This window comes from Lissotriton vulgaris, unplaced genomic scaffold, assembly GCF_964263255.1.
Source record: "Lissotriton vulgaris unplaced genomic scaffold, aLisVul1.2 SCAFFOLD_783, whole genome shotgun sequence".
NCBI classification, from domain to species: Eukaryota; Metazoa; Chordata; class Amphibia; order Caudata; family Salamandridae; genus Lissotriton; species Lissotriton vulgaris.
Genome location: NW_028250878.1, coordinates 1 through 272,272, shown reverse-complemented (window position 1 = coordinate 272,272; position 272,272 = coordinate 1). Strand labels below are relative to the sequence as shown.

The 272,272-nt window shown below is 45.4% G+C and overlaps 1 protein-coding gene and 1 non-coding gene across 2 annotated transcripts; one reads left to right on the top strand and one right to left on the bottom strand.

Moving 5' to 3' along the window:
• Positions 1-60,091: 60,091 nt before the first annotated feature.
• On the top strand, positions 60,092-173,297 carry LOC147663087 (beta-microseminoprotein-like). The gene is made up of 4 exons (XM_086950686.1): positions 60,092-60,227; positions 65,087-65,180; positions 128,606-128,708; positions 173,044-173,297. The coding sequence occupies exons 1-4, from the start codon at positions 60,225-60,227 to the stop codon at positions 173,174-173,176; spliced, it is 333 nt and encodes a 110-aa protein (XP_086806812.1). The 5' UTR covers positions 60,092-60,224; the 3' UTR covers positions 173,177-173,297.
• On the bottom strand, positions 115,179-115,277 carry LOC147663088 (small nucleolar RNA U13). The gene has a single exon (XR_015305433.1). It is a non-coding gene; the product is annotated as a small nucleolar RNA U13 (small nucleolar RNA).
• Positions 173,298-272,272: the final 98,975 nt, after the last annotated feature.

Below are 272,272 nucleotides of genomic sequence, written 5' to 3'. Positions count from 1 at the left end.
GGTGGAATGCTACCCCCGTTGCCAGGACTGGCGAGGGAGTCATATTCCAAAGCGTATGACACCTTACACGACATGTTTTGATAAAGCCAAACCAAAGTTAGCACAAAACCGCGTGGATTATAATGCACTTAAGAGTATATGGTATGGCAATATCCCGGAACAGCTAAGGGACTTGGTCCCGACAGCTGCAGACAGGCTCAGCTCATGCTCGAGCACCATCTCACATAAAACCAAGCACTCTGCCTCCAGGATTGTTAAGGCCTGCCATAGGAGTGACTTATAGTTATATTTGTGTCCAGATATAGGTTTAGATATAGGTATACTATATCTAAGCAAGGGGTGATTACACCACCTTGCCCCAGCTGAGTGATCAGCCAGTTGTGTCAATTTAAGTACCAGCCAGGGGTGGCAAAAGATATGCTGCAGCCCCTGGTAGGCCTTGGATGCACCTATGCACTGGACACCTATAGTGCACTGTACAGGGGCTGATAAGGTGTCCAGTACCAGATCGGTTATGCACCTAGGGTGCATGGAGTCCATTTTACAGAGAGAGCAGATAGCCTGGGACCCTGATTAGGAAGATCCCAGGCCAACTAAGTCGAAAACCAGCTAAACACAAGGCAAAAAATCTGGGGTAACCATAGTCAGGTATCCACCTTCCTACATAACCCCCCCCCCCCCAAACGAAAGGAGATATGGCTATCCTTGACCAGGTAAGCCTATATTGCCTAATTGGCCATATAAAGAAGTACCTGCACTAGCATGGTTACCCCCTGTCTCATGGTCCACTAAGCAATCCCTCACCCTAGGGGTATCAGAGGGTCTCCACCATAGGGAATCACTACCTGTGGTGTGTTTTGGCAAAGTAAAAGGCTGGTGTTGAGATGGAGTACTGAAGTGAGGCTCCACTAATGTAGGGCTCAGCTTCCTCCAATCATCTTCCACCATGTGTACCTTTCTTTCCTTGACTGAGTTGCACTGTGCTCTCAGGGTCAACCTATGGCTGCCTACAGCTGGAGGCTGGGTCCCTTTTGTTGGCTTACTGGAGGGACAGGTCAGGTCTGGGGCTTTTAGGTCCCAGGGTTGGCTGTGTCCAACAGTGTCCATCTGGGGGAGGTCCCTAACTAGTGGTAAGGGGAAACCCTCAGGAATTTTTAAAGTTTTCACCTTGCTAGTACTGCTAGCTTTGGTGCCCCTAATCTGCTGATGGGGGTGTTTAATTTGGCAGGGGGCCCTTTGGGGCTCACTGACCTCCTTGACCTCTGTAGCCCTGGGCTGACTGAGGCAGGGTAGAGAGGGGTAGGTTACCTGCTCCAGACTGGGTCCCACCTTGGAAGGGTCCACTGACATCAGGGGTTCTGCCAGGCCATGCCTGACTACCTCCGGGGCAGTTTCTTCACAAGGGGTAAGATCAGTTCCCTGAGGAGGCTGATCCTTTCCTCGTGTCTGGTGGGAGGGAGATTTCTATTCCTCCTCAATGCTCTCTGTGTGGAGTGATCCATAGTTTCAGGCTTCACAACACATGAATCAGTTTGAGTTTGGGCTGTGGCCATCACAGCCCCACCAACCTTTGCAGGAAGGGACTCAGTTTGGGGATGGGCTGTTACCATAACAGCTTTGCTAACTTGTTCAGGAAGGGATTCTGCTGAAGATGGGGCTGAGTCTTGCACAGCCCTACCAACCTTTTCAGGAAGGACATCTTGGATTGGGGCTGTGGCCATTACAACCCCACTAACCTTTCCATGGAGATTTACCATTTTAGAATGGATTTGTTGTTCAACCTCAGCCCAGGCTGAGATTTCTAAATCATTCCCAAGTAGACAATCTACGGGCAAGTTTGGGTACACTGCTACTCTCTTTGGGCCAGTGACACCTCCCCAGCTGACATTTACCACTGCTATGGGATGATTTTTCTGCACTCCATCAATGTTTGTCACCTGGTATGTGGCACCAGGTAAAAGTTGCCTTTAGGGGACTAGATTCTCAGTCACCATGGTGATACTAGCCCCTGTGTCTCTATAGGCCTCAACTTTTTGACCATTGATGTGGGGCTCTTGTCTATACTTGCTCAAAGTGTTTGGGCAATCAGTGAAGTTGGCAAACCCCATGCCATTCTCACAGACAAGAGTGGCTATAGTAGGGGACCTGGTTAGGCCAGAATCCATCTGTGTTCCAAAAGTAAACCCAGCCAAATTCTGGGGGGTGCTCCCACCACCTGGGGGATTACTGCTGACGATAACAGGAGGTGTTGGAGCTCTACTTGGAGGAATATTTTCTTTATTACTATTCTTTGACAACAGTTGTCTGTTTTCCAGTGGCCAGTCTGTTTACAGGCATGGCAGTAAGGTTTCTTCTGGATAGAGGAGTTGTTTTGGGACCCACCCCCATCCTTGGAGTTTTGGGGCCCTGTGGGAGACTTGTTTTTACATTTATCCCCACCCTTCTCTGGAGCCTTGGAAGTATCCTTCTTTGGGTCATTACCCTGATTCTTAGGCCTAATCCTTGTTCTGACCCATTTTCTCCCTCTTACCCAATTCTTGTGGAGATGCCAGAGCTGAGTCCACCAGGTGCTGGTGTAAAAGCTGGTTCTGACAATTACCTAGGATCTGCTCCCTCATAATCAAATTATACAATCCTGTATAGTCATGTACTTTGCTGCCATGTAGCCAACCTTCCAGAGCCTTAGTAGCACAATCTACAAAATCAGTCCAGTTCTGAGTCTGAGCTTTTTGGGTATCTCTGAACATTAACCTGTACTGTTCAGTGGTTAAGCCAAACCCATCAATAAGAGCACTTTTTAGCATCCTCAGGTCTAACTGTGAGGAGCTTATCTCTCCCTTTCTCAGGAAAGGAGTACCATAAGATTGCTTTCCACTGTTCCTGAGTAACCTGCTGTACCATGCAGGCTATCTCCAGAGCAGTCATCCATTTGTGGATGTCATCCCCTTCCTTGTAGGGGGGCACAATCTTTGTCAGGTTTCTATTATCATAGGACCTATCTTTCTCTTTAGTAATAATGTTGCTGCCACCAGTGGAATATAATCCACACAATTTTTGTTCCCTTGCTAAAGCAAGTTTAGCTTGGGCCAAGGTTACCTCTTCCCTCTCTATCTGGAGTTGGCCAGCCCTCATCCGGGCCCTATGCTCTTTTCTCTGGGGGGAAGTCATTCCCCTTTGAGATTCTCTTGATGCACTACAAAGGTGAGAATCCCTTGAAGGAGATCTCACTCTTCTATTGCCTGGAACTATTCTGCTATGGAACTTGGAGAGGTGCTGGCCCTCTCTATTTCCATGTAGGTCCAAGTTGGTCTGGCTAAGCCTCCCAATTGGTACCTGGTTATCCCGTTGATCATGATCTGACGCTTCACCTTCTGATTCAGGGTCTACCTCCTCATCTTCTGGGATGGTGTTCTCACTATCTGGGGGATTCACTCCTTCTCCTGACCCTGATACTAGCTTTCTCAAGATCATCCTTCTCCAGGATGGCTATCAGGATGGGAATGGTAGGGTTGTGACCCTTTTTTAGCCTTCTTGCAGTGCACAAGGCACTCAAGTCCTTATGGCTGAGTTTGTCATAGCTGGAGGGTGCCTTGGCAAGGTCACCTTCCACAGGCAGAGCAATGGGTTGTTGCTCACCTGTGACAGACATGACTCTAGTGAGGTGTAAGTGGTGCACTTACCTACACTAAGTGTTTTCCTACTGTACCTTGCTAGTGAGTTGTCGGCAGGGTGCGCTAAGCCCTTTAATCTACAACTACTAAGTTCATTAGAACTTAAATATGTAAGCTTTGTTTATATGTACATTAGGTACTTAATGTGATCTTTCAATTTGATAAAAAGATTGCAATGGTAAAACAACAGCAAGTTCAAATCCGCACCGCTGCACACCAATGTGAGAAGGTGGCCTGATGTATGATGTCCACAATTCTGTGGGCACCTTGTATCAGTCCAAACAATCCCATATGGTGGTGGTTGTAAGTCAACCTTATAGACAAGCTATCCTAGGGGTAGCATGGACTAAGCAGCCTTCAGGCTAAACTCAAGAGGGCATGTGAAGCCAGCTGTTTTACCATATGCAATCCTGTAATATCAAATGAAAGGACACCACACAAGTTATATATTATAAAAATATATGTATTTATTCTCAGAATAATCCTCTATACTCTTTATGAGTATAGAAGCACAAGCGTTTAAACAAAAGCACAGTTTAACATATAAAAGTTGCACGTTTATGGCTGAGGCCGGTGGCCACTCAAACCATATATTAAAAAAGTGGTATAAGTATCACTAATCGAACAGTGGTAAGGCCTAGCTCCTTGGGAATCGCTGGGGCTACTCGGGACTAGCAGTGATGAAGTCGGGAGAGGCCCGCGGGACTCGGTGCAGCGCTAAAACACACGCATGCACCAATGCAAAGTCAATGGTGCGTAAAAGTTACAAAGTTACTGTTTTAGGAGTCTTCCGACTAGACTAGAATTACCAAACTTTAGACTTAGACACTAGAGGTGTAAACCAGTACAGGAGCACCGGCGTTCATGAATTACCTCATCCACAGGAAGTGGGTGCATAGGTGCCAAAGTGTGTCGGGTTTCGTCGTGCAGTTCGATGGTGCCTGGTCATGGAGATGCTGCAGGCGGCCAGTAGAGAAGTGTCCGGTGTGATCCAAGGGTGGATCGAAGATGTAGAGTACCTGAAAGCAGAGGGGACAGAGTCTGGGTCACTCAGCAGTGACCAGGGTGGAACCAGGAAGGGAGATTCTTCAGTCTTCTACGTCGAGTAGGATGATGAAGGGTCCAGAGTTTCGGTGAGTGTAGAGAGGTGAGCTTCGGTGCAAAAGCTGCTCAGGGCTGGGGCTTCTCAAACCCTAATGCACAGCATGGAGGTAGCCTTGGTAGCTGTGCAGTAAGCACTTTGTGGTTTTTCCAAGATGGCCGGCCCCAAGCTTCAGGTCGCCTCCATGGGTCTCAGATTTGCTGGGACTGTGGATCGGGCTGTTGAAAGGCAGGAAAGCTGGGTCTTGTTGATCTCTGTTGCTCGAGTTCCGGCGGGAACTGCAACAAAGCAAACAGTGAGGCGCTGGATGGTGCCTGTTTGCACAGGGTGGTCACTCCTTGACCACAAGGGAGATTCTTCAGTCTTCTACATCGAGTAGGATGTCGAAGGGTCCAGAGTTTTGTTTCATAAGTTTCAGTCAGGATAATCTGATGTGCATTGGCACTGCTCCCACCTTTATTCCAAATCTGTGAGCTGGATTACCTGCTAGGTCCCTCCTATGGGTGGGACCCAGGAAGGGGGTGGTTACACCCCATTCCTTTTGTCCAGTTTCACGCCAGAGCTTGGGCTGGAGTGCCCCAGAACCGGTTTGACTGGTTTATGCATGGGAAGCCTTGTGCTCCCCAGGCAGTGTCTAGTTTCATTCAACCCTCCCTGCTACAATCCACTATCTCCTGTCTGGGGTGGTGTGACACCTCCCTGTGACAGGAAACCTTTTGTCCAGGCCTCCCCTGCCAAGTTTCGGTCAGCAGTAGGAGGTCAGACTTGTGTCTGTGGCAGCAGCATCCATTTTGTGATGCTGAGGCTCTGGTTAGGATTAACCGCGTTTTAGCAAAGTAATATGTCTTCTTCCTCTAGAGGGGTGGAATGCTACCCCGTTGCCAGGACTGGCGAGGGGGTAGTATTCCAAAGCGTATGACACCTTACACAACATGTTTTGATAAAGCCAAACCAAAGTTAGCACATAACCGCGTGGATTATAATGCACTTAAGAGTATATGGTATGGCAATATCCCGGAACAGCTAAGGGACTTGGTCCCGACAGCTGCAGACAGGCTCAGCTCATGCTCGAGCACCATCTCACATAAAACCAAGCACTCTGCCTCCCGGATTGTTAAGGCCTGCCATAGGAGTGACTTATAGGTATATATGTGTCCAGATATAGGTTTAGATATAGGTATACTATATCTAAGCAAGGGGTGATTACAGCACCTTGACCCAGCTGAGTGATTAGCCAGTTGTGTCAATTTAAGTACCAGCCAGGGGGGCAAAAGATATGCTGCAGCCCCTGGTAGGCCTTGGATGCACCTATGCCCTCGGCACCTATAGTGCACTTTACAGGGGCTGATAAAGTGTCCAGTACCAGATTGGTTATGCACCTAGGGTGCATGGAGTCCATTTTACAGAGAGGGCAGATAGCCTGGGACCCTGATTAGCAGGATCCCAGGCCAACTAAGTCGAAAACCAGCTAAACACAAGGCAAACAATCTGGGGTAACCATAGTCAGGTATCCACCTTCCTACATGCAGCCTTTGGTCTGACTTGCATCGTGTGCCTCAGCAGCACCTCTTTGCCCCATCTTTGGTGGCTGCTTTGAGATTGGTTAGATGCCATGGTGCAGTTTTAGGTGGTGGCTGTGTGTCCTGGCAGTGAGGGCGAGGGTTCTTGGCTCTGCTCGGGCCAAGGTGTCTGCGGTGAACAGCTCATGTTCAGGGGCTGGACATGCCTCCCTCTCCTGAGCTACGCTTTGCCCCTCAGTCATTGGATGCCAGCAGAGGACAGCGGGGCCAGGCCGGCTCGGAGAGCTCTCTGCTTCCTCACTGCGCCTCTACTCTCCGCCAGCTGTGGAGCGTGCATCCCCACCTCCTCTAGAGCCGCCTGCAGGGTCACCTCACAGTGCCTCTCTTCCCGCAGGGTCACCTCGCAGCGCCTCTCACCACAGGGTCACCTAACAGCGCCTCTAGTCTCCACCCGTAGCATCACCTCACAGCACCTGTCCCCTTCCTCTGGTGCCTTCTGCGGAGTCACATTTCCATCTCTGCTGGACCACTCCACCTCACGTCACTGTCTCCTCACACCCTCGCTCCCCAAGGATGCCGCTGCTCTCCTCCCTGATCAGTCAGCCAACATGTTGATGCTCTGTGGAAGGTATTGTGGGACGGATATATCCCTAATCTTAGCTGTGGCACGTCGAAATGAAGTATGTTTTACACTCTGAGCACATTCCAGTCCTTGGACCTACATTTAGCCAAAAAAGAAAAGACAACCGACGTCCAGTACCCACATGGGCAGGGGAAAGCACCTTTCAGGCACACAGACTGCATGATATAGAGATGAAGCTGCAGCCCGCAGTTCTATAGAAAAACTGGCACACTCCTTTAGGAAGACAGTAAGCACTGTTGCAAGGGGTACGAGTAACATCTAACTGCTGCAAAGCGTTGGCTTCAAGATAAAGCAAAAAGATGATTATCAAACTCCAACTGGGATCGTCAGCACTGATCTTCATTCCAGAAGACCTGCTGTAAATGGAGATGTAAACGTGCACGTTGCATATAAATACTGACTCGAGGAGTCACTCGAGTCCGAGTTCTCAGCTTGGAGGCACAGATGCCCACTCTCTGCTCTGTGCTAGGTTGGCAGCGGTCTCAGACAACTTTCCTCCATCTTGGAAAGTGTAGATTGCATTCTTTCCAGGATTATTATAACTGCAGTTTCTTGCTCCATGTCTCCTACTATTTGATATCGATGTATTTATCTTTGGAGACAAATTATTTTATCCTATGCAGTCAATTGACAATATTTTCTTACTCAGGAAAATCAATATCCTGCTTTCACTTTACAGCTTCAGTCACTGGTGTGCCTGCACTATACATGTTCATGACTGTAGTATAGGAATATGTGCAATTCATTTTTAGTGTCTGGAGTATTTCTATGTAGTGTATGAATGCGCTTTTGCCTCTGATTTAGTGTCCCATGTATTTATTCAGAGTGGAGTATTCTCTAATTTCCTCGCCTCGTTGTGGTGGTGAGCCTCAGCAAGGCCTACCAGTGCAAGGGATTCACCCTTCTCTGCACAGAGTCCTCAGATTAATAGGAAGAAGTTGGCACAGAAACCGGAATGGAAAAGACAGAGTTTATGAAACCTCATGAGGTGGAACTACATTCACACAACAACCTTCGGCAAGGTATGAAGTAGCACACTGACTGGAAGGAGCTTGGTCCTTTTATACCCACACAGGGGTTGAAATGAAGGCGGTACAAAGTACAGAATGCTGGTTTCAAATACATCTAACGTCATACAGAGAGTGTGCTAGCAACAAGTGGGAGGGGCTGACAGTTAGCTAATTCTGGTGGACAGATCCTGACAGGTACAAGTTGGGGACAGCTGGAAGCTCAACTGAGCATGTGCAAAGCAGAAGAGGCTAAATATATCTCGTCTCTAGGCAGCTTTAAAGAGCAGTTGACAGGGAGGTAGGACAGAGCACATGGCGAGCACATGGCAAACAAAATGGCTGACAGAAATACAAAATGGATTCTGAAAAATGGACAAGATAGTCCCTAAATACAAGATGTCTTCTGCTAATGCTTAACCTGATCGCTGCTAAATTACAACAGACGACCCTTTCAGCATTGTCTGAAGACATTTGTTTATCTGGGGTAATCTAGACATGCATCCTATACATTGATGCTCATCATCTCAGCTACTTCTTTATTTAACATTTGTTGTGCTTTTATATCTGCAATATTTCTTTTGGCAGGTGTACAAGCAGTGATGCAGATAGAGCAAAGCATGGGAGCACATTGTATACATAGACAGCATGTAAATAGTATCACAATAGTATACAAAAGATAGTCAGTAGCTTCCAGCCCCTATTTGGAAAGAGTGTCTATATCCAGTTCGAAAATGTCCATGTACCAGTCTCTGGGTGAATCTCTGCAGCAATCTTGTGCAGTTTAGAGATTGCACTATATACTGAAGGTGAGTGATCCGGAATGAAAATGGAACAACTGCTGCCGATGATGCGGCATGCGCCACCTCGATCAGCCAGAATCACATCTAGCACCATTTGATTTTGGAGTGCTACAATCCTCGCAATTTGTAGCTCCTCTGTAATGTTCCCAAGTGCCATTGCTGTCTGGTTAGTAACGGCTTCCACAACATGAGTCAATCGCCTGATCTTTCAACTGTTCAATGCAGCACCCATAAAGAAAAATAAGCCCAAGTTGAAATCAACATATTGTTGTAGGGTAGTGTCAGTTTGGTCAACTTTGTCCATACTTATTGTCCTCTTATTTCTGCTTTTGGAAATATCATTGCACAGTTTAAAATCACAGTGATACAATGCAGGTGCCAGAAATACAGGGGGCAACAGAAAAGATACATAACAGATCCCTGACCACCCAACAGGTAATTGATAATATCCTTTATTTCTACACACGAAGTACGTATTGTGCGAGGCTGTGAAAGTGCTGTTATTGGCACCTTCAATGGTCAGAATTACAGTATACTCGCTCCTCCCGACTGGAATTCTTCCAACACTACAAAAACACAAATCTGCTTTAGCTCTTGTCACAGAAATCACAAAAGGTCCAATGTTCTTTATTATTCTCATATTTGTGAAGACATCTGGGGCCAGATGTAGGTGGCCATTTGAGGCCATTTACCGAGCGGTAGCGGCCGATTTTGGCCGTTACCGATCGGTAAATGGGTGACAGGTATGTAGGGGGCATTATTTTACGGAATTGGTAAAATTACAGTTTCTGTAATTTTACAGATTCGGTAAAATACAAATTCGGTAATTTTACCGATTCTGAGGCACCCAGATGTAGGTGGGACTCTTCAGAGTCCCAGAGGCCTTACCGAATCAGTATTTTACCATCAAATCCAATTTGATGGTAAAATACCGATTCCGGTGTGCATGCACATGTGTGCATGCACACCTATGCCATTTGACAGGCAGACCTGCCCTTAGGGCATGTATGCCTGCCACATGGCACCCAAGCCTGTTTTGGGGGTGCCAGAGGGTGTCAAAGCGACACCCCCTGCACCCTTGTGAAAATCGGTATTTACTGATTCGGTAAATACCGAATCGGTAATGCCCACTCATTCCTTTGGGCTTCAAAGCCCATAGGAATGAATGGGCATAACTGATTCGGTATTTACCGAATCGGTAAATACCGAATTCTTCCAAATCGGTATTCCAGCACATCTGGAATGCCTACATATCCACCCCTTAGATTTACCGATTTTTAATTACCGAATCGGTAAAATTCGGTAATTAAAAATCAGTAAATCTATTTTACCAACATCTGGCCCCTGGTGTTGAAACATTGTCAGGTTGATACTCTTCCCATTCCCATTCAGTTCCTTTAGTTTGCGGATAACCTTCTTTATCTTGATAACACACTTTATTAAGTTGAAAAGTAATCCCACCTACTGAAGGCTTTCCAGATGTAAACAAAAGCGCATACCAAGCTTGACAAGAACCATTGTGAGAGAAGGGAAGAGGAATGAAAGGTGTTCCTCCCTTTTTCTGGTGAGCAGGTATCATCCGGCACACCCAACAATTGGTAGTATTCATGGCATTATGCGTATGATGCAATATCTGGATAAAAGTATTATTTAGGTAGGATTGTTGATGCTTCTGCTCATGGTAGGGAAGAGTGAAGTAGTGGTGTTCCACTGGTACTGGCGTAGTAGCAACAAAAAGCTGTCGAACAGGAGCCACTTTCTCAACAAACCAGGTGATTATCGCCATAACCACCATAGCAACAATAAACCCTACAGCACAAATGTTTCTTTTGTTATTCATTTCAGCAACAGTGATAATTGATCTTTCTAAAAACTCATTGAAAACAATCGTTGGAGCTCTTATCCCTTGGGCAGCCGCTGATTTCTTCACCGAAGATCAAGACGGGTGTCACTACATTACGCAGGGCTGATCCCCCCTCCTTGTCATATCGGCATTCCGTTTCACTAACCCAGGGCGGTAGCTCAACCAGTCTTTTTCGGCAAAGCAGATTCTTTCCTTGGTTTCAGGTGATATCTGGATTCTCCAGCGATCGTGTGGTTCGGGAAGGCTTCCGCAGATTCGTCAGGTGAGATAGCTTGACCTTTCTCTGTCTCCAGAATCTCTTGATGGTCGGTCAGCGCAGCAGGTTCCACCAAGGCAGGCGACACACGCTTACAGTGTGTGCTGTGGACCCGGTTCTTCTTGTTCGTCACTCGAACTGCTGTCCTTGTAGTCAGGAGCACCTGCTCCAGACCTCGCCACCTCGGTTCCAGGCTGTTCGATCTGTCGAAGACCTTGACCATCACATAGTCGCCAGGACGGAGTTCGTGGGCCTCACCTGTAGATCTGTTAGGAAGCGCTTCTCGAACCTGTTGATGAATAGAGACCAAACTGTTGGTTAACTGTGCCAAATAATCATTCATCAGAACACTTGGAACATCATGTATGGGGCGTGGTTTAGGAACTCCCCAAATATTCATCGGTCTCCCAAAGACCACTTCGTATGGGGTAAGACCTGATCGTGAGTGTGGCACCTATCTTATGGATAATAATGACAAAGGTAGTGCATCTGGCCACTTTAGAAATGTGGAAGCCAGTATTTTTGCCAGCTTCAATTTTAAAGTAGCGTTATACCTTTCCACCAATCCTTCTGATTGCGGGTGGAAGACTGTATGGAATTTGTGCTTGATCCCTAACCCTTTCAGGACATACTCAACAACTTGCCCAATAAGATGAGGCCCGTTGTCACTCAACAAAAGCTTACAAACACCATAACTAGGAAAAAACTCCTTTAGAAGCACATTTGCTGTTGTGAGAGCAGTATTATCCTTTGGAGGGAATGCCTCTATCCATTTACTGAAGGCACATACCACCAATAGGACATATTTTAGATGATTGCAGCGTTCAAGTTGGATGTAATCCATCTGCAAGACTTCAAAAGGTGCAGTTGGTGTAGCAAACCCTCTTGTAGGTGTCCGTGTCCCTTTTCCAGGATTAGACTGCCAACAGATCAAACAGGACTGTACCACTCTTTTAGCTGTGCTGGCAATTTCAGGATGCTCCCAAACTTGTGTCAGCAATTTAGTTATTGCAAAAGCTCCAACATGTGCCAGCCCATGTGCCATTTGAACCATAGGTTGTAAATAGGTTGCAGGCAATTTCCACTTATTCATTTCTTTGTTACGCCAACAACCCTCATCATCTAACATTCTTTCTTTAGACCATTGCTCAAGCTCTTCCACAGAGGCAGATCTCTGTATATCCAATACTTCCTCTCTAGCGTCATGCCAACGCTCAGCTTGAGACTTCACTACGAACATGGAAGTAGTGTTTCGCTGCATCGCTGTTTCACGAGCTAAGCGTTCTGCAAAGGCATTGCCTTGTCCTATTTTGTCAATGATTTTCTTGTGTGCGCTACACTTCATAATAGCAACTTTCTTTGGGTATGTAAGTGCAGTCAAGAGATTATGTACTGATTCTCCGTGCATTATCTGCATCCCGTGGGATGTAAGAAAGCCTCTTTCCTTCCAGAGTAGGCCAAAATCATGAACCACTCCAAAAGCATAGCGGCTATCCGTGTAAATGTTCACACACAAGTCAGTGCTAAGTTCACACGCTTGTGTCAAAGCTATTAGTTCAGCTGCTTGAGCCGACTTCTGAGGTATGCGAGCTGTTTCCACTACTGTCTCAAGTGTGGTGATTGCATAAGCAGATGAAGTCGTGCCATCTGGTAACTTCAGACAGGACCCATCAACCCACAGTTCCCCATCTACATCTGGAAGGGGCGTATCTTTCAAATTGATGCGACCCTTTGTTTGTTCCTCAGTGAAGAATATACAATCGTGAGGTTCCTTCGACTGGGACTAAGTCGCAGGATATGGCAACAACGTGGCTGGGTTCAGTGTCACGCACCTCTTCAAGGTAATATGAGGTGCTAACATTGTCAATTTGTATCCTGTCAAACGAGCACTAGTTAAGTGCTGTGTCTTAGTCTGATTCGAAAGGGCATCTACTGCATGGGGTACTAGCACCAACAGTTTGTGTGACAAAACTATCCCTTCACTCTGACATATGGACACAGCTGTTGCTGCAACTGAACGAACGAACAACAGGATCAAGAACAACAGGATCAAGAACTGCCGAAAAATATGCACAGGGACGCTGCTTATCACCATGTGTCTGTACTAAAACTGACAATGCACACCCATCTTTCTCGTGTACATAGAGAGTGTAAATGTTTTTGTATAATCTGGTGTGCCTAACACTGGTGCAGAACAAAGAGCTTGTCTTAACTGACGAAAAGCATTTTGGCATTCATCTGACTATGGAAGGGGGATCGGAGTGTTTTTAGTCAAAAGCGCTAGCAGGGGTTTAACAATATGGGAAAAGCCCAATATCCATTGCCTACAAAACGAAGTCAAACCAATAAATGCACGGACATCTTTCTGTGTGGAAGGTACTGGGGTGTCTAAAATTGCTTGAATGTGATCTGGTGTAAGTGCACGCCCTCCTTGGACAGAAGGTGTCCTAAATAGGTCACCTTCGGTCTACAATATTGCAATTTATTTTGTGACACTTTATGATGGTGTGTAGCAAGAAAAGAAAGCAAAGACAAGGTACATTTTTCACACTGCTCAGGTGTATCAACTGCCAACAAGATGTCATTGACATTTTGTATGAGAGGCACTCCTTCAGACAAATTAAAGGAATCGAGTTGTCGTTTTAAGGCTTGACTATAAATACTCGGACTCTCAGTGTACCCTTGAGGAACTCTACAAAATCTGTATGATTTATTATTCAAAGTGAAACCGAACAAATATCGGCCATCAGGATGAATAGGAATCGAGAAGAAAGCATTCTTCAAATCGATTACAAAAAATGTAGTTGCTGTCGGAGGGACCGGGGTAAGCAATGTTGTTATGTCAGACACTACAGGGCACTGCGGTACTACAATCTTGTAGACTTCTCTCAAATCGATGATAAATCTATAAATCCTATTGTCAGTATCTTTTTTCAAAATGGGAAGAATCAGACTATTGCAAACATTGTAAGGAACTTCTTCCACAACCCCCACTTTAAACAAATCATGAACAATGCGTGTAAGTGCTTCTTCTCCCTCTTTAGAAATTTTATACTGAGGCAGTCTTGGCAATGAAGCACCCTCCTTGACACTAATATGCACTGGCGGAATAACCATTTGCCCTACATCGGTGTCTGATGTTGCCCACAAAGTACTAGGGAGTGAAGCTAATGCAATGTCCTCTTTAATAATACAAGATCTCTCAATCACAGGGTAGTTGTCAATCAAAATAACCCGTACTCCTTCCGGAGAACATCGTATCGTAGCCCTGAAATATTTGCGCATATCAAGACCCACAATATTATCTGGTGTGTTTGGAGAAAGCAAAAACGGACATGGAGCAGTAACCTTATCAACATGAAATGCAAGTGGTTGTGACAATGGGCTAAGGGAACGTGTTCCATCGAAACCTATCGATGTAATGGTTATGCCAGACAGGGGAGCCCTTGGAACCAATTGTTTAGACAAGGCCCTACGAGTAGCTCCTGTATCAACCAGAAACTGATCAGTAGAACCCAAAAAGTGCTGTAACATAGGGACCCCTCTGATCTACTGGAACTTCAACTGATTCCTTACCCCATCCTAGGCAATCCTAAGCATAAGCAGAATCTTGCAAATCAGACCGCACATAGTCGGACATTTGATATTGGTTCCTTCTATCAAAAGCATAAGACCCCTCCTGTCCACGTGTATTAGCATCAAACCTAGCACGATCATTTGTGCTTCCTCTAGGCCCTGAATATCATGAATGAGTTCTCATTTGTCCCAGAGCACGTGAACCCTGCTGAGCACGCAGTACTGGACAGTCAGAAAGCCAATGTCCAAATACGCACACTGATCAACAGATAAATTCGAACGAGTATAAGAAGGAAAAGACGAACCATTAGATCCACATCCACCTCTAGCATTACCTCTAGAAGGTGGTCCATAAGCTTGAGCTAACATAACCTTTGTTTTTAACTCTTTAGACTTTTTATCCTCATTACTTTTAGCTTCTATTTCTTGTCGCTCATAATACTGAGCCATGGTTAAGAGAGAAACCGGAGAAGAGGTAGTCCATGAACTCTCACTGGCCTTTAGGCGACTAGCTATTCCTGGCAAAAGGTTTGCGACATATTTACCGACAAACAGATGCCTACCCGTGTCATCTGTCAATGACTGGCCACTAACATCATGGAATGCTTCTTCAAAGCATGTGAAGAAGTCAGAAACTGATTCATCTACCTTTTGCTTGCAAGACGCTAACACTGTCCAATCTATCTTTTTAGGGGGAATAATCGTTTTTAGCTTATCTAATATAGCCAACGGAAGATTTAAAATTAACTAACACGGTTTCTGTGCAGGTTCTCTATCTTCATCTAACTGCTCTAAATCGTTCCATAATGCTCCAAAGGTCGCGCGGTCATCAACTTTACACACAGTTCTCCACATATCAGGCGGTAATATTAATCCAAAAAACAAATTAATATCAGGCAAAGTCATAGTAAAAGAACTAATTGCACCCTCAACTTCCTCATAAAAGGCTGCTGGATTATTTTGTGGATCAGGCAATGCATTTTTAAGGGCCATAACATCTGCTCCATTCCAAGGAGTGTAAACCCAATTACAAATAAAATACCCTTTAGCATCTGTAGATGTCTTATCATCATTGGTACCCGTTCCTTTAGGAGGAACATACAAAGGCGCCGCTTCCCGCATGAGTTTCACATTAATTACAACATTCTTATCTGTTTCAAAAGTAGAAGTTCGTGCCATGCTGATCTGAGATGTTGGTGCAGCTGCGTCTGCTGCCTTTTTCTCCACTCGCAAACGGGCTGCTTCAACATGCAGTTTAACCAAGCGTCTGATCGTGTCAGCCACCTGGCAGTAGACAAAAAGACCGTCACGTAATTGTTTACAATCAGCAGCTACATCATCGGGCTCCATTTCTACCGAATATTTTCTAAACCATTCAATAACCTCTGCGGCAAATGTATAGGTAAAATATATTTGCTCCCTTTCCTGCCAATCTTTTATACTATTTAAAAGTTCAGAAGCAGCTTTAGTAATAAGAACTGCTTTACGCGCAGCGGATCTAATCTCAGACGCACGTTCAGCAGATAACATTGAGCGAGTTTCTCGAGCTTTGTCCTGATCTGTAGAAGAGTCCTCATCTGACTCAGGAGGAGCAGAAGGAAGAGTATACGGAGGTGGACAACGATCTAACAAGAGAGAATCATCTTGGGGTTTATTAAGAATAGGATAAAGAGGTCTACGAACAGCGTATTGGCCATTTACCTGTAAATTACGCTCCCTATCTTCCCTCTCTTTAATTTCTTTAATTTCCCTTTTTTTCATTTACAGTGCTTTCGCATGAATGGTCTTATGTTGTTCTTTTTCAATCAAGGCTTGCTTACGCTTCATTCGCTCACACACTTCTTTCTTCCACATTTGCACACAGTCAAACATGTCTTGCCTAGCCTTTCGCTTAAACATTCGTTGCGCCACATACTGAATCTTTTGCAAATCAATTGACCCATGCATAGGCCAACGCAACTCAGGACCCGTACAAGTGTATTTATTCCCTAATGTGCTGTACATTATGGAAGAAATACCATACTTAATATGCATGTCCCTATTAGGCGTCCCCTCTGGGGGGGACGGTTCTGCTTCGTCGAGTTTCAAACTGGTACCACTACAAAAGCAACACATCCTACGAAGTGTGCTGGAAACAGGCATGTCAAAAATAGTGCAGAATATGCAGTATTAAAATCAAAGTACCGCTTAAGGTACTCTTCGTACGTTGCGACGTTCAAACAAATTCAAATAGAGAAAAATCTCCTCATTACCTGCCTATATGAATTGCATTGCATATATAATTATCAAACAAATACTAATATTGGCCAATCTTACAAACAAAAGCCGCAGTAAGTGTTACTAAACTAACTTACCAAAGGCATCAAAACACCAACAGCAAGTGCCGCAGAACGTCTCTTACCAATCAAATGGTTTCCAGGTTCCAACTACCGCACGGGGAATCAACAGAAGAGGCCTCAGTCGAGGACCGGCACCACCTGGATGGTCAGATCAGAAAGAAAGGAAAAACGCCATGGTTGCCAAGACTTGGGTCTCCTCAAGCAGCGATCGCGTCCAAAGCGAGATTCCAATCCTTCGTCTCGACCACTCCTTCGGGCATCCAAGTCGCCGATGAGCCCCACGTTGGAAGCGCCAATTTCTGGTGGTGGGCCTCAGCAAGGCATACCAGTGCTAGGGGTTCTCCCTTCTCTGCACAGAGTCCTCAGATCATAGAATAGAAGTTGGCACAGAAACTGGAATAGAAAGTACAAAGTTTATTAAACCTCATGAGGTGGAACTACATTCACACAGCACCCTTTGGTAATGTATGAAGTAGAACACTGAATGGAAGGAGCTTGGTTCTTTTATACCTACGCAGAGGCTCAAATGAAGGCGGTACAAGTACAAAATGCTGGTTGCAGGTACATATAAGGTCATACAGAAAGTGTACAGGTGTACAGGCAACAAGTGGGAGGAGGTAACAGTTTGCTAATTCTGGTGGACACATCCTGACAGTTACAGACTGTGGACAGCTGCAAACTCAACTGAGCATGTGCGAAGCAGAAAAGGCTAAATATATTAAGTGTGGGCCGAAATCCGTTCCGCTCGCGGAATTGCAGATTTTCGGCAATTTCGCGATCCGCGAATCTCGCGAAATTGCTGAAAAATCCGCGAATCCGCGAGCGGGACAAATTTTCCATGAAGCACTTCTGGGGTTACAGCAAGTGCCCAAGTTGAAGCTAATTTCTTTGTAATCATTTACAAAATGGTTACAAAGAAATTAACTTAAACTTGGGTACCTGCTGTAACCCTGTAAGTGCTTCCTGAGCGGCGCCTCCAGAGTTTGTTGCCTACTTACTACTATTCTCTGACCCTGCTCTGACCCTCGAGCAAGGTCAGCAAATAGTTACAAGTATGGCACGAGGCTCCAGCCACAAAAATTAAACCTCAACAGGAAGCACTTACAGATATGAATAAAGCAGGGGCCCGAGTTGAAGCTCAAATTCAGTAACGTTTTAATCAGCCCAAAACATTAGTGAGCACGGTCGAGGCTGGCCAAGTGTGCTCTAACCCCGTCTCTGCAGTCGAAAATTAGCTGTAATACTTCGGGGAGGTCTTTGCATCCATGAGTTTCTCGAGCGTGATCCCTGTGTAGATCCTGTGGCCAGGAGGCTGCTTTCTCCTCACCTGCTGCCCTGCTCGCTCTCTGACCCTTTATACACAAGAGGCATGTGAACACGCATAGCAGCCCCGCCCGTTCGGCCCGCACCACACACTAGCGGTATCAAACGTCTTCCCGCCCTTTCCCAACTATGATGGACAGCTTCGTCCATCATAGTGGCATCTTCGTGAATAACTATGCAGGGTAGGATTCATTCTGGCACGAGGCTCTTGTCACAAAAATTAAACCTCACAGGAAGCACTTACAGAAGAAGCAGGTGCCAGAGTTGAGGCTCAAATTCAGTAACGTTTTAATCAGCCCAAAACATTAGTGAGCACGGTTGAGGGTGGGCAAGTGTGCCTTAAACCCATATCAGCCGTCAAAAATTAGCTGTAATACTCGAGGGAGGTCTTTGCATCCATGAGTTTCTCGAGCGTGATCCCCGTGTAGTTCCTATGGCCAGGAGGCTGCTTTCTCCTCACCTGCTGCCCTGCTCGCTCTCTGACCCTTTATACACAAGAGGTATGTGAACACGCAAAGAAGCCCTGCACCACACACTAGCAGTATCAAACGGCTTCCCGCACTTTCCCCACTATGATGGACAGCTTCGTCCATCATAGAGGCATGTTCGTGGATAACTATGCAGGGCAGGATTCATTCTTGCACGAGGCTCCTGTCACAAAAATTAAACCTCAACAGGAAGCACTTGCAGATATGAATAAAGCAGGTGCCCTAGTTGAGGCTCAAATTCAGTAACGTTTTAATCAGCCCAAAACATTAGAGAGCACAGTCGAGGCTGGCCAAGTGTGCTTTAACCCTGTCTCTGCCGTTGAAAATTAGCTGTAATACTTCGGGGAGGTCTTTGCATCCATGAGTTTCTCGAGCGTGATCCCCATGTAGTTCCTGTGGCCAGGAGGCTGCTTTCTCCTCACCTGCTGCCCTGCTCACTCTCTGACCCTTTATGCACAAGAGTCATGTGAACACGCATAGCAGTTCGGTCCCGCACCACCCACTAGCGGTATCAAACGTCTTCCCGCCCTTTCCCAACTATGATGGACAGCTCACTCAAGGGACCTCGGCGCCTTTTGGCACGGTGGCAAAGTTACAGGCACACATGGTCAGTGGAGACAAATCTTCTGGCCCTTTACGCAGCTGCAGTTTAGGAAAAGCACTGTACATTTACTCAACGAGGTAGCACTTACTGATTAGCCAGTAGAAAGTACTCTAGTTGAGTGTAGTGCAAATCGAGAAAAAAATCTGCGATTTCGTGGGAAAATCCGCGAATTAGCGGATTTTTTTGCGATTTCGCGCGAATTCGCGGACCGCAGATCCGCAAAATTTGCCCATACTTAAAATATATCTCGTCTCTAGGCAGATTTCAAGAGCAGTTAACAGGAAGCTAGGACAGAGCACATGGCGAGCACATGGCAAACAAAATGGCTGACAGAAATACAAAATGGATTCCACAAAACGGACATGATAGTCTCTAAATACAGGATGTCTTCTGCTAATGCTTAACCTAATTGCTGCCAAATTACAACAATGGGAGCACACAGTATGGCAGGTGCTGACGTAAAAAAACAAGCAGAAGATATGCAGGTGGCAGTGCCCCGCCCTATTATTTTTTTTAAGAAGCAGAAGTGTGTGCACCACTATATCTGGAGAAAACACCACTAAGGCGCTGGCCACAACATGGAGACATGCCGTGTTGCCTTTTGTGTTTTCATTTCAATTTTGTGACCTTACCATGCTGCTTCTCTTCTTTGAAAACTTAGAGTTTGGGCAAAAAGGTACACCGGATTTTTCCATGAGACTTCGGTCACCATGCTGCATAGGAAAGCCCTAGAACCTGAGTTGCGATTTGAGGTTACCCTACGTGGAGTTACTCTTCGGAAGGCAGGGGCATACTTCAATACTATATGATTTGCGCGTTTCACTCATCAGTAACACTTTGCTTAGTGCGCTGTGCCATTGTTAGTCTCTAGGCGCTGTGTGTTTGGGTTAGCGGCAGCCTTTGAGCAAGGCACATGGAACATCCCCAGCGAACAAGTTGGCAACATTATAAGCACAGTGCGTGGATTGGAACATTTCCCGAGAAGTGTTTTGGCAACACAGCTCTGTGCCCGCCCTTGTCCTGTCTCCTCTTCTACCGTGTTTGCTCCCGCCTCTCTTGTGCTCTTTTTCTCCCTCGTCTACCATGTCTTTCTCTACCATCAGAAGCCTCTTCTTTTCACCATTTATTAGCTTAAATTGCCCACTCTTTTGCCCACGGTCCTTATTCCTATATTTTCGGCCCTGATTTACCCCCATCTATAACCTGACATCTCCCTTCTTCCTTCACCCCCTGTGCAAACCCCTTCCCTCTCAGACAGCCACTACCTCGCGTGCGCCTCCTCCCCTCTTCCCTTACATTTACCCCCTTCATCCCCTTCTCTCTTCCTCTTGCCTCTATTTTCCTCTCTCCCTCACTCACATACTCTGCCCCTCGAGGTTGTCTTGGGGCAGCCTGATGGTCCACCCGATCATGGGCTAAGATAGTAAGCGGCAGGCTCGGTTGCACCAGATGAACAATAAATATCCCACTTCGGCACTTCTGGGTGTTTCCCCAAACTGTGTCACTTGTTTGTTTACCAATCCCGTAGCTCCGGTCTGCCAACTCGGATCATACAATTCTGATGTGCGGGGTTCGTGGCACGTTTTAAGTATCCAAACACAGTGCCATTATAAACACGCAAATATTGCAAAGTAATCCAAAGGAGGCAGCAAGTGATGTATATATGTGTTTGCCCGCCGAGCTCAGACTCGTCGCCACCTGTAGTCTTTTTTAGGTCTTTGGTGGCCTCATGATGTAGGGTGTACCTCAGCACCGAGTGATGGAGCCCCGGCGCATGTAAGAAAATGAGCCGTCTGCACCTCCACTGTGCCAAGGATGCTTCATCACAAGTCATTTTTTAACTACATTGGCTCTAGGAATTATGCTCTGTGGCTCTGTGTATGTGTGGCTCTGTGTGTGTGTCTCTGTGTGGGTGTGGTTATGTGTGTGTGGCTCTGTGTGTGTGTGTGTGGCTTTGTGTGTGTGGCTCTGTGTGTGTGTGGCTGTGTGTGTGTGTGTGTGTGCAAATGCAATAGGTCTCGCATTTGCGAGAGATTAAGCTATTGGCATTGTAAATGACAATGCCATTTATTTATCTTTTTTCAAAACCAACACATAAATAAAAATGTTGTCATTAACAATGCCAATAGCTCTGACTTTTTCAAAGGCAAGACCATCGCATTGTAAATGCTTGTTTCCTCTTTCAAGGCGTGCTGCATTCTACAGCACGCATTGAAAGAGGAAAATGCCTGCAGTGAATTCTTTTGTGCAGGAAGGAGCCCCTTCCTTCACAAAAGCAATCTCCAAATGGCGCAGGCATCCTTGCACCATGGTGCAAGGGTGCATGCTCTGGCGCATGGCAGCTGTTTCTGCACCAGCGCAAGGGAGAGCACAGGAATGCGACATATCTTTGTAGATATATCGCATTCCTGTGCTCTGAAAGTGCTGCAGCGTGGCGCAGCCAAAGGGCTTGTGGTGCCGCCCTGCAGCACTTTCTTGTAGATCTGCCCCCAAATGCGCAGCAGGGCGCTATAACTCAAAGCCATTTTGCATCTTGGAGCTGATGATACGATTCTAGGTGAACATTTTCACTGCTTCTTCCTCGAGCGCATAACATCCCCCACTGCAGCCTCTGCAGCTGGCGTTATTTACTTATGTACTTCGGGCTATGAAATTATTGATAGTGTCAGAAAACAACTTGTACAGTGGCCTCTTGCCATAACTCACTTTAAATCTATCATTATCTCATTTGTCTCTGCCTAACCGTCACCAGCAGTGTAGTTACACATATATTTAATGTCCCTATGTGAAAAGAGGTCTACCTTTCGATACACCGCAAAGGACACTGGGAGGTGAGCGGCAGCCGATGGCTCACTGACCGGCAAATCTATGGTTATTACATTTTGGCGTGGCATGCCTTCGACAAAAAAACAAAAGCACTTGTCTCAATTGTTTATTGGAAGGGACTGAGGACCCGGCGTTTATTTTGATGCATTATGTTTACAGAGCATTTTCTTGAATTTGCTTATGAGTTATGAATGATAATGCTTTTTCTATGAAGCAGATTGTTATTCACAGAGCTAGCGACGAACGCGGGCAAGCATGAAAAATGTAACTGCTTTTGCGTTTTCATTACAGTCCGAGAGATGGAAGCTGCTCTTTTCAGCAAGCTCGCGACCGCGTGGCGGCAACATTAAAAGCGAGGACTGCAGCTACAGCGGGATGCGAGTGGTGCTCACGCGCTTGTGTGAAATCTGACACAAAACAGATGGCACACTGTGCGCCGCTGCTCGTAAACGCAAGCTGTAGGCCGGAAGTCCAGAGCGATTCCAAGAGGTTGTTTTCCTAGAGCAGCGTGCTGCTCTAGGCTCGACCTAAAAAAGCAGAGTTGGTTTGGCAAGGCTGCTACTTACGGTTACTGTGGTGGTGGGCGGCCAGGGCACTGGCCTGCCATTATTAACTGACAGGCTGCCGCCTGCTGCTGCTGCAACTGCCTGCCCTCTACGTCATCAGGCTGAGCCTGACCTGCACCACTGATGACTCATTGGGTGCCGATATGCCGGCGTGGCATTTTGCAAAAAACATTACGCACGCTGCCTGCAGCACAGCCCCTACCCCTTAGAACCAAATCCAGCCCAATCAGTGCACTGCCGACCGGCAACACTGAACAAAGGGCCACGGCTGCCGCCTAACGCAAATTCACAATGTGCTTCAAGGTCGGTCGACGAAATATAGATATTGAATAAATTTGGTTGGACAGTTTGGACGGTAATCATATGTGATTCTTTTTTTATTGGCTCTCACAGCCGCAACACTCTTCACTGGGGCTCTGAAGACAAACACTGTCTGCACGAGTCAGTGAGGCAATTTTATATGCTACGCCACAATGCCATATGATGCAGTGTGATGCGTGGGTGGTGTAGACCCGTCCCTGATAAATACGTGCTGATGCTAAGCACCAGCACAGATAAAGCACTGGTTACAGCTCACCTGAGCAAGTTAGTTTGTATAACCGCGCACAATAAATGATGCCCCCTCACCCCCCATCCACTGGCTCTGGCCCTATGACACAATTGTTGCACATGGAAAGAAAAGAATTAAGTCTCACCTCAAACCCTTCCAACTTTGTGTTATGGGTGCTAAGAGATCTTTAGTCATTGACTCCATTCTTGTGAAAAGAGTATCCAACAACAGTTCAAGGCTGGGCCTGTCTGGTAGTGGAGAGTTAGCCCGCGGTGACTTCCTTGGAACTCTATTACAGACAATTTGCTTCCTCTTAGTAGGGGGACAGTCCAAATTTAAGTCTCTTCTGCTGTCAATTCGGCTGTAGACATACATGTGGACGTAGCCGGCTCAGCAAGGGGGACCTCCTTTAGTGCGGGCACAGGTACAGGTCGGCTGGGATTCCCCGCTGTGTCCCTTATTGTCCCCAGCGCCTCTCCATTCTTGGCCACAGCAGAACCCTGAACCCCTATCTCCTTTGTTAAGACATTTGCAGCTCTAGTAAACAAGCATTTGCAATGCAATAGGTCTCGCATTAGGAAAGATTGAGCTATTGGTATTGTAAATGACAATTTTTTTATTTATGTGTTGGTTTTGAAAATAGCAAAATTATAGCTTTGTCATTTACAATGCCAATAGTTTTAACTTTCGCAAATGTGACACCTAAAGCATTTGTAATGCAATATGTGTTGTATTTACTTGACTTAGATGTATTGATATTACAAATAACAATGGATTTTCATTTTTTCTAATAATTGATACTTAAATAATTTACAATGGCAATAGCTTAAACTTTTGTAAATAACTTTTGTGAAGATTATGTTCAGTGTATTTACGCTCTTATGTTTCGATTTGTGCAAAATCAGGGACATACAAAGTGAAAAAGAATCCTCATTTGACTAGACTTGGGGCTACTTGGATAATCAAATGAATAAAAAGGCTGGTGTTACACACGCGAAGGGGGGCTAACAAGCGCAGAGTGCCTGTGTTCCTTCTGTGAGGCCAACGGATCATAGATTGATGTTTTCCCTGCATGTGAAATATGTCAATAGTTCACTTGGGCCAGTCATGAAGCGCACAAGTGCACTCCCCGAGCGAATCGACCCTCTGTGTCGGGCTGCCCACAGCTACAGGATGATAGATAGCTATACAACCCCCATATGGCAGAGTTCTCAGCGCCGCAGTTTCCTAAAGTAAAAGCGGCATGAGAAACTAGAAACTTGAATTACAATAATGGACGCCATGCCTTAGTAAAGCGAAAGCGCCGCCGTGTACTGTAAGAAGTTACATGTTGTTAACTGCAAGAATGTGGGACGACCGACACGTCCCCGCAGGGGACACTCATAAGAGGGCGGCCCCCTTAGTGCCACAAGATGGCAAACGGGGCAGTCCAGTGTTTCCACGACCCTAACAGGGTCCTGAACGTCACTTCCGGCCATGGTGGTGGGCGGGGAGAGGTATATCATACATCCCATGTGCAGTAATGAAATGTGTTCTTTTGTACAGCAACTGCTATGCCAGTCTCTTGCCACATCGGGCACCTGTCTCCCAATTTTTCTTATATGTCTGTCTCACGCATGCACTCTCCAAGATTGGGATATCCCATAAAAGCAGCCTTAAACCAGGTTCTTCTTAGAGTTCCTTGCTGGTCAAATGGGTGTTGTCAGAGATAGCAGGTTTCCCTCATCTCCATTGTTTCATTGCTAACACGAAAGTGTCAGTCATAGTCTTCGCATGTCACTCATAGTGCACCGATAGGATAGGTCACACATGGCAGGGGGAAGTGGGCAGCCATGTTGGGGGCGGCTAGCTCTAGGTGGGCTACGCAAGAAAGCGATATGGTAGCTTCTTATTTTGATGCAACTAAATAGCATGGACTGAGCGATCAGATGGGCTGGTTATGGAAGTAGTGCTCCCTTTGTAGCAATCATAGTGAGGCATTGGTATATTTGGGAATTACCAGGCAATCTTCAGCACATTGTCTGAGCACACTGGGTAGCCCCGCTGATTAGTTGGGCCTGCATAAGCCACACGTACACCTTCTTTTATATGGTCCACGCTGAGACAGTCTCTTAAGTGGAGCACAGCTTCACCAGTTTCTTATCCGCAGGCCCATTGGCACTAAGGTGATGCGTGAGCAAGCTGCACAGAATTTGGTCCTGCTTTAGCCGCACATACCTCCTTCAGCCTGACCCCGTTGAGACCTTTTCAAGTCTGGCTCCGCAACAGGTCTGGCTGTTACAACGAAGCCTCTACCTGGCTCCATCTCACTGGACACAGGTTGGTGCGTTTTTGGCCAGTTAGGCGTTTGGTTTGGCTGACCTCACTTGACGGGGTCCCGAGGTTGGCAGGCAAATTGTAACAGTCAAATCAACAGCTAGTGTTGACACGCAGTGGAAGGCCCTTGACCAAGTCCATGGGTAAGCTTTTACCTAGACAGTATTTCATTTGGTGGTTATTCAAGGATTAACGTAGGGTTTCCTTTGCAGTGTTCACATGCCAGGGAGTAAGAGGAGGAAGTAACAGTCCCCCCAGTTGCACAACATGTATATACTTTTGTTTAGTTTGCTTGGTAAAACTTCATAGGGTCCACGAAGGCCAGGCACGGGGGGACGACTGGTACAAGTGACAAACACGAGGAGAGACTCTACACTATTCCTTTATTCAACTTCCGCCCTCAACTCGTAGAGGATTGAGGTATATCCACATGGGTACATTGGCATAAGACTGGTTTGTTAATCATTAGGAGGGGTGCACAGGGGTCTTTTCCAGAAGTCTGAAGGCCAGTACTGGTGACGCACTATAAGGTTTTGGTCACAGCAGGGGAGAGGTCCTGTCCAGGTGGGCGGGGCTACGGTAGCGTCAAGTCTGGACTTCCGTAAGTGTGACATTTTGGCATTGTGACATTGTGACATTTTGGCCCATTTTGAGACATCCACACAAGTGGCATCACCAGTTTCTTACACTCAGGACCATTGGCACTAGAGTGGTGCGGGATCATTTACACAGAACTGTGGGCCGGATTCAGCCACATATACCATTGGTAAGCGTTCGCCTGGACAGGATGTTATTTGATCCTTTTAGGTACGAAGTAAGGTTTCCTTTTGCAGTTTGCATACGCCAAGAAGTACAAGTGTTAAAGTAACATTTCTCATGTACACAACTTGTATATACATTTGTATAGGGTGCAGTGCCAGCCAAAGGGGGACGATTATACAAGTGATCATCTATGCCTAGCAAAACAAAACTTATTCTGACCTTAGAGACATGTCGGAGAAGTTAGCGGCCAAACTGTGGGCGGTCCATCTATTGCAGTTGATTAAGTGCAAGCACGTACCAAGAGTTGGATCCCCAATAACAAGTCCCGTCCTAGACAGGCCTTGGCTGTCGCAGCCAGCCATTTGTGTGTTGTGGTGCTTCCTGTCACAGAATTTACTCTATCCCAGAAGGGGACCAGTGGTTCTACCAGAAGACCAATATGGGAAACTTGTGACACACAGTTTTGTAGTTCGACACCATTTCTGGTGTAAGTATCTTAGGTCACAAGCGGTTAGCAGGGCCCGGGCACCTGTGACCAATCAAAGGTGCAGCAAGCAGCATAGGCTATGTAGGTTGGCACGTCACATGTGTGCAGTGTCTTGCGACGGGCACATTACAAGTATTCCCTCAAACCCGTGTGACACCTCACTGTGTACAGCAGGGTAAATTTGGCATTTATGTAATTGTCTCGTCATTGTGGCGTAATAATGCATCAGAAGAGAAGACCAAAAATAACATCAGTAGGAATATACCACCATAGGGTGGGAAGTAGCCGACAGTGGGGGACAGACGATATTGAGTAGTCAGGAACTCCCTCCCAGCTTTGTAGGCAAGACGCTCGGCAGGGGAGGCGTTGGAGCCTGTGCGTAGGAAGTTCCTCTGAGCTATGCGTAATTTCTATGGTGGAGGGTCTAAAGACGGACACCATATACTTATTCCCTCTAGCATGTTGGACACCTTGCTATATGCACCAGGGAAAAGTTCATTTAACAAGGGATTTGCCTGGTCAATGTGACTTGCACGAACCAGATTAGAAGACCACAATGACCACCCGGTGCAACGTAGCAGCCAGGGGGACAGGTAAACGTCAGTGGTAGGAATCCACACCAGGCTCCTGCGGCAGGGATCTTGGCAGGGGAGGCCATGGAGCCTGCATGCAGGAAGTTCTGCGCTATGCGTAATTTCATTGGGCAGAGGAGTCTTGACCCATTAGAACTGGGTGCTACACGACAGATTCTCAGGTGTGTTGTGACGGAAGGGTTCATCTGTCCAGTATAAGCATGGAACGATTCTTGCGGGTTGAGGAAGAGGCCCTAGAAATAGCAGGATGTAAGTAGGAATGCCGGCCTTGGTGGGGGGCCCTGGCTGCAACGGTCGCCACACCCAGGGCTGTGGCAGAGTTACAGTGCGATCCAGAGGCGGAAAGGTACTCAGGGGTACCCTCTTCAGGAGCACAAAGGGTGCTGAGGCCTAATATCCCCAGGAAGTCTGTGCGGTGGACCCTGGGGTGCGACGGCGCCCCGTCTATCCTACGGACGGTTGGAAACCTGAACAACCGGGGGTCGCTTGAACGCTCCGTGCCTCGTAGGGGGGGGGCCTGTGCAAGAGGGTGGACCGATGGTTCACCGGAAGTGGGAGTGGCTATCCCCTCCCACAACCGCTAAGCAACGATTGGCTAAGGCCACGATGCAAGTTGGCCCATCAGGTGGTAGGTCGCGAGGGGCGGCTTGCCTTTGGATCGTCTGTAAGATAACCCACCATGTTGGCATATATGTATGCTAATAAACCTGCAGCTATCTTTTCCCAACAAAAAGTTGTCTTGTCTGATTATTTATGATACATGCATGTTGCTGCGGGAGAGCTGGTGAGTGAGCCGCTATTGGCACTATGTGGGCCCACCGACACGTCCCCGCAGGGGACACTCATAAGAGGGCGGCCCCCTTAGTGCCACAAGATGGCACACGTGGCAGCCCAGTGTTTCCACGACCCTAACTGGGTCCTGAACGTCACTTCCGGCCATGGTGATGGACGGGGAGAGGTATATGTTCCTCCTCCGCCCACCTAGCGGCCTCTTTGTCCCCTCACCCTGACGCTGTTTCCCTCCCTACCGCTTACACGGCGTCTTCACGGTGGGGGGGATGTAGGTTCTAATACTTTTTATTTGTGTTGCATGGCGGAGTTACAGGGCAATCCAGAGGCGGAAAGGTACTCAGGGGTACCCTCTTCAGGAGCACAAAGGGTGCTGAGGCCTAATATCCCCAGGAAGTCTGTGCGGTGGACCCTGGGGTGCGACGGCGCCCCGTCTATTCTACGGGCGGTTGGAAACCTGAACAACCGGGGGTTGCTTGAACGCTCTGCCCCTCGTAGGGGGGGGGCTTGAGCAAGAGGGTGGACCGATGGTTCACCGGAAGTGGGAGTGGCTATCCACTCCCACAACCGCTGAGCAACGATTGGCTAAGGCCATGATGTAAGTTGGCCCATCAGGTGGTCGGTCGCGAGGGGCGGCTTGCCTTTGGATCGTCTGTAAGATAACCCACCATGTTGGCATACATGTATGCTAATAAACCTACAGCTATCTTTTCCAAACAAAAAGTTGTCTTGTCTGATTATTTATGATACATGCGTGTTGCTGCGGGAGAGCTGGTGAGTGGGCCGATATTGGCACTAAAGCGCATGTCTGTTTTACGCTGTAATGTTTCGATTTGTGCAAAATCAGGGACATACAAAATGAAAAAGTATCCTCATTTGTCTAGACTTGGGGCCACTTGTACCAGCAGATCTCATGGACTGTTGGAATAAGCTAAGTGCCTGCTGAATGTTAAATTAGTGGGCAGAATAGGTACTATTGTTGTATATTGCATTGTTCCTAGCACTAATGGACGAAAAAATTAAAACTTCGCAATTTGCAGCATCTTTTATGAAGTTGCGTTTGGTGTGGGTCGTTTTTGTGTGTGTGTGAAAATTAGGTTTTGTGCCATTCCAAGCTGGCCATTCCATTGTGGCGCACAGGGGATGAGAGCTAAGTGCTGCTAAATCTTCTATTGCTGTTGCTGGTAAGAGGAGTACAGACTAGAGTCAGTTCTGCCTGACCTTAATTTGTGTGTATCCTGTTCGATTATATTAAGTTTTAGTTAGTGAAAGGGGAGTTAGGTTATCGTACAGTGGAGTAACTGGATTCGGAGAAGGGGTAAACTCTGCATATGTAAGCCAACATTGTGCAGTGCAGCTGTATGTTATATTATATGTTTCCTGTCTTAACAAAATTACATTAATGACTGAGATGGAACAACCTTTTTTTTCATTTTATGGTGTGTGGTTCTTTCCGCATCATAAATAATGCTTATCATTTTGTGCTGTTGTCCATCCTGTATGCACAAAGGCATTGGTTTTTCGTACAAACGTGAATGCTTTATTGATTGATGTACCAAATATCTAAAATCTGCAGGCTCCAAGCGTGCTTATCTAAGAAGACTGAGGGTGTGGCACCTCAGTGTAACACCTTGGGGACCTGCTACAATATGCTCAACCAATCCACACCACTGATCAGCAGTCCAACATCCACCACCTACTGGTCTTGCAACATTGTCAACGGCGGAGTCATGTCTGCACGGAGTGCTCCATACAAGTTTGATACACCCCTGCATGTACCCAAAGTGGTGCAAAGAATCCGGCAAACCATATGGGGAGAGGGCTCCCTTGGCTGCTAGGCGTTCCCCCCCCCCCTGTGCTGGAAATTGCTTTATTACTTTATTTATGAAAAGCTCAGCTCGTCATCAGCACAGCTCAACTGTGCATCATGACGAGCTGAGCTCGTCATGAGCATCGAAAGGGTTAATGGCAGCAACCAGCGCCCTGTGGATAAAAAAGTGGCCCCGAAGGAGATCAAAGTTGACCTGTAGCTCCTCAAACAGTAACAACAACAAAAAATCTCGAACAAACATTGGCCGCGCGGCCGGGCTGCAAAGAACAAAAAAAAAAACGCGAGAAAAAAAACAACCACGTGTGGTGATGCGTGTGGTGTGCACGCGCCTCACCGCAAATGCTACTTTGCCGGCGATCTGCTTGCTGTAACGCGCATGCACGTGCGCTCTTGTGTGCGTTCTAGCAAGCTGATCGCCTGCAAAGTAGCATTTCGAGAGCCCCAAAACGTCTCGCCCGAAACCAGCGTGAGCCAATAGGTCTCATCTATAGGACCTATTGGCTTTGACATATGCTTTTGGTGGGACCGTACAGCATTGGGAGACACACTAGGCAGAATCTTTACTCGGATTCTTTACTCGGATGACCAGTGTCCTAAAGGTCATTTTTCTCGCACAGACGCAACAAAAAAAATTACTCTCTCTCTCGCTCTATGCAAATGGTGTTTAAAAAAATATTACAAACATTTAGATACATTAGGTCAGTTACAGATCATAAAGTAATGAACAAGTGTGCTTATATGCTGGGCGGAGCTATATTTTATGTATTAGGTGCAGTAGCACCGGGTACCAGGAGTCTTAGGCAGTATCTGAACTCCAGTCATGGCTTTATTTGTATAGCCCACCAGAGAAGCTGGTTCCTGCTTGCACAGTGCACCTGGCACCCTTACTGCCCTTCCGAAACCTGCCTGCAATAAAACACAGTTTACTGAATGCCCTGACTGACTCTGGGAGCTGTGACCTGACATGCTGTTATCATTTTATGTGGAACTGCTTACTGCTTTGCTCATCAGTCATGACGAATTATGTCCAAGACAGTTGTGTGTGAAACATTAAACAAGTGGGAGAGGAGAAGAGGCCTGGAGGCTAGAGCTGCCGACCTTGCAACTGGGCAATCCGGATTGAATCCCCCACTTGGCTCGCGCCCTGGGACTCAAATCATCACTTAATCTCCCCGCGCCTATCAAAAAGGCCCAATTTGTAGCGCAGTCAGGTTCTCCTGGAAAGCATTTTAATGGAGAAGTGTGGCTCAATGTTTAGAGCGGCAGAGCCTGATGCAGAGGTCTAGCCCGGGACCAGGGTTCAATTCCTCGCCTTGGCAGGTCTTGGGCTCAAAATTCCACGGACCTGATAATTCTTGCCTCGTGCCTATTCCAATCATGGAGTCCCACTCTGCAACTCTGGGCAGTAGTTTGCTTAATCTCCACAACGGCCCCCACAACGCTAAGGATGCCTGGCCTCCACCTTGGGGGTGCCCAGGAGTGAATGCCTCACAGGAAAAGTCAGGATGGGTTCCACAGCGGTATTCGTACAAGCGCCTTGAGACCCTTGCGGGTGAGTAGTGCGCTATACAAGTATCAATTTACATTTACAATGTCCTCGGGGCAACTTTGCGGTGTAGAAATTTTTTTTTTTTTAAAACTAAGAGACACATGGAGAATAGGAAGCTTAACGTTTTGTGAAGAGAGAAAGTGGGCCTTTTCTTCGCAAAGTGGGCCACTCTTGATAACAGGCATCGATTTGACGGAGTACGTATGCAAAGCCCCAGTCCTGACAACATAACAATTACAACAGCCTACAGAGGCGGGGATTCCGAATACCTGCCTGAAAGCACTTGTTGCACATAAAACACGACTGCAGCCCTCTCTTTCGGCATTAACAGGAGAGGAATGTGCCTGAGGGAGAGGAGGCCGTGGAATTCCATGAGAATGCGATGTGTGAAAGGGAAAGAAAGGCAAAGGGAAGAGAGAATAAAGAGGCAAAGAAAGAGATTAAAGGGGTAAAGAGAGGAAAGAGGAAAAGGAAAGAGAGGAAAGTGGGAAATAAAGAGATGCGGAAGAGACATATATAATAGAACGACAGAAGAAAACACGGGGCTTAGAAAGAAAGAGTGAAAGGGAAGAGATAAAGTGAGAAGGGAAACAAAAAGATCATAATCAAAATGTAAGGAAAATAAATTGGTTCCCTACTGCAAAAAACGCTGGAAACTACTTGACTGACACCGATGACGACACAAGTCTGTTACAGTACGTGGCCCAAAAAAAAATCCCACTCTCAGTCTGATTGCTAATGCTCCATTATTAAGCAGTCGCCTCAAATCACTGTTAAAATGCACACAGATACAGCATGCACAGCTGTGTAGCAAAGTCATGGAAGAGATGACTAATTACCAGGAGCCATTGCGCATGAGCCGAGGTATAGTGCAAACCAAAACGCTGCCGTGCTAAAGGTTTTTTGGACTAATCTCAACCTATTCTTTAAAATAAATTGTTTCCGCCGTTTTCCGCACTTATGTCGGTCTCTCTAATTCCGTCGTATATGTGACCCGTTAGGCGGTGCCCACGCGTTCATTCATTTTTCGCGATCCAAAAGGCACCCAGGGAAATGCACCGGCGATCATTCCATTAAACACCAGACTCGCCCCTCCCCCATTTTCTTGACCTTTGTCCTAGCGTCTCCACCCTCGCGGCTACGTATACCGAAACCTTCGGTTACTATTAACTAGGTAAACGCACGCCCCCCCCCCCCCCCCGGCCCGCCTTTAAGAAAACTTTCCTATTTGCCACACAAGATTTGGACACAGCCTACCTCCATAGACCTTCGAGTCCTTCTGTCCACCAGACATTCTTGCTTTTTGATACCACTCAAGGCCCTGAAGAGAATCCCTAGAAACCCAGCGGGATTCGAAACGCGTAGGCCCTTGCCATATTGTTGTCTGCAAGAGCGATAAGCTTTTGAAAGGATTTTTTGCTTACCGCTTACCCATGTACATTACCTCTTTCCAATAATTGTACAAAGTTTTTTTGATGCATTGATTTAACATAGGAATGTACTTAGTGAAGAATATTGCTTTGTAATACTACTTTAAAATTGTTTCGCAGACTTTGGCTTCTTTTCTTTGATGTTTTCTCTCCGTCCTGTGTTCGTTATTGCATTGTAAATATATTGCACACTTTTGTAGTTATAGCGCCTTCCCCTAGTGACTCGTTGTATGTTTTTGTATGCCTGTGATATGTCTGATATGATGAATGACTTTTTGAACTCTGTTCTTTCCTAGTATGTACTATGTGTCCGTCTTGAATATGTAATTTTGTACAAAGATTTTTTACAAGATATGATTTCCCTTTGAAAAAATGCTAATAATAAAAAAAGCTATTACCTCGCTCCTGGTCTTGAATGTTGTTTCAAGTTCTGTGAGGTAATTCGTGTATGCAACTTATTCACATCAGTACTGGCAATTCTCTTTTGTTATTTGCGATTACGACTCAGCCTTACTGATTAGAGCCAACCCTTAGTTGTTCTCTAATTACCAGGAAAGCACATGCATGGCCTGTAAGACCGTCTGGGGTCAGGAATGTAGGAGGCCCGGCTCTGTGATCACAAGCCTGACGGAGTGAAAGACCTGCTGCATTCAGCTCTCAGTGACTTGGCTTTAAGGAGCGAACAAACTCCAGTCTGCTGGAGCATGAGCAAGTAGGACGCCCGCCACTCCCACGTGAGACAAGGCCGCAGTCAGGCAGTGGGGGAAGGGTGCCAGCAACACTACTTGTCAGAGCGTTTGGAGGGTCACAGACCCTGCAAAATCTCTGACAACGGGTGTAAGAGGTATCTAAAGGCAACAATGTGTCCACTCCGACAAGAACAATGCCCAAACTGAGGTCCTCTTCGGAATGACGCGCACCAATACCAAAGATCATGTAAGGGGTCTTGGCTTCGGGCTGCGGAGCCCTCCAATGGTGGCATGTATTTATCTAAGGATCTAAGATGCAAGAATCACCCTAAAAAAATCACTAACAGTATAGATAACGTGTGTGGGGGGGTCAGAAGGAGCTTTGAGCACTAACAAACGCATCAATAGAATGACAACTAAAGAAACTGGCTTCAAAGTAAAATTCAACAAGCATTGGCGGCCGCGAAATGAAAATTGTCCACGAAATGAAAATAATGTAAAAAAACGCAAGAAAAAAAACCCACGAGTGGTGACGCGTGTGGTGTGCACTCGCGTCACCGCGAATGCTACTTTGCCGGCGATCAGCTTGCTATAACGCACATGCGCGCGCGCTCTTGTGCGCGTTCTAGCAAGCTGATCGCCTGCAAAGTAGCATTTCTGAGAGCCCCAAAATGTCTCGGCCGAGGCTAGCGCATGCGCTGGTTCAGGCCGAGACCTAAAAAAGAGTCAATGGTTGCTACCGTATTACCCCCTGGAGGCCCCCGTTAGCCAACAGCCATTTTCCTTTTGACAATGTGTGAACTAGGGGCACAAGTCTTATATAGGCCACAGCCGGGCCTCTTGGGGGGTCAGGGAAAATGGGTAGCATGCTCCCTAGTCTGAGTTCTTAAGGGAGCTTAATGGAAGACTACCAAAGTGGTCAGGTATTTTAATACCACAATAAAATAAATATTTGTAGTACCTTAATCTTTACCGTGATAAAAAGTTGAAGAAACCGTATCCTGATAGTCCCCAAACCAAAGAATTCCAAGGAAAAACCAACAGTCTGGGCCCAGACCTGCCTCTGTCGGCCGATGAAGGGCGCAGACAGGTCCGCTCTTCGACCCGGGCTTTGCCCTCGCGTGTCCTGCTCTGCGGGAGACCTGGTGCTGAAATATGCACCCCCTGGCACTGTTACTTCACCCGTGTTGGTGGCGGTGCTCTGGCCACACTGTTCGCTGGAGGATGGAGTCCCTTCTCATCCCTCTCACCAGCTGCATGTCTCAATCATATCTATTAGTTTTTCACTTCCTCTGTAGTTTTACTTCTCCTAATGTAAGGGTTTGCTTCACGGGACTCAAGGTAGGAACACGTGGCCCTTGTTTTTAAACCAACATTTATCATCTTGGGATTGCTGTGAATATCTAGTGTTACATTAACATTCTTACCTGTTGGGACCAGTGCTTTAAAAGGAAAGATAGAAGTGCCTCCACTCACTGAAATGCTGGGCTGTGTCTTGTGGGTCTGGTAGAGGCATGTCTGGGGGTGTGTCAGTGAGGAAGGCATTTAACCTTAACACAGTATTTTCCTCTTCCATGTAAAGCGCACTCGTGCCGTTGGCCAAGTTTAGCTCAAAAGTGCAGGGTGTAGTTGGTATGTTTTTGCAGCTTTATATATCGCTAACCTGGTCAAAGGACATTAGAGCGCTTTACATGAGAAGCAAAAGTTTTACATGAAATCATACTTTCGTTTGAGCATGTTCGAGCACGGACGAGGACGGGACGGGCCCCCCCCTTACATCATTAATTCTAACTACATACGAAGGTTAGTACTGGAATACTAGAGTGACTTGGGCACCTTTCTTTCTTTCTTTCTTTCTTTACCATCTGAGTAGCTGTTTTGCTACCCCTTGTAGTAATGGCTACCGCTAAGGTAGGGAAAGGTAGGAAGTCTTTACCTGGCGGGTCGATGGTAGGCACATTGGACCAATTCCTAACAAGGGCATCTTCCGTACTGGCCCACGAAATAGAAATGACTGAAAGGAGGTTATCCCTGGATCCTGTTTTTGATAAACGGCCGTCAATCGGTAAATTGGCCCAGGCACCTTTGCCAAAGCATCAATCAAGTTTAGATATTGCTTCTATAGACAATGCTGGTGATGGTAGTCAGCCATTACATGTTGTTGAAAGTCCGCCCAGTTTTTCTGCTAGCATGGATGCCGCATCAGCGGCTCTAGGTGTTGCTTCACAAAACCATGAGCACCATGGATCATCAACTCCGAGACAGCAAACACGGTCTGCAAGTAGTTCTATCAAGAATGTGGGGGTTAAACATTCTGTACTGGATCCAATATCTGAAAGGAAGCATGGAGGAGCACCTTTTAAAAAATAGAAGAACGAAAATCTAGAAATGCAATGTGGGGGAAAGTCCAACATCAAGAACATCAATCAGTTCTGAACTAGGCCAGCTACCTGTACACGTGACTACGGCTATACCAAGTACTGGTGATGTGTTTCCTACTGCGGACAGAGCGGATTTTTGGGCTAAAATGGAACATATATTTACTAATTCATGTCTTCCTTTTTATGATAGGCTCAACTCTATAGAAGCTAGACTTTTGCATCTTGAACTATTGTTTGCATCCACCCGGACCAAGGATCCTATACAGGACGATGGTGGCATTGGAAATTCTGATAGGTCAACAAATGTAGCCTGTAACTTGTCTGCCCCTAATAACGCAGTGGTAATATCCCTCCCCCTTTGTATCATCTAATGTACCCCTACTTCAACCTAGTGAAAATGCTGTGCCTAATGATTTAGTAACAGGCAGAAGTGTGGAGTATGGGGGGGGGTAGTGGGAAGGGGAATCAATACCTCTCAGTGGAGAGCCCCATGACTCATGATGTATCGAAGATAGTATTACCATGCATAGATCTTCCTCCTGAGTCGATACCGTACATTGTGGTGCTTGTAGGGGTTCCAGCTCTGAGCCAGGGGAAATTGGAGGATTATAGCGAGCTCAAAAATAAATGTATCCATTGGCTGAACTATAACAGGCCACTCCCCAATGAGGCATCAAGCGAAATCCTTTTTGCACGAAGGGTGGACTGGGTGGGGCCTCTGAAAAAAACACCAGGGGTGATTGTGTTGTAATAAATTTCAGGAATAGATGGGCTGTTGAGCATATATGCAACTGGTACAAAAGGGGGTGGTGATGGACGGAGCATCTGAATCAATCAAACACTCACACCCAGTCAAAAGATCTGGGTTTAAAATGATGGATTTAGGCCCAGATCTCTGTACTGGGGTGAATGTATGACATTGTTCTGCATTGTGTCCATCAACTGTGGTTTTTGCATATATGCAACTGGGACTTAGCATATCCAGTAACACAAATTCAATCCCTTCCCCTAACTCATTTCCACCCTGCAACTCTTAATATTTCAATTCCAATGCAAATAGAAGAGGACAGTTTCGGGGGAATTGGGATAGACAAGGACGTAGTGCCCAGGAAGGGAGAAAACACCTATATCCATGTATTGGCTAAATTTGCTGTAAATAACAGATTTAGCGATCTGGACCAAGTAAATTAACGGTTGCGGAGCAGCCAGGCTCTATTTCCCGATGCTGATGCACAGGGTCCATCAGAAGTTAGGGAGGGTTTTGGGACAAATGAATGTTTTAATGCCCATCCTAGTTCTCAGGGGGAGGGAGAGTGCCCTCGAGGGTAACAGGGAAATTGAAAAGGGGGGTAAGAGGAGTAAGTATGCTGGGGTACCGTTAGGTGTTTTCTCTCCACCAATTCAGGAGGGTGTAAGTAGTGTTGTAGTTCCCACAGCACTGGGAAGGGTCTCCGATAGAGAATTAAGGGAGAAGGGGCCAAATTGTAGTAGGGTGGGGATGAGTATTGATGGCCCATTAGTTGGTGAGGACAGTCGTACAATGGTACATAGTGGGGAGATTAAAGACAGTAGTAATATTATCTCCTGGAACCTGGCTGGGATTAAAAATAAAATATCTTGCCCAGATTGGGGTTCGTTTGTAGAGAAGTGTGATGTCTGTCTAATACAGGAGACGTGGGCTTTGGAAGACTACCAGAGAAGAGGGTTTGCTACCTTCAGCATACTGGCACCAACGAGGGATAGGGGTAGGCCATCAGGTGGCCTAACCACCTGGGTGGGTACGCACCTGGGTGCCAAAGCAGAGCACTTAGCAACAAATTCCCTGGATGTACAATGTGTCCTCCTAACACTGCCAGATAATATACATATTGCCCTACTTAACATCTATTCTAGGCAGTGCAGAGCGGGCAGGAGTCTGCAGTAATAGAACACATGAGTAAGCATGGGCGAATTTTGCGAATCTCGCGTTCGCGAATTTTGCGGATTTGCGAACTCGCAATCCGCAAAATCCGCGAATTCTCGCGAATTTGCGGATTTTTTTTTTTTTTTGTGTTTGCGCGGGTTTCTGCCAGTTCGCGAGGGTTTTTTACAATGTCGCAAATTGCGAATTTACCTGTCGGGTCGCAAGTTTCGCAAACTTGTTGTTTCTACGTGTCCAGCCTGTTTGGGACACTCTTCTTCATCACTGCCACTCTCTGTCACCACTGCCACTCTCTGACTACTCATGCCACCCTCTGGCCCACCCATGCCACCCTCTGTTTCATCACAGCACCCTCTGGTTGTCCAGTCAGTGTACATTATTGTGGCAACGCAAGCACACCTTCCCTGCCTCAAGTGACCTGAATTAATTTGGGGCTGATTAATGTGTCACAGAATATTTTTTTAGCTGGCACCTGCTTCCTTAGTGCTTCCTGATTAGTGATCTTTTGCACTTGCTAAGTGCTTTCATTGTTGCAAAATTAGTTACAACACCTGCCCTGCCCCAACTGACAATAATGAATTAGGGGCTGATTAATGGATTTGAACTTCCAGCCTGGCTCCTGCTTGTCTCCCTTAGCTGTAATTCAGGACCTTTGTGGCATATGTGTAACTATTCTGAGGTTCAGAGCAGGGTCACATAATAGTTTCAACTGGCAACTGAACTCTGGAGGGGCCCCTCAGGAAGCACTACAGGAAATGGCTACTAATGATGAGCCTGAACTTTTGAACCTGGTAAGTAGTTACTTTCAGTTTTGCTAAGATCGTATTTCTGCAATTTTGCACTAATTCGCGGGGCGCGAACTCACGCGAACAGTGGAAACAGTGCGAGCAAAATCCGCTGCTCGCGGATTTGCGGATTTTGCGGGAGATTCGCAAATCTCGCGGATTGCGAATTTACCGAAAATCCGCAAAATCCGCGAGCGAAACGGATTTTCCGCCCATGCTTACACATGAGACATTTTATTTTGACGCTTGACCAAGCAGTTATTTTAATATTAGCTGGTGACTTTAACTGCCAGTTTGAGCCCCTAACTTATGCAAAATCGAGTGGCCTAGACGATGAGGACCAGTTTTGGCATATCCCGGAACCCCGGATTCCACCAGTTAGAGCATGGACGCCCCTGGTCCTCCAAATAAATTCTCTTACCCTCTCATCTTCCCTGAGGGCATGTAATGGAAGGACAAAATCGGACAGACCTGGCCTACCCACCTTCAATAGAGAAGGACAAAATTTGACTATAGATTATATTTTGGTCGAAACCAGAATATGGGTTAGGGTATTGGACTTTAGGATCCACCCGAGAAAGGACAGTGATCACAATGCTCTAGTTATGACACTCAAACCAGGGAGCTAGGGCCTGTCCAATCCCGTACTAGAGCCCAATTTAATACAACATCCACTGTCGCTACACAATAACAGGCGGAGAGTAAAGTGGCCCCATATACAGTGCTCTCCAAGTAAAATAGCATACATTTACCAACAGGCTGTGCCATACACAAGTGAAATGGGTAAGTTTGAGTCTATGGACATGGAATCAGGGATGGGTGATAGGCCTTTAGAAATACACAAACAAAAACAGTTGACCTCCAAATTGTTTGATGTGTTCTACCCGGAAGAAAGTAAAAAGGTAAAATCTGCTCAAGCCCATTCGTGGTATAATGCCTGCTGCCGTAACGCTAAAACAGATTTGCTAAACACTGTAAAGGCTAAAGATAAGCTGAGGATTAAGCTTTGCCGGCTTAAGTATAAGCGGGTCATCCACTCAGAAAAAAAGAGTGGTAAACCAATCGATGGGAGGAACTCAGAATTGCCCTCAAGTCTAAGGACTTGAACTTTTTCTGCACAAGAGTTAGTTCTGGGGGGAGGGAGTGTAGATCAGCGACAGAACCCAATATAGCCTCAGCAGTCTGGGAAGCTCACTTTGGGGTGTTATATGCAAATGCGGGCTAGGAAGGTATTCTAGCCTCGAGTACAAGCCCCCTCCATGAGTATCGATTAGAGGGGGTTTGTGAGATTACTTCCCGCGAGGTAGAATCCCCCATTGCTAAGTTACTATAAAATAAGGCGCCTGGTTTAGACAAGCTCCCCGGGGATTTATTCCGGTCCGAACCAAAAATATCTGGGCACCATACCTGTGTGTTCTGTTTAATACCATCCTATAGGGTAAGGATCCGCCGGACACCTGGCGTGGTGCAGAGATAGTCCCAATCCGCAAAAAAGGTTGTCCTCTCCTACCGTCCAACTACAGGCCCATAAGCCTGATAGATATTACCCAAAAATTGATGGGACAGATTGTTTTAGACAGAGTCCAGGGCTGGATTGAGGAAAATGAGATTTTGAGTCCTTTGCAGGCTGGCTTTAGGATGTGTACGTCGACTATTGACCAGATCTTCAGACTTCAGGTCCTATTTTGGAAAACGGTTAGTGTGGAGGGTGGCAGCCTCTACCTCATCTTTGTTGACCTGAAGTCTGCGTTTAATCTGGTCCCTAGGGGAAAACTGTGGAGTGTCCTGTGTGATCTTGGTATTCCACCATATCTCTTGGCAGTGCTAAAGAGGCTCCACACGGAGACGTATGCACAAATTAGGTGCGGGAAGCATGGAGAATTGTCAGCTCGCTTTCCGGTCAAACAGGGGGTGTGCCAGGGCTGTATGCTGGCCCACACATTATTTTGCCTATTTATTAATGGGTTTATAGACCATCTACTTGGAGTTAAGGACATCGACGCCCCGAGGCTAGTAACAGGTAGGGTGCCCGCGTTGATGTTCGTGGATGACACTTTATTGTTGTCCAAGACATCGACGGGAATCCAACACATCCTGGACGGCTTTGCTGACTTTTGTGCACTGAGAGGCCTGGAGATAAATTTAACGAAAACTAAATTTATGATCTTCAACCCTCCTAGGATGACCCGCCCAAACCCACTTTTGGGCGGTACTCCCTTGGAGGGAGTGAAGACTTTAGAATATCTGGGCATTACCCAGTTAGCAAAGGCAGCGCTAAAGTTAACCCAAGTGGCGGAGGGATACAGAAAATGCACAGAGTGTCTGAGTTTAAGCCAGCTGCCCCTGTCATTGAAATTTATAAACTACAGGCTAGGGCGGCCACGATGTATGGGGCGGAACTTTAGGGGCACAAAAAGTCTATTAACCTCATGAAGGTAGAGCATACATTCATGAGGAACATGTTGGGACTTCCAGTTAGTACCCCACTAGTACCACTCCGTATGGATCTAGGGCTTTTGCCAATTGAGGAGGAAGTGGCATTACGTCCACTTACGTACTGGAGAAGATTATGGTCAGTCCCTGAACTAGCGTCCTACCGAAACGAATTTAGGGAGGTTTGGCCTACTATTAGATGTAAGAAAATACTGTGGTTAACACATATTAAGGTAATCAGCAGCAGGATTGGACTGCCCGAGCTCTGGGAAACACCAGATGTTGCATGCCCAGTAATAACTAGGGTCGACATGGTTGGCCTCTATAGGCATCACAATCTATTTTCTCTTCATGAGAATCCCACAGTTGGAAGATTGACAATTGAATTTCTCAGAGTCAAAGAAGACTACAGAAAGGAAGAATTCTTAGTCTTGATTTACCCTGCAACAGCGAGGAAATTATACATGCAATTCAGGATGGGCAGTCTTCCTCCCATGTCGTTTACTAGCAAATGGGACAGTAAAAATAACACTGAGTGTCCAGCATGTAAACACAATTTTGAAAATGAAACTCATGTCTTCTTTATCTGTCTGGGCTATTGTGCTGCACGCAAACGTTGGGTGTTACCTATTTGTAGAAACCTAGGTTTTAGACATTGCTCCCAAGCTCTTAGAGTCCTTGTGAGAAGTTGGCCTGATATATGATGTTTCCAATTCTGGAACCACCTTGTATCAGTCCAAACAATCCCTTATGGTGTCTGGTTGTAAGTCAACCTTATAGACAAGCTATCCTTGGGGTAGCATGGACTAAGCAGCCTGAAAGGCTAAACTCAAGAGGTCCTGTTAAGCAAGCTGTTTTACCAATCACAATCCTGTAATATCAAATGAAAGGACACCACACAAGTATATATTATAAAAATATATGTGTTTATTACTAAAATAATCCCCAGTACTCTTTATGAGCAAAGGGGCACAATCGTTTAAACAAAAGCACAGTATAACATATGAAAGTTGCACAATTATGGATGAGGGCGGGTGGCCACTCAAACCATATATTAAGAAAGTGGTATAAGAGTTACCAATCGAACAGTGGCTAGGCCTAGGGCCTAGGGAATCGCTGGGAGCAGTCGGGACAAGCAATGCTGAAGTCGGGAAAAGCCCGCGGGATTCGGGTGCAGCGCTTAAAGCACACGCATGCATCAATGCAAAGTCAGTGGTGCGTAAAAGTTACACAGTTAGAGTTTAAGGATACTTCCGCTTAACCTAGAAGGATAAAACTTTAGACACAGACCCTAGGAGGTGTGTACCAGTGTGGGAACACCGGCGTTGCTGAGTTACCTCACCCACAGGAAGTGGGTGCATAGGGTCGAAGTGGCGTCGGGTTTCGTCACGCAGGTTGTTGGTGCTTAAAGCTGAAGATGCTGCAGGCGATGTGAAGGAGAAGTGTCCGGGGTAATCTAAGGGTGGATCAAAGTTGTAAAGTACCTGAAAGCAGAGGGGACAAAGTCTGGGTCACTCAGCAGTGACCAGGGTGGAACCAGGACGGAACCAGGCAATGTCGGGAGCAATCAGGTGGTTGTTGAGGAGCTTCTCTCCGCTGCCACGTGGGCTCTGGGGCATCTGCGACGTCTAGGAGTGGGTCACGAGCTGTCCCACAAAGGCTCTCACCGTCAGCGCTGTCGGCTTCAAGTTAGGAGCAAACAACACTTGGCAAGAGCAATCCACACAGGACTGGAAGATTGCTTTTCACTCAGACCAGGAGGGTCAGAGCGGGTGTTCCTTTTCAGAGGAGCGGATGCAAGTCTGGAGCAACCAGAATCACAAGTTGGATTTCAAGTTTTGTTGGCACAGAGGCCACAAGTCAGCGGGCAAGTGACCGGGCCAACGCGATGAGCCAAAAGAAGCAGAATGGCCCCACGCAGCACTCGTCGAGTGTAGAGGGTTGAGCTTCGGTGCAAAAGTGGCTCAGGGCTGGAGCTTCTCAAACCCCGTTCTACAGCTTCAAGGGTCACTTGTGGGCTGCACGGTCAGCGTCTCATGGTCTTTTCAAGATGGCGGGCCCCACGCTTCCGGTCGCCTCCACGGGTCTCAGCTCTGCAGGGACTGTGAATCCGGCTGTTAGAAGGTAGGCAAGCTTGATCTCGTCGATCTTTGTTGCTCGAGTTCCGGCAGAAACTGCAACAAAGCAGACGTCGAGGTGCTGGATGGTGCCTGTTTGCACAGGGTGGTCTCTCCTTGACCACAAGGGAGATTCTTCAGTCTTCTACGTCGAGTAGGATGCCAAAGGGTCCAGAGTTTTGTTTCAAATGTATCATCAGGATAATCTGAGTGCTTTGCACTGCTCCCATTCTTATACCAATCTAGGGGGCTGGATTACCTGCTAGGTCCCCTCCTATGGGTGGGACCCAGGAAGGGGGTGGATACACCCCTTTCCCTTTGTCCAGGCCATGCTGGGACTGGGGCTAGTCTGCCCCAGAACCGGTTTGGCTGGATTAGGCAAGGGGAAGCCTTGTGCTCCCCAGGCAGTGTCTAGTTTCTTTCAAACCTCCCTGCTACAATCCACTATCTCCTGTCTGGGGTGGTGTGACACCTCCCTGCGACAGGAAATCTTTTGTCCAGGCCTCCTTGGCTGAGTTTCGGTCAGCTGCAGGAGGTCAGACTTGTGTCTGTGGCAGAAGCATCCATTTGGTGGATCTGAGGCTCTTTTTACAATCAACCGCGTTTTAGCAAAGTAACATGTCGTCTCCCTCTAGAGGGGTGGAATGCTACCCCCGTCACCAGGACTGGCAAGGGGGTAGTATTCCAAATCGTATGACACCTTACACAACATGTTTTGATAAAGCCAAACCAAAGTTAACATATAACTGCGAGGATTATAATGCACTTAATAGTGTATGGTATGGCATTATCCCGGAACAGCTTAGGGAATTGGTCCCGACAGCTGCAGACAGGCTCAGCTCATGCTAGAGCACCATCTCACATAAAACCAAGCACTCTGCCTCCAGGATTGTTAAGGCCTGCCATAGGAGTGGCTTATAGGTTTATATGTGTCCAGATAGGTTTAGATATAGGCATACTATATCTAAGCAAGGGGTGATTACACCACCTTGCCCCAGATGAGTGATCAGCCAGTTGTGTCAATTTTGGATAGCCAGCCAGGGGTGGCAAAAGATATGCTGCAGCCCCTGGAAGGCCTTGGATGCACCTATGCCCTGGGCACCTATAGTGCTCTGTACAGGGGCTGATAAGGTCACCCAGGCCAATTTAGGTATGCACCTAGGGTACATGGAATCCATTTTACAGAGAGAGCAGATAGCCTGGGGTCCTGATTAGCAGGGAACCAGGCCAACTAAGTCGAAAAACAGCTAAACACAAGGCAAAAAATCTGGGGTAACCATAGTCAGGTAGCCACCTTCCTACAGTCCTAAAGTATGACACCCACCCCCTTATTGTTTTTGCCGTTTTTCGTTTTTTAAACGGGATGTGGCATAAACGGAGGAGTTTAAAAAAAAATAATCGCCTACTGTGGTGAAATTGATTTCTGTTTCTATATTTCCAGCTAAAGGGAAAGTAATGAGTGGCATAATAATTGGTTAGCTGGAATATTAGCACAAAACTTAACTAACATTATCGATAACTTTATTATATTTGAAATTGATTTTATGATGGGTTTAGAAATGTATAGTTTTAACTTTGCTAATATTGTACATATATGAATGTCTTTGTATTGTCTAATGTTATTTATTAATTTTACTATCTGCTTGCATGCATCTTACCCTGTACTTTTATGGTCCGCTGTGACCGAAATAAAGGTATCGACTGACTGACTGACAAGAAATCATACTTTCTTGTTTTTATGGCACACGAGATTAAGTGATTTGCCGAGAATCATAGGTTGTTGTGCCAACGCTGGGATTAGACCTTCCCATGCCATAAAAACAAAAGAGTATTCTTTCATATAGAACTTGTGCTTCTCATATAATGCACTTAAATGCCTCAGATTGTGTTGTCATTATAGAAAACTTCAAAAATGTGCCCTTACACACTCACATATGAGTCAAACTGCTAAAACTTGCAGCACAAAAAAGTGTTATTATTCACATAGACGAAACCTAATGCATTTACCAATGCTTTTTATTGGCATTCACCCTCTGAATTCCAGTACCACTATACTGTTCCAGCTGCCTCTGTCTTTTTTGGGAGGTGGGGTGGGGGGGATTATTATGAGCTGTCCTGGCACTCAAATGCTCCCCTCCACCGATCGCCCCCTCATCCCCCTCCACTTCTGGTATGTGTGATAGAGCGCGCAGTTCACCCGGGTCACCGAGGTTACCAATTTCTTACACGCACTGGGCCCTGGCGTGCATTCAATTCCAACAATGATTTACGTGAACCGGGTGAAATCCTACACGCTCCTATGAGCAATTAAGGTTTGGGTTTACCTCTGCTTACCATGTACCCGACTTACCACAGGCACAAACTTATGACAGATCTGGAGCTATCAGGGAAATAGTAGACAGGAACCTAGAAAAATGTTCTCTATGAATCAGTACATACTTATCCACAATTTCTGTAAAATGACCACAGACACCTGATGAAGTTTAAAAGTTTTATATATAAGTTCAAAGAGAATATGCCAAGGCAATAAGTGATATGCAGAATAATATGTCAAACATCAAAATCAAAACCAATAAGTAACTGTGAACTAAGACTAGGACCATTTGAGTATATGGGAAGACTAAAGGTAGGAATTTAGAACAGAACTAGTCACTGCAATTTTATACTAGGACATAGGTTAGGGATGGGACCTAAAACATGTACTTATCCTAAGTGCTTTAGACTATTCTTGCTAAGCTCACTGCAATCAACTAAAGGAAAGGGAAAAATTGGAACATACTATTACTTATGATAAATCAATGATATCTTATAGGAGGGAGGGAGAAAAGGAACAAAACTAAGAAACAAACGCATATACCTGGTATTTCAAAGGTAATAGAGCAATATCACAGGCAAGAGTGCTTTAATAGGAAAGTAGAGAGAGAGAGAGAGAGAGAGAGACGCAAACCCACAGTCTAATAATTACCTAATTCAGATTGAAGACCAACCCTGGCCACGGGTCAGTTGGGAAGACGGGGACAGGGACCCTCAGAAAAGGAATGCCAGAATGCGAGCAGGTACAGCCCACGGACAGTTCAGGACAGGATACCCCTCAGGTTTTGGGTCAAAGGACTGGGCCTCCCAGGGTACGACCAACACCCACAGCTTCGGACAGCAACGCCTGCGTTACCCCCTCCTGCAAGTAATCCGCCAGTAACCCCGATTGGGTTTTCGAATTTCCCAGCAAAGTGCTTCGCCAGCACTTAGGATTATTTCCACCCCTTAGGAGTTTGTGGAAAGTATGGACAGAGTGCTCCGCAGCACTTTCAGATTGAGCACCTATTGAGTTCGTAGGGTCAGTGACAGGTCTGCTACTCGGACAAGTCGGACAATTTTCCTAAGCTAAACTAGGGTAATTATACTGGTTTGGGGTCCCTCAGACCACCCACTAATGTTGCAAGTGACAGTTTCCCACATTATGATTGGTCAGGAGAGGTGGTGCGGTCATTACCACCTCCTAGAATTCAACTTTCTCATCCCAAATATTAATATTTTCCTACCCGCCCCTTGGGTTCACGTTCCCATGCATAGAATACAGCAGTACAATAAAGTTCACAATAGGTAGCAACAGAGTTGCATCGTCCAAGGTAAGATTCTGTCTTCCCAGAGAAGTTCTCAGGCGCATTGTGCTTCAGGAGCCAGCTGGCTTGCTTCAGCTTCTGCGCAGTAGAGCTTTTCCCTGGTCACGTGATGGTGCCCAGCAGAGCCTCAAGTATGGCTCCGCTCCCGATTTTCCCAGCCCCAGAGACGCGGTACATGAAAAGTAAGCGAGAACAAATTAAAATCACATATAAAATGATCACACTGTATACCATGATGAAATTCTAAACATCCCTTATTTTATAATAACTATAGCATTACTGTTTAGTGCGAAAAGACAGATAGGCTGAAGCAGCTGTAGCAAGCGCAGAGCGTGGTGAAAGTCAAGCGGCCATGTTTGCAACAGTGCGCATGTGCAATACATTCCCTCCAGAATGCGAGTGCGTCACATCACATGGGTATGACCGACGCATGCGCAGACTGAATTTCAGCGAAGCAGCCGTTTCTTTAGTGCAAGCTTCGTTAGTATGGAAAAGACACACAGGCAAGCCTCTTGGGGACACCCGCGTGTTTGGGAAAATGCAAAATAAATGACGAACAGTTGGATTAATATGATTATACATTTGACGAGGTTCTTGAATATGAGCAAGGCGCTTTACGTGCGAATCCTTGCTCCATCAATCCCCTCTTTGATGATATTTACTATCATCACCACATAAAGGAAACAGATGCCAACTTTTTCATTCATTCATCCACATCACTCATTTGGATTTCAACAAACTTATTGTTGAGTTTTCTTTCAGCTTCTCTATGAGAGTGGTGATTTTTCACCTTTTTGTAGACTTCATTCCTTAATTCTTCTAATTCTAGTTCATCAATATTTCTCTTCACCCCCCTCTTATTTACTGTATATTTCTTTTTGCATTTCTGGCATTTGCAGCAGATGAAAATGATCAATACAACTACGCCTATTACAACTATTGGCATCAGTATTTTCCACAAAATATTTCTACCTAGGTTAGTAAACCAACTACCTATAGAGGAGAGACCTCCAGTCAGTCTCGTCCAGGCACTGTCAACCTCCAATGGTTTGAGTTATTTTTCCAAATTAGTTATGTTCTTCACATATTGTTTTAATTCGATACTTTTATCAGGAATGTAAGTGCAACAATGTTGCGCCTTCAGCATTCTACAGACTCCGCCCTCTTTTGCTAATAGGGTGTCAAGAGCAAGGCGGTTTTGCAAAACCATTGATCTGATCGCAACCATTTCAGTATTGACCATCAGGAATCCAGCAGCAGTGTCCGTTGATAGCCGGTCCACTACTGTAGACAATTTGCAGATTCTATGTGTGTTCAGAACTACCCCCATTCCAGGTATCAGTGCACTAAAAATATCACCTATAATTTCACCTACACTCTCACGTTCACTACGCACTAAGCCATTAGTTTCTTCATCGCTTCCAGCTGCATTATTCACATGGTATATTTTCGGGAAAACAATGCCAAAGTAGCAGCTTCCATACCAGTGATCCGGCAGTTTGAAATAAGCCTTGTTCCCACATATATAATATATTCCGGGAAACACAGGTTCTGACCCATTTTTGAAACCCCAACCTCCAATTACCTTGTAATTATGTTCACACTCGCTGGAACCGATGAATACATTGTTATAGTACTCTGTCTTTTCCCTATGGATACAAAGTTTCCCCTTTCGTTCAAAATCCAACAACAAGGTAGGATTAGCTTCGCCCTGCGAGGTGTTATCCATGTGCTCAGCCCACCTAGGGACTCTATCCTTTTCGTCATTTGCCTTCTTCTGAAACTTTTCTCTCCTTCTGTCTGCCATCTTTATGAACATCTTTTCCTGCTCTTGCAGAGAACAGGTCAGATTAGCTTGTCTTGCTTCGTCTAAATCTATGTTGCCTATAGTCAGAAAATATTCTCCCATATAACGGGTCACGTCACTTTTAATATGTACAAGGTTCAGGTGTCCTCTAATGGGAAGTTCAGAAAATATTACGTCAGCATTTGAATAATAGTACTGCAAAGTGCTCCTATAAAACAAGCTAGCCAATATACTACAGGAAATTCCATAGGTTAAAGGTAGATGGTGATATGTCACGCCTTCAGCCACTGAGGTAGGCAGCTTCATGCAGACATAACAGTCCTCTATTTCCATGGCTTCTACGTAATGCACTAACAAGTTAGCAAAAACATTTAAATGTGTCCTGTTTTTCATTTTGTGAAAATGTAGTCCATCCTCATCTGATGCTTCTAAATTAGGTCGTGTGTGTGTCAGACTCACTTGTTTGTCACGTCTTTCTAAGCTTCGTGGTGTTTCTGCAGTCGGTACGGCCCCTACGTCTACTGCTTCTGGTTCAGTAGGGGATAAGTTGGGATTTTTACTTATCATAAAAGGTAGAAAAACTGTTAGTCCTATCCACATTGCTATTAGCATTGCTATACTACACAAGCATATTTTACAGCAAGTTTTAAGACACCCACATCTGGATCTTCCAGAGACATTCGGATCAGACATTTTTAGCTTACAGGTGGCTTTTGCTACCCCTCTTCGTTTCTTTGTACCAGAGGCTCACTTCGAGGTTCTCTCAAGGAGGGTCTTCGTCAGAACTCCGATCAGCGATGGACTCTTCGTCACTGTTGCCACTGTGGTGGGGCTCGTCAATTTCCTCCAACACAAAGTAAGTCCATTCAGGGCTCCGATACAGTCGGTTCTGTTTCTTTACTCTGTCGCTCTTTCTTAGCGATTTGCCTTGGGCTGCCTTTCTTTCACTTTCAGCCCTTTTTCGGTCTTTCAGTTTTTCTTCGACTGTTTTTAGTCTGAGCCTCAGTCTCTTGACGTATCGGGGTGCACTTCTGCCTCCGTGCCTCCCAGTAGTTGAGGAAACTTGGCCTTCTTCGTGCACTCTTTTTACTTCTTTTTGTTGTGGCACTTCTGTTTCCCTACCTGTCTGACTAGTTCCAGGTCTTTCATCTATTTCTTCTGCCTGGTCCCTAATCTGATCCTGTTCAGGTTCAAATCGTACTTGCTTTTTATTTCTGGTTGACCTTATTTCTGTTGCCTGAACACGTTGGTCTATTTCTATCTGTTCCTGTTCATGCTCTTCGATCTCTTCATTTTATTCTGCATGAACGTCAGCTCTAATTACTATCTGTCCCTCTCCAGACTCCGGAGTTTCAGGAGGAGTCTCGATGTCTTGATCTGACCCTACTTGGCCTACTTCCTGATCAGGTGTGATGTGATTCTCGTTGACCTGACCTTCTTCTTCTATTTCTAGCTCACCTGGACTATCCCACTCACTGTCTAAGTAGGAATATTTCCTGGTTCGTATTGGATCATGAACCTGGTCGTCGGCGGGGAACCACTCAACGTCTCGACTTGTGCTCGGCAGTTCGATGTCAGCTAGTTCCGGACTCTCCTCTTCGGAAGCCTCTTCAGCTGCGCTGCCTTCAGCTCCAGTCGCGTTTTCTCCAGTTACCCGCTTCGTGTGGCTGGCGTGGATCCACTTCAGTACACCAGCACACTTTACAGCAGTTGTAGTGACGAGGATCACTTGTCGTGGCTTTCCCCACCTTGGTTTCAGGCAACTGCTCCGGGTGTGTTTCTTTAACGCCACCCAATCTCCTGGTTGCAGTTTATGTGCTGGAGTCTTTGGCCACTCGTCGGCTGTCTCTCCAATCTGCTGAGAGAGAGAACGCACTTGGTCACCCAGCTGCTTGCAGTATTCTAATACCATATCATCAGAAATGCTTAGCAGTTTGTGTCCGGGTACCCATGCCTGCCGCATCACTCTCCCCATTAACACTTCATGGGGGCTCAGGCCAGTTTTTCGGTTCGGGATACTTCTCAAACTCATCAGCACAAGGGGTAAAGCCTCTATCCAGTTCATCTTTGTGGAATCACACATTTTGGCCAATCTGGATTTCAGGGTGCCATTTATTTGCTCCACTACCCCAGAAGCCTCTGGATGGTAGGCACAATGCAGTCTTTTCTTCATTTTGAATGCTTTACAGAGTTCCTCTAGGACATCGTTGGCAAAATGCCCACCTTGGTCTGTTTCGATTGTCTCGGGAATTCCGTACCTAGGTATCAACTCCCTGAGCAACAATTTGGCAGTAGTTAGGGCATCATTTTTCTTTGCAGGATAGGCCTCCACCCACCGGGAGAATAGGCAAACTATGACTAGGATATATCTGTACCCCTTGCACATGGGCATGGTTATGAAGTCTGCCTGCATCCTGACAAAGGGACCTACTGCCTTTCCAACAGTACTCTGTTCTACTACAGTCCTCTTTCCTGCATTGAACTGCTGACACACTAGGCACCTCTGGCAAAGCCTCTCCGCCTGGTTCCTGAATTTTGAGTTACAGAACACCTTGTCAAACACCCGACACATTGCGTCCCTTCCCATATGTGTTGGTTCATGTATCATTCTGATCATGGGGTCTATCAAGCTATCAGGCAGTACAGGCACCCCAGTCGAGTTTACCACCACACCATCATCTCTCAACTTGCATCCATTTGTGGCCCACCTGCCTTTTTCTTGCCTGTCTGTTGCCTGTTGCAAATCCTTTAATTCTTCCCACGTTGACACATTCTCAAACAACATAAGTTGGCAGCTGGTTCCACCCCACAACGCAATTTGGAGGGACATTCGGTATCGGGCGCAAAACTGGGCAATTTGGTCAGCGTACCTATTACCGGCGGTCACATCATCGTTTCCAGATTTGTGAGCCGCCCACTTGACCACAGCCAATTCTTTGGGCAATTGGATAGCTTCCAGTAAGTTATGCACCACCTTTCCATTTCTGATAGGGGTGCCTGAGGAAGTCATGAATTCTCTTTGCAACCACAATTGGCCGAAGTCATGAACAACCCCGTAACAGTACTGGCTGTCGGTGTATACAGTTATTCTTTTGTTCTTACCCCTCTTACATGCTCTAGTTAACGCGATGAGCTCTGCCACTTGTGCAGATTTCACCTCGCTTAAGTAAGATGCCTCTATGGTTTCTGTCAATGTGACCACAGCATATGCAGCACACAGACCTCCACTCTCATGTCTCAAACATGAGCCGTCCACGAACATTGTCTTATCCCCATCAAGTAATGCTATTTCACGGATGTCCGGACGGGGCTTAGTACTGAACTCAGTCAAATCAATGCAATTATGTTCCCCTTCCTCTTCCAGTTCTACATCCAGAGGAACAGGTAACAGTGTCGCAGGGTTTAGGACATTGCACCGGGAAATGGTTACATTTTCAGCACCAATCAAGATTCTCTCATACTTAGTCAGCCAACTAGGTGTGAGGTACTGGGTCTTAGTTCTAGTCAGTAGGATTACAACAGAATGAGGAACATATACAGTGACTTGATGTCCCATGACAATGTTCTCACTCTGTTCCAGACTGACGCAGGTAGCAGCCACTGCTTTCAGGCACCCAGGTAATCCAGCAGCCACCGGATCTAGGGTGGCCGAAAAATAGGCCACCGGACGTCTAACTAATCCATGCTCCTGGGTCAGGACTGAAAGAGCACAATTCTCTCTCGTGTCACAGAATAGCTCAAAAGACTTAGAGTAATCAGGCATACCCAATGCAGGAGCGGTACATAGACAGTTTCTCAATGTTACCCAAGCGTTCATGCTTTCACTGTCCCAACTGACGGGGTCTTCTACTCCTTTCTTGGTCATTTTTATCAGGGGTCTTGCTAGCGCAGCAAATCCTACAATCCATTGTCTACAGTAACCCACAACTCCTAGGAACATTCTCACCTCTTTCTGAGTTCTGGGCAGTTCCATTGCTTTAATTATTTTGATTCTTTCTGTAGTAACTTTCCTGATTCCTTTTTCTATCTGGTGCCCCAGATACTTCACTGAGTTCTTACAAAATTGCAACTTGTCAGGCGACACTTTATGTCCTCCCTTCCCTAGGTGATTCAGCAAGGCAATGGTGTCGGTGACACAGTCCGTCTGGGTTTTAGATGCCACCAATAGGTCATCTATGTACTGCACCAAAACAGATTCTCTCGGCAGCACTAGAGTCTCAAGGCACTTCTTTAGTATCTGGTTGAAAATCGATGGACTTTCGGTGTACCCCTGGGGGACACGATTCCAGACATAGATATGGCTGTCAAATTCAAAACTAAAAAGGAACTTGCTTTCTGGATGCAATGGGATGGAAAAGAATGCATGGCACAGATCGATGACAGTGAACCACTCTGCATTCCATAGAATCTGATATAGAATCACTGCAGGGTTGGGCACAACCGGACAGCAAGGCACAACAATTTGGTTTACCTTGCGCAAATCTTGCACCACCCGGTACTTTCCACTAGGCTTTTTGATCCCAATGATAGGTGAATTACAGGGACTGCTCATCACTTCCTCTATTATTTCTGCTTCGAGCAGCCTGGTAATTTCAGTCGCGACTCCTGCTTTCACTTCTGCACTCATTTTGTACTGTCTGGTTTTGGGGTATACAGCATTCGTTTTTATTGTTATTTTAACTGGGTCCACATTTGCCATTAAGCCTACATCCTTTCCTGTGAAATCCCACACTTCTGGTACCACTCTTAACTGGAGCTCTTCAGGTAAATCCTCAACTGTTAAAGGTTTGATATCAGCATCTTGTCTGACCAACATCAGTTTGTACAAGCCATCTTCATCGGGGGTCTGAATTTCGACGCCTTTTGGTGTGCAATAGATGGTACAATGCATCTTGCACAACAAATCACGTCCTGGCAGGGTCACAGGACTAGAATCACAGACCACAAATCTGTGCATTTCCTTGAAATTTCCTATAGAAATTTCCATTGGTTCAGTTACTGGGGTACTTATTATTTGATTGGAGACGCCCACTACTTGGATCGCTTCTCCCGAGAGGGGTAGGTTAGGAACATCCACTGTTCTTACAGTAGATCTGGTAGCACCAGTGTCCAACAGAAAGGTGACGTCTTTTCCTTCAACCTTTCCTTCAATGTATGGTCCAGTCTGGTCTACCGGTAAGGAGGCGCCAAGCACGCACTCCTCGTCCTCCCCTCTCAGGCCCCGTCAATCTTGATCTTCACAGAGGAAGGTATCATTTAACAAATACTGTGGAATGACTGCATTTCTTTCATTCTCGATTTCCCATACTTCCGCCCTCTCATTCTGCTGACCCTGATTCTTAAAGTTTTGTATAGGAGCGCGAGGTACTGGAGGTAATTTTACCTGTTGCTGGTTCTTCCTTGTCCCCTCTTTCTGCACCTGTGGATTCAAACCATTTACAGGGGCATTACCGGCCTGCAGGTGTGGACACTCGTCTCTCCAATGCCCTATCTGGCCGCACCCGTGGCAAGGGAATTTCTTCATAGCCTCTTCCCGACTCATTTTAACCCGGGGCTTTCCTCCTCCCCCAGTAGTGGCATTCTGTGTATTCTTATTAGAATTCAAGTTACTTAACTGCTTTTCTTGTTGTTCAGCCAATTTCACCTGTGCCCACATTACCTTCTCCTTGAGAGCTTTCCTTTTGTTTTCGATTTCATCTTCGCAGTATTTTGCGTATTTCAGGACATCATCTATTGGTTTTCCCTGCCAACTGATTTTATTGTCTCTAATCCATTGGGATATTTCAGGCCTTAATCCTAGCACAAATCTGTAACTGAAATGGGTCATGTCTTTCATGTCCACATTATCGATACCGCTGTATGTCTGAAACACTTGCAGTAACCTTTCATAATAGGAATGGACAGTTTCATCACGTTCTTGGGTGGTTCTATCTATTCGGGTCCAATCTGTCTCCTTTGCTGGCACCTTTTTTTTAAGGTACTGTATGACCTGATCATATTTCCTCATTACCTCAGGTGAGGGAGCTCCTGTCTTCTCATCTCTGGGATATTCGTCATTGGGCCAATCAATTTCTATTTTACACTCGGTCCACAGATCTACTGGGACCACAATGTCGAAAAACCCATCTAGGTCTTTCAGGAGACATTTCTGAACCTTGATGAAGCGTTCAACCTGTCTGTACCAGTCAACTGGTTTCTCCCGTAATTTCGGGAAGTCATTAGTAAATGACACGATATCCTGCCGGGACCAAGGGACATGGACATATTTTCCTCCCGGGACCTCTCTCATGGGACACAATTTTTCTGCGGGAGTTACTTCTTTCAGCATATATTCTGACGCTTGTGATTTCGCTCTACTGTCTTCCTTTTTCTTTGCCCACCGGGTTCTCCATTTTCCCACATCCCCCCATTTCTGCAAAAGCTTTAATAATTCTTTTATCTGGATCTGTTTTCCCATCACATTCAAGCTTTCTAAGTCTTTGTCTGAAAAATCTACTCTGTAGGGTTTCTGAAGAATTTTGGAGCGATTGACATCTATTCCCATTTCTGTGGCAGTGTCCATTAACCTTTCGTGGAGCAATCTAGCGTTTCGGGTAAGATTTTTACTGATGAACAGCAACTCTTCTTCACTGAAGGAGCTCAGGCGTTCCACTCCCACATTTCCAGCCATCATCTCTTCTATTTCTATTCTCAATTTATATATTTCTAACGCTTTGGGTTGGGGAGTGGTCTCTTTCTCCAGCTCTTTGGTCCATCTGTCTAATTCTTCAGGGGATACTACTGTGGCACTCCTAACCCCAGATGCACCTTCAATCAACACCTCTTTTGGCCTACTCTGACTTCTGGCCCCCGACATGCTAGTCCTAGGTTCCCTAATGGGCAAATCCATCAGAACCACTGATTCACATTCACTCTCTTGATCGTCATCTATGAATACTTCCTTTCTCGAGGGTGGGATGCTAGGAGTAGGTATTATTGGGGAGATAACAGGAGGACGAGGACTAGCCAGGTTATCCCTATACAGAGGAATAGCTGGACCAATAGTTACTGGAATAGTCAGGGAATCAGGATGGGGATGTATCTGGGCAATGGTTCGAACTAATTCCTCTCGCTGTCTAGCCAGGGCTTCTTTCTCCTTGTCTCGTAAAGCCTTTTCTGCAGAATTGTCATGCAATACCTGAGGTACCAAGGGACGATAAATACTTGGAGCAGTCGGAGTGACCAATCGGGGTGGTCCTTCTCCGAACGGCTGATAATTTGGGACCGTAGATTTAGGTCTGCAAAACCCATCCCCGTCACTGACTTTGCTGTCTGTACCCGTTCCATCTGTATCACTATCCCTCCTACATCTGGGATATTTTGAAAAGGGGTTTGGAGAATGCACAGTTTCTGATTCTGCAACATAGGGAGGTGGATTTTTCATTAACAAATCTTCTAAGTGCTCATCTTCTGAGTCCCCCACGGGCATTAAATGATGGGTCTTTTCTTTACTTTTTCCTTTCTTTTCCTCTAATACCCCCATCATTGGAAACAATCCTTCTGTCATCATGTTTTGCCTCCACTGTTTCATTTTCTGCTCTTTGGTTTGTGCTTGAACCCTCGGATACCATTTACTTAATCCCTTGTCCATCCGGGGTCTATCCCTTTCTAGAGCCTCAATCTCCCATTCTTCCAGGGCTTCGTACTGGGTCAATCTAGGTCTGGGGTGTAATTCATTCATGCGGGTCCTCAAGTTAAACAGGATCCGACCATTAAATGTACCTTCAACAGGGAATGATAGAACTCCGTCATCTGCAGTATACTTTGCCCAATTTTCCAACCATACACAGGTATGATACCCTTTGTCAAACATCATGAAGGAGGCAGGGGTATTTGGCGGGGGAATGAGCACACCTTCCCTCGTTCGAATGGGCTTGTCGGTTTTGAAAAAATTCTTTATTTTGTCAGTAAATGACAGTTTCCTTTTTATTCCATACATCATGTGCGGTCTACCTCGCAATATCTGATTCTTGTGAAATCCTAGGTACTTTGGATTTGGTATAAAATCTGGATACCACATACAACTTTCTAGACTCGCTTCTAACTCGGCTTGATTAATTTTGTTTACCTTTGTGCTTCCAATGCTAGTGCGACTTTTATTTCGCAATACCCAATCAAGTCAGAGAATACAAAAAATCCTTAACCAATGGGTGCGCTGCCTTTTCGCAAGACAGAGTCTCACGCTTCGGCACTCACCCCTCCTTCACAAATTCAGCTTCACTACACACCCGCTGTTTTGACCAATACCAGCGCGGCACGGAGTGACGTCAGGGCAGTCTTCCGACCGACTCCTTCCTTCACAAGGTAACGGAAACTTTTTACTCTCCCTAAAGTGCGCGTACAGATTTTAGTTAACAACACACAACGTCTGCCACTGTGTCTGAGTGTTCTAAAGAGATAAAAGAACTTTTTCTCACTACAAGTAAACCACTTCTGTCTACTTTTCATTCACTCTGGATAGACTTCTTTGCCTAACTTCACACACGAGTAATATAGAACCCGTTATTCTTCCGACTCATCCACTTTTGTCAGGGATATGTACTGAGCCGGGATTTCACCAGCGAACTATTTTACTTACCAGTCAAGCCTCGGAGACCCTACTACTCCTTCCGTATGCGACCCTTACTAGGTGATATCGCAATGAAAGTTTTATAAAGAACTCGTAGCTATCATTTACTCAGATGCAAACAAATGTCCTAATTAGTGCTTCCAGTTATTCCTAACCCTGCACTAATGACTCAAACCAGTGACTTCAACAGCTAACCGGATTCTGCTCACCGTTAGCTAAATACTTCCCCCGGGTATTCGGACTACACTGAACATTTACAAACAGTTCTGGGTTAACACGACATGTAACATTTATAGCAGCAATGCAAAAATCATGTACATTTATATATAAATCCTTAAAACATTTCAAAAATCTTTAAATCAATGTAATAATAAAATTCAGCAGCATAGAAATTTTAGCAGCACATTTTAATTTCACGGTTTATTTATCAATTTCCCTGTCTACCTAATCTAACTAGTCCAAACCATCCTCTGCTACCAGAAAATTACTGATAGAGCGCGCAGTTCACCCGGGTCACCGAGGTTACCAATTTCTTACACGCACTGGGCCCTGGCGTGCATTCAATTCCAACAATGATTTACGTGAACCGGGTGAAATCCTACACGCTCCTATGAGCAATTAAGGTTTGGGTTTACCTCTGCTTACCATGTACCCGACTTACCACAGGCACAAACTTATGACAGATCTGGAGCTATCAGGGAAATAGTAGACAGGAACCTAGAAAAATGTTCTCTATGAATCAGTACATACTTATCCACAATTTCTGTAAAATGACCACAGACACCTGATGAAGTTTAAAAGTTTTATATATAAGTTCAAAGAGAATATGCCAAGGCAATAAGCGATATGCAGAATAATATGTCAAACATCAAAATCAAAACCAATAAGTAACTGTGAACTAAGACTAGGACCATTTGAGTATATGGGAAGACTAAAGGTAGGAATTTAGAACAGAACTAGTCACTGCAATTTTATACTAGGACATAGGTTAGGGATGGGACCTAAAACATGTACTTATCCTAAGTGCTTTAGACTATTCTTGCTAAGCTCACTGCAATCAACTAAAGGAAAGGGAAAAATTGGAACATACTATTACTTATGATAAATCAATGATATCCTATAGGAGGGAGGGAGAAAAGGAACACAACTAAGAAACAAACGCATATACCTGGTATTTCAAAGGTAATAGAGCAATATCACAGGCAAGAGTGCTTTAATAGGAAAGTAGAGAGAGAGAGAGAGAGAGAGAGAGAGAGACGCAAACCCACAGTCTAATAATTACCTAATTCAGATTGAAGACCAACCCTGGCCACGGGTCAGTTGGGAAGACGGGGACAGGGACCCTTAGAAAAGGAATGCCAGAATGCGAGCAGGTACAGCCCACGGACAGTTCAGGACAGGATACCCCTCAGGTTTTGGGTCAAAGGACTGGGCCTCCCAGGGTACGACCAACACCCACAGCTTCGGACAGCAACGCCTGCGTTACCCCCTCCTGCAAGTAATCCGCCAGTAACCCCGATTGGGTTTTAAAATTTCCCAGCAAAGTGCTTCGCCAGCACTTAGGATTATTTCCACCCCTTAGGAGTTTGTGGAAAGTATGGACAGAGTGCTCCGCAGCACTTTCAGATTGAGCACCTATTGAGTTCGTAGGGTCAGTGACAGGTCTGCTACTCGGACAAGTCGGACAATTTTCCTAAGCTAAACTAGGGTAATTATACTGGTTTGGGGTCCCTCAGACCACCCACTAATGTTGCAAGTGACAGTTTCCCACATTATGATTGGTCAGGAGAGGTGGTGCGGTCATTACCACCTCCTAGAATTCAACTTTCTCATCCCAAATATTAAAATTTTCCTACCCGCCCCTTGGGTTCACGTTCCCATGCATAGAATACAGCAGTACAATAAAGTTCACAATAGGTAGCAACAGAGTTGCATCGTCCAAGGTAAGATTCTGTCTTCCCAGAGAAGTTCTCAGGCGCATTGTGCTTCAGGAGCCAGCTGGCTTGCTTCAGCTTCTGCGCAGTAGAGCTTTTCCCTGGTCACGTGATGGTGCCCAGCAGAGCCTCAAGTATGGCTCCGCTCCCGATTTTCCCAGCCCCAGAGACGCGGTACATGAAAAGTAAGCGAGAACAAATTAAAATCACATATAAAATGATCACACTGTATACCATGATGAAATTCTAAACATCCCTTATTTTATAATAACTATAGCATTACTGTTTAGTGCGAAAAGACAGATAGGCTGAAGCAGCTGTAGCAAGCGCAGAGCGTGGTGAAAGTCAAGCGGCCATGTTTGCAACAGTGCGCATGTGCAATACATTCCCTCCAGAATGCGAGTGCGTCACATCACATGGGTATGACCGACGCATGCGCAGACTGAATTTCAGCGAAGCAGCCGTTTCTTTAGTGCAAGCTTCGTTAGTATGGAAAAGACACACAGGCAAGCCTCTTGGGGACACCCGCGTGTTTGGGAAAATGCAAAATAAATGACGAACAGTTGGATTAATATGATTATACATTTGACGAGGTTCTTGAATGTGAGCAAGGCGCTTTACGTGCGAATCCTTGCTCCATCATGTGCAGCAAGAGACACTAGTTTCTCGGGAACTTAACTGAGAACAAGACTTGCACAACTCATACATACTTCTGTTACATTTCCAGAGCACTTCATCTCAGTTCTTCTCCTGTAGCACATATTTGGTTTCACAACCCCAGACTACGTCAGTTGATCGTGTCCATGTGTGCAGACCCACAAATCCGACGGGGAAAGATTAGTGCTGGCAAAGCTCAAATAACACATAGTTTCTGCTTTTCCCGCAAACACTCATCATTCTTGTGTTTTTGTAGCTACATAACTCAAGGGATTGCTACAAAACCGCCGATCCTGTATACATCACTGACCATAAGCAACAGAGGAGCACTTCGGCTAAAACAGTTCTAACTCTGGAAGAAACTGTTTGTCTCGATCATGGTGAGTCACATTTAAATCTTTTTCTCGCTAATTAAAAGGTAGATCAGTGACCTTAATGAGATTTTACTAAGGCTCTATTCGTACCATGTTAAATATAAACCATGTTAAATATAGTACCAGCATGTTATGTTACTTGTTTTAGTTTTTAGCCCCTAAGGGCGGCAGCGAAAATCATTGGTTATTCTCTGTCTACAGAGGCAGAATTCAAGCATTGACAAAATAGGATTTCCAGCTGCAATTAAAGAGCAAAATAAGGCGTCCTTAAGTTAGGTAATAAGGAGTAAGAAGCACATTAGTGCACATTTTTACAACATCCCAGTTTGCACATTCGGCATAAGTGTTCTGTAATGTACTTACGTTTCAAAGACTTTGCTTGGGAATGTTTTGTGTATGCAGATATCTGATAGAAAAGGCCCTCTCATTAATAGCCTTGATAAGCTGTGGTAGAATATAATGAATACATGAGTATTTTTTTAAAACAGCGCAGTGAGAAAAGCCATTTAAGAAAAATAAGAAAGACAACCAGAATGAGATGACTCAGTCACAAACTCATAAGCCATTTCAGTGGCATTTAAAGTAGGCTACTACTAGCTGGAAGGAGAAGCGAAAATACCCCTTGTTATGAAACGTGTAGGTTACAAAACACGCTCTTTTCTAGGTCTAACTAGAGACGGATTTAGCTAACTGGCCTCTGTTTGCATGCCATTCATAATGTATTTCAGCTCACAGCACACCGAGAGGAGGGGACTGGGTCAGCCACCTTCATTATTAACTGTTTTCTTCACAATCAGTTGCATTTTTGCATTAACCCAGCCATTATTTGTCTAGGTTGTCAGCAAGCGAGAGACATGGGGTTTTGCATGCTTAGTGTCAGCTTTCACCCGGAGAAGAGACAGGCACCAAGAGGCAAACTAATGCTCTCCTGTGATGCTTGTTGCACACTCAACTCTTGGCCCCATTGCTGAGGGGCATGTTTACTGCAATGACTGGTGCTGTCCCACCATGAGATGTCCCGTGTCTTTTGTTTGTAATTCAGGCTTCTCCTCTGTCCACACGTCTTTGTTATCATTTCACCTCAGCTCACATTGGTCTAGGAACCATTACTATCTCACAATCGCCAGTACATAAGTAATACCTTCCTCATCATTACCAGCACCTCCAGTAGTACTACTCTTACAACCAAACAGCACCATTACCATGATTACGCTTACCACCACTACTTCCATTGCACAACCACTACCACCATTGCCACACCACCATCACTATCACCACCACCATCACTACCACCAGCGTCATGACTAACATTATCTGCTACTACTGCTACCACCACCATTATTACCAACAAAACTCCCATCTACAGTATCACGACTACTATCACCATCATGGTTACCATAACCATCACTATCACCATCATCACAACTACTACTGCCATCAATTACACTCCCAGCTCCATCAATACTACAACCACCACCACGTTCATGTGACTTTGTGTGTATAAGAACAGTATGGGCCATATTTATCATGTTGCGTGGTGCAAAAGCGATGCAACCCCTAAGATGTAATGTATCAAGCCATGCAAGGCCCCCTGCCGTGGCCCTGAGTGGCTTGATAAATCCAGAGTAACGCAATGCAGCGCTAATTGCCGCATTGCGTTACTTTGCCCCAGGTAGACGTTCCATGGGTGGTAAGCGGGTGTCCCTACGCAACACCCATGGATTTTGATGCAGTCCCGGAATTACCATTACCAGTAGGTATGGGAATGTGCCAAAATGCTACGCTTTCCCAGAGGAGGCATAAGAAGGAGAAATATGTTCATTTCTCTTCGTTTTTCCTCCTTCTATGAGTGATGCATTTTGAAGCACACATAGAGGAAAGGGCCTCAGGGTATTGTTTTTGTACAGAAAAGTGTTCTTTCTTGCACAAAAGCAATCCTGCTTGCAACGCAGGCACCCTTGCTTCATAGTGCAATATAGAGTTCCTGTGCTGACTCTAGGCAGCACATTGCGCTCCATTGCTGGGAAAAGGAAGGAATGCGCTGTATGGTGAGAAATGGAGTGCATTCCTGCCCTTTCCCTGTAACGCAGCACAGCACGGTGCAGCATTACATTTTGATAATCATGGCCTTGTGTGTTTGACATTGCTATGTCATAAAAAGTCTAATATGAGCATTTAAATGACACATTGATATATGTAGTAACTCTTCTGCGAAGCTCTCTATATTCAAACACCTATATTCCATAAATATGGCCAGTGATACAATGCAGGAACCCATTTATGGGTCCACAGGGCATGTGGGAGTTGAGGATTTTTACTCCTGATGTCCCGTGCCCCAACTTACTATGGATCACAAGCAACTATGCCACGTCCCCTTCAGCACCAAAGTAATACTTATTTATTGTATGGTTAATTATAAACTGTTACAATTTCAGCAAAAACACAGTCAAGTTAAAAGCATTCAATCAAATAAAAAGCTTGGATATTCGATGGCATAACTTGAATCTGAGGAACACCGTAGTCCAAGAAGTTCAACGCTCCCTTGTGGGTCAGGTGGGGGGGGGGGGTGAAAGGGGGTACATGGGCTAACAACTCAACATGTGGGCAGCAGCAATGCATTATGATTGTCTGGCTAAATACTTACTTTTGTGATAAAAAGACGTATTTTATATTCCCTAACAACATTCATAAGCAATTACACAGTCCCCTCTGAGGCCGGGCTCTAGTGTCTCTTTAGGCAGTTCCCTGGGTCCCACTCCCTCGTCGCTCCAAGCCATTCTTGCTCCAAAGCCACGGTTATGCCTAATTGACTATAGGCAGCATCCAGGGTAAGCTCCACTAGTTGTTTGAGACTCAAGAAACCACTCTGACTCTATTTTAAAGTAATCACTGCAGCACTAACTAGCGAGCAAGTTCCCATGGACCGACTTGCCTAAAATCAGTCTCACCCACACGTACACGTCTACATCCAGAGTCCCTGAGCGTGCCCCTTCCATGGGCACCTGGTGCATTAGCAGCTGAATCAGGTGAATTCACTGCAAGGGGATTAGGGGGGATGTCCTCAGCAGGTGCAGAGTTCCTCACACACAGCTGAGTGACCGAAGCGACTGGAGGTTCCTTGCGGATCCTACTTGGAGGGTAAGTGTCTGGACCGCCCCACAGTGGGACCTCACTTCTCTAGCCGGCAGTGTTGATCAGGTCGCATGTCTTGTTGTGACTCCAAAGTTGAGAGCCCACTCTTACAGGTCACAGGAGTGACTATAGTTCACACCTATATGTCAGCCACAGTGATGTGTGTATCAAAGGTCATCCCCAATTCCTTCTTGAGACAAGCACAGGCACCTTCCTGGTGAATTGTCACTGAATCAAAAGCACCCTTTGAAGTTTACAGGGAAAGTCTGTCTCTTCCCTCTCCAGTGTGTGTGCCACCCATCTTACAGGAATGCAGCAATATACAAATATGTGTGGGGGATTCCTCTACCTCCTCTCCTCGTTTTTCACCATGGAGGCCAGTGTGAATCTTCTATGTATTGTACCATTCACAGGCACACATACTCCAGGCGCATGTATACACCATACACACACTGCACAGCTCTGTATCCTTCATGCACTGTACCACTCATAGGCACACATACACCCAGCACTTACATTTATCATGCAGCACTGCACAGTACTGCATTATCCCTGTATTGTATGCCCCCCATGATTTTGCAGGTTTGGGTGCCAAATTTTGAGGCCGAAGCAAGCTAAATTTGCAACAAAAAAACTTAAAATGCATGGTGCGTTTGCAGTGGCCAAAAATTGTGCCTGCCACAGAAATACTGCAAGGCCTTTCTCTGTCATTACTGCACGGTGGCAGTACATGCAGGTAAGCGTGGTGGGGTGGGGCGGGGGTGAGGGGTGTAAGTGACAAACAACAGAATAGGGAAAATAAATAAATAATTAAATACAACCACTTACCTTGCACTCACTGCATTGCCGGCGATGCGGCAAGCGCAAGGCAAGTGGTTTTATTTATATATTTTATTTTCCCTATTCTGTTGTTTGTCATGTCCACCCCCTCCCTGCCCCATCCTGTTTATCTTCACGGCCTGCAACTGTTGCTGGAGACTGTGCTGTGTCACAAACTGTAACCTTGCAGAGTCTCCAGCAGCACACCACATTGAATCGGAGGATGTCTGATGCCAAAGAGAGTAGATTACAATATGAAACGTTCTCCTTTTGTCATCAGACAACCAGCTTTCCTTGATGTGTGCAGGGCAGCAGGGGCTATGCAGCACTTAACACCAAACCAATGTAGGTCAAGGATGAGTTGAGCACACAGCAGCTGAACTTTAGAATGAGTGAGCCTGCAGGCCTCACTTCAGTGACAGGTTAAAAAACACCTGCTTACTCCTACAGATGACTAAATACTGTGCTGCCCCACTGCATTTGTGCTGCTTAACTACTGGTGAAGGCAGTGACCTTCCACCACTATAAGGGTAGTGGTTTGGGTGCCTCTCTCGGTCCAAAAAGACAGCACAAAAATGTGAGACAGGCTTATGTCATGGCACATGTGCATAATCCATGTTTGCCTATGGCAACAAAAATCAGCATTAGGGATCCAGACATCAGCACAATTGGGGCACTCGGGGGATCGTTGCACGTCCATTATCATGCAAAGGACCTTTTCATCCCAGAAAAGCTGTTGCATTACATTTATTTGTAGTGTTTTCAGGCACACAGACTCAGGATGTTAGTGAGCTGTACAGTAGGGTGTAGCATGGTGCGAGTGTTCATGCAGGAGCTACAGTGAAAGAGCCACGTATAACAATCATTCCCCTCTTCCTAACATTTTTGATTAATATCTAACTTTTCATTTTCAGAAATACCTTTTGGGATTTTCTCTTCTTTTAATTATCTCAGATTTGGGATGTGATGCAGCTTGCTATCGTGAAGGTGTGCAGTATGGTGTTAAAGGTAGGAACTAAACTTCTTATCTTACTAATTAACATATTTGTTTTAAAATGTTGGACTTCCAACATAAACATTAATCAAAAGTTGTGGTAAGCTGTCCCTTTAGCACAATCTTGCAATATGCTACCTGGACACCCTTAAGAAGATGCTGCCAGCTTTCAGAACCTCATTTTAACTTTTGCGTGTTCACTTTCTGGGAAATTACATCTTGCAGTTGTAAGATAAAATATTTGCTTGACTGCCAAATATTGTAGCTTTTTAAGGCTGGCTAGAGACAGCTTAACATAGAGAAGTGTTTGGGTCATCCCCATAAGACATTGAGAGTAGTGGATGTCAGACGTGTTCAATGCCATTTTATGGGTTCTTCATTTCCAGCAGCACGGATTAACACACTGCGTATCACCACTGATGGAGAGCAGTCAGTCTGCTGGTCCGGCGCTGCAGGAAAACGAGCTGTGAATGGCATAGGTGGCCTTATTTTTAGGTCGAGCCTAGAGTCAGCGCACAAGCGCTGCTCTGGTGAAGATCTGCTGTAGTTCAGTAGGTGAGGGAAGCCCTGCCCATATTTTTCATTGGCTTGTAACTGTCTTTGACTTTTGTAAATGCTGCCGTCAGATTCGTTTATAGGCTTGTTAGTCCCTCCTTATCACAGCCATGTCATCATTTGTATCCTCCCATGGCTACTGGACCCTTTAATTTGAGTGTTACATGGTACATGTTATTTAGACTATGAGCACTATTTTTTTTAATGAGGTTATCGTACTGCCCTCTCTACTCCCCCCTCCCTCCCACTGTCCGTGCCTTCTCGCCCCCTTCTTCCCCCACCTGCATTCCCCTTGTCTGTGCCTCCTCCCCTCACCCGCCCACACTCCTGTTGTCTGTGCCTTCTCCCGCCTCACTCCTGTTGTCCAGGCCTCCCCGACCTTCCTCCTGTTGTCCATGATGACTACAGTTTGTAATGCAATAGGTCTCGCGTAAATGCGAGTCCTATTGCATTGCAAATGCTTGTTAGAATAGATATCTTTCCAGTGACTACTCCCCATCCTCTCCCCTTGTTTAATACAACTGCTACATATGTAAAGCGCTGCAAAGCCTGCTTGGGGGTCGAGTGCGTGGTTTATAAAACTGGGACGGTGGCGAGCGGGAGAGTGCGCCTTCACAGCTATGACCGGTAGCAAGTTTGGGAGCCACCGCACCCTATTTCATTGAGCCTCCCTCGCTAAGATAACAACAGAGTGTGGGGAATCCCAGCACCTGGTTTTGTGCACAGCCGACAATGTCAAAGCCCTCGCTGCCTGACTGACTGACTCCAAGATGGCGGCCTCCATGGGTACTGACACAGGGCTGACAAGCAGCGGCCCGGGTTCTCTGTCTGCACCTCAGGGTCATGTGATTGTGGGAGTGTCCCTCCGTGCAGGCGCAGACCCTCAGGACAGGCTGAAGATGGCGGCGCAGAAGAGAGGTGGGTGAGGGGGAGGTCCCGGATGGGGAGTGGGCACCAAGGGCTGTGAGAGCGGGAGGGTCGACAGGGCCAGGCAGGAGTCATCGAGTGAGTAAAAAGGTTGCAGTGATGGGCAAAGAGTGGGATGAGGGCTCCCAGTGATGGGTACATGGGTGCCAGGTCACCTGTCTAACAAGTTGAGGGGTACATAGGGTATCTCATTTCATCAACGGGGCCTGGAGTCCCTTTGTGAGGGTGTCAGTGACCCTGTGAGGGATTATGGTGAGAGGCACACATGGGGTGCCAGTGGGTTACCTGTCACCAGTCATGGGGTCATTGTCATTGGCACAGAGGGGTGTGGTGCGTACTGGGGCATCACATGTCGTTAACAAGGCGTGGGGTCACTGGGTGAGGGTATCACAGAGCCAATGAGGGATTATGGTGTAGGGCACACATGGGGTGTCAAGGGGTCACCTGTCATCAGTAATGGGGTCACTGTGATGGACACAGAGGGATTAGGGGGGTACTGGGGCATCACATGTCGTTAACGAGGTGAGTGGTCACTGGGTTGGGGTATCACAGACCCAGTGAGGGACTATGGTGCGGGTATACACGGGGTGTCATGGGGTCACCTGTCATCAGTAATGGGGTCACTGTCACAGGCAATGAGGTATGTGGGGTTATTAGGGCATCACATGTCATTAATGAGGCATGGGGTCACTGGGTGAGGGTATCACAGACCTTGGTGCGAGACACACATGGGGAGTCAAGGGGTCACCTGTCACCATGCATGGGGGTCTATGTCACAGAGGAGTGTCAAGGGGGTTACCTGTCGCAGGCGGTGGATTGGAGTCATTGAGTGAAGGGTGATGGGTATAGAGGGGATGTGAGAGGGATGGGGCTACTGTTCACTAACTGGCTCCCATGGGGTGTGAGGTGGGCATTGGGTCACAGGGTCAGACACTGAGCGGTAAGGCAGAGCATGGCTTCTGTACAGACTGGCTGCTAGTAGGAGTCTAGGCACTAAGAACCTGTGCTTGTCAATCTGGGGGTGTATAGCTTCAAGCTGGAGCAATGTTGAGGTGCAGAAAGGCATCTCACACTGGGCTGTAGGGCTTAGCCACTGTCTGGACTGGGCAGCGTCTCTGCAGATAGACTGGGGAGGGGGTCACTGAGTCCCTTCGGCACAGTGAAGCCAGGGGATAGAATTATGTCTGGCGGCGTTGACCACCAAGGGGACAATGCAGAGGCCTGCGGAGCTGTCAGAGTGGACTATGAGGCTTCGTGTCATGCATGCTCCTGACGGGCTGTTCGAGGCATCAGACTCAGCCTGTTCTGGGTATATGTTTAGTTTGGGTAGTGAGGGCTGATGTTCAGCTGAACTGGTGGGCATTAGGTACGACAGGATAGAGTTGATTCAGGCCAGTGGCCTGTTTTGTTTGCACTTCTTTGATGTATTTGTTTCAGTCATCAGTAAAATGGAATCTGTCAGCAAGAATTATACTGCAATATCAGTCAACTTTGTGGGGAACAGCTCGTTTATAAACAGGTTGAGTCATTCTGTTGAGGGAGTCTGTGAATTGAAACACAACTGGGCATATGTTTGTGCTAACCTAAAGGTTAATTCATGTGGAGAAGTGTGGCTCACTGGTTAGAGGAGGCAGACCTGGAAGCAGAGGTCAGCCCGGGACCAGGGTTCAATTCCCGGCTCGGCGGGGTCTTGAGTCCTAAAAATGTCCATGGACTCGACAATTCTCACTCCGGTGCCTACTCGATTCACGGGTTCACACTCTGTGACTCTGGGCAATAGCTTGCTTAATCTCCACAACGGCCCCTCGCGGCGGGATGCCTGGCTTTCACCTTGCGGATACCCTGCCGGGGTTATCTCACAGGGGAATTCCAGGAAGGGTTCCCTAAGCAAGCGCTTAAAAACCGCTCAGTGATTTGCGCTATATAAATTCCTGTACATTTACATGTTTTAAAACTTTTAGATAGTTTTAACTTGAGTAATCTAAACCTTACTTACATGCATACCGAACTGGCCGGTCCAACTATACAAAGCAACGTACAATGAAGCTTATTGAAGCCAAAAACAGTCTGAATATTAGGCAGATGCAAAAAACCTCAAGAATGATTAAGCCATGGACCTTAATTGCTCCAGATTGATCTCCACCAGCTAGCTGGCATTAGAAATTTAATTTAACTGTAATCCCAAGTTAAGAAATGTCTTGTGTGGGGTCCACAACTTTGCAGGGCCATTGTTGCTAGCTGTGTCAATAAATGCGTAATCAGGCTACTGACACATTTGGGATGTTTCTCTGGGTTGTAGTTTGCCTGTGGTGGATGGTATAGCCACAGAAGGTTAGGAGGAGATAGGTTCAAGCCTTCCTCTGGGCAGTTTGATTTGTGCTGCACTGAGGATACATTTCGGAGCGTGGAATTGTTGGCCGTTTATAATATTAGTGTATATCTGACTGCCTTTAAGTTTTAGGTGGGATGGGGTCACTGGCGGTTAAAGCTACATCAGGGCTTATGAGGGTAAAGGCTTGCTTTTTGGGGGTTTCATTCAGGTCAAAATAGATTGTGAAACACTGCTCAGTAGTAGGGTATTCTAGATTGACATTAGATTCACACTAGCCTTTAGGGCTGATGGAGCCTGCACTATTGTGGGCAGATTCTTGCTAGTCTGTGGGTAAGTGATGCCTTATTCCGACTTATAACGGAGGGATGGTGGACTGTGGTGGGATGAATTTGTGTGTCGGAAAGACATAGTGATGAAAATTGTTGAGGTAGATTCATGGTGGGCAGTGGGTGTCAATTTTTTTCTAGAGGAGGATGAATTCAAGCATTGCATGACTTCACTAAACTAGTGGAAAATCAAGTGGCCTCTTGAAACTTATCTCAATAGTGTAAATGCAGGTTAGTTAGGGGCTCTGGAGGGAGGGAACTATTTGTCTGATTAGTAGGCAGATGTGGATGCATGCTAGACTGAGGCGGGGGCGTAGTGGCTGACTAGAGTTTTGCAGTACTTTTTTTCCTTCTCTCTAAGGGAAGAGGTAGAGAAGATTCTTAAGTGGAGAAGATTCAAGCTTTACTTTTCACTACTAGATTCAGGCTGGACTGTAGCTGGAGTAATCCATGCTGGTTATGAAGTTGATGAATCACGTTGAGCTGGAGGGTAAGGGTAGGAGTTTGTACTGACTGTTCTAGGGGTTATCATCCCGTCTTCCACTGTTGGGTAGATTAGGCCCCAATGGGTGGATAAATTCACAGTGGGCTTTGGTAGCATGATGGTTCTGCTGAGGCAGTGTTTTCAGAGTGGAGAGGAGGGAGGGTAAACTGAAGCTGGACTAAGGGTGGCAGATTGAGACTGGTAAATAGATTTATTAAAACATGAGTGTCTGGGTCAATTAAGAGTGATCTGAAGTTGCGTATTTATTTTGAATTTGGATTCAGTCAGATTCCTTGAGTTAGAGTCTGGTTGGACTGAGATGTGAGTTATTTTAGCCTTTGTATCGGGTATGTTCAGGGAGGGAAGAGGGACTTAAATGTTTGATTTTCACTTTAATGCAGGTTAATTTGGTCAGACTAATGTTGCACTATGTAGATTCTGGTTTTGGTAAGAAATAGATTTAGAGCTGTTGGGGAGATCAAAGACGAATCCTCATCTGGAAGAGTTTGATTCTCGATGGTTTGAGAGGAAATTGTTGCTTGGCTCGGGGTAGATTTTGGCCAGACATACAGTAGATTACAATTAGACTAAGGGTATAATTATGTTGGATGAGGAGTTACAGATTTGAGCTGTACAAAAAAAAGGATGGATCCTGAAATAAATGTTGGCTGGTTTTGTGTTTGAGTGGCTTGTTCAGGTTGTATTGGTAGGGGGAGGAGATGACAGGGTGGGGTTGATTCTCTTAGGATGCGGGTAGCAAGGTTAGACTGAAGTATTGCAGATTTATGCTGGACGTTGTGGGTGTCAACAGTTGGCTGGACTGTTTGAATAGTTGAATAGAGAGGACAAATGGAGGGCAGATGGATGTGTATGTTATCGCTGATGTAGAGATGAGGTCCATTCGGGCTTGAATCTTGGGTGTTCTGGATACAAACTTGTCTGGACAGGCACGTCTAGGCTGAACAGGATCGGGTGTGACTGTGGGGGGCGTATTCAGTGAGTCTACGCTAGGACTGTCGATTAACATTGGGCAGTAATAGGTTGGTTCAGGATGGTGTGTTGGCTTGGATTGAGGCTGGACTGTGAGGGCATATATAGAGAAAAGAAGTATTCCATCAGATAGTCATACTGCGGGCCAGAAGAATAGACTTAGAGTAGGGAGGACCCACTTGCTGAATCGAGACAGCAGATACCACAACCAATACCACCAACATCAATACCACCACCACCAATAACACCACCCCTACCACCACCACTACCACCAATACCACTACCACCAATTCCACCAACACCACCAATACCACCGCCACCAATACCAATACCAATACCAACACCCCCACCAATACCACCACCATCAATACCATCACCACCACCACCAAAACTACCACACATCACCAATACCCTACCACCAATACCACCACAAGTACCGCCACAACCAATACCACAACCACCAATACCAGTACCACCACCAATACCAGTACCACCACCACCAATACCAGTACCACCACCAATACCACCATCAATACCACCACCAATACTAATACCACCACCACCAATACTACCAATGCCTCCACCACCACTACCACCACTACCACCAGTACCACCACCACCAATTCCAATATCACCACCCCAGCACCTCTTGCTCGCTAGTTATAGAAGGGGCACTCTACGAGGCCGGCGCTGCAGCCTAAACCATCTCTCCCTCCCTCCCTCCCTCCCTCCATGCCTGCCATAAAGCACAGTCTGCCCTGCACCAGGAGGTGAAGCCAGGGCCCTACTACAGCTGGAGTGTTTTTTATTAGGCCAAAGATAGCAATGACATTATGCAATGCCACACTGCACACTCAAATCATGGAGTTGGCAGGAAGTAGCCCACCCAACTTCCTGCTCTTCCTCCTGAGCCGCAACAGGGTAATCACAGAGTGAAAGGCGTTGTAGCGCCTTGTTAATGTTTATTGCTCTGATCTAACTCTCACTTCACATGTTGTGTCTGTGTAATTCACAACACTTACCCATCTTCTTCACTGCACCATTTATCACAACTTTGAAGACGTCACAGGTCGGTCTCTTCCTCTGATATTTACAATCTCACAAGCGGTCAAGAAGGCCCTTTATTGCAATCCTATAGGTCTCTCATGTGCGAGAGTTTAATCTATTAGTATTGCAAATGACAATATATATTATTTACGTTTTAAAACCCAAATTATAAGTAAAAGGCATTGTCATTTACAATGCCAATAGCTCAAACTCGCATGAATTCGAGAACAATTGCATTGCAAATGTTTGTTCCTATAGGTATTCACATAGTGGTAACACTTACTTAAAGCATCACAGACGTTATCACAGGTGTGCCTTTGGGAAGGTTACCTTCTGTCAGCCCCACAGCATTGCGGTAATTGTGGACTCTCAGTTTTCGCTTCTTTTTTATTTATATAATAAAAACGGATAACTTTTTAGTGAGGGAATATCTTTTTATTCAGGAAGTTACTATGGTTCTATTTTTATTGAGACAATCTCCTGATATTAGGAAGTTTTGCTTTCATGAAAGCTCTTCAGAGAAGCTAAACATTGATAAAGACTCCTAATACTGCAGAGCAGGTCTAAATGGTAAAGTACACTGCTACTTACCCACTTGAGTAAGTGACAACAAAGATAGACTTAGCACCTAGAAAAAGCATGACAGAACCTATCTCAGTTGTAGGCCTTCAGTAAGGATACGTTAAAGAAGGCCCAAAACATTCTGATAAATGCCGTCCTTTCATTTTTTATTTTGTCATTTTTATTTTAACAGTTAAATATTGGTCCATTTTTGCTGAGAATAATAATCTGCATTTGGTATTTTTGTTTAGCAATTAGCATCATCCAAGCTGTTCCCTCATTTGCATGAGGGTGTGGCCACTGTCAGTGCACCCCCTGATAGAAGGCCTCCCTAGGGGAAAGGGATTCCTATGGACCCCCAGAAATCCCCTTTCAGGTGGGTGCAGTCACTCACTGCACATGCTTGAGAGATAATTGAGTAATATCTGGTGCTAGTTTTAAATCATAAAAACGCTTGGAGTGTTAATGTGCATAAAGAAGAGCGTTGCTTGTATAATATAGGTGACAGAATTTTTATTTCATATAAAATAGCCCAGCTGTTTATTGTGGCTATTGAAGAGATCTGTTTCTAACCATAGCTGACAAGCTATAATTCCGATAAAGTAACAAAGTGACTTTAATTGCCACATGCAAACAACTACCCATAGTCCGTATTGGAACTCAATATTTCATAATTCTAAGGTTGTTAAAATGGACTTTGGTACTACTAACAATTATAAAGTATGTTAAAAATGCAGTTTGTAACATGACCTGCATCTTCAGTGGTGAAACATGCAGTGAGCTACAAGTCACACATTTCAAATCGAGGTCTTCTGGGCTAAATAAATTAAGCAGTATTAACAGAGATCAGCCATTACTATTACCCACATTAAAGTGGTTACTATCAACCCATTACATGGGATAATAGTAGCACCTGTTATTTACAGAGCCTAGAATCAAGAGGAATGTGGTCTGAAGCACCATATAAAAATTTATTGTAGCCTATAGAGTTAGGCATTATTCATGTAATTAGACACATAAAATGCCATATCTCAAATTCCCACACAACACACAAAGATCTACATATCTCAAAGAAAGAGCTTGAGAAAGTCAGCAAACAGTTTGAAGTCTTGGTTTATTGCTTAGCAATTTATGAAGTAAAAAGTTCTGCCTATAGTCATCTGGTGGACAGTTCTACCAAAAGATAAATTGTGAGGATCCAAATAAGCTCTGTTTGGCCGCCAACACTTAGTACCAGCCTAGAAACTACTCAAACAAAATAGAATTATAAATGTTCAGTGAACTCAGACATCGGTTCCGACACCATGCGTTGCAGAGGGAAAACAGAGCCCCATATAGCCCTTGCACGCTGCTCCTCCTCTCAACATTCAAACAAACCTGCATGTGCAAGCACCGCTGCATCTGTCGTTATGTCGGCACACTGCACAAGGACACTGATGGGATCATTCTCTGGGGCTTGGCCACAGTCTGGTTCCATATTAGTAGTAGCTGTTGGAACCTTAATCTACCCAGTCCCCACTCACTATGAGTTCTGCATTACCATCAAGTTCATAATGTGGTAACATGGGGAGCTTCAAGGTTGCAGATTAACATCTTGTTGCCAGCCAAGGTTTTTACCAGTCTATGGTCTAGAAAATGTGTACTTCTAGGTTGGTTTTTGCGCGTGGGCTTGTGGGTGTGTTTATGTACACACACTTATATGGGTATCATTATGTTTGGGTAAAAGGATCATAGAAGATAGTATGCCATTTCGGGACCTTTATATCTTTGTGTAAGACTTCTCTAAAGAAGAGCATTGTGACTGGATTTCACTACTTGGGAAGGAGGAAAAGAATACAATGGTTAGACAGAGAAACTGAGAGATGAATCTAAGAAGAAAAGAGGGACATGAAAGACAGGAAGAAGAACCGAACCTCAAAATGTTCCCACATGAATTAGTTTTGTTTAAAAATAAATAAAATAACAAACCATGTTGCAAGATAACTAGCAAATCAATATTTATTTAATAATTTTTTTTATTTCAGCTTTCACAAAAGTGACATAATCGACAACCACAGTAGTACCGCATTTTAATCAGTAACATCAAATTTATCGGGCAACAGGAGTCTCTCTCACATCCTGCCCTCCTCCAACTTGTGTCCAATTTTTCCCTTCTACCATCCAGACTGACAACAAATAGGATTGAGTTTGTCTTCATTGATGAAGGGGGTCAGGGTTTCACGGCTGGGTATCCATGTTTCCTATCCAAGACCGCCAGATTACCTCCAACCACCCCATATCATATCAAACTCCTTAAGGCAGCCCGTACAGCTGTAAACCAGCCTTTCCGCTTCCATATATGAGCCCATGCCTGGAATCCATTGTTGTTTTGTTGGCAGCTCTTGCCTGCCCTAATGCATAGCAATGTCCTTCTTTGCCAGCATGAAGCCTAATTTTCAGAGCAGCGTTGAGGGAGTCCACATCTAGGATTGTTTCTTGTTCCCTCAAAATGGCGGTCCAGTACCAAGAAATCACGAGACATTCCCAAAGGGTATGTAGAAATGTGCCCTCCCCCACCTCACATCACAAGCAATAAGGGCCTGAAATCATGCCACTTTCGTATGAATAGCTTCCATTGTAGTAGGTCCTTTATAGGATTTTTAGCTGGAATAGTCTGAGCTTGGGCTCAATCGCTACTTCTCGGGCTGCATGAGGTCCACCTCCCACATCTTCCATGGGGCACAAGTCTCTGTACTAGGTTGCCCTAAGTTTCACCAGGGTGTCAAGCTCGCTGTTCAATATGGTCGATATATGGGGGAAACCACTTTATTAGCAATCTCTTCACTCTCCAGCGGGCTACTCATGAGAATCGAAGCCCAATCTATTCGTTCCAACTGTAGGGCATGTCATAATTGCAAGTAGAAATGGGAGGTGTCTATTTGTGGTTGCGCTGCAGTGTTTTGAAGGATTTCAACCCCACGCATCCAGAGTATTGCCTATTGTGGAGATGCCTATGAGATCCCATTTATAGATCCTGAATATTTTCATAACCTCAGTGCTGCAATGAGGATACTCCCAATCTCACAAACGTTCCGGAATTCTTCAATAGATGATACAGCTCTCAGTGGATTATGCTCCCTCCTCCAGCCAGTGAGTTACTGCCAGTGGACCGAACCCCCATGAACAGTCCCATCACTACAGAACAATAATACACTTTCTTAAAGTGATATTAATCTCCAGTAGTAGATCACAACATATCACCCTTCTTTATCGCGAAAAGCTGGCTACAAATGTCAATATGTGAAAAAATAAGTTTCAAATGTAAACAATAAATTAAAAAAACTAATCTTGCAAATTCTTGCAGGCAACTTAAAGGTCTCTGGATTCTGGGTGTTCTTACCAACCTCTTGGTATTACCATTATCATTTCTGAGACCATTTTCATTCCTTTTTTTAAAACAAATTTTTTAGTTTCAATAAAGTTTATTAATCATAATATAAAGTATGAACACAAAATACAATAAATGAATTGTGAGGGAAGACGGGAGGGGGAAGGGGGGGGACGGAAAGCAGAGGAAGAAAAATCAAAATACAATGTAGAGTTAAAGGAACGACAATAAACTTATCATGGGTATTAAAAAGTAAAAAGAAAAGGGTGCAATAATTATACAATAGAAGTAAATGCAAATGAGGTTATGCAAGTAAATGTGTTAACAAAGAAAGGGGAATGAAAAAGAGCATCAAGGGGGTTTGGAAACCTCCTGTTGGGCAGGTCGTGGACAAAAGGAACGAGTTATACAATTATCCAAATACATCGTAACAGGAAGCCATAAATCCGCACGTTTAGATGCCATTTGGGCAGAAAAAACAAAAGCAGTATCAAGCCTGTGATTGTGACAAACAGTATACCACCATGCTTTGAAAGTAATGGTAGAGGAAGACTTCCAGTTAATAGTATTTGTTGAAACGCAACAGCCAATAGTAAATCAACAATACGAACATAAAGATCAGTCTCGTCCCAGCAAGGAGAAAGACTTCCCAAAAGACATGGGTAGGAGAGAAGGGAATACAAGTATGAAAAATAACATTAATTTGTGCCCAAACCTGTAACCAAAAGGCATGTACATTTTTGCAGAGGACCAACATATGAAACAAAGTGGCATTGGGTAAGGAGCAGGACCAACAGACATCTGGGGTGGCAAAGAAACGCTTGTGGAGGATAGAAGGAGTCTGAAGCAGTCGGTTATATATGAAAAATATAGATTGCGTCAAGGACGCCGCCCTAGAGGTTTTACGAACTTTTGTCCAAATCTTGTCCCACAAAGATACTGGCCATGACGTGGAAAGATCACTTTCCCAATGTTCCTCTACTTAGGATTTGAGTCTGGGGAGGGTACGTGCGTGAAGGTGTTTGTAAATAACAGAGGCTCGGGGAAGAACTTGTAGGATAGAATGAAGTTGGAGAGGAAGGTCAGATGAAGGCGGAGAAGGGGTTAATTGCAAGAGTCTTGTATAAACCTCCAAGACCGCTGTTTTGAGGAGAAGATATTTGGGAGCAAAAGAGGAGGGTAGATGAAAGGTGGAACATAGGGTGTGGAAAGGCAGAAAGGTGGATTGTGAGAAGAGCTGCAATATCCAAAGCAAACCCTTGGATCTCCAAGATTTCCAGTAAAAGGGTTTAACTCGGATTAAAAGATATTTACTATGCCAAATAGTGGATGAGAGGAAAGCGGCAATAGTCGCAGGGGGGGAGGATTAGAGGATAAGAGGAGTTTGACAGTGAATTTATGAAGGAGAGTAGGAATCGAGGATGGTTTGCGTGAAAAGGAGATATATTCAGCAAAGGAGAAAGGGGAGAGGAAAAGGCGCTCAACCTTGGTCCACAAAGGGCAGGGGGAATCAGGTTCCTGTAACCAAAAGGAAGCTTGACGTAACAAAAAAGCCTTATGGTAAGTCGGGAAGTCCGGAAAGTTAACTCCTCCTTCAGAAGCGGGGCGAATAAGCCTAGTGAGGGACATTCTGGGTTGTTTGTTATGCCATAAAAAGGAGGACAGGATTGAATTAATTTTCTTTAACAATTTAGCTGGGATAGAGACGGGGATATTGGAGATTGTGTATAGAATAATGGGGGATAACATCATCTTAATAGTATCCAGACGACCCCACCAAGACAGGTATAGAGGATGCCACTTGGCTGTGAGGTCGGATATTTTCTGAGTGCACTTAGTAAGGCAAAGGGAAACAGTGTCAAGGATGGAAGGGGTGATGTGCAATCCTAAATACTTAATGTGGGAAGGGCTCCAGGTAAAATTGGAAGCACTAAAGTCAGGTTTAAAGGTGAATTTTGTCAGGGGAAGGATCTCACATTTATCATTATTAAGTCTATAACCAGAAATTAAGGATTAATGCCGCACTTCCTCCAAGAAAGCAGGAATGGAGACCGAAGGATTCGAGAGGAAGAGTAAAATATCGTCTGCATAAGCAGCAAGTTTAATGGAGGATTCCGTGGGCTGAAAGCCATGAATGTCAGGGTTCTGGCGTAGCCTAGACAAGAAAGGTTCTAAAGCAAGATTGAAAAGAAAAGGTGAGAGGGGGCATCCTTGACGAACTCCTCTGCCAAGGTCAAAATAAGGGGAGATTTGACCATTAGCATAAACTGCCGCTCGCGGGTGAGAATATAACAATGAAACCAGGGAAATAAATTTAGGGCCAAACCCGAACCATCCGAGAGTGTGGAAGAGATAAGGACATTCAACCCTATCAAACGCCTTCTCAGCATCGAGGGCTATTGCCGCGAGGGAGTGCTGGAGATGAGATGATTTTGACAATATGTTAAATAAAAGCCTGGTGTTGTCAGTGATGAAACGACCTTTAACAAAGCCGGATTATTCTTCTCCTAAGAGGTCAGGAAGCAAATGATCCAGCCTTATTGCCAATGACTTGGCAAAGATTTTATAATCAATATTAACAAGGGAGATGGGCCTATAGTTCTTACAGTATTGCACATCTTTTCCGGGTTTCGGTATTAAACAAATGTGTGCATCTGAAAAGGACCCTGAAGAGGCACCTAATTCAGCAAAGGAATGGAGAAGAGAATGCAGCTTTGGAATCAATAACTTGGATAAGTGAAGGTAAAACTCAACGGTAAAACCGTCCGGACCAGGAGCTTTGTTAAGTTTTAAAAGCTGGAGCGCGGTGAGCAATTCTTTCTGTGAAATTTCAGTCTCCAAAGAGGAAAGATCAAGAGGGAAATGTACCGGTGTTTGAATATTTGAGAAAAATGCGTGAGATAATGTGGAGAGGGTTGCATTTCAGAAGTGTATAAGGTCTCATAGGAGAATGTAGTAAGGATGTCAGCATCTTTGTGTTGTAAGTGTGCATTGGTATCATAAACAAATTCAATATTCATCTTGTTGTGCTTAACCTTCAGGTAATTGGCAAGGATTTTCCCAGCTTAAATTTCTACCACCATAGAACTTAGCACTTGACTTAAGTAAATATAAGGAAGCATCTTCAGTGGATTTTTCATTAAACTTAAGCTTAGCAGCGACCAAAGCTGTCAGACTATCTTTGGAATGAGAGGTGAAATAGGCGTGTTCCAATCGCTTAATGTTAAGAAGGAGATTTTTAGTGAAGTGGTGAGCAGTCCTGCGTTTCTTTGCGACATAATTAAGAATGAAGTCGTGCGCAGCTGCCTTGAAAGTGTCCCAGACAGTATGCTTCGAAATGGGCGGAATATCATTAAGCAGAAAAAATTCATCGAAAAAGGCAGTGAAGGAAGTGGAAAATTTGGGATCTAAGAGGAGGGTATTATTGAAACGCCATCTCCTGGGCCCATCAACTTTAGGGAACACATCAAGGCTGACTACAACAGGGGCATGATCTGGGAGCAGAATCGGACCAATTTCCGCTGCATTAAGCGTTTGAGCTAGATCATGGGAAACAAAAATGTAGTCAATCGTGATTGAGAACGATGACATGGTGAGTAAAAAGTACATTCCTGCACATTTGGGTTGCAAAGTCGCCAAGAATCAACAAGCTTATGTTGTGATATGGCTCGGGTAAAAAGTTTGTGCGATTTAGTGGGGACATATGTGGCATCAGATTTCCTATCTATAAATGGATCAAGGGGTTGATTACAATCCCCCGCAAGGATGAAGTTGTCATCCATGAATTGGGTGATACGTTGAGAAAACTCAGCCCAAAAAAGGGGTTCACCATTGGTGGGACCATAAACATTATGAAGAGAGATTGGAACTCCTCTAAGCGATAGTCTGACATGCGTTAATCTGCCATTAGTATCAGATTCTTGGGAAATAACTGTAAAAGCGAGAGACCTACGACAGAGAATTGCAACACCATTGCGTTTACCATCTCCTTGTGAATAAAAAACTTCACCCACCCAACCTCTCTTAAGCTTAGCAGATTCTATGTCAGAAAGGTGAGTTTCCTGAAGAAACACAATATCCACATTTAATTTGGCTAGGTGAGATAGAAAACGTTGACGCTTAATTGGAGAATTGATACCCTTAACATTCCAGGAAGTTATTTTCAAAGACATAACATATAAAAAAATGCAATCAGTTCAAAACAAATGAGACCCAAATAGAAACCCATGAACGAGAACAAATTAGGAGAAGAAGAAAAAGATGCAATGAAAAGTAAGAGAGGGGAGATAAGGAAGAGATGGACGAAAAGAAAATAGAGAGCATTAAAAATGAGTAAAGTGAACGTAATCCACAAGAGACATTGTATACAAAAGTAGGAAACAGAACACAACACAATTGGAGAATACAAAGGAGAAAACAAAAAAAGAACATTCCTATGGAAAAAGAAGACGAGACAGGATGGAGGGGGGGTGGAACCACATGGGCGATGTGACACATCCGAGGTCGACTAGGTGGGGAACCAGGGAGACATCATCAGATGGGTAGAAATTCCTGTGGGGATGATGAAGGAGAAACAGAGGGTTAGAGTATAACGAGAAGTGGAGCAAACAACACTAACAACATTGATGACCAACATAATGCAGAAAAGGTAAAGTACTGCAGCTGAAAACTTCCTAAAGAGCAATAAAAACAAATTGCATCAACATCGTGGGGAAAACCCTTAAAGAGTAGAAAGGTAAAATGCAACAGCAGGAGAAGAGTCAGCAAAACACAGTTCATCCAGGAGCAGAAGATGAAGGACCAGAAGAATCCATGGCAGAAGTCTTGTGTGCATTAATGAAACTCTGGACGCGAACTAGATCTTCGTATGTAGTAGTCTTGTTATTATAGGTGACCTTGAACAAACAAGGGTGATACAGGCCATATCTTGTTCCCATTGCACGAAGATCCTCTCTTAAACTTAGAAAAACCCTTTGTCGATTGGCCGTGGCTTTTGCATAGTCTTGAGCAAAGAACAAGGAAGAGCCCGACCATGTCAGTTTTGAAGCAGATTTGGCAGCTGACAAGACCATCAGAAGATCTGTGTACTCCAAAAAATAGAGAATGACACCGCTGGGCCGCTGTGCTGGGGAGGCTGAAGTAGACGGGCGTCCCAACCTGTGTGCACGCTGGATATTAAGATTTGTACCTTCTGGAAGGCGTAAGAGCTTGGGAAGAAATGATTTGAAGAAAGCAAGTGAGTCCGAGCCTTCAAGACCTTCTGCCAGGCCGTAAATATGGAGGTTATTCCGCCTGTTCCTATTTTCCAACTCCTCCACATGTCGCTGAAGAGCAGATACCTGAGAGTTTAAGTGAGATACTGTGGTGCAGGTCTCCTGAAAAGAATCAACAGAGCGTTCAACAGAGGCCACCCTAGTTTCCATCTGCGACCAGTTATCTGTGAGATTTTAAAATTTAACGTTAGTTTCCTCCATAAAAGGAAGTAGAGATCTAATTTCCTCCAGAAATGGACGAAAGGACCTAATCTCGTCCAGCAGTAACTCCATGGAGACTGGCGCAGATTGTGTGGAAGGCGAGGGGGGATCCTTCTTTAGTTGTTTGGTAGTAGTTTTCCTCGATGAGGGTTGAGAAGGATCCATAACTGTGTCCGAGCCAGAAGAAGCGAGGGAGTCTTCTAATTTAGACAAGGCAGAAAAAACTTTAGAGTTCTTAACAATGGCAACCTTAGTCGTACGTGGTATATGCGACATGGAGTTTGTGCCTGACAGACAGGTCAATCACAGAGGCAAGTGATGGATCTATCACAAAAAAGATAAGGCAAGCATATCTCATGGGATAATAAGGCTTGTGCAGTAATAGGTAATGGAGAGCAAAATCACAGACATCAGTCATTTAGGTTGAGCAACCATGAGCAGGATTCCCAGCATCAAAGCATTCCAAAGGCCAGCAGAGAAGATACAATAAACAGGCATTGACAAGGTGAAAATAATAGCTGCAAAAAGCAGTGAAGCCACATGTAATCTGCAGCATTCATAGGGTAAAACATGAAGCAGAAAGGCAAAAGGTGTTGTATTTGTCAAAACACCAGAAGCATCCTGGACGTCATGTGGAAAACAGAAAACAGCTGTGTATGGACTCCTGAGGCTGGTGTGAGGTGAAGGGAGCACCTTGCAGCACAAAAAATTATTTGCAGTAGGGAGAAGCCCACTTAGCGAGTATTTTATTCAGAAGCACAGCTGTGGCACTTCGGGTAAGCTCCTGGAGCCTGCAGAGTCGCGTGGAGTCATTACCGCATCAAAAGGACTCAGCGCGGCATGAAGGAAAGAAAAGACGCATCCCCGCCGGCGTCCCCGCCGGCGTCATTCCGCGCTTCACTCACAGTATCGTAAGACTCTGTCAGGGGTCCAAGTCAGGAAGGCAGAAGCAGCTGAAAGTCACCAGGACATATTCCGCTGAACGTCCAATGTCTCACAACAGGAAAAGACGCGACGGGAACGGAGTTTCTCCCGGGACCTCATGGAGCCTCACAGGAGCGCCGCCATCACCTCCGGGTGCCAAGCCACGCCCCCCCATTTTCATTCCTAAGACTTACTCTATTACTGCTACCTTCCAAATTGTCATCACTTGGAGCAGGAGTGTGAAGACTGTCATACGATCCTTTTTTTTTAATATTAAACAGTGGTCCTTGTTAAAACAAAAAATTTTGAGAATGAATATAGAACACACTGGATTCAATATAGTCTACCCAGCCGGATAGACAATTTTAATTCAAATAAATAAGTTATCTGTCCGAGGACAGTTGCAATATCCAGTCGGATACAGTCTTGTATCCAAAACAATACACAAAGGTGTGACAAGGTGATAGGTGACAATTTAAACACATAAATCAAAAAAGGAGAAAAAACAAAATATAAAACAGTCTGGTGAAACAGAAAGGAGGCTTGCTCATAGGTATACATAATGCGACAAGCTAAATAAGTAACCACAGATGTAACACATTGAGGATGCAATTATTCGTGTGTACGCTGTTTTTGGAGGTCGACGACGTTTCGATCCCTATCTATAGATAACTGGGATCATCATCAGGGCATGAATTACTGTAGACCTGAGATATCACTATTGCATGCAAACCAACATTATTGAAGAAATGGGGGGAAAAAAAGAAAGAGGGAAGAAGAGAAGAAACATGGAAGAATTAACACTTGAGAATTATTGTTGCATGTTTTTAGTCGTACTTTTCATATCCACACTCAACTGAGAGAATTGGAAAAATTCCAAAAAGAATCCGAATTAAATTACTAATTTGATGTACACACTTGTGTGGGGGGCGAGAGGTAGTCGGAACCGGCTGTGGCTATTTGCAAGTGAGTGAGCCAGGGAGCAGCAGCCCAGTATGGGGAGAATGCACTTTGTGCAAGGGGGAGAGTTATAGTGTGTGATCTAACCACGGGGGGCATTGGGCACTACCAGTAGTACATAGTAACCCATGTGGTGTCTGGGGTCATAAGATGCTGGACTCGCATTAACCAAAGGATGCACAGTTGAAAAAGGAATTACACAAGAAGGATGCAGTGAGACCGGATGGCCAAGCCGAGAACTAATATAAGGAGACACAAGGTCACGTTGAATTAAACAAGTGATAACCGCGACGGGCTTACAGTGATACCAGTGATGCATGGGAACAATTTGCGGTGCCTGGGGTGACAAAGTACTACCCTTGCAATCGACCCGAATTTGCGCGAAGTGAAAGAAACATATTGGTAGGTCGGTGAAAACGAACAGGCAAAATTTACCTATTAATGTGAGGCACACTGACAAGGTATTCCGTGAATCGGAGTGAAATAACTGTAGCGGTCCCTGAGGTTGGCAGGGTTCTGGGGAATTAAAAATGATTATAAATTGGTGGACGGAACCAATGTGCAGTGAATAGGAGGGCAAGAGGAAGGAATAATACCTGATGAGGAAATACGGGTCCTGGCGGGTTGCCGGGGACGTGAGGAGGCAAAAAACAGGGAATGTAGCGACTTCCATAGCGAGGCGAACCTAGTATCACAGAATACAGAACCAACCACATACGAATTAGACAATTGCCAGATGGCGCCAGTGGGCGGGGGATCTGGGGGCACTTGAATGGTGCAGCGGGGATCTGTAAATACCATTATCCAGCCGTTCTGCGGATCATAGTAGCCTGTGTACGGTGGTTAAGGATAGACTAAAGGACATGGGGAATAGAGTGCCTATAAACCCACGTGTCTAAAAGGAATAGTAAGTGTGCTTGTAACGGAAGTTAAGTTCCGTAGTGGCAAGTCAGGGGCCAACTTGGGTGTGGGTCGTGGTAGGGAAGGTGTGGATTACCATGCGGGGGCAAGGCAACATGGATGGCTAGTGGATAGTAAATCAAAGGGATTTCTACAGTGGAGTCATGGCTGGTACGGGAAGTGTATTAGAATTGGGAAATCCTATGTAGCAAGTCAGCTGCCATCTTGGGTGTGGGTCGCACACAAGACAATGAAGTTAACACAAAGATACCTGTTTTTGCAAGTCATAGGCTAGCAATGGTGCGGATCACAGTAGAGAATTTAAGACTACACAGTTACGACAACTTGGCAATTAGTGAATTATGTAAAATATTTACAGTGAGGTTGCTAGCTAGTAGGAAACTCAGTGAATAATAACAGATTTCATAACCCAATGGAGACAATTAATACTAATTAAACATTGTCCAGGAAGGCACCAGTTATGGTTTTTCGTGGTTTTACAAAAGGGTAGTCCAGTCCTGGGTCCTGTTAAGGCCATTTTTCATACTCTGAGTGCACAGAATCCACTTTAGCTCCTCTTTGTTCAATAGCCTCGCAATATCAGCTCCCCTTGGGGGTGGTTTGATCTGGTTAATGATTGTCCATTTGATGTCATTCTCATCATGTCCATGATTTGAGAAATGTTCAACCAGGGGTGCGTTCGGCGTTTTGAAGCAGACACGGCTTCGGTGTTGGCATATCCTGGTTTGTACTTTCTGGGTTGTTTGACCTATGTACATTTTCTTGCATGGACATTGTATCACATAAATTACATTGCAAGAATTACAATTTATGAAGCTCTTTGACTTGATATGTACATCATTGAAGGTAAAATCTTGTCCCTCAATGACAAACTCACACACACTACAATTACCACACTTTTTATGTCCCATCAAAGGAGTAAAACCCCAAAGGTCAGTCAAAGTGGGTGGTGATTTGGTAATGGGGAGAGCTGCCCTGACCAGATGGTCTTTTATATTGCAGCTTTTTTTTAAAGCAAACAAAGGGCGGTCAATGGTCAGAGTACCTACTTTAAGTACAGTCCAATGTTTTAGGATAGATTTACGTATGGCATTTGATACTGGTGAAAAGGTGGTAACATACCATGCGTTTCTGGTCTGCTTGGGTTTTGGGGTGAGTAGTACTTCCTGTGGGCAGTACCACGCTCTTTTGCGAATATTCCTTATCAGTCGCTTGGGGTAACCACGAGCATGTAGCTTAGATGAAAGTATGGATGCCTCCTGAAAGTAATCTTTCTTCTGGTAACAATTCCTCCTCAGTTGTAAGAATTGTGAGTAAGGAAGTGAGTCACGGAGTGCCCGGGGGTGATTGCTGTTATATTTTAGTAATGTGTTCCTTTCTGTGGGTTTGCGGTATAACTTAGTGAAAAGTTTGTTGTTGTCATGGTAAATGGTGAGGTCCAAGAACGCTATGGATGATCTGTTGTGAGTAAGTGTGAAACTGAGGCCCTGGCAGTTGTTATTAAGCCAATGAAGGAACTGGGTAAGGCTGCTTTCTGTGGAATGCAAATTAAAAAAATATCATCAATGTAGCGCTTTCACATGGAAATGCCTGCAAAAAATGGCTTATTATGGGTGAGAATTCAAGAAGTTTCCAGATGGTCCATATACAGAATCGCTAAGTTTGGAGCAAAAACTGCGCCCATTGAGGTGCTCTTCACCTGCTGATAAAATTCAGTTGCGAAGGAAAAGAAATTTCTGGTAAGACATACTTCCAGTAACTGTAGTATGAAAATTGTAGGGACATTATGTGGACATGGTCTACTGTCTAGTTCTTTCTCAATGACCAACATTGCTTTCACCTGTGGTATATTGGTGTAGAGCGATTCAGATTCAGTGTCAAAAGGATGGCGCTCCACCAGATTGATCATGGGCATGCTGTCCTTCACGTAACAATCCGTGAGTGGTACAAAGTCTTTTATGAAATAGTTTACAAATTGACAGACGGGCTCCAAAATGGAGCCGCACCCTGAGACTATGGGGCACCCAGGAGGTGTGGTTTCATTTTTATGGATTTTTGGTAGGGTATAAATTAGTGGGGTACGGGGGGACTCGGTGTTAAGAAATATAAATTCCCTTTGGCTAAGGAAACCTTGTTCTTTACCGACCGTGGTTATTTGCAGGATCAGTCTCTGGAGTTCAGTCGTGGGATTTGTGGGAAGCCTATAATAATGATCTGTGTTGGTGAGTTGGCGTAAGATTTCACATTTGTATGTGTCAATTTCCTGTAGGACAATTCCGCCGCCTTGTGGGCTGAATTAATTATAAGTGAGTCGTTGTTCTTTAATCTATCAGTAGCTTTTTGCTCCTCGAGTGAGATGTTGTATGGAATAAAGCATCTGGTATTCTCAAGGGAGGATAAATCTTTAAGTATAATCTTTTCAAATGTGACCATCTCACTCGGGATCATGTTGGCCCTTGGGAAGAAGGTGGAGGGTGGACAAAATGGTGTGTTGCCGGAGACCATGGGGGAGGGGTTTGGTGAGAAAAATGCATGCAGACGTATGCGTTTGAAGAAACTGAGCAGTTCAGTTTGGAGCTCAAGAAAATTGGGTCTGACAGTGGGCACGAAGAACAATCCCTTGCTTAGTAAGGATAGTTCAGAGGAGGAAATAATATGTTTAGAAAGGTTAAAAATGGGAATTGTTTGAGGCATGTTGGAATCCCTTACCACTGGTAAAATCGCCAGCGTGTTTGACGATTGCCTGGGGGATCGTACCATTGTCGCTTGCCACGACCTCGATTCTGATTCTGATTCTCTCCTTGGCCTCTGCCTAAAAAAGTTTGGTTCAAAGAACTGGTCAATGGCCCAGGGGCTTCCCCCTGGTTGGAACTATCTGAGGATTCAGCAGAGGTATCTGAAAAACCCACTAAGTTGTTGCACCTGTTAAATCTACCCCAAGGCCTGATATTTTGAGGATTTGAGTAGGTGCGGTTGGTATAGTAGTATTTCTGTAAGTAAGGGTAAGTTCTTTCTACCACGTATGAATTAATATCCTTATTGACTTTGACTGGTTTTTTATTCTGTTCCAGCCTATAGAACTCTTCAATTGTTTTTTCTACCTGTTCAAGTAGTTTTTTGCCCTCTGTAACTGAGCTTGTCTCTCTTATTTATTTCTCAATGTCAAGTATTTCTTGCTCTAGGATTTTCAAACTTCTGTGGCTGTATCAATGCCTAAGACCATCCAGTGTCTAGAACAAGTTGAACCTATATAGCTGAAGCTGTTAATATATTTGGGGTTATCAGTGAAAACTCCAGGGATGTTGCGCATCTGGAGGCCCACAGGTATCACGTTTGCTTTTAAATAATCATTGAGCATACGTATCATGAGTTGTAATCTTACAATCTTTTTCTTGTTTTTTTCTAATTGTTAACTAAGGGGCATAGCGGCTATACCTCAGGCTTCTATGGAATCTGTGAAAAGTGAAGGACCTTCAAGTATTTTTTTGATGTAGTCATGAGTGTAGAGGGGTGCAAGATCTGACATAATACTTAGTGGGGAAAAGAAAGGTAACAGGAGGTACCCACTGGAAACCAGGGGAAAGGAGTTAGCCAACCCATGCAATCCTGCGATTACGCTTAATATGCTTATTTAGAGACAAGGGAACCCTAAAAGGTAGACAAGGACCTTGGTTAACAATTTTTTATATTAAACAGTGGTCCTTGTTAAAAAGAAGAATTTGAGAATGAATATAGAACACACTGGATTCTATATAGCGTACCCAGCCAGATAGACAATTTTAATGCAAATAAATAAGTTATCTTCCGAGGACAGTTGCAATCTCCAGTCGGATACAGTCCTGACTCCTGTATCCAAAACAATACACAAAGGTATGACAAGGTGATAGGTGACAATTTAAACACATAAATCAAAAAAGGACAACAAAACAAAATATGGAACAGTCAGGTTCTGTGCCACGCACTACATGGTCATCCTGCAACAACATGAAACCACTGCACCCTTCATTACCACTATCAACTCCTTTACCACCCTGACTTTCTTCTACTCCCAGAGATGCCATACTTTGCTACTCTTCAGAGGATCCATCTCTCTCCATTGACCAAAACCACATGCTACTGATGGACTTCTCAGGAGAAGATTCTCCATGTAGTGGGATCCATGTCAGGTGTCGCCATTAGGCCACGTATATTGTGAAGGCTACTGATTCATCTCCTGTTGTTTCCCAATTGTGTGTATGGTGTTTAGCTAGTGTTTGGATGTTAACTTTGCTACATTTAGACAAAAAAATCCCCAACTGGTTCCCCCTTCCTACATTTTCAATATGTGAGCTCACAATTACCCACTTTCCCAACTTCAGAAAGGTCTGTCGCCCACCTATTCCCCTCCCTACTGCCAGTTTTAGTCTACATCGATGACTTGAACCAACAAGTATAGAAAAAACAACAAACAACAAGACAAATTCAAGCAACACGATTGGGGGATAGCCTTGGACCTTTTCCAAATGAAGGATACAGACTCTAGAGAAGTCTTTCGCATTCCTACTGTAGTCACTTCTATCAAATCAATATTGAGCATTGTACATAAATACACTCCACCTTGAAGCAAAGCGAGAGAGGAAGAGTCTGTCCTCCGTAAAACACTGTGCTGTAAAACAGGAAAATAAATGCTCCACATAGAAATTATTATCTGAAGCTGATACCATCAATGGAAAATACCTATCATAAATTGTTATTGGAAGTTACTGTGACAAAACATAACCATCCTATAGCAAAGTATAACAATATTTTCTAGGAAAATTATTCCCTGATACAGCAACTGTAAAAATCACATCTTGCACTGGCTTTGATATTGCAGCCCATGTACACTATGGTAGAGCAACAGTTATTGAAGATTATTACATGACTGGACCATTGCATTGTAAAAGTACTAAGCCATAGAATGGGTGCAACCGATTTTCGAGAATGTGTCCTCCAAATACATCGAAATTATACATTTTACAGTGCAAGAAAATAACTTGCTTCACAAGCTATCATATCAGACAGTTATTGGCACCTGTACTTCCCGTGCAAAAGAATACTGCCTTCATCCTTTGCCGTCCACACTTCCCCAGAAATCACTGTTCACAAATTGAGGATTTTCGTCAAATCACATCCCCTCTGTAAATAGAACTCAGATATATCCAGGTGGTATTGAATATCTGTGTACCACACACCACACAGTTGATGATTCTGAGTAAATGTTTAAAATGATGCTCATGTTATCAACCACTGCAGGTGTATTCACAGACCTTCACAAGAGAACACAGTTTTTTAGATCCACAAGGGTTAGGTTGTAAGTGACAATTTCAGTGGTAGTAAGGCAAGGATAGTCAGCATGCAATTTCTACTGTGATTTTCACAAATATTATATATGAAGTTTGTGATGAGCACAATAGGATTATGCATTTATGTACGATTAGGTGTCATGCAAGAATCCCAAGGCTATACAGAACCCTGATCAGGTTCTTGTAGTAGTTGTGTGAGGAGCTCATTCCAAAGTCAAATAACTAGTGGCAGGGGTGTTACATAGGTGGCATGGGTTTCTAGTACATGCAAGAGAAATAAGCCTCCCTGTCCTCCAGCTGGATAGTGAAAGACAGCCATACTTTGAGTGCAGTGGACCCATCATACACAATTGCTCAAGTGCAACTGCAACTGATAGCCCAATGATAGCTGCACTCCTGGTATAAGCTACTGTAGATCATTGCAGAGGCACACAAGAAGGTAAGGCTGTCTTGGGATCTCAGTAGTGGACAAAAATATCAGAAAGCTTTGTTGTATACCCGTGAGTGCTACTGGGCTGGGGATGCTGCTTCTCTGGAATAGGCATGTGAGATGCATAGGCAAAGCAGTATTTGTGTCTTCTGAGTTCAAACTTAAGTTATTCTTATTTGGAATGAGGTTCATTTGTAGACCTCAATTCAAGTGTCAGCATTTCATTATTGGAGGACACTGCTAGTCAGGAATGAGATGCAATGGCAGGACTGAACATGTATTTCGTGAACAACAAAACTAAGGGTGCTGCCAAGTAGCCAGAATTGAGGTGCATCACTTGGAATTTAGTTAGATTGTAGCAAAGATGAAATATTAAATGTTTTTTCAGGTCAGGGATAAGGTACTCTGTTAGAGGTTTACACAAATCTTATCAGTGGGATAGGATATGTTGGTGCTGGTTTGGACAGAGGTCGGTTGGCAGAGCTCTTGACAGATCAAGTCCTTGAAAAGCAGCAAGTGGTGAACTGTGCTGTAATAAAAGAATGAGGTACATTTGCAAGGGCTACATGTGGATTTCAGCACTGTTATAAAAGGGGAATGATAGAGCTGTGTAACAAACCAGTGTAACAACCCTAATGGGTTGCAAATTGCGGCCTACCGCATTAATATGTATGAGTTAGGTCTATTTGCGAACCACTGGGAATCGCTAGTGAAACTCAAAACAGTTTCATACAATAGGAATATCTATTTCCTAATTGTGATTCAGAGAGAATTGCAACTAGGGAATTGGTATTCCTAATGTTTGTCAGCTTGGTCCAAAAATAGCAAAACAAGCCTTTTCGAAGTGAACTCACCAGAAGCATTTCCTTCAAGTTTTCACACTGTTTTGTTTATTAAACAAATGATCACAATTGTCCTCTTCAAGGGTGGTTCTCCTTATTCTCCCCAGGTACTGATGCAGCCTCCTGCGTATCACACCCTTCACATTCCAGTGTTTATTACTCATACAGCCCCATTACCAGTTGCACAGCGAAGTACCCCCAACTGAAGTAAAAAGGCACCTGCAACCCTGCAGCCCCCTGCCCCTTTCTCCTCACAGGCAAATATAGAGCCCCCGACCATCCATTTACCATTTACTTCAAGTAGTAAATGTCTGTGGACGTGGGGTTATTGTTTTCCTCAAGACAAGGGAAAACATACAGAATTAGACCCAGTGTACTTGGGTTTACATGTTATATAGAGGCAATCAGTAGTAATTGTGCATTATCCTTTTTTAGTGGATATATGTCGTTACTACGCATGCTTTTACAACGCATGCTTTTACCACGCAGGCATTACAACACAACTCATTACAACGACTTGCGTTGGGGGGCGCTAGATAGTGAATAGTTTAATATACTATTCCAACTCCAGCCCCCGTGGATAGTAGGGAAGGTTTTGGATAGTAAATTAAATTATTCCCTATCCTACAGCACCCCTCTGCTCAAGTCGTTGTAACGACTTGCATTGTAAAAGTTTCGTGGTAAAGGTACTGCTTGGTAAAAGTTGCGTTGTAAACGCTGTTCCCCTTTTTTAGTACTGTTATGGACCACTGGTGTACCAGGGTTACAATACTAGTGCTCTTGAAAGTGAGTAGCCATGTTACTCCCCTTAGACAGATGACTCTCTTAGGATAGCGAGAGAAAACATTCAATCGTTATTCTAGAAGATTTAGAGGGTTCGAAACTCAGAATATGACACAGTAAAAAACATTCAACAGCTTCAGTTTACAATCAATGCTTGGTTTTATATAAAGAATATAACTTTATTAATAGGAAAATAAAACAGAGCTGTTAAAACTAAGCTCTAGAACATAAACATGTAACAGCATTTTATATTTTATAAAGCTTGGGTTTGGTGAAACCAGGGATCTCTAGGATCGCTCTGTAGTCTGAATACGAGCAGAGGTTAAACTCTTGCCCAGGGGTCTAAAACATGCACAAGGGACAAAAATGGTAGAACTCTAGGCCGATTCTGTTATATTGGCACTACTCTGCTACAAAGAAGCGTTGAAATGTAAATGTAGTTTTTTTTCCGAATGAAAGGTGACACCCGGAAATACAAGGTCACACAACTCACCACTCAAACAAATAGGATCCCACTCAACAAAAGGTCTTTACGTGGCCACAGAGCTACCAGTTGTTGATGTTCTAATGACCCACTGTCCAGTCAATTTCCAGTGAATTAGAGTCCAAGGGTCAGTTTAGGAACAAATTAGTTACTATGCTTATTGATGTGGACAGATAATAGGAGGCTAGCTCCAACTACAGTGTCCCGAGGGTGCTTTAAAATATAGAGGCCTATTTTTTACGGTCTACCAATCATGCTCAAGAGTTTCTGGTTGCTGGGGCGTTCACAGAATTGTGAGCACCCCCTGTGATCACTGGTGACACCTGTACCAAGAGTGATCTTGTCAGTTTAGGGTTAGTCTTAACTCAATCTGGCAATGTCTCAGGAACAGTGATGGCCAGAAAGATGGTTCAGATCGCTTTGGAGCAGAACACAAGAACACAAAGGTGAACAAGGTTATGGAATGCACCTAAAACTAGTGCAACAGATATCCAAAATATTACAGACTCATTTCAGTTTTTGAATTGAGTGTAGATGGGTGCTAGAATCAAAACAAGCCTTCAAGGGCACACCAGTAGTTCCTGGGTTAGCAACAACTGCAAACACCCTGTAGTAAATTCACCTTTTCTGCATGGTCACCCCACATTTTGTCTCCTTTTTCTGGGCACTAATGTGTCCTCTGGTAGAATTCTGTTCACTGTGACACACTGCTTTTCAGTGCCGTGATGAATCTGTTTGGCACAAAAACATTATTGGTAAAACTGTTCTCATACGATAGGTCTAGGTATATTTCTTTCAAGACCATGCTAGATGGCACAAAAAAAGCACCAATAGCATGGGGGTTAAATACCATATGTGTGCTCTATTTCTATGGCATCCACATAGATGACGAAATGATATGGCTGCAAGGAACATCATTGTGCTCTTTCTGAGCAGCAGTATAAAAGCACTGCAGCCAGACAGCAAGGAAAAGGAAAGGTGTGTTTTTCAAGCAGTAAAACATATTTATATCACTGACAATACCACCTGATCACTGCATATCTCAAGATACCCTAGCACTGCATTGATTCTACTTTCCAAATTATATTGTCACTCATGATGCTTTTTGAAAAATTCTGCAATGTCAGATGTACAGGCACTGAGCAATCGATATTTTACTATCTGAGAAAGGCGGAAGCTGCAACGTTGCATTGGAGAAATATTTGTCTTTTTTGGGTCAGTTTATCTGTTTGAGTCATTTCTATCTTTGCTATTTCATTTCTTTCTGACTCAGTATATCCTTTAGATTCTATATTTTTGCTTTGGCTGGCTGCTGTTTTCTTCTGTAAATATACATATAATAATTTTTCACTATTTAGGTTCACCTACATTTTCCATAGGGCAGGCTTAAGTGGGTGTGACTAAATATTTAATTCTATATCTCCATTTGGGAAAATGGTAGCAAAGGCATTCAGAGATACTTCCTATTTGAATTTCAAAATCAGATTTCATGGTAAAATCTGAGTTTTGGTACCTTGAGGGGAAAAGTAGCTTTAGAAAAATTTACTGTGGGATGCCTGAGCCACAGTTGGTTTAAAACCAGGCCTGCCAATCAGCACAACTCCAGAGCTGGAATATACATCTTTGTAGGTAGAGTTAATGATCCTGGCTCGAAAGACAACGGCCTTCCTCAGAATCCAGAAAAGAGAGAGTTGTGCTAACTACCTTCCATTTAGCATGAATTAGTAGACTGGGAGTGAGCCAGAACAGAAGGCAGAACAAAGGACAACCTTAGGACATCTTCTTTTAACTTGAAGCTACCTGGCATAACTTCTGCCATTCATTCTCAGAGCTTTCCTTGACACCTAGGCTCCAGGCAGGAGCATGTCTGTGCCTTATTAAAACTGGGAATTCTGGGTAACATTACAGTAAGACAAAGAGTAAGATCTGCAAAGGGAGGAGGGGACTGCAAGAAAAGAGACTGTGTGGCAGAATTTCTCCAATCACATACTTGTGCACAGTATTAATCTGGCACATTAACTATCACTTCCACAGAACATTCCTGACCTTGGGAGACTCTACCTGAAGAATAATGTCCATCTGTAAGAAGGCTCCTGACTCCTGCTGGAAGAAAATGGCTATCATAAGGACTCAAGAATTATAGTCTCCTCCTGTTTCCCATGGACTGGAACTGCTGTCCATGAGTCAAGTGGTTGGCCTCCTGTTTGTCTGCTTCAGGGACTCAAAAATAAGTGGTTGGCCTCCTGTTTGCCTGCTTCAGGGACCCCCCAAAAACGACTTCTAACTACAGGAGGGCTCAGCTGACAATAGAAGAATGGACATTGCAGGAGCCCTGGGTGGAGAGAGGCCGAGTACCTACCAGCCAGCCTAGAGGAGCAGGGGGTACTGCACTGCCCCGAAGGATTTTTCCCAGAAATTAGAGAATAGTGGAACTTTGTCATTTTTATCTATCCCCAGACTGAAACAAGATGCTGAGACCTGCCCATCAGAGTTGCATTTTAGGTGGGCAAAAACAACAGGTTAACCCTAATTTTAGTTTTTGTTGTGTTGAAACCATGTATAGTGGGACTTCATGGTAAGAGTGTCTATTCACACAGAGCCCTGCTTCCAACCTTGCTTTGATGAGGATTTTAACTTCCAAAAAAGTGACTCATTCTAAAGGTAAATGCTTAGACTGGTGTGAGAATGCAAACAGTTTGGCCAGCAAATCATACTCTGTGCCCATGAAACCTAGGTTTGTCTTTCTCGCGGGCACCAAAATGAATGGCGTGAACTCATGGTGGAAGTATCCTACTTGAGTGCCCCTCACCGGCCACAGCCTTGTCCTTTTCCTTGATTTAAGATTTTACTTTCCGTTTTTTCAGAGACCAAGTCTGAAGGTCAAACTTTGGGATGACCTCTTGATCTATTAGCCTCCACTCCTTCATGTTGGGCCTGAAATGGCACCAAATTAATGGATTCAGCAGGATCTGACATGAGGGACTCTTCCTTGTCCTCAGCCTTGGACTTTTACTTGCTGAATGATTTTGACTTCCAATTCAGGAGCTGAGCCTAAAGGTTCACATTTTGACTGGGATGACTACTTAGAGTATCCAACCTCCACTTTAACACGATTAACCTAGAATTGCAGATAGGTCCCATTCAACAGTGAGCTGTCATGGCAAGAAAAAGCCCATTTGTGGTTGCGAAGGGAAACTTCAGGATTTCTCCTTTTCTTGAAGAGGAGTGCACTCTGATGCCACCCAAGGGTCTAGGACCTGGTGTTGGCAGCTCTTGGGGATCAAGTATTCATTCTACATAGGCTACCAGGGCTCAGGAAGGAAAGGGCTAGTTGCAAGAACAAGTGGTCAATTATCTGACCCTTGGAGTCACTCAGGTTAGCCTGGGATGAAGAAAGCAGACCGACGTATACCGGACATGGCTCCTATCCAAAGACCCTCACACCGCGATTCGCAGGTCTTTTTTCTTTTCTCAAGAGTTTCTCCCCAACACGGGATATTCTTACTTTTGGACCAGATTCTACTATCTACGCATATCTTGGAAAACCTTAAAAGAATTATTTTTCTTATCTACAGTATTTGCCGTGAAGAAGCCCTTTCTCTGGGCGAAACGCATTGGCTGATCTCATTCCTGCGCATACCATAAATACATCTGACAATAAAAGAAGGATAATGACACAAGACCAACTTCTTCAGTCTAAATATGTACATTTGATTTGTCCTTTTTATGCTGCCTCTCATCCACAAAGTATTTCATTTATTTTATGATCTACTGGCAGCAGATCATTTGAGGTGGGCAATATAGACTAATAATACTGTGACCAGTTCTGGTAGTGCAGTCCGCTAGAACCCAGCTGCTTGCTCTATAAAAATACAGATCCAGTCATCCATCTCAGAATGCAAGGCAGGTCTCAAGCAGCAGGGAAGTTCTCTGGTAGCAGCAGATCAGTCCTCTGGGGAGCAAGGCAGTCCTTCTTCTGTAATGCCCACAGGGCCAGTAGTGTTCTGATTAGTCGCTCAGAAAGTCCAATAGTCACACCTGATGCCAGCCCTTGAAGTGGTGGTATTCCTTATACCACCACCACATCTGATTCTGGAAAGCTTTTCCCTTCCCTTATCAAAGCTCCAAGACATCTGGGGTGACAACAGGCTAGTGTCAGGTTGTTTTGTGTATACTGGAGGCAAGCCTTTTGAAGTGTAAGTGAGGCAGGGAACAGCTTTGCACCAACCATCCTGTCATGATGTCCCATCCAGTCCACACCTATGCCCCTTTTGTGTCACTGTCAATTAACAGCGGTAGGCGAATGCCGCTTTTTAATGTTTTAATATTTTAACCTTTGATGCTTTGAACTCTTGAAGCTTTACTAATCTAATTTGCACTGGCAACTTAGCACCCATTGATACCTGGACACGCTACTCAGGTTCTTTTTTAAAATATACGGCATTTGTTAGAAATCTCCCTTTTAAGTCTTATGAACTGATGTAAGTGTGAATTTCACTTACCAACTTGCACCAGGACCTAAGCCCCTTTCCAGCGCGGCTTGTGCGGTTTGTTGTGGAGGGCTTGGTCGAACTGGAAAGACTTTTGCCTACTTCTGGGCCAAAGGGGGTAGTCACTCGCCTGCATGCCAATTCACTACTGCATCTACATAAACAGGATGCAGCAGCGGCAAGCCCATCTGCACCCCGGGCCATTAAAAAAAAAAGTAAATCCAGTACTTGTATAGTGCACGAATCACCCCCAAAGGGGTATCTCGGCGCGGGGGGCCGTTGGGAATATTAAGCAAGCTATTGCCCAGAGTCGCATGGTGCTTGACAGACCCCTGCCGCCGGAGCTAGGGATCGAACCATGATCCCCAGTGTCCAGCGTCAGTCGCCCTGGCTGCGGCGCCACACCACGCCATAACCCCTGCTTGTCAGCCACTAGATTCAGGGGAAAATGTATTCCTTCCGCAGCCAGTCTTCTGAATCTCAATAGAATTACCTCAAGACCTCTCTGCTATCAGTTCGAACTATCTAAGGAACCAGCTTACAAAGTAGAAATGGCCTTTGTCACTGAAACCAAGTCAAATAGTACCATGGATCTTGACCTGTCCCTAGCTATACCTCAAGGATTTACAATCATTAAAAATGACAGATCTGACAAACGGGGAGAAGGCATAGCGATTATAGTCATTAACTCTTTGACCATAAAAGGGTCCCCAGCAGGTAGCAGCGCTGATTGTGAACTAATTTCATTTAGAATCACCTTAAGTCCTAATTACACTTTTATTAGCACTTTGCTGTACAGACCCCCCGGTGCAAAAAGTAAATTTGAGGAAATTATCAGTCTAATAATAGAATCAAGTTTGGGCTCAGAAGACTACTGCGTACTAGGTGATTTTAACTACCACCTGGAAAATCCAAAAGATCATAACACAGCATCATTTATAGAGTGGATGTCCAACTCCGCGTTGGAACAGAAGGTCATGCACCCTACACACGAAGCTGGGCACACTCTGGAAGGAATATTTACATCCAATCCCCACTAATAGTACAAGAGTGTCTCCCAATTCCTTGGTCAGACCACAGGGCTATCCTATTCACAGTTACCACCACACATCATTTGCCGAGCCGGCATATTCCATATAAGATAATCAAAGGACGCAACTGGAGGAGCATAGGCCCCCAGCAGATACAATCTACTCTAGCAGCCTCTAAACCTGATCTAAATTCAGATGCAAACTTGGCAACAGGTAGTTTTACTAATTGGGTTCAATCAGGAGAAAAACTCACTAACACCGGAAAAAAACGTACTAGCATGCGCACAAAGAAATCGGAGCCCTGGTTCTGTGACGCCTTGCGTACACAGAAACAACGCTGTAGAAGAGCTGAGAGACGCTGGAGAAGAAACTACTCAACAGTTGATAAAACCTCATACTCCCAAGAACTGAGTTTGTGTAAAAAATTGATATTGGATAAAAGAAAGTTGTTATTTTTCAGAACAAATACATCAGGCAGGTAATTCTAGCAAAACTCTTTTTGCAACATTAAAGGAACTAGTCAAGTTACCTGAACCACAACAACATGATCACAGTGTGGCATTCTGTGATCAACTCGCAGGGTATTTTAGAGACAAGGTGCAAACTATTTTTTAATCCCTCATAGACCAGGACAATAGTATGGTAGTCTCCTCAGTTATTATCCCCCAATACTCCATTAATGTCTTGAATTCTTTCATGTCACCTAATATAGAACAGATCTCGAAGGTGATCAACTCACTAAAATCTGGAGCACCTTTAGACCCCCGCCCTTCAAAAATTTATCAAATCGCACCGGTTGATATCAGTGAACAACTCAGTACACTTTTTAAACTAATCATCACATCAGGTATTTTTCCAGATGCGTGGAAGACAGTCTCAATTCTACCTCTTTTGAAAAGACCTAACCTAGATCCCAGCAACAATAGTAGTTATAGACCAATTGCGAGAATTTCCTTCCCTGCTAAGTACTGGAAAAAATTCTCAACACCCAACTTACGGCCTTCATTTCGTCGGCAGACATTGTGGATTCTTCCCAATATGGGTTTCGACAAGGGCATGGCACAGAAACTGCCCTGATTATGGCAGCAGAGGAGATAAAGGCAATACTAGATACCGGTGCCAAGGCTGCCTTGATACTGTTGGATTTATCGACAGCATTTACACCGTAAGTGGTAGGAGTCAGGAACTCTGCACTTAAGCTGATTAAATCTTATCTGAACAACAGGTATCAATATGTTCAGATCGGCAAATCCTGCTCAGAGCAGTTCACTCTGCCTTGTGGAGTGCCCCAGGGCTCCTCATTAAGCCCCACTTTATTCAACCTATATATGAACCCTCCAGCCAATATCATCAGGCAGCTCGGCTTCACACTTAGCTCCTACCCAGACGACACCGAAATCATGGTGTCCCTATCTAGCAGCCTAAGGAAACAGCTGACCGCTTTAGTCAATGCATGTCCCACATAAATCAATGGATGGGCACAAATTGATTAAAACTCAATGGGACTAAAATAGAGGTTCTCCTATCAGGATCTCATACCTCCTTTTAGTCACGGAACTGGTGGCCTCCCAGTATGGGAGATCACCCCACCCCAGTCCATAAAGTGTGGGATTTGGGCATCATTTTTTATGACAAACAGACCTTCCAATATCAGATCAACAAGGTCATCTCCCAGGTCTTTCTAACATTAAAATCCATCTGCAAAAAACGCACTTTCATCCCTCCGGAAGCAGTAAAAAAGTTAGTGATGGTGCTGGCCCTGGCAAGACTAGATTATGGAAACGCCTTTATCTTAGGCCTTCAAAAACAACATCTGCTTAAATTGCAGCGGGTGCAGAACGCAGCCGCTAGATTACTGCTGAACATCCCCAAATCTCAGTCCGTCCCAGAAGGTCTAAAAAAACTCCACTGGCTTCCTGTTCAGAAAAGGATTGAGTTTAAATCCTTATCTCTGGCGTACAAAGCATTGACAGGGAATTAGAAAAATGTGACAATTTGTTCCCAACCTTAAAAGGAAGTGTAGAAAACTCTAGATCTCAACTACACCTGACCCCACAAGAAGACACTATAGACCCCTACAGTACTACCAACACAGACTGCGCACCAACTATAAACCTTCAGGATTGACTACATCCAACATATCAAGGAGACATAAGAGAAATAGGAGGAACGCAAGCGGGGAAGGATACAGTAAGAACCGAATTGGACACACAATATACAAACATAAATTGGGAAGTCTCTCAGAAGGAAGAGTCAACACCTCTCCACAATATCAGGAAGGATACAGGGAGAAGTGAATTGGATACACGATATGAGAATGGCATCCTGAAACCATCGCAGAGGGAAGATTCGACACCTCTCGACATGGAAAGGACATCGCTGAAGAGTTTGGCTCCCAGTGAAAATACGGAAACAACTGGTATAGAAGATAGCACGACTCCCTTACCCCACGCTCACACAACACAAAGGTCATCGAGAAAGACACAAAAGAGTTATCCCCCGAACATGGTAGTAAGAGCACTAAGCAGAGAGAGCAGCTTAAACAGAGGCAGAGCAGACAACCGAACTATTGACAAAAAGAGAAGGGGTCCGATGAAGAGGACAAAACTTAAACACCGGAACGCAAAACAAGGATATAGAAATAAGAAGATGAACACACTTAATACCTCATCCCAGACTCTAAGAGAAATCAAGGAGCTGCAATCACAAGTGGACAATATTCTAAACACATTACAAGCAATGAAAAAGGTGCTTGAAATCACAGTAAGCACCCATACCAAAGTCGAGCACATCCGAGAAGTTCTACTTAATTCTCAAAGAATGGGCAATATGATGGCAATGCCATTATCAAACAGGCAAAATCGACCGGATAGGAACCTTAATTATCTATCGGATGAAGAAACGCTATCCTTAATACAGGAATATGAGCCTACAGACCTTGGTAGAGGGGAGGAAATTAGAACAGTCCAGATCGATGCTAATAGAACATCAAGACTAAATGAAAGAAAACCTAATCTTAACAACTTACAGCAAGTCCAACTAATCTCCGACTCACAGATCATTAACACAAGGAACACAGGGAAACCTATGAAATGCCTACTTCTCAACTGTCGGTCAGCAGCAAAACATGCATCAGACATAGCAGACCTCATCATGAACAAGGAAATTGATGTGACAATCCTGACAGAAACGTGGCTATCAAAATCCTCGTCTCCTTGTATGGACCTACTTGTACCCCCACAGTATAGTATTGTAAGACTTGATAGACCAAAGAAGACAGGGGGTGGGATTGCCTGCATTTACAAATCGGATATAGAGGTCAGCCAAGCTCAATCAGAACCACTCTAATCTTGTGAACACCTAAGTCTCAAGATAAGATCAGCAGATAATCAAAGATGCAACATGCATGCACTTTACCACCCTCCAGGGAATAATATGATTTTCATAGACCAGTTAATGGAAATCATCACCACCAACGCCAATACTGAAACTAATAACATTGTTCCAGGGGACTTTAACTTACACTGGAATGACAACGATGACAAACAGGTTAATGCTCTTAAAGACCTCCCAACGGAGCTAAACCTTAACCCTTTCGATGCTGATGACGAGCTCAGCTCGTCATCACCCACGGGTGTCGTGTGCTGATGACGAGCTGAGCTCGTCATGAATAACTGACATCCTGAATTTTTCAGCACAGGACGGGAAAACTGCCAGCAGCCATGTGGTTAACCAAGCATGCACACAGCCAACACACACGAAAGGAGCCATGTTATACTGGATAATCTCAAAAAACAACAATACCTCAATTCTGGCAATTGAGCCGTGCGACTGGTCAGATCACCATGCCATAACCTTCCTGGTAAACACAATGAAAAAGAACAAAACTAGACAACCTACCAGACACAAGAAATGGATACGAAATACTAAAGATCCGAATATGGAATTACTAGTAGAAAGCTGTGAGAAGAACCTATACCCACCAAACAACTTGCAGAAAGTGGAGGAACTTACAGATCATTACACTACAACAGTAACGAATATAGTCAACACCACTATGCCACTAAAACTGAAAAGAGTCACAGAGAAGATTAAAAATCCATGGTTCAGTAGAACACTGAATGAAGAAAGGTGGAAACTAAGACTGGCGGAAAGAAAATGGAGACAACACCCATCATCTTCCGAACTGAAATCCCTCAGAAGAATCAGGAGCGAATACAACAAAAAGATCCTAAATTCTAAAAAGGAATTTATCAGATCTGAATTGGATAACAACAAAAATAGACCTCGGAAACTATTCAAGATTTTAAAACAGCAATCCAATAAAGTGGCCAAAACAGCCCAAGAAAACACAAAAACTCAACTAAGCTGTGAAGAGTTCTTAACATTCTTCACAGACAAGGCCAACACACTGGAAAGAGAGCTCAGGAAAGAAGCTGACAACATTGGCATTACGGACAACTAAACACCCCCAGCGGTAAATATTACCTTGGAAAATACCCAGAATAGGACAAAAAACAAGGCACTATGGGATAACTTCAAAATACTTGACCAAAATACCATCACCAAAACACTATCAGACATCAAACCCAACAACCACTATAATGATCAACTCCCCTAAAAATGACTCAAAGAAATAAACCATATTGTGATTCCCATATGGACGAAAATAATAAACGCCTCCCTATCCCAAGACATCCTTCCAGATTGCCTAAAAACAGGTCAAGTCATTCCCATCATCAAAAAACCCACAGCGGACCCAGCAGACCCAAATAACTTTCGCCCAGTGACCAACATCCCTATCCTTGCCAAACTAATAGAGAAATGTGTACAAAACCAATTAAGCCAACACATTACTAACTTCTCGCTACAAGACGACTGCCAGTCAGGATTCAGAACAGGACACAGCACAGAAACAGCGATCCTACATATTGTCGATGATGCACTACAGGCATTAGACCTTAATCAAACATGTCTACTTATCCTCCTTGAGCCATCATCTGCATTTGCCACGGTGAATCATGAAAAATTACTGAAAAGGCTCCATGACAGGATGGGATTGTCTCGAAATGTGCTAAAATGGTTTGAATCATTCCTACAGAATAGAACGCAAAGATTCCTGGTCAACCAATCACTCTCACCATCATGCCCGACTCAATTGGAGTCCCTCAAGGTTCTACATTATCTCCATCTCTGTTTAACCTGTATATCGAACCTTTCACAGAAATCCTTCGAAATGCCAAAATATCCTATCACATGTACGCGGATGATACGGAGATTTACATCAAGATCACATCCATGGAAGACATCAAGAGAATGAATGAGGCCTTAAAAAAGTCATTACAATGGCTAACTGACAACCATCTGAAACTAAACGCACAAAAAACAGAATTCTTACTAATCACACCACCAAAGAAACACACAGAAGTGAAGGAATGGTCCAATATGATTACAGCGTTAAACTGCACTCCTACCCTAGTTGGCTCCGCGAAATCACTAGGAATCACACTTGATGAGAACCTAGACATGAAAGCCCACATCAAATCAATGGCAAAAAGCGCCCGCTATCACCTGAACTACATCAGAAAAATGAAACCATTCATATCTAAGGCAGATCACAAATTGGCAGTTCAATCATTAGTTATCGCAAGGATTGAATATGGTTGTACAACGCTAGCAGGTCTACCAAAAATGTCAACAGCACCACTAAAGGCATGTCTCAATGCAGCTGCAAGACTGATCACCGGATCAAGGAAATTTGACCACATATCACCACACCTGAAAGCATTAAACTGGCTACCTTACGAAACCAGAATCCAGCTAAAAATGGCATGCATAACCCACAAAGCGCTCCACCACAATACACCCAGTTACCTTGCTCAGAAAATTAAAATATCTGGAGGAAACAGGCCGGCCAGGAGTGCAAAGGAGCTGGTGTTGAGACCAGCCATCTTCCAGGAGAAGAAAACGTATGATAGAGCCTTCTCAGGAGCAGCCCCCAGGATCTGGAATTCACTTCCTCCAAACATTAGAAAAATTCCAGACACAGCATCCTTTAAAAGGGAAACTAAGATCTTCCTAATGAGTAAGTTCCTTCCATAGGCAAAGCTCGGGACTATAGAATACATGAGCAAGAACTGGAACTGAAATATGCACAAGAAATAGACACTTTGGATCTATCGCTTCTGATACAAATTATATTTAACTATAAACTAAATCTATATCATACTCTCTATATATTTTTATGTATAACTATTAATTGGCATTATCATTTTATTGTTGTATATGTACTTACCTCAGAACACTTTGAAAGTTTACTATAACAATGATTGTCTTTAACTACCTCATGTAATGTGATACCCAAGGGTCTTGTTCGCGCTATAGAAAACTCTTAAATAAATAATAAATAAATTGTATGGAAATGGACCAGCGTTCTTGAAAAAACAACTTACATGGTACCTTCCATCCAGACATCTATGATCAGCATATAACAAACTCCTCCAGACACCAAAATTTAAAAAAGACCGCAGGGGAGGAAGAAGCTTTGTCCTGGGTACAGTGAAACTTTGGAACTCGCTCCCACTAAATATTAAAAGCTGCCCAACGTTGATTGGATTCAGAAAGTTGCTTAAGACATGGCTATTCTCAAACTAAGCTACACCATCTCCATCTGAATCCCTGGTACATCCACAGTGACTAGACGCCTTTGGGCATTTGTGTGCTATATAAATCCCATAATCAAATCACTGTTGAACAGCAATACACAAGCCACAACAACAGAGCCAGTCACACTCATGTGACCCAGGACACTGGCAAGGCATACATTGTTAGAATAAGAAAAAAACAAATTTCTAAATTGTGACTTAAAATTTAACGTCACCATTAAAGAGTATTTACAATTACACTTCATTTGAGGCTAAACAGCATATTTCTATCTGCTCCCAATCCAAAGTTATCACTTATTGAATGTAATAAGGTAACCAAGTGTTAGTCGATGGGAGAGAGATGGGCCTTGCAGAAGTGATAACAAATTTATGAGTTTTCACTGGTAGGACATGAAAAACTCAAACACACATCCTACATGTTAAATTCAATGCACCCTGCTTTATGAACCTTTTGTGCCTACCTTAATCTTAGGAGTGACTTAAATGTATTAGATGCCAATAGGTCTGGCTTTAAGGGAATGTTGTACCGTAAGATGAAATACTACTATCTGAATGGGAATGGATATGCATTTTGTTAAACCAAACAACAGCAGAATAATATTGGTTTAGGATAAAATGTCAAATGACACTTGCACTGTCAAACCAGACCTAAAAATCCATGTAGATTAATGCCTAGCCTTCTCCCATTTGTTCTGCTGCCAGAAAAACACCATAAAATGACATGGTAATATCTTTACAATCCCAAGTGTCTCGTAAAGTTCAAGCTCAGGCAGCTGGATATATAAACAAAATGATCACAGCTGTATGGAGGGCAAGCATTTTTTTGTGGAAGCACACAACTTCTGCCCAATCAAAGCATGTACTAGTGACAGTGCTGTCAAGCCAGACCATAAAAAGGAACGTTTAGGCCTGGCAAATGGTTTATTTTGCCAAGTCCAGGCCTCTGACATGTCTTAAAGGTCTACTTTATTGGGTGACACAATAAGTGCTGCATGGCCACTAGTAGCTTTTCAGTTACAGACCCTGAGTACAGGCGCGCAACACCCATTGGGGTCAGGGGGCTTCAGCCCCCTCCGTCGTGTGTGTTAGCCCGCGGGGAGACAGCTTCGCGGGCTGGCAAGCATCAAATTGCAGCCACACCCTAGTACTTAACAGGTCTTTAAAGACCATTTACTTTTAAATGAGGCTTTTGTTGTGTGTTCACTTCTTCTTACAGCCACTCTTTCCGTGGTGGAATATTTAGCCACCCCCCCCAAATATTTTCCAGCCCCCCCCTGAAATTTGGCTCTAGTTGCCCGCCTGCCTGAGTACATGTGGTACCAGTTTAATAGGGTCATAAACATAAATGAAATGTGCTAATTAGGTGTGGGGCAATTTTACTATGTTTAAAGGAAGAGCTCAAGTCATTCTCCACTGGTTAGCAGTGATAAAGTGCACAGAGTACTAAAGCCAACAAAACAAATCAGCAACACAGGAGGAGTGAAGGCAAAGGTTTTTAGGAATACGACACCAAGGCTAACCAGTCTAACAGTAACGGTCAAGCCCCACTAAATTTTTGCAAACCTGTTTCTCATCAACAACGCTTTTTCTAGTTTGCTGGTACTTGTGTGTGATGTGCAGAGAAGCTGACCCATGCTCCTGTTCACTTTCTCTGTAAAAAGCAATAGCATGCTATCAGCTGCAGTTTCTTTATTTGGGTGTGGGGGCATAATCCCCGTTTGTTTTCCCCCATATTAAATCATGTTAGCTGACTGTTTTCATTTTGTTTTTTTAGCCACAGTGTGCACTGCCTGACCCGGGCAAAGATTTCCTTTAAAGGTATTGAGGCGGGGCGTGACCAAGATGGCGGACTGAGAGGGCGTGTTCCGCTAGGCTCCCCGGCCCTGAACCCCGTTATGCCCTGTTCCTAGCCTGCAAGTCGTCCCAAACCACTGGCACTAAGCTCCGCTGAGCGGGGCTCCTCAGCGACACCCACCGACCCATCCCTGGTGGCCGCGGTGGCCGCGGGCACCAAGATAGACCTGCCGCAGCCGCACGGCCAGAAGGCCGAAAGAGCAGCAGACACGGGCCTGCCTTGCCTGGTGTGGACCCGGCGAGGGCTTCGGTGAGCTCGCAGCCCGATCGGAAGAACGCCGTCCGCACCCCTACGCCTCGGCTGAGGCGGCAGCTACGTTGACCCCAGGGGGGCGCCCTTCGGCCGTGCGCGAGTAGCCGGGCCGCGCAGGCGGACTGCCCCAGAAATTGAGGCCCCGGCTTCGGGCCTACACACGGTGCAGGAGCGGCGATCGAAGAGAGTCCCTGCCGGCCGCGGGGCCCACGAGGTGAGCCCACATCACCGCCCTACCTGGGGACCGCGCATTACAACGAACACATAAGAGGCCGCAGACAGAATCGGGCCGGGCCCGTGAAGACTCCTACACGAAGCCTGCTTGGCGGCGGACGCTGGGGGCCTGCATCGGCGTGAGGTGAGCCGGCGGCCCGCCTGCGCGGACATCCTTGACTCTGCGGCTGCGGAGGACCTGTGGACCTGTCTGGGGAACCCCACCCACCTTGGCCGAGGCAGTAGCAGCAGCGACCCCGACAGTGTGCCCATTGAAGGTGAGGGGCAGACGGCCCTGAGCAGCGTGGGCGGGCGGCCACGGAAATAAACACCCCGGCTTCGGGCTTACACTGAACGCGGGAGCGGCAATCGGCGGAGGCTCCCGCCTGACGAGGCCTGTCGAGGAAAAGCCTGTGCCAACGCTCTACTCAGAGACCACATAAAACGACCCCAGCCTCACCCTGACTCACCCAGGACCTTGCCCAGGGACTTGCCGGGACTTACCAAGACACAACTCGGATGGGCAGTGACCATTGGGGATATGTGTCGGCGCGAAGAGGGCTGCTGACCCGCCCACGCAGGTATTTGTGGTCCTTCAGGGTCGTGGAGCATCGTGACACCAGGGGCCCCTGGCCCCGCCGCACCTACTCTCCTGACTAATTTCGTCCCGGGTCTCCATAAGGACACACCAGACGCACGCCTTGTGGAGAGTCATCTTTCCAGCTGTTGTCAATCCTGCACACCTGGGGGCATCGCAACTGCACTATCCTACCGTCTCGGTACATCCTCCAGCCACCGACAACTCCACCCTACCCTGCATCTTAAGGCGGGCCGGAACGCGCCCAGATGGCTAACTCAAATCGCAGAGGGGGCCGACTGATCACAGAGATGCTAATCAAAGCGGAGGCAAAGGGTGAGAAGGCCCAGACGCCTCCATCGCCATTTGTGGCGGCTGTCACCCCGGTCCGAGAAGGCGGGGAGGCCCCTAGCACGAAAGCCTTCCTTGAAACCCTTTTCAACACCTTGCGCGAAGATTTTCAAACCCTGAAACTGGACTTAGCCGGCGAACAGCAAGAACTTCGCCGTGATGAGGATGGCCTGGGGGAGAGAGTAGCAGCGGTGGAGGAGTCGAGCCATGCCCGCTGTGAAGAATTGACCCACCTCCAGCAAGAGATCCTCCGCCTTCGGGAGCAGCAGGTGGACCTCCAAGCGCATGCGGAGGACCTCGAAAATCGTTCCTGACGGAACAACATACGGGTCCGAGGAGTGCCATTGAACGCGGAAGGAAACAGCGTTACTGCTTATCTACAGGACCTATTCAGGGAAATTCTTGGTGAGCCTGCCGACTTTAACATCTGCATAGACCGGGCGCACAGAGCCTGCCCTGCGCGCCGCGCCCCTGCCCCACCTCCGGACATCCTGGCCTTTCTCCCTGATTTTCCCCTGAAGGAAAAGATCTTGAGGGAAGCTCGCCGGTCTCGCCCCTTCCGCTTCCGGGATTGCCCAATGAAATTGTTCGAAGACCTCTCAGCGATAACGCTCCAGAAACGCAGGGCTTTCCGGGTGGTCACCACTTTTTTGAGAGACAAAGGAGTGCCCTACTTGTGGGGTCACCCATTCCGGCTGACTTTCAAGTGGGAGGGAACTCTCCATCAGCTCCGCTCACTCCAGGACACCTGCGCTCTGCTGGGTCTGGACCTGCCAGACTTGGGGGGTGCGGGTGATGCCTCCCCGAGCACCTCCCGAGAAGATTCGCCGCAGCACTCCCGCGATGGCTGGCAGCAAATAAAGAGACTAAGCCCGCCTAAGTCGCGCCTGCGGCCGGACCCAGCGACTGTCGCCACGGAGCATGCAGCGGCTGTCCGGGAGGTAGTCAAGGAAACAGCGGCTCCACCCTGAGGTGATATGGTTTGGGAACTTGCTTTCATTGCTTGACATTGAAAGGGCGGGGGGAGGGGCGGGGGGCCACAGTGGTTGCCACTGCCACGTTCTCCTCCATTTTGAAACTCTACAGGCCTGAATTGACTTTGGGTACGCCTGAGACTATGACATGGTATTCACACGTTGGGGAGTTGGGATCCGGGTGGAGGGAGGTGGAGGACAGGTTTTTGGGATGGGGGGTTTGTTGGGGTTGGGGTGGGTTTGCGGGTGGGGACCAGTGTGCCAAAAGGGACTTGTCAGGGACAGAATTGCTATGTTTCGTATTTGTCTCCCGTATTGGGATGTTTGTGGGGGGCAGCCGGGTCAGGGACCGGGGGTGGGGTTGTGGGTGGGACCCAGTGTGCCGGGGAGTTCTACGGGACTAACTCGCTTTTCGAATCGTCATCAGCTTCTTCAGGGAGATTGCACTCTCACAGCTCGTGGTCTTTGTGATTTCCTATGATGGATTCCAGCTTGAAGGTACTAACTCTTAATGTTAAAGGCCTGAACAATCTGATTAAGCGGAGGGCTGTGATCTCATACCTGGAGAATTCCGGAGCCGACATATGCTTACTGCAAGAAACCCATCTCTTACTCAAAGATTGGCATAGGATGCGCTCACGCGCTTTCCCCCAGCAGTTCTTTTCCTCGTTCCCAACAAAGAAGGCAGGGGTGGCTATTTTAGTCTCTAAGCGCTTCCGTGGCTGCATGGGAGAAAAGGTGGGGGAGATTAAAGGCAGATTGCTAGCAAACACTTTCCTCTTGGGGGACAGCGCTTTACGATTGCCTCACTATATGCCCCGAATTCAGGTCAGGAAACCTTTCTGAAGTAGGCTGCTTCCGAATCCCTTCATTCCCCTGCCTCGCTTCTGCTCGTCGGGGGGACCTCAACTTAGTAATGGACTCAAAGATGGACAGATCGGGTCGTCGGTGTGGGGACACGGGAGCCATATCTGCTGCTGGTAAAGACTGGCTACGCGACCGAGGCATAGTGGACCTATGGAGATCCGCTCATCCCACCACATCACACTTCACGTTCTACTCTCACGTCCACCACACATATGCCTGGTTGGACCACTTCTTAGGTTCTTCTGAACTGCTTCCCATTCTCAAAGACATAAACATTACCCCTGCGGCGCTATCTGACCACGACGCTGTGGAACTGACACGACAGGTTCCCAGGTCTGCCCGCCCCCATGGGACATGGCGGCTGCGCGAGACCCTTCTACAGCGCCCGGAAGTCACCAAACAACTACATGCTTGCCTCACCGACTACCTGGCTATTAACGACACTCCCGGGACCTCTGCGACCGCCCTATGGGGGGCCTTGAAAGCGGTGGCCCGCGGCGAGCTCAATGCCATTGCAGCAGCGGAAGCCAAGGACCGCAAAGCGAAGAGGGATGACCTCACAGATCGTGTCTCTGAACTCGAGAGGGTCCATAGCCGTACCGGCGCTCCGAGGGTGTGGAGACAACTGAAGTCCGCCAGAGCCCAACTGGCCAGCCTAGATACGGACCGAGCGGAATTCGCCGCTCTACGCCTCCATCATTCTTATTATGTTGGGGGGAACAAAACAGGCCGCTTACTTGCTAGAGCCCTGAGGGCGAAGGCCCAACGCTCCCAAATCACTAGCCTGACGGATGACTCCGGTCAGGACATTTCTGGCGAGACCCAGATCGCAGAGGCATTCAGGACGTTTTATGCTACATTGTACAAGGCCGACTCTGTCTCGCCGGAGAATGTTCATAAATACCTAGAATCGGCGAATGTAACGGAGCTGCCTCAGGACAATGTAGATTCCTTGGACGCCCCTATCCGCCTAGATGAAGTCCTTGCTGCTATCTCTCATCTCTGCCCTCTTAAATCCCCAAGACCTGACGGATTCTCAGCCGGGTTTTATAAAACCTTTAGCCAGCTGTTGGCTCTGGTCCTAACCCGGCTTTTCAACTACTTCGAGGGCCCGAGTTCCATTCCTCCAGACATGTTGGCGGCCGAGATTATTGTGCTACCCAAACCAGGCAAAAAACCCTCATGCTGCTCCGTGTTCCGTCCCATATCCCTCCTTAATCTGGACCTGAAGATCTTTACAGGGATCTTAGCTGCGCGCCTTGGCCCGTGTCTGCCCGGAATCCTGGAGCCTGATCAATCCGGCTTCATCCCAAATCGCCAATGCAGCGACAACACTAAACGTATATTACACCTGATTGATAAAGCCCACTTCCAGAACTCTGGCTGTTGGCTATTGACGCGGAGAAGGCTTTTGATCGGCACTTTCGGGTGGGGGATCGGTTTCAGGCCTGGATTGCGAGCTGCTACCACCGCCCCCAAGCTCGTGTCCGCATGGGAGGCTTGCGCTCTGACCCTTTTGAGATTCAGCGGGGCACGAGGCAAGGGTGACCCCTTTCACCCCTTCTATTCGCCCTCTACATAGAGCCTCTAGAGCAAAAGATCCGTGACAACCCTAACATTCGAGGCATGACCTTTGGTCGGGAGCCCCATGTGATAGGCCTTTATGCCGATGATATCATCGCTGCTCTGGATCGCCCGTACTGCTCCGTCCCCGCCTTTATGACAGAGCGAGAATCCTTTGGAGCCATCTCCGGCTTCAAAATCAATAAAGGGAAATCCCTCATATTACCCTTAGGCAAGAACGTCCAAACGCACGCCCCTCCACCTGCTTACAGAGGAGGAGTCTCATCGGCAGCACACCTCCCCTACCTGGGTGTCACGCTCACAGCTTCCACGGACTCCACGCTGACTCTCAACTATACGGACCTTTCCTCCCGGATCCGGTCCGACCTTGCACGATGGGCCAAACAGCCACTCTCCCTACTGGGTCGCGTCGCAGCGGTCAAAATGTCGGCTCTGCCTAAGATTCTGTATTTTTTCCAGACTCTCCCAGTGCTCCCCCCCGCGAGCGCCATCCAGGCCCTCCAGACCTCCATCCATCAGTTCATTTGGGAGGGCAAACGGGCGCGCCTACATAAACACCTAGCCTATCTGAACGCGGACAAGGGGGGTCTGGGTATCCCCAATCTTCTGCAATATTTCCGGGCTGCGCAACTCCGATATTTAGCGGAGTGGTTAAGGCCGGAGTCCGAGAAGCGCTGGTTATTCCAGGACAGGGCAATGGCTGGTACCTCCCTCTGGAAGATCCCGTTCCTTCCCAGACAGAACAGGCCACGCTATCTCCTACGGTCTCCCATCACTCGCACTGTCATGCAGGTCTGGAGTGCGGTCACGGTCAAAAGGGGACTCACTACCTTCCCCTCTCCCCTTACGCCTGTTCTGGACAACCCAGAGTTTCCACCGGGCAATGCTCCTAGGGATTTCCCGCAATGGAGAGGCATTAGTAGCTTCTCTACTGGCCACCTCTTCGACCTGCAGGGTTTCCTCCCTCTTAAAGACATAATCCAAAGCTATGATGTTGTTTCCCCTCGTTTATTTCAATACTTCCAGCTCCGGCATTGGCTTACCCACCCTGACGTCACCCCCTTGGTTGGCAGGCCCCTGACGGCCTTCGAGAAATGGCTAGTGACGAAGGATTCGGACAGGCATCTCATTACGGACCTTTACAAAATGCTTACACCCACTCCCCCACCGGGCAAGTCAGCACCCAAGGAATGGCGTTTTGTCTACTATAGAGCCGCCCACACCACTCGCAACACAGCTTCCAGGGAGGCGGCGACGAAGCTAGCCATATATTGGCCCCTCACGCCGGTCCGGCTCAATAAGGGTAACCCCACACGAAGCGTGCTATGTTGGAGGGGCTGCGGGAAAAGGGGCACTCTGACTCACCTCCTCTGGGACTGCCGTGAAGTCCAAGACTATTGGAAGGCCATCCTAGACGACATCGACTCCACATTCGACACGGAATTCCCCAGATTCCCAGCATACACCATTTTGGGCTTACCCAACGCACTCACCTTTCCCCTGAAATCTCTTAGAGGTCGCCAGATGGGGGTTGCCATGCAGGCTGCAACACATCATGTCTTATACCTATGGGGCTCCAGCACCAGACCTACTCACACGGGTTGGTTACATAAAATATGGTTTACCCTGGGCATGGAGCGCATTCACGCCACGCTTACACAATCCACGGCTGCTTATCAGAAAGTGTGGCTTCCGTTACTCTCCCTTCTGTCCAAGGAGTTCAATGAGATCACGTGCCCTAAGTACCTGCGCATTCTACGACTCACCGCGAATGCAAATGACTCCTTATGTTCATCTGAGTGATTGTATCATCCACTATACATTTGGGGCTCTGTTTGTCCCACATGTTCGGCACACTGGGTGGGGTGGGAACAGGGGGGAGGTTGGGGGAGCGGGGGAGGTTAAAGTTGGGGCTTTTCTTCGCACAATTTCATTGCTGCATTGCAAGGAGCATCTGCACTTTCAGCACCACGTCATTATTTTACCAAGTGCAATTGACCAAACATATTCTTACTGGATACTGCATGTTTCTTTGCTTTGATTGCCTTCTATGCCTACTAAGCCCCCTTTGCAATGTATTGTCTACTGTTGCTCTTGAAACCAATAAAACAAATTTGAATTTAAAGGGATTGAGGCTGGTTTACATGGGGGCTGATTGACAGGTCAGCTTCTGGGCCTCCTTGGGATTAAGTGGTATATCTGGTTGGACGGGTGCCTTGCTCTGCCCATCCGACATGCGCACTTCAACCCTTGCCTACACGCACAATGGATGGAACCCGGGGGATTGTCGCCATAGCCCCCAAATCTCCTTTAAAGTACTGCCAGTGCCTGACCTTGTCAATCCTCGAGCTGCTCCGATGCTGGTTTCTAACATAAACAGCAAGGGAGCAGCATCTAGATTGGCCAGGAGTCGTGTGGGGTGGGGCTGAGGGCTGACCTGCTGATCTCACTCACAAGCCTAGTTCAGTGCATGCCTGGAGGTGTTGAGTAAAACCACCCACTGCTTTTGAGGAGTTTTAAGAACAGGGGACAGAAATAGTTGGATCAGGTAATTCTGTTTACATCATCCTGTTGAACAACAAACATATCACACCAGTAATGGAGCAAACGTTGCAGAAAAGGTATTGTTTGCATTATATAAAAGTGAAGATGTACACAGTCCAGTTCTTAGGGATAAGGATTTAACCTGGATTCTGGTTGGTAAAACACTTTGTATGTGATGGGCCAGGTGGAGAATGTGGGTGCGGCTTCCTCACTATAATCACTGGTGGCGGCCAGCCCATAGATCTGCCCCACTACCATGGTATATCCCTATACTGGATCTCAATGGCCCTCCCTTCTTCCTTCACAAGGGCGTGCTTCGCAGTAAGGCTCGTTGGAGCTGTGTCTAAAAAGGCAGCAGTCCTCCTCCCCCATGGCCTTACAACTCGAAAAGGCCTCCCACTCATTCCGGCCTGGACGATTCAGCGGCTGTAATTTTGCCGTCTTTGCTTAGCTGCTTCGGGGGCTGGGGCCCAAGGTGTTACAGTGATGCTTAATGCATGCTGGCTGACCTTTACCCTGCTGTGCTTCCAGGCGGGTTGAGGAACCCACTGAGCCTTGTGAGTCTCTAATACTGCAACAGTTTCTGAAGACAGAATCAGCTGTAGTTCATAACACAAACTCCAGGGCTGGCGAATACTTTAGCCATTTTCTCTCTAATAACAAACATTTTTCAGGTGCACTGCTATGGCAGTTTAGGGATACATGATGTGATTGTATTTCTTATTAAAGAATATCGTGCAACTGTCAAACAGATTATAAAGCCTCATTTTGGTTTAATCCATGTAAAAAATGAACGCAATGTGTGTGCCAATGGTGTTAATGTTTCATGTGTAGCGAATGGTCGGCCACAGGGCCAGATGTATTCAAGATTTTCAGGAGACCATCACATGTTATCTGTGAACACATTAGGTCTGTATCTATGTAGTCGTGAGACAGGTTAGTTTTACCCTACTGATGATATGTTGTTGCAATAGTAATCCTGCTCAGTACGAGAGGAACCGCAGGTTCAGACATTTGGTGTATGTGCTTGGCTGAGGAGCCAATGGGGCGAAGCTACCATCTGTGGGATTATGACTGAACGCCTCTAAGTCAGAATCCCCCCTAAACCGTAACGATACCGCAGTGCCGTGGAGCCTCGGTTGGCCTGGGATAGCCGTCCTCTCTCGGGGGGGCGGTGCGTAGAGCCGCTCGCTTGGGGACCAGAGCGCGGACGGAAGGGGGCCGCCTCCATCGCCCTTAGTTCATGGGGCACCCGGTGCTAAATCATTCGTAGACGACCTGATTCTGGGTCAGGGTTTCGTATCTATGTAGTGTGCCACCTTCATGACAACCACAGTTTGTTGAAACACTAATATCGTATGTCAGAAAGCTAACTAGAAAAACAAGCATTGAAAATGCAATAGGTCTCGCCTTTGATTAAGTTAAAGCCATTTGCTTTGCAAATGGTATTGTATAGCATAGCAAATGGCTTTAACTTAATGAAAAGCGAGACCTATTGCATTTTTAATGCTTGTTTCATATCCAGTCTATGATTATACCAGGAAAATTATGTACCACACAAACGTATTGTTATAACACCACCGTGAGTTTATGTGCCTCTACATCTTTACCTTCAGTGGAGCATAAATATGCATTTAGTCCACAATACAAATAATGCACTTGATGCCATTGTCAGCTCCTATATGACATACCTTCTGTGACAACGTGCATGGCTAATGTAAAATGTGTTAATCTTCACCCAGTTGTGTGTTCACATATGCAATTTCATTTTATCTTTGTTGTTAAAACTTTCCTAAAAACCAGAGTAAACTATTTAGAATCATTTATTCTATCTTTAACAATTTTAATGTAACTGTTCCCAAAGGACCACTAGTTCTAACTCAGAGAGGTAATGTGCCCTGTCATAACAAGGATGGGATGGCACACGTCACGCACAAGCGTGAAAACCCACTCATCACTTGCAAGAACCAGAAGGATCAGAGGTGAAGGTTATCGGAGGAACACCAGAGCATGTGATTCTCTCATGAATGTGAGGGTGAGAATGTTGTGGCGGTGGTGTCTGTCTACATCTGCCAGGGTCACATTCGAAACTAATCACAAGTTACCTATGATGTTTTTTAAGAAAAGAGAGTCCAGTACAGCAAAAGTCGTATTATTATACTAATTTATATGCAGCAGTGTAGCCAATCCGTGTCCCGGTTTGTAGTTTCATCCCTTAAAAGGACCGCCCACCATATGTTCTATTTAGTTTTACAACATAGAGAACAGACTACATTGTAATCTCTTGCGGAAGTCATGAAATGGCAGCATTTATGAATAGAAAACAAGGGTTGCAGGGGAAGAAGGTGCATTTATGAGATGAACTTTGAATATAAATGAACACTTGACTTTAAACATTTAATGAAAACAGACATTGTTTCTGCCCCATCATTGAGTATGCCAAAATGCTACTCTGATCTGAAGCAATTCCAAAATATACAACTTTAAATCTGTTATAACTGTGATTATTAACAGTCACTAAACAGTTGTAAATGAGAAAATCGTTGCAGCAATAGAAGTGCAGCATCATGTTATCAGCACTTTTGATTTTTAACCAACGTTCATGAAAAGAAAAGACGGGCACGCTAGACAGACACTGACTAGAAATCTATACATGCAATGGGCGATAAAATAAAATGTCAGATGTCATAGAAGTAAAGGGTGTCATATTTTAATCGAGCAATTCAAGAACACCCTTGCTTGCGAGTTGCAGGCGCATGTTTGAATGTTTTGTGACCAGAATGCAGTAGCAAAACATTAATGTTTTACTGACTCCGTGAAGGAGGCGGTAACCCATTTGCAAACAAGTAGTGGTCTCCAAGGGACCCCTTCCCCTTTGTGAATGTGAGGGCCAAAGTTTTTAGGTCGAGCCTAGCGCAGCGCGCATGTGCTGCTCTAGGAGATGACCTCTTGGAATCGGTCTGCACTTTTCTGAAACATGTGCGTTTGGCTTTTTTTTGGAGTAATTGTATTGGCCTTTGCGTTTCTCTGTCAGAAAAGAAAGCAGGCAATGGGCCAAGAGCTGGTACACGTCCCACCTTTTTCTCAAAATGTTGACTCCTACGCATCCACCTTGTGGGAGCGAGCAGCGGCGCGCAGAGCCATCTGTTTCTAATTAGCGTGGCCGCACTTGTTTACATTTGCCTGTCTTGCAGTCACTTTCACATTTGTGCTGTACTTGTTTCTTTCAGTCGCTCCACTTCAAGCTCTGTTGCGGTATGTTATTTGTCTTTGCATGTTGTGCAAACCTTTACCAAGCCTCGCTGATGCTTTTCTTTAAGGCCAAGTTGTCAAGGAGGTAGGCTACACTGTTGCGGTAGCACATCATTCGGCTGCCACTTTTATTAGTCTCAAAATAGTGAATTTGGATGACAAAGGACAAAATAAAATACAAGCCAGCGCAGTCCAAAGTCCTGTCTATACCCATCAATGTAATATCATTGGGACATCTTTGCCTGCTGTGCATGCATTCTTTGTGTCAGCTCCGCAGCAGCCCCTTCTCCTTTTGCAGAAGAATAACAAATCTTTTGCAATTGACCACACGCTGTTAAAAACTGATGAGTTCTGCGTAGACTGCTAAGCACTGTGTGTTGCAGACTGCAATCACACAGAGCTAGTTATGCGATTCCTCAGGTGCGCCTCCAGTGACTGCTAAATCATTGTGCACAGAATGAGATTCTTCACATGAGTGTAGAAATGCGGGGCATCCTTGATTAAAATATGTTTTCAGCAAGCATGCAGTCACAGGCCCTGAAAGGGATCCTGATCAATGAAAAGTTGAGTGATTGTCAAGATCAAGTTCGTACTTCAGAATGTTATTTTCTGTGTCTTTTGTCTCTGCTGATTATTACTAATTCTTGCAAATTCTAGAATTCTCTGTTGAAGCATACTCCAGTTTATCTCTCCCTCTCTTTCAATGGCATGTCCCTTCCTCTTTCTCCCTCTTCCTCATTCAGAAAGCAAGTTCAAAATCTGGTGGGCTATCCCCACCTTTCATCTTTCTCAGGTTAATAAATGATGTACTGTTAAACAGGGTAATAATCACATTTGTTTTATTTATATATATTTGAATGGTTCAGAAGGTGCAATGGCTCTGGGCCAAAAAGTTGTCAGAACTTCTCTAAACACCCAATGTTGCTATATTTTACTACTAAAAGGGCAGTCAAATTGCAGTTACCTTGCAGTTGAAAGAGGCTTTATTTGGATGGTGCAGCAGGTGTAGTGACACTGAGGATCAAAGCTGTAGGAGCCCCTCTAACAACCAACTATTGCAATATTTTACTACTAAACAGGCAGTCACAAGTGCTCTACAACATAGCTTAAACACATTAACAATGCCAATAGCTCTGGCAACACACATGTAAGGTCTCAAAGGCGAGACCTATTGGCTATGCCAATGCTTGTTTAAGAGCTGGAAGTGGTCTCACTGACCTCTGCCTACTCTTAAAAAAATTAAAAGGAATCTTTTCATATTTCTTTTTTTAATGCATCCTATTTTCCTTCAATGAAAATGGGCTGAATTTTTAAAAAAATGGCTTCATTTAAAAAGCAATCACAGACATGGTGGTCTGCTGACCCCACCATTCTTCTCATTACAGGACTTTCCCAATGGATCACAATTTGCGACCGGCCTCATGAAAATCGATGAGACAGGTCAATTGCAACCCCATTAGGAATCGCAAATAGTGTCTGAGACACTTTTGTTCAGCGCAATTTGTGAGTTCCTTATTACGAGTTGCAAATACAAACTTACAAAATGTTTCCTTTGTACGTGTGCCCGCAAACCATTTAAAATCATGTAAACAAAATATAAATGTATTATTTAAAAATTGCACAACACTAGAGCACTGTTACACTGAAGAGTGGGGCAGAGGCGTACTATGCAAAAGGAAGTCGCAAGCAATTAACATCTGCGTGTAGGCTTCGTGACACCTGATCAGGTCTTTCTGCTGAATCAGTATTAGAGAAGGAGCCAACAACAGCCACTGAATTATACAGCACCTCATGCAGCACAAATCACAACCATTGGCTCAAAAGAGTGCTCTGTGTAGCACCCAGAGTAACTGCAGTCTTAAAACAGTACACAGCACAGCGCCAAGAGCAGGCAATGCATTAAATCAGCTCCCAATACAATGCAAAGACCAACTACTGCGTTAAAACAGCACTCAATGCAGCGACTGTAGCAGCCCTACACTTAATACGGTACCACCAATATAGCACCAAGCGCAAACAGCCAGTGTACGAAAACAGGGCCAGGTACAGTGCTGGGATCAGTTGTCATACTTAAAAAGCGCCAAGGAATGTCACTGCTAAAAATCAAAATAATAAAATAAATGTAACCAGTGAATTTAAATAGCACAATGCAGCACCTCGACTGGCCTATTCCAGTACATCCCCTGAATTAGACGTACAGTGCCTAGTAGGGTTCCGCACTGCCTTTTAATGTGTATTCCTTGCTATCTCATCGTGTCCAGTCCGACAAATCACAATAACTTGTATTTCCTCAGTAGATTTCATTTGTAAAGTAATGTAAATAAGTTTGATAATCTGTGAGATTCTCAGCATTGTTATCTCAAAGTCTGTTATGAAGTTCTCTGGTTATACTGAATAAGCAGCTACCTACATCATTATCATATGAAATCTCTTCATTGATTTCATAACTGCAATTTCAGAATTGCCTTTTAACCTTACTTTTTCAATTGTGCTTGAAAATGCACCATTTTCCAACGATTTTTTCAAAATTTGCTCGGTGGGAGAACCCCCAAGAGTCCCCTTATGACAGGCAGGCTTGCTCACTATGCTCGCTCGCCGCAATTCACACTTCCCAAACTTTTCCACCCACCACTTTTAAATGTCACCAGCCACTGCATGCCATATTATACAAGCATGAATGGACTTATGCACGCATACACATTCACAGCATCATACATATCAAAGTTTCAGTTGGAGTCATAAATGCCTCAAGGAAAAGAATAATTGTACCCAGATGGCTGCAGGAAAATCTTTCATGTAAGTATTTAAATAGACTTTTCCCCCCAGTTCATGGTTTAGTGGTATAAGTCTTGATTTTCTCATCCAAAGAGCAATGTGGAATGCTATCCCTTCTTGATGTATGAAATAGCTGGAGTAGCTCTTAAACCCAGATTATGTTCTTCCTTACTCCTTGATATTGGGAATCTGGCAGGCTCTTGACTTCAGAGCAAGCTCCATCCATCAAGCTGGCATCATGAGAATCATTACCTCCTCCTGGCCTCCTGACAGGTGCAGTCCAGCTCCTAAACAGGCAGGTAGGTATCTTTCTTTTTCAAGTCACAACAGCATGGTGACATGCAAGACCACACCTGAGGCCTAATTTAGAGTAGGGCAGATGACCCTTTCTCTGGTGAGGTCAATGGAGGGTATTGCCTCCACTCTCCTGGAAGAGGACCATCCACCATATGTATAAGTTCCCAGCATACAATGATAATAATAATAATGATAACAACATTTATAGAGCAAGACAGCTACCTCAAACAGAGGTGTCCCGGCGCTATAATGGGCAGGCATGAGAGGTGCATAACCAAAAGTTCTATCTGTGGCTAAGAAGCCAGGTCTTCAAGGTGTTTCTGAATACAAGTTCAGATTGGATCAGGCTCATATTAGTCGGCAGGGAATTCTACAGACTGACCGCCACCACCGTGAAGATTCTGCCCCTAATGCGTTACTTAGCATAGTGAGGTTCACAGATCAAGTTCTGAGAGTTGGACCTCAATGATCATTTTTTATGGTAGAGGCATAACCTGTTTTTATGGTAGCTAGGACATCTGCCATGCAGCGCCCAAAGGCCATGGTCAAGGCCTTGTACTCGATCTTTTTCGCAACTGGCAGCCAGTGGAGCTGTCTTATATGGGGAGAGATGTGGTGCTTTTAGGGAACTCGCCTAATTAATATCGCAGATGTATTTTGTACCATGTGTAATATCTTAATTAGATAAGTGGGTAATCCCAAGTATAGACAATTTGCATAGTCCAGCCAAGATGTCACTGTGGCACGGACAATGATTCTACAACACTCCTCAAGTAGTAAATGTAGAAATTTCCTAAAGCTTCTCAACTTACCGAAGCATGAGGCGGCAACATGCCGTACTTGTGTTGCGAATTAAAGATCCGCTTCCCATTTTACGCCCACGTTTTTGGCTGTGATTGCTGGTATAGGTGACAGGCCCATTTCCGCTGGCCACCAAACTCAGGCTGCCGAAGGAGATGCCTTGCCAAAGAACAACACCTCTGTCTTCTCTGCATTAAGCTTAAGTTTATTGTTATTCATCCAGCAGGAGATGTCCTTCAAACATCCCTTAAACCTAGTGAAGGAGTCAGCAGAATGATCCTTGAAGGAAAACACCAGCTGTGTGTCGTCTGCGTATGATATTGCCTTCACTTCCCAATTTGCTATGAGCAAAAACAGGGCAGCCAGATAAGTATTGAAGAGAAGCAGGCTCATGGCCGAACCCTGCGGTACGCCACACCACAGTGGCTTAGGTTCCGACTGAAAGGGCTGGAGAGCGATCCTCTGCATACGGATTTTTAAGATAGGACTTCAGCCAGGTGAGGACCATTCCTCCCAGAGCCATCAATGTGAGTCCATCTAACAGTGTTGAATGCAGCTGACAGGTGCAAAAGCACAAGCATTGCTGATGCTCCTGCGTCCACAGTCATTCTTACTGACTCTGCAACCTCCAACAGCGCAGTCTCAGTACTAAAAGCGGACCAAAAACCGTACTGCGGGTCATGCAAAATGTCATGCCCTTCAATAAAATTAGCCTGCTGGCTCTGTACCATCCTTTCCGACATCTTTGCTGGTGCTGGCAGTAGTGAGATCGGGCGCTTGGTGTTTAAGCTCTCCCGGATCCACATTGGGATTTTTCATAAGGGGTAATAACAACGCATGTCTCCATACATCAGGGAAAATGCCCATGGATAGTGAGGTGTTCCATATATGATTCAGAGCGGGATTCATCAGGTGAGCCAGAGCCCTGTACAATTTAGGCGGGCACGGATCCTCCGAGGACCCTGACTTACATCTCAGGATCCCTGCCAGGCATTCCTGTTGGAAGATAGGGAGAAATTTCAAGAAAGTATCTTTGGTATTTCGGATTCCCACTCCTTCTGTTTTACCTGTCTCCATCACCGTTGTGAGGGTGTTATAGACTTTCAAGATTTTACTATTAAAAAAATCTGATAGCTTTATACACAATGAGGGGGATGGCTGTATCGTGCTTTCAAGCTCCGCTGGCTTGATAAAGGAGCTGACTATCCTAAAGATTTCCTTGCCTCAAGGATCTTGTTCTCCTCTGTCGATCTGTTAATAGGGTGGTGACTCCATTGAAAGTGGTAAAGCTTTGCTAATGTTTTATACCAAGCAAATCTATGGATGGGTTAAGCTGACAAATTCTAGAATCCATCCACTCAGAGGATAGCTCACAGTCTGAAGAAAACCACCAATGGACACAAATAGATAGATTTCTCTGCACACCCTTAGGAATCTCCCTTTGAGTTGCCTCCTTCATTGTTTATGTGGCACAGTGCTCTTTTAAAAGGGGGAAGTAATAAGTTACCAAAGAGAGGAAGTACTATGTTTCTAGTCAACTTTATTTTGCTATCTCAGTATCCATGCAATGTGGTAGTAAAATTCGCTCCACAATGCAGTCATAACTAGAGGACAATAATGAATGTACTTCTCATTAGTAGTTTTTTTGTTAGCCATGTTAGCCGGCCCCCTCAGATTTTGTTCTGCTTTTTCAAGAACAAACTCCCAAAAGTAGTAATTCACTAATGTGAACAAATAAAACCTTTGAGCCAGATGTGCAGGGAGTTTTCTGCCTGTGGATGGGAGTCACTGAGTGGTTTCCCTGCCCTAGACTCTCATGTTGCACCTAGACTTCTAGAGGAAGGAAATGTAGTGATGGTCACACTGCTCTAAAAAGCGCAAGTCCACAATTCTAAATTAGACAACCTCACAGGTCCGAACTTTCCAACAGCGAGCGAGATGTGGTTCTTCTGGCATCAGGAAACCAGTGTTTCCCCCAACTAGGGCAGGTGAGCTATGCGTTTCTTGGGGCTGGTGCACTGACATTTCCCAACAGTGCTCCGGCTCCACCAAACTCTAAACAACGTCCATGGGCCCAGACTGGAGAGACAATGGCAGGCACGTTGATGTTCAACTCCTGGGCCAGTGTCTCGGTGTTCAAATGCAGAGGCGGCTCCTCCATAGTGGCATGGGGGCATCTCCCCACTGCTTTCTCGCAGTGCAAGAAGCAGAAACATAAAATGGTAAAACTACCATTTTTATGTTTCTGCTTCTCGCACTGCAAGAAAAAAAGAAGTGCCTGGTTGGGGGCGGGTGGGTGGGCAGTCCTTTTCAAGGGCAGGGGGGAGTGGCTTGCCCACTGTTGTGGGTACTGACTGTTTGGTCGGCCCCAGGGCCGACCAACTCAGCCATGCGCACTTCCCTTTTTCGGTCTCTCCTACGCAGCGCGCATGTGCTGCAGAGGAAAAAGAACTTTAGAAATCGATTCTGTTTTGCAGTCAAAAACGTGCATGCATTGCATTGCTTTGAATGCCAACGCGTGCACTTTCAAACCATCTGTTTGTAATTAACAGATGGTTCCTGCTCGCTCCCGCAAGGGAAACAGGTGCAGGCCCCCTCCTCTCTCCCCTCCCCCTGCTGCTTCTCGTCAAACGTTTTTTTTTTACTTTGAGCGCAAGGCGCGCACGCTTGTTCTTTTTACCTTTCCCTTATCTTTGCTCCCTGCCTGTGTCCCTGTCTTCCGTCTTCCCACTCACTGGGGTTTTCTTAGCCCTTCACTTTCCATTCTGTCCTCCTCCTGTTTTTGATCTCACTGCCTAACTCCGTCTCTCCCTACCCATCTCTAACCCTCATTCCCTTGTTTCCACTCTCAGTACAACTCTACCCCTTTCTATTTTTATTCCCAGTACTCGCTCCCTTTCAGCCGTTGGGGGCATCTCCCTCTCCCTGTCCCCACCTCTGCAGCACACACGGCGCTGGCTACAGTCAGTGCTCTTACCACTGACGAGACCCGCCTGCTCCGCTGTCAGGCTCGCAGCCCTGCCATGGAAGAGGGGGAAGCCAACGAGGAAGAAGAAGGATCCGTGAGCTCCCCCAGAGCATGTGTAGGTATTAGCCTGGTGCATCAATCGCCCGGGCCCCCTCTCTGTACCCCTTGCCTTCAGCACCCCTCCCTACCCGGAGCACCTCTTCACTCCTTCTGCCCCGTTACCCATGCTTAGATAGCAGACTCTCCTCCCCTGGGGTGCACATTGATGACGTTTCCGAACCCGACCATCGGTCTCTCAAAAGGGGAGGATATTGGTTTAACAATCACTGCTCATTTCATCCTCCTTTAACATTTCTTTCCCCTCCATTCATACATAGGCATCAGGGCCAGCATCTTCATTGTAAAAATAGCGCTTCTTGTTGTTTTATTTGTGTTGAACCGTTAGACTCAGAGTGACACATTTACGGTCAGTTATCGAGGTCATCCCATCAGCGGCGGCCAGCTTTCTACTTTTAAATACCCTGGGCAAAGCACTACGCTACGCTCACGTAGTTTGCGAAGTTTGCGCTACTTCGCACTACGCGAATTGCACGTAGCACAGTGCAAACACGCACAGCATAGCGTAGCGGTCATTTTTTGCTTGCTCACGGTCCTCAAAGTTAAGTTGGCGACCGCAAGCAAGCAAAATGGCATCCCGGCGAGACTTTTTCCTCGTTCGCGATCAGCAATATCAAGTTGCTGATCGCGAGCCTGGAAAATAAACTTTCCGGCAAGCTTCTCAACGCAGGGAGGTCAGGTTTCTCATTGCGAGTTGTCGCGTATGCTCCCGACCGCTCGCGATGAGAAACTACCAGTCCGTGTTGAGAAAGCTGCAGCTCAATTAAAAATCTACTTGAGCGTCAGTAAAAGACATCTCACACTGTGCAAGATGCCGTTTTCATTGATTGCACAGTGCGAACAAGCATCCGGCACTGTGCAATCCACGGGAACAGGGTACTACGCAGTTCGCGTAGTGCTACATGTAGCTTGCGTAGTGCGAAGTGCACTTTGCATAGCTTCGCTTAGCGCTACATCGCAAACTACACCCAGGGTTACTTTGAAATGATTCATTGGTATGTACAGGCATCAGCGAAAACCTCAAGGAAGGTTGTGTGATTACATTTGAAACTCAACATATCTGAATTGTTGAGAACACTGCTAATAGGGCAAACTCCCCCGTCTAGTCCAGGAATCAAATGCCATAGCTGCTTTCCCTTCAGGACCCTTGAACTAGTTTGAGTCAGTAGGAATTCTTTATAATGCTTGTGTCCTGAGGTCCTTTGGGACCTTATAAGTGTTTGTTTATGCAGCACAATATCCTTGGTGCAACAACATCAACTGTTGCATGGCTAAACACTTATAAGGTCCCAAAGGCAAGACCTATTGGCTATGCCAATGCTTGTTCTCTATGTAGGCTGCTGCATGCAGCCTATAGCCTACATAGAGAAAATGGCCCTGCTGGGGTGTTCTCCTCTGCGCCTCACCAATCACAACACTGCCATTGCAGAGTTGTGATTGGCTTAGGGGAGGGGAGGGAGGCTGCCTGTGGCTGCTTTCCTGTTGGGACACCACCACTGCCAGGAGCTGAGGCAGTGCGGGACTCAGGGCCCGGTAAGGTAAGTTTAAAAAAAAAGTAATAAACACCCCCACAAGTGACCCCTACCCGCGAGTCCCCTACATGTGACTGCCATGTTCCACTGGCTGCGACTGTCCCTCTGGCAGAATTTCTCCTTGCATCTCTTGTTTGCCTATCTGCCACGTTATACAGCAGTGCCTGTTTACTGCAGGACTCCCGAGTTGAGAAGCACTGGCAGATAGCAGATGTACCAATTAATAACCTGTCAAGGCTGATGGATAGGACAATAAATATTCCAGCACACATCTCTCTGGTGTTTTATCTTCCCCATTCTGGGGCAGAGGGGGTCACAAGACTGACTTGGCTTCCCCAGAGAGAGATGGAACTGTCTCATTAGCGTCTCTCTTTCATGACATGCCTCAGAGATGATAACTCCCCTGCTCGTCGCAGGGCATGCCGGGATGATGAGGTTGCATTATCAAGGCATCTGGGCAGCCAGCTTGCAGGAGGGAACACGGCCAGCTTGCAGGAGGGAACACGAAAGAAGAAGGGCTCGAGCCTCAGTCCCACTGAGTGTATTCGTTGAATTATGGGTGGGGTGAAGGGGAGTGAGAAGCATGCAGAGCAGTAGGGAGGGACGGAGGGTGAGACGCCTCAAAAGCAATTGAAGAAGCTCAAGATAGAAAGACTGTGAAAGAAAGCATGGAAGATGGATAAAAATGGGAAGGGAATTCTCAGAATTTGGTCTTGCTGAATGGCTTTTTCAAAACTATTTTGTGAAAGACATAGGTGAGAAAATTCCACCAACAGGACTTTAGGCACTTAGGCACACATTTCTCCACTGTTTCTGATAGCAAAGTATGTGTAATTGTATAAACTGGGTGGCTAATGTTGAGGGACAAAATGGGGGCATTAAATATATTGGATTCATACATTTCTATGGTTATTAACGTTCAAATCCTGTTGTTGGTCTTGGTATGAGTGTACGCTTAATGTTGACGCTGTCATTTTATTATTTGTTAACACACACATGCCACATGGTGATATTCCAACTCTCCCCAAACTCCCTTTAAAAGCTGCTGCTGCCCCACTCGCTGTAAACACGCTATCGTCTATAACCAACATCGATGGTGATGTGTACTGTGTCAACACTGATGTCCTATAGTGGACACTGTATGACTTCACAACATTAATTTAGGGCCGGGCAAACACAAGATGTGTCCTGCATTTCGTCCTCGCAGTTACTTGTGATTAAAACAGCAGGAAATGTAAGCTGAATCGGATGCCTGCTTCTCTTATGTTGGGTTGTGTTCTGTTGAGTTGTGCGGTATGTTGAGGTGGTATATTATGTGACATTTTGTTATGCTGCTTTAAGCTATATTATGATGTGCTATGTTAAGTTAAGTAAACTATACCATGCTTTGTTATGCTATGCCGAGTCATTTGTTATGGTAATGTGTTGTGACGTGTCACATTACCTATGTTATTTTAAGATACATTGTGCTATACTGGGTTGTGGTATGTTGTCTTGTTGGGCTTCGTTGAATAATGTTATGATATGCTTTGATGTGTTTTGCTATTCTGCTGGGCTATGCTTGTTAGGATGAGTTATCAAATGTCAAAAGTTCAAAATCCATGAATAGATTTTAAATTACCCTCCCTTTATTACACAGTGCTGGGTCAAAACCGAAGTAACCCTTTGCTTCTCAAATTTGTTAACACAAAGCATTTAATATCACTAGATTTACACGTCTCATTTCTTTAGTTCTTAGAAGCAGAGTTGATGCAACAGCATGCACCCTACTTTTCATAATATTGGCAAATACGAAATCAAGATTTGTTTTATTAACTGTTTAGCTATACGGTTTTTAATCGAGAAGTTGCACATCAAGTCTAATACTAAAGTGATAAATTAGAGACTCCTACACAACCTGTATTATCATAATTATATACACCATTAAGACTTACACAAAGTCAAGTCTCACATTTAGGCATCAAGAAGTGTTGCACAAAGTGTAATCCTACAGCTATACACCAGAAAGATTTATACTTTATGTAACATCATAGTTATGTGCAAGGAACCAATAGTTATTGTAGATTTATACTTAGTTACTAGTAAAGCGTACACAAAGAATATCCTTATAGATATACAACAGGAATAGTTATTGAGTAGTCTTATACACCAGCAAACCATATACAAATTATAAAATTAACGAAAACACCTGGAAGGTGATGAACATAGAAGAGAGACATTCAAGGTTGTGCTGGTGTTTGACAGGGACATAGCAAGGCAATGAACATAGAAAGGAGATGTAAAGGGTGTGATGCTGCTTGACAGGGAAATAGCAAGGCAATTAACAATTGCTTTATTAACCTTCCTGCTTTCTCAAATTTGCTTGAAAATGCACCATTTGTCCACTCTTTTTCAAACTTTTCTCGGTGGAGAACTCCGCCCGAACCTTCCGTAGGTTATTTGGGCTCGCTCACTATGCAAGCTCACTGCAGTGCAGTACAATAATTCTTTTTCGCCACACCACTTTTAAATCTCACCAGCCGCCAATGTTCAAATGACAATGGACTGGCGAGCCAAGTAGCGCCCGAGGTAAGCAGTGTTTATAGCCCTCTGCTAGCCAAGATTTGATGCCAAAACCTTTCAGATCGTCCACAGCATCCAAGAGTGTATCTGCTCCTTCAATTCTGAATCCTGCACTTCTGGAAGATGGCCGTAAACCTTGTCCTTGTTCTGAATACATTTGCCCAGAAATGAAAACATATGAGTTGGAGGACCAGCACTCACTAATGAAACAGGTTGACATAGTACTCCACTGTGGAAAAGGCCCTGAAGCATACAGCAATCTAACAAGTCCAGTGAGTGGTATTCATGCATTAGCATGGTGAACTTTCTGAAAGTGGTCTTCGTGCACATTTTGTTGTTGCTTGATTAAGCAAAATAATATGTAATTGCACATACTTACTCAAAAGTCAAAACCTACATTTGGCGATGTACTTTATATGTGTCTTTGTATCAATTCAGGATGCATAGACATGATTTGCCCTAAAAAAAAGATCAAGCAACAAAAGTGCAGCATCGCATTCTGATTGTGCACCTTCCTGTTCACTTGCTCTACTTTTTTGCTAGTAGCAGCTCGTAATTACATGATGTGGCGTAATAGCATTATTTCAGGATTTTGTTGTTTAGCAAGAGTAATGCAAATTTACTGATATACGCAAGATTAATTCAGTGTAATGGACAATTTGCACAGAGAATCCACTACCTCCTGTAGCTGAGATGTATCTGCATTCAACCAAATGTTCTATAGCTTCTCTTTGTCTCACTGAGGTGCACATTAGCAACAGCTGCTTGAAATGTACAGTGGAAGCAGATCTGGTTTATGAATGTTGTTCCATATAAATAATCATTGACAAATGTCGCGAAAACACATGCATGCAAGAAAAGAACAGAATGCCATTAAAAGCATACAACAATCCAAATGTCTATGAATGCTAGTGCACCATAGCAGACAAAATCAGAGGACCGGCTATATGCTAACTGGATGGCAGAATTGACTGAATATTTATTCCTGCTTTGTTTTCTAGGCTGCTTCATAGAAGGCCAGTTGCGTCCATTCGGTTCAACAACTAGAACGAAGACATGCATGAGTTGCTACTGTTCCTCTTCAGGCTCAGAATGCTGTTCCCTGTAAGTGTTATGAAAAACAAGAACAAAAAAATGCAGAGTAACATGTATGCATTTATTTCATGATGTCCAGAGGAATGCTGTCGATGCTTCATAGTGGTAGATTACATTTTTCCACCGCGCTACATTAGATGAGTGGATTAGTCTCCATGTGTTCCTCTAAGGCAGGAGTGTTTATACCGGAGGAGGGTGTGGCGGCACCCTCTGGGGGCATGAACTGACCTCAGAGGGGCACCAAGCACTGTTCAAGAGGAGCACCATTCTAAAAGGAGTGATGGGCTTTTCGGTAAAAAGCAGAATGGCAGTGAGGCACTCTATGATGGGCCTCAGTAGCATCTTTTGTCACTGTTATGTCCTGGGGCTAGGAGGTGGTTTCAAGGGGCGGCGAAGGGGGGAGGTGGATTGCAAGGGGCAAGGCGCACCCCCGTTTCGGATCACACTGTGGATGATACTTTCACACTTTAGGAAGACCAGGCTGTAAATAGCATGTTTGCAATCGTAATTGAGGACAATTATGAAAGGGTTACGTAAACATAATACATAATAGTAACATTTGAATTGCTAATTATGTTCAGTGCTGGCAGTTTTTAAAGAATTGTGTGAAAAATAAATTGTTCATTCTGGGCGTTCCTAATAAAAAATTATTTAGAACATTTGAAGAGCACTGTAGGAAGGTGGAATCTGACTAAATGGTTACCCCAACTTTTTTCCTGGTGTTTTGCTGGTTTTCAACTTAGTTGGCCTGGGACCCTGCTATTCAGGGCCCCAGACTATCTGCTTTCTCTATTAAACCAGATTGGTTACTGGGTCACTCTTGTGAGCCCCTGTATAGTGTACCATAGGTATCCAGGGCATAGGTGTACCCTAGACCTACCAGGGGCTGCAGCATGTATTGTGCCACCCCTGGATTGCCTTTCAAACTGACACCAGATGTCTGTTCACACAGCCTGGGTAAGGTGGTGTAATCAGCCCTTACTTAGATATAGTATACCTATATCTACCTTATATATAGACACATATGCACCTATAAGTCACTCCTATGGTAGGCCTCGACAATCCTGGAAGCAGAGTGCTTGGTTTTATGTGAGAGGGTGCCCTAGCATGATCTGAGCCCCTCTGCAGCTTTCCGAACCATCTCCTTATAGATGTTCTATGGTTGACTCGTATTAGGAGGATGAAGCAACACCCTCTCCCGCCAAACTGTTAGCTGGCCCCTATTGGCGGGATGATATGGTGAGATCAGCACGGCTTTTTAAGTCAATCCAACCTTCATGCAACAGTGAACTGATGTGAATGTTTGCTTGGGGCTCACAAAAATTACCCAAACTTACTGTATAAGGTGCAGGTTTTATCCTTTTTAACAGGGGAATTTTATTGTGTTAGGTTCCATCTAATGTTCTTCATTTCCCCTTCTTTTAACTCAAAGTAATGTATAATTGTATAAAATATTCTTTTATGGTGATATTTTTTACCGAATAAAGATTAAAAAAAAAAAAAAAAAGAAATATATAGACACATATGCACCTATAAGTCACTCCTATGGTAGGCCTCGACAATCCTGGAAGCAGAGTGCTTGGTTTTATGTGAGAGGGTGCCCTAGCATGATCTGAGCCCCTCTGCAGCTTTCGGAACCATCTCCTTATAGATGTTCTATGATATAGCCATACTATATACTCTTAAGTGCATTATAATCCTCACGGCAAATGCTAACTTTGGTTTAGCTTTATCAAAACATGTTGTGTAAGGTGCCAAAGACTTTGGAATACTACCCCTCCGCCAATTCTGACGGCGGGGGTAGCATTCCACCCTTCTAGAGGGAAAAGACATGTATGCTACTGCTTTACCCGGTTAAAGTTAAACACAACCTCAGCATCACAAAAAGGATGCTGCTGCCACATACACGAGTCTGACCTCCTGTTGCTGGGGGAAACTCTGGCAAGGGTGGCCTGGACAATAGGTTTCCTGTCCAGGGAGGTGCCAGCACCTCCCCAGACAGGTGTTTTGTGTATTGGGCCAGGGAGGGCTGCATTCAGTGAATGCATCTTCTTGACACTGCCTGGGGCACACAAGGTGCTCCATGCATAGCCCGGTTCAAACCAGTTGCTGGGGAACTCCAGCCCCAGCTCTGGCATGAAACTGGACAAAGGGAAAGGGGTGTAACCACCCCCTTCTCAGGTCCACCCATAGGAGGGACCTAGGCAGGTAAACCAGCCCCCATCCTTAGTATAAGTATAGGAGCTGTGTCCTCAGGACTTTAGATTATCCTGGAAAAAAACTTTGATACAGAACTCTTGGACCTTCGACATTCTATTCTGACTAGAAGACGGAAGACATCTCCCTTGTGGTCAAGGAGTGACCACCCTGTTCAAACAGGCACCAACAGCAACTTTGCCGGTCTGCAGTTTCAAGGCTCACGCCAGAATCCGAAGACTCTGCAACTCAAGAACTGGACTTCCAGACTTCTCTGAACCAGATCCATACCCACAGCAAAGCTGAGACCCGTGGTGGACACGAGAGATGTGGGACCAGACATCTTGGATATCCTGCATTTTGCTACCTGCACTCCTTTTCTGAAGCCTCAGTAAGTTGTGCATTGAGGTACAAGAAGCCCTAGTCCAGTGCATCATTTGACCTGAAGCCCAGACCCGACACTCTGCGAGTGTCCCGTGGGCCCCGCCTTCACATTTGTGCTTGATGCGTCTTCCTGGTTCCTTGCCCATTGGCTAGTGAGCCCCCTGAAGACGCCATCTTGAATCTAACTTTAATCCTGGTTGCTCCAGGCTTGTCCCAGCTTCTCTGCAAAGGAGAAGCACCACAGACCTTGCTGGTCTGCAACAGAGCCAATCTTGACATCCTGCATGGGTTGCAGTTACCGAGGCTTGTTGGGTCCAATCTGGATACTGATGCTGCAGTCATCTAGTTCCATTGTGGTAAAGCTCAAATCCAGCTCCTGGTCATCGTCGATGCCTCCTTGACCTCGTGGCTGAAGAGACAGACTCACCTTCTTCACCTTCAAGCACGCAACATCGCCTGGTTCCTTCCTGGTCACTGGCTAGTGACCCAGACTCTGTGCCTTCTGCTTTCAGGTTCTTCACATCCCCGATCCACCCTTGGGTGCACCCAGACACTTTTCCTCTGGTCGCCTGCAGCACTTCTTTGCAGCTCTCCATAGAAAACAACAACGAATCCCGACATCAAAAGACACCTATGCACCGGCTTCCCTGGGTGAGGTAACACGAGTACTCTGGTGCTTCCATGGGTCTTGACTCTCGAAGTGCCCTAGTTTAAAAGGGTTCCATCCTAGTCCATCCGGAAGTGTCCTTAAACAGTAACTTTGTAACTTCTTCATTTCCCATTATAAGTCAATGGTAACTCGCAACTGTGTTTAGACTATCAATATATGGGAGGGTTAATATCGTAAAGATATCCATCCTCCCGAAATTGACCTTTATTTTTAATACAATTCCCATTGCATTTGATTCTAAACAACTTCTTAAGTGTCAACAAGAAATAAATTCTTTCATATGGGGGTACAAAGCGAAAAGGTTTGCTTGGAAAAAATCGAGGAGGAGGAGGGAAAAAGGTGGTCTGGCCCTCCCAGATATTCAGTATTATTCGTGGGCGTTCCAGCTTTCCCACTCAAGAATGCTTCTGAAGACACCAGATGTCTCCTCAAATGGGAAACTATTTAAAGCAATGTTGGTGGGGGCAAACCTCCCATTGGATGGGTTTCTTTTCAAGTTCGGAGAACAAAAGTTTTTCAAGAAGGTGAGGTTAAAGATTTTATTAACGCAATTAAAGACATGGGTAAAAATTAAGCGCAGAGTGGGGTTGGCGTACTATTCTAATTATGCACCAATTTGGGACTCTCCCGGGCTTCCACCATGCTTACAGGACTCTCTGGCCACCCCGCTAATATCAGCTGGGCTTGCTAGATGGGGGGATTTACTTGATGGTGGCATCCTGATAGCGTGGGAAGCCCTTAGGGAAAGAGTAGGGGTGACATTGTCTAGATTTAAATACATACAAATTAGCAGTTGGGCCAGAGAACTGATCAGGAAAGTCCCTAATATCGGGAGAACTAGTCCTTTAGAACAACAGCTAGTTGGAAAACAGATAGGAGGTAATGAGGTGGCCTGTTGGTATTGGTCTATACATGAGGAGATAGATGGGGAGTTTCACCTGCCAAAACAGTTATGGGGGAGAGAAATTGCGGGAATAGAGGAGGACAGTTGGATAGAATCTTTCACCCTTTTATATAAATTGGTAAAACCCGCTTGGCTCAGACGAAACCATCTGTTCACTTTACATCGGGCTTATCTCACTCCTCTACGTCTGTCTAAATTTCAAGAGGGGAAATGTTGTAACAAATGCAAACTCCCCTCAGCATCTGACTCTCATATGTTTTGGGAATGCCCCCACCTAGCTACTTTCTGGACAGAGACTAAAGCTACCCAGGACTCAATCATCCAAACCGATATTCCATTATCTTTATCACTTGTCATCCTTGGTGTACACCAGAACATAACTGGGGCAGCACGATCCTTTCTGTTTTACGCCATACTGCTGGCAAGACGGCAGATATGTATGCAATGGGTGGAAACCACCCCTCCCACTCACTCAGGATGGTTAAACTCATTATATGAAACTCTCATTTTGGAAGCTTTTGACGGAGTGGAAGTGAGGTTCTATTGGGGTATTTTTTGGTTTTTTTTTTCCCCAATATCCAATGATTAAGCCCATCCACTCAACAGTTCAGTATTGTGGTCTGCCCAGATTCCGACATATATATACTGAATACTTTGGCAAGAAGTTGCTTTGAGACATCGTCACAAGATGCACGGTTGTACCTATCAATTCATAAAACTCTTTGCCAAGTAGTGAAGCGGTTCAATCTCCAGGGTCTTGCTCCTAGAGGCGGTGAGATGATTGATTGGTTGGTTTCTCCCGTATCTAAGGGACGTGTGTCGGTCAGATGAGGATACAAAAAAAAAAAAAAAAAGACACCTATGCACCGGCTTCCCTGGGTGAGGTAACACAAGTACTCTGGTGCTCCCATGGGTCTTGACTCTCAAAGTGCCCTAGTTTAAAAGGGTTCCATCCTAGTCCATCCGGAAGTGTCCTTAAACAGTAACTTTGTAACTTCTTTGTTTCCCATTATAAGTCAATGGTAACTCGCAACTGTGTTTAGACACTGCACGCGTCATCCATGGGCCTCCTACTTCCTAACCTTTGGTTGTTTAGTGTAGCCCCAGCGATTCTACAGGCCCTAGGCCTGCTTTCTAACTCTCATGTGGTACTTATACCGCTTTCTTAGTATATGGTTACTGAGGCCCCAAGGGCATAATGTATACTGTGCAACTTAATGTGTATTAACTGTGTGCCTTGTATTGTATTTTTACCTCTGATCTCATAAAGAGTCCAGAGGGGTTGTGTTTAGATTAAATACATAATATATTTGATATATACCTTTTGTGGTGTCCTTTCATTTGGTATTCACGTGATTATATATGGTAAAACAACTTGCTTAACTCGCCTACTGAATTCTTAGCCTAAAGACTGCTGGTTCATGCTACCACTAGGATAGCTTTCTATAAGGTTGACTTTACAACCAGCATCAATAAGGGTCAATTAGACTGGTACAAGGTGCCCACTAGAACTAGTGGACATCATATGCCAGGCTCTCTTCTCACAAGCACTGTTTTTAAGTGCGTGGTATCGATGGGAACGAAGGAATCACAGTAGATTTTCCCCCAAAAATATATCTCTTTCTGAAACTGTAGAAGTGAGTTCATTTAATTAAATGAGGAATAAGATCACCAGTCTTCTTGAATGGATGGTTAAAGAAAGGGATGACCTGAAGAGTAAGATGTCTGCTACTTAGTACCTGTGAACAGAGAATCTCTAGCACAGAGCTGGCAGATGATGCAAGGCTAATGCATGTTATGTTGTGTTGTGTTGTGTTATTTTGTGTTATCCGATTTGTAAAGCGTGTGGTTACTTGAAGGTGTCCTGGCTCTAATAATGTAAGAGGGGAAGCTGCTATCAGAACAAAGACTAGTGAAATAGATATGTTCTTCAAAATCTGTGGAATTTAAGACATTGTGGCACAGCGAGGATGGAGGGTGGAAGGACATTCCAGGCTTGGCTGTGATCACCGGAAAGGAATGCCCACCAGCCAGGGTTCTGCGAGACCTAGGAACTGACACAAGTTAAACAGTAGAGCAGCACAGGGTCTAGGAAGAAAAATATCTCGGAAAGAGAGAGGGGGTATAATTATGGAAACATTGAACAGCCAGTAGGGTTAGTTTAAAGGTAATCCTGGCGACGTCCAGGAGGAAGCCAGTGAAGACCCCCTTTTGAATTTTGATACATGGGTTCTTGTTCTGAACTAAGTGACCATCAAACTACGACCTGTTGCACCCATTGTAGGTGCTCGATGAGTGTAACTTGGAGACAGAAACAGGATGAGTTGCAGTAATTGATTGATTCAAAAAATGATTTATGCCCCATCACCAAGGCTTGACTTTTCAGGTCAAGAAAGGCTGTTATGGACTTTGTGTGTCCGGTGGGTGCACCGCCTTTGAACTACAGCCCTTCCTTGGGCGTAGATACTTTGAAGGCATATTATGGTCAAATAGAACTCCCAGAATTATCACCCTAGGAATATCTTCGAGAGAGACAGGAAGGAGCAGAGGAGTCTGATGAGGCTGGAAAGTCAAACTCTCTGTTAGTCCAAAGAAGGTATGATGTGTCGGGTAAACCTTTGCTGCAGTTAGCTATTTTTCATCCAAAGGTATCCCTGCTAAAAGCACGTGAGTAAATGCAAAGGACCCAAGGATGGGGAACAATTTGATGAAAAGGTACACATCATCAGCATAGAATTCAATCAAAATGGGAAATTTAGCTGGGAAGTCCAGTAGGATTGCTACAGAAATGCTGAAAACTGCTGTGAGAAAGGTGAGCACTGGAAGAGAGACACCCAAGGAGCCTGTTATGAGGGCCCATTAAAAAGAAGCAAAACTAGGAAATTATGGAGCAGGTAGGGTTTGCCCAGGAAGCCTGGTTGTCCAGCAGTATGTCTGGCCCTCAATCAAAAAGGCAGCCAAGAGTTCAAGTATAATAGATGGGACGCACGTTGCTTTATCCAACTTCTTCACAGCATCTTGGCAAAACTCCTCTGGGCTGTTATTGTTCAATAGCCTGTTTGAAACAGAGTCAACAAATTTACTCTGGGTATACAATATTCTGATTATTGATACGAGCTTAAACTATTTATGGGGTTTCAAAATTCTTACGGCTCAGAGCTATAAGAGTAACAAGGGTCTGAAATAAACTACAGGTAAAAATGACTTAGAAAGGAATCCAATCCACATGTATCCCTTTCCTCAATTTTGCCTTCCATCCCAAGGGGGTAGAGAAGGAATACAAAAGGGTAAGGGACACATTTGCTGTATTTTATTCACTTTTAAAGACTAAGGAGCATATCTACAAGTCCCTATCACCACTGGAGCATCGCTTTATTATGCTCCTGTGGCGTAGCGCTATTTCTCTTATTTACAAGGTGGTGCTAAGACACTTAATGCAGCTGAACAAACCCTTGTAAATATGCCCCTTTCTGCCGCAGTCCTCTGCGGCAAAGGGGAGTGCAGTTGGTGCTGCAGTGGGCATTCCACAGCAACACCCATTGCTTAATGATGCTGCCCCAGATTTGCAAGGCTGAGCTTGCACCAAAAACTAACAGCAGGTAATACCTGGTCGATGAATGGCAATACGAGGGGAAATTATTAATTCCTCCTCCTTTTGGCTTGGTAGTTTGGTCTGCCCTGTTCCCATGATGCACTGGGCCAGGGACAGACTAATTTGCATGTAGCCAGGTTCTGAGCTGGGATGGTGCAGTGAGCTAAAAAACGGTGATAGATCACGCCCTGATCTGTTGACTGTGTATGAGTGTTCTGTTTAATTCAGATACTCTGTCCATCCCCACCCCCTTTTCTGAATCGTTTTGTCCACCATAAGCGTGGAAGGGTATACTCAGATGTGAGTCCCTTGCTCATTGCACCATCAGGATTCAAGCAAGCCGGGCCGAAGACGGCTGTAATGCCAGAAACCGGTCCCCGGAAGCTTGTTTCCTTCCCAGTATGAGAATTGGCTTGGTAGTTTGGTCTGCCCTGTTCCCATGATACACTGGGCCAGGGACAGACTAATTTGCATGTAGCCAGGTTCTGAGCTGAGATGGTGCAGTAAGCTAAAAAACGGTGATGGATCAAGCCCTGATCTGTTGACTGGGTATGAGTGTTCTGTTTAATTCAGATACTCTGTCCATCACCACCCCCTTTTCTGAATTGGGAGAGAGGATGGTGGCCTTGTGACTGGGAGAAGCACGTCATCTGCAAAGAGAGCAATCTTGTGTTTGTCCTGCCCAAAGAGCACCCCACCCATGTCTGGATTAACCCTAATTCGTTCCGTGAAGAGTTCAATACTGAGGGCAAAAAGGTGAGGGAAAGCGGATACCCTTTTCTGGTTTCCCACGAGAGTCCAAAGGAGTCCAAGGCCACCACATTCACCAGTATCCGCGACAGAAGAGCGGTGTAGTTCACCCACACCATGCCTATAAAGGTCTTGTTGTATCCAAATGTCCTCAATGTTCGTGTTAGGAAGGCCCAATCAACTCAGTCAAAAGCTTTCTCTGCATCGAGTGAGAGAAGAACTGTGGGGATACCTTTTTTCTGCACTTTTTGGATGATGTGTACCACCTTCCTCAGGTTGTCATGTGTTTGCCTCCCGTTATTGAACCCTGCCTGGTCTGCCTAGATACGATACGGCATGACATTTTCTAAATGCGTGGCCAGAATTTTAGAGTATAATTTGTCATCTAGATTCAGGAGCATGATGGGCCTGTAGGAGGCACAGTTTGTACGGCCTTTACCTGTTTTCGGGACAGAGATTAGTGCTTCCCCCATGGATGGGGTCACACGTTGCGAGGCTGCGATATCATTAAATAAGGACACCAAACAGGGAACCAATTCAGGAGTAAAAGGACGATAGAAGTGAGCGTTTAGCCCATCAGGACCTGGAGCTTTTTGCAGTTTGAGTCTATTGCTTTGAGTACCTCCTCACTGGAAATGGGTCTACTTAGGTCCTCATTTGTGGAAGCTGGGATCTGTGGTAATTTGAGCGCTTCTAAATACGTCCCTTGGTCACTGACACCCAAGGGGTCTGCAGTGCATAGGGAACAGTAAAAGTCTCCAAAGGCTCCGGCCTTTACCTCCTCACTTCTATGAGATATTCCATTTTTATCCCGCAATCTGTACGACATACTCGTTTTCCTGCTTCACCCTAAACTGTCTCACCAAGAGGGATCCCACCTTATTCCCCCTTCATAGCCTCAGTCTTGTAATCGCAAGATAATTTTTTCCATTCCATTGATGTAAATAGCATGTAACTTCTATTTTAGTTGTGTAACTTTTCTTATATTCTGGACCAGGGGGATGTCCTTATGGGCCTGTTCAGCGTTTAGTAGCTCCCCTTCGATAAGCAACCTCTACCCCTTACATTGGTTTTTTAAAGTAGTTGCTAGTTCAATGCACTTTCCCCACATTACTGCTTAAAGGCATCCCAATTGTTGGCAGGAGAAGTTAGTGCAGGGTCATTAAAATCAAAGAATTCTGAAATTCCTTTTCTTAGCTCGTCCCTAAGGAGACGATCCCTGCATAGAAAGTAGGGGAAGTACCATCGGGCATGTCCAGCACGGGCCGGCAATCTGGAACCAACTCTAGAGGGGCGTGATCTGAGAGACAAATCTGGTAAAACTGTCAACTTGAGTGTGCGTGAAAAAGGGAGTGAATGATGAATGCATGATCAATTCTAGAGTAAGTCCTATGAGAGTGAGAGAAAAAGGAAAAGTCCTGTGTCATAGGAAGAAGACCCATCCAAGCTTCCTTAAGACCCAAGCCCTGTAATGTTGTTTTAAGTTGTTTGCTAAACACCCCCCAGTTGCTCTATGTGTGTGAGTAGTATCTAGAGACGGACCCCATTTAGAGTTAAAATCCCCCATCAACAGAATATCTCCCGTGGTGAATCCCTCCAGCCTGGCTAGGAATCCATTTAGGAAATCTTGTTGCCCCACATTGGGCGCATAGGCCATTGCAATAATACAAGACCAAAGTCTCAGCTCACCCCTGACCATCAGGAATCTCCTTGCCTTGTCTGACTTGGAATCTTGAAGGAGAAATGGAGCAGAGGAGTGGAAGATGATAGCCTCCCCTTGTGTTTTGTGTGTGTGGAGGAACAAACAATCTGTGGGAAAGCCCTATGTTTCAGTCGCTGTTCATTTTTTTTGGAAGATGGGTTTCTTGCAGGGCAGCAATTTTTACATGATAATCTAACAAAAACTTCTATATACTATGCCTCTTGTTGGGGGAGTTAAGGCTTCTCACAATCCAAGATAAACAATTAAGCCACATGATTCAGAATGAGAATGACTCAGCTGCTTGTCAAGGTTTGCCCATGAGAAATGTATCCTTCCCCCTACCTCAAGCGCGATCCCCGGCCAAAACTGCATGTATCGATCAGACAGGTCTGTGATACTAAAACATGTTTAACAACAACGGATATGAACTAGAACTTTGAGTCCGAGGCACTCTATCTCAGAAGAGAACCTCAATTTGAGCATCCCTTGGGGCGGAACCATTACCGCCGGCCAGGCCCAACTTCCAGCTAATTGGAATGATTTAAGAATTAGCTATTGCCCAATGTCAGTTTAAAAGTCTAAAATACTATGAGACATTTCTTATCCCCTTGCTTCTCACACAAGCCCCCACGCCTCCGTGGAGGTTGACTGAGTCAGTGTCTACTTCGGTCAGAGCTTAGTCCCCTTTAGAACTCACCACCAACGTTTTTCACTAGACTGTGTGTAAATTTCAAAATGTTACCAGACCAAACAGACTCTTCCTGTATCATCTCAACGTCTTCTTTGCGCTTCTTGTCTGCTGTAGCCATGGACCCCCACCACGTCCGTCCATTTGTGCTGTCGATCCTGTGTCTTCTGTTACTTTCATTTGCTTTTGGGTGGGGACCTCAATGCCCAGGATAGAGGTTGCTTCCTCGAGATCCGTGTAGTGTAGACTCTTGTTGTTGAGCATAAAAGCCAGGACAAAGGGGTATGTCCATTGGTATTTTATTTTGTGCTCCCTCAGGACTTTTGTGACCGGCTGAAACTGCTGACGAAGGGCAAGTGTAGTTTGGGCCACATCTTGGAACAGGCAGCAGGAAACATTCTGGAATTTTATCTTTTCAAGAGCACGTGCTTTCTGGAGGATCAGTTCTTTGATTTTGAAGGAGCTGAATTTCACCAATACATCCCTAGATTTCCTGGAGTCTCCCCGTGGCCGTGGCCCCACTCTGAGGACCCTCTCTAGCCACAATCTGGGCCATTCTCTCCCAGCACGGTTGCGAACAACCCCACCATGAAGGACTCCAGGTCAGGGCCCTTGCAGCCTTCTTCCAGGCCCCTCACCTGAATGTTGTCGCAACGAGAACGGTTCTCAAGGTCCTCGCATTTGAGTATCGTAGCCTTGAGTTGTTCGCGTAGGTTATCGGGGCCTTCTGAGAGAGGCTACACATGGTCAACCAGTTCCTGGCACTTTGCCTCCAAGTCTAAGTTATGGGCCCCAATCAAATTCACTTCTGCCTGTAGGGTCACCAACTTTACTCCCATCTCTGCCTATGAAGCATTGAACGAGGCCCCCATGTCCGCCTTTATATCTTCCCAGAGTTCCTTTTTGAACTCCCTTAGCCACGCCATTAGGTCTACTCTGGTCAGCGCCAAGGCGGCGCCATTTTGGGACCTCCCTTCTTTAGCCACCACCCAGATGGCTGGGGTGAAGTAGTTAGTGTCAGGAATATCAGGGCGGCTTGCGGTCTAGGGCCCGCCCCACGGCATGAGTTATGCTCGAGGTATTTGTGTGGGAAAGTTCACAGTTTTCCCTCCAGGGGGCGCTGGTGGTTCGCTTGCACAACCTACAGTAACATATGTTGATGCATACAATGATGTGTGATGTAAATGTACTTGGAACATGCTCTTTATACCCCTTAGTTTGCCTAATGCGTGAGATTTGACTGTCTCACGCGAAATGAGTGAGGTTTGGCACCTCACGCGAGATGCGTGAGGTTTGGCAAGCGGTATTGAAAACCTCACGCGAAATGCGTGAGAAACGGCAAGCGGTCGCGTTTAACATCGGACGTAGCCACGTTAACGTGCGCGACCACGCCCAGACCTCTTTGCTCACTATTCTAGAGATCTTGAGGGTGAAGCAGCGTCTCCCTGTAGCTCTGAGTGGAGTTCAGAGTTTTGGAAGCATTTTCTTGGACTTTGCTTCTGGAAGTGGTTGGCAATCCTTTTGAAGGTCCTTTGGGAAGGCGCAACCTGCTGTGGAGGCATTTGGGAATCCTTTGCAGTACCTGTAAGTTGGATATCTGAGGCTTAGGTTTCTTCAGCCACGCCCTGTGTATCAGTAGAGTAGGTCGTACTCTACAGGTAGGACATTTTAAGCTATTTTCTGCGCCAATATTTAAAGTCCATTATAGTAAACTTATTTAAAAGTGTTTTTGAGTCTTTTATCTGCGCAAATTACACATTCTTTGTTCTCTGTGAAATAATTCTCTGAGAGCTTAGGCTCTAACTTGTTGGGTCTTTTTCTTATGGTTTCTTTGGTCGCAATCCATAACCGTCGCAGTACGAATTGACATTACAAAAGAAAGAATTATATTGTTAAAGAAAGAATTTTCAAGTGAAGGTTTTGAACTTGAGATTATTTATGTAAAGACTGCACTAGAGATTATTCATGTAAAAGTTTATGTTTTACTAGGCGAAGAGACATTTTTGACTGTCATTGTAAAGGGGTTATTTACAAGAAAGGTGTCATTCTGTCAGTGTTGAATCTGAGACCCAAATGTGTTTTCTTTTGATGATTAATTTAAAGGAATGATTTCATATATGTTAATTTGGAGTTAAACCCAGGTTAAAGACAAAAGGTCTTTTATTGAGGGGTGAAATGTTAGTTCTTTAAGCTGTTGCAGAGTTCTTAGAATATCGGTATAGATTTGCAACACTAACTTTTCCTTTTCAGATCTCCTTCCCTGCTGTTCCCTACCCAACTCCCCTGACTAACTTTTCCTTTTCAGATCTCCTTCCCTGCTGTTCCTTTCCCAACACCCTTTTCCCCTCGCTTGATCACTTCAATATTCTGTGTATTTACTACAATCAGAATTGGAGGTATCGAGAGGTGGGCCCCTATATCAACTCGACAGATCCTGAGGAAGACCTCGTCTGACAGAATAGTGAGCCCACGAATTATTTTCCTCCTGATCTGTCGGAGTTGCTATAATGGCCACCTTAGATGATTTAATGGCGGTAATTGTAAAAATGCAAACTGATCTAAATGAAACCATGAATGCAACTGCGTTATTGGCTGAGAAAGTGGATAACATTCAACTTCAGAATACACCATTGCCTGATGAAGTTCAGGATACAGGTTCAAGAGCTCCCACTAATATCTCTGTTACTGTACCCCCGCAAATTCCTTTAGCATCCCCAGAACGTTTTACTGGAGATCCTTCTAAGGTGCAAACCTTCTTGACACAAATTGAGTTGCACTTTTCTTGCAGGCCTGCAGCCTTTCCCACTCCTCAATCTAGGATTGCGTTCCTTATATCCTACCTGTCTGGAGATGCCGCTACTTGGGCGGTTCCGTTGGTCAGACAGGATAGTGCCTTATTATATAACTGGAGACGTTTTGTAGGGGAATTTGAAAAGGTGTTTGATAGGCGAACTGTAACTTTATCTGCAGACAGGGAATTATTGCAATTAAGACAAGGAAACAGAGACCTTATTTCTTATTTGTCCCATTTTAACAGACTGGTGGCCGAAACCTCTTGGCCAGAAGAAAAGAGAGCTGCTCTTTTTTATCAGGGTTTGCGGGATGAGTTGAAAGATGTTCTTGCACAAATTGATCCACAACCAACTGCATGTTCGGATTTGATTAATCTAACCTTACGACTGGATCATCGGCTCTCTGAAAGAAGGTCAGATAAAAGAAAGAGCGAGAAGCCAAATTGGAAGAATGAACCTAGATCTCGGACTCAACTATCTCACTCCGAATCCAGTTCAGAACCAATGGAGATCGGAGCTCTTAGACAACCATTATCTAAGGAAGAAAAAGAAACCCGACGCAAAAATGGACAATGTCTTTACTGTGGTCGCAAAGGACATTTCGTGAAGGATTGCTTGATGAAGCCAAAAACTAAGTCCTTCAGTGCAAACAAGGCGGCAATCCTAGAAAAAACAGATCAAACGTCGGAAAACTAGTTTGCCCGAGATGTTTAGAAGGGGATCTCTTGGGTACCATCGCTTACCCTTCCATAAACTCTTGTGTGTCCAATTACAAAGCTCATTTCAGGTTAGCAGTACAAATTCAAGTAACTCTTAAGATTTGGCAAATGGAAGTTTTAATTGACTCCGGTGCTACTGGGAACTTTGTTGATCTAGACACTGTACAGAGACTAAGTATCATTTGCGAGAAAAAAGAAACTCCAGAAATTGTCCAAGCAGTCGATGGGAAGGTTTTGTCCGGAGGGCCAGTTACAATGCAAACCTCAAAAGTGGTTATGATCTGTGAGGATTCAAAGAAACAAAGACATTTAGAAGAAGTGCAATTCGATGTGATCCAAGCTCCTCAATATGGGTTTATTTTGGGCATGCCTTGGCTCTGCTTGCATAATCCTCTAATCGATTGGCAAAAAAGAGAACTTGTATTCCTCTCAGAGTTTTGTCAGTCATCTTGTTTAAAAATCTTGGAACCAATTGTAAGTAAAATCGCAACTGCAGAAGAAAAAGAGACAATTTTACCCAAAGCATACAGAGAATTTCAGGAGGTGTTTAGTGAAGAGAAAGCAGCAAAACTTCCACCTCATCGAAGCTATGATTGTCAGATTGATCTTCTGCCAGGATCATGTGTACCCAATTGTAGAATTTACGCATTATCAGAAAAAGAAAACCAACATTTGAGAGACTATCTAGACCAATATCTAGAAAATGGTTTTATCCGTCCTTCTAAGTCTCCAGCTGCCTCCCCTTTGTTTTTTATTCCAAAAGCGAATGGGGAATTAAGAACTTGCATCGACTATAGGGCGCTGAATAAAATAACCATCAAAAATAAATATCCATTGCCGTTAATCCCTGTCCTTTTGGATCAAGTCAAGACAGCAGTGATTTATACCAAACTTGATCTCAGAGGGGCTTATCACTTGGTACGAATCCGACAAGGAGACGAGTGGAAGACTGCATTCAAAACTCGATATGGTCTGTTTGAATACTTGGTAATGCCATTCGGTCTCTGTAACGCCCCAGCAGCATTCCAATTCTTCCTCAATGATGTCTTGCGAGAATTTTTAGATCTATTTGTTATCGTCTATATCGATGATATTTTAATCTACTCAAACTCTGTGGAAGAACATGAAGGCCATGTAAAACAAGTTTTGAAAACCCTACAAAAACATAATTTGTATTGTAAATTAACAAAATGTGACTTTCATGTATTTGAAGTGGAATTTTTAGGTGTCCTACTCACCCCAACAGGAATGAAAATGACTGATCGAAAGATCCAAGCAGTAGCTGAGTGGCCTATTCCAAATTCAGTCCGGGATGTACAATGTTTTTTGGGTTTTGCAAACTTTTACCGTCGATTTATTGATCACTTTTCTGCAGTAGTAGCTCCTATCACAAGATTACTGAGAAAAAAGGTAAAATTTGAATGGTCTTCCGAGGCAAATGATGCATTTCAGAAACTAAAAAAGGCGTTCACAGCAGCTCCAATTTTAATGCACCCGGATGTTAAAGAACCTTTCATAATCGAAGCAGATGCGTCAGATGTGGCAATTGCAGCTATTCTTTCTCAAAGGCATCCTAAAACTGGTCAAATGCATCCGGTGGCATACATGTCACGAAAATTGAACTCAGCCGAACAAAACTATATCATCGCAGAAAAAGAGTTACTTGCTATCCTAGAAGCCTTCAGAGAATGGAGACACTACATCATGGGAGCTAAATTCACGGTAACCGTTTACACGGATCATAGGAATTTGCAATTTATGAGCTCAGCCAGAATGTTGACACCCAGACAGCTAAGATGGATGATGTTTTTTGCAGAATACGATTTCGTAGTAACTTATCGACCTGGTCAAGACAACAAGAAAGCTGATGCTCTTTCTAGGAAAGATTCTTCTTTGCACAGGTTCGAAGGAGATCCACAAGGGATCATAAGCCCAGATAAAGTACTTTGTTTGATATCAGCCGATCAATTTCTAGAGAAAATACACGAAAACTTCTCTCCTAATCAATGGAAAAAATGGGAGAATAAGGAAGAGAATCAAACTATCAAAGAGGGATTACCATTTCATGGAAGGCAAATCTATCTACCAACCAAAGAACTACAAAGAACTGTTTTCAGTTGGTTACATTCTCATCCAATGGCAGGACATCCGGGTCCGAGGAAGACAGTGGAGAAAATACAAAGATTATTCTGGTGGCCAACTCTGCAGAAAGATGTGACTCAAATGGCTCAAAACTGTGAAACTTGTGCAAGATTCAAAACGGATCACAGTAAACCAAAAGGTCTGTTGCAAGTGCTACCCACTCCAACCAGACCTTGGGAACATATTTCCTTGGACTTCATTACAAATCTTCCGCAAAACAGTCAACATTCAGTTATCTTGGTAGTTGTAGACAGTTTAACAAAGTACGCACATTTCATAGCTTGTAAACAATTGCCTACAGCTGGACAGCTAGCGCAAATCTTTCTAAAAAATATCGTGAAACTACATGGACTGCCTTCAGTATTGATATCGGATCGAGGTTCTCAGTTTTCATCCAAGTTCTGGCAACAATGGTGTCAATGTCTACAGATCACGTCAAATATGTCAACCAGTCATCATCCTCAAACGGATGGTCAAACCGAACGATTAAATCAAACCCTGAAGCAATATTTGCGATGCTATGTAACAGATTCAAAAGAGTCTTGGTTGGATTTGCTATGGTTTGCTGAGATAGCCTATAACTCATCACCTCATTCTTCTACAGGATCCTCTCCTTTTGAGGCCCTATATGGCTATATACCAAAAACAATTCCTCTAAATCTGCCCAAAGAAGAGACCAATGCACCCGCAGTTCAAGAGACAGTGCAAATTATGCAGAACATTCATCAGAAAATTCACAAAAGGCTATTACAAAGTAAAGAGAAATACAAGCAGCAATATGATAAGCGTCATCGAGCAGGACCAATGTATTCTTCTGGAGATAAGGTGTGGTTATCCACTAAGAACTTACAATTTAAACACAAAAACATGTTTCGTCCCAAATTCATTGGTCCATATTCAGTGATCCGTCAAGTTAATCCAGTGACATACAAATTGCAACTTCCCAAGAACTTGCGGATTCATCCTGTATTTCATACGTCATTGTTAAAGCCAGCTAGACAAGGTGTAACCCCCAAACCTGCACCGATCCTGATTCAGGGCAATTGGGAGTATGAGGTGCAGAAGATATTGGATTCTAAACGCAGAGGCACGAAACTATGGTATCTGGTTTCCTGGAAAGGTTACGGTTCTGAGAATGATTCTTGGGAACCAGCAGAACATGTTCATGCCCCTCGGTTGTTACGCAGATTCCACCTCCTTCATCCTTCTAAGCCGGGCCCTAGACCGCTCTTGGGAGGGGGAGGTACTGTCAGGAATATCAGGGCGGCTTGCGGTCTAGGGCCCGCCCCACGGCATGAGTTATGCTCGAGGTATTTGTGTGGGAAAGTTCACAGTTTTCCCTCCAGGGGGCGCTGGTGGTTCGCTTGCACAACCTACAGTAACATATGTTGATGCATACAATGATGTGTGATGTAAATGTACTTGGAACATGCTCTTTATACCCCTTAGTTTGCCTAATGCGTGAGATTTGACTGTCTCACGCGAAATGAGTGAGGTTTGGCACCTCACGCGAGATGCGTGAGGTTTGGCAAGCGGTATTGAAAACCTCACGCGAAATGCGTGAGAAACGGCAAGCGGTCGCGTTTAACATCGGACGTAGCCACGTTAACGTGCGCGACCACGCCCAGACCTCTTTGCTCACTATTCTAGAGATCTTGAGGGTGAAGCAGCGTCTCCCTGTAGCTCTGAGTGGAGTTCAGAGTTTTGGAAGCATTTTCTTGGACTTTGCTTCTGGAAGTGGTTGGCAATCCTTTTGAAGGTCCTTTGGGAAGGCGCAACCTGCTGTGGAGGCATTTGGGAATCCTTTGCAGTACCTGTAAGTTGGATATCTGAGGCTTAGGTTTCTTCAGCCACGCCCTGTGTATCAGTAGAGTAGGTCGTACTCTACAGGTAGGACATTTTAAGCTATTTTCTGCGCCAATATTTAAAGTCCATTATAGTAAACTTATTTAAAAGTGTTTTTGAGTCTTTTATCTGCGCAAATTACACATTCTTTGTTCTCTGTGAAATAATTCTCTGAGAGCTTAGGCTCTAACTTGTTGGGTCTTTTTCTTATGGTTTCTTTGGTCGCAATCCATAACCGTCGCAGTACGAATTGACATTACAAAAGAAAGAATTATATTGTTAAAGAAAGAATTTTCAAGTGAAGGTTTTGAACTTGAGATTATTTATGTAAAGACTGCACTAGAGATTATTCATGTAAAAGTTTATGTTTTACTAGGCGAAGAGACATTTTTGACTGTCATTGTAAAGGGGTTATTTACAAGAAAGGTGTCATTCTGTCAGTGTTGAATCTGAGACCCAAATGTGTTTTCTTTTGATGATTAATTTAAAGGAATGATTTCATATATGTTAATTTGGAGTTAAACCCAGGTTAAAGACAAAAGGTCTTTTATTGAGGGGTGAAATGTTAGTTCTTTAAGCTGTTGCAGAGTTCTTAGAATATCGGTATAGATTTGCAACACTAACTTTTCCTTTTCAGATCTCCTTCCCTGCTGTTCCCTACCCAACTCCCCTGACTAACTTTTCCTTTTCAGATCTCCTTCCCTGCTGTTCCTTTCCCAACACCCTTTTCCCCTCGCTTGATCACTTCAATATTCTGTGTATTTACTACAATCAGAATTGGAGGTATCGAGAGGTGGGCCCCTATATCAACTCGACAGATCCTGAGGAAGACCTCGTCTGACAGTTAGAGACCTTGGTGATGTGTGTGAGCTGCAGAGATCTTTTTTTTTCTTTTTTTATTTACCTCATACGCCAAAAAAAAGATATTCTCAGAGCAAGAGGTTCGTGCCACGCCCTACCCATCAGAGTAGCCTCTCCTCAAGCTCTGAAGATCTTAATGGATGCTCTTTCTGCAGATACCCGCCTGGCACACAATTGTATCAAGGAGAATACATTCAATTCAGTTCATCTATCTTTCCAGGCCCTTGAACTGCTCCTTAGGGTAGCTCATGCTGCAAAAAGGCATAATCGTTGGACAAAGTTGTTTCTATTTACCATTTACATACTATCCAGCCATTCAATACAGGGGATGCAAAAATGTTTCCTTCTCTTCCAGCTAATTCTGTCTAAATTAAGTGTATGCTTAATTGCTCTAACCCAATCTAGGTATAACGGTGCAGTATCTTTAACCCAAAGCTTGCATATCTCTCTGCGTGCCAAAATAATTAAGTATAGGGACAATTTATTTATGTCTTGAGGAAGTACCTCATAATTAGAAAAGATTCCAAAAAAAACAAGTGATATACTAACCTGTATACCGAAATTAAACAGCTTTTCCATACCTTCTTTTACAATATCCCAAAAAATCCTTAAGGCTGGACAAGTTAAAAACATTTGAAGGTCGTCAGCTTTTTCCTGTTTACACTTAGAACAACAGGGAGTAGGACCCTTAGAGAATTTTGCCAGCTAGCAGGAGACCAATACACTCTGTGAAGAGAGAAAAGATGGTTGCACTTTAAATTGGCAGGTAAGACTGTAATATAAAGTAGATCAAAGGATACTTGTCATAATTCCTGCACGTCGACGTCTGGACCTTGGTCTCCCCATAGGTAAGCCTGCAAGGAGAAGTCCCCATCTTCTGTGTCCAAGATAGATTAGTAAAGAATTGATGTTTTTATTGGTCTAGTCTTGCTCAATAAAAGTTCCTCCAGCCCTGACTTGGCAGCAATTTCGCCTGTAGTAGCCTGGCTCCAACTCTTAATTTGGAGATATTTGAACTTAGGTAAGTTGTTATCCGTAAAAGTGGATATCTCCGCCCAACTTAATAAAACCCCTTCCGGCATTAGCTGACCCCAAAATTTTCAATTAGCCTCTAGAAGAGGAGTAACTAATGAGTCTCTAGTCCACTCAGGGGAGCCAGGTGAATCCCATATTTGGGCCAGTGACGAATAATATGGAACAGCCAGTGCTCTTCTTACCCTCGCCCAGACATAAGCCATATCTCTCAACACCTTTAGCCGCACCTTCTTTTTTTTAATTTAATCTTTTTATTGACATTAAGACCAAACAGCTGCCAACAAGGTCACCTTTAAGGGCTATACATGTATACAGCAGATCTTACAGAGGGTCCAGTACTCCACTTTTGTCATGGCAAAAGTTTACAAACAGTCATTACATTAATCCTCAACCTCAAGTACCTGTCTTCTAGTTAGGGGGGGGTTCGCAGATGTTACCTCTGTATTCGTTCCAATTGTTCCATATTTCCTCCTATTTACGGGGGTACCCTCGGGCTACATACACCATCTTCTTTTGCAGCATGCACCAGTCCATGTCCCGTTTCCACTCAGAGAGACGTGGAGACGCCCAGCCCCCCAGAGTCTTGCAATATTATGCTTAGCCACCTTTTGGCCGAGCGTTACCCAGAGCCTGCCTCTAGCTGGTAAGTCCGTTGGCTCCCATATATTTAGAATACATCGCTTCGCCTCCGGGCGCAACTCCTTCCCCCAAACAACCTGCATACAGCGCACTACTTTCACCCAATAGGCCTGTAGTAGCGGGCACTCCCATAGCATATGAAAGAAAGAACCAGTCATTCCGCACCCTCTCCTGCACTCATCCCCTTCACATCTGCCCATCTTTTTTAGCCTAGCCGCACCTTCTTGAAGAAACGCGGATCCCTGAACTTAAACAGAAATCCCTGAGCCCCTCCTTGAACCCCCAGTAACATCATCTGAAACATAATACCTGTTTCTGACCCATCTGGAATATCAAATAGCATTAACTCCACTTTCATTAGCAATGTCCAGGCATAACATTTCAAATCTGGTGCAGAAAGCCCTCCTTTCTTTTTCTTCCTGCGCAGCTTCTTCCATGCGATCCTTGTGCCCTTTGAAGCCCAAACAAAGGAATTCCATTTGGCTTGAATTTTGCTTAACTTGTCTTCTTTAAAAGCTAACGGGATGTTCTAGAATAGGAAAATTAATTTGGGGAGGAGCATCATCTTAATGATATTTACCCTGTCAATTAAAGTCAAAGGACCAACTTATCAGAGATTCAGCGGACTCCCTCTCAATTTTCACCAGATTTCTATCAGTCAATTGTTCTAAGTCCTGAGTGATTTGTACCCCCAGATATCTTATTTCATGCTTTAAGATAGAAATGGAAGTGGAAGTCGTTATATTTCATGTCATGCATTCAGATTTAGACTGATTAATTTGATATCCCGAGATTTGGCCAAACTGCTCCGCAACAGTATAGATAAAGGGAATTGCGTTGATTGGGTCCGAAGTATATAGCATCATATCATCAGCATAGAGAGACACTTTTTTCTCCCAGTTCTTATATTTAAATGGTAAAATACGCTGATCTTGTCTAAATTTTTCAGCCAATGATTCTATATATAAATCGAAAAGCAGGGGCGAGAGACGACACCCCTGTCTTGTACCTCTCTTGATTTTTATGGAGGCTGTTAGACTACCATTTATCAATACTCTTGCTGTTGGGGCATGATAACATGTCGATATGGATCTACAGGAATTCTTACCCAGATTACACTTTTCCAGAACTTTAGCTAAGAATACCCAATTAAGGCGGTCAAATGCCTTAGTAGCATCTAATGTTATAATTGCCATCGGTAACTTATAAAGGGAGGCGAGATCAATTGCGCCCGATAATGCTAGCGTCAAATCTTGAATGGAGCACCCCCTCACAAAACCCTTTTGATCTAAATGTAGAACCCTCCAGCTACCCCATTTAATCTCCCTGCTAAAATTTTTGCTAAAAATGTATAATCTAAATTTAGCAGGGAGATGGGTCTGTAGGAGTCACAATTAAATAGGGATTTTTGGGGTTTGAGGACAAGAACAATCGTAGCCTCATCCCAAGAAGAAGGAATTTTTCCTCCTTCTTTGAATATAGATGCAAACAACAACTGAAGGATAGGGGAAATTACTGGGGATAAGACTTTATACAGCTCGGCCGGCAGCCCATCTGGGCCCGGAGCCTTGCTATTTTTAGCTGACTCTATTACCCCAGCTATTTCTTTGAGACTTATTCCTCTGTTTAAATTCTCTGATGCTTGATCATCAATTTGCCGAACTGCATATTGCATGAGCCATGCTTGCATTGTGACTTGCTGTGGAACTAGGTCATCCTTATAAACTTAATCAAAATGATTGAAGAAAGCTTCCTCAATATCAGCTCTATTTTCTGAGATTACACCTGTATTACCCTTCTAAACTCCTTTAATTATGTTCCCCTTCTGCTCTTTTTTGGCTTTCCAAGCTAAGAGCTTCCCACTAGCTTCCCCATATTTAAAATGAGCAAGAGAGCTAGCCTGCCAACGCTTTCTGAGTCTGTTATCTAATATCTCCTCCAATTGTAGTTTACATCCTAGCAGTTATTCCTGAATGTTTGCTTCCCCCGATAAGGTTTGATCTAATAAATTACGTTGTAAAGTAGTAATTTTTAACTCGATCTCAGCTATCTTTGCCCAATAAATTCTATATCTAGAAGACTGAATAGCCAATACTACCCCTCTCAAAAAGCTTTATATGAGTCCCAAGTGCCCGGAAGTGTAGCTGTTCCTAAATTAATATCAAATAAAGCTTTAGATTCCAACTTTAATTTCTCTATTACCTCCTCCTCCAGCAGAATACTCCTGTCTATAGTCCACCTTTTACTTCCCTGTGACCCCGACAGTTTCAAAGCTATAACAACTGCTGCATGATCAGAAATATGTACTCCTAAATGTTTTACTTCATGTACGAGCTCAGCAAGCTGATTTGAGATTTAAAAAAAATCCAATCTAGATTTATGGCACAGCATCTTATTATGAAAAGTAAATTCTTTTTTTGTGCCCCACTTCTGCCTCCAAATATCTATCCAACCAAATTGATTCATTGCATTTAGTATTAGAGATCTTGTTTTAGGATTATGTGAAGACTTAAGCTTATATGATTTATCTGCCTGTGGATCCAGAACTAAATTAAAATCTCCTGCCAGAATTAGAGGATCATCAAAGTCAAGAAGCTCACCCAACAATTCTTTAAGTGGGAGCGGATCATCTGAATTCGGTCCGTAGTATCCTGCTACTGTGAACTTATAGGAGTGATATTTAATATTTGCAATGACCCATCTCCCTTTTTCATCAACTCTTGATTCAAGTAATGAAATAGCTGAGTTTGTTTTAATCAATATTGCGACTCCCTTAATAGTCCTATACTGTGATGTAGCTATAACTTGTTGAATCCATTTTTTACTACTACAAATATCCCTTAGCGCTTGCTCCGTAGAATGTGTCTCTTGCACAATGAAAATGTGCTCAAGCGCATCTTTAACATATTGAAAAATCCTTTCTCTTCTATACTTGACTCTTAACCCATTAAGATTACATGAAAGAAGCTTCATGTATACCAGCAGAGCTACCCTATCCTGTGACATATTTTTCTTGATAGAAGTAAGTGAATAGATATGTAATTTGGCGATTTGAACATTTTCTTCTTTTTTTCCCACATGCTCCCCACCCAGTGCCCTTCCCACACCCTGTGCTGCCCTGTGCTCCCCTGGAGAACCCCCCTCCTTCTCCTTAGCCTCTCACGAGGCCTTATGGCTCCATCCTCGGATGACCGGACGGGCTATTTAAATTAAGACTCCACACAAAACAAAAACAGAACGGGGACAACCCCCAAAAATTAGACGGAAAAAACCCTTCTTGGAAGAACATTACATCATTAAGGAAGCTTATTAGATCGTCAACCTCTTAACCTCACTCCCTCTAATCTCTTTTTCTATCCTCTGAAACTAATTGAAGATATTCTTCTGCCTCCTCAACCCTTTTAAACACTCATATTTTGTTTTTGTACATTATAGGTGCAGAGATCTTGCAGAACAACGCTGATGTCTGGGACCCCTAACTCACGACATTCGGGCATCGAGTATCTCACCTGTGCTTGGCAGACTGGCGCTGGATGGCTCTTGGGACTTTGGGTGGGCTGCCTAGGTAGGGACAGGGAGGGAGACGCCAGAAATCTGTCCTGTAGCCTAGACACAAGGCTGCAAGCCTAATTCAGAAACCGTCTAACTGACATTATCTTAAAGTCAGGCAGTCCAGTCCCAGGGGGTCTTCAATCATTGTGGGCAAAGCAGGGTGACCTCCCCACGCCCCCAGAGGTATTGTGCAGGCTAGTGCACCCCCTGTGGTCCACTTCCTTAAATTATGGGTCTCCTCTGCTCACCTTGGGGGCCATACAGGGAAGGCAGGCTTTACCTGTGGGCTGCGGCTGTCTCAAAGCGTGCCAAAACAACTGTTCGGGAGTGTACAGTGTTTCCTGCTCCTGTGCCCCTGTCACGATCCTCTTCTGAGCCTCTCCTGTTTGCAAATTCCCCCGACGGCCTCAGCTGCACCCGGAATCGCCACCACTGGATTTTGCTGTAGCCGCCATCTTAGGTAATTGCTTGCGGCACCGGCGCTTTCCAACAAAGACTTGCAGGCGACCTCCGGTGGCAATTCCTCCAGAATGGGGGACCCCCGGCATCTGGGAGAGGGGGTGTCCCGGTAGGTAGCTTCTGTGGGGGACAAAATGCCTCTGGACGGTCTATAGTTACTGGGCTTGGCGCAAAGCAATCACGTCTGTTCGGCCATGATGGCTAGCCACGCCCTGAATATTTATCTTTTAATATGCTCCTTATATCATTGTTTAAAGGCACCAAGGTTCATCCAAAGCTGTTTTAGAACTAATACATAGGGCAGAGATTTTACGTACCTTAGCCAAGGGGTAGTGCAAGCTTTATCGGTTTCCAAGAGATCAACCAATTAGGCCCGTAAACATTCCAACTCTTCAACTCCCCATACCCATATCCAATATAGTAGAGGTCTTAATATGGTGACAAAAGCCAATTAATTTAAAGATAGATCGAGATATCATAGAAGTGGGGCATCATTTGGTAGACGGCAAAAGACTGTAAGAAATCAATTTTAGATTTAATTAACAGTAACAGTTCCATATAATGCCAAGCTCAGCCCAATTTGCCGGGTAGACTTTCAATGCAGGTGAAACCACCCTTACTGTTCTGCCTCTAAACATTTTTGATACCATAGTGTCATTATGCTTTAGTGTCAATTGACTTTCAGTGATTTGTGGAAAACACAATAGTGTATCGGTGAGCTTTACCCCTAGATAATCAAAATTTCAGCCCCTTTCTATTATTGCTCCTTTTAATGTAAAGAAATCTCCCAACACACCATGAGGATTTATGGCCATGTATTTTGTTTTGTGAACTTTTATCTCAAGCAAATAGTTGCAAACATAGCCAGTAGATTTTGCAGGCCCATGGATGATTGGGGAATTATTAGGATATCAGCTGCAAACATCAATGCAGAAATGTTCTGTCCTGCTATCTTTGGTGTGTCATTCTGGCACTTTGCTAGATACTCCAATAATTCATTAATATACAGACTGAATGGAGTAGGCATAAGAATGCAACCTTGCCACACTCCTCTCCTAACAGGGAACCTAATTGTTAGCTCACTGTGAGCACTCCATCTCACTTGTGCATAAGTATTTGAGTGTGGCTGCATTAAGATAATTAAGAGTGGGTGCAGTATACCATAGTCATTAAGTACATCCAAAAGTACTTCCCACGATACCAAGTCAAAGGCTGCTCTCATGTCGACAAAAGCTATAAAGAACTGATTTTTCCAACAAGAGATATTTCCAGCATAGTATTTGGAATTTGAAGACCTGGTCAATAGTACTCATTTTCCTTCTAAAGCCGGTTTGTAAATCAGTCAGGACATGCTATTTGTCCATGCATTGCTGCAATTTACATTGGAGACCTGATTACATACATTTTTTTACAAGTTGTCAATTTGGCCATAGTTGGCTGTGTCTTCTCTTCTCCCTTTCACATATATGGGAACAAGTTCTCCTCCTTTACATAGGCAGGGAATCTTTGCTCTATTGTCAATAGCGGTTGTCAATATGTTGAAAAATGTAGCCCACATCCAGGGTTCAGATAAGTTGAGGTCTATAGGCATTTTGGCTGGGTTAGGGGCTTTCTCTTTCTTAGAAGTTCTTAAAGCTTCACATGTTTCCTGTAGAGGAAAAACTAGGGACTTAAATTTAGGATGCAGTGTCGGATAATCTGTGGGATGTCCTACCCCAATGTTTGCTATATTGGTCCCTCCATTATATTCAGCATACAACTCAGTAAAGTGAATCTCCCATGCTTGTTGGCTGACATACATTTCCACAAGAGTGTTTGATTTTAAGCTCTTGTGAGAAGTTAAATGCCAAAAAACTTGTGTACCGTTTCTTCTAAGGAAGTGTTGTATATCCAGCCAATTTTACATTTTTCCAGGCTGTTTTAATTTGTGTTTATGTACATTTAAAAGTTTGCAACGTTATAGTCTACACCGATTGCATCTTTATCTTTCCGCATGCTTTTGTGTAGCATAATGGCGTCTTGTCTTTTATATTCCCTTTAATATAGTCAGTAGTAAATCGCTTCACGGTAGCTCAAAAAAATCATCATGACCTAAAGGTTTTGGGATTCCGCCTGTGTTTATGTTATCATATGGCTCTAGAGCTGCAATTGTATGTACATTTTCCATTAACGTTTTACAATTCTTCACTATTTCTGGCTATTTAACACTTCTCTGATTATTTGTCATTTGCAATGTGAGTACTATATCTGAGCATGCACTACCAGTGAGCCCCATATGCATGCCTTTGATAAGTAGATCTAGGACATGAAAATCACTATCAGTCAACTCTATCACTTTCATATCTATCATCAAAGCCAGAGATGAAGGATTGACAGTAGGTTTTAGACTGCTGCTTTAAGGCTACACATGGTAGGGTTGAAAATTTGTTTTACAGGCAGACACAGTGGATGGCACAAGAGGTGCTGCAATCCACAAGTAGCATTTAACTTCCAGGTCCTAGATGCATTTTCTACACCCTATATTAGAAACTTCTAGGCATGTTAAATGTGTTAATTGGCATAAGCCAATTTAACCATAATTAAAAGGGGGGCACAGGTACCTTACTCTTGGTTTGCAGGGGTAAAGTGCACAGTGTTAGAATCTCAGCAAAACAAATAAGACAAAAATTAGGGGTAAATCACACAAAAGATTTTTTATTTCCTACAATTCTCAAATACAACTACTGCATGGTGTTAACAGAAAACCCTCCAGAGTCAGAGCCAAAAGACAACATTACCAGCATAGGGGGTAAATCTGTCCAATTACACTAAATTATGTAAATGTTGAAAACAAAATGTAAATTATGCTGCCTTTCCTGAAAGATACATGTTGTTACCTGGAATAAAAATTGAATGTGAGGACATACCATTCATGCAAGATACCAGCAGAGGACTGAGAAGAAAATGTTTCTCAGTTTTGGTTTTACCTGTCTCACACAGCATTTTTTACTTGAACTATTCTCCTGCATGCAAAAGTACCACAGAATATTTCATTCATGAATACCTAGCAAAATTCACCAATATTGCTTACCTCAAAATTCACTAATTTCATGAGATTTATTCAGTAAATTGGCATCAAGAATAATGGCAAAATGTCTGGCAGAAATTGCTTCACATCTAAGGTGTGAGAAAAAGCACGTTGATCAGTATCTGCATGGCTGGCTAGTAAAGGTGAGCTGGTTCCAATGTCGCTATAGCATCATAAAGCTAGTGATGTTACTCCTCAATTGGGACTCACAATGATCATGGACACATTTTGTCTCATACTATCAAAGCAGAAATTGTTCTTGGCAATAGAGATAAGTATGGTTACAGTTAGGCAGTAACATTTTCAAAGAGAGATCAGCCATTCCAGGAACAGGTTCACCGTTAGCAAACATCACTGTCTCTGACAGTGAGAACAATAAAAAAAACATTGTTGGGAGTGATGGCATCATGTATTCTTTTGATACCTTATGCATGAATATACTTGCATCTTTACAGAAATATAAGCTAATACAGCATACCCCTCATCAGTTAAATATAGTCCCAGTCAGTAAGCCAAATAATGGACAAATGTCTATCACAATTCCATAAATCAATTCCAGTAAACCTATAATTCCAAGGGGATCCAATAATGCACAGGATACTTCACAGGACTTCCGTAGACATCATTCATTTTATTGATTTTCATTATTTGCTTCCTGTCTGGGACTATTTTTAGCTGATGAGGGGTGTGCTGTATTGGCTTATATTTCTGTCATTGTGGTGCATGTTGATTTCGGCGTGCCAATAGCACTTTTGGGTGGTAGGTGTTTCAAGCTAGCTACGCACCCCGCTGTACGTACAGCACTTTGTTTACTATTCACACCATTTGACTGAGAATTTGTACAATATTGAATTAATTTGATGTGTGGTAGCTCCATTTTCAGGGAACACTACTACCCTTGTTTGTGATTGTACTTGCATCTTCTACAAGTGTGGCTAATGAAACAATAATCTCAGGTATTGAGTAGTGATGGATGGAACTCACAGAGTTTCACTCCATGGGATTCAGCTAAGTTACATAAAAACTCTGCAAGATTCGTCAGTGTTCCACCATCGGTTAGAAAACATGCAGCTGCGCTGGCTGGCTCTGCAATAGAGCACCAGTAGTGTGAGCAATGTGGAAAAATTATGCAAGAGGCACCATGCTTTGCACAAGAGCGTTCAGCTAATGCAAGCTGATTTTGCTGCTGCTCCAGAATAAAGTCTACTTAAGTGACAGCAAATCTGCTCGAGTGGCAGCCCTGTGACCCTAAACGCTCGCGGCTGCCTTTGACTGCCTGCATTATTAAATATCAGTAGGGGACGCCAAATCTCCCTTGCGCTTACCAGCTCTCATTTTCTGAGAAAAAATCCACCACTTAGCAATTGGCTGACTTTGCCCTGAACAGCAGGATAAAGAGTAGCGCAGAGTAACCAAAATTCCACCTGTGGAAACATTCAACCCGCCCCTAGCCTTGAGGGAGAGGAAATATCTAGTGGTTGTGACAATAAAGGCGCAAAGAGTGCTACAATGGTGGTCATGGAAGAACATAGGAGGAAGAACTTTGAACAATCAGTTACCACACTAACTGCCAAAATCTAACATGGCAGGAGGAAGGGCAGTGAGCAATCTGCGCATAGATAGACTATCCACCAGAAACATCATTACTGAAGGTAAGCAACTTATTCTTTTGATAGATACTTCTAGCAGATTTTTAACCTTTAGAATAGAAGCTACTGTAGTACTTTCCAAAGGTGGAGGTCGGAGGAGTGGACTCAGATAAGGAAGTCTTACAGGACCAAGCTGACAAAATGGCCCTCCCTTTGGCCGTGACTGTCAAAGCAATAATGTTTTGTGAATGTCTGCACTCATGCTCTCACTCAGGCCCACACTCTAGACTGGCAGATATCTAGAACCGACATCCCCCCCACAAAGGTAGTTGTAGAAGCCTTGACCCCAGTGAAATAAGTCCACAGGCCTACTGAAGAGTGCAGATTTTAATGCAGATAACTAGCCACCTGGACCGAGTCCTCTTTTGTATTGCCTTACTTTTCTTGTCTTCCAGTGAACACCACAAAGATCAGATAATTCAGACAACGGTCTCTTGCACAGTCAATGTAGAAACGCTAAGCTCTCAGAGGTACAAGATGGAGGAGCCTTTCCTTTTCTTTCGAACAGTGCAGTGGATCAGAAAAGGATGGCAGGGTGATTAATTGACTAGCATGGATGGGTAGTACTACCTTAGGCAGGAAGGCAGTCTAAAGGCCTCAGCACCAATTTGTCTGGAAAAAAGTGGTGTCCGGAGCTTACATGGCAAGTGCCTGTAGTTCACTCGGTACAAAGAAGTGATGGCGATTAGCAACGCTCTATTGATCATTAAAAGACATATTAACCCACTGTGTATAGGCTCATATGCTTGCACAAATCAAAAGTCAGAACTAGATTATGTCTCACCAAGGCATGAATAAAACTTTTGGTTCGAGCAAATGCAGCAGGCCCTTTAGAAAACAGAGCAGAGCCGGTGATTTCAAGAGAGAGTGTAGATAAAAAAAAATATAAAAGGCCAAAAAGGCCAGCAACTAACACCTAATTGTGCCCACTGCAAGGCCATTTCAGGCCATTAACAACAAACACCAATTCATGAGAATATAGCCTGCAAAGAATCTAGATGACGTGCCCTACACCAGGCGACAAATGTTTCCCTTCTCCTTGCCCGAATGGACTTCATGAATAGACGTATTGCTACAAGAATGACATCTACCACGAGAGAAGGCAAATTGAAAAAATTAAATTGTATCCACTCAATAGCCATGCATTGAGGTGCAGGTTGTGGACATTTGGGTGCAGGGTCCTCCCCTGTTGCTGAGACAGTATGTTCTACTGAAAGGGTTGATCGATCGACATGTAAATGCGAAGGCTCATGAGCTCTGGGTACCACACCCTACCGGCAGAGTCCACTGCTTTTGAAATGACTTGGGTATGGTCTATCCTGTCTTTCTCAGAAGTCAGGGGAGGAGGAGCAGTGGCGGGAACGTGTATAGGAGACCGGTTATGGTGATGGCCATCACAGACAGAATTCTTATCTCAATTACCTTTGTGGAGGAAACTCCAGTGTGCAGATGCTGCACTGCACATTCTCAATGGTGGTGAACAAAGTTACCAACGGTGTGCCAGTTTGATCGAAGATGCCCTGCACCACCTGGGGGTGGAAATGCCATTCATGGTCCACCATCAGATCTCTAGTAAGCTCATCTTCCCTGACGTTCACTAACCCCGCTATGTAGTTGGCCACCAAAAAGATGTTCTGCTGGTTAGGTCACCTCAAGCCGCACAGAGCCTCCTGGCAATGGTCCAAGGCCTCTAAAGCACCTTGCTTGTATGATATGGGCCTGCCAATTGTTTGGTTGATGCTTGAGTACCACCTCATGAGGTCCTGAGCCATCTCTGGTGAGATCTTGACGCTGTTAGGGAGGCAGCCGTGCTGAAGCCATTTAAACTGTAGGTTCCATTGCAGAGACCACATCTTCCATCTGGCTTAAGAGAAGCAAGGATGCATGATGACAGTAGCTCAAGAGGCCCTAGAACTTTCTCCACCGAGACCCAGAACAAGGCTGGAAATGTTTACATCATATCCTGAATGCCCTGGCCTCATTGCAGCAGTGGAAAGGCCTTGCACACCACTGTATCCAGCATAACTCTTATGAAGGGAATCCTTTGCATAGGTCACAGGTGAGATTGCAGCTCACTGATGGACAACCCGAAGGAGATCAAGAGCCCAGTTTTTGTCATAGGTGGTATATGAACGACTGCAGTGAACCCGCCTGGAGCACTTATACTTTCAGGTATGGGAATACGTGTATCCCTGACCTCTGACGGTACGGCCTGACCACCGCCATCACTTTTTTAAACACCTGGATTTGCACGGTAAGGCCAAAGGACAGCACAGTAAGCTTGTTGTCATTCTGACCGCACCATGAACCACATTAAGCTTGTGGGACTGTAGGGCAGGTATGAAAATACACGTCCTGCAATTCCGGGGACACCATCCAGGCCCTTGGATCCAGAGCAGAGAGCACCTGAGCCAGAGTAAGAATTTTGAATTTGTCCTTCTTCGAAAAGGTATTCAATGGCGAGTGGTTAAGTATTGGCCTGAGGCCTCTGTCCTTATTCTGCATGGTGAAGTAGAGTGAATAGCACCCCTTGCTCTCTTGGAATCTGAAACCCACTTAAAGGTGCCTCTGGCCTGCAGGAGATTGACATTTTGCATCAAAATAGGGACATGATCTGGCACAAATCGCTCTGTTGAAGGTGGAATAAAAGGTAGAAATAAAAAGCAGCTCATAGTCTTTTGAACAATCTGTAAACCCATCGTTCTGATGTGATGGATTTCCATATGAGGGTCATATCCTGGGAGAGCAAGGGCCCTAATTACGGACTGCGGCAACAGGGGAGGAAGAGTTGGAGAATTGCTGTCTCTCATGAATAGGCCATGTTACACCGCACACGTTTAGAATGCATGTCATTACAACACGTTCATTACACAACTGTGTTACATTACAGACCATTACAACACAAATCATTACAAAGACTTGCTGTGGGGGGGGGGAGAGAGGTGCTGGATTATGGAATAGTATTATTTACTATTCCAACTCCAGTCTGTGCCATTGTAACAGCTTGCATTGTAATGGCATGCAAATGTGTAAATATCTTTGTAAACAATGTTTACCGTCTCTCGTGGAGTGAATGTCCTCAGGTGCCACTAGTCAGTAAAGTGGCTTCGGTTTTCAGAATGAGTAATTGTAGTCTAGCACTTCTGTTGCTTTTCACACTTCTACTGCAAAAAAAAGGCATTTCTTTTCCATTGGTGGACCACGTGGCGAGTGCTCCTTTGTCTCTTGAGAGGTATCTAGACCACTGGCATTTTGCAAGTCTTAATAGAGTCCTTGATCAGTTTAATGAGGGTGAGCATGTAGTCCACCTTGGCATCATTATCAATGTTGTGAGAGGCATTAAGCAAGCCCTAGTACTGCCTTCAAGTGAGATTTTGAGGCCAAGAGTCTGGCTGTTATTTCATAGCGTGACAGAGGCTTGACGAGTGCTGACGTCAGTTTTCGAATCAGAGACCAGAGCCGGCAGAGTCAGCATCAGCAAAGACATAGAAGGAGTTGGCTTGGACTGTAGGGCTGGAGTCAATGTCTAGAACATCCTCGTTGTGCCATAGGCAAGGGGCTTGAGAAAGCAGTTCAGTGAGAAATGGGTGGGAAAAGTTCGACAGGGGACTTTTGTGGCCCATTGGGGCCCAAAGGTATGTCAAAGAGAGCAGGTAGCATATGGAAATGTGTAGCATGTCATCCTTGATGACTGCTACTTGCAGCAGGTTCCACTGCAGCCTGGAAAATTTGAGGCTTGCCCGGGCCAAATGTGTGACCGGTTTGGAGTCAAAAGACACAGGATCCTTTGAGTGACAACCAAGCGCAGGCGCATTCTCGCCAGACTGCAAGTGGGGATATAGGGATGAGTTTGGCTTTCTTTTCTTGCACATATGAAATGTTTTTGACTTTGACTTAGTGGAAGACTTTGAGCAGGAAGGGGGCTACATGCAGAACCAACCCTGAGATGTCAACTGAGCATGGCCCTGTGAGTTGAAGCAGGAGCTGGACTTCTGTTTTAAACGCAACATCTTCTTACGCTTGATGAAATTAAACTTCACCTTCGTCTGCCTGATTGCCTTCAGCTGCAGATTGGAACACTTATTGCACAACTTCAAGTGGTGAACAGAGCCCAGGCAGTGCAGAAAAGTCACGGCTTGACTCCTGTTGTTTTCAGTAGAGACATCGTCCCTGGCACACCGCCTGTGGAGAATTTGAAATCATTGGATCACCAACAAATTTGGGTGGCAAGCTCCAGATCTACATTGATGGCCCCAGAAAAAGGAACTGATATCATTGCGGAATGAGGGTACTTGTATACAGCTGCACTCCTTCAATTCCAGGGAGGTATGGCGTCAGTGCAGTGCCATATTGTGCCATACCAACTAGTGGGGAGCAGTGCTTGTAAAAATCACTGAATCCAGTGTGGCACCTGGGAATATTCTTGGTGAGGAAGCTGTGCTCATAACTTCCCATCAAAAACCTATTTGGGCCTCACACTTCACACCCTCATTTCAAGGAGAAAATACAGTGTATAATCAATGCACAGCATGTGAATCTAGAGTAGTCTCATACTGCAAAAACTAGTTACCTACCAGACTTACATGTCTGTTAGTGCAAGCACATTGTTTGCAATTCTGTAAAATATACTCAGTACATGCTTGGCCAATAAAGTCCTGAGCAAAAAGAATCTGGAGGTGGTGGCTACTTCTCAGGCATTGTGGGCTTACTGTTCATATCTTTGAGACTCATACTAGCTACAGGTAAGATTGATGGCCAAAAATAAAAGGTATATTCATTTCTAAGCTATGTCCAAACCCAAGAAGAGATCTAATCCACAAAACAATTGTTACAGGCAAGTAACTACTTTCTTTCCACTTCATCATCACACCACAGCAATAACAATCTGTCCCCATCATATTCACCCCACATCAAAACATGATCACATTTACCCATATAACCCTACACAGTGAGATGCTCATATAACCCCGAAACATATATTTCTCCTCCAACCCCCACACACCTATACTTAACAAACCCTACACTGTTGCTGCATATAGTTTCCGTGTTTTATGGGTGTGAGGAAGCATCTTCCTCCAATCCATGTTTTGAACCAGTAACATGTGTGTGAGGGAACCTAGCAATGTCCCTTCTTCCTCCTACCCTAGTCCAGTGCTTCCCTCTGGGTACGTTTTCACTACTACAGCTGCCCAAGCCATTCCTGTGTGTTTTGTTGGTGCAGCTTGGTAAAAGCCATATCTCTACATAATAGGAAAACGACTGACACTGAAGTGCCGGGTTTTTAGAGACCCGGTGGTGCCAGGGGACCACACCCGAAGACCTCTAGGTTCTCCCTGTTCTGGACTTACAGAAACACAGAGTCTTCTAGGTGAAGTCATAGATCGAGGTTTATTGGTTGCAACCAAGTAACAGGTGTCCTAGAATTACAACATCACGGGTCATAAGTTCCCAGGAGACTGTTCGTTTTTACAGAACCAGACTTCTCCTTATATACATAAATAACAGCTGCGGGCAAGAATTCTTGAGTTTATGATATGGTTATACACATATTTTCACAACAATACAACGAGCGAAGTCATGCTGGTCAGCACATATTTCAGATGTCCGGATTGTGATGGATTACCCCGCCAGACCCAGAATTCCCATCAGATATCGATGAAACACCAATAAGGTCAAGGACCCTCCCATCGTAAAACTGGTCATAAACAAGAATCATGGACAGGTGTATGTGTATGGAAAACATGGTCTGTATGTAGTGAATGGTTTATGGCATGTTGAGCCTTGATGATATCTTACTCGGCCACTGGGCGAGGAGCTGCCCAAACAGGTTTGGCTGGAGGCGGTGGAGTCAGCTCGGCCAGGTCACGGGGAAGTCAGCTATGGTGGACGTGTCCTTTCAGATCAAACTCGGCCTTAATCAATTGACTATATGAGGGCAAGCCATAAGATGGATGCCGTTCACAAAATGGCGTCTGAGGGTTCGAGACGGAAACCACGATTTAAGGGTGTCAGCATCACTCGATCATGACGCAAATGCATAGGGATGATGTAATAATCATTACCGGTCCGTCGATACCAAATTCGTCATGGTACGACGACATTTGCGATACGAGTGTGTGGACCCCGAGGCTGGCGGAACGGCAGGGTCCAGAATTGCAGTACCACAGACCCTCCTTTTGCCCTCATATTAGGCAATAACTCTAATCTGAATCCAGATCTGTATTGATGAATTCGTGGAGATGCTGCTGGGGCATCATTCTGTTGCTCAGTTCGTTCCTTGATACAGGCTTCCTCACACATGAAGTAGCACAGAGGCCACATAATGCAGGAGCGCACTGTACAAACAGGCAGAACATAAACAGAACGGCTAGGATCATCCCAATGAAGATCAGAGTTTTCCATCCCCAGGCAGAGATCAGTTCCCACAGCCATCCTAGCACAGACCAATCCCCTTTCTCCACGTTAAGGGAATCAGAGATTTGGTGTAGTTTGGAGATGGCCTGGTACACTGTCGGGGCATTATCGGTGATGAAAATGCAGCAACTAGATTGGATCACTCTGCACACACCACCACGGTCTGCAAGTATGACATCTAGGGCAACCCTGTTCTGAAGTGTCATAAGTCGATCCGACTGAAGCTCGGCTGTTAAGTTGCTAAGGGCACCGTCCGTTTCGGTCACGGCGGACTCAACTATCCTCCTCAATTGTCGAATGTTCCTGCTGGCCCCCAAAATGGCAGAAAACCCTTTGCGAAGTCTCCAAATTCTTGACCCGCGGTGTCGTCTTGACTCACGACACCCCTAACTGTCCTTGTCCGATGGTAATCTGCCCCGGCCGTGTAGGTGGGTGGCAGCAGAAACGAGATGAAGCATGTGCCCGAGAAGTCAGGGGGCAACCATGTATAGGCTTTGTCATGGCAGACGAAATAGGTGCCTTTAGCCGCCAAGAATGGAGGGGAAGTTCGGGAAGCAAACACATATGTTTCGGTGCATACGCTCTTCCCCAACTGTGCTTTGGGATCCCTGCCAATACCTTGCAGACATAAGTGACCACGGTGAGGCACTATCCAGACTGGGGATGATCTCTTCGTTTTCTGGTTTTTATTCAAAGAGAACCCATATTTAGTCATATTCCAATGGCTATATGGAGTGAGTTCATCTTTAGGAATCGTTTGGTACGTGTCAACATCACTACTCATATTTCTTATTCCTACCACTAGTGCCTTGTTGCTGGAATCGCTCTCTGTGGAACGGGGCGGGTATGGTTCTAGGGCGAACAGGAACATGGTCTGGAAAGCCCACAGAGAACCATAATAACTGAATGGCAGGATGAAGTATGGAATGCCCTTATCTGTTGTGTGTGGCATGAGTCCACATATCCAACAATTTGATGTGTTCATTATAGACTGGTGCTGGTGTAGGAGCTGGATGAAGGAGTTATTTACAAACTCTAGTCTTCTGGCAGACTCGTGTTCAGGAAGAGGGTGAAAGGAGTGTGAGGAAACAGTTGGAGGAGGTGTGGGCTGAGTGTTGTTTAAAAAGGTGATTTAAAACGTGCATAAAGTATAACCAATCAAGAACATTGTTATGCTACATATCATCAAAATACATGTTATCAAGAATTTCTTCTTTGCCATCACAGTGCATATTCTCTTTTTAAAGTTCATGCGTCTAGCAGGTCTCTCTACCCTCGGAAACTCCATCCTCTGGTTGCTGCCCGCGGTGGGAGGTTGCTTCTGCCAAGATGTGCGCTCTGTCCAATCCGGGGTGATTCCCTCAGACTGACCAGAACCGTTGACCTAGGCGTCCCCGGCTGCACTCCTCAGACTTCAACCGCGGCCTTAGCAGCAGAACCGGATGGCGGTTCGAAAATCAAAAATGAGCTAGTTCCCTGGGCGAGAGAGCTGTGGAATCAAAAATAGTTCATGGGAAAAGGGAAGATCGCACTAATTTGGGTATGTCAGTTCCTTGGTCTTGGCCTCAGATTATAACGTTCTTTCTCAGGCACGATGTGATCTTTGAACAATGTTTCAGGCTCGGTAGTGTCCAACTGCATTGCCGGTGGCACAGATCCTTGCAAAATGCAATCGCTCTCTTTGTCGGTATCAGTTCCTCTTAATCGTGCATCGCTGAAGGGGACAAAACGAGGTACAGTTTCAGTCTCAGAGTCAGCGATTCCGTTCTGGACCCACCGGTCATATGGAAGGGGCAGCGGGACCCTTTTGCAATGGGCGCCGTGCACCCAGTGTTTCTTTCCGTGGACACGTACTGCAGAGCGGGTCGACAGCAAAACCTGGAAAGGTCCGGTCCAGCGAGGCTCCTCGTTCTTTGTTCTCCTGAAATTCCGAACAAGGATCCACGAGCCAGGTTCGATGGCATGGCCTGGATCGTCAGATGCCGGTGGAGAGGAGCTGTGGACCTGTTGATGTAAAGCATGCAGTTTAGTTGTCAATTCGTGCAAATAGTCAAACAGTGCAGGGTACTCGATCTCACTGAGCTTTCTTGGCCTCGGAACTCCCCATATATTTGCTGGGCGCCCGAACACGATCTCGTGTGGGCTAAGTCCCAGTCTAGAATGGACAATCATCCTGGTAGACAAGAGTGCTAAAGGCAGGGCGTCTGGCCACTTGAGACCTGTGCTGGCTTGGATTTTGGCCAGTTTCAATTTTAATATGCCATTATAGCACTCTACCAAACCTGCCGATTGGGGGTGGTTTGCAGCGTGGAACTTCTGGTGGATGCCTAGACACTCACACACTCTCCTCGTCACTTGTCCCACAAATTCACTTCCGTTATCACTCCAGACAATCCTAGGCATGCCAAATCTAGGGAAGAATTCTTTGACAAGGGCTTTGGCAGTTGACAATGCAGTGTTGTCCTTAAGGGGGTACGCTTCTACCCACCTGGAGAAGGCGCAAACGACAACAAGCACATACTTCAGGTTATTTCACCTCTCCATGTGGATGAAATCGAGCTGCAAGACCTCGAACGGGTACGTTGGAGGTGCAAAATGACCAGCTGGGGTTGGGGTCCCTCTACCGGGATTGTGCTTTAAACACACCATACAATTTCTGACCAGATTCTCTGCACATTTTGGGATACCACTATTCTGCCATACTGGGGCCAACAACTTACATATTCCTTTCACACTGACGTGTGCCACTCCATGGGCCATTGTCACCATTGCGAGCACATAAGCGTTAGGTAACAACCATCGCTGATGTTCTGACAGTTCGACCCAACAACCATTCGCATCTAATCTACCCTTGCTTTCTCTCCATTCATTCACCTCTCTCTCAGTCGCGTCAGCTTGTATAGATTTCATGCTTTTGATGGTGTCCTCACACATACCCACATCAGGGGTCCATCTAGCAGGACCTACAACATACATCCGACTCATTGTGTTCCTTGCAGTCTCTTTCGCGACCTCGTCTGCAAATGCATTCCCTCGACCAACATCATCTTGAATCTTTCTGTGTGCACTGCATTTTACAATCGCAACTTGTAGGGGCAGGGTCAGTGACTAGAGAAGGTCGTGTATTAGCTGGCCATGTTGAATTTTCGCGCCATGTGACGTCAGGAACCCACGTTCACGCCACAATCGTCCAAAACTATGGGCTACGCCAAAGGCGTACTGACTATCAGTGTACACATTCACTCGTTTTCCTTTCGCCAACACGCACGCTCTTGCTTGCCAGAAGAGGTAAGAATGAATAGAGGGATAAAAGACATGGGTATTTCAAATGGAATACATAAAGTACAAAATATTCATATTACATAATTACTAAAAATAGCAAAAATGTGACGGAGAAGTGCTAGAATTAATTGCACTAGAGAATGTGTATAATTCTGAATAAAGTGCCTGGTCTTGCTCCTAATCATTATCCTGATACTATACTGAGGATATTACGTTTTCCACTGACACTTAGGGGTGTGTAAGAAAGAAAAGACCAGTGGGCAAGTGCTATAAAAATATCCTGTAGTCGCCAAGCAACTGTTGTCTTTTGCACTAACAGCCAGGATATTTTTTGAGCACTCAAGCCTCCATATGACTAAGCATTCCACTAACCCCACTCAATCTTAAGTTTCTATGCAAAATCCGCTATACAAACCCCCTCTGGGTGTACCTTATCCACTGAAAATTATTTGAGGTCCATTCCAACCCATTCTAATTTTGCTTTCTGTTCCATTGACTAACCATAGGCAAATCAGACTTGGCACTGGCCCTGACTGAAGAGGGATCCGTCAACCAAACTGGCAGGAAGAATTTCACCCCATCCCTCTTTTCTTGGCTTTGACAACGAGGGTTAAGAGCTTATCCAACCGTACCAAGATAATAATAATAATATTACTAATAATACTAATAATAATAATAATAATAATAATAATAATAATAATAATAATAATAATAACGAAATGTATAAGAGAGCGAACAGCTACCTCAAACAGAGGTGTCCCGGCGCTAAGAGAAAGACAGAAGTGCTAACTGCTAGATCGACAAATGCTATCCTGTCCCTAGGTGTCGAGGCTAAAAAGCCAAGTTTTCAAATCTTTCCTAAAGGTAGGCTCAGATTGTATCTGTCGCAAGAAGTTGGGCAAATCGTTCAGAGCTTTGTAGCCACGGTCACAAAGGATCTCCCTCCAATACGTGCTTTCTTGAACCTCAGGACGCAGAGTAGGTTCAAGGCGCCTGATCTAAGTGGCCTATTTTGTTTGTAGCTGCATAAGCCGAAGCCGCGCCTAAGCCAAGCCCGTCTGCGCCCGTCCGCGCCAGGATGGCGCCGGGCGCGGGCCATGCTGCCCAATCCAACCCTGTTCTCAAGTACGACTCTAACACGCTACTCGCTATGCGCCCGCCACCATCAAGCCATAGCTGCAAGGATCACCGTCCCATTGCTCACCTCTGGGGACCATTTTCATGCCGTTCCTGTAGATGGTCATCCTTGGGACCCACTGGCACCATCCCACACCCCTCCTCCCTACCGTCACATAAGCCGATTACCTTTCGTTGTGGACTCATCAACGCCAGATCCTTAGCTTGTCATGGACAAGATATCCATGACCTCATACTTTCCCATGACCTAGACGCACTGTTCATCACTGAGTCTTGGCTAAATGACTCATCTAATCCTGATCTGGCAACTGCCCTTCCCCCTGATTTTACGATTCTCAGACGAGACAGACCAGCCGGCAGGGGAGGTGGGTTAGCTATTATCATCAGAAAGGATGTTAGATTCCACACATTTGAACTGACCTCACTCAAGGACTGTGAGAGCTTAGGCTTTGTGATTCACATTAACTCCTCCACCTCTTTTACGGGTGGACTTGTGTATCGCCCCCCCGGAAACGCCACGCCTTTCCTGGACTCCCTGGATGACACCCTTGGATCTCACTTGACTCATTACCCCAGCTTTACTCTTCTCGGCGATTTCAATCTTCATTTGGAATCCCGCGCAGACCCCCACACTTTAACCTTTCAACAATCCCTTGATATCTTTGGCCTTTCTCAACTGGTCGTGCCCCCCACGCACTCGGCCGGACACACATTAGATGGCATCTGCACCAATTCATCCACTATAACTGTATCCCCCCCAATCCCACAAATTTGGACTGACCATCATTTTATACCTTTTTCTATCAAGGCAAAACCCTCTCCCCACCCACACTGTAAGAATTCCCCCTCAACCTTTGCGATAAACTGGAAGAAAGTAGCTGAGTCCATTAAGTCTCATCCTCAGCTCCCTTCCCATCCTCCCACTATCGTAGGAGATGTATCGCAAGATTCCAAAAACTTCCACATCTGGATCAACAAATTGGTCCTGGATAAGTCCAACTCAACCAATCATAAACCAATTTCCCATAAAAGGAAGCCCAATGCCCCGTGGTATACTCAGGCCCTCACCGATAGCCATCGTATGTGCAGGGTCCTTGAAAGAGAGTGGAGGAAAACATACGACCCCACCTCCAAAACCCTATACATTCGGCAGAGGAAACTATATCTGTCACACATAAAGAAAGCCAAAAAAGAGTTTTTCACCACAGCCATAGAAACAGCTAATCAAAAACAACATACCATCTTCAATATTGTTAAGTCCTTTACCCACCCCAAAGCCCTGGCACTAGAAATCCCCCCATCCCAAACTCTTTGTAACCAAATCGCTGATTTCTTTGTTGACAAAATTAATAACATCCACAAGGATTTCCCCCCCCCCCTGCCACCCCTCCCTTACTTCACAACACTGATACACCTTCTTTTTGCAGTTTTTCTCCAGTATCCTTGCCTCAATCCCAGAAGGCCATCATGACCTGCCGTTCGGGAGCCCCTACTGACTCCTGTCCCCCGGCCATCCTACATCTTCTCATTGAGGCCGTCAACCCTCTCATCAATTCCATCATCAATCAATCCCTCAGCTCAGGCACTGTTCCGGCTGAATGGAAGAAAGCCATCGTAAAGCCTCTAATGAAAAAGCATAATAAACCCCCGACAGACCTTTCCAACATGCGCCCAATTTCCCTACTTCCAGCATTAGGCAAAATTACCGAGCAAATAGTACATGCTGAGCTAAAAGCCTTTGTGGAAAACAACCATATTCTCCATCCTCAGCAATCTGGTTTCCGCTCCGGCCATTCTACTGAAACTGCTCTGATCGAGTTATCCGACACCATCAAGTTCCTGCAGGATGAGGGGAAACACGCTGTTCTCATCCTGCTCGACTTAACCGCAGCATTTGATACCATCTCTCATGCAATCCTCATCCACAGAATGCGCGAAATTGGTGTGTCGGATACCGCTCTGAAATGGATATCTTCATTTCTGTCTAACAGATCACAAACAGTCTCACTTGGCCCCTTTCTCTCCAGCGAAAGAACCATTCTATCAGGTGTGCCCCAGGGGTCCATTCTGAGCCCACTTTTCTTCAATATTTACATGGCCCCCTTGCTCACCCTGATTGAATCCCATGGCATCCTTGTAACATCTTACGCTGACGACACTCAACTTGTCGTCACCCTTGACAATAAACTCCCCGATGCCGCTCTTAGATTCCAGAATTGCCTTTCCCAAGTCTTTGCATGGCTCAATAATAATCACCTCAAGTGCAACAGCGCCAAAACTGAGATTATACCCTTAGGCAAAGACACCCTTTTTTCTCCAAAAGATTGGTGGCCCCAACACTCTGAGGCACCTCCCAGTGCAGTCTCATCGGCCCGCAATCTGGGTGTCCAATTCGACTCGTCCCTCAGTTTTGACGACCATGCGCGCATTACTGCAGGGTGCTGCTTTAATCTCATCAAACAGCTAAAGAAATTCTTCGACTTTCTCCCTATTTCCGCCAGGAAATCAGTGGCCGTGGCTCTGATCCTGTCCAGACTCGATTATTGCAATGGTCTCCTGGCAGGTATAAAAAAGTCCACCCTTAAGAAGCTACAGAGCTTCCAGCACGCGGCGGCCAGGCTCGTTCTCGGACTTCCGAGAAGGTCCTCGGCCTCGGCGGCCCTCAACACCCTCCATTGGCTGCCCCTCCACAAAAGGATCCTTTTTAAACTCCTTGTTACTGTCTTTAAGGCCACTAAGAACACAGGCCCCTCCTATCTTCTCAAGCGCTTCCCTCAGTACACTCCATCGTGCTGCCTGAGGTCATCAGGAGCTAATCTGGTTACCATACCCAGGTTTAAGCTCAAAACGAAAGGTGGAAAAACCTTTTCACTCCTGGCGGCTAAGGCTTGGAATGGCCTTCCCTCTAACCTCAGGCACACCCCTTCAGAAACCCTCTTCAGAAAACTTCTGAAGACTTGGATCTTCCTTCGACCCGACTCGTTGGTCCTCGCAGCCATATGATTCCCATTTCCATCAAGTTGGGTTCTTCTGATTGCTCAGCGCCAAGATGCTCCTTCCGGAGCGATAGTCGCGCTATATAAAAATTAATAAATATCAAATATCAAATAAGCGCTGCTTCAGATAGCTTGGGCATTTCCCGTGGAGAGAACGGAAAGCAAGTGTCAAGGCCTTAAATTCTATTCTTCTAGCCACGGGCAGCTAATGGAGTTTCTTGATGTGTGGCGACATGTTGATAGTAGGGAACTCTCCTGATTATTCTTGCCGCCGCATTTTGGACCATTTGCAGCCTTTTGATCAAGTAAGCAGGTAAGCCTATATATAGACTATTTGCATAGTCCAATCTTGCCGTCACCGTAGCGTGTATGACCACTCGGCGGCAGTCCTCAGGTTGTAAGTGGATTAATTTACGTAGACTTTTCAGTTTCCCAAAACAGGCCGAAGGCACCTGTGTAATCTGAGCTGAGAGGGAGAGGTCCGTCTTCCATTTATTTGACCCCTAGGTTTTTTGCTAATGCTGCTGGAGTAGGTATAAGCAGCATTGGCAAAGCCAGTAGGTCTCACTTATTATAGAGCTATTGACTTCCCAATGTCGTTTAGCTATGTTGCAGAACAGTGTGGCTACTGCACAGCATGGCTAAAAGTAAAATAAATAGCACTACAAGCATTTTTTTTTTTACCTTTCAAAGCCATACTGCTTTTGTGTTTTACAACTTTTATAGCGCTTCCTTTATAATGTTTAGCTGTGTGCAGGTTTGTACATGCAAACCAGAATGGCTTGGTAACTAATGGCACTCAAGACACATGATGGAGATGTATTTTTTCACCATATGATGGTACACTCATATTTCTTCTTTTATTGTAGATATGCCACACCTGTGGAATACGATAAAAAGAACTGTTGGACTTTTATGGACTACAAGGCATGTGAAACCAGAGTTGTCAGAAAAGATGACCCTACTGTTAAGTGCGAAGTCTTGGGTGCAGTCGGCAGATAAAATATACAGCCTTCAAAAAGAATAACAAATAATAATGTTGACTGTTTCAAATGAATAATTGTTATTCTATTCTTTTCCAATAATGTGTACACATTTGTAAAATAAAATATAGCTGCACCTCTTTGTAGTTCTCTTTCATTAGTACTCCATAAAACTCTTTTTGCAGGAACTGATTATGATATCGTACCAATGAGGTGCCAGATTAGGAAGATAGCCATGGGTGTGGGCTCAAGAGTTTTTTTCTCTCCAATGGATATAGTTTAATCTGTGTATCGGATAGGAATTTTTGCACAACATGTTAATGTTGATAAAATAGTTTCCCTCCTGTGGGTGAGTATTTGGTATTTGTTATGGCACAAAGTTGGTGGGTTGATTGGGCACAAAGCTACTGTAAGGTTTGTGTGTAAGTACTCACAGATATTTTATAACAACTTAGGTTTACCCATACCTGAGAAATAAACAATATCCAAGTAAAGTCAAATCAACAATACAGATAAGGTAATAAATACAATATAAAATGTTTTGTTCACAAAGATCTGTAATCACAATATGCTGCATGTTTACAGTTTGTGTTTTTAAAAATTATGGCATGTATCGTGTTGCACAAGTACAGCAGTACATTTATTTATTTAGGGTATTTGTGTTTGCACTATACGTCACTAATGCCACTTCAGAGCACTGCACCGTAAGAGTAAAAATCACAGACAGGGTAAGGAACAAAGTACATGAGAGTAAGAGCACAACCAGTATCTACGAAGAACTTAGATCTGCCGTTCTTTCACTTTTTATTCCCTGCCATGTAGCCATTGGTCTTATTTGGAATCCTGATGAAAAGTTTGGTCACAAGGAGTGCATGAAAAGGAGGTGACCAGCATCGTTTGGAAATGGGGGATAAACGATGTTAGATCATTTTAGGCTCTGGACCCTCAAGGATCTTCTACCAGTTGTCTAGAAAGGGCGTTGTATTATCAGGTGGGGCATTAAAAAAAAGCTTTCTGGCTGGAACATACTAGCATGCCTGATAGGTAAGTAGTGCACGATTACTTACCGGTAATTTTAATTACTCTTAGTCCTACTCATTCTTGGCCTAGTCCTTACCTATCAGGCAGGTTCAGTTGCCCAATCCCAGGACAGGATACAAAACAGGAAATACTATCTAACTCAACCCACCCTCAGCAAGGTACTACAAGAGAGTAGACCTCCGCCAGCACTCCCTGTAATGCCAAGCCTCGTATCGAAGGCCAAAATACCAGGGATGGCAAGCTGGCGGTAACAAATGGCTGGGTCAAGAATGAGTAAGATTAAGAGTAAGGTAGATTAACGGTAAGTAATCAGGGCATTACCTCTACCTCCCACTTCCCCGAACCAGCCCATACCTATGAGGTATACCAAAGTATCAGCCATTGATAAAATAATTCCCAGGAGACCAAGAAATAAAGCAATACTAAGTGATTTAATGCCAAAATCTCGGTAACATTTGTACAACCAATAAAGGTGTGTAAAGGCCCAAGTTCCGACTCAACAAATCCCCTCTAATGTCACACCTTTAAATTCCACCTAAGAGGTAGCCACACCTCTTGTGGAGTGAACTTGCAGGCCAGAAGGTCTTGGAAGATCAGAGCAGGCATAAGCCAAGGAAATAGTCTCTTTGATCCAGAGGCTTAGTGTGATCTTGGAATTGGATGTTCTGTATTCCTTGGATCTGTCAAGATAAATTAAGAGAGCATGTTTAACATCCAACAAATGCAATAACATTCCTCTTAAGAAGAAGGATCAGGAGAGAGAGTAGGAAGAATAAGCTCTGAAGAAAAATGGAACTGTGACTGAACTTTAGGAAGAAAAGAAGGGTCTGTTCGAAGCACTGCTGACTCATCCAGAAAAGTGATAAAATAGGATGACACAGGAGAGCAAAATTTTACCCCAACCGATGAGCAAAAGTGATGGCCACGAGGGAAAAGACCTTAAAGAAAGAAATTTGAGATCCACCATGGTCAAAGGCTCAAAGGGGGCACTCACCAATGCCTTTAACACCAAGGGAAGATCTCAAATTAGAAGTGTAAAGTTGAGCAAAGGTTTACTAATCACAACGCTTTTAAACAATGTAGACACCAAGGAAATCTCAACTTTGACTATGCCACCTTTCACAAGGAATGCCTTAATAGCATACCATTATAATCTCAAAGTAAAAAAATAAAGAATTTTGGAAAAAACATCTAAGAGAAATTGCAGAATAGAAGATACAGACAGTCCACTGAAGAAAATCCTTGTTCAGAACACTACGAATCAAAGACTTTCCAGTGCTTAGTATAGGCAGCAAGAGTAGATGATCTCCTAGTTTTTGTACTACATCAAAAATATGGGGAGGTAAACCTTGTTCTTCAAAACTCTTCCTTTCAACCTCCAGAATGAGAAAGTCAAAGAAGTTGCTACTGAGCTCAAAACCTCAATGGCGTAAGAGAATGAGGGAGGTTCCAAGTGCAAAACCTCAATGGTGCAAGAGAACAAGGAGGGTCCATTAGCTCCAGTAGCGGAAAACAACTCTGTGTGGGCCAGTTAGGGACCACCACAATTACTTTTTTTTTGTACATTTTTATTTTTGATTTTCCATAGAGTATCATAAAATACATAAAGCCGATAATGCAAAATAATGACAGTTTGGATGAACAAGGAAAGAAAGGAACAATGTCATCAAACAAAAAGAAAAGTGGCCATATAATACATACATAAAGGGTAAATTCCAATTTCGACAGTTTAGTTGCAGTCATAATACATCGTAGACACTGATAGTAATAGCAATTATACAGTCTCAGTATCAGAGGAATCATGTGAAACAATGGAACGTAAGAATATCAACAGGGGCTCCCAGATATGATTTGGTCGAGAGGCCACAGGTAGCTCCTCTGCATATAACACCAAGGTTTACCTGCAATATGTCAAGTCTTTGAGCCATTGTGTCAGTGAGGGGCTCCGTTTGCTGTCCAGTATCATTGCTACTCGTCTCTTTGCAATAGGTAGTGATACTCTACCTAGTTTACCTGTAACACCTTTTAGAAAGGGGAGCAGGCCCAGTAACACACCTGAGGCGAACAAATCAAGGCAACTCCAATAGTTTTGGACAGTCTAGCGGTCACTTCGGTCCAGTAATTCCTCACCTTGCTGAAGGACCAGGCTAGGTGCCTAAAATCCACTCCCAGAACACCGCATTGTGTACACACATCTGACTCTCTGAGACCATACCTAAAATGCCGGTGAGGTGTATGGTAGGTCTGGTGAAGGAATTTAAAATGTATAATGCGTAAGTTCCAATTGTGTGTGAGAGCACCAGTTAATGCACAGCAGTGTTCCCAATCTTCTTGGGTGAGCGGTGGGTCTAGACACTTGTTCCATTTATTCAGGCTCTTATCCTCAGGGAGTGTTCTATCTGCCCTGGCAGCTCGATATAATTTAGTAACAAGATTGTGCCTAGTGGAGCTAGTGAGTAAGATATGTAAGCCCAAGGACAACGGAGGTTCCGCAGGAAACGTAGGGGAGTGAACCTGTGACAATCCTCTCAATCTGTGAAGTGAGAATGTCAACAGCAGGGTTTTATGTTGGATATAATCTGTATCAGCAAATGTAAAAAAAAGAGCGATTAGGGAATAAATCATTCATTTTTTCAATGCCCGCCTGAGCCAAGATACACATGATTCCCTCTTCATGTGTCAATGAAATGTCCGCATGGCAAGCGATGGGGAGCAGTGGAGAATATAAAGGCAGTTTCCCAGCTAAGCGAACCCAATGCCTGCCATGCAGCAATCATCGAATTGATGGTATTGATTGTGTTGCGGGGCATTAGCCGACGGCTGTGTGTAAGGATGGAGCTCAGCGGAATGGGGTGTGTGTGTCCCAGTGCTCCACTGCCACATGGGGAATGAAGTCATGAGATGTGAACCTGAAATGTGTATGATGTGCCTTTTCACATAAATAGTGCAGATAGATATCCGGCACATTAAAGCCCCCATGCTTATAATCAAGAAGAAGAGTTCGCCAATCCATTCTGGCCTGCTTTCCACCCCAGATTAAACGAAGAAGCAGCGTACGTAGAGTCTTTGAAAAGTGTTGAGAGAGAGGGATAGGCACGTTATTAAAAAGATATAGAAATTTCGACAGTACCACCATCTTTATGAGTGCGATGCGATCCGCAAGAGTGGAAGATGAATCCATCTGTCTATTTGATGTTCCAGCCACGTTGTAGCGGTGCCATAATTCTCCCGGAGTACTATATCAGGATCACAGTGAATCCAAACTTCCAAATACCTAACCAACTCTGTCGCCCATACGAGGGGGAATTCTAGCTCATGTGGATGGGTACATATTGTTAGTGGCATTACCATTGATTTAGACTAGTTTATAGATAATCCAGAGAAGAGAGCAAACTGGATATATTCCCACAAAACTGGCGCCAAAAAGCAGCATGACATCCACGTAAAGCGAAATGATGAGCGGGTGATGATGCAGATTAATAGCTGCTTGTTTGTGACATTGTCGAATGAGACAGGCCAAGGGTTCTAGTGTTAGGGCAAACAGTAGTGGCGACTGTAGGCACCCCTGTGGAGTGCCTCTAGTTATGGAAATCGAATCTGAGGTATGACCTCCCCAGTCAGACCCACGCCGTAGGACGTGTATAAAGTAATTTGACCCAGTTAACAAAGAAGGGAGAGAAGCCCATTCGCAGAAATATAAAGAATAAATAGCCCCATTCAATTGAATCAAACGCCTTGGCAGCGTCAAGCATGACAGCTACAGCCGGCAGTTCAGGAGAGAGAGTGTGGAACAAAGCAAATAAAGTGCGAAGGCTAAAAGATGTAGATGACGTGCGTATGAGTCCAGATTGGTCTGGTAGGACCAAATTCTGCATCAACGGTTGAAGGCGAGTGCCCAATAGTTTTGCTAAAAGCTTCACATCAGTATTAATGAGCGATAGTGGTCTATACGAGTCACAATGAACAGGTGATTTTTCCTTTTTAATAGGGTAATAATTAAGGTCTTGTGAAGGGGCAGGGGAGGATGTCAGAGTTGTATGCCTCCGCATACATCTCCAGCAGAAAGGGGGCGAGCTCCTCAGTGTAGGCCTTGCAAGAATCAGAGGTAAAGCCGTCCGGGCAGGAGCCTTTTTGTTAGGGAGAGAGGCTATTGCTGCGCGGACGTCCTCCACCGTGATAGGTTGACCCAAATAATCCCTCAGCCCTTCTGACAGCCACGCAATGGCCACCTGTGACACGCAGGCATCGAGTTTTGCAAAGTCAGTCTCGCCTTGGGACATGTACACCGCTTCAAATGTCTGTCTGAACTGTTCTGTTATATCAGTGACGCTATAGTGATCATGTCCTGATGTGTCTGTAATCTTAGTGATTATGTCTTGGTTCAGGCGATGCTTGATTTTCATTGCTATGTGGTGTCCCGGCCGTCCACCCTTTATGTAAGAGTGGGCCCCAAAGCGCTTGGAGATATATCGAATTTCTTCCTCTGCCAGTTTCGCATTTTTGAGCATGGCTTCTTGAAGGGACGCCAGAGTCAACTCACTGGGTGCATATTCATAGTCACATTCAAGTCGGGTTAGCGTAGCTTATACCTTGGCTATTTGGCCCCGTATATCCTTTAATATATCAGCTGTTGTACTGATGCACGTGCCCCAATTAGTGGCCATGAAGCCCTCCCAAGGTACTCCAGCACTATCTACAGACCCTGTATTATTGGCAAAGTATTGTGGAATGGCCTCGCGAATGGTTTCCAAATAGAGAGTATCCAGTAATGATTCTGAGCGGAAACACCAAGTGAAGGGTCTAGTGGTCATCATGGGAATGCAGAGAGTGAGTTGCACAGGGCAGTGATCAGAGAGAGCGCGTCGCAGATTCTCCACCCCAGTCACCCAGCCCGCCAACCTCTCACCCACCAACCAGTAATCGAGGCGAGACCAGTTGCCATGAACTGATGAAATATGCATGGCTGCAAGTGTTTCCACATGTCTATGTCTCCATATATCCAGCAGGCCAAACTCCACCAGCCCGGAATGTATTACCTGAGCCGCCCCTGGCGAGTGACCGTCCCTACCGCTAGACTTGTCTTTGCTGGGGTACAAGTGTGTGTTTAGGTCCCTCCCCAGAGGATTGCTCCATCGGGCCAGTCTCATAGGCCCGCTGGAAGACTCTCATACAGACCAGGGTCATTTACGTTTTGACCATAGCAGTTGACGATGGTGACCAGTTTACCTGCCAGTGTACCATGCACTATAGCATAACGCCCTTCTGAGTCAGTGTGTGTACGGTGAGCTGTAAAAGAGAGACCCTTCTTTATTAATGTCAGGACCCCCGTCTGTAAGAGGAATAGGAGGAGGCAAGGCATAAGTGGGCCCAGCGAGCCCCCACCAGCTGGTCAGTATGCCGTGTCAGATGTGTTTCTTGCAAAAGGGCGATGCTAATATAATGGTGATCTAAATGAGCTAGCACCTGACAGATCTTTTTTGGCGAGTTTAGTCCCCTTACACTCCATGTTAAGCAAAAGATGGATATACTATTACTGTGCATATTGAAAGCAAAGCATATTGATTATGGAATCTACCACTTGTCCAAAATGCAAACAGAAAGCATGAGCAATATCCAATGCAACAAATAATCGTCTGGCCACATGAACAACCCTTAAACTCCTCCCTCCCACCACAGTACCCCCGCCCACTTCAGCAACCCCAACACGCTAAAGCCATCCCGAACACCCAGGAACAAATCCTCAGTATAGTACAGAGGGAGTAACCAATGAGGGGACCACTCATATAGGGGGGGCACTGAGCACAAACTCCCTCCCGGTGTAGGTAAGAGGTGGCCGAGCTATCGTGTCTGTCCAGTCTCAGCCCCTAAGTCACACATTCGGTTTGAAAGTGAAAGGAGGACCCTCCCAATATTATGGCAATAGCAATACATAGAGAAGGCAATGTGGCTTTGGTGTAATCGGAATGACATTAGCAATATACACAAGCAAGCCCACCAGAGACCCCTCCAAGCAGAGTGCAGTACAATATACAATGAGGAACTAATAGCATTGCTTCATTCCCATAGATTTCCCCAACCTAGTCCTAGGCTTTATGTCTCCGGCAATCACAACGACAGAGGATCGCGACCTCATTGACCTATTGCTAACGGCGGCAGTCAAAACGGTCCTAAGTAATTGGAAGGACACCTCAAAGGCTGCGCCCCAAGCATGGCTCAACTGGGTCACGTTCATAAGGGGGGCAGACAACATCACAGCGAAACACTCACCGAAAATCCATAGGCAGGCGAACTTGTGGGGACCCCTAGACCATTACCTAACATCACACAAACCCCCATAGGCGCAAAATCCGGACTCAATAGAAGGGACACACTTTCCTGCGTACCGAGCAAGCTCTCTCTCAACCTCGACCTCCTTCCTCCCCTCTCCTCACTACTGTCCGGGCAGGGAAAGTAATACCAACGAACAACGAACAGTCGCAAAGGAGGAGGCATCAAGGAACGACCAACGGAACATGAACAATAGAACTATTAACTCCCCCCCCCCCCCCCCCCCCCGGCGCTCCTCTCTTTTATTTTTCCTTTTCTCCTTCTTCCCTTCTTTCTCTAATCTTCCGCTAGTGTATATCCCGTGCTCCATGTAAATATATATTTTTTACTACTCAATAAAAAATTACGGAAATAAAAAAATACAAATCGGGTTGGTGGTAGCAAAGAACATTAGCAATCAAGATAATCATACCTCAATCCAGAACATCCTTCAGCCCCCCAAAGGCTCGACCAGGCATGAGCTAGTACAATGTGACATAAAACAAAACCAGGGGCATTGTGCCGCTTCAACATAGAGAAGTTAAAGTTCACCTTGTCCATCCGCCGAGCCGTTGTTGTCCACAGTTTTGTCTCCTCCCGCGTATCTGGGGGACCGATTGCGGTGGGATACAGTCTTAGCAAAATCCAAAGCCGCTTTTCGGCAAGTGAAGAATTTGTGTTTCCCATTGTCCTCCACACGCAACTTTGCAGGATAGAGCACAGCGTACGGCATACGTTCAGCAAGGAGGAGTTTTTTGGCAGGCTGGTACTCTCTGTGGGCCTCCTACACCGCCAGTGTGAAATTGGGGTAGAATGCAAGGGTGTTACCTTCATGTTGGTATAGTGCCCTTCTCCCAGGCAAGGTGGAGAATCACATCCCGTTCTCTATAATTTAAAACTAAGCAAATTGGAACATCTCTGGAGAAAAATCTTACATTCTTTCGCGCAGTCATTCGCAAGAATCTCCTCAGAAACCTCACCATACAACTAATTCACACCACTGCCCTAAATGTGCAGATCCAGATTCCAAATATACTCTGACTGAAATGTAATGCTTACACTGTTTTATTAATGTATATTTTCTATTTTTCTCAGAAATATCCGGAAAGTATGTACACAGTCAATAAAATAAAAACATTTTCACAGTTTGTATATTCCAATATCTTTGAACCAAATAATACAATACAGAGCAAACAATTTAAAAAAAAAACGTACTAGAACCCCGGTTGAAAAAACTGTCATAATTGTCTGTTTAGACATCTATTCGATCCAAACGCCATACATGATCAACATGGAACTTTTAGTAAAAAGATTTCTTTTTTATTTAAATATCCCTAGGCTCTTTTGGATTCTTTACAATGAGAAGCGAAGCTCTGAGCGTTAATTACAGACATGCAATGTGTAATACTGTGTCGGGGGACAATGGTTAGCAAATAAGTAACAAACGTTCTGTGCTGTGATGGAAGTGAGGCTCCGAGCATTAATTACAGGTATGCAATGTGCAATACTGTGAAGGGGGACAATGGTAAGTAAATAAGTAACCCCCGTTTTGTACCGATATGGGAGCGAGTTTTTGACATCTCCCAGGCTCCGAGTTTCAATTACAGGCATATAATATGCAATATTGTGAAAGGGGACAGTGCTAGTGAACCAATAACCCCGCCATTTACTGAGTAATCCCACTAACCGCTAGAGCAAGAGAGATATGACAACCGATGCGGCAATGCAGAAAAGAGAGCAAGGGCAACGTAAAAGAAATCAGGTATCACATGATTGCCCCTGTTCTTATATAATATCTACAGATTCAAAGTTTCCGGATAGCCCTCTATATTTTAAAGGCAGGCAATGATAGGACGTGGTGGGGCGCCAGGGGGGGTCTTGCTGTCAAGGAGCGATGGGCACGCTCCACGATAAGAACCTGCGACAGCTGTTCTGACCCAAAAATATCTTGTAGAAGCTTCTCCACATAGGTCTCGAGGCGGCCCCTGTTGGTGGATTCTGGCAGGCCCGTAATGTGCACGTTGTTGCGGCGCAATCTGGCTTCCAATTCCTCATTACGGGCCTGGATGATGGCAAGGGCTTTCTCCATAGAGGCCGCTTTTTGTGTAACCTGCTGCAACCCATCTTCAGCATCCGAGATTCGTGTCTCGGCCACCCCCAGGCGCTGTGCATGCTTGTCCAATTTGGATGACATGTGATCCATGCGGAGATTGAGGTGGTCTATCTTACCATCGATGGATTGCAGGTTGGCCTGCACCTGAATGAGGGTTTTATCAATATTGGTTAAGTGATCATTAGGAGTGTCCGCCTCCGAGTCCGAGGTTGTATGTAGGGCCGACCTGCTAGCTTTCAAAACCTTGGAAGAAGAGCACTGTTAATGGAGGCAAAGAAGTCCAGAAAGGGTGAGCTGAACCTCCTGTAAATGGTCTTGAATATTGACTTTGTTTGTCTCAAGTCCTGAGATGTGGGAAATATCCGAATCCTCTGTCTCTTGATGTGCACAGCTGACACATACAGGACTCAAGTTTCTGCCCTCAGACTCAAACTGCAAGATAACTCGTTCAAGGCTTGGCACCAGGTATTTCCCTGATGATTTATGTACTCCCCTGTCATTGTATTGTCTGATTTTATCAACACATTACGGTTGGAAAAATGTTTGCTGAAGTGCTGTAGAGCATGGAAGGCTGCCATCAATTCTCTTCAATTCGTTGACCTCCATCCCTCTGTTCCAGACCACATTTGCTTGGGCTGTCAAGGTCCCTAGTCAAGCTCCCAGCCCAATGAACTTGCATCTATTGTCCATGTTATCGAAGGGTCTAGATGCATCACTACTCCCTTGCAGAGGTTGTCCATGTTCATCCACCAATGCAAATTGTGCTTGATGTCTAGGGAGACAAGATCCACATAGTTTTTATTCCTGACTGATAGGGCACCGTGGTGTTGCAGATGTATACAGCAGTGATCTTATACGTAATTTCACCCCTGAAACTCTGAAAACTGCTTCTGCCATATTGCTCTTCTCCTCCATCCATTTGAATAAGGAGGCTTCTTTTTTTATTGTTTAATAAGCTTTATTAAGTAGGAAAAAATTACATAAGAATAGGCCATGAAAAAACAAAATATCTATACTATAATCGATCTCTATATATAAAAACGAATGTATGTCTGTCTGTCTGTCTGTCTGTTTGTCCTTGATGCATTACTACACCATTCAACCAATCGCCATGAAACTTTGGGAAGTTGTTGAGTACACTCCCGCAAAGGTTTCTGGCATAACACTTTTTTAAATATCGGACCCCCAGGACCCTCATAATCTTTTGAATACTGATGTACGCACCAGATGGAAAAACAACAAATCGTGTATCTGATCGCCATGAAACTTTGGGAAGTTGTTGAGTACACTCCCGCAAAGGTTTCTGGCATAATTTTTTTAAAATATCGGCCCCCAAGACCCTCATATTCTTTCGAATACTGATGTACGCACCAGATGGAAAAACAACAAATCATGTATCCACAAGCACTCAAATAAATGAATAGAATTAAAACACCATTCATCTGATCGCCATGAAACTTTGGGAAGTTGTTGAATACACTCCGGCGAAGGTTTCGGCCATATAATTTTTTTAAATATCAGCCCCCCAGGGCCCTCATAATCTTTCAAATACTGATGTATGCACAAGACGTAAAAACAAAAAAACGTGTATCCACAAGCACTGCCATAAATAAATAGAATTAAAACACCATTCATCCGATTGCCAGGAAACTTTGGGAAGCTGTTGAGAACACTCCCGCGAAAGTGTCTGGCATAAAAATTTGATGTACACACAAGACGGAAAAACAAAAAATTGTGTATCCACAAGCACTCCAATAAATAAAAAGAATTAAAACACCATTCATCCGATCGCCAGGAAACTTCGGGAAGTTGTTGAGTACACTCCCGCAAAGGTTTCCGGCATAATTTTTTTAAAAATATCGGCCCCCCAGGGCCCTCATAATCTTTCGAATACTGATGTACGCACCAGACGGAAAAACAAAAAATTGTGTATCCACAAGCACTCGAATAAATAAATAGAATTAAAACAACACTTTGAAATGTTTTCCATATTAAAATGAATATGTTTCAATAAAAATGACACAATGTAAATTGAATGTTATCATGACGAGTTTCCATGAATTTCCTTTCTTCGGAGATCGCAGCAACGCGCGACGGGTAAGCTAGTAGAAATATAAAAACAGACAATAACGCAGAGTAGAAAGCTGTTTACATTTTAGCAATAGTAAAGGAAAAGGGGAGACGGGAAGAAAGGAAAAGAGGGCATATATAATACAATTCTATAATGATTATCATGAGAGTAAATTATAAACGTATTAAATCAATCAATCAATCAGTACTCACCAGTGAGGTTCTCAAGGTGCTGAGGGGGCGGGGGGTGCTACTGCTCCAACAGCCAGGTCTTGAGAAGTCTCCTGAAGGTCAGAAGGTCCTGGGTCTATCACATGAGGATGGGGAGGGTGTTCCAGGTCTTAGTGGCGAGGTGGGAGAATGATCTGCCGCCGGCGGTCGATCGTCGGATGAGGGGAACAGTGGCGAGGGTGAGGTCAGCAGAGCGAAGCTGGCGGTTCGGGGTGTAGAAGGTGACTCGTTCGTTGAGGTACGCTGATCCGGTGTTGTGGAGTGCTTTGTGAGCATGGGTGAGGAGCATTTTCAACTGATTCAACTTATTAAACTTATTATACTTATTAAACTTATCCAAGAGGCAGGCAAACACTCAAAACATAAGAAATTCAATACAAAAGGGGAAAGGTAGTGTAGGGGAGAAAACAGTGACCAAATCGCGGCCCTTGATAATACTACTCTTCATTCCTTAGATTTGACTGCGGAGGGACAACGTTTGGCCCTTCTTGCTGAATACAGGGAGACTGCGGACCGGGAGATATTGTACTTAGGCAAACCCCAGACAGCTCAGCGATATGGAGAGGGTGAACAGCCTGGTAGGGTACTGGTGCAGATGCAGTGGCTACCGTACAGCAAGGCATGTATATTTCTTTTTTTTTTTTAGAAAAAGAGAAAACATGTATTGTATAAAATGACCCCAAAATGACAAATAAAGCAATAAGGGGAATCGAAAATATGACTTTTAGAATATTTAAGCAAAGATCCACAAAAAAAAATAAAGCACCAATTACTAGTCACTGTTTGCAGTTAAACCGGACTTGGGTGCAATTTCAGGCTGACCACAAATTAGTGCAGGTTGGATGCACCAAGCGAGATCATCCCAGTTAAAGATTTTATCTTCTGACTTAGTCTTGGAAATAGAAGTCAAAATCCTACACTGCAATAAGGTTGTAGGCTGTATCTGCTGAAATCCTCTCAAAGCCAGAAAGCCACTGGACAAAATCCCACTGAAGCAGTTGGTTTTGGCTGGAAAAACTTTTTGTGCTTTCGCCAAATCAAGATTTCTCCTTTCAAACTTAGGGCCTGATTATGACTTTGTCGGACCGATGTACCGCCATATCTATGGTGGCGATGTAGGCACCGCAGAACCGGCGGTCCAACCACCCTATTACATGGTGGGCAGCATGACCGCCATGGGACTGCCACAGCCGGCAGGGATCAGAAATCCCTGGTGGTGTTGCGACGGTCCTGAGCCTGCAATATGCCTGGCGGTGCCACTGCTGCAACGGCAAGCAAACTACAGGTTTCCTTTCCGCCACAGCCCCCACGGTCTTGAGCTGCCATGAAAACTGTGTGGAGGGGAAACAAAGGGGGCCCTTGAAATCTTAGTTAAAAAATTGGTTAATGATAACCAAAATAAATCCTTATTTACATATGGTTTAACAGAAGAAGCAAATGCAATGTCTAATCTATGGTAATGACAAAGGTTGCTGCACCAGGATTTCACTGAAAGTTTAGTTGAACATTTCCAGTTAAGTGAGATCTGCTGGAAAGCAAAGGCCAACATCAAATCAAATAAACCATGTGAAGATCATCCCAATGAATCTGAATGTTTGATAAAGTAGTCAATCAAACAATTAATCAATCCACTTTATTCGATTAATTAAAATCATAAAAGTACAAAATACATTTAGACAAAATAGACTAAGCCACATTTGAAAACATTTTCAACATATTCATAAGACTTTACCTTAAATCCATAAAATTACCTAAATAGTTCAAAATTTAAAACCATACTGTATTCCTGAACTTATGACCGAGTCGGGAGCAAGGGTCATCGAACCGGACGCTATAGCCGAGGAATTTGCGACATACTACACTGAAGTGTATAGGTCGCGGTCGTCTTTCGGAGAGGCCGACTCGGCTGACCTCCTCAGAGATATTGGACTCCCGTCTCTCTCGGATGATGACCGAACTTATTTGGACAGCGAGGTGACCACTGATGAAATTGCGCAAGCAATTAGAGCTCTCAAGCCGGGCAAGGCGATGGGCCCCAACGGGTTGCCAATTGAGCTTTACAAAATGTGCCCTGACAAGTTGGCCCCGCATTTGCGTGCCATGTTCAAAGATTGTAAAGAGACGGGAGAACTGCTACCAGACCAACAGCTGGCATCAATTGTAGTCATCCCGAAGGAAGGCAAGACAAGGGGCAAGTGGTCATCCTACCGACCTATCTCTTTGATAAACTCTGAACATAAGATATTAGCTAAACTTCTGGCCACCCGTCTTACACGAGTGCTCGGTTCCCTTGTACATCCAGATCAATCAGGCGTTATGCCCCACTGCAACACTGCTCTAAACCTGAGATGGGTGAATGGGGTGATAGAGAGAGCTGGAACAATACAAGAGGATGCCTGCATTCTGTCTCTTGACACAGCAATTAACTTCGACACAATTGAGTGGCCCTATCTGTTTGCAGTACTCTCGAAATTCGGATTTGGCCCTTAATTCATCTCATGGGTCAGGCTCCTTTACTCCGCTCCTCTTGCGCAGGTTGTGGTCAATAACAAGCAATCGGGAGCCTTCATTCTCGGTCGGGGAACAAGACAGGGTTGCCCATTATTGCCCCTGCTCTTTGCCCTGTCTCTAGAACCTCTGGCCTTATGGATTCAATGAGACTTGTCGATTAGGGGCTTGCGATGGTCGGCGGAGTGGGAAGACCGGATCTCCCTCTATACGGACGACATTCTGCTCTGCCTTGCTTCTCCCGCAAAGTCACTCAGATGTGCCTTGGATATCTTTACATCCTTTGGGAGGTTCACGGGCTACCCCATCAACTGAGGAAAATCTCTCCTGTATGTATTATCAGGGGTACCTCCATCTCTTCCCAGAGATTATCCGATACAGGTGGTCTCTGAGGGCTTCAAGTATTTAGGGATTTTTGTCACGGCTGACGCCAGGCTCAGATATGAAAGTAATCTCCTTCAACCCCTGCAGCATTTGCAAAGGGATGTTGCGACTTGGGGAGCGCTTCCACTCTCGATGCTTGGGTGTGCTGCTCTCCTTAAAATGATGTCGCTCCTCCGCTTCCTTTATGCCCTTCAGAATTACCCTGTCCCAGTCCCAGCACGTTACTTTAGGGAGATCGAAGGCCTGCAGAGGCAGCTACTGTGGAACGGGAGACCAAGGATTGCACTCTGCAAGCTTATTCTCAACTGGTATGATGGGGGTATCAGTTTCCCTGATTTAAAAAAAATATTACTGGGTGGCCCATCTGGCAGCCATCAATCAGGGTACATATTGGACCCCCGGAGACCCGCGTTATGCCATGGACAAGTGGCAATTACAGGTCGGCTCCTACAACTAGGCCCTATACGGTAATCCTAAAACCCTACGCCTGACCGGACCCACATCCCACTCGGTCCAAGTGTGGCATGCGGTCAACAAAAGCCTAGGATGGGATCGTAGATTGATGCTTGCGACCCCTCTGTGGGACGTGGCTCAGTTGGGTGGGCTTCATTCCGCTAAGTGTTTCGACAAGTGGGACCTTATTGGCATATCCAGAGTGGGCGACCTATGGGTGAAGGGGCAGATGCTCTGTTTTGCCCAACTAAAACAGAAAAATGAACTTGCAGATACGGAGTTCTTCCGCTATCTTCAAATTCGTCATACCTTGACAACTGCCATCAGTGGAGGGCCCCCCCTCCCCGACTCTTCCCCATTGGAAGATAGATTGCTGGATGGGCTCCTCCCTCAGAAGGCCATCTCCTTGACCTACAAGAAACTAGTCAACAAAGCGCCAGACCCCCTAACCAAACTACGGGAGGCTTGGGATGCTGACGGCATCCTGGTGGACGACGAAGAATGGAATGAAGCGGTAGCCTTTCCCCGAGAAGTGGCACTTTCTGCATGCCTGCGTTTGGTGCAACTGAAAATGCTCCACAGAATTTACATTACGGGGCCGCAGCTGGCCCGCATGGGGCAAGGAGACTATAAAGACTGTAGACGTAACTGTAGGCAGGTAGCCACTTTTATGCATATTCTATGGGAATGTTGGCACATTCAGAGATTTTGGGGAGGAAATCACAGGGTAATGAGCAAATTCCTGCACAAAACTATACACCCAGAGTCCAAAAGATGCCTACTAAATGTGTGAGAACCCACAGACCTGGTAGAGGCAGATAAACTATGGGCCACACTGGGTAACATGGTCACCAAAAGGGACATAGCGCAGTTGTGGGAAGGGACTGTAGCCACTAATGTCATGAGCTGGAAACGTAATATGTAGCACGGGGGTGCCCTCGGAAATGGTCACGAGTGTGGGCGAGATGGAATTCATACTATGGAGATATTTGTATTGCACCAACTATCCCTGCAGATGATGACCCAGCATCACCAATGAGTATATAGTATGTATTAGTCTGGATTTACTTTCCCTTGCCGTATATTCAATGTAATTACCATATTCAATCATGTCTGTGAGGAAAATGTCAATGCTGATTTTTGTTTGTGTTTATCAAACCAGAAAAGATATTAAAAAAAAACATACTGTAATAAACCGAATAGTTTTACAATTGTTAATCTGGCACATCTGTTTTGTTTAATTCGCACAGCGGCTACAAGAAGGCTAGCAATGGCAAACATATCCCTAGGGCTACTCAGCATTTGAAGGTAGGGTAAGGCAGGTCTGATTTGCAGAAAACCCATGCCAATCGATAAAGGGATTAAAAACTTCCTACGGATTACATTAAAAAAGTCACAAAACATCATAAAGTGCATAGTATCTTCTGCAGAATAGTTGTCACATTGGCAGGAACTGCATCCTCACGTTTACACCACACAGGAAACTCACCCAGAGTGAAGAGGATCAGATTAAAATGGAACCCGGTCAATAACCAGCGATGGAAGGCCCTGTTCACCAATTTCAAGTAGGGTTCAATTAACAGAGTAGTTTTGGTTATGAAATGAGCCCTAACTAAGGGCTTCTTCATCTCCTCTTCCAGCATCAATTAATTCATAAAATTCATAAACTTCACATCTTCCTTACAGATTCTGTCTGGTGTTTCAAACAGTTCTGGTTGCCCCAATCTAGATAGCATGTGCTTAACATAAAACAACCACTTAAATTTACTAGCTTTATCCAGTTTGACATAATCCCGTAGGATTTGATGATTCAGGGTCAATTCTGGGTTAAGCCAGGTTTTAAGCCAGCACAATAATGGGGCGGTGCTCAAACTATCCGAAACATAGCCCTGCCATAATTCCTGATGTATGGAAAAAGTTGGGGTTGACTGGGGTACATACAAGAGACTACGTAAGAATTTATTTTCAGCGGTCTGCAACCCCTCCTGCTGTTTAAAACCCCATAGAGAAGAGGAATAGGCAGCAATGGCAAGGCACTTTGAGCTATATACCTTAAGAATAGCTTCCACCGGCTTAGCCCCCAATCGCTGGGCCAACCCTAACAAAGATGATGTAGATCTGGAAACTGCATTTTATAAAATTTTCTCTTGGGGGACACATGAGTCTCCCTCATCAAATAATACCCCTAGGTATGTGTAAGGAGACACCCTAGTCACTTCCACCCCATTGCAGTAGAAGGCCTTAGTTTTCCTGTGGCTTTTACCAGTAGTCATAATATGGGATTTCCCAGTATTAATAATCAGGTCTAATGACCTCATGTAAGCACCAAATGCATCCAATAGCCTCTGAAGTCCTACTGCGGTCCCTGCTAAGAGTACGGCGTCATCCGCGTATAGGAGAACCGAAACAAGACATCATCCTACACGCGGAATATCCGGGCTCGCCTCTGCTAGGGATTTATCCAAAGTGTTAATATAAAGAGTAAAAAGCCAGGGCGCCAATATGTATCCTTGAAGGATGCCCCTCTCTGATTTAAAAGACCTACTGTGTTTGCCATCCTGGTAGGTCCTAACTGAGGCTAGAAGGTCCTGGTGGAGATTCGCCAAAAAATAGACTAAACACAGATCAATCCCCATTTCTAGAAGGATACTCCACAGCTTCGACCTGTTAACCAGGTCGAAAGCTGAGGGTAAATCCATAAACGCCAGATTTAGGGATTCTTCTTTAGCTATTGTATATTTATTAATTATTAAATATAGGTTAAGACATTGATCCATGGTGCTTCTACATTTCCTAAATCCATATTGTAAATTGGATAGGTTCTTATTATCATTGGCCCAGTCGGAGACTTTAGCTAAGACCACCTTACCTAGGATTTTTACAGCTGAATCAATCAGTGATATGGGTCTATAGCACCGCGGATCCCCTCTCCTGCCTTTTTTAAAACAGGAATAATAGTTGAGTGGCACCAGGATACGGAAAACCCTTGCAACCCAGAGGCATTAAAAACGTTTAACAATACTTTCGCCCAATATTTGGGGTTGGATTTATATAGATCTGCTGGCACACCTTCAGGACCCGGGGCTTTGTTACTGGAGGTCTCCTGTATGGCTCTCTAAATATCCGCCTGAATAAAGACAAATGGTGCTACTTCCAATCGGGGTGATAGCCTGGGGGAGAAATATGCTGTTTCGTCAAAACCATAAATTCCTTCAAAATGAGCCAACCACTGTGCTCTGTGATGTTGTTATTATTGATTGTCATTTTCCAATTCCGAAAATAAAAGGAGTATTAACAATTGCCCAAAATATGGAGCTATCCTTCAAAACCTCAAAAGAGCGTTCCATGTCTTAATCTCAGTCTTTGGAGTGTCAACAGCTAACTTGTACTACTTCCGTAGACTCGCTTGAGGTATACTTTTCAAGGCTAAAATAAGGGAGCGATGAGCACGAGAGCATTTTTCATCAAACCACCTTTTCCCGCAGGTTCCTTTGGGTCTGCTGGCAATGGACAGATCTGCTGCAATCTGTCTACATGTGCCCCCAAAGGCAGTAAGAACCTCACTCTTGGGATTTGAGGAATCTGCACATATTGCAAGCTCCCCTTTCACCTTAGAACACAAGACTTTAAAAAAGGAGTCTGGAGTGACTTGAACCCATTTAAGCCTCCTCCCGTGATCACAAGATACCAATGAATTTCCACCCCGTTTTCGCCCTACCATATACATAAAACCACAGCTAGTATCCAATACTAATAAGACAGGGTTATGGTCACTGAAGGGAGACACCCTAGCATTACAAAACTCTTCTTTATCTAGTTACTGGGGGGACAAGAATATATAATCAATAATAGTGTCACTACTCCTTGACTTGAATGTTGGGCACCAATCTGAATGATTAAAAAAAACAGGTTCGAAGAGATCGGCTTCTGCCAAAAGTGATTCCAAAGCCTACACCTGAGAGGACTGTTCAAAGTGAGGAGTCACCAGATGATTGTGCCCTAGATCATCATCGATAAAACAGTTCAAACCACACAAATGTATATTAAAATCACCCATGAGTACTATATAATAAGAAGTGGATTGATTTAATTTATAATCTTTTAAAAATAAGTTCGGGAAAAACAAATGTTGGTTCCTAAAATCAGATACCCCGGAATTATAGACATTTACGAGTAATAGCTTGGGATGATAAGGGGAACTAACTTCAACTGCCAAGCAGTTGGGATAGTCTACCTCAACCCTTTTTAGGGAGCCCTTTAATTTAACAGAAAGTAGAAGGACCAAGCCACATATTGCTCTACCCACAGATGCTGGCAGAGCATGAAAATGGTAGAGATTGAAAATGAGAACTAAAACCATGCAACTAGAAGTTTTCCCCAGTGTCCCATTTCTCCTGAAGCGCTATTATATCGTATGATCTAATAAAGTCTAGCCAAACTGGGTCCTATTTTTTCAATCTAAGGCCCGCAATATTCCAGCTTATAGTAGTACATTTAAGGGGAATTTCTACTCCTATAAACCCGGTCCCAGGGCTATAAGGGGGCAGTTCAGGCATACACTCATTCTTCCCCTCCAGTCAATCATTACCATCCAGCTGTGTAAGTGGCGAAAATCTATTTGAGAGGGGTAAGGGTCACACAACAGGCCCGGACACGTATGTGACCTGGTTTAAAGATGCTATGCCACTAATTAAATCAGATCGTCTTACAGGACCATTACTGGATAGGGGAAATTGTGGGGGCGGGCAGAGGTTTCTTGGTTCAGTCACCCTTTCTACTCCATGAGCTTGCGATATGCTTATTGGGGGATAAAAAAAAACCTAGAGGTAATGCCCTGTTATCACCCCTCTCTAACCCAGAAGCATCCCATAGCAGCCTGTCTTCCATGTCCCTCCTATGGAAATGAACTACAATGCAATCACCTTGAACTTGTTTGGGTCCATTAGCCACCCAGGCCACCCGTAGAGCCATTATAATATGAGAAGACAACTCAGATTGGCCACTACAATAATTGTTGCACCAATGGTTTGTCTTACGTAGCAGGACCGCCGTAGATTCACTATCTGGATCGCTAAGCGGTGGTACCCCTACAAGGACCGTAACCAAAGGGGTAGCTCCTGGTGGAAGATTTATCCTGCATCCGTTGTGACTTAAATTACTGTCATGGGGGGCCCAGTTCCTGATGTTTGACAGGTACAGGTCAAGAGGTGGCACATTAGCTATGCTTGTAGCACATTGGGTGTAATTCCCCCCTCAGGGACCCCACCAAAGCTAGTCCCCCAACTTCTGACAGGATTAGGATTTACCTGTTCCCTTAAAAGACGTAACAGTTGCGTTTCAAGGATCACCCCTTCAGAATTAGACACACTTTTTATACATGGGATAGGGAGAGAAACTAGGTTATAATTAGGAATAACTTGTGACGAGAAATTTGAATGACTTGAAAAGGAGTCCAACTTCTCACATTTTTTCTTCAGGTCCGCCACACATAAGTTCAAGGTGTCTATAATATTTTTAGCTACACCGGTTAGTCTGGATTCAAAACTTGCACTAAAGATATCCTCTATCAGGTTTCGCAGTAGCAATTGGGTTGTTTCATCCACCTTAGCCGTCACCTTGGATGAATTTCTTTTTACAGCTTTCCACCGCGTACTGGATTTTCTAATACCACCTTTTCCCTCCACAGACACCCCCTTAACAGCCCCTAGAGATCTCTTCTTGTCCACAATAGAAATTACAGGAGAAGCACCCTTATTCATTGAATACTTAAGATTCTGGGCTTCACTACTTGTTTTAGGAGTATTAATCAAAACAGGCGGATCCAATGGTACAGGAATGTGTACCTGTTGAGCGATTGCCACAGTCCCTTCGTCTGAATTTTGACTAGTAGCCAGTCCCAGCTCTTGTTCAGTGTTTGCTATCCCTTCATTCAAGGCTCCCACAGCTGAAGTCAAATAGGAAATAATTGATGGAGTCTTCCTAGATATTTTGGCTTTTACCCACCCTGGTCTTGACTGCCCATATGTTTGCGCTTACCCATAGCTGGTTGTTAGAGGGGTGGCCCAGCCCAGCCTCCTCCGGGTGCTGCTGGATGGATAAAGTAGTCTGTAGGTTAAAAATAATTGAGAGGTGCTTCCAAACATCTTTCCAAAAGGAAGCGACAGTGGGGCAAGAAAAAAGAAGGTGAATCAGATCAGCAAAGGAGACTGACAGGACCAGCAAATCTCATCATTATAGTGTGTAAAATTAGCTATAGATGAGGGTGTATAGTATAATCTGTGATAAAGAATGAACATGGACTGAGTAGTGTAGGCAGATCTAGAGATCTTCAAAGAGCATCCCATAGCTTGTTCCAAAAATCTATGCTCCAATCACAGCCCAAATCCGCCTCCCATGTAGCCTCTATTTTAAATTTAGGACAAACAAGATCAGGGGAAAGAAGAAGTTTATAGATCAAGGAAGCTTTGGGAAAAATAGTTAATACTTTGAGTAGGGGTTCGGGTTCAGTAGAGGGTAGAGAATAAAAAACATCTAGGATTATTGCCATAAAAGTAGAAAATTTGTGCCAGAACGAGCGAGGGCATTAAAAGGTGTCTTGAAATTGAGGGAAGGAGCATGGAGATAAGCTATCAAACATATCCTGAGCCCATATAATCCCCTTAAGTCTCCAGGATTTCCAAAAAAGAGGTCTGTTTTTGAAGATAATGAGACAATTGTACCAAAGGGGAGAGTGATGGAAGATATTCCTAGAGATAATTTCGAATCGATAATGAAGCTTTAATAATGAACAAGTGTGTTTAAATAACAAAAGAGAGGTAATATTGTCCTTTGTTGAGAAAGCAAGGACTTCTTTAAAAGAAAAGGGTGCAAGTAAGGATCTTTCAATTGTGACTCATAAAGGTGAAAAGGGGGAGACTTTGGAAAGGAACCATTTAGAAGCTATTCGAAGACAAAAGGCCTTATTATACAGTCGAAAATTGGGAAAATTCACTCCTCCTATAGATTGAGGTATACGAAGATGTGTCAAGGAAAGCCTAGATTTTTTATTGTTCCATAAATATTTAGAGAGGAGGGAGTCAATTTTTTAAAATAAATATTTGGGATGTGAATGGGAATCATATAAAAAATATATAATAAAATAGGAGTTATCATCATTTTATTAGAATCAAGTCGTCCCCACCAAGAAAGAAAGGGAGGGTTGCAGGAGGAGAGAAGTTTAGAGATATGATCTAGCACACCCTTAATGTTAATTTTAACTGAATCTAATATGGAGTTGTTAAACCAAAGGCCTACATATTTGATTTTAGAGCTGTTCCAATGGAAACCAGTGGCAACAAAGTGCTGTTTAAAACAAAATTTGGTGATGGGGAGAATTCCTGTCTTGTCAGAGTTAATTTTATAACCTGAAACAAGGGAAGAGGAGTTGGCTAGGGCGGTTGCGCTCAAATCTGGGAAACTGGGTTCAAGTCTCGGCAACGACGCTGAACATCCTGTGATTCTGGGCAAATCACTTAATCTCCCAGTGCCTAAAAAATTAATGTGTCCTCATGTAATGCAACTTGTGCTATGTAAAGTGCTCTGATACCCAATTCGGGTAAAGATCGCACTGTATAAAACTCCGTAAACATTTTTATTTAAAAAAAGGGAGAAATCTGAAATTCCTAGCAAAAGAGGAGGGATAGAAGTTTGCGGATGAGATATGAAGAGTAAGATATCATCCGCAGAGGCAGATAATTTCAAATGTTGATCAGCATATATAAAACCCGGAATAGACTAGTTCTGGCGAATATGCAATAAAAAGGTTTCAAGTAATAAAATAAAAAGGGGGGGCAAAAGAGGGCAACCTTGATGTACACCACAGTGTAAGTTAAAAGATTTACTGCAGCGGAAGCTTTAGGAGCTGAAAATAACAAAGATATCAAAGAAAATAATTTAGGACCAAAACCATGCCAATGGAGGGCTTTAAATAAAAAAGACCAATTAATCTACCTTTAACGAAACCACATAGCTCTAAACTAGTTAGTTTCAGTAAAAGAGGCTCAAGATATAGAGCGAGCAGTTTGGAAAAGATTTACAAGGGAAATATGACGCTAATTTTTACACTGTTTGGGATTAGGGCCATCTTTATAGATTAAACAGTTTGTAGCATCTAAGAAAGTACCCTGTGACTTACCATTAGTGTGGAAAAAATGAAAAAGTTGTAGAAGTTTTGGAAAGAGATGTGAGAAATGTAGAAACAATTCTACTGTAAAACCAATAGGACCTGGGTTTTATTTTTCTTAAGAAGATTTAAGGATTGAGATATTTCTTAGATATACAGATCAGAATCTAGAGAGCTAATGTCAATGTCCACATGAGATGAAGGTGGAACATGATTAAGATATGAGTCAATAGAAGAGGGAGGTGAGGAGGATTCTGGAGTATATGACGTTTTGTAAAATTCCATGAATTCATTTAAGATGTCTTGGACTTTGAAAGGGTTTTCCCATCAATTAAATGAATAGAATCTATCAAAACATGTTCTTTCCGAGATTTAAGATAATTCGCCAGAAGATTGCCAACTTTATTACGTCCGCCATAATACTGAGCGATCGATCGGATTGGAACAGATGAGGCGCTATCAGTAGTTGTTTTATTAAAGTCGAGTTTAGCACAAACAAGCTCCTGTAAGGAAGAATCCGATGAGGATGTATAGAAATGATGCTCTAGACGTGTATATTATTGTTTGTGGGTCTTTTGGGGGATGAGACAGACTTGGGATTGTCACTCACTAAAAAGGTCCATAACTTGCTTACAATCACCACCCAAATTTCGTCTTTATGTTGAATGCATTTTTTGTGATATTAGGCCAAAAGGAAGAATCCGGTTGAGTTGGATCACAAATATTAAAAACTGTAAGAGAAATATTCTTAATGAGCAACTTAACTGATAACCATCTACCTTCTGAATCAGTTGCCTTAGAAATAACAGAACATTTCAAACGTTTAAGAACTAGAATAATTACCCCATTTTTAGGGGCAATGCAAGACCTCTTGTACGGGGTTCTGAAAGCTGACCACACGCTTGTGCATGTGGTTTTGCTTTTGCTGGCTGCCATTGGCTTTAGCATGCTTTAAAAAAAAATGATTTTTGCAATTTAAAAAAAAATGAGGCACACAATTGGGCAAAGGCGGGCGCATGTCCTGCCGTTTGCCTCGCCCATTCCCATCAGTGTCTATTACGCGCAGGAGTGCGCGTTCACCTCACTGCCGCACCCCCTCACCCCCGCTCCTATGTGGTGCGCACGCTTTATTGGTTTCTATTCTGTGCTTTCTGTTGTTCATTGTTCAGGTTGCATGACGACAGCCACACTGCGCAACAATATTGCAGTTTGTTCGGAGGAATGCTTGAAACCCTAATTTCTAAAGTATGCTAATAAACATGATTTCATTAAGCCAGTGCAGCTATAGTGGCTACTTTATTTGAACAGTTTGTAGGCTAGAGCATAGAAATGCGACTTAATTTTCTCCCTCTATTCTATTCCTTTCTCCATAGTACTATGTAATAGGTCTATTTACATAGTATCTATTTACTCAGCTATACACTGTTAGTGGCATCATATTTAATACGGGAATAAACACAATTCACTAATTTCCACAGCACTAAACATTGTTAACAGTGTAAAAGGAAAGCAAAAACAGTGCAATTAGCCTTGCTGCAAAAACTTCTCTCTCTTGTCCATTTGTGTCTTCTTTTTCTCTCTTTCTTGAGTGTGTGTTCCAGACCTTTCTGTGGCCATACTCCTATTCCGCCTTTTTATTATTAGTATTTATTTAGATACTTTCGAAAGTGCAGTGGCTGCATAATAAGGTATGTAATGCAAAATACGTACTAGAATGCATTAAAGTATTCCTTATATATAAAGTTTATAAGCTAGAGAATAGAGATGCACCTTACCCTTCTCCGTTTATTTTATTCCTTTCCTCATAGTTCTATGTAATAGGTGTATTTACATAATATACATTTACTCAACTATACGCTGTTAGTGGCATCTTGTTTAATACGAGAATACAAACAATTGAATAATTCCTACAGCACTAAAAATTTTTAACAGGCTAAAACCAAAGCAATATTAGGACAATGAGCCTTGCTGCAAAAACTTCTCTCTCTCACCCTTTCATGTCTCGTCTTTCTCTCTTTCCTTCTCGCATGTGTGTCCGAGACCTTTCTGTTCCTATAATCCTATCCCGCCCTCCTACTATTAGTTGTTATTTAGATACTTTATAAAGGCCTGTGTTTTGTTTTCGTACTTGCGAAAGCTATGACAATAAAGCAGACTAGTGGCTCTAGAATAACAGTCTGCAAACACGTGCACCGCTGGCGGTGGCCTTACAAGTTACAAAGTACACTGCAGGTGCTTCATGATAATGTATAAACACAAACTAATTAAAGGCATGAAATTATTGCTTACATATACTGGTTACAACGTATAACATACCCTTCCGGGTTTCACTGAATAAAGTGTATTATTAAAATACCCCTTACACACCAAATGCTCATTTGATGTCATGCTTCATCATTGGGGTCTTCCCATTCTTGCTACAGAATGGGGCATGCTGCAACCTACAGAGACGTGGGAGCACTTTTTATGTGAAACACTATGGCATAGATGCATCAAGGTAAAATCCGCTCGCAAAGGGGCAGATTCTCAGAATCTGCCCCTTTGCGACCGATATTTTTACATTTGGGATGCATCAGCCCAAATGCAAAAATCGCAAATTAAGAAATCGCAAAATTGCCATTACTTGCATTTAAGGAATCTCAAATTGAGATTCCTTAAATGCAATGCATTAAAGTTTAAAAAATAGCGATTTTGCTAATAGGGATCGCAAATTACCAGGAAGTTGAACTTCATGGTAATTTGCAAAAACCTTGAAAAATGCACTAAAGTGCATTTTTCAAAGTTTCATGTTGCGCACACACATGCCCTAAGGGCATGTGTGTGCGCAACATATGTGCACAGATGAATTTCAGGGGTTCAACAGGGTGTCATTTGGACACCCCTGCACCCTTGAAATTGCATTCTCAATTTGCGATTCGCTAATTGCGATTCGCAAATTGAGAATGTCTTTCCATTCATTCCTATAGGCCTCTAGGCCCATAGGAATGAATGGGAAGTTATTCCTTAATTGCGACTCGCAATTTGCAAGTCGCAATTAAGGAATTTTAGGAAATCGCTATTTTTTTATCGATTTCTTCATGCATTGCATTTTGCTATTCCTTCATAGCAAATCGTTATTTTTCGCTATTAAGGAATAGCAAAATGGGTTCTTGATGCATCTGGGGGTTAGTGTCCTGTAGTTGTGGTAATTGTAGGGTGAATAGAAATAGTGCCGTCATTTTAAAAATATATATTTTTTGTGGGAAATATTTAATATTCTTGCTTAATGTAAATGGTGAAATTTAACATATGAGCGTACAGAATATACTATTGTAACAGGCTTCTTTAAAAGTTGCTGTTTTCTATCCCTCATATTTATAGTACACTTTTAAAATTTTCGAGTTTTCGAGTTTTTGCTTACTTCCATCCAGAAAAAAGTTGTGCACACAAATACACATACTCCCTACGCTGCAAACCCATAAGAAATACATAAAAGACACATTACACCTGCCTTCTTACAAAAAAACAAGCAACACTACGATTTACAGTCAATCTGCTCCAATGAACATTTTTGTATGCATCAGCATTTACATAGCTTTTACTGTTTTTTTGTTTGAAGCCTTCCACAAGTGTTCAGCACACAAAGACACTCACTAGTTACGGTGCAAATGCATACATGATAGACACTAAAAGTAAACTAAAAGTAGGGAGAAAATCGTCAAAAGTGGACAAAACACATGTAAGAGGGCCCAGCTTGTTCATGGTAAAAGTAGTTGTACTATTGGTTTCATTGTTTTCACTTTTCTTATCTCCTCTCTGCTCCAGATGTCTCCTATTACCATCCTCCCACCCGCCCTCCTACTATTAGTTGTTATTTACATACTTTAACACCTTCGTTGCATCGGCTATTCCGCCGCAGCGCTAAGAGGGCGGGGGGCCGCGCGGCGCGCACATGATGGTGACGGAACCGCTCTGTCACCAGCCGCGGTTGAGCTGTGCTCATGACAGAGCTGTTCCGTCATGGCCCCGCCCGCTTAATAGAACGCGCCGCGCAGGCGTGAAATCAGCGCCGCGCAGGCACGTCGGGCGGGCCATGAAGAAACCGCTCCGTCATCAGCACAGCGCCACCGCGGCTGATGATGGAGCGGTTCCATCATCAGCACGGAAAGGGTTAAACAAAGCCTGGGGCTTTTTTAGCACTTACAGAACTTGTTTACAGGAAACAAACGAGCGGCTTTATAGCAATAGTATGCAAACAGGTACACTGGTGCTATTTTCCTTACAAGTTACAAAATACACTGCAGGAGAATAATAATGTCTAAACTACAAAATATCTAATGAAACGCATACAAGCATTGCTTATATACACTGTGTCTGTGTGTGTATCACTGTCTCTGTGTGTACATCACTGACTCTGTGTGTGCATCATTGTCTCTGTAAGTACATCACTGTGTTTGTGTGTGCATCTATATATGTGCATCAGTGTTTCTGTGTGTGCAGCTCTAGTGCATCACTGTCTCTATGTGTGCCTCATTGTCTCTTTCTGTGCCTCTCTAGTGCGTCTCTGTCTCTGTGTGTGCATCACTGTCTCTATATGTGCATTATCTCTGTGGGTATGTAATTGTCTCTGTATATGCACTCTGCCTCTGTGTGTACATCATTGTCTCTGTGTGCATCACTGTCTCTGTGTGTGCATCTCTGTCTCAGTGTGTACATCTCTTTCTCTGTATGTGAATCACTGCTCTGTGTGCATCACTGTTTCTAATTGTGCATTACTATTTCTGTCTGTGCATCACTGTCTCTGTATGTGCTTTACTTTCTCTGTCTGTGCATCACTCTCTGTCTGTGCATCACTGTCTCTGTATGTACATTATTATCTCTGTCTGTGTATCATTGTCTCTGTATGTGCATCATTGTTCTGTGTGCATCACTGACTCTGTATCTGTATTACTATCTATGCCTGTGCATCATTGTCTCTGTATGTGCATTACTGTCTCTGTCTGTGCATCATTGTTTTTGTACATGCGTCACTCCTCTGTGTGCATCACAGAGTCTGTAAGTGCATGATTGTGTTTGTGTGTGTGTCTCTGTATGTGCATCACTGTTTCTGTGTGTACGTCTCTTGTGCATCACTGTCTCTGTGTGTGCATCATTGTTTCTGTCTGTGCATCTCTGGTGTGTCACTGTCTCTGAGTGTGCGTCTCTATCTCTGGGTGTACATCACTGTCACTGTGTGTGCATCACTGTCTCTGGGTGTGCGATTCTGTCTCAGTGTGTATGTCTCTGTCTCTGAATGTGCGTCACTGCTCTGTGTGCATCACTGTATCTGTATGTGTATGGTTTTGTTTGTGTGTGGTTCTCTCTATGAGCATCACTGTTTCTCTGTGTGCATCATTGTCTCTGTTTGTACATCTCTGGTGTGTCACTGTCTGTTAGATTTGGGGGTTTCTGGTTGGCACAGGTAAGTACTTGTGACAAGCAGGGAGCCTCTCCTCTAGCCAGGGCAAGGGACCCCATTTGTAACACTTTGGGGACCATCTTTGAACAGGGGTACCTGTCGGGGCCAAGGTCTGTTTCTGGGGAGGGGGAGGCTGAGAAACTTTCCCTTGGTTCCCTTGGGGACTACTTTGCGGCCTCTTCTGAAACTCCCTCTATTTACCCTTGTCCCCCCCACTCTTCTGCTGGGGACCCTGTCCACCTTTGGCGAAGTCTCCCACTTGACCCGTGTGGACCCTGGTGCTGACCCAGCAGTCTGCCTCCTCAGCAAGCTTCCTAGGGTTAGTCAGCTTAAACAATTACTGGACACGTGCTCCCATGCAATTAAATCAAGGAGACCTTGGAAATCATTCACTTTGCTACCCTTCACCCAACCATCCAGTGCTCTGCAGAAAAAGGTCACATATTTAACATAGGTACTCCCAGGATTCTTTCTACAACCCCATAACCTCTGTCTGTACAATTCAGGAGTTAACCCATACCTGGTCATCAAAGCTTCCTTTATGTGTGGGTAAGAATTATAGACTTCAGAAGGTAAATCTAGCAGTGTGTCCCGCTCCTCACTAAGGAACCGCCCCCACAACCCCGCTCCCCAATCTCTCAGGGACCCGGTGGGAATACATGGCTACCTCATAGGCCTTGAATCACTGCCCTATGTCATCATTTTAAAAATATTATTTCACCACATCCTTTGGCATGTACACCCTTGACTCTACCTGCACTGGCGATGCGCTGCCACCAGAGGGACTAGTTTCCAAACTTTTAGCTTTCAGCTCCAGCTCCCTCAATTTCATCTCATGTTCCAATTGGATCTTTTTCTCTTCAAATGCCAACCTTTGGCTTTCCATTGCCATTTGTCCATTAAGTTTTGCCATCTCCATTTCATGTGCCCTGGTTGCCGTCCTGTCTGCCAACTCCTCTGGCGACAGGACTCAATCAATCAATCAATCATTGACACTTATAAAGCGCGCTACATACCCGTAGGGTCTCAAGGCGCGGGGGGGGGGGGTGCTGCTGCTGCTCGAACAGCCAGGTCTTCAGCTTCTTCCTGAAGGAGAGGTGGTCTTGGGTCAGGCGCAGGTCGGTCGGGAGGGAGTTCCAGGTCTTGGCGGCCAGGTAGGAGAAGGACCTTCCTCCTGTATTCGCTCTTCGGATGCGGGGGACGGCGGCGAGGGCGTGGTTGGCTGAACGGAGGTGGCGTTTGGGAGCGTAGAAGTTGACTCGGCTGTTGAGGTAGCTCGGGCCTTGGTCGTGTAGGGCTTTGTGTGCGTGGGTGAGGAGGCGGAAGGTGATTCTTTTGTTGACGGGGAGCCAGTGAAGGTCTCTCAGATGTTCGGAGATGTGACTGGTTCGTGGGATGTCGAGGATGAGTCTGGCTGAGGCGTTCTGGATCCGCTGGAGTCTCTTCTGGAGCTTGGCGGTGGTACCGGCGTAGAGGGCGTTGCCGTAGTCCAGTCGGCTGGTGACGAGGGCCTGGGTGACGGTCTTTCTGGTCTCGGTGGGGATCTGCCAAAATCATGGACTCTGCCAAAATCATGGATTCTTGCTGGTGGTTCAATTTCCACTCTATTCTCAGGTGCCCTTGACTCGAACCAGGCCCTCAGCGCCTTGTAGAAGTCTGGCTTGTTCCTACATCCAGATATGGGAACTTTGAATTTGATGCAGAAGCCCCTCAGTTGGGCCTTGGTGTAGCTGTCTAGCATTTCTTCTTCCCAATCTACTTCCTCCATGTCACTTCCACCAGAGACTATGGATGCTGCCTTCTCTACAGACTTTGGGCCAGGCATGACTTTTCAGAAATTGAGATTTTCTTCAGCAAAACAAAAATCAACAAGTATGTTGCGGCATTATTGGTCTGAACTCACTACGTGGTGATCAACAATTACTGTACAGAAATCATAAATGCAAATTCGAAATCCTCACCACTGCCTCCAATGTTAGATTTGGGGGTCTCTGGTTGGCACAGATAAGTACTTGTGACAAGCAGGGACCATCTCCTCTAGTCAGGGCAAGGGACTTACTCTAGAAAATAGCCCGTGCTCACCCTCTAGGTTGCGTGGCGCGAGCAGACAAGGCTAATCCCCGAGCGTTATAGGTTAAGCATTTATGACAGTACACAGTAATCAGATGACCCACCACAAATGGACACCAGTCTAGTGCTTGTATAAAACAATAGCTTGTTTTGTATGTATAGATCAAGAGGACTTAAGACAAGACTCAAATATTGTTACTAATGAGGCCACAATACTTTTTATGCAAGGATATGATTATTTAAAAGACAAGCATCTCTTTTAGGCTCATGCGCGTCGTGCTGACGGTGCGGGACATTGCGGGATCGATCGTACCATAAACACAAAGGGTAAAGCAACAGGCGGACTCTCGGGTCCGGTGCGCACGAGTCAGAATATGATTCCCACAGTACCTTTGTTGTGTAGAATTGTGGACGCGGATGAGGCATGCGTAGGTGAGGCTTCCTAGGGGCAATCTGGCGGCCCCTCTCCCAATGGTGCGTGTCCGGCTCGTGCAGGTGTCTCTGACTGAGACGTACAAGCGGGATGCCCCCGGGGAGTGAAGCGGGTGATCCTAGGCATGGAGCCTTCGGCGTACGCGATGTTTGTTTGTGTGGTGCCTTCCGAGCGGAGGAAGCTTTCCTTGTTGTCAGCAGCGTGACATCTGAGAGCTGGTACGCTTCGGCGTACGAGTCGTCGCCTTTGGTGCCGGGCTGCTGTTCTCTGGGGAGGTTTCCTGGGAGATTGCTCCCAGCCTTCTTTGACCAGACTTAGAGGTCCTCTCACGGGGTGGCCATACAGGAGTTCAAAGGGGCTGATCCCTAGGGATCTCTGTGGTACCTCGTGGTAAGCAAAGAGAAGGCATGGCAATAGGACGTCCCACTTACGCCTCATTGGTTCTTCCAGACCCATATTCATGCCTTTTAGAGTTCGGTTGAATCTCTCAACCAATCCATTTCCTTGGGGGTGGTAAGGTGTGGTGAATTTGTTAGGTTATACCACACTCTTGCCAAAGGGATTTCATATACTTGGATATTAAATTGGTGCCCCTGTCAGACACCACCTCTAGAGGGAATCCCACTCTGGAGAAAATTCCCATCAGTGCCCGTTCCACCACGGGGGCCATCCCTGTCCTCAGAGGGATGGCTTCAGGGTACCGGGTGGCATGGTCCACCAGGACCAGGATAAACCTGTTGCCCAAGGCTATCCTGGGGTGCAGTGGCCCCACAATGTCAATCCCCACTTGCTGGAATGGGGTACTGACCACAGGGAATGGCTGGAGAGGAGCTTTCTGCTTCCTCCCACTCTTTCCATTTGCCTGGCAAGTCTGACAGGTCCTGCAATGAATAGCTGAGCTCTTGCACATTTGGGGCCAATAAAAGTGGGTGGCAAGCCTTTAAAGGTCTTGTCCTGCCCCAAATGTCCTGCCAATGGCACATCGTGAGCCAGCCCCAGTAGGAAGGCACTGAATCTCTGGGTACCACCAGCGCATGGGCTGAGCCAGGCTCAGCAACCTTAGGCTCTGAATACAGGAGATCATTCTCCCAATAAATTAAATGTGTTCCGGACTGATCACCATTGGCCTGGTCTGCAGCCTGCTGCCGCACATCCACGAGAGAAGGGCATTCTTTATGCTCCCTGCAGAATTCCTCCCTGGAGGGGCCTCCTTCCTGCTGCCAATGGGTCAGCTCAGGCAGGCCCCCCAGTTCAGCTATCTGTTTCCCGGAGGTTCCAGGGCATCCCCCTCAAGGCCTTCTTCCTCCTGGGCCGTGGGAACTTCGGGCCGGTATCCCGCGCCCCCTGCGCCTTCTCTCCAAGGCCGGACCCTGGGCCTCTCCCTCAGGCTCCAGGACCTCTTGAACACCCCTACTGGGTGCCATCGACCAGGTGGTCACGCACGCCCAGTCAGCTAGACCCACCATCCGGAGGTGAGTCTTTTTCTCCACTTTCTCCCAAGGTGAAGTTTCCAAGTCGTTCCCTAGCAAACAGTCTACAGGCATGGCAGTTCTCACAGCTACTTGAAGAGTACCAGAGACACCCTCCCACTCAAAGGGAACCTGAGCCATAGGACGACTTTCTGTGTTGTCAGCATTGACATCACAGCAGAATGCATGGGGGATCACCTGATCTTGAGACACCAGGTGCTACTTGACAGCAGTCACACTGGCTCCTGTATCTCTAAGAGCCTCCACCCTTTGGCCATTGATGGTCACCCACTGCCCATACTTCTGAGTTTTGGGAGCAGTTGGTTCTCAGGGACCATCTCACTGTCTCCTAAAGAGACTAGGGTCATCTGAACTGGATCCCACCCACCTTGGACTTCTACCTCCTCCCCAAAGGTTACACTAGCTATTTGCCCGGGCAGAGCACCAGTGGGTGCTGGTTTACAATACAGGCGACACTTGAGATCATTGGCAAAATGACCCATTTCACCACACGTGTAACACTTTGGGGGCCCTCTTTGAACAGGGGTACCTGTCGGGGCCCAGGTCTGTTTCTGGGGAGGGGGAGGCTGGGAACCTTTTGCTTGGTTCCCTTGGGGACTACTTTGGGGCCTCTTCTGAAACTCCCTCTGTTTACCCTTGTCCCCCCCACTCTTCTGCTGGGGACCCTGCCCACCTTTGGCGAAGTCTCCCACTTGACCCTTGTGGACCCTGGTGCTGACCCGGCAGTCCGCCTCCTCAGCAAGCTTCCTAGGGTTAGTCAGCTTGCTATCAGTCAGGTGCTGGCATAGCTCAGGAAAACAATTACTGGACAAGTGCTCCCATGCAATTAAATCAAAGAGACCTTGGAAATCATGCACTTTGCTACCCTTCACCCAACCATCCAGTGCTATGCAGAAAAAGGTCACGTATTCAACATAGGTACTCCCAGGATTCTTTGTACAACCCCATAACCTCTGTCTGTACAATTCAGGAGTTAACCCATACCTGGTCATCAAAGCTTCCTTCATGTGTGGGTAAGAATTATAGACTTCAGAAGGTAAATTTAGCAGTGTGTCCCGTCCCTCACTAAGGAATTGCTCCCACAACCCCGCTCCCCAATCTCTCAGGGACACGGGGGGAAGACATGGCTACATCATAGGCCTTGAATCACTGCCCTATGTCATCATTTTTGAAATATTATTTCACCACATCCTTTGGCATGTACACCCTCGACTCTACCTGCACTGGCGATGCGCTATCACCAGAGGGACTAGTTTCCAAACTTTTAGCTTTCAGCTCCAGCTCCCTCAATTTCATCTCATGTTCCAATTGGATCTTTTTCTCTTCCAATGCCAACCTTTGGCTTTCCATTGCCATTTGTCCATTAAGTTTTGCCATCTCCATTTCATGTGCCCTGGTTGCCGTCCTGTCTGCCAACTCCTCTGGCGACAGGACTCTGCCAAAATCATGGATGCTTCCTAGTGGTTCAATTTCCACTCTATTCTCAGGTGCCCTTGACTCAATCCAGGCCCTCAGCGCCTTGTAGATGTCTGGCTTGTTCCTACATCCAGATATGGGAACTTTGTATTTAATGCAGAAGCCCCTCAGTTGGGCCTTGGTGTAGCTGTCTAGCCTCTCTTCTTCCCAATCTACTTCCTCCATGTCACTTCCACCAGAGACTATGGATGCTGCCTTCTCTACAGACTTTGGGCCAGGCATGACTTTTCAAAAATTGAGATTTTCTTCAGCAAAACAAAAATCAACAAGTATGTTGCGGCTTTATTGGTCTGAACTATTGGTCTGAACTCACTACGTGGTGATCAACAATTACTGTACATAAATCATAAATGCAAATTCGAAATCCTCACCGCTGCCTCCAATGTTAGATTTGGGGGTCTCTGGTTGGCACAGGTAAGTACTTGTGACAAGCAGGGACCCTCTCCTCTAGTCAGGGCAAGGGACTTACTCTAGAAAATAACCCCTGCTCACCCTCTAGGTTGCGTGGCGCGAGCAGACAAGGCTAATTCCCTAGCGTTATAGGTTAAGCATTTATGACAGTACACAGTAATCAGATGGCCCACCACAAATGGACACCAGTCTAGTGCTTGAATAAAGAAATAGCTTGTTTTATATGTATAGATCAAGAGGACTTAAGACAAGACTCAAATAACGCTTCTAATGAGGCCGCAATACTTTTTATGCAAGGATATAATTATTTAAAAGAAAAGCGTCTCTTTTAGGCTCATGCGCGTCGTGCTGACTGTGCGGGACGTTGCGAGATGGATCGTACCATAAACACAAAGGGTTAAGCAATGGGCGGGCTCTCGGGTCTGGTGTGCATGAGTCAGAATATGATTCTCAAAGTACCTTTGTTGTGTGGAATTGCGGACGAGGATGAGGCGTGCGTAGGCGAGGCGTCCTAGGGGCAATCTGGCGGCCCCTCTCCCAATAGTAGGTGTCCGGCTCATGCAGGCGTCTCCGACTGAGACGTACGAGCGGGATGCCCCCGGGGAGTGAAGCGGGTGATCCTAGGCATGGAGCCTTCGGCGTACGCGACGTTTGTTCGTGTGGTGCCTTCCGAGCGGGGAATGCCTTTCCTTGTTGTCAGCAGTGCGACGTCTGGGAGCTGTTACGCTTTGGCATACGAGCAGTGGCATAACGAAACTTGAAGGGGCCCCCTGCAAACTACATGGAGGGGGCCCCCCTCCCATCCTCCGTGCCAGTCTAGAGCTCTCAGCTCAGCGACCCGCCATATTGCAGGGGATGCGGGGCGATTGTTACGCCACTGTCACCAATGCAACCGTTATAAGTAACTCTGGATGGTGGAGTTAAAGGTTGGGCTTAATCTGCCCGCAGGTTATCATAGTTGGTGGTCCATTCATTACAGGGTCCCTGCCATCAGTACTCCGGGGAAGTTAACCCAATTTTAGGTGGGTTTCCTGATGCAGACTCCTGTCATGATATACAACATCAGGCCCACTCATCGTTCAGTTTTGACAAAAGTGCATCCACTGCTCCTTCTGGTTTCCATTTTAAAACAATGCAGTATTTCAAAAGTAGATGTAACTACAAAGAGCACATTCTGATAATATATTTTTATTAGTAGACAATAGCAATCTTAAGAGGCATTGCATAGCTTCATACATACTGTGACCCCAATTCCATCACAGTCTCTCTCTCTCTCTCTCTCTCTCTCTCTCTCTCTCTCTCTCTCTCTCTCTCTCAATGAGTCAGTCTCTCTCGCTCAGTCAGTCAGTCAGTCTCTCTCTCTCTCAGTCTGTCAGTCTCTCTCTCTCTCTCTCTCTCTCTCTCTCTGCCAGTCAGTCAGTCATTTGGTCTCTCTCTTTGTCAGTCTCTCTATCTCTCTCTCTCTGTCAGTTTCTCAGCCAGTAGTCTCTCCGTCAGTCAGTATTCAGACTCTGAGTCTGTCAGTCTCCACCCTCTCTCCACTCTCTCTCCACTCTCTCTGTTCTCTCTCGACTCTCTCACTCTCTCTCTCTCCACTCTCTCTCACCACTCTCTCCTCTCTCGCCACTCTCTCACTCTCCACTCTCTCTCTCCACTCTCTCTCTCCACTCTCTCTCCACTGTCTCTCTACTGTCTCTACTCTCTCCCCACTCTCACTCTCTCCACTCTCTCTCTCCACACTCTCTCCACTCTCTCTCTCCACTCTCTCAATACTCTCTCCACTCTCTCTCCACTATGTCCACTCTCTCTCCACCCTCTCTCTCTCCACTCTCCACTCTCTCTCCACTCTCTCTCTCCACTCTCTCTCTCCACTGTCTCTCTCCACTGTCTCTCTCCACTCTCTCTCTACTCTCTCTCTACTCTCTCTACTCTCTCTACACTCTCCCTCCACTCTCTCTCCACTCTCTCTCTCCACTCCCCGTCTCTCTCTCTTCACTGTCTCTCTCCACTGTCTCTCTCTACTCTCTCTCCACTCTCTCTCTCCACTCTCTCTCGCTCCACTGTCTCTCTCCACTGTCTCTCTCCACTGTCTCTCTCCACTCTCTCTCTCTACTCTCTCTCCACTCTCTCTCTCCACTCTCGCTCTCCCCACTCGCTCTCCCCTCTCGCACTCCCCTCTCGCTCTTCACTCTCGCTCTCTACTCTCTCCACTGTCTCTCTCTCCACTCTCTCTCCACCCTCTCTCTCTACTCTCTCTCTCTACTCTCTCTCTCTCCATTGTCTCTCTCCACTGTCTCTCTCCACTCTCTCTCGCTCCACTCTCTCTCTCTCCACTCACTCTCTTGCTCCACTCTCTCTCTTGCTCCACTCTCTCTCTTGCTCCACTCTCTCTCACTCCACTCTCTCTCACTCCACTCTAAATCTCACTCCCCTCTCTCTCCACTCTCTCTCACAACAAAGTAGTGTACGTTGTCATGGGCGTCCGCAGAAATGTTTCCGGGGGGGGGCACATTTTTTACTTCATCACCATCCCCCTTGCACTCTTCTCCCCTCTGCCTTGAACCCTTCTCGCCCTCACCCTTGCACCCTTCTCCCCCTCTGCCTTGCACCCTTTTCTACCTTGCACCCTTCTCCCCTCTGCCTTGCACCCTTCTCCCCTCTGCCTTGCACCCTTCTCCTCTCTGCCTTGCACCCTTCTCCCCTCTGCCTTGCACCCTTCTCCCCTCTGCCTTGCACCCTTCTCCTCTCTGCCTTGCACCACCCCCTGCAGACGCCCACATGGTGCTTCTTACAAGAGTGCTTACCTGAGGGCACCATTTTGCTGTCTCGTCCCTTCTCATATGAGCTTTGCCCTGGAGAATGCTCTCTCTGGGGGCTCCCACTCCCACCCTTGTCAGGGTCCCGAGCAGTGCTCTGTGCTGCCTCCTGCTCTCTCTCTGGGGCCCCACCCCATCCTTGTCATGGTCTTGAGCAGTGCTCTGTGCTGCCTCCTCTCTCTCTGGGGCCCCCAGCCCCCCCTATCCTTGTCATGGTCCTGAGCAGTGCTCTGTGCTGCCTCATCTCTCTGGGGCCCCCAGCCCCTGTCCTTGTCAGGGTCCCGAGCAGTGCTCTGTGCTGCCTCCTGCTCTCTGGGGCCCCCAGCCCCCCCTCTCCTTGTCAGGGTCCTGATCAGTGCTCAGTGCTGCCTCCTGCTCTATGGGACACCCAGCCCCGCCCTCTCCTTGTCAGGGTCCCTGCTCTAAGCTGCCTCCTGCTCTCTGGGGCCCCCAGCCCCCCCCTCTCCTTGTCAGGGTCCATGCTCTGTGCTGCCTCCTGCTCTCTGGGGTCCCCAGCCCCCTCTCTCCTTGTCAGGGTCCCTGCTCTCTGCTGCCTCCTGCTCCCTGGGGCCCCCAGACCCCCCTCTCCTTGTCAGGTTCCCTGCTCTGTGCTGCCTTCTGCTCTCTGGGGCCTGGATCCCTCCCCCCCTCCTAGTTAGGGTCCCTGCTCTGTGCTGCCTCCTGCTCTCTGGGGCCCCCAGCCCCCTCCCCCTCTCCTAGTTAGGGTCCCTGCTCTGTGCTGCCTCCTGCTCTCTGGGCCCCCAGCCCCCTCCCCCTCTTCTAGTTAGGGTCCCTGCTCTGTGCTGCCTCCTGCTCTCTGGGGCCCCCAGCCCCCTCCCCCTCTCCAAGTTTGGGTCCCTGCTCTGTGCTGCCTCCTGTTCCCTGGGGCCCCCAGCCCCCCCTCTCCTATTCAGGGTCCCTGCTCTGTGCTGCCTCAGAGGAGCAGTGAAGACTGCTGTCTCTGGGGCCCCACCCTTGTCCAGGTCCTGCCTCTGGCTCTGACTGAAGAAAAACAATGTTGATACTTTGTTTGTCTTCAGTCAGAGGGGGGGGCGAGGGGCTCAGAGCAGGCTGCAACATGCACCTGCTTTCGAGGGAGAGAGGCTTGCTTCAGAGCAGGCCTCTCTCACAGCTCTCAGAAGAGCTGAGGGGGGGGACTGGGGCCCCCTTCAGTAACTGAGGAGAGTGGGGCCCCCCGGCACCACGGGGCCTGCGGGGGCGTTTGTTACGCCCCGGCATACGAGTCGTCGCCTTTCGTGCATGGCTGCTGTCCTCTGGTGCACGCTGAAAAGGGGAGCCGGTACGCTTCGTACGGGCCGAACTTGCGATGCACTCCCTTCCAGGTTTTTCCCACAGCGGGGACGCTGCGAGCAGTGCGTCTTTTCAGAGGAGGGTGAAGAGGGTGTGGGCGGCCCAGCGGGACGGTGTGAGTGTGGCCCACAGGCGGAGCGGTTCACACGGGGCAGGCGGTCACAGGTACGGCTTCATGGCTGTCCAGGGGTATGGGACACACTTGGCTGGCGGCTCCAGCAGTAGGGTAAGATTGGGCAATTTCCAGCAGCTCGGGTACAGGCAGGCAGAGTCCAATATTCCTGGGATTCAGGTCAGGGGGCCAGCTCGCTTTCAGGCCCTTGGAGATCGTTTTGAAGCACAAGTCTTTTTGGAAAATAGCAAGTCTTGGTAGGTTCTTCCTCTCCTTTGGCAGCAAGGCAACCACTGCAGACCAGTCCCCCAGGATAGGGACAGTCTTCCTCCTTCAGCTTTCCCGGTTCCTTCTCCTCAGGCAGAGGTTTCTTCTTGGTTCAAAGCAGGATCTGATTTCTTAGGAGCAGGGCTTCTACTTTTATACCCCAAATCCTTTGTTCTTTCAGGCCGGGGGGCCTTTGCCTAATCCAGTTCAGTCCTTGAGCACTTTGTTTTGCAGACTCTGGCTTCTTCTTACAGTGTGCAGGGCAGGGACATCGGACGCTCCGCAGGAGGTGGAGCCAGCATTGTGCTAACAAGTACAGTCCAGGAGTACTCTGTTGACAGTCTTCCCCTCTCTCTTCACAAGGTGCAGGGCAGAGACATCAGATGCTCCTAGGGGGCGGAGCCAGCATTGAGGTGGCAGAGCACAGCCCTATTCGGAGTCAAGGGGCACTCCCCCCACCTATCCTAAGGTAATCTCTCTATTCACCACCTGTCAGCCCCAGCCTGTCTCCTGGAATTCCCCAGCCCTGTCACACACAGAAAACAGACAGCAGATACACATCAGAGCAGAGGCGGGCTGAAATGGTTAGGCAAGTGTGACGACCGGATTTTCCGACCAGATAGAATCAGCTCACAAAACACCACCAATCCAGCCGAAACGTAACCATCTTCCTCCTCAGGACCCATTTATCCAGGCACCTGGGTACCTACCTGAGGATGGGGAATTAGCAATATACAAGCTCATATCATCAAAAACACCACTAAATCTATAGGATTACTAGGAATACTCACTGATTACTAAGGACGTCCATGCTCTACACCACACTCATACCTTATAGTCTCGCGGCAACTCAGACCCAGACTATGCTACCCTCCTACTCATAGTGAAGGGGGCAGTTCCGATAACTTACCATTACACACTGACCACAATCAGTGCTCACGCAAGCCACAATCCTGTGGGTATACACACTGACCACAATCAGTGCTCTCACTATTTCCTACATACACAAGCCACAATCCTGTGGGTATACACACTGACCACAATCAGTGCTCTCGTTACACACCGTGTCCCCCCGGTGCTCTCGCAAGCCACAATCCTGTGGTTATACACATCGACCACGGTCAATGCTCTCACTAACGCCGCTACACAATGACGATCACTTTCGTATGAATACCTTCAGCTCTCTCTCTCTCTGTTGGGAAGTTTCTCTCATACATCTAATATCTACTGGGGATGTCTCATATACAATTGTTATATTTTATGTGGAACACAAGAATGGCAAAATCACAATATGCAAAGGTTATTATCAAATACAAGTGCTCCTCTACTCCCTTGCTCAGTTACCATTTACCTGGACGGGAGATGCATCCGTTCACATAACAGTATCTGACTAGAAGAAAGGTTAACTTTATTATGAATAATAATGCTTGCACAACTGTTCACTAAGAACTGGGGTTCCTTTATTACACAATATCAAATTATAACATCACAATAACTAGCAATCTAGACATAGCCTGAAAAGTAAAGGGGAATAGACACATACACAGATCTGCGGGGTCTCTTTATTATAATGGAAAGCTTTATTACTAACACATAACTGTAAATAGCTAAAAAGGGAACTGGATTATAACAGACTGCACACAGCTGAAAGAAAAAGGATTAGCAATACAGTAGGGAATCGAGCCTAGGAAATAAAAGACAAGATTAATGTATATGGGCACTAATATAACAGGACAGATATCACCTGATTAGTATGAAGTCTTGTTCTAGCTGTCATCTGGGTTCCTCTCTCGTCTGTGCCTTGGCTCATCTCAGATTCTCCCCTGCACTCTTGGCCACACATCTGCGCTGATCGCTCTGCACTGGATTCCTCTCCCCCACGAACTGTCTTCACCTTCCAACTTCAGTCTAATGATATCGTTTCTGCCGCTCTGATATCCGTTCGCTCCACTAGCTTCTTCACTCTGTCTGATTGCTCCAGCTCAAATGTCCAACTCACTCCAGCTGATCTCACAGACTAATCCAGCATTACTCCAGACTCCAGCAGTTAACTGCCTGCTCCAGCTGATCACAACTCCTTCTGATAAGTAACTGCTTCTGATTGCTTTCCTCAGCTCCAAACACCATCTGCACTCTAACTACTCCAGCAACCAACTGACTTGAACCATCCCAAAAACCGACTGACCACTCTCTCGAGCTCCAACTGACCGCTCCGCCTCTTCTGCACTTCGCTAATATAGAATGCTCTCTCCTCATGGAAAGTTCCAGCCAGTAGCCTCCTGCCACCGAATCCATGCACCAGGCTCCCTGCTCCAGACGCCCCCACAGTGATCAACTGCTTGTTTCATCTAGGGACTTGAGCCCAGGGACAATTCCTGATAAGATTCAGCTCCGGCCAGTTCTCTCCAGTTTGCAAAGAGCGAACAACACCTCATAACTAAAACATCACACTTGACCTACATGCATCTCAGTCTGCAGAGACAGAAAGCAAAATGGAGTCTCTCTGGTTCTGGGCCTTGTAGGCCCGAAAAGGATGAAATAGACACTCAGCTCTATCAGAGTACATACACAAACCATACCAATATGTAATATAAAGTCAGGACTACAGGATCCACCCTCTACTATAGGTAGGATGATGAAAGGACACATAATTATGTCAAAGCCAATAGGCAATAGATGGATTAGAGTCAGGAATAAGGGATCTATCATCATATAAAGCGGCTATCCTCTAGTTTATGCTTCTAGGTCTGGAAAAAGGCCTGAAAAGGACCAGAACAAGCTAAGAATAGGGATCCAGGATGGTAGCAAGCTCAAAGACACCATCACTCTGAAATAGAGCCAAAAACCCGGTCAGCACACTGCACCCTTCACTTTAACTTGCTATCATCCGTAAACAACAACAAACAAATAAACAAACATCAACATAATCTATCAACAAAATCAAAAACAAAAAGAATCCCTAAAGTGAATGACAACTAAGGAAAATACCACCTAATACTTGATGTAGGGAATGTAAATCTAACAACCAATTGAAAACTAATCAAAGCACCCTTGACCTAAATGTTGAAATGTAACTAAGATTGATCTGATAACAACAGACACTAACCAAAGCACCCTTGAACTAAATGTGCCTCAACTTCTAGTGATAACTCATGAAATCTAATGATGTGGGGACATGTCTGTGAAAGGAAAACAACAAAGGGCCTAAATGAGGCCTACCTACTTCGGTCAACTTAAGAAAGGATTTGGAAAAATCTGACAAATAAACATAACAAAGGGTCCTCAAAGTCTGGGCGACTATTACTAATAGATCTAGGGCATAACCTGACTAAAAGACACACCTCCCAGGACAACTTAAAGTCTAAGGTGACCACCCTTGGAACTAATCCCACTGTTCTAATTAAGAGTTGATGGATCAAAGTGAAAGTCTAATAATAGGAAAACAAGGACAACCCCATTTCTACAAAATAGCTGGTGTAGCACTATCCATATCAAGCAAGAAAATCAAAGAAGGTTATCTAAGTGTGGTGCATATATTCTTCTAAAAGATAATTCAGACATAAATAGTCTGTCCAGAAATCCCTATAGCTAAAATAGCTAAATCATAGACTTAAACTTAGGAAATTGAGTAATAGGAGACCATGCCAAAGTCAATAGGCAAAGGTCATAAGTCATCTAACTCAGGAAACAGTTTGCACCTAATCCCTCTGTATCAATATGTGGAACACATGTGTGCACCATCATTCAGAACACTGCTTTCCCTTCATTGGCAAAACTGTTTTACAGAAAACAGGAAAACTATAAAATAAGTGAAAGATAGACAAGTGCAAAGTCAATCTGTATCAATAATAAAATAGCGTAGCATACTAAAATCAAAATATCATGCATCACAGGGCATCAGATTATTAAAGCAGCTCACTAATTATATACTGCACCCTATGACTTTCAAACAATATCATTTGCATATGTCAAAAGGAATCATTGAACCAAAGGCCAAATCATTAATGTGGCACTGCATTTTTTAAACTGGAAAATCAAAACCATGAACAGGACTGGAAAATGTACTTGGCAATGGGGCCTGTTAGTGGTAACTGCAAAAGTGGCATAATGTCCATCTGAAATAGAAACATGGGAAAAATGCAAGACTCAAGAATGCAGGCCAAGGAATTACATTGTAGACTCCTTTTGTTGGAAACATCATTATAACCAAATAAAAATGGGTTCTTTTAGATCATCACTAGCAAAAGTCAATAAAGAATTTTTTTTTTCAAAAATATAACTATTGGCTTTGTCAAAAAAAAATGTTTTAGGAAATCCATGAATGTTATATGGAGTTTTAACCTGACTGCTGAGGCAGCCAACTGTAGATTGTAATGCTAATTTCAAAAGTTCAGTCAATATATTTAAGTGAAAAAGTTCTCTTCTATAGAAATCCATTGTTGGTTTCTCCTTAGGAAAACAGTTCATTCGTGTAGGCCACAACCCTCCATCTTCATCTGTATCCTTTGCCAAGGAAGCACACCCTCCAGTCATCAGCTCCAGGCTCGTCAGCTTCCGGTCTGGGTCCAGGCTTGGGGTTTTTTTGGGGAGGGGCACTCACTCCGAAAATAAGAAAAACGCACCACTCCAAAATAAGAAAATACAACACTCATACAGGGCCCCCACATATCAGCCATCTGAAACGAAAAACAAGCATCATCAATCTTGCAAAAAACTAATTTTCCATTCAAAAGCACCCCAATTGCTTTTCATTTCTGTAAGAAACCTCCTAATTCATAAAAGAACTGTTCTAAATTCAAGGAATGATTTAAACATTCTACATATACCATATTCTATAAATTTGTTTGGGCAAAATCTAATTTTTTCATACACAGCCAGAAGGGCTGAGACGGCTAACTTCCTCTCACTCCTTTGAGAAACAGCCCTCCCCTTCAGAAAGATGTCCGCGCTCAGAGTTTTGAATCAGCTCCAACCATAACAAGCAGGAGACGGGCTACACTGCGATCTAAAATTGAATCACTGCCAAATGCTGATCTCATTGCAGGAGTGAAGCTCCTGCTAAGTTTTTTCTCTACACTGCCTTCCCCTCATCGTGATATCACCCACGGGGCACGTCCTCCACCCTTTCAAAACTCTGTGAGCGAAGAACTGCTGAACATTTGCCAAAAATAACAAGGCAAGGGCAAGTCTGCCTCGCTCCAAAAAGGGCCCCTCCTTCCAAAACGCTCCTGAGAGCCTGGCTGAGCTATCATATCAGCCAAGGTCAAAAAGCAAATTCCTTCTAACTACAAACATACCCATTCTCAGGCTTCAGAGAAACCCTGCATTTAATTTGAAACACTGCACAGTTATTTCTAACTAATTTAAGCAAATTAGACATGGTGAAAAGCATCCTAAAAACATGAATTAATAAAGACATTTTTGTAACCTAGACACATGCTAGCATTCTCAAATAAGAAGCAAAATATTTCTGTAGCCTCATGAAAAAGTAATCTGCGACAAACTATATACCATAATGTACTGTTACTGGCTGAAAAGGAAAGACATTAAGCAGCATTAAAATCAAATGCATTGGTAACGACATAGAAAATCACGACACATTTCTTAAAATAACATGTGGGACACCATCAATTCAAACAAGGGGAAAAAAAAAAGTTATACATGTAATTTTGCACTGCATAACCAAGATTTCATAAATTCGTGTGCAAGCATTTCTGTTCTAATTATTAAAAGGGTCAGATTTATTTTTGCAGATAGCCTTTTTTCCTATCTGAGTGGGAACATTTCATCACATTTTACAGTCTCACGCTGTTCTGCTTCACATCAGCGCAAAATACAGAATCATTTGCATTTGAACTTTAAACAAAAGGGGCAGCTTGCTTTAGGGAAAATAATCAATCATTTTTGTCTTCATTTGCAATATACACTACAGAGCATTTTTTAAAAGCACACGGTTGCATTTCACTTTTTTTTTTAAGCACATTCTACATTGGATCTGTTTTATTTCCACAACCGGTGATCACTAATTCTAAAATACTGGTTTGTTTATCTCTCTGCACCGTCTGTGCTCAGCTGAAAACCCTCCCCTAATGCTCATTCTAAAACACCCCCTCGCAGTCTGACTGGTTGATTTATAACACTCCGACCTCCGAGTCAGACACATTTAACCATGTGTTCAAAGGCAAACCCACACAAACTCGTGGACGCATATCAAACAGTATGTTAAATGAACACAGCTTTTTTCTTTCTGTACAAGATGTTACCCTTCCGTCAGCTACTTGTCAAAGTACATAGGCGAACCCTGCAACTAATGAAAACGTCAAATTAAACCATCCTTAATCCAAATAGTCACTGACTTTTATTGTCAGCTCATGTAACCATGCATGTTAAACAGCATGTTGAAATAAACACTACCATCTCAATTCAAGATATTAACCCTTTGGCAGCTCAAACACAATCGTTCCCCGATGTCTGCAGATACATGGGGAATTCAAGAACTTATCTCTCACGTTTTCACATAACACTTGTGCACAGCTACTAAATAGTTTCTCTAATCACTTGAAAGAGATCCAGCTCTCTCCTGCCTAACGTAATGATAACATGCTGTGTACAAGCCATATTCACAAAGTGCTACAAGCCATATTCACAAGGCGCTATTCACAAGGAACTCAATGAGAACATGCTATTTACAAGCCATATTCGCAAGGCGCTACAAGCCATATTCACAAGGCGCTATTCACAAGGAACTCAATGATAAAATGCTATTTACAAGCCATATTCACAAGGCACTATTCACAACGAACACGCTATTTACAAGCCATATTTACAAGGAGCTATTCACAAGGAACTCAACAAATCATATTACACTGAATACATTTCACAGTTCACAGCATAAGCAAATGCAGAAAGCCATTTAATAGGCAATTTACAAGCCTGTTTCATACACATATTCACAACTGCATCATCACCAAGATGTAATTGGCTCCATCACATACTGTTACCCTTCAAGCCTGTCAGTTCAAACACCAAGATGAAAAGCATTTCTTATACACTGCATAAGTCAGATGCCATGATGTACTGCAATCTCCTTACACTCCAACTGTTCAAGCCCATAGGTCAAGGACCACACCTCACCATACAAATCACAGACTGTTCCCAGATGTAAAATTTTAAAGGGTTTTAAGTCCAAATACATGTCAAGGCCCCCCCCCCTCTGCGCTTTATTTGAAACTGCCCGACTACGCCAAACGTGACGTCCGGATTTTCGGACCAGATAGAATCAGCTCACAAAACACCATCAATCCAGCCTAAACGTAACCATCTCCCTCCTCAGGACCCATTTATCCAGGCACCTGGGTACCTACCTGAGGATGGGGAATTAGCAATATACAAGCTCATATCATCAAAAACACCACTAAATCTATAGGATTAATAGGAATACTCACTGATTACTAAGGACGTCTTTGCTCTACACCACACTCATACCTTATAGTCTCGCGGCAACTCAGACCCAGACTATGCTACCCTCCTACTCATAGTGAAGGGGGCAGTTCCGATAACTTACCATTACACACTGACCACAATCAGTGCTCACGCAAGCCACAATCCTGTGAGTATACACACTGACCACAATCAGTGCTCTCACTATTTCCTACATACACAAGCCACAATCCTGTGGGTATACACACTGACCACAATCAGTGCTCTCGTTACACACCGTGTCCCCCCGGGGCTCTCGCAAGCCACAATCCTGTGGGTATACACATCGACCACGGTCAATGCTCTCTCTAACGCCGCTACACAATGACGATCACTTTCCTATGAATACCTTCAGCTCTCTCTCTCTCTGTTGGGAAGTTTCTCTCATACATCTAATATCTACTGGGGATGTCTCATATACAATTGTTATATTTTATGTGGTACACAAGAATGGCTAAATCACAATATGCAAAGGTTATTATCAAATACAAGTGCTCCTCTACTCCCTTGCTCAGTTACCATTTACCTGGACGGGAGATGCATCCGTTCACATAACAGCATCTGACTAGAAGAAAGGTTAACTTTATTATGAATTGTAATGCTTGCACAACTGTTCACTAAGAACTGGGGTTCCTTTATTACACAATATCAAATTATAACATCACAATAACTAGCAATCTAGACATAGCCTGAAAAGTAAAGGGGAATAGACACATACACAGATCTGTGGGGTCTCTTTATTATAATGGAAAGCTTTATTACTAACACTTAACTGTAAATAGCTAAAAAGGGAACTGGATTATAACAGACTGCACACCGCTGAAAGAAAAAGGATTAGCAATACAGTAGGGAATCTAGCCTAGGAAATAAAAGACAAGATTAATGAATATGGGCACTAATATAACAGGACAGATATCACCTGATTAGTATGAAGTCTTGTTCTAGCTGTCATCTGGGTTCCTCTCTCGTCTGTGCCTTGGCTCATCTCATATTCTCCCCTGCACTCTTGGACACACATCTGCGCTGATCGCTCTGCACTGGATTCCTCTCCCCCACGAACTGTCTTCACCTTCCAACTTCAGTCTAATGATATCGTTTCTGCCGCTCTGATAAGCGTTCGCTCCACTAGCTTCTTCACTCTGTCTGATTGCTCCAGCTTCAATGTCCAACTCACTCCAGCTGCTCTCACAGACTAATCCACAATATAACTTCAGTCTCTTCCAAAAGGCATCACTCCAGACTCCAGCAGTTAACTGCCTGCTCCAGCTGATCACAACTCCTTCTGATAAGTAACTGCTTCTGATTGCTTTCCTCAGCTCCAAACACCATCTCCACACTAACTACTCCAGCAACCAACTGACTTGAACCATCCCAAAAACCGACTGACCACTCTCTCGAGCTCCAACTGACCGCTCCGCCTCTTCTGCACTTCGCTAATATAGAATGCTCTCTCCTCATGGAAAGTTCCAGCCAGTAGCCTCCTCCCACCGAATCCATGCACCAGGCTCCCTGCTCCAGAAGCCCCTACAGTGATCAACTGCTTGTTTCGTCTAGAGACTTGAGCCCAGGGACATTTCCTGATAAGATTCAGCTCCGGCCAGTTCTCTCCAGTTTGCAAAGAGCGAACAACACCTCATAACTAAAACATCACACTTGACCTACATGCATCTCAGTCTGCAGAGACAGAAAGCAAAATGGAGTCTCTCTGGTTCTGGGCCTTGTAGGCCCGAAAAGGATGAAATAGACACTCAGCTTTATCAGAGTACATACACAAACCATACCAATATGTAATATAAAGTCAGGACTACAGGATCCACCCTCTACTATAGGTAGGATGATGAAAGGACACATAATTATGTCAAAGCCAATAGGCAATAGATGGATTAGAGTCAGGAATAAGGGATCTATCATCATATAAAGCGGCTATCCTCTAGTTTATGCTTCTAGGTCTGGAAAAAGGCCTGAATAAGACCAGAACAAGCTAAGAATAGGGATCCAGGATGGTAGCAAGCTTAAAGTCACCATCACTCAGAAATAGACCCAGAAACCCGGTCAGCACAGCAAGCAAATACCATCTTTCTAAAAGTGGTATTTGCAAACACAGAGTTTTAAAATAAACCTTACTAAAATATGTATTTTATTATTCTGAGTTCAGGCATACTAAACTTGAATTTCTACCATGTTCCCTGACTCTGTTGGGATCATAGAGTGTAACAATTCCAACAGCCCATTCTGGATATGAGAACAGGTAGCCTTACAATAGTGAAAAACAAAAATGGCTGTAATTCACTATTAGGACATGCAACACACATCAGGGCTTGTCCTACTTTATACTTATAATGCACCTTGTCCTTGGGCTTACCATAGGGGTGACTAATATGAAGTTAAGGGAAGGTTTAGGGACTGGCAAGGGGGGGTCCTTGTCCAGTCAGCATGACAATACCAGACTGCATGCAGGTTCTGCAATGGCAGACCTTAGACATATTTTACCAGGCTGCTTCTGTGGGTGGCACAACCAGTGCTGCAAGCCCACCAGCAGCATTTGTATTTATAAGCCCTGGGACTCCTGGTGCACTTTACTGGGGTCTGACAGTAAACCAAATAAGCCAATCATGGAAACCAATCATTGTATACACTTCATACAGGGAGCACTTCCACTGTGGCACTGATTGGCAGTGGCACAGTGCTCTGAAGCAGCTAACACCAGCAAAACACATGAGGCACAGCAGCAAAAAGTGGAAGGGAGACTCACGCCAAGGTGCCAGGTCTAACACTGTCTCTGAGTGTGCATCACTGTCTTTGAGTGTGCATTACTGTCTCTGTATGTGCATGTATGTTTTTGTTTGTACAGTGTCTCTGTGTGTAGAGCATTGTGTCTGTGTGTGCATCACTGTGTCTGTGTGTATATCACAATCTCTGTGTGTGCAGCACTGTCTCTGTGTGCATCTTTGTCTCTGTGTGTACATTATTGAGCGTGTGTGTGCATCACTGTCTAGGTGTGTATGTCACTGTTGCTTTGTTTGCCTCACTGTGTCTGTGTGTTTGCTTTTTTTGTGCATGCATCACTGTCTCTGTGTGTGTCCCTCTGTCTTGGTATGTGTGTCTTTGTCTTGGTGAGTGAGTTTCTGTCTTTGTGTGTGCATTTGTTTCTGTTTGGCATCTGTGTCTGTGTGTGCATCTGTCTTTGTATGTGCGTCTCTCTCTGTGTGTGCATGTGTTTCTGTGTGTGCATCTGCTTCTATGTATCTGTGTCTGTATGTGTGCATGTCTCTCTTTCTGTGTGTGCGTGTCTGTCTCTGTGTGTGGTGTCTCTCTGTGTGTACTCTCTGTCTTTATGTGTTTTCTGTCTCTGTATGTGTTCTCTGTCTCTGTGTGTAGTTTTGTATATTTGTTTTTACACCAGTGAAAGCTATTGATGTGAAGTAAAACACTGTGACCTAGATGTAGGTAAATATGATTTACCGATTCTAAAATACCGAATTTTACCGAGTCGGTATTTTAGAATTGGTAAATCCTATGTAGGTAATAATTCGGTAAAAATTACTGAATCGTTAAGATTCGGTAATTACCGAATCGGTGTTTACCGATTCGGTAATTGCCATTCATTCCTAGGGGCCTGGAGGCCCATAGGAATGAATGTCAATTACCGAATTGGTAAATACCGATTCAGTAAAATAGGGAAATAATCAAGGGTGGCAGGGTGGCTGTTGGACACGGACTCGTGGCGTGGTCCCACTCCTCCCGCATGGCGAGCCCCGGACGACATCTTCCCCTGTCCTCCGGCCTGAAGCTACCCCCACCAACCTTCACGAGAGCCGCCACCCCTGGCAACCACCGGCTCTCCCCCTCCAGAACATGGCGACCACTACTCGCCCCACGCTATGGGTCCGACACTCGTCCCGGACCACCCTCTCCGGCCCCGACTCCATCTTGGGCCTTCCATGTCCAGGCCCGTGGCCTCGGCTCAACCTCAGCCGCGGCCCCAGCCAAGCCCCGACATCGAGGCACCAAGATCCGACCAGGTGGTGAAGTGGCCACTTGTCCGATCAAGGAAGAAGGGAGTTTCGATGGCCCTCCAGCCGTCCTCGGACGCCTGGTTTCGATGGCCCTCCGGCCTCCCTGGGCGCTGGCTCCACCCCCCTGCTGGGTGTCTGGACCCTCACATCCCGTCCCCTCTGACCCCCAGGCGTGAGGGTCCGAACATCAAAGGACTCCAGACCTATAACTGGGGAAGCTCTGGAATGGGACAGTAGTTGTATCATGGAGTCGAGAGACCCTGAGACGAACTCACCTACTTCGATCGCTGAAACCATCTTCGGAGCCCTGCTGGCGCTGCCGCGGCCCGACCTCGCTGAAACCATCTTCGGAGCCCTGCTGGCGCTGCCGCGGCTCGACCTCGCTGAAACCATCTTCGGAGCCCTGCTGGCGCTGCCGCGGCTCGACCTCGCTGAAACCATCTTCGGAGCCCTGCTGGCGCTGCCGCGGCTCGACCTCGCTGAAACCATCTTCGGAGCCCTGCTGGCGCTGCCGCGGCCCAACTCCGAGGAACCCCCCAGCTCGAGGATTGAGAGCTGAGCGCAGGGTATCCCTGTACCAGGCTGGTACCAAGACTGTCCCGCTACCCCCTTCCCTCCGTTACTAAGACTTTAAGGATCCCTCGATCCCTCTTGTACATATTCTACCGAGATACTTGCTTGATTACTGATAAAAACGTTAAGAATCTATCCTTGTGTGGTGTCCCTCTGTAGTAGTGTGATTACTCGCCTGTACAATCTTAGGAGAGGAGCCTCGCCCGGAGGTCTCTCGGCAGAGCTCGGCCAGTCTCATAGGAGAGGTGGGTCTCGGGGTGGTCGGCCAGATCGACTCTGCCTCCCCCCCCCTGAGATCACCTTTCTAACAGTGGCACTTTGACACCCATTTGCACCCCTGAATAGTGCTGGTGTGCACATGTGGCATACTTACATGCCCTAAGGGCATGTATGCCTGTCACATGGCACAGGTGTAAATGCACAGATTTGCATTTACACAGGAATTCCATATTTACCACCAACCAATAGTTGGTGGTAAATAACGAATCCTTAAAGCACAAAAGCACTCTTTAAAGTGCTTCCTACATCTCATTTACCGATTCGGTAAATACCGAATCAGTAAATGATGCGGTAAATACTGAATCGGTAAATACCGATTCGTTATTTACCGAATCGGTAAATATACCATCTACATTGGAAAGGCCTATTACCGGTCGGTAATGGCCGATTTCGGCAGTTACCGACCGGTAATAGCCTACCTACATCTGGCCCTGTGTGTTAGAAATGGGATTTCTGGTTGGCTAAGGCTTGCGCCAAAGCCAGGCAGAAACCACCACTCTAGTCAGGGCAAGGAAGTCACCCGCCAAGATAACCCCTGCTCACCCCCTTGGTAGCTTGGCACGAGCAGTCAGGCTTATCCCTGAGGCAATGTGTAAAGCGTTTGCGCGCGCACCCAGCAACAACACCCAAGGCCCACCACAAAGGAAACTCCACACAAGGATATATATAAAATTAGCCTTTGTATTTCACCAAACACATTAGATAATAACCACACAATTTACACTGTGCCACTGGCACGGGCGGAATTTACAAGGGATTATGTAAATAGGACAGGGCCACATGGACCACTGTCTGGAATAAGCACTTGGTAGAACTTAGCACTTAGAACATAGGATCATTTGTAGCATAAAATAGCAAATGTAGCACACAACCAGTAACCACTGGTAACAGGTAAGTACCTCCTACGCAAACCCAACCACCTTAGGCATATGTCACGCAGGGAACCATGAACACACTAGCATAACCTATACTAGATAAAACAACCTCCTAAGCATAAACATATGTCTAGAGGTATCAGAACTCAGGGTGCGCAAAACATACTACACACAGTACATTTCCTAACACCCAAAGCATTAGCACATTCATCACCATAGCACATAAATCACATTAGGGTCCAGGTTGCGCCACTGCGCCAAAACCTAAACGTAGCAGCTGCCCACTACTTGCTGGGCAGCTGAGGACAAGAACAGGGCCTAAACGATGCAGCTGGCACTAAGTGCTGTGCAGCTGGGGAAGGCCGAAGTAGGGCGAAGGAGTGCGACTCACTCCTGAGTCCAAGGACATGTCCCTAGGAAGGAAACCTACACGGTGCAGCTGCCCACTACTTGCTGGGCAGCTGTGAAGCAAACTGCGACAGGGGCCCTCACTGCCCCCTAGGAGCAAAACTGCGCCAACTGTTTGAGCCCTCTGACTCTAGAAACACAGGTTGCGCATACGGTGGAGCCCTCTGGCTCTGAACACACATGTGCCCCATCGTTGGAGCCCTCTGGCTCTGAAGTCAGCTATGCCCATTGTGGAGCGCACTAGCGCTCTGAAACAACACGTGTCCCCACGCACTGGGGCTTTCAAAGGAACTGTGCCCCCTAAGAGCCATCTAGGCTCTGGAAATCACTGAGGCCCTCTGGGGCGATAACACGGCCCTCTGGCACTCAGGACCCCCACTGGGGTCTTCTTGAACATCCTCGCCATTGCTGGAGCCATGCATGGCTCCGCACACAGTGGGGCGGCCCACTGCCATCCGGGGCCGCCCTAACTCTGGGCTCCTCGTGGGAGCAGAACAGATATGTCCTCAAGGGAGGCACCGCGTGGTGCTTCCCTATTGCCCTCCCCCTGCTGGCTTCACTTACCGGCTCAGCGCGGGAGAGGCTCTCTTCCTCGGGTGGCGGTAGCACTTTGCGGGGCTCTCTCTCCACATGAGAGCCCCGCCTTCAGAATGCGCCCGCTTCGCCCGGTCTTCACCTGGTCTTCACCAGGTCCCCCCTCTCGGGACCGGGACTTAGTGTGTGTAGCCTTCATGGCTCCGGGGCAACTCCCTCCTCTCTGGGCTCCCCAATCAGGGTGCGGCGGCGGGCAGGACTTCCTGGAAGCAAGCGGAAGTCCTGCCCCGCTCCAGGCACCCGGCCGCCTGACTTCCGGTTTTCGGGCCGGTCGCGGCGGTGACTTAACAGGGGCCAAATGAGGGTTGGGCACCGTCGGTTTTAAAAAATAACTATCAGGTGGCGGGCATCAGCGGGGTGGGCACCCGAAATTGGAGTCTAACATAAAAACGGGGTGGGCACCCGTAATTAACCCCACACCACCACGGGCATAATGCAGGGTAGGCACCTGCTATAAACACGAGCAGGACAGAGAGCAGCTCCACGCTGCAAAGCTCAAATAAAGCGCTCCCAGAGGGGGACAAAGCGCAGGGAGAGCTAGGGGCATGGAAAATCAAAGCCAGCACACCCAAGGTGCTGGGGCAGCCCCCAGAATCTCTTCAAGGTCCTGGAAATACTCCAGCAAGGCAGAAGGGTCCAAAAGGTGTCCTCCAGTGTCCAGGACATCCAGGGGCTGGGCAGGGCCCACGGAGGCAAGCCTTCCCCTGGGCCCCAGCAGCAGCACGCCCCTGGTAGATTCAAGTCAGGAAACAAGAACATCTCCAAAGGTACAGGCAAGGGGCGAACCAGATGCAACTGGTTCCTGAGTACTTTGTTTTTCTCAGCCCCTCTCCCTATTCACAGGACAGGCCAGGGACATCAGTCGCACCACAGGGGGTGGAGCCATCATTGTGTAGGGAAAGCCCAGCCCTATTTAGGTCCCAGGTGCACCCCTCCCTCACATCAACATGCAGATCTCTCCATTCACCACCGGGGCAGACCCATCCTGACTCCTGGAGCCAGGCACACCAGCCAGCTCCAGCCAATCACAAGCCAGACAGTCATTTCACCTTTATTACACAGACATACCAACTTCAGGAAGTGGCACTTCCACACTAGACACATTGACGCCGCACAAATCATCGTGCAGCATTTAATCTCACGAGTTCGCACATACCAAACTCGACCTTGCACTCCCCACGCATCAGGAACTACCATGGACACACATATTCCCCATGTATTCCTATGGGAGGGCAGGCCACTCTCACACATGCACTCAGAGAGCGCACACACTTTACACTGCGCCACAATGCTAAAGTGCGCAAAAACCAGAAATCACTATATTGATGTAACATTACAAAGGCAAAAAGTTCAAGGGTGAGCCTGCCAGAAGGGCCAAGTCCAACACTGTGTGTTTGTAAAATACCTCTCACACACCAAATGCTCATTTGATGTCATGCTTCATCATTGGGGTCTTCCCGTTCTTGCTACAGAACGGGGCGTGCTGCAACCTACAGAGTTGTGGGAGCACTTTCTATGTGAAACACTATGTGTCCTGTAGTTGTGATAATTGTAGGCTGAATAGAAACAGTGCTGTCATTTAAAAAAAAAAGAAATTGTGGAAAGTATATAATATTGTTGCTTAATGTAGATGGTGAAATTTAACATATGAGCGGACAGGATATACTATTGTAACAGGCTCCTTTAAATCTTGCTGTTTTCAAAAATGTAATCCCTCGTATTTTTAGTACACTTTTAAAGTTTTAGAGTTTTAGAGTTCTTGCTTAGTCCCATCCAGAAAAAAGTTGTGCACACAAATACACATATTCCCTACGGTGCAAACCCACAGGAAATACATAAAAGACACATTACACCTGCCTACGATTTACAGTCAATCTGCTCCAATGAACATTTTTGTATGCACCAGCATTTACATAGCTTTCACAGTGTTTTGTTTGGAGTTTTCCACAAGTGTTCAGCACACAAAGAAATACATTACTTACGGTCCAAATGCATACAATATAGGCATTAATAGTAAACAAAAAGTAGGGAAAAAATTGGCAAAAGTGGACAAACAAAACATGTGTAAGAGGGCCCAGCATACTCATTGTAAAACTAGTTGAACTATCGGTTTTGTTCTTTCTCACTTTTCTTATCTCCTCTGTGCTCCAGATGTCTCCCATTACCATCCTTCCACCCCCCCTCCTACTATTAGTTGTTATCTACATACTTTAAACAAGGCCTGGGGCTTTTTTAGCACTTACAGAACTTGTTTATAGGAAACAAATGAGCGGCTGTATAGCAATAGTAGACGTACACTACTGCCACTCGCCCTACAAGCTACAGATTACACTGCAGGAGATGAATACTAACGTATAACATAGAAAATATCTAACTAAATACATACAAGCATTGCCTCTATACACTGGTAAGAAGTAAAAAAATACACTGCGGGGTCTACATTTTAATAAAAAAAGTACTTTACTAAGTGTTATTAATAACAAACAAAAATTAACACGCTTTTTTTGTTTTGTTTTTGTCTAGCGTCTTTCTTTTTTGTGTGTGCACCTCTGTGTGTGTCTCTGTCTCTGTGTGTGCCCCTTTGTCTCTGTGTGTACACCACTGTCTTTGTGTGTGTGTTCTGTCTGTGCGTCTCTGTCTCTGCATGTGTGGCTATATTTCTCTGTGTATCTGTCTGTCTGTGTATCACTGTCTTTGTATGTGTCTCTGTCTCAGTTTGTACATCACTGTCATGTATGTGCATTCCTGTTTCTGTGTGTGCATGTCTGTCTTTGTATGTTCATCATTGTCTCCGTGTGTGTGTGTGTGTGTGTCTGTCTCTGTGTGTGCAGCATTCTTTCTGTGTGTGCATCTTTGTCTCTGATTGTATATAATTGTCTCTGTGTGTGCATTATTGTCTGTGTGTGTGTCTCTGTCTCTGTATGTGTATCACGGTCTCTGTGTGTGCATTACTATATGTGTGTGTTGTTGGACTTGGCCCTTCTGGCAGGTTCACCCCTGAACTTTTTGCTTTTGGTATGTGACCTGGTGATAGTGATTTTTGGTTTTTGCGCACTTTACCACTGTGTCCCAAGGTAAAGTGCGTGTGTGTGGTGAGGTTGGCCTGACCTCCCATGAGAATGCATGGGGAATGTACGTGTCCCTGGTAGTTCCTGATGCGTGGGGAGTGCAGGTGCAAGTTTGGTATGTGCGGACTCGTGTGAGTGAATGCTGCGCGATGATGTGTGCTGCATGATTGTGTCTAGTGTGGAAGTGCCACTTCTAGGAGTGGGCATGTTTGTGTAAATTATGTGAATTGGCTGTCTGGCTTCTGATGGGCTGGAGCTGGCTGGTGAGCCTGGCTCCAGGTGTCAGGATGGGTCTGCCCCGGTGGTGAGTGTTGAGATTAGCATGCTGATGGCTGGGGAGGAGTGCACCTGGGACCTGAATAGGGCTGGGCTTTCCCCACACAATGCTGGCTCCACCCCCTGTGGTGCGTCTAATGACCCTAGCCTGCCTAGTGAATGGAAAGGGTGGCTGAGGAAAACAAAGTGCTCCAAAACCAGCTGCGACTGGTTTTTCCCCCACCCTGCAACCTGAGACAAAGGGATTTACTGTATAAAAAGAGGCTGTGACCTCTTACAAAATGTTCTGCCTGATCCAAGCTGCGGGGGGCCTGCTGCTGCTGCTGGGCGCCAGGAGGACCGCCACTGGGGATTGCCTCCCTCCCTAGGAGGACCTGGTGAGCTAGCCCTGGGCCCAGCCTTGCCCCCCACCCCCTGAAGGACTTTGTGCTGAACTTTGGGGGCACTAGCGCCTGAGAAGCGCTATAGTTTTACTTTTCTGGAGCCGCCAGAGCCTGGGAGCCCTAGACTTGCCCCTAGCGCTCAGAGCGCTTTATTTCCACTTTTACGGCTGCCCACGCCTCATGTTGCCGGGTTCCTACGTTTAATTTGAGCCCTGACAGGTGCCCACCCCGCCAGGGACATTGACAGCATTTATTGATATTTGAGCGAGGGAGCCCACCCGTCTTTTTGGCCCTCGAGATCACCGCCACAGCACCTGGCATAGGAGAAGCCAAGGGAGCAGCCGCTGACATCACCCGGGAGCCGCACTGCCATTGGTTGAGGCTGAGGGAGGCTCGCCGGGCGACCTGAGCGGTGATTGGCTGCCCCCAGTGAGAGAAGAAGCAGGAAGTGGCGGGAGCCTACCCCGCGCTCCTGCACTGCCCGTGTGAATGCCGCCGTCCCCGCCCGGGGCTCCCAAGAGCGAGGGAGAGCCCCGAGGAGCGAGAGGAGACCGCGACGTAGTAGAGCCCCGTGGAGCGGGAGCTCTCCAACCCCAGCCGCCGCAAGACCCGGTGAGTGCCCACGGAGGAGAGGGGGGCGTCGGGGCACATTGCCGGTGCCCGTGCTGCCCCTCCAGCTCCAGTGTGAGGGCCGTAGTGTTGGGAGGCCCGTGGGGCCTTACTTGATTTTGAGTCCCCCAGGGAGGGACTCCAACGACCGGGCATGTTTGTTGAAGAGCCCAGAGAGGCTCTGGGGCATTGCTTTGTTTTTTGCTCCACCCAGGTGGCCCATTTGTTGACGAGCCCGAGAGGCTCGTGGGGGCATATTTGTTCTAGGGCCCCTGGGGCTCTTGAAGGCCGCACTTGTTCTCGAGTCCCCCGAGAGGGACTCCAACGTGAAAAAGGGCATTGTTCTTTCGTGGTAAAGCGGCCCCGGAAGCCAGCGGGCCGTTCCCACTTGCCCCACAGTTGGTTCTCGAGCCCACGAGGCTCATAGGGACATGAGTATCTTGGTGGCCAGAGCCTGCGAGGCTCCACCGTGTGGGCCACATCATCTCTACAGCTGCCCAGCACTTAGTGGGCAGCTGCTACGTTAAGGCCTGGCGCATTTCCTCTTTGGCTGCCTGCAGCCTACCCTGACAATTGGGACACAGGGCGGCCTAGCCCCAGAGAGGTCAGTTGGCCTGGGGACAGTCACAAGTTGTGGCTTATGTGATTTCTGCGCAATTGTTCTTCCTGCACCTCTGAAGGTATGTTTATGCATCATGTGCTTTTCCCTACACCGCTGATTGTATGTTTATGCATCATGTGTTTTCTTCCCGACACCTCTGAATGTTGTGATGTATCATGTGTAATGTTCTCATGCCTATACCCCTAAATGTATTGTGATACTTAAGTGGGTGTTCTTCCTAGTACAGGTGGTGCTAGTGAGGTCCTGGTTCCCTGCGTAATATTTTCGTAAGGTGGTTAGGGTTGCGTAGGTGGTACTTACCTGTTACCAGTGATTACTGGTTGTGTGCTCTATTTCCTATTTTGTGCTACAGTAATTATTATTCCTACAAAGTGCTAATTCCTACAAGTATCCTAGTTCTAAAAGTGCTTATTCCTGGCAGTGGTCCAAGTGGCCCTGTCCTGTACATATATTCCCTGTAAATTCTTCCCGTGCCTGTAGGCACATTGTAACGTGTGTGTTTTTATCTAATGTGTTTGCTATAATACAAAGGCTATTTTTATATATAACCTTGTGTGGAGTTTCCTTTGTGGTGGGCCTTGGGTGTTGTTGCTGGGGGTGCGCATGCAAACGCTTAACTTACATAGCCTCCGAGTTTAGCCTTACTGCTGGTGTCACGTTACCACTGGGGTGAGCAGGGGTTATCTTGGTGAGTAACTCCCTTGCCCTGACTTAGAGTGGTGGTCTCTGACTGGTTTTGGCGCAAGCCCTAGCCAGCCGGGGATCCCATTTCTAACATTGGTGGCAGCGGAAAAGATAAGGATTTGCGTTTGCGCTGTACCGCAGTGGCAACTGGCCGCACTACAAAACTCTGCATTTTAGATGACCACATTTGCGGGATTATTGTTTTTGAAGTTCCATTATTTCTTCTCCTAAGAGTGTCATTTTCAAATAGTGTCCAGTACATTTGTTCCCCGCCCCGCTCCCAGAGTTTGGTACCTGTGTCACGTGTGGTCAGGTTGAGAAATCAGGGGTGGTAGAAACTGCCTTACCAGTCCGAGGAGGGGGTTGTGTGTGGATGAATGATGTGTGGCACTAGACAAGTGAGTGTGAGTTCTCTGGGATAGGGAGCTTGCTGAATCTTTGTGAATTTTGTACGCCTGTTTTATCTCAGACCCCTAGGTTCCCTGTGTTAAAATTTTCTCAAGAACGTCCGCCAAAATGGAGCCTGCTTTTGATTTCTGTGATCTGTTTGGTTATAGTATGTTGGAGTTGGTAAGGTTCTGTGAAGAGAGAGACATAGGGGTGGATGAGTTAGACACTCAGTCTGAACTTAGGAACAGCCTGATCCTATGGCAAAAGGGTCAATGGGATCTTGAGCGCAGTGAGGAGAGAGAAGATGACACTGCATGGGCGCCAGCAGATAGTGAAGACCCCATAGATAGGGAGTCCCTTGCTGGGTCCAGTGTAGGAGGCAGCGCCTCATCACTTTCCCTGTCCCCAGAAGAGTGGGAAGATAGGAAGAAAGAAAGGGAGCAACATCTGGCTTTGGAACAGCTCTGGTTAGAGCATGCCCAGGCGATGGCGCAGCTGGGTGTTGTAAGAGAGTAGGGTCTGCAATCCTATGGTCACCCCAGATTTTTGCTTCTTTTGCTTCACTGGTTTACGACTTTCCCTGGCTGTGGGCCTGCTAATCAGACCCACAGCCTAGCTGTTCTCTCTCTAAATTGACATCCATGTACTTTAGGTGCATTTACCAATTGGTATTGGGTCACTCTTGTAAGTCCTTGTACAGTGTACCATAGGTATCCAGGGCATAAGTGAACCCAAGGCCTACCAGGGGCTGCAGCATGCATTATGCCACCCCTGGCTGGCCATCCAAATCTGACACAACTGGCTGATCAATCAGCTGGGGCAAGGTGGTGTAATCACCCTTTGCTTTAGATGTAGTATACCTATATCTAAACCTAGAATGGACACATATACTCCTATAAGTCACTCCTATGGCAGGCCTTAACAATCCTGGAGGCAGAGTGCTTGGAATTATGTGAGATAGTGCTCTGGCATGAGCTGAGCCTATATACAGCTTTCGGAACCAAGTCCTTTAGCTGTTTCCATGATAACGCTATACCATATACTCTTAAGTGCATTATAACCTCACGGTTATTGCTAACTTTGGCATAGCATTATCAAGACATGTCGAGTAAGGTGTCATACGAATTGGAATACTACCCCTCGCCAATTCTGGTGATGAGGGTAGCATTCCACCCTTTTAGAGGGACACGACAAGTATCTAATTGTGAACCCCGGTTAAAGTTAACTCAAGCCTCAGCATCACAAAATGGATGCTGCCACCACAGACAAAAGTTTGACCTCCTGCTGCTGGGAGTCCTTCCAGCGAGGGAGGCTTGGACAAAGGGTTTCCTGCCTTGGGAGGTGCTAGCACCACCCCAGACAGGATTTTGTGTATTAGGTAGGACAGGGCTGAAAGGACTGAGACATGCCTGGGGCACACAAGGTGCCCTGGGCATACACCGGTTCAAACCAGTTGCTGGGGCACTCCAACCCCAGCTCTGGTGCAAGACCGGACAAAGGATAGGGGGTGTAACCACCCCCCTTCCTGGTCCCACCCATGGGAGCGACCTAGTGATAGCGCAGCCCCCTTTAGCAGGATAAAGGTAGGAGCTGGTCCCATTCCAAATCAGATTAATCCTGAACTGAAATTCTGCAAGAAGAAACTCTGGACTTCGACTTTCTAAACAGAAGACTGAAGAAATCTCCCTTGTGGGCAAGGAGTGTCCACCCTGCACAAGCAGGCACCATCAGCGTCCAGCGGCTTCACTTTGTCGTCTTCCCTCTAGGATCCAGACTTCAGAGCCCAACGAGACCCGGATTCCCAGACCTCTCCGACCTCTACCTACATCTGCAGCACAGCTGAGATCCGTGGGTGCGACGAGACACGTGGGACCGGCCTTCTTGGAGAAACTGCACTTCGCTTCCAGCACAACTTCTGAGGTATCCTCGACCAAGTGCTTTGGGGACTGAGAAGCCCCAGCCCCGAGCAGATCCTGCACCGAAGACCAGCACTCCAGCATCCACGAGATCTGCGTGGGGCCCTTCTACCTGTCTGCTGCTCGATGCAATGTCTGGTCACTTGCCGGCTGGCCAGTGACCTCCTAGACGAAGATCCACGACATCAACACCAATGGTCTGGTTGCTCCAGACTGGCCCTTGCTTCCTTCTAAAAGAGAGGCATCCCGGACCCTCCTGGTCCGCACCAGACGTCTTTTCCACTCACCACGTGGGTTGCCTTTGCCAAGGCCTGTTGACTCCGAATCCGGATCCGACACCGCCGACAGCGAGAGCCTGCGTGGGACAGCTCGTGCCTTCATCCTGGTTGTCAAAGACACCACCTGGTCCACGTGGCTGCAGAGTCAAGCGCCCACTCTTCACCTGATCACGACGACAGCCTTTGGTTCCTTCCTGGTTCCACTCCAGTCACTGGCTAGTGACTTTGAACACTGTCCCCTCTGCTTTCAGGTCCTCTTCTTCCTCGATCCACCCTTGGATCACACCGGACATCTTCCTCCTGGTCGCCTGCAGCATCTTTTCTTTCAGGCGCCATAGACTTCAACGCAGAAACCCGACACGACTTCGCACCTATGCACCTGCAGCCCGTGGGTGAGGTAACAAGAGCATTTTGGTGCCCAAGGGTAGATTGACTCTCCTAGTGTCCAGTTTCACAGTCGTTTTAGTCCTAATTAGTCAGGATTGTCCATACTCACCTTTTTCTTGAACTGTACTGTCCATAGACGTTGTTACGCATCTCGCGTGTGAGTTCACACTCTGCACACGCGTTCCGTGGGCCTCCTATTACTTACCTGAAGTTAGGGAAATGTAGTCCCAGCGATCCTACAGCCTCTGGACAGCTCCATTCCTTTAATCAACTTCCTTATACCATTTACTTAGTATATGGTTTGTTGCGCCCCTAGGGCAACAATGTAACTCGTGCAACTTAAGGTATTTTTCTTAAGAGTCTTGTCATGTGCTTAGCCCTCTGATCTCATAAAGAGTTCAGAGGTGTTTGTTAGTTGATAAATATCTTGTTTATTTTCATAACTACCTGTGTGGTGTCCTTTCATTTGGTATTCAAGGGGTTATATGTGGTAAAACAGCTGGCTTCACATGCCAAAAGTGTTTAGCCTAAGACTGCTTTGTCCATGCTACCATTAGGATAGCTGGTCTATAAGGTTGACTTACAACCAATCACCATAAGGGTTGTTTGGACTGATACAAGGTGATCACTAGAACTAGTGAGCATCATATATCAGGCCAACTTCTCACAGGTGTTAAGAAGCAACAGCTAGAGACTGAGAGGGTCTTAGCGCAGGAGAGGATGGAGGAGGCTGAGAGGGCCTTCACCAGAGAGAAAGTAGCTCTGGAGGGTAGACTATCCCCTGCACACAGTTATAATTTTCTGGACTCCCCAGGGAGGGTTGAGTCCAGTGGTGGCAGCAATATAGACCCCAGTGCAGGAAGTCCCAGTCCCAGTTCCCAAAGTATGGTACCTGTTTCCCAAGAGGAGGAGTTAAGGTTGAAATTCAGGGGCAGTAGGAAACTGTCTCACCAGGATTAGGGAGATTTTGTGGATGACTGTTCAGATGCACTGGATGTTTGGCTGGCGCTAGCCCGGACCAGGAAGTGGACGGAATAGTGAACATGTTTCTCAAGGAGCAGTTGCTCAATATTTGTTGTCCAGGGCTGCGCCAGCACCTGTTGAGCTTTGGATACTTTCGTCCTTGGAATTTGGCAAAGGAAGCAGACCGCTGGGAAAGGGCCAGAGGTTCTTTAGAGTCATTGGTGAGTGATTCCAAAAGTAGTGGTTCAGGTATCTTCCAGCCCAGCGTGGTGGAAGAGGCTCAGTGTAGCCCAGCTAGGTCCCAGTATAGCGAGGGGGGTGTAGAGGCTGACTACCTGTCTCAGTGGAGCCGGAGTTAGTGGGTGGCTGAGAGTCCCCAGATGCCCGAAGCCCTATCTCAGAACCTGGGTGGTTTCATGAGGGAACACCAGGTTAGGGACCTAGGCTGTCCTGTTAGTCCACATGAGGATGATCTCCTAGTGTCTAGGGAACCTGGAGCATCTGTAACTAGAGCTCCAGGAGTTCCAGTGTCCGGCAGTTCTACTCCAGTTGGGAGGGCACAGGAGTCCGAAGTGACGAGTGATTGGAGGATGAGTTCCCCAGTGGAAGAACCAGTGGGTCAGGGACTACCCAGTTGGGCTAAGTTCCCGCGTAGTGACCAGGGTGACACCACTTCTGTTCTGGGGGATCTTCGCGCACTGTCAGAGGGACAGGGGACGAGAAATCTGCACCAGACAGTCACACGACATATGGGTCATGTGTCAGCCTCAGGGGGATGGTGTGTAAATCCCCAGAAGTCCTGGAGGGCCAGGCAGTTATTCCTCCAAAGGTTCTAGACCAGAGGTTGGAAGGCCCAGCTCAGGATCCGCCTGAACTGAAGGGTAGGACCTCTGTAACCAGCGTCCTGACCGGTTCATCTTCCAGGGGTACCGCTCCAGTTTGGAGGGTGCAGAACTCTGGAAGGGGGTGCAGAGGGTGGGAGAGCCCGCCTCTGACCCCGGTGCAACCTGAGGGGTTAAACCCTAGGTTGGGAGAATGGCGTTCTAGGGGTACTCCTCGCAGGAGGAGGAGGAACCCTAGATGGAGAGGTAGGGGGAGGAGAGCCTCCCCTGAGACTCCTGGTCCGCCTGATGGTGTAGACCCTAGGCTGGAGAACCAGTGGCAGTCTTGCCCTTTTCTACAAACGGGAAGAGTGGAGAGTGGCTACTATGTACCAGTGGTTACTACCCCCCACTCTGTGAATAGGCAAGGACCAGTGGCACCTGGGTGGCCTAGGGCCTGGTCCTGGACTCTGACAGCTTGGGAGTACCAGTGGGAGAGCCCAGTTGTTCCAGACAGTGGTTTTAGAAGGAACCCCATGGGTTCACCGTGGCATAGAACAGGAGGGTGTCCCTGCAGTTGCGGTCCCGCGTCCGTGTTCTATCGCCCCCAGCAGGGAAGCCCATCACGGTGGTGATTGGTCTGCCCTGCGTTTTGGCTGGAAGGGGGTTGTGTTGGACTTGGCCCTTCTGGCAGGTTCACCCCTGAACTTTTTGCTTTTGGTATGTGACCTGGTGATAGTGATTTTTGGTTTCTGCACACTTTACCACTGTGTCCCAGGGTAAAGTGCGTGCGTGTGGTGAGGTTGGCCTGCCCTCCCATAGGAATGCATGGGGAATGTATGTGTCCCTGGTAGTTCCTGATGCGTGGGGAGTGCAGGTGCGAGTTTGGTATGAGCTGACTCATGTGAGTGAATGCTGCGCGATGATGTGTGCGGCATGATTGTGTCTACAGTGGAAGTGCCACTTCTAGAGGTGGGCATGTTTGTGTAAATTATGTGAATTGGCTGTCTGGCTTCTGATTGGCTGGATCTGGCTGGTGAGCCTGGCTCCAGGAGTCAGGATGGGTCTGCCCCGGTGGTGAGTGTTGAGATTAGCATGCTGATGGCTGGGGAGGAGTGCACCTGGGACCTGAATAGGGCTGGGCTTTCCCCACACAATGCTGGCTCCGCCCCCTGTGGTGCGTCTAATGACCCTAGCCTGCCTAGTGAATGGAAAGGGTGGCTGAGGAAAACAAAGTGCTCCAAAACCAGCTGCGACTGGTTTTTCCCCCACCCTGCACCCTGAGACAAAGGGATTTACTGTATAAAAAGAGGCTGTGACCTCTTACAAAATTTTCTGCCTGATCCAAGATGAGGGGGGCCTGCTGCTGCTGCTGGTCGCCAGGAGGACCGCCACTGGGGATTGCCTCCCTGCCTAGGAGGACCTGGTGAGCTGGCCCTGGGCCCAGCCTTGCCCCCCACCCCCTGAAGGACTTTGTGCTGGACTTTGGGGGCACAAGCGCCTGAGAAACGCTTTACTTTTACTTTTCTGGAGCCTCCAGCACCTGTGAGCGCTGGACTTGCCCCTAGCGCTCAGAGCGCTTTATTTCCACTTTTGCGGCTGTCCACGCCGCATGTTGCCGGGTTCCTACATTTAATTTGACCCCTGACGGGTGCCCACCCGCCTGGGACATTGCCAGCATTTATTGATATTTGAGCAAGGGAGCCCACCCCTCGTCTTGGCCCCCGAGATCACCGCCGCAGCACCGGGGCTGAGGAAAATCTGAGGGAGCAGCCGCTGATGTCACCCGGGAGCCGCGCTGCCATTGGTTGAGGCTGCGGGAGGCTCGCCGGGCGACCTGAGCGGTGATTGGCTGCCCCCACTAAGAGAAGAAGCAGGAAGCGGTGGGAGCCTACCCTGCGCTCCTGCACTGCCCGTGTGAACGCCGCCATCCCCCCCCAGGGCTCCCAAGAGCGAGGGAGAGCCCCGAGGAGCGAGAGGAGACCGCGATGTAGGATAGCACCGAGGAGCGGGAGCTCTCCAACCCCAGCCGCTGCGAGACACAGTGAGTGCCCGCGGAGGAGAAGGGGGTGACGGGGCACATTGCCGGTACCCTCCCCGGCCCTCCAGTGCGAGGGTCGTAGTGTTGGGAGGTCCGTGGGATCTTACTTGATTTCGAGTCCCCCAGGGAGGGACTCCAACGACCAGGCATATTTGTTGAAAAGCCCAGAGAGTCTCAGGGGCATTGCTTTGATTTTTTAGCCCTGAGAGGCTTCACCCAGGCAGCCCATTTGTTGACAAGCCCCGAGAGGCTGGTGGGGGCATATTTGTTCTAGGGCCCCCGAGGCTCTTGAAGGCCGCACTTGTTCTCGAGTCCCCCAAGAGGAACTGCAACGTCAAAGGGGGCATTGTTCTTTCATGGTAGAGCGGCCCCGGAAGGCAGCGGGACGCTCCAACTTGCCCCACAGTTGGTTCTCGAGCCTATGAGGCTCATAGGGACACGAGTGTCTTGGTGGCGAGGCTCCACCGTGTGGGCCACATCATCTCTACAGTTGCCCAGCACTTAGTGGGCAGCTGCTATGTTTAGGCCTGGCGCATTTTCTCTTTCGCTGCCTGCAGCCTACCCTGACAATTGGGACACAGGGCATCCTAGCCACAGAGAGGTCAGTTGGCCTGGGGACAGTCACAGGTTGTGGCTTATGTGATTTCTGCGAAATCTTTCTTCCTGCACCTCTGAATGTATGTTTATGCGTCATGTGCTTTTCCCTACACCGCTGAATGTATGTTTATGCATCATGTGTTTTCTTCCCTACACCTCTGAATGTTGTGATGCATCATGTGTAATGTTCTCATGCCTATACCCCTAAATGTATTATGATACTTAGGTAGGTGTTCTTCCTAGTACAGGTGGTGCTAGTGAGGTCCTGGTTCCCTACGTAATATTTCCCTAAGGTGGTTAGGGTTGCGTAGGTCGTACTTACCTGTAACCAGTGATTACTGGTTGTGTGCTCTATTTCCTATTTTGTGCTACAGTAATTATTATTCCTACAAAGTGCTAATTCCTACAAGTTTCCTAGTTCTAAAAGTGCTTATTCCTGGCAGTGGTCCATGTGGCCCTGTCCTGTACATATATCCCCTGTAAATTCTGCCCGTGCCTGTTGGCACATTGTAACGTGTGTGTTTTTATCTAATGTGTTTGCTATAATACAAAGGCTATTTTTATATATACCCTTGTGTGGAGTTTCCGTTGTGGTGGGCCTTGGGTGTTGTTGCTGGGGGTGCGCGCGCAAATGCTTAATCTACATAGCCTCCGAGTTTAGCCTTACTGCTCGTGTCACATTACCAAGGGGGTGAGCAGGGGTTATCTTGGCGTGTACCTCCCTTGCCCTGACTTTGAGTGGTGGTCTCTGACTGGTTTTGGCGCAAGCCCTAGCCAGTCGGGGATCCCATTTCTAACATGTGTATATTTCTGTCTTTGTGTATACATCACTGTCTCTGTGTGTGCATCATGTCTCTGTATGTACATAACTGTGTTTGTGTGTGCGTCTCGGTATGTGCATCACTGTTTTTTTGAGTACATCTCTAGTGTGTCACTGACTCTGTGTGTGCATCTCTGGTGTGGCACTGTCTCTGTGTGTGCATCTTTCTCTTTGTGTGTACATCTGACGTGCGTCTCTGTCTCTGTGTGTGCATCACTGTCTGTGTGTGTGCATCTACACTCTATATCTCTGTCTCTCTGTATTTGTCTCTGTATGTGCGTTTCTGTCTCTGTATCAGCATCACTATCGCTTTGTGCATCTATGTTTTTGTGTGTGCATTTCTGTATGTGTCTCTGTGCACCTTTGTTTCTGTGTGTACATCTCTGTTTGTGTGTGTGTGTTCTATCTGTGCATCTCTGTTTCTGCATGTGCGCTTCTGTTTCTGTGTCTGCATCTCTGTCTGTGCATCCCTGTCTTTGGGTGTGTCTCTGTCTCTGGTTGTAAGTATGTAAGTAAATGCTTCATTTGTTGATTAATTAAAATCATTACAAAAACAAAAATACATAACAAGCACAAAGACTGATTGAACAAATATGAATACAATGCCAAAATATAACATGCCCGACATCGGATGAACCGTTTTCCAGTTTTGGAGGTAACGTGCATAAGTGCATGTGATAGCAGCTTATAATTTCCAGTTAAAATATAACATGCCCGACATCAGATTAACCGTTTTCCAGTTTTGGAGGTAAAGTGCATAAGTACATGTGATAGCAGCTTATAATTTCCAGTTAAAGTGCAATGAGCTCACATGATAAAAATTAAAATTAAATTGCTAAATACAAGCAACCAATATGACTAGATTTCTAAAATGACTATAACTATAGGCAACAGCGATACAATAGTATCCCAACATCAATACTAAGGTGGCCTGTGCTTTCAGCAGCAACTATAGAATACAATACATTTTCCACTGACAAAACTAAAGTGCCGCGTGCTGACAATAACATAGTTACTAATACATTTTAAAACTGATCTGTACATTATAGCACCATACTCAAATCTTGAAAATCATTGGGTCGATCATAGCTACAAAAGTTACCAAACAACATTAAAATATCGCACGGTTTTAGAATAATTTAAAAGTACCTTAAAATTGCCCACATTCTCCCTAAAAACAATAAAATCGTTACTTCGCACCCAGCAAATTTATCCATTACTTTAGGAATCAGCCTTACATAATTTCTTTTCAGCTTTAAAGATACATTGTCTCTGGTTGTACATCACTGTCTGTGTGCGCATTATTGTCTCTGTGTGTGCATCTCTGTCATTGTATGTGCGCCATTGTGTCTGTTTGTGCGTCTTTCTCTCAGTGTGGCAGCATTGTCTCTGTGTGTGCATTTTTTTCCCTGAGTGTATATAATTGTTTTTGTGTGTGCATTACCGCCTTTGTGTGTGTGTCTCTGTCTCTGTGTGTGCATCATTGTCTCTGTGCATGCATCACTGTATCTGTGTGTCTAGCACTGTCTCTGTGTGTACAGACTGTCTCTGTATGTGCATCACTGTATTTGTGTGTTTGTTTCTGTATGTACATCACTGTTTCTGTATGTGTATCGCTGGTGCGTCACTGTCTCTATGTGTGCCTCACTGTCTCTGTGTGTGCATCTCTGGTGCGTCACTGTCTCTGTGTGTGCATCACTTTCTCTGTGTGTGCATCACTATCTGTGTGTGTGCATCACTGTATCTGTGTGTATGCTTCTGTATCTGTGTCGGCGTCACTATAACTGTATGTGCATCATTGTCTCTGTGTGTGCATCTCCGCCTCAGTGTGTGCAGCACTATTTCTGTGTGTGCATCTCTATCTCTGTGTGTGCATTCTTGTCTGTGTGTGTGTGTCTTTATCTCTGTGTGTGCATCACTGCTTCTGTGTATGTCTCTGTTTCTGTATGTGCATCACTGTGTCGGTGGCACATCACTGGCTCTGTGTGTGCATCATTGTCTCTGTATGTGTATCACTGTCTCTATGTGTGCACCATTGTCTCTGTGTGGGAATTACTGTCTCTGTATGTGTATCACTGTCTCTATATGTGCATCCTTGTCTCTGTGTGTACATCTTTGTCCCTGTGTGTACATTGAAGGTGTGTGTCAGTCTCTGTGTGTGCATCACTGCCTCTGCGTGTACATCACTGACTCTATGTGTGCATCCCTGTCTCTGTGTGTGTGTGTATGTCTTTATATGTGCATCATTGTCTGTATATGCACATTACCGTCTGTTAGTCTCTGTCTCTGTATGTGCATTACAGACTCTATGCGTGCATTTATGTCTCCGTATGAGCATTTATGTTTTTGTGTGTACATCACTATCTCTGTGTGTATGTTTATGTCTCTGTGTGTGCATCACTGTCTTTGTGTGCGCATTACTGACTGTATCTGCGTCTCTGTCTCTGTGTGTGCATCACTGTCTCTGTGTGTGCATCACTGTCTCTGTGTGTGCATCACTGTTTCTGTAGGTACATCATTGTGTTTGTATGTGTGTCTCTGTCTCTGTGTGTGCATTACTGTCCCTGTAGGTGCATCACTGTCTCTGTGGAAACGTCACTGTCTCTGTGAGTGCATCACTATCTCTGTGGGTACATCACTGTCTCTGTGTGTGCATGACTGTGTCTGTGGGTACATCACTGTCTCTGTGTGTACATCACTGTCTCTGTGGGTGCATCACTGTCTGTGTGGGTACATCACTGTCTCTGTGTGTACATCACTTTCTCTGTGGGTTCACCACTGTCTCTGTGTGTACATCACTGTATCTATGTGTGCCTCCCTATCTCTGTGGGTATGTGTATTTCTTTATATGTGCATCACTGTCTGTATATGTGCATTACTGCCTGTGTTAGTCTCTGTCTTTGTATGTGCATTACTGACTCTATGCGTGCATTTATGTCTCTGTATGTGCATTTCTGTTTTTTGAGTACATCACTATCTCTGTGTGCACGTTTCTGTCCTTGTGTGTGCATCACTGCCTCTGGGTGTGCAATACTGACTCTGTATGTGCGTCTCCGTCTCTGTGTGTGCATCACTGTCTCTGTGTGTGCATCCCTGTCTCTGTGTGTATCCCTGTCTCTGTGTGTGCATCACTGTCTCTGTGGGTACATCATTGTCTTTGTATGTGCGTCTCTGTCTCTGTGTGTGCATAACTGACTCTGTATGTGGGTCTCTGTCTTTGTGTGTGCATCACTGTCTCTGTGTGTTTGTTGGACTTGGCCCTTTTCCCCCAAAATGTTTCGCTTTTTACCCCCCTATTGTAGGATGTCTCCCCCATGGTAAATAAAGTTGTATAGGCCATGTGTGGTGTGAGACACCATGTTAATGTTTAATGTCATACAATGATGTGAGCACTTGTCAATTCCCCCCATTGTGTAAATGTACCCTGATGAAATGCTATTTTTAAAATGGATGCCATGGCTGTGCGCTGTGCCACCTGACTGCAGTAGGTTAGCGGTCTAGATGTTGGGTACCCAGCCACCCCTGCATTTGGAGGGAAAGCCTGGCACCCAGGATGCTCCATTCTTCCCCCTGAGCCAGTTTAAACCAGTTCGCTAGAGAATTCCAGAAGCTGCTGGCACTGTCTGGGAGGGGGATATAAATAAAGGGGATGTGGCACTATGTGGAGAGACAGAGCTGGGACAGGAATGTGAGGGGACCTGCTGCCAGGGGATACTGCCACTTGGGCCTCTGTGCTGGACCCTACCACCCTGTTTTGATGATGCCCCCACTAACTGCTGACCTGGCCCAGTAGTGCCTACTGCTCTGTCCCCCGGGCCCCTTAAGAAGGAGGGCCCCCCTAGGTCCCTGGAGCTGCCGGGACCTTGCGCCATGCAAGCGCTCCGCAAAGAAGCACTTAGAAGGGAAGGAGCATCTTGCCCCCCCCCCCCCACCCAGGAGGCGAGGAGTGTTACCCTGGGGCTTGCTGCTAGGACTGTCCGCACCCCTACGCTGTGCTATATCATCATCATGGAATCTTTATTTTGGCATTTTGCCATAAAAGAGTGCAAATAAAACAATATACAAGGATGATAGTACGATTCAGTGACTCATGATTTCAATATCACAATCTCGTCAACAAATGAACCTTAACATTTATTAGCAGTCATGCGCCTGCGGTTAATCCACATGGCTCGCAAGAACTGGGAGACTGCAAATACGATGTGCCTAGACGTATCAGTTTTTAAAATTCTAAAAGCATATGTACACTGTGCAAAACCCAGATTTTTGCATAAAGGTACTAGCCAATACTTCCTGGGTTTGCTGTAAGCTGGACAAAAGAAGAGTACATGAAGTTCATCTTCTAGGTCACAGCTACACCCTGGACAAGTCTTGTTGGTAGAGGCTGACCATTTGCATATGAAAGCTCTTAAGGGTAGAGTACCTTATCTCCATTGTAAATAAAGTTTCCTCGATGCAATGGGATAAATGACATCCGAAAAGTCCTCAAAGGAATAAAAATCTTCGAATGTTAAAAAGGAATTGATCAGGGTGCCAGCATGAGGGACGGACAGGGCAAGAGAGAGTTTTTCATCCACAAAAATCCTAGTGAGCGACTTGCGCGAGACCTCATGGCAGCTCCTTTCCGGATCATACCACAGGGCAGGCAATCCCAGTCTTAAAAATTCTTGTTTTAAAAACATAAGCCACAGTATTTTTGCTGCACTATGACAATGTAATATTTCCTTCAGTTCTAGCCTATAGTTCAGCAACTCTGGCGTTGCCCAGAGCCTATGCCAAAACCTAAGGGGTTTGAGTGCTAGTTCGACTTCAATAGGTCTCAACCCCAGGTCCAACCTTAGAGGTAGAAGCGGGGTACTTTGTAGGAGTGCCAATAGCTGTCTAATACATTTATTTTCCGTTTTGGCGATTTCAGGCCTAAGGGAATGCCCCCACAACTCCCCCCCATACAGAATTGCAGCCCTCGCCTGGGTCTTATAGATCTCCAACAGGGGTTTGATGGGTTTAAATGTAGATGCGTTGGAGAGCTTGAGGATTCCCCCCGCAAGCTGGGCCATTTGTGATTTTACTTGTTGGGGGCCCCATGACAGATTTTCATTTAAGGTTACCCCCAAGTACTCAAAGGTCGTTACCCTTTCTAGTCTCACTTTGCCCAAGCTAGGATTCGGACGGGTGGATGCCAGAGGGTTGTAGATCATGAATTTTGTTTTATCAGAATTAATCTCCAGACCACGGCATTGCAGAAATCCTCCAAGCCATCCAACACACGCTGTATCCCCATCGGAGACTTGGAAAGCAGCAGGGTGTCGTCTGCGAACATAATCACCGGCACCCTGCTACCTGCCAACCTTGGCGCATCATTATTAGTAACACCATCCAGATGTGCAATAACGCCATGTACATAGAGGTAGAACAGGGTAGGTGCCAGTACGCACCTCTGCCTCACCCCCCTGCCTACGGGGAACCTGGCTGACAGCGCCCCATTCCTCCCGCATCTGACCTGCGCGAAGTTCCCCTCATGCAGCCTCATCAACACGTTCAGGAGTTGTTGTGGGACACTTAATTTTTGGAGCACGGACAACAGATTCCCACGGGGCACTAAGTCAAAAGAGGAGCGAAGGTCCACAAACACCATGTAGAAGCTGCCACCCTCTATCTTCGCCGTTTTCCAGAATAGTAATATTAGGCGGAAGATTTGGTCCATGGTGGAAGTGTTCCTCCTGAACCCCGCTTAATACGGGTTGAGGACTGCGTGCTCCTCCAACCAGTCCTGTAGGCGATCTAAGATAAGCCGCGCAAACATTTTTCGCGGGACATCGATGAGGCTAATTGGCCTGTAGTTGACCGGGAGCAGAGGAGAGCCCTTCTTAAAAATTGGGACTATCTCTGCTCCCAGCCAAGTACGGGGAACCTCCATGCCCCTCAGAACTGCATTGAAGATGATACAAAGGTAGGGGCCCCAAATCCTAGGTTGGTGTTTAAAATGGTCTCCCGGGAGTTTATCTCCAGGCTTAAAGTGTTGTGGTCGCTGTCAACCCTGGTGATTACCTTAAAATCAATAACCTTAGACCACAACCGCGTCTCGACCATAATATAGTCAAGGCGCGACTCCTGTCCCATTTTATTGAAGGTACACCTTGATGGAATATCAGAGGGAGTGCGGCCGTTACAGGCCCTAATAGAATGGTTTACAGTTAGGGCCGTGATCTGGATCGCTAAAGGGGACCATGTCCTGGGGATTGGTGATTGGCTTGGAGGTATGGCTCTGTACTATATCAGGAATTGTGCCTGCGAAGCGCTGCCTGGCCTGAAAGAGCTGTTTTGCTGGAAGTGCTGTGCTCCTGTCAAGCGCTATACTGCCTGGGACTGCAAGAAGCTGTCTGGCCCCTAAGCGCCACAATCCTAAAGCGCTGTGTGCCCCTTGGAAGCGCTGTGCTGCAGAAGCGCTGTGTGGCTCCAGAGATTGTTGCTGCCCCCAAGGCTCTGGGCTTCCAAAGCGCGGCTGCCAGAACTGCTTCTGTGCCCAGAGCGCTGTGTTATCTAAGCGCTGTACTGAGGAAGTGCTGCCCAACTCACCGCTGCAGCCCGGTACCTAGGGAAACGCCGTGGCTTCAAAGCGCTATTGGGGTATCACCGCCGCCGCCCGGGCCCAGAAAAAGGAGAGTGCCGTGATTTTGGGTGCCTTGATGCATATTTAAAACTAAGCGGGTGCCCACCCCGCAGATTGCAGCTAAAACTTACTGCCACGGCCCGGCGCTACATTGAGGAGTCCCCCGCTGCTGGTGGCATCATAGCGGCAGCCCCTGGAGCCTGGGGAGGGTCACCGGGAAGTTGAGGAGGGCCGCGCTGGCCTGGTTAAGCCGGGAAGGGCGGTGTCACGTGGCTGGTGCGCCGGTGACGTCACCAGCGGCGCCCCCAGCCCACGGCGCATTGATTGGCTGCTGCCCGGGCAACCCGAGGAGGCCGACAGAAGCCCCGGGTCCCTGTGAGAGAGAGGAGGGGCCCGGGTGAAGCAAGAGGACTTTGTCACAAGCCCTGCCGAGCCCCCGTGTGAGGAGAGGAGTGGGCAGGGACAGCCGGGGCACATTGCTGGTGCCCTTCCTGCCCACCAGGACACCAGGAGCCTTCCCCACTGCTCAAAGCCCCAGAGGACCCACCAGAAGTGAGCAGAAAAGCCCCAGTGAGTGGGGCTCAGCTAGGGGGTGGAGAGGGCAATGGGGCACACTGTCGGTGCTCGCCCCCTCGATTAGACACTGTCATTGGGCCCTGGTTGCCTACAGAAAACCCCCGGACTAGGCAAGAGCCCCGGTGAGAGTTGGATGACTGGTTGGGGTAGTAGAGTAACCCCTGGTTAGGGGATTGTCCTTGGTGGGTCGCCCTTAGCAGGAAGCGGGGGGGAGGTTAATGGTATGCTGTTCTACTGATTTTGCTGAGGCTCCAGTTTGTTAGCTGTGACCACTCATGGTAATGTTGCCCCTGCACCAGTATGCCTACTCTGATGCGTGCCATGGTGGTTCTGTATAGGGGATGCCGTTATGCCTAAGGTCTGTCTGTGGTGTGTTCATGCCCATGCAGGTCCTGGGCCTAGTGTTTTCATGTTACCTGTTCCGGCATGATGCGCTCTTGCGCCTAATGTTTATTGTATGCTGATGTTAGAAATGGGGTTGCCAATTCTACGGGGGGTAGCATGGAGCAGAGCGGGCAGGCCAAACTCCTGAGGACATGTGTGAAGCATCCACGCAGTACCCACAGACGACACACCAGGCACACTTCAAAAGAGACACGACACTGGGTTGGAAGTAAAAGAATAACTTATGTATTGTCTCCAACCTGCAAAGGTAAAACATCGTCTAGCACAGTAATCACAATAGGGCGCCAACGGGCGCCAGGGCAATGTACACCATGGGGATTATTTACAAGGGAAAATGGGAGAGGCAAGAAAAAGGTAAGTAAGTCCATTAGTGTGCAGCTGAAATAAAAAGAACGTGATCAAATGCATGAAACACAGGGTCAGTATTGCAGGGCCAATACCGGTATTAATCCTTAGCATCACCTTAGTAGTAGGCTGTAAGCATAAAATAAAACATTAGGCGTAAACACAGCTGGCCGGGCATTAGCATCTCCTGCAAAATGGAACCTTAAACACCTAGCATCAATATCTGGCATAGGCATGCAACTTTAATATCATGCCTAGGCAGGCATAATCACATCCACCATGGGGGCATGATCATTAGCATCACCATAGCGGAATCACCTTAGCAAGACAGGAGCCTACGTTCCCTTTGGTATAGGCTAACACAGGAGTGTAGGTACTGGGGTCTCCAATCCCACAGGGGGTAGCTTGGCGCGAGCAGGTAGGCACTCGAAAGCTTAGGTGTAAAGTGACTACACAGCACACACATCCACTGAGCCAGGAAACGCACACAATGACTGACACCACACCAGTTAGGTTGATTAAAATCAATAATCTTTATCTAGAATCTGAATCAGGGTGCGGGGAATGAGATTTTGGTATCAATTTATAATCAATTTAATAATTTATCTCATTCGTTAATTTTGGACCGCTAGTATCTGTCATTGAGTAAAAGACCACCCCCACACAGGTTTAGTTCAGCCCCATTAAATGACGCCACTCTGAAGAACCACTTACAACTGATAAAGTTTAAAAGTTTTATATAAAATCGAATTTGAATGCAAATTACAATCCTCTCAGGATAAATCTCAAAGTATACAAAGAATACAAAATCAATTAAAGCTTCGATGTAAAGTGGTTCCTTTGCGTCATCTACAGAAAGAGAAAAATAATCAAGTTAAATCTGTCCCTACTCTATACTAGGTAACATCCCTATGTCGCAAGTTTCTTCCCTAAAAAGGTGTCAGCAGTTTGACTTCCAAAGAAGTTCAAACTCTCTTAGCCTCTAAAGGTAACTTAAGTTTAAGAAGCAGTACCCTCTCTGCCTACCCATCCGCTCTTCTAAGGGTCCTCAGCCTACTGCTCCCTTGCGCTCTGATCTCTCTCAGCGCATCTGCTCAAGGCATCTACCCTTGCCTTCGCTCTGAGCAATTCACCTCACTGTTCCTAATCCCCAATTGCTCATTGCTACCTCCTCCCCGGGGTGCTGTCCCTAAAATACACAATCACAGTGTGGGTGGAACGCCCCTTGACGCCCACCACGGACTTTCCCCGATGATGTCAGTTTCTGGCTCTTTCCATTGCTTCATCTCTTTGCGTCGTCCGTTAGGTTGACCCTTCTCCTTAGATGTCATCTTCATCTTCTCGTTGGCGACTTTAGTTTGACACTTTCAGATCAAAAGTCATATGAACTTAAACAAGACTTTAACTTACAATTATTTCTTTGACCTTACTAGATCCTGTGAATGGTCATTCAAAACAAAGCTCAAATTCCAATCGCCTCCTCTCATGTTTAGGCAATAAACTTCGTTCGACATTTGTCACCTTAAATCTAACAAATGCTAGACTCTTCGGCTCGCACCTTCAAGTGAAGACTATTCACGACTCCTGCGAGTCCACTAAATTACATACATTGTACTATGCTCCTGCGAACTCTTGGTTAGTCAGGTTATAATCACAAATGACCTAAACTCTTCTAACATTCTTACAAACTTCTTCTACACTGTATAACCTTTAACATACATTCATATATGACTGCTTGTAGCAAATACTTTGCTCATGTGTGAATACATCTTACCTAGAATACAATTACGTAGAATATAAACTTTAATATATATATAGAATATAAAGTTCACGCCGAATATAATCTCATACATAGAATATAAACCCTATACACAGAACATAACTTTATATTCTTCATTACATTATGCTATATATACTCTTGCACATTTCTCCATGTTACATTTCTCTTGTCGTTTCTGCATTTAAAATTACACACGTACATGAATTCTACTCTGCACGTTCTACTGTTCGTAGGCATTTCTACATTAGCCCACTACGTATACGGGCCTTCTAGATCTAATACATTCTAATATGAATACAGTTATACATTTCCTATACCATGTTGTCACTTTCCGTTGACTTTTATACTATAAGCGTCAACTTCATGTTACGATATACATTTCATTCCTACGTTTCATGATATGCTTGTAAATATGGCCTATACATAATTTTTATTCAAATTTGTGCTCTCTCAGTCCCCCCTTTGATGACTTTTAGGAGTCATCACTAAAAGCAATTTGAATAACACCTTTTTAAACCGAACTAGTTATATCATTCCCTCTTTTCATCATTTCAAGTGCTCTCAAGCTTTTATACTGTTGATCTTGTAAAGCAGCTAATCTCCTTTCCTGCTCTCTCATAGATCTTTGTAACCGGTTAGTCCTATACCATTTATATAGTTTCACAAATCCTAACAATGTAATTATGCAAATTAATACTATTAATATAGGTTTTAATATGTACCACACTATACTTTTGCCAAGGTTAGCAAACCAACTTCCAACTTTTCCTACTCCATTACCTACTTTCTCCCAAACATTTATTTTTGTCATGTCTTCGATTTCTTTATGAATCTGTGTAATGTTTCTTATAACCTTTTCTAGTGGTTTTGAATTATCAGGAATATAAGTACAACATTCCTGAACCTTCAAAGCCTTGCAAACTCCGCCTTCTTTTGCTAATATTACATCAAGAGCAAGTCGATTCTGAAGAACCATTGCTCTAATCGATTGCATCTCACCCTCTATTAGCATTAATGACCTTGCAGTACTTGCAGATAATCTATCTACGACTGTAGCTAGTCTCCTGATCTTAACATCGTTAAGTATTAAACCTAACATAGGAAACATCGCTCCAAATACGTCTCCTACTACTTCTGCATCTCCTACTTCTCTTTTCGTTCTTATCGAAGCCTTTCTTTCTATTATCGCTAAATCCTTTGCATGATATATTTTGGGGAAGACAATTGCCAAATAACACGAACCATACCAATTGTCAGGCAGTTTTACATAGGCACTTCTCCCACATACAAAATATACATTAGGAATAGCCTGCATCCCTTTCATAAAATCTTTCGTATAATACTCTAACTTAAAAGCATGCTCACAATTTACTTCACCTACGAATTCACTCTCATAATATGTCTTGCTTCGAGTTAAACATAGCTTTCCTTTCTGCGTTCTATCCAATGCTATTGGACCATTGCTACCTTTCTTTTTATGTGCCTTCTCTTCTTCGGTCCAATCAGTTTTCCACTGTCCTGACATTTTTAGAATCTTTTGCCTTCTGTATCGGTCATCTACTTGTGCTATAAACTTTTTCTCAGTCTCTGACACTTTGCAAGTCAGATTATTTCTGCGTGCATATGAAGTATCTAGTGTATCCCAACGAAGGAAGAATTTGGCTAGTCTATCCTCCTTTTCGTAATAGTCCCACTTATTCATTTGCTTATAATTCGGAACTTCAGGCAGTACCGAATCATAGTTTGAAAAGTAGTACTCAAACCCTTCTCTACCATAAAATATACTAAGCAGTAAACTACATGTTATCCCATAAGTCAATGGGAGATGATGATATCTGATGCCCTCATCTACAGAAGCCGGCAATTGCATACAAACGTAGCAATCTTTGGCCTCCATGGCATCGATATATTCGTACAACAGTTTAGCATATGCGTTTGACCTAAAGTTTCCCTGTGACTCATCTACATGTAATCTACGAACTTCATCTGCTAGTAACGTCTTTTCGCGTATAACATTGCTCTCCTCCTTCTTTCCATCAGGAGCAGGTTTTAAAGTCGTTACAAGCTTAACATCTGCTATTTCTTTATCTGCTTCATGTCCTACTATGTATGATATTGTCACTACGGTAATTATGAGAAATATCACTACCGCTATAAGTGTACTTATTATACATCTAGCTTTCCTGTTTGGGTTGCCGTTCTCCATGTTGTCAAAACAGCGTGACTCTTTCTTTTGCGAAAAAGTTTATCAGTTCAGTTCTTCGTTTGCTTTGTTTTCCTCTCCGTTTGTAAAGTGCTCTTTTATCAACAAAGTCTCTTTTTCGCAACAGTGTCTCTTTATTTTTAACAACAGACAACCCTAACCCTTCTCCGTCCTCTAAATGTATTCCCTAATTTTATTCTTCTTTCCACTCGGCGCTAGGTTATCTTCTTCTTTATAGCTTATATACAAAAGTCTTTATGTATCAACAATTATTCTCGTACCTGCAGCTCTTGCAACTAGTTCCAATAATTCAAAACGAATGACCTTGTCTTCTTCCTCGGATATTTGCTGACCAAATGTTGGAAATTGTAATCTGTTCAACACTAAATCCTTAATCCGACTCAAGTATGGGGGTATGGGAAGTGTGAAAGTCAGTAATCCCTCAGTCTCGAGTCCAGGCGTCAACATCCATATCTCCACTGCCACAAATGGATCGAGATTGATTACTTTCACACTCTTCACTCTCCCAGATTTCTGTCCCCAAGACATCTGCTAGATAAGTCCACTCTGGGGTGGCGTACCTTCGGCAGGGCACACGTACCCTTCTCGACCTTCGTGGACTCTCAGTTCCTGAGTCAGTCGTTTCTTCCTCCTGATCCGATTCTTCAGCGATCGGGACAAGAGTTCTTTCTTGCTTTTCTTCCGAGCTTGGCCTTTTCTTTCTCTCCGGCCAACTGGCTTCGTCACTCCTTGTTCTTCTGCTCCTTGTTCTTGGACCAGTCTCTTGGTCACTCTCAGCTTGTTCGGTATCCGATTCAGTCTCCCAGTTACTTTCTTCTCCTGAGGCGACTTCGGTCTCGCTAGTGTCTTGACCTTCGTCGACTTGTTCTGACACAGTCTCAGCTTCTTCGATCACCTCTACAGCTTGGCTTTCCCCCTCTGTGGCTTCTCCGCTTTCCGCTGGATTCTCATCCGAGAGAGGAGCTGTTTCTTCTAGAGGTGTTGGCACTCTTCGGGTGTGTGAGGCATGTATCCAGTTTGGCAGGCCTCCACACTTCACCGCAGTGTTCGTGACAAGTATAACTTGAAATGGTCCTCGCCAACGCACGTCTAAGCAGTTCTTCCTGACATGCTTTTTCACCAGGACCCAGTCTCCCGGACTCAGGTCATGGCACAAGTCTTGTGCTGATGGAACCTCTGCAGCCTGGACCTGGAGGGACACAGAATTAATGGCATCAGATAGTCCCTTGCAGTAGTCCAAGATCAAGTCGTCTGTGATGTTCAATAACGCTGCAGTCGGAACCGATGGCAATCTCATAGCTCTCCCCATTAACACTTCATGTGGAGAGAGGCCTGTTTTCCTATCAGGTGTGCTACGTATGCTCATAAGAACCACTGGAAGTGCGTCTGGCCAACTCAGGGATGTCGATGAACAAACTTTAGCCAGTCTGGACTTGATTGTACTGTTGATTTGCTCTACAATCCCTGAAGCTTCGGGTCGATAGCTGCAGTGTAACTTTTGATCAATATTCAAAGCTGAGCACAACATCTTCACTATTTCGCTGTTGAAATGAGTTCCTCTGTCCGATTCCAAAGAGGATGGCACCCCAAACCTCGGTATTAACTCTCTAAGTAACAGTTTCGCTACTGTAAGTGTATCGCATCTACGTGTAGGGTAAGCCTCAACCCATCTAGAAAATATGCAGACGATCACTAAAACGTATCTGAGTCTGTTACATGGAGGCATTTCTATAAAATCAAGCTGCATTCTATTGAAAGGCCCCCAGACCTCCCAATGTGACTCAATGTAACTGGTGTTCTTTTTCCCACGTTTAGTTGCTGACAAATCGCACATCGCTGACATACTGCTTTTGCCGCTACTCTAAACTTAGGATTAAACCACGTTTGTCTGAATACTCTCACCATGGCATCTCTTCCTATGTGTGCTGATCCATGCAATTTCCTTGCCATTGGACTAACAAGTTCATTTGGTAAAACTGCTCTCCCATCGGCAGAGACCCAAAAATTCATTTCGCCTTTCACACAACCCGCTGTTTCCCAGCCCTTTTTCTCAACATCTGGTGCATTCTCCTGAACACTCCTTAACTCATCCCACGTATCTACAGTGTCTAACAACATCGTCAATTCAGTTCTTTCCTGTACTCCCCCCACTTTCACATCAGTGTGAGAATATCCTTGCTCTGCGCAGTAACGCGCTACTTCATCAGCATAACGATTGCCCTGCGACACAAAGTCTACATTCTTCGTGTGCGCAGCACATTTGACAACCGCAATAGCTGACGGTCCTTGCAATGCATCTAACAATAGTCTCACGAATTCTCCATTCCTGATGGGAGAACCCGAGGAGGTCATATAACCTCTTTGAGACCATAACTGCCCGTAATCGTGAACTACCCCGAAACCATACTGGCTATCGGTGTATATGGTGACTCGAAGTTTGTCGCCTGCTAAGCAAGCACGAGTCAAAGCAACAATTTCAGCTACCTGAGCGGAGTGTACTCCTTCCAGGCAAGCGGCTTCTATAACTCGGGTAATAGTGCAAACTGCATAAGCTGCTCTCAGCTGGCCAATGTCGTCTCTTACGCATGAACCATCAACAAAGAAAATTTCATCAGGGTCAGTCAATGGCTCATCTACGATATCGGGTCTCGGTTTGGTGCATAGTTCAGTCACATCAAGGCAGTCATGATCTGTACAATTTTCATCATCCACCTCATTTGGAAGTGGCATCAACGTAGCAGGATTCAAGACAGAGCATCTTTTTAGGGTCACATTCTCGGCAGCCAGTATGACTTGCTCGTAGCGTGTGAGCCTGCTATTCGTCAGATGCTGAGTCTTAGTCCTGGTCATTAACAATTCCACAGAATGCGGTACGTACACCACTAACTGATGTCCCATTACCACACTTTCCGATCTTTCAATGCTGACACCCGTTGCAGCTACGGATTTGAGACATCCGGGCAACGCTGCGGCTACTGGATCTAATGTAGCCGAAAAGTACGCTACTGGCCTACGCGCATCTCCATGGATCTGAGCTAAAACCGCTAAAGCGCATCCCTCTCTTTCGCAGCAGTAAAGCAAAAATGGTTTTGTGTAATCAGGCATTCCTAGAGCCGGGGCACGACATAAGTCCTCCCTCAGCTGCAAAAATGCCATCAAACAGTCTTTGTCCCATGGTACCGGATCACTCACTCCTTTGTGCGTCAGTTGTAATAACGGTTTTGCCTTCAGCGAAAAGTTAGCTATCCACTGTCGACAATAACCGACCATGCCTAGAAACATCCTGACCTCTCCTTGTGTTGTAGGCGCGTTCATTTTCATAATCGCCTCTATTCTGTCTGGAGACACCTTCCGTTTCCCCTTTTCAATCCTGTGGCCCAAGTATTGCACTTCAGTCTTACAATATTGCAATTTACTTGGTGACACCTTGTGTCCATTCTCGGCCAAGTGATTTAACAAGGTGATGGTGTCTTCTCTGCAAGCTTCCTCTGTTTCTGACGCAACTAGGAGGTCGTCTATGTACTGGACTAGAACTGAGTTCTTGGGCAGTACTAGACTTTCAAGATTTCTCTTTAATAGCTGGTTAAAAATCGATGGGCTTTCTGTATACCCCTGAGGGATACGACACCATGTTAAAACGCGATCTTCCAGCTTAAAAGCGAAAAGATACTGGCTCTCTTCATCTAAAGGAATCGAAAAGAAAGCCTGGCACAAATCTATCACGGTGAACCATTCAGCTTGGAACGGTATCTGAAACAATATCACTGATGGATTCGGTACCACTGGACAACATGAGACAACAATATTATTAATCTTTCGTAGATCCTGCACTATTCTGTATTTTCCACTAGGTTTCTGCAAACCCATAATCGGTGAGTTACATGGACTACCCACGATCTCCTTCAGTATTCCCTGTTTAATCATGGATTCGATCACAGGCTTTATTCCTGCAATCGTCTCTGGTGTCAACTTGTACTGTGGCGTTCTTGGATACTCGGCATTGAGTCTTACCAAGATCTTTACTGGTTCTACTCCTTTGATCAAGCCTATTTCTTCTCCAGTAAAATCCCACACCTCAGCTGACACTTTCTCCCTCAAATCCTGTGGAAGCTCCTCCACTGTTAAGGTAGGATATAGTTCCACACATTCCTGCAAATTTACAACTTTGAAATCGGCATCTTCATCGTTGGTCTGTACTTCTACTCCTTCAGGTGTGCAATGTATTGTGCAATTCAGTTTACACAACAGATCTCTTCCTAACAAACACACCGGACTAGAATCACAGATCACAAACTGATGTTCGTCACTGTAATTCCCTATTTTCACTGACACTGGTTCTGTCAGAGGATTCGTCATCCTCTTGTTCGCGACTCCTACCACCTGAATCATCTCTCCTGATATCGGCAGACCTGGGACTACCGCTGATCTCAAAGTGGATCGAGTGGCTCCCGTATCCACCAAAAAGGTCGTAGGACATCCAGCTACTTCAGCTTCTACGTATGGTCCTCTCTGATCTACTTCCAGGGCTGCTCCTAAAGTACAGTCTTCTTCCCTATTCACTCGTTGCCCTGTAAGAGGATCAACGTAGTAGCATTCTTCTCCTCCTACAAATAATGGCATTTGTCTGTAGGTTTTCCCTCCATTCGCAATTCGAGGTGGTTGAGGAAACGGGGCTCGAGGAGTCTGAGTCCCCCCTTTGATAAACTTTCCCTTCGGGACTGTCGCTCCCTTAACCACGTTATTCTGTACCTCTTCCTCCTCCTGTTCTAATTCCCCTGTCTCAATATTATAAGGACACTCGCGTCTCCAATGTCCCACCTCGTTACACTGATGACACCTGGTTGTCCTTTTCAGTGTTGCGATATCCATTCTCGGTCTCGGTCTTTCTTCCTCTTCTCTGGTCTGATTATTCTGTTTCTTTGCCTGCGCTCCTGTTCCCTGCTGTCGCTGTCCACCCTTTCCAGCTGCTTGCATCTGTACTAACATTAACTTTTCCTTGAGCTTCTTTGCCTTCGAGTCTATCTCATAGCTACAGTATCTAGCATACCTCAGAATTTCGTCTAAAGGTTTGTTCTGCCAACAGATCAAGTGCTGTTGAATCATTAGGCTAATGTCTGGTCTCAATCCGAGAACAAACTTTGACACAAACTGTCCTATGTCTTTAGGATCCATTACGTCCAGCCCACTGTACTGTTTGAATGCTTTCAGTAACCTCTCGTAAAACTCGTGAACTGTCTCTTTAGGCTCCTGAGTTGTTCGATCTATCTTAACCCAGTCTATGTCTTGCACCGGCACTTTCTCTTTTAGCCATGTTATTACTCTCTCGTATTTTTCCATGACCCTGTCTGATGGACCACCTGTCTGGGTATCTCTCTGAGGCTCACAAGTGGGCCATTCAATACTAAGTTTGCATGCCGTCCACAAATCTCCGGGTACCACGATATCGAACAATGTATTCAAATCGATCCACAGTACCTTAGAGATCTTCACGAATCTCTCTACCTGCTTGTACCACTCAACGGGATTTTCTCTAAGCTTCGGGAAGGAATTAGTGAATGCCGCTAAATCCCCCCTACTCCATGGTACATGCACGTAGTTTCCGTTCGCGATTTCTCGCAAAGGGAAAGCTTCCATTCGCATTAAGTCTGTATCCTGAGACTTTACAAGTGTACTTCGTCTGACAGATCCCTTCTTGGACCATCTTTCCTCCCATCTATCCAGATCTCTCCATATTCTAATACACATGACCAATTCCCTTATGTGTACTCTTAGTCCAATCGTTCTGCGCTCATCTAAATCTAGATCCGTGCAATTCAGCCTATGATTGGCCTGCAAAGCCTTAGTTCGCGATATGTCTATCATGTACTTTCCTGCCAATTCAGATAACTTTTCATGAGCTGCTCTCGCTTTCCGAGTAACGTCTTTAGATAAGAACAGTATCTCATCTGGTGCGTACAGCTCTAACCTCTCTATTGCCACTGTGCCGTCGATTATTTCATCTAAGTCTGATTTTAAACTCATTACATCTATGCGTCTTGCTTTTATTTCGGCTCTCAGTACGTCTGTCCTAGGTTGTTCTCTCATATCCCTCTCTCCTCCACTATGCGCCCTACGCCTGAGCACAGGTGAGTTATGAGGAATTTTTCTTCCATCTCTTTGTTCCCACCTCTCTAAATCCCAAGCCTTTCCATCTTCCCTTGGGGTGTGGTGGAACAATGCTCCATCCTTCAACCCTGCATTCCGTCTTTTTGATTCGGTTTCTCCAGATACAAGATAAGATCCTCCGTGCTGTTCTAAACCACTGTAACTCGCTTGCTGTCTGGTATCACTTAACAAACGATAAGGTCCTTCATGGCTCTCCATGCTCCCGCGATCTCTTTCATGATCACCGGATGTATGGCGAGACGTTTCGCGACTCCCTATATTCTCGTGACTTCGTTCTTGATCACCGGACGCATGGCGAGACCCTTCGCGACTCTCCATGTTCCCGTGATTCCAATGTTGGACATTTTCATCCGGAGTATGGTGTGTGCATCTGAAAGTGTTTCGGTACTCCTGCGTCCTTCGTTCTCCCTCACTGAAAGTGACGCGAGGCACTTCGCCACACCCTGCACTCCTATCGTTACACATTTGCCGATTGCCACTGGTAGTAGGGCAAGTTTCTCCCCTGCTTCCATGACTCCCTCTCTCCCACTCCGGGCTGCTTTCGCCAGCTCCACAATGAGAGAGAATCTTATTATCTTGGTCTCTCCACTCTGCTCCTGTTTCTAAACTTTTATTCCGAGCCTCTTCGGCAGTATCCCATTCTTTCAGGTATTCCCTTAATTCCTTATAGGATTTCGGTTTTGGTCCCCTCAAATCCATTGATCCTCTTTGACCCCCTTGTTCTATCCAGGGACCCGTCGCGGAATCTAATGGGGTACTCCGACTCACTGGTGCTAGCCTCTGTCTTTGAGGATTCACCATGTTATTCCTATTCTCCATCTCTGCCCTTTCCCTGTCCCATCGTGCCTGTTCCTCCTGCTGGACCCCTTCTGGGTTGTAGATTGACACTATAGGGCCTATGGTAACAGGTACTTGTAAAGCATCTGGCATTTGGTACGACCTTGCACATTGCGTCTCTGGCACCTTCTGGACCACGAATCTTCCCACTACTCTCTGTTCGGAACTAGCTTGGGGTATTTCCTCACTCTTGTTGGAGTCCCACTCCGTTACTGGGATCGATTTATATTCTCCCCATCTAGCTCCGTCCCCTTGCTGTAATATGGGACTTGCAGATTCACCACTATATGGAGGTGGTCTATCTGTTAATAGCCTCTCTATCACATCCTCCTCCATCTCGCTTTCCTCATCTTCCTCCTCTAGAGGTTTCTTTTCTCCCGTGGCTTCTATCATGGTGAACAGTTTGTCTGCTTCTATCTTTTGCACTCTCCACTTCTTAGCTTCCTCATCCCATTTGGCATCCTGCACTGCCTTTACTGATCGTCTCACTCTTTCTTGACGTCTCTTTAAACTCTTCTCGTGTGCTGCTCTAAACCATGCACTAAGAGCTTCAAACTGTGTTGGCCTCGGTAGAGGTCTCGTCGCAAGCATTGCTGCTTTCAGTTGGTTCAACACGTCTAGTTTAAATGTTCCGAATCTCGGAAACATCAGTTCCTTTTCCCCTTCTGTTAGCCTATTCCACTCGGAGATCCACATTATTGAGTGTAAGCCGACATTTACTGCCATATGATAAGCTGGTGTGCCTTCTGGTGGAGCTTCTTCTCCGGCATATAAGTTTCTTCTGTTCCTCCTAAAGATCTTTCTTAAACCCTTAAAGCACTTCATTTTTGATGATCTACGATTTTTCTCTTATTAATTCTCTTCCTTATTTACGTCCTGATGACAACCACCAATCCCTGTGCAACTCTCGCTAATCAGCCTATCCCAACGCTGTTCTACGCCGACTGACCAATCTCAGCGCGATTCTACGCTGACGTCACTTGTTCCCTCTACAGCAGTTTCCTTCGTTTCTCAACTCGTCTCGTGATCTCACATGCGTTTCATTCATACGCCGAAAAATGACTACTTCCGTCCAAGCGATCACTTTTCTCTGACTGTACGGCCACAGTCTAACTGTAATTGCCACCTCAACTGGCGAGACGTCTTTCCTCGTACGGTCAGACGTTCACCTCAACTGATAGGTTACTTACACACAGTAAACGTACGACCAGCATGCGTTTACTCATACACTCACTCAAACGCTCCCCCTATCATCGGTCTGTGGGCGATCAATGGTACCTCATGACCCCCATTAAATGGTAGACAAATTACTCTAGGTGTTCGATACACCCGAACCACTTAAGCCCTCTGGACATAAGATTTTATCCGGTTGCGCGCGCTCACAACCTTCCCTCAATCACACTACAGGCATTCAACTCCGCTTGACATTACAACACAGGAACAACATAAAACACCGCAATCTTACAGCGCATGACCCTTATACTCACTCTCGACCGATTCTGCTGCTTTTCTCTCGACGCACCGTCAGCACCTTCTTCGGCAGGGATTCTTCTTCTGGTCGTCGATGACTAGGGACCTTGGGGTAAACTAAACCTGGCCTAGGTCGTCTTCCTCAAGAAGATAACCATCATTACTCTGCTACCAACTGCGGGGAATGAGATTTTGGTATCAATTTATAATCAATTTAATAATTTATCTCATTCGTTAATTTTGGACCGCTAGTATCTGTCATTGAGTAAAAGACCACCCCCACACAGGTTTAGTTCAGCCCCATTAAATGACGCCACTCTGAAGAACCACTTACAACTGATAAAGTTTAAAAGTTTTATATAAAATCGAATTTGAATGCAGATTACAATCCTCTCAGGATAAATCTCAAAGTATACAAAGAATACAAAATCAATTAAAGCTTCGATGTAAAGTGGTTCCTTTGCGTCATCTACAGAAAGAGAAAAATAATCAAGTTAAATCTGTCCCTACTCTATACTAGGTAACATCCCTATGTCGCAAGTTTCTTCCCTAAAAAGGTGTCAGCAGTTTGACTTCCAAAGAAGTTCAAACTCTCTTAGCCTCTAAAGGTAACTTAAGTTTAAGAAGCAGTACCCTCTCTGCCTACCCATCCGCTCTTCTAAGGGTCCTCGGCCTACTGCTCCCTTGCGCTCTGATCTCTCTCAGCGCATCTGCTCAAGGCATCTACCCTTGCCTTCGCTCTGAGCAATTCACCTCACTGTTCCTAATCCCCAATTGCTCATTGCTACCTCCTCCCCGGGGTGCTGTCCCTAAAATACACAATCACAGTGTGGGTGGAACGCCCCTTGACGCCCACCACGGACTTTCCCCGATGATGTCAGTTTCTGGCTCTTTCCATTGCTTCATCTCTTTGCGTCGTCCGTTAGGTTGACCCTTCTCCTTAGATGTCATCTTCATCTTCTCGTTGGCGACTTTAGTTTGACACTTTCAGATCAAAAGTCATATGAACTTAAACAAGACTTTAACTTACAATTATTTCTTTGACCTTACTAGATCCTGTGAATGGTCATTCAAAACAAAGCTCAAATTCCAATCGCCTCCTCTCATGTTTAGGCAATAAACTTCGTTCGACATTTGTCACCTTAAATCTAACAAATGCTAGACTCTTCGGCTCGCACCTTCAAGTGAAGACTATTCACGACTCCTGCGAGTCCACTAAATTACATACATTGTACTATGCTCCTGCGAACTCTTGGTTAGTCAGGTTATAATCACAAATGACCTAAACTCTTCTAACATTCTTACAAACTTCTTCTACACTGTATAACCTTTAACATACATTCATATATGACTGCTTGTAGCAAATACTTTGCTCATGTGTGAATACATCTTACCTAGAATACAATTACGTAGAATATAAACTTTAATATATATATAGAATATAAAGTTCACGCCGAATATAATCTCATACATAGAATATAAACCCTATACACAGAACATAACTTTATATTCTTCATTACATTATGCTATATATACTCTTGCACATTTCTCCATGTTACATTTCTCTTGTCGTTTCTGCATTTAAAATTACACACGTACATGAATTCTACTCTGCACGTTCTACTGTTCGTAGGCATTTCTACATTAGCCCACTACGTATACGGGCCTTCTAGATCTAATACATTCTAATATGAATACAGTTATACATTTCCTATACCATGTTGTCACTTTCCGTTGACTTTTATACTATAAGCGTCAACTTCATGTTACGATATACATTTCATTCCTACGTTTCATGATATGCTTGTAAATATGGCCTATACATAATTTTTATTCAAATTTGTGCTCTCTCAAGGGTAATCAATAATCAAGGCCTCAATATCTCATCAAAGCATTTCATCAGGGGAGCAAAGGGAGCAGTTCAATAGTCAACGTAGCATGTCTCAATAACCTGTTCATTAGAGGAATAGCCGTTTCATTACTCGGCAATAAACATTTCATTGCGTAACTGAAGGCATTCAGAAAACGCGGCATTAGGCAGGAGTAGAAAACACTTCCCTATGCAGGAGTAAAACATTTCATTGATGGTCAGGCAATATCTCATTAGGCAAAGACAGCATTTCATTAAGATAGCAACTCAAGAGGGTACTGCGGGCATATCTTCAACAGGTCAGTAACCAGAATAAACAGTTCCATAAGTACACTAAGCAGGCATAATGATTTCATTTGTCAGGAGTGACCATGTCATTATGCAGACTCATTGAGCAGGGATGAATGTTTCAATATTCAAGACTGACCCTGCTGTTATGCCCAGTACTTGGCTTCCTGCGTAAAGGCCGGCTGTGGAAGTCAGTCCCTGAACCAGGGGGGCCTTGCACAGGGATTGTGGGCCAACGGGGCCCAACTACAGTTTTCCCCAGGGGAGGGGCAAACTCGGGGCCTCCTCCGGCCTTCCGCCCTCCTCCCCGGGGGTTTACCTCTTTCTTCTTCTTTAAGCTTTAAGCTGAAGCTTGTGCGCAAGCTTCTTCTCCTCCATTGCAAACCTTCTATCTTTCCTTTCTCTCTCCCTCTCGTGGTCCAGCTTGGAAATCTCCCATCTCAATTGCCTCTCCTCCCTCCTGTCCTCATATTCTTCTGGAAACGTGCCCCTCCTAGACACTACACTACTGCCTGCCCCAGAACGTCTCCCTGGTAGCAAGTTTTCAGTAACATCAATACGCAGTAGGTCTAGCTCTTCCTGTGTGCCCGGCTCCTGTTGTGTGCCCTGCCCCTCCTGTCCCCCATCCCCTCTCCCCTCTGGGTGGGCCCTTACCCATGCCCTCAAGGCTGTACGGAGCTCCTCTCCTTTGGCTCTCTGCCCAACAGGCAACCCTATCCCCTGACAGAATTACCTCAGCTGCACCACTGTATACTCTTCAAGGTTGGATAGCTGGAACTCCATTGTGACCGGTGGGGACCCAGATAAATCAAAGGAAAGGCACTAGGATGTAGGTAACAGTATCGGGTTAAAACAGAACTCCGCACACTCAACTTGGACAGTGGGAGGTCAATTGATGCAGCTCGCATACACAATAGGCGTCCAATTGCGGCGCACACTGACTCACTAGAGGGTGCCCTATTGCCACAGGTCCTTATCCCACCGCTGCCACCAATGTAGGAACTGGGGTCTCCAATCCCACCGTGGGTAGCTTGGCGTGAGCAGATAGGCACCCGAAAGCTTAGGTGTAAAGTGACCATACAGCACACACATCCACTGAGCCGGGAAACGCACACAATGACTGGCACCACACCAGTTAGGTTGATTAAAATCAATAAGCTTTATCTAGAATCAGAATCAGGGTATTCAATAATCAAGGTATCAATATCTCATCAAAGCATTTCATCAGGGGAGCAAAGGGAGAAGTTCAATAGTCAACGTAGCATGTCTCAAAAACCCATTCATTAGAGGAATAACCATTTCATTACTTAGCAATAAACATTTCATTGCGTAACTGAAGGCATTCAGGAAACGCTACATTAGGCAGGAGTAGAAAACACTTCCCTATGCAGGAGTAAAACATTTCATTGAAGGTCAGGCAACATCTCATTAGACAAAGCCAGCATTTCATTAAGATGAAAGGGTGAGCGCTTGAAAGGCAGCTCCGCTCACTTCAGTTTTAGGCTGTTTAACAGTTCAGGCAAGGCAGGACATCAAAGGGGGTTAGGCAGGACAGCGCAGGGGCCCAGGTTAGGACAAAGGGGCGCAGATTTGACACAGCCCAGTACCTGGTTGATCCCCAGTGGTCCTGGTGGCACAAGAAAGTGGTCTTCTTGGGGCTTGGTGGTTCTTGCGCCCTTGGTAGGCAGTTCCTGAAGGGGGGGTTGAGTTGGAGGCTGGAGGCAGGATAGTCTCAGCAGGTCACTGCAGGTGGTCCCTGGGTTCCCCTCCCGCCAGGCCAGATCAGTGTGCTAGATCAGGGTTCCTCACTCAGCTTGGTAGGCAGCGCCTAAACCTTGTCACCCCCAGTGGTATAGGTCCCTGTCTAGGCCCTACCGCCTATGTTTCCTGCGTAGGTTCCCCCAGGTCAGTGATGCCCCAACTGACTAAAAAGTTTCCCTCCTTTCCTTATATATGCCCAGGTCAGGTGACCACACTCTAAGGCGGCAAAAGCAGACCCCTCCTCTGTTCTGGAAGGTTCCAGGAGCTTCCCTAGGCTAGCTATTGGGGAAAACGGTGGGCTGGTGTTGCAACAGTATCTAGGGTCCCAGCCAGCTCCTGGCAACTAGGGTGCTACTAAAAAGACCACTCTGCAGTAGCAGGGGCCTGTGGCAGCCATGTTGGAAGAAGAGAGCACCTGCACCTTAGCAATTATTAGCAATGGGAAGGTGCTCAGAGAACTAAGGCCAACGAAAAAGAAGGTGGAAAAAATAAGGCAAGGGCGAAAAAAACAGGGAAAGACCACCCTAGGGCTGACAGGTCTAACAAGGAGGGACCGTGTCCTTATCGCTATAACTGGGGCCAACTGCATTAGCATAACTTGTCATGAAAATGGGGCACCACAATATAGGAAGTCAGTCATGGGATCACCCAGTTCAGGGGGCCTCAGTTCCTTTCTCCCAGGCCTTTGCAGCCCTAATTAGACCCACCACGGGGTTAATCCGGGCCACCACTGTGTTATTTGGGGCCAACTGGGCACACCCCCAACCCTCTCACAGCTTATTTGAGCCCCCACTCACCGGGCTCCTTGTGATGTCGCTGGACTCTGGGCTTCCTGTGTGGTGCTGCGGGGCTTCCGCCTGGAGCCTATGAGGCTCCGGTCATCCCAGGTGACACGCGGGGCTCCTCGAGATTCGGGGCCCTGCAGACGTCGCACTGACCTTTCCGGCGGCTACATGACCCGCTTCCACACCGGCTGGGCTCTCCCCCGGGCCTCTTCCGGCTTCTCCCTGCTTCCCAGGGACTGCAGGCGTCTTCCAGGGCTCTGGGCCAGCTCGGGGTAGGCTCCCGCCTGGCTCTCTTTGTCTTCCCGGGGCTCCCACTGCACCTTCTGGGGCTTCACCCGGGTTCCCTCCGGGGTCCCGGGGCTCTCTTAGGCGCCTTCGGGGTTCAACAGGGCTTTGGAGGCCTTACCCCCGGCTGCCCGACCGACAGCCAATCTTGCGCGGTCTTTGGTGGGCGTGGCCGCTCGGGCCTATCCGTGCGTGGTGGCTGGGGGGCGTGGTCGGTGACGGCACAGGTGCCCCAGCCACGTGGTGGGGGTGGCGGCTTCAAGCGGGCGCGGCCTCAGGACGAATGAGGTTGCGCCAGGCCCCAGACACGGCGACAATGCAGCCTTCTCTTGACTCCGGTGGCCCTCTCCTGGCACCGGGGGCCGCCGCAACGCTACACCCTTCTCAACAAAACAGAATGCCAGTACTGCCTTTTGATTCAACACTTTTTAAATGAACAATGATATTAAACAATTGTCGCATAAACACAAAACAGATTGTGACTGTCTTAATCTTTTTAATGTTTTATATTCACAAATATTTCATATCACATTATTTTAAAAAGTTTTTTGATTTGACAAAAAAAGGGGGGAGAGAAGAGGGAGTTGTTTTGAAAGCTATACTAAAGTTAATCCATGATGTGTGAAAAGCTGAAGACAAAAACACACACAAATTTTTTTTTTTAAAGAAAAATGGACTTCAGTCACACAGCCCATTCGCCATCTACCATTTATTCTGTGAAACTGTCATGCACATACATCTTGCAATCAAAGCAATTTGGATAAGGGGTAAATACACACGAAAAATAATAAGACAAAGGTGAAAAAAGTTTAGTAGAAAAAGAGAGCGTGAATAGCCTCACCAGGGTTCAAAGGAACCTATTATTATTATAAATGGTGGGGCACTACTTTTGTTTTTAAATTGTTTCTAATGACAACACCATAGTCATCTATAAGGCCATCAGAACCGTTCTCAAATCTGGGTGTTTTACAACAACACTGTCTCAAGATTGGCCTTGAAATAAAAGAGGGTTGACACGTTTCGAAGCCCCTTAGTGGTGGGGGTTCTCCTCAGGACCTTGAGGGTTCAGTCCTGTAAAAGATAAAGCGACAATCCTTACTATCCTCTCTCCTGAGTGAGACCTTCAACTTTAAAATGGACAAGCATAACCAGCATTGTTACCTTGTCTTCTTAGTAATCCTGCAAAAATCCTATTTCCAATATCAAGGATCACATGTCACAACTTCATCCGGAGTATGGCACCCATCATGTGCTGTTAAAAGAATGAAACCATGTAGTCTTCTGCAAGCTAATGCACGTAGAAAGCACTAAAAATGGGAATGGTAAGGCGATTACCTTCTCAAATCAATCGCTGATTCCCACATAGGACAAGCGCTGGCTCGCTGGTCTCCTTTAAAACCCGATTCCTGCATGGAACAATGGGAGGGGGAAAAAAGAGCGTATCAATGAGTGCCTCCAATGATGAAAGAGGTCGCGTTCGATCTAAAAGCTATATCGTGCCTTCCCTACTCATCTTATTGCCCATGTAGTAGCTATCGTCCTTCACCCGCAATCGCGGAATCATGAGCTGGTCTACAAAACTCCTTTTCTTGCTTACACGGTGTCTCAGACTGTCGCCGGTGTTGTGGAGAAGTGTGGCTCAGGGGTTAGAGGTGGCAGACCCGGAAGCTGAGATTGGCCCTGGACCAGGGTTCAATTCCCCGCCTCGACGGGGGTTGGGCTCAATAATTCCACGGACTCGATAATTCTCGCTCTGGTGCCTACTCGACTCACGGGTTCACACTCTGCGACTCTGGGCAATAGCTTGCTTAATCTCCACAACGGCCCCTCGCGGCGGGATGCCTGGCTTTCACCTTGTGGATACCCTGCCGGGGCTATCTCACAGGGGAATACCAGGACGGGTTCCCTAAGCAAGCGCATAGATGCCTGTGATGTGGGCGATTTGCGCTATATAAATACATGTACACTTACACTTATTCAGAGACGGGTCTCCTCTTCCTTGCGCGGCGTCTCTCAGTCCGCTGTCGCACTCTGGGATCCTCGTTTGCCCGTGTATAATATATGACATCATATTGGCGCTGGGTATTCTGGCGATTGTAGTAGTTTCTTCGAACTATAGAGAAGCTTCGGTCTCTTGCTGCCGCCACGGACCTTGCTGATTTGACAGCCTGTCAGCCCACTTTGCCACTTCTCGCGGCCCCCGCTTCGCGGGGGCCGCTCGTTGGCTTAGGAACTTTCTTGCTTTCTGCCTTCAGCCCAGGACCCTGAGGATTCGTTTGGACCTACCTGCCCCACACACGGACAGAGGCGGGACTGCGAGGACCAGCCTGCTCAGCGGTGCTGATCGGCCGCAGCTGGTCCTCTTCCCGCCCCCTCCTGTGTCTCCTCCCTCAAAAGGAGCAACTACAACGCGCACGTGGGACGCGCGCGGGACCAAGCACGGGGCTAAGCCCGGGTAAAGGGCGGGACGTCTGAGGCCGTCCGAGGTCGGCTGAGGTTGGGTTGGGTCACCCCCCTTTCTTATTTTTTGTATGTTTGATTTGCATTGTTTAAGTTGTTTGTGTGTATCCAGGGTGACACTGCTGTTTACATCTAGTCCCCTTTATTTTATTGCCTGTTGTACATTTCTGTTGGGAATCATGCCTTTACGCTCGGGGAAAGAAAGAGTTGTGCAAGTACAGACGGGCAGTGGGGTGGTAACTGGTCCCCTTGATGCTTTCATAACTAGGGCAACTGGTATCTTGGAAAAGGAGATAGCCCTAGTTGAGAAATGCTTATCGTTAGATCTTATTACGGGGAAGCGCTCCTCTATTGGCCGACTTGCAACAGTAGCTAGCCCAGAGCCACCCTCCACGATTCCTACCCAGTCTTTAGACACTGTGTTGGTAGATGTTCATCCAGATATGGAGAGATCGTTCTTGAATTCTATTGAGAGTGGATCTCAATCCAGTGTTACAATAGAAAGCAGTAGCGGGGAAAGTATATTAAATATTAGCTCTGCCCAACCTGATCCCATCACTAGTGAACCACAACGGAATTTGCTTTCCACTTCCATATAGGTTTGTGTGTCATTGAGATGTTCCATGACTGCTTCCTGATAAAAAGATCGATTCATTATTACCAATGCTCCTCCTTTGTCTGCCTTTTGGCAGATTATCCCTTCATTGGTTGCTATGTTTTTGAGAGTCCCGAATTCCTTTTTAGACATGTTCATTCTTTTAGTCTTTTTCTGTGTATTCAATTGGTGCAGGTCCTTCCTGCACAGTTGTTCATACAGATCGATAGTTTTGTGGCTCATCGGAGGCATGTATATGCTGTGTACTTTGAGTCCTTTCAGTTCATCAGTTTCTTCCGTTCTTTTTTCTACCACATTGTCAAAGAAATGCCAAAGTCGTAGTTTCCTAGTGAGTTTAAATAAGCTCACTTCCAGTTCTAACAAATTGGTATGGGCAGTGGGTACGAAAGATAAGCCCTTTTGTAAGGTTGAGACTTGGGTTGAATTCAGTTCTACATCAGATATATTAAGTACCAAGTTTCTTTCTTCACTTAATGTTTTTTCGTTTTGTCTTTTTTGGTGGTTGCTGTTCGTGTCTGTGGCTGACTCTTTTCTTTTGTTTTTCCTGAGTCCCCTCCTGAGTCTTCTGTTTCTTGGTGGCCTCCCTCTAAAAAAGGGACCGCAGTAGATGTACCTGCTTGTTCCTGTTGTTGTTGTGGCGTTTTATTTTTTGGAGGTCCTGTTCTCTCTCTATCTGTAGACGAGGTATCTGTGTGGGATGTATATCCCTTAGTTTGTCTTTTCTTAGCGTACACTTCCGCCCAGGTATAAACCTCTTGTAGCTTGTAATCAAGAGTGTCGCGTCTGTATTTTCGCAATTTACGTTCGTTTATTTCTTGAGTGTGTTTTATTAGCTGGTTGTTGATGTCTTTTATGGTAGATGTCAGTTCTTCTGCTGTGATAATTTTTCTTAGTTCATCCTTGGTTTAATCTGGCGAACCACTTTTCCGTGAAGGGTTTTGAATTTTTACAATGAGAGGGTCTCAGCGATATGCGTAGGCCCCTAGGGGCACAGTACCTTGCCTCAATTGTAACACTTGTCATAATATCATGAAGGGAACTACTATAACACACCCAAGGAACTTGATCTACATGCTCAAATGTCCGTGTGGAGATGTATATGTGGGACACACCGAGAGAAAATTGAAAATTTGTGTTAATGAACATAAAAGCAACATACGCACGAAGTCCTTGAAATCGTCAGTAGCAGAACATTTTAATGCTAAGCAACATCACATAAGTCAACTGAGAGTTTGTGTGTTGGAAATGTTGGAGAAAAAAGAAGGGTCCATCAACAAAAACAATTTGTTACAGGAGAACCATTGGATATACTATCTGAACAGCCTTAAGGCAAACGGGCTAAATGAACGCACAGAATTTTTGTGTTACTTATAAGTAATGTTGATTGTTTTATCGTCCGTCACGATAATATGCATTAGCACATGTCTAAATGTTCATTTTTCAGCTGTTCATTTAGATTTATAAATTATGCACAGCGCACAGTTGCATAGTTAAGCATTCACCCCCGCTGGGGATCGAACCGACAATGTCAGCACATTGTCGACATAAAGTTATTCAAATGGTAAGTGTGCCTTTAAAAAAACCCGCGTAGAAAGGGCATATCAGCGCATGCGCGGCACAGTGCGTCCATACAAACACGGAAGTAGAAGCCCGTATGGTCTACACACGTTGTACTCTACCGAGAGTGACTCGTCAGAAACTGAACCGAGGTAGGAGTTAAAATTAACAGGCAAAGTTAGAGGCATTGAATTTGCAGGTTTTAACAGCAGTGCAACCAGCTACCTTCAGGAGGGGGGGCGGCATAGTATTGGATTTCCATGTGTTTAGAGACACGTTATACATAGCGCAACGAGCGACAGTGATTTAAAAACCAGATCAGGTTGTAAATGTGAGTTACATGTATTACACAATTACTGATTCGTCTCGAATTTAAGTAATGGTCATCGACAGATTGTTAAAAACATTTGCTGTAATAAGCTTGCACCATGTTTAAATTGATGGTTATGTTTATTCAATCATGTGTTTAACTAGTTTGATTTAGCTATCTGATTTAAGTGGGCTTTGAAACTCATTGAAAGTTTTTTGGATTTTCAGAATCATTTCCCTGATGAAGGCGGGAGACCCTGCCGAAATGCATTGGATGTCATAAATTGAGAATTGTTATTATTTGGACATTAATCATGGAGAAGTGCTAATAAAGACACTTACAAATCAATTTAAGATTTTTTGAAAACTTATTCTTGGGAAACTTGCTGGGGGACCAGCACAGACTTGTGCTCAGGGTGACAGCTATACTATTGCAGTACAGCTGCTACGTGAGAGTATTCGTTCAATTACAACACATCTCTGATTTTGTTTTTATCATTTTTTATCATTTTTATCCTTACATCAATATACTTTGTCCATTTCAACTCGACGGCATAAATTACTGGGGTAATCACCATGCTTAGATTTGGCCGATCTCGACCATCCCATTTTAGTCAACAGGGGACCCATACCTTTCGATTAATACTCTTCTCATAGGCTCACACCACACTCATGTGACCCGGAACACGGATGTGAACACATAGGTTGAAGTAAAACGTAAGTTGTATCCTCGGGCTCGTTATTCGACTAAAATTGTATATAATCTCAGCTCATTGAATGCATTTAGCATTAGGATTGCATTTTGTGATTATCATAATACTCAGAATGATGTTGTTACACGCTAAAACTGTTTCTCATGAAGCGAGTAAAGAGGCACACATTTGGTTTAAACAGAACACTGACAGTTTATAATTCCTTCTGTAAGAATTCGATTCTAGCATAGCACAGTTGTTTTATTTGAGTAATTTCGCTTTGTCACTGAATGCTAAGGTCCTGAATGTTTTCTCATTATTTTCTTTAACAGGCCCCTGACGAAGGGTTATTTCCCTTTAACCCGAAATGCATTGGGCATAATGTAAAATAGTGAATTTGTGAATTTTCATGAATACAATGAACTTTCTCGTATGAAGTGAAAACATTTAAAAATGAACAATTAAATACAACTATGAAATCGAAGAACTAGACAGTAGTAATGTGATCATTTAAAGGATTGGCATGAAAATCGATGATATACATAAATAAGTGAGTGAAGAAACCTAGTAGTTTCATTCAAAAAGGAGCGCATTCTTCGTGGCTTGTCAAACCACACTCGATACCAGTATTATTAAGGCACTGCAGACTCAGTGTGACAAGGATAGCGCCAACACGAATATTTTTGAAATGGTTATAATCAACAGGTGTGCACGAAGATACCATTGTTTTGATCTTGGTATTCCACCATATCTCTTGGCAGTGCTAAAGAGGCTCCACACGGAGACGTATGCACAAGTTAGGTGCGGGAAGCATGGAGAAATGTCAGCTCGCTTTCCGGTCAAACAGGGGGTGCGCCAGGGCTGTATGCTGGCCCCCACATTATTTTGCCTATATATTAATGGGCTTATAG

Coding starts and splice junctions, on each gene's coding strand:
- LOC147663087 (XM_086950686.1), top strand. Junction 65,181..128,605: donor TGTGCAGTATGGTGTTAAAG/GTAGGAACTAAA, acceptor TTTGTTTTCTAG/GCTGCTTCATAGAAGGCCAG. Junction 128,709..173,043: donor GGCTCAGAATGCTGTTCCCT/GTAAGTGTTATG, acceptor CTTTTATTGTAG/ATATGCCACACCTGTGGAAT.